Source organism: Saccopteryx leptura, chromosome 8, assembly GCF_036850995.1.
Source record: "Saccopteryx leptura isolate mSacLep1 chromosome 8, mSacLep1_pri_phased_curated, whole genome shotgun sequence".
In the NCBI taxonomy this organism is placed as follows: Eukaryota; Metazoa; Chordata; class Mammalia; order Chiroptera; family Emballonuridae; genus Saccopteryx; species Saccopteryx leptura.
Genome location: NC_089510.1, coordinates 58,722,467 through 58,984,276, shown reverse-complemented (window position 1 = coordinate 58,984,276; position 261,810 = coordinate 58,722,467). Strand labels below are relative to the sequence as shown.

General features: G+C 41.9%; 3 protein-coding genes, 1 long non-coding RNA gene and 2 other non-coding genes across 12 annotated transcripts; 1 reads left to right on the top strand and 5 right to left on the bottom strand.

The window, feature by feature from the left end:
- The first annotated feature begins 23,582 nt into the window (after window positions 1–23,582).
- TRNAV-AAC (transfer RNA valine (anticodon AAC)) lies at window positions 23,583–23,658 on the top strand. Its single transcript has one exon. It is a non-coding gene; the product is annotated as a tRNA-Val (tRNA).
- Window positions 23,659–27,659: 4,001 nt separating this feature from the next.
- GP5 (glycoprotein V platelet) lies at window positions 27,660–29,739 on the bottom strand. The gene has a single exon (XM_066347230.1). The coding sequence runs from the start codon at window positions 29,734–29,736 to the stop codon at window positions 28,060–28,062; it is 1,677 nt and encodes a 558-aa protein (XP_066203327.1). The 5' UTR covers window positions 29,737–29,739; the 3' UTR covers window positions 27,660–28,059.
- Window positions 29,740–34,897: 5,158 nt separating this feature from the next.
- Window positions 34,898–125,424, bottom strand: ATP13A3 (ATPase 13A3). Of its 6 annotated transcripts, none has more exons than XM_066347838.1 (34): window positions 125,342–125,424; window positions 124,527–124,570; window positions 96,555–96,653; window positions 95,089–95,262; window positions 93,784–93,933; window positions 93,405–93,475; window positions 91,463–91,543; window positions 90,216–90,285; window positions 88,441–88,575; window positions 87,964–88,036; window positions 86,803–86,934; window positions 84,917–85,096; window positions 84,486–84,643; window positions 83,184–83,372; window positions 81,426–81,487; window positions 76,781–76,931; window positions 73,781–73,897; window positions 73,196–73,213; window positions 72,950–73,103; window positions 72,736–72,856; window positions 69,328–69,452; window positions 67,386–67,564; window positions 66,798–66,920; window positions 66,641–66,720; window positions 65,504–65,546; window positions 65,306–65,415; window positions 64,852–64,948; window positions 63,894–63,966; window positions 61,235–61,412; window positions 59,527–59,714; window positions 53,045–53,133; window positions 46,804–46,884; window positions 45,180–45,269; window positions 34,898–38,231 (listed from the first exon to the last, which is right to left on the bottom strand). In XM_066347838.1, the coding sequence occupies exons 3-34, from the start codon at window positions 96,603–96,605 to the stop codon at window positions 38,034–38,036; spliced, it is 3,741 nt and encodes a 1,246-aa protein (XP_066203935.1). In that variant the 5' UTR covers window positions 96,606–96,653; window positions 124,527–124,570; window positions 125,342–125,424; the 3' UTR covers window positions 34,898–38,033. The 6 variants fall into 6 exon arrangements, with proteins under 6 accessions (XP_066203935.1, XP_066203936.1, XP_066203939.1 ...); XM_066347839.1 differs by lacking the exon at window positions 125,342–125,424 and adding an exon at window positions 125,109–125,171; XM_066347843.1 differs by lacking the exon at window positions 34,898–38,231 and adding an exon at window positions 41,939–42,016.
- A 25,895-nt stretch (window positions 125,425–151,319) lies between these two features.
- LOC136380109 (uncharacterized) lies at window positions 151,320–186,612 on the bottom strand. Its single transcript, XR_010746843.1, has 3 exons — window positions 186,510–186,612; window positions 185,626–185,723; window positions 151,320–151,496 (listed from the first exon to the last, which is right to left on the bottom strand). It is a non-coding gene; the product is annotated as an uncharacterized lncRNA (long non-coding RNA).
- A 30,819-nt stretch (window positions 186,613–217,431) lies between these two features.
- Window positions 217,432–217,507, bottom strand: TRNAG-GCC (transfer RNA glycine (anticodon GCC)). The gene has a single exon. It is a non-coding gene; the product is annotated as a tRNA-Gly (tRNA).
- Window positions 217,508–228,927: 11,420 nt separating this feature from the next.
- Window positions 228,928–256,784, bottom strand: TMEM44 (transmembrane protein 44). 2 transcript variants are annotated; one of them, XM_066347416.1, is made up of 10 exons: window positions 256,498–256,784; window positions 253,515–253,641; window positions 250,805–250,898; window positions 249,267–249,433; window positions 248,988–249,074; window positions 246,641–246,811; window positions 243,690–243,893; window positions 242,590–242,694; window positions 236,772–236,930; window positions 228,928–229,267 (listed from the first exon to the last, which is right to left on the bottom strand). In XM_066347416.1, the coding sequence occupies exons 1-10, from the start codon at window positions 256,632–256,634 to the stop codon at window positions 229,265–229,267; spliced, it is 1,254 nt and encodes a 417-aa protein (XP_066203513.1). In that variant the 5' UTR covers window positions 256,635–256,784; the 3' UTR covers window positions 228,928–229,264. The 2 variants fall into 2 exon arrangements, with proteins under 2 accessions (XP_066203513.1, XP_066203512.1); XM_066347415.1 differs by lacking the exon at window positions 228,928–229,267 and adding an exon at window positions 230,212–234,185.
- Between the last annotated feature and the right edge of the window lie 5,026 nt (window positions 256,785–261,810).

The following is a 261,810-nucleotide window of genomic DNA, read 5'->3' as shown; positions in this document are numbered from 1 at the left end:
CAGAGAAATGCAAACCAAAACCACCATGAGATTCCACTTTATACCCACTAGGATAGCTACTATCCAAAAAGTAGAAAATAGCAAGATTAGAAAGGATGTGAGAAAGTTGAAGCCCCTTGTGCCTTGATGGTGGGAGTGTCAAATGGCACAGCTGCTGTGAGAAACAGCCTCGTGGTCCTCAAATAAGTTAATCAATAAATAAGTAAATAAGCATAGATTTGATATATAATCCAGCAATTCTATTTCTGGGTATATACCCAAAAGAATTGGAAACAGGGCCTCAAAGAGAAATTTGTACACCCATGTTCACAACAGCATTATTCACAGTAGCCAAAAGCAACCCAAGTTTTTACTGACAGATGAATGGATAAACAAAATGTGGTATGTACATACAATGGAATATTATACAGCCTTTAAAAGGAAGGAAGTTCTACCAGATAGAAGGTGACGAAAGACAATATGACTTTGGGTGATGGGTATGCAACATAATCAAATGTCAAAATAATCTGGAGATGTTTTCTCTGAACATATGTACCCTGATTTATCAATGTCACCACATTAAAATTAATAAATTAAAAATTTTTAAAAAGGAAGGAAGTTCTGGCCCTGGCCGGTTGGCTCAGCGGTAGAGCGTCGGCCTGGAGTGCAGGGGACCCGGGTTCGATTCCCGGCCAGGGCACATAGGAGAAGCGCCCATTTGCTTCTCCACCCCCCCCCCCCTTCCTCTCTGTCTCTCTCTTCCCCTCCTTCATGGCTCTGGTCTCGACAGAGCGTTGCCCCCTGGTGGGCAGAACGTTGCCCCTGGTGGGCGTGCCGGGTGGATCCCGGTCGGGCGCATGCGGGAGTCTGTCTGACTGTCTCTCCCCGTTTCCAGCTTCAGAAAAATTAAAAAAAAAAAAGGAAGGAAGTTCTGACACATGCTATAACATAGATGAAACTTAAAGACAATATGATAAATTTAATAATTCAATCACAAAAAGGACAAATACTGTTTGACTCCACTTACGTGAGGTACCTAAATTATTCAAATTGATAGAGACAGAAAGTAGAATGGTGGTTGGTGGGGGGTGTAAGGAGGAGGAATGGAAGTTATGTTTAATGCTTGGGAGAAGGATCAGGACAGCTGCGCAACAATATAAATATACCTAGTGGCATCGAGCAGTACATTTAAAAAATTAAAATGGTAAATTTTATGTTATGTATATTTTACCACACATAAAAAAGTAATCCTTGCATCAAGTTATACTGGAGAATTGCAGACCATTAGTTAGCTGGTGAAATGTTTTTCTATGAAATTAGAAATTAGGCTTTTCTGAAAAAATTATCAAAAATACAGAACACAGAACCCCCATCTGAGTGAGCTGGTCCCTGGTCACCTGGATGTGGACAGGTCGCCGCGCCCACCCCTCTGCTCCGGGCTCAGCTCACCTGGATGTGGACAGGTCGCCGCGCCCACCCCTCTGCTCCGGGCTCAGCTCAGCCCGTTGGGTCAGCAGGCGTATCTGAGCTGGTAACGAGGGCTGGCCTGTCTGAGAGATGGAAGCACAAGCCATTTCTTCCTTCTCTATAATTTTGTCTTTTATACATTTCCACATTTTTTGTAATGGACTTGATGATTTTATAATAAATAAAACATTCTTTAAATTTTCTTAAAGACCTCATCTTCCTTTGGCTCCCGTGACCAAGAGCTCAGTGTTTTTCACGAAAGACCTCCCTGCCCAGGATTAGCCCCGCAGTGGAATCTCCTTTCTCAGGGAAGTCATGCTGGAAGGGTCAGATGGCTGGGCTAGGTCTTCAGTCTACATGAGCAAATGTCCCAGCAAACTCCGTGGCCCTCAGCCTGGCTCCAGCAGGCGTTCAGCTAGGGCCTGCAGAAACAAGCTGGGATGGTCTTCACCCCCCACCTTCAGGGATCAGGGGACTGAGATATTGTTTAATGAAGTTAAAAAACACCCCAAACTAAAACTAGACCTGACCTCATGCACGCAGTGCGTCCTAAAGGGACAGGCTTGTCCAGCCAGGAGAGATCACAGAAAGCATCGTGGGACAGAGGCAGGGCTCTGGAGGATGAATGGGATTCTGAAAGGTTTTAAAGGGGTGGGCAGGTGCTCCAGACCAGGGCTATGGGACGAACAAAGCTTAGTGGCAAAAAGATGCTGTGTTTGGAAGAGTGAGATTTTATAGGAAAATGGATTATGAAGCCCCATCTGCCAGGCTTAGGCACTTGGACTGTTTTCCATAAGGGACTGGGAACCAAGAACAGTGGTGGTTATTATTTTTTTCATTTATTTTACCAAGGGACATGTACACCAGGATCTAATGACCTCAGAGACTTCCTTCTCCTCCAACCAGGTTTGAGGACAGTCTGAGACTAATTCAAGTAAGCTTGCCAAATATCTATTTAAACATCATTTGTCAAAGAGCCCATCCACCTCTTGTCCTCAAAGAGACTAAATGAGTTTGAAAATAGACAGTTAATAACTGGGGGGTGGGAAAGGGGACAGGGCTAGTTTCAGGAAGGGGAAGGGAAAAGTTCTCTCTGGCCCAAAGCAATTTATTTGAGTTACATTTCATTGTACATTTTAATATGAGACTTCCAAATTTTATGCCACAATAAGACAGCAACCTTTGAAATGATTAAACTAGCAACTTCGTAGTCCTTACAGCCAGAGCGGCTTCCACGGCGTCACCACACTTAATTAAAGGTCAGAAATAGGTGCTATGAGAGTTGCTGCGTTTTTCTTAACTACTACATAAATGAACAGGTCTGCTTCGGATGCCCTATGACCGAAGGTCACAGACTTCTACACAGGGGCACACGGACTCAGCCCAGGAGGCCCCACTCTCCCCTTGCTCCCCACTCTGAGAAACCCGTCTTGCACATCACTCCTTCTACAAACTCCTCTCAGTGTACAACCCCAAAAGGAACAGTTAAATGCTGTTACCCAGATAAACAGGTTCAAGAACACATGGACGGCTAGGTGCCCAGAAAATGGACTTTAGCCAGTCACTTCCTCCTTAGGTTATCAGTTTTTTCATCCATAGAGTGGGAACATTACATGAGATAACCATTTATGACAGCCTATTGTTCTATGAAAAAAAAAATCATAACTTTTCACCTTATCTCATCTGATAAAGAAGAAAGGCAGGAATGGAGGAATGGAGGGAGGGGAGGAGGCAGGAAAAACTTGTTCACAACTCATATTTGCATCCACCTTGACTAATTTTAGATTCTCTTGACATCTTGCACTGCCTGTGATACACATCAGTGCCCAGACCACGTAGCTGTTTAATAAGTGCTAAGAGGGCCTCTTTCTGGCCCTCTCCCACTGCACAGGGCATAGAGTGAACCAAGATGGCGGCCGTGTGTATCAGGAATGGGAGAAGGCAAAAGAGATTCTTGAGCATGCAGAAGCTTCTCTTGGGAAGCTGAGGGGACTGTGGACAAGAATTTTGAATGAGACTGTAGTCCTGCGGAAGAACACACAACACAACGCAATTACAGATGACGGATTGTAGAATCATGCACCTGAAGCCTATATAATTTTATTTACCAATGTCTCCCCAATAATTTCAATAAAAATATTTTTTTAAAAAACAACTGAACTACAGAACAACCATCACTCAGAACTGCCTAAAATGTAGCTTAATGGAAGTCTACAACTAGGGATTTAAAGAAGAAGCCACATTGAGACTGGTAGGCGGGCTGGAGACGTGGAATGGGCTGGTCCCACACCCACGTGTGGTGGATAAAACTCAGGGGGGATATCTTGGCTGCAGAGGTTCCCCTGAGGAGTGAGGGAGTCCAGCTACACACCAGGCCTTCCAACCCAAAGTTCCTGAACCAGAAAGAGAAGTCCCCATAACTTCTGGCTGTAAAAACCAGCAGGGATTGTGGCTGAGGGAGACAGAGGGCCACAGGAGTCCCAGGCAGCTACTCTTTCAGAGTCCACACATAGACATCCTGTCACACTCCCTCTGAGCTCTAGTGCTAGGGCGGTGGCTTGAAAGGAACCAGGAACACATGGGGAGGAACTGGACTGTCCGGCATCAGGACAAGAGCGTCCTGATGGAAGGAGAGCGTCTTTCTGCCAGATAACAGTGCTACTGAGGTCATTGTTCCTTTGCTGAGCAGCCCCTCTCCACAACAGAGCTGGCAGGCAGGTGCCACATCTGAGTCTCCGTCAACCTGGCTCACACTGTTTGCCCCACCCAGGTGATTCCCTGAGACCCTGCCCCACCCAACTTGCCAGCCCATCCAAGCTGTTTCCAGTGGTTTTTCCATACAAATGACCTCTTTTGCCTCATGCTTTGGACTTGCCTAAAAAGCTCTCAAACAAGCAGCAGTTGGCCTCTCTGCATACCCCATACCTCTGGCTAAGTGGTCCCAGGCCTGGCACTAGCAGCAGCTGACCTTGGTTTACAGCTTATCCTTTCCTGGACACCTTGAAGCCAGCACCAGCAGCAGCCACCTGCACAGTGCTCTGTAGCTCATGCGAGATAGCCCCAGGCAGGGCAGAGGTGGTGGCTGCCTTTGCACCTCCCAGGAGGTCCCAGAGCCAGTACACACAGTGGACAGCTTCTGACCACACTGGATTACAACCCTACCACCTCCACAAGTGACACACTCCAGGGGTGGATTCGGGGAGCACCAAAGCCCCGCTGCAGCAAGTCCTGCTCCGCTGGGTTGACTCCTGCACAGCAGCTCCTCCACTGTAGTCACAGCCAGTCCTCACAGTCAGTCAGCCTGGGGAGGTCAGTCCCTCCCAGTGTCCCCGACAGCAATCCAAGCTCAGCTATAATGGGACAGTGCACACAGTCCACACATGGGCGCACCTGGAGCACCCAGCTCGGGTGGCTGGGGAGGCTGTGCCACTGGGCTGCTAGGACACCTACTACACAAGGCCACTCTACCAAGTCTCCGAGACGGAGCAACTCTACCTAATACATAGAAATAAACACAGGGAAGCAGCCAAAATGCAGAGACAAAGAAACATGTCCCAAATGAAAAAATAGGACAAATCTCCAGAAAAAGAACTAAACAAAATGGAGGCGGGCAAACTACTAGATACAAACAATGGTTCTAAGAATGCTCAGGAAACTTAGTAAGAACTTCAACAGCATGAAAAGGGACATAGAAACCATAAAAAAGAACCAGTCATGAATGAAGAATATGGTAACTGAAATGAAGACTAATTTAGGGAATCAACAGTAGAGTTGATGAAGCCAAGAATCAAATCAGCAATTTGGAACATAAAGAAGGAAAAAAACACCCAATCAGAACAGCAAAAAGAAAAAAGAATTAAGGAAAAAAATGTAGATAGTGTAGGAAGCCTGTGGACAACTTCAAGCATCGAAACATCTACATCATGAGGGTGCTGACGGAGAAGAAAGCAAGAAATTGAACATCTATTTAGTGGGGGGGGGGGGGTGGAAGGAGACTTGATTTGAGCTGGTAAACACACAACTCAATATACAGAGGATGTATTGCAAAACTGTACACTTGAAACCTATATAACTTTATTAACCAATGTCACCCCAATAAATTCAATAAAATTTTGTTTAAAATGAAAGCCAATTTGAAAAAATGATGACAGAAAACTTCTCTAACTTGGTGAAGGAAATAAACATACAAGTTCAGGAAGCACAAAAAGTCCCCAAAAATATGAACCCAAAGAGGCCCACACCAAGCCACATCATATAAATAATTAACATGCAAAGGGACAAAGAGAGAATCTTAAAAGTAGCAAGGGAAAAGTAGTCAGTTACCTACAAGGGAGGTCTCAAGACTGTCAGTTGATTTCTCAACAGAAACTTTACAGGCCAGAAAGGAGAGGCAAGAAATATTCAAAATGATGAAAAGCAAGGACCTACAATCAAAGTTACTCTAACCAGCAAGGCTATCATATGGAATTGAAAGACAGATAAAGAGTGTCCCAGACAAGAAAAAGCTGAAGGAGTTCATCCCCAACAAACCAGTATTACATGAAATATTAAAGGGTCCTTCTTTAAGAAGAAGAAAAAAAAAGATAAAAAATATGAACAATAAAATGGCAATAAATACATATCTATCAACAATTGAATCTATAAAACAAAATAAATGGACAAGCAGAACAGAAACTCATTGATACAGAGAATGTTTTGATGGCTGCCAGGTGGGAGGGGCTGGGGGCTGGGGGCTGGGTGGAAAAGGTGAAGGGAGGAAGAAGTACAAATTGGGACCTGACCTGTGGTGGCACAGTGGATAAAGCGTCGACCTGGAAATGCTGAGGTCGCCGGTTCAAAACCCTGGGCTTGCCTGGTCAAGGCACATATGGGAGTTGATGCTTCCAGCTCCTCCCCACCTTCTCTCTCTGTCTCTCTCTCCTCTCTCTCTCCCTCTCTGTCTCTCTCTCTTCCTTTCTCTCTCCTCTCTAAAATGAATAAATAAAATAAAATAAAAAAATAAAAAATAAATAAAAAAATAAAAAAAAAGAAGTACAAATTGGTTGTTACAGAATAGTCATGGGATGTCAAGTACAGCACAGGGAATATAATCAATAATAATCTAATAACTACGTATGGTGTCAGATGGGTACAAAACTCATCAGTATGATCATTTAGTAAATTGTGTAATGTTTAGGGAATCAACAGTAGAGAGATGAAGCTGAGAATCACATCAGTGATTTGGAACATAAAGAAGGAAAAAAAAACACCCAATCAGAACAGCAAAATGAAAAAAGAATTAAGAAAAACAAATGAGGATAGTCCCTGGGTTATACATCTGAAACTAATATGATATTGCATGTCAGCTGTAATTGAAAAATAAAAAATAATTTAAAAAAAGAAATTGGTTTTCAACTGAGTATTTAAGTGACATTCTATAACTCAATCTATAAACCAAGCCCAAAGGGCTGGGCACTGTTTAAGAGGCTAGCACCGCAGGCCTGTCAGGAGGATGGCATGCGTGGGAAACTGTCACCCAGGATGGGGATGGGTCCCTGTGAGTCAGCCCCACCTCTACCAGAGGCACCTTCTCAGTGAGGGAGGCCCCGGGGAGAGGCAGCCCGAGCAAGGACTCACTGCCCTCCTGGCTCCCTCGTCCGAACACTGCCTCAGCCGTGGTGACTCAGGGCTGTGTGGTCCAGGAGTGCCGGGAAGGTGGAAAAGATCCTGAGCTCACAGGGTGTCTGTGGCACTGAAAGGAACCTTCTGACTCGACAGCTGAGGGCACTGCGTGCAAAGAGAACTTGCCCAAAGTGGTGAAGTGAGGGGCACAGCCAAGTCGGGAGTCTACATTCACTCCTTCTCTCGCTCCCTCCTTCCCTCCTTCTGTCTCTATTTCTTCTCTTCCCCTCTCCCTTCACTCTACCTCTCTCATCAAGAAGCACCTGAACTCAACACCTCTGACCCCAGGTACAGTAGCCCCTGCTGACTTGACATCCCAGGCTCTCCCAGGAGAGGCCGAGTCCCAGGAGGACCTGAGTCGAGGACCATGGGTGCCCAGGGGACCTGCTGGATATGTCCGTTCCTCACGCAAAGCTCTGCCAGGCCCAGAGCACGTTTTCACCCGTGTCTCACCATGGCTGTCTTATCTGCAGCCACCCACAGAGGTTGCAGAGTGCCACAACAGCCCAGGGGTCTCTTGGTGTTGCACTAGGGAAAGTGAGATTCTATGCTTGGGGCCAGAGGATGAGCCTTTTTCTCTGTGGGCAGGGATTCGGCAGTGGGTCGCTGCTGAGGAACATGCAGCAAGTGTTCCTAGTTAGCCAGGAGCCTTGGACCCAGACAGAGAATGGACTTGGAGAGGATCTCACCAGGGTTCCCTCCAACAGGAGTCATGAGAACAACCAGCCAAAATGTCTTTCTGCACAGCATGGCGCCGGCGGGAGGAGCACAGAGGGGGACTAGAACAGCAGGGAGGCACACTGATTCTCCACCCAATCGGGGAAGGGCTCTTCTACAGCCACGTAAGTGTTGGGAGGGAGATAATCAGGGTCACCCACTCAAGTACAGCGTGGGGTTAGGGAGAGGGACAGGTGACAGGGATTTGTCTTTGAAGGGACATAGGTTAATGGACAAGGGAGGGAGAGTGATTCCACCTCGACTCCGGGTTTCTGTAGCATCAGAGCGGGAAATACTTCTGGTTCAGACCCCAACTTTACAGTTGGGAATACTAAGGTCCAGAGAGAGGACAGACTTCGCTCAGTTACCCGGCTGCTCGGTGGGGAGCCTGGGCATCTAGAGGAGAGGGCATAGGGGGGTGAGAGAAAACCAGGCCCACACTCTGGCGAGCGGGCAGCCTGGGAGGACTGGGTGTGGAACTCAGACTGGGAAGGAGGTGAGAGAGAACCAGGCCCACACTCTGGCGAGCGGGCAGCCTGGGAGGACTGGGTGTGGAACTCAGACTGGGAAGGAGGTGAGAGAGAACCAGGCCCACACTCTGGCGAGCGGGCAGCCTGGGAGGAATGGGTGTGGAACTCAGACTGAGCTTTTCCCGAGCAATCTGGGAGCATATGAAACCCCAGGGGGCTTCCGCAGCCAGTGAGAGCTCCCCTTCCTGGAAATGAGCCACAAAGAGCCTGTTGTTGGGGCGGCTGGGTGTGTGTGTGTGTGTGTGTGTGTGTGTGTGTGTGTGTGTGTGTGTGTGTGTGTTTGAACACACGGGCCGGGGGCAGGGAGCACCCACACCAACACCATGTCTGCACAAGGCAGCTCAGCAAAGCCATGGCCAGTGTCTGGAAGAGCCCAGCGCCCAGCAGCTGCTTCCGCCCATATCCATCCCATTGAACCCAGGGTAGGGTTTGAGGAATCACAGATGGTGTGAGAGAAAAGGAACCCTAAAGAGTATTTAAAAACCTCACACCTGTCGCCAGACACTGGGATGTCTTCCATCTTGGAGTTGCTGACCACAGCCTGGGCTCCTCCAGAGACAGCTCAACCCTGGGTGGCACTGACCAGGTTCTTCCTTGGACTCAGCCAAAATCTCCTCCCTGCTCACCCAGTGTTTCCTATCTATTGTCCTTCATCCTACCCCTTGAAAACCATGTGAAGCAAATCTCTTCCTCTCCCCCCAAACAACCCTGGCTAAACGCAGTGACCCACACACTCTCAGATCCTGTTTGCTCCTGGCTGAGCGCCTCTGACTCTCAGCCAGTTTCCAGACTGGGGTCCACTTCTTCACCCAGCTCCCTCCCACTTCTTCACCCAGCTCCCTCCCAACTACTTTCTGCTACACTCTCTGCACTCGACTAATTGTGGCTCCCAGGATTGAATGTAACATTCAGGGTGGAAGCCAGCCTCTCAGATCCCCTGCCTTCTAGAGACCTAGAGACCTAAGAACACATTTTCTACACGTGGCCCTTCCCCACCCTGTTATCTAGTGTTTGGACTCCCGGACACGCCCTTCAGAGGCGAAGGCCACATTTGCTCAGAAAGAGCAAAGTTATGGGCTCCTGGGCCTGTAACATAATATGTGTGGCAAATCCTGATTTCCTAAAGCTTTAATAAGAAAGAGTGTCTAAGGAAAATGGGCTCAAAGGTGAAACTACCCAATAGTAGGTACATTGAAGCTAACCTCGCTCAGGCTCATCTGAAGACCTGCTTTTGTAGTATATATTCACTCAACTGAGCACTAACTCGAAGTTTCTACCTGCAACACCGTGGTAGAAAGACTACTTTATATATAGCTTTTACTCCAAGCAGCCCAGGTAAGGAGACCAGTACTTACAGAATTACAGTACGACGTGCTAGATGCTATAGCTGAGGCATGAGAATGGGAACGGTTAGTTAGTTCCCTGTAGCTACTATAATAAATTAACACAAACCCAAAATGGGTCTCACTGTGCTAAAATCTGTGTCAGCAGGGCTGGATTCCTTCTTAAGGCTCTCAGAGGGGAGGCGCTTCCCTTGCCTCTTCTAGCTGCTAGAGGCCACCGCGTCCTTGGTCATCATCAATGTTGCTGCATCTTCAGATCTCTCTCAACCCCTGCCTCCTCCTCTCACTAAGGGGACACTTGTGATTACGTTGCGTTTGCCTGGATAGTCGAGGATCAGCTTCCCATCTCAAGGTTCTTAGCCTGATCACTTCTGCAAAGTCCCTTTGGCCGGGAAGACACCTAGTAAGATGCATATTCAGAGGTTCTGAGGATTAGGACCTGAACATTTCTGGCATCCATTATGCAGCCTACCACAGGGAACAGCTAACTCTGCCTGAGGGACAAGACATTTCATTTGAGTTTTATGCAGGAGGACCTGGCAAGGAAAGGAAAAGACGTTTACCGGAAGAATTTATCAATACAAGGCATGGAGGCAAAAAAGCACAGCTAGTTTTTGTTCTTTATTCTTTGCTTGCTTTTCCTTCTTTTCCAGAAAAAGCCAGTCTCTGCCTGCTTGCTTTAGGGTTGTGAGGCTCACTACCTTTCAAGGCAACTTGTTTCTTCCTGTTGACAGATATGAACAGAGAATAATCTTCCTTAAGTTGAACCTTAAGTTTTCATCATCACTGGAAATGTTACAGATCTCACAGTACCTTGTGGTTGGACCAGAAAGGGGTCCTGAGCCACAAGAGTAATCGTGGCCCATCTGGGTGTGATACGTCCAGGAGGTTCTCTGGCTCTGGCCCTCAGATAGATGTGTCCCACCTGCATGTCCCTGGGCAGGTCTCCAGGCCAATCATTCATGAGGGCAATATCACTCCAAAGACTGGACGTGCTGCAGAATTTCATCGATGCCATTTCCTCTACTCCAGTCCTAAAAATCCATTGAAAAGAACTTGAACCATTATTGAATTTGAACTTGAGCTTCAAGGGGCAAAAACTCAGCAATACTGACATTTTCTGTTTCTTGTTTTAGGTCACTGTGAATATAAATTGTTAAGGATCAGGAGCTGGGCACAGGCCCAACTCCCTGCCTCCTGCCAGAGGCGAGCTGGAGTTCCGGCAGGGCTCACGTGAGGGCCACCGCGAGGCCGTCAGGAGGAGGGGTGGGGCCCTGGGCCGTGGGGCCGGTGCAGGGAGGACAGTGACAAGGACAGGCGTGCCGAGAAGACACAGCTGCATCTCTGTTATCCCCCTGCATCCTCTGCTGGTGTCCTTGGGTCCTGGGCCTCCTCTGTGCGAGGTGGCACTGTTCTTGGTTACTCTCCGGGGTGTGGAGGCAATGGCACCGACACTCCTCTGCCCTCGTGATGTGCCGGCAACAAGGGCCCCTTCACTGCTGACCAGAGCTTCAGTGTACAGCACACTTTGGCATGCATTCTCTACTCGGACTTTACAAGACCCAGAGAAGGTGGAGAAACTGAGATATGGCAGAGCTGAGACCCACCCCTGAAAGCAACTCTGCTGTTTCCAGCACTGGGGACACTGCCTGTAGGCTCTGGGTCGTCCTGCTGGGTCAGGCCAGGCCTGAACTTTTCTACCTCATTTCTCTTTTGTCCTGCCCCTGTCAAGGACCTCTCTCCCCTCCCTTTTCTCTTCTGTATGTCACTCTCTTAGTCCCCTCTGGCCTCCTTCTCACCAGCCAAGGCCACACAGCTAGAGCTCTGCTCTCGGGGAGTCTCCGCTGGGCTTACGGGACTGGAAACCCTGGGTTAGATGTTCACACCCACGCATGTGCACGTGTCCTCCTGGGGCTTGCATCCCCATTTTCAGCAGCCCAGGGTTGGGCACAGACCAACCCATCCACCTCAGAAGCAGCAGTGGGGGAGAGGGCTTGAACAGCGCAGGCAGAAGCCAGGAGACCTGAGCTCACATGACAGGTCTGCCAATCACACAATAGGTACATTACTGCTCCAGTTTTCTCACTGGTAAAGTGCAGTAATAATACCGAACTGCCAGAGCAGTTGTGGGGATTAGGAAAATCGAATTCTGGGTGCTAGCCACAGCCAGATGTTGAATAAGGGTGAGTTGAATACAGTAGCAGCTGGAACACAGAACCCTCCCGAGGGTTGGATGTGGAAATAGCAATATCTGTGCCGGGGGAGTAAAGAGCAAGGAAGCACTGGAAGCGCAGACAGAGAGGTGGAAGGGAATGGAGGAGGGTGTCACTGGGAAGAGGAGGGGTGTCACTGGGAAGAGGCTGTTTACTGGATTTTCCCCCGGGCACCTCAGGCTCCGATACTCTGGACGCAGCCACTGGACTCAGTTAAGGCTTGTCTCTTCATGATGTTGATAAAATCATCTGTGCAGCATTCCAGATGCGTAATGAGGGTGTGTACAGCAGCTAGGCACTGAGTCTCGGCATCTCCCTGCCTTCGGCACGCCCTGGTAGTAATGGTGATCTTTAACAGCGGGGAAGCCCAGAGTGACTTCTCCCCAAAGCACCCTTGGTCATCCCCAGTGTCAACAGAGATTCAGAGCCCAACACTACAGAAAAATAAGACAATTACAACCTGAAGTGGAGTGGGTGAGAGGCCCAAAGGGCAGGAAGAACCCAGGACCCAGTACAAAAATTTTGCCCAGAGGAAGTCAAAGAAACTTCCAGAACTGGGAAGTTGAAGAATAGAAATAAATAGGCTTTCAGTTAAATATGTAAATTGTTTGTACTCCATCGTTACCTCTCCCTCCCTGAACCCCACTAGCTGGTGGCAAAGGAATTGGAATGGTATAACATCACAGAGAGTGGACAAGGATTATCAATAGACTGGAGATTTCAGCACGTTTATGGAACAGAACAATGGAAGGCTGGTGGGGATCAGGAAGCCACAAATAGCATGAACAGAGATCTTGTTTTCTTAACAAAGCCCCAAAGAGGCTTGAAAATTAATTACTAGGTACAATTCAGGACAGGTCTGAGATCTAGGAGTAAAAAAATCCAGCAAGTTATTTGAAAGCTAGTATATGAAACAGTTGGCTCTGCTTTGTTTCCCTTGGAAAATACACAAACAAAAAAAGTTATTTAAAGAAATTTCAAGCCTGACCAGGCGGTGGCACAGTGGATGGAGCGTCGGACTGGAACATGGAAGACCCAGGTTCAAAACCCTGAGGTCGCCAGCTTGAGCGTGGGCTCATCTGGGTTGAGCAAGGCTCACCAGCTTGAGTCAAGGTTGCTGGCTTGAGCAAGGGGTCACTCGGTCTGCTGTAGCCCTCCAGTCAAGGCACATATGAGACCGCCATCAATGAACAACTAAGGTGCTACAACAAAGAATTGATGCTTCTCATCTCTCTCCCTTCTGTCTTTCCCTGTCTGTTCCTCTCTCTGTCTCTGTCTCTGTTACAAAAAAAAAAGACTGAGAAAAAAGAAATTTCAAGGTCCTGGAAAAAAACAACCCTCCACCAATATTCTGCCCTTTAGAAGTTCCCAGTAAATACTCAGCTTGCTACCCCAGAACCTTAAAATGAAGCTTGCCAGTCAACAATACTTGCCCATGTGCATCCATCTCTCAAAGTTGGTTATTTTTATTACTTCACTTTAAAAATATGAACAAACGACCAAGGATTTAAGAGAAGCAAGCAAGCAACAATAATAAGAAAAATCCCAAAGAAAACAGATACATAGCTCAAAAAGTAAAAGGAAACTTTAAAAAGTATAATTTTTTAGTTTTTTTTAAATTTAGAAATTAAATTTAATGTGGTGACATTGATTAAAAACTATAAAATATTAAACTCTACTATTTTAAGAAAAACCCAAAGGGACTGCATCTATAAAACAAGAAGAAGAGTCTATTTAAAAAAAAAAACAAAAAAAAAACAAAAAACCAGGGGTCATAGAATTTTAAAATACAATTACAGAATTAAAAATTTAATTAAATTGTTGGAAGAGCGTAGAAGTCTCCAGAAAGGAGAAAAGAGAGATCCATAAAAAATAAGAAAAAAGAGAAGATAAAAAGGTTTTAAAAAGAGGTGAAAATTTATCAAAAGAATAGTATAAAAGAGTTTTACACAACTTAAGGACACAGGTCTCCAGAGGACTCTGATTCTCCAGCAGCATGAATGAAATAAAGAGCAATATACATGGCATTTCATGCTGAAACCAGAACACAAAAGACAACAGAAAAGACCTAAAAGGCTTCAAAAAGAAAAAAAAGAGTCAACTATAAATAATAACAACAAATTCTCACCAGTAATCTTGGTCTGAGAAAATAATATGAATTTAGAATTTATTCCCAGCTAAACTAGCAATCAAGTGTAAGAAGAGAATAAAGAACTTTTCAGGCAAAAGACTCAGGAAAGAGGATATCCTCTGTATTCCTTCTCCCAAGAAGTTATAAAATGAAGGCATAAACTAGGAATTTAAAAAACAGTAGAAGCGGCCCTGGCCGGTTGGCTCAGCAGTAGAGCGTCGGCCTGGCGTGAGGGGGACCCGGGTTCGATTCCTGGCCAGGGCGCGTGGGAGGGGCGCCCATTTGCTTCTCCACCCCCACCCCCTCCTTCCTCTCTGTCTCTCTCTTCCCCTCCCGCAGCCGAGGCTCCAATGGCCCAGGCGCTGGGGATGGCTCCTTGGCTACTGCCCCAGGCGCTAGAGTGGCTCTGGTCGCGGCAGGGCGATGCCCTGGAGGAGCAGAGCGTCGCCCCCTGGTGGGCAGAGCGTCGCCCCTGGTGGGTGTGCCGGGTGGATCCCGGTCGGGCGCATGCGGGAGTCTGTCTGACTGTCTCTCCCCGTTTCCAGCTTCAGAAAAAGTACGGAAAAAAAAAACAAACAAAAAAAAAACAGTAGAAGCAACCACTTGACACTACAGTAAATAATATTTACAAAGGCACAATGATATCAATTTCTTTTTTATTATTTTAAAGATTTTTCAACAATCACCAAAATTTTAATTTGAAAAAAGAATATAAAAGTCATCCATCTCGACAGAAATTGGGAGGTGGAAGGGAAAAGGAGAACTTAGGACAAATAGAAACACTGATGTCAACTCCCAGAGCAAGGTGTTAACAGAGACCATTTATAGTTAATAGAGCAAGACATAAAGGTGAGATTTAAAGTTACAAATGTAATCATTAGAAGAACTCTATATGGTGCTAGAACTTTAAGTTTGAATCACATAAAACTGTTGTTTTTTGGGTCAAAAATGGTTGAATATTAGAAATTTCACATGATTCAACCTAATATAAATGAGCAGAAATGCATAATACATCAATAAATTAAATTTAATTACAAAAAAAATTTTTTAAAAATGTAAACCAAATTTTAATAGATCAAACCAAAAGTTAGATAACAAGATACTGAGGATGGTTATGTTCACTGGGCAGTTAACACAGTAAAATCCATGCTATGTTTATAAATAGAAAAGAGGCCCTGGCCGGTTGGCTCAGCGGTAGAGTGTCGGCTTGGCATGCAGGGGACCCGGGTTCGATTCCCGGCCAGGGCACATAGGAGAAGTGCCCATTTGCTTCTTCACCCCCCCCTTCCTCTCTGTCTCTCTCTTCCCCTCCCGCAGCCAAGGCTCCATTGGAGCAAAGATGGCCCGGGCGCTGGGGATGGCTCCTTGGCCTCTGCCCCAGGCGCTAGAGTGGCGACGCCCCGGAGGGGCAGAGCATCGCCCCCTGGTGGGCAGAGCGTTGCCCCTGGTGGGCGTGCTGGGTGGATCCCGGTCAGGCGCATGCGGGAGTCTGTCTGACTGTCTCTCCCTGTTTCCAGCTTCAGACATATACAAAAAAAAAAAAAATACAAAAAAAAATAAATAGAAAAGAAGGATTGAATACTTTAAAAAATGCTAGAAAAAAATAGAATTAAATATGCATGTTTTAAAAAGCTAACCACTGGAAACTAACAACAACAGCAACAAACCCAGAACATACGAGAGTTACATGAATTTGCCAATCCACCAGAGGGCTGAAGGAATGGAGGGGGGGGAGGCAAAGAGAGGAAATGGAAAATAGAAAACAAAAATAACTTTTTAGTGTGAATGCAATAATAAGTGGAGCAACAAATCGGTTTCACTTTCTCTCTAAAACTCAATAAATAATTTTTTTTAAAAAAACTTCGTAGTGGCATTACATCAGCCTGGTGGCGTTACAACCAGCTACAATAAATATAAGCAGATCAGTTTCCATTATACACAGAAAGATGTTATCTAAATAAAATTTAGGAAAATCCCACTCTATGTTGCCTACAAAAGATTGTAAAAATGAGGAAGTGTGACTTCTGAGGCTACACTGTAAAAGGCATTGTTACTTCTGCCCCGCTGTCTCTCTCTGACTCCTTGTGCTCAGGGATGCCAGCTGCCACGTATGAGGACATTCAAGCACCCCAGTGAGGAGGTCCATGTGGTAAGGATCTGAGGCCTCCTGCCATCATCCAGCAAAGAACTGCCAAGGCCAGTGAGAGTGAGATATGTTGGAAGCAGGTCCTCCAGCCCCTGTCAAGATGACTACAGTCACAACCACAATTTTGATCATAACCCTGTGAAAGACCCTAAGCCAGGATCACCCAATCAAGCTGCTCTTAAATTTCTGACCCTCAGAAACTGTGAGATAATAAATGTTACTGTTCTAAGCCACTGAGATTTGGAGAATTGTTATGCAGCAATAAATAATTAATACTCATACACAATAAAACCAGACCAAGATGGTTTTAGAAAGGAGTTCTGTAATAAAATCAAGGACAAGATAACCCCATTTTAATAAACTATTCCAGAGAGATTGTCCCCACTCACTTTATGAGGCTGTATAATTTGGATGATACAGTCAAAATCAGAAATAGATATTATTTTTAAAAGATGTACAAGAGAATTTCACCAATGAACAGGTAATAAAAGATCTAAATAAAACAGTAGTAAAGTGAATCTAACAATGTATTTTTAAAATGCATGACCAGGCTCAGTTTACTTCAGGAATGCAATAATGAATTTATTTTTCAAAATCTACAAGTTTTATTTACCATTTTAACACATCAAAAAGGAAAAACTACATGAGCATCTCAGTAAATGAAAAAATCTTGATAAAATTTAACATCTCTTCATAATTTTAAAAATACTTTGCAACCTAGAGCTAGAAATGTCACATTTACTGATGAAACATTAGAGCCATTTTATTTGCAATCAGATGCTTTTAAGAACACTCATTATCACCATTTCTATTCAACATTATATTGGATGTTTTAGCCAGTGCAGATAAGATTTTTTATAATAGAAAGATAAATAAATAAAAGGTATAAGCTTTTAATAGGAAGAAACAAATAATTAGAATTATTGTCAGATATAATTATGTAAAAGTAAATTTCATTTCTATATACTTGTAATAAGCATTAGAAAATGTTATGTAAAAAATGATGACATCTAACAATAGCAACAAGAACTCAAAATAGGAGAAAGATATCTAAGAATATATCTAATTAAATTTGCACAAGGTATTATTTGAAAATTCTGAAACCTCATTGAAAGAGTAGGAAAGACCTAAATAAATGGAAAGATGAACCATGTTTACAGACATGGGCACTAGGTACTGTGAAGAATGTAAATTCCCCCACCCACCCCAAACTAGTTTACATCTTCACCGCAATTCTATTAGAATCCAGCAGAATTTTTTCAGTGAAACTTGACATGCTGATCTTCAAGTGTGCATAGAATTACAAAAGGCTCAGACTAGAGGAGGCTTCCCTGAAGAAAAACAAGGTGGAGCGGCACGCCATACCAAGAAGCATTAAAGCTATGATAATGACGACAGTGAGTGTAGTATAAGAATAGCAAAATGGGCCAGTGGTTTAGGCTACAGAACTCAGAAACCAACCCATGCATATCTGGAAACTTCGAACATGACAGAGCTAGCTTTGCAAATCTGTGGGGAAGGATGACGACCAGATAAATGGTCCGGGACAATAGGAGATCATGTGCATTTGGGAAAATGCAGCTGGTTACCTACATCACACCATATACAAAAACAAGTTCCATAGGGATTAAAGATCTAAATTTGACAAACAAAACTTGACAACTTTCAGAAGAAAACATAGGAGACTAATTTTATGACTTGAGACAGAGGCGGATTTAACGGCAGGTGAACCGGGCGCACACCCTGGGCCCCGGCTTCTGAAGGGCCCCGCAAAACCCCAACTTTACACTTTTTCTAATAACACCAAGTTCGGTTGCATATGTGAAATTTTAACATTAATAGTACATAATATTTTTTATTTATTTAAAAATATAGTTAACATGTATTTTTATTTTTCCTGTCTCTCTTTTTTAAGGGGCCCAATATTTTCTTCTGTGCCCTGGGCCTCAGCAGACCTTAAGCTGCCTCTGACTTGAGAGCAGTGGTGGGATTCAGCTGGTTCGAATCAGTTTGGCAGAACCGATAACTGATTTTTTGTTGAGTTCAGTGAACCAGTTGTTAAAATGAAATTTATAATCCAGGGTTCTCTCTAAAGTGGGTTCCTGGGAAGCCACCCAATGTGGAAATCACAAACTTACATTTCTTACACTTTTTTAATGTTCATCTGTGCAACAGTGTATTCTAAGCACTCGTAGTAATGTTCATTCCATTCATAGGCAAAAAAAAAAATGACAGAACTAGGCTTGTAATATTTATTTATTCATTTCATAAAACTCATCATACCTTTGATGAAATACTACATTTTCATTCTTGTGCATTTGTTACTTCTATAAACAAACATAAAGTGCCAAACAACCAGGGGTGACAAGCTGTCACTTGTTTCAGCTTTGTGTTACACCCAAAATCCCCTCGAGATAATTATGAATGCACTGATGTTTCCCCAAAAGGTGAAACCAGTAGGAAGCTAGGACACATGAACCAGGAGAAATGTAGATTTCAAAGGTTACCTTAGCGCCCACTTCGGAAGCCGTGGAAGAATGCGCACAGCTCTCCCGTGACAAGCAGGGAAAGTTTTTAATCTGCATAGCCTATGCCATTTATCAATTCCACCTAGAAATTTTTATTTAGTATTGATAAAATGAAGAAAATGTATGTTCTGACTGATGTTTATCAGTAGTATAAGCACAGTGCTTTGTTTATAGACGTTTATGATGTGACCACATGTGGACAAAAAGTTCTACTGAGAGTTTGAAGACAGATGTTTAAGAGCAAACATTGTAACAATTTTTAATTTTCGGGAATCACCACATCAAACGAAGAATACTGAACAAGTAAAGTCTTTGCTCTCTAAGATCAATTCTATTGATCTGAGATTACAGATCACAGACTGGGTAAACCAGCTGCAAACAAAACACATCCTGTCCAGGTAGGTCAAGCTGAAATGCCCTAAAGATGCACTGCACATTCAGGGCATTGTTAACAAAACCAGTAAAATGTTCGAGTTTGTTTATCGCTTCATGAAGGGTCTTTGTAACATTAATGTACTAAGAATCCTGCACTGTACCCTGGTTTGATTTACCTTGGAATTTTTTCTTTTTCTTTTGATTCTAACTATTGTCTACTCTTATTCTATAATTTCCTCTGATGATTGTAGTAATATGTTATAAAACTTTGCATTCATTATTACATGTCCTTGCTTGGTTATTGATGCATATACTTTTCAGTTTTTGTACAATATCTTGTAATCTTCAATAAAGGGTATTAATGTCTGTTAATAATATTATTATTATTATATATTAAAATAAAACATTTAAAAATTTTTTTTGCAGTAGCAAAAAAAGGCAAAAGAGTTTGACAGATTTTTTTCAATAAGAAACCAAAATCAGAATCTGTTATATCAGAATTGGCCTTGGGTGGCACAAAACAGTCACAAGTGCAAGCAGTCCAACTTGAAGAAAGCAGCACGTCAATTATTGAAATAAAAAATTATAACAACTCCAAAATTGAATATAGTATTCCTGAATACTGGACAGTGCAACAATATAACAATTTTAAAGACAGATATGATGTAATTTCTAACAAAAAGTTAGGTTGCGAGTATTTGCAAAATATGACTTGATAAAAGTGTTCATGTATAAAAGAATGGAGGCCCTGGCCGGTTGGCTCTGTGGTAGAGCGTTGGCCTGGCGTGCAGGAGTCCCGGGTTCGATTCCCGGCCAGGGCACACAGGAGAGACACCCATCTGCTTCTCCACCCCTCCCCTTCTCCTTCCTCTCTGTCTCTCTCTTCCCCTCCCGCAGCTGAGGCTCCATTGGAGCAAAGTTGGCCTGGGTGCTGAGGATGGTTCTGTGGCCTCTGGCCTCTGCCTCAGGCACTAGAATGGCTCTGGTTGCAGCAGAGCAAGGCCCCAGATGGGCAGAGCATGGCCCCCTGGTTGGCGTACCGGGTGGATCCTGGTCAGTCTGTCTGACTGCCTCCCCGTTTCCAACTTCAGAAAAATACAAAAAAAAAAAAAAGAATGGAAATGTTTTCAGATTGAGGCATCAAGGAAAAATAAAGAGGTACAATAAGCTTCTCCAAGGAAAAAAAATGAAAGAATATTTTTCATCAAAAGCTCATAACGTTTACAACAAAATGGTGGGATCTTGATAACATTATACGGAATGAAATAAGTAAATCAGAAAAAAACAAGAACTGCAGGATTCCATACATTGGTGGGACATACAAACGAGACTAAGAGACACTGACAAGAGTGTGGTGGTTATGGGGGGAAGGGAAGGAGGGAGAGGGGGAGGGGGTGGGGGAGGGGCACAAAGAAAACTAGATAGAAGGTGATGGAGGACAATCTGACTTTGGGTGATGGGTATGCAACAGAATTGAATGACAAGATAACCTGGACATGTTTTCTTTGAATATATGTATACCCTGATTTATTGATGTCACCCCATTAAAATAAAAATTTATTTATTAAAAAAAAGCTCATAACGTTTATAAAAAGAACTTTAAAAAATGTGAGCAGGATTCAATAACAAAAGTAATAGATACGATGAATGAAAAACATTTAAGTACTACTTGAATAGTATTTAATACAGTTTACAACCTGGCAAAAAGATGTAAACCACTTTTAGACATAGAAGCTGAGACAGAAGTGCAAATTAAAAATGGATTAGGCCTGACCAGGCGGTGGCACAGTGGATAGAGCGTCGGACTGGGATGCCGAGGACCCAGGTTCGAGACCCCAAGGTTGCCAGCTTGAACACGGGCTCATCTGGTTTGAGCAAAACTCACCAGCTTGGACCCAAAGGTCGCTGGCTCGAGCAAGGGGTTACTCCATCTGCTGAAGGCCCACAGTCAAGGCACATATGAGAAAGCTATCAATGAACAACTAAGGTGTCGCAATGTGCAATGAAAAACTAATGATTGATGTTTCTCATCTCTCCGTTCCTGTCTGTCTATCTGTCCCTGTCTGTCCCTCTCTCTGACTCTCTCTGTCTCTGTAAAAAAAAAAAAAATGGATTAGATTCGGGAATAGGATTACATTCATGTGAAACTGTTGTGAAAGTAGTTGATTCCATTGCAAAGAAAATTTAAAAAGAAGTATTTACTAAAATTATTGAAAATAATCTGAAAATACATTTGATTATTGATGAAACTTCAATAACTTGCAAACCAGTTATTATACTTTCCTTAAAAGTTGAGGGTTCAGTTACATCACCAACAGTTTTCGTTGAGCTAGTTGAATTGGAAAAACAAGATGCAGAAACAATGTGTTCTTCAGTTATGGAAAGTTTAAACAATGTTGGGCTTACTAATGACTACCTAGAAAAGAACTTAATAGTACTGTATTTTGCTTCAATGGTGCCAGCATCATGCTTGGCAGAAGAGCTGGAGTGAGCACTAGGACAGCAAAAGAGTTTCCAAGAATAATGATATGGCACTGTTAGCCCATCACCTCCATCTTGTTTTAGATTATTCAATAAAGAAAAGAAGGCAAGTAATCTTAAAAATATTTATTGATAAGATATATACTATTTTTCATCAATCCAATAAAAACCAAATTGAACTTACCAAAATATCCGAGCAACTTGGAACTGAAATCTTAAAGATTGGTAGAGTTTTGGGACCACGGCAGGGTGACTGTAGTTTAAGGTCAACCCCAGCTGCACGACACACTTATCCCGGGCCGCATCACTGTTTTTATTCAAATAAAAAGTACTTAGGTATGGCTGCCTGTCTTGAAAATATGTTTTTTATAACTGATTTGACATTGATGATTGATATTTTAAACAAAATTTCTTTTCTTTCAAATGCACTGCAAAGTAAGAAATGTAGACATAATAAAGGCTGGAAAACTCGTGATAAGATCTATTAAAGCATTTCAAATGCTTGGAAAGGAAAAGGGTTCATATGAAAAAAAGGTTGATGAATTAATTACTTCAGAAACCTACCAAAATATAAAATTTGTAGAAAATCATCGATTTGTTGGGCTTCCTTGGGAAAGACCTTCAGAAAACATCGTAACAAATTTGAAAAAGAGACTAATGGATCATAAATACTTAAAAGCAAATTGTAGCCAATTTCAAGATAGTAATAAATGATCATTTCTCAATTTTTTGAAGCCAGATTACTGGAATATAGAAGTACTATACTGCTCATAAAAATTAAGGGATATTTTATCATTTCATATTCATTTTGAAATATCCCCTAATTTTCGTGAGCAGTGTAGTTCCATGGGAAGCAACTGACGAACAATTGCTAGTATTTAATGACATTTTAAATTACCAAATTGATATTAACGATTACCGAGATTTCGTGAAAAACAGTTTTAAAAATTTCCAGAACTATGCAATTCCTGAAAGTGTTTAAAGAGCTAAAATTATTGTCAGAAGAATTGCTGTAAGTTCAGCAAAAGTAGAAAGGGGTTTTTCAAAGATGAACATATGTTCAGAGAAGTCATCTGTTTCTAATATATAAAATCAATGACTATTAGTTTAATTGGCCTACCTCAAAAGGAATGGGATCCTACTCCTATAGTGAAAAGATGGTTAAGAATAAATCACACAGCTGATAATGTTAAGAAAAAGGCAATGAAAATTGCAAATGAGGATGCCAATCAAGAAGCAATATAGAGCCTGACCAGGTGCTGGTGCAGTGGATAGAGCATTCGCCTGGGATGCAGAGGACCCACGTTCAAAACCCTGAGGTTGCCGGCTTGCGCATGGCTCACCAGCTTGAGCACGGGGTCGCTGAGCATGAGATCAGAGACATGACACTATGGTTGCTGGCTTGAGCAAGGGATCACTTGCTCTGCTGTAGCCCTCCGGTCAAGGCACATATGAGAAAACAATCAAAGAACAGTTAATGTGCTGCAAAGAAGAATTGATGCTTCTCATCTCTCTGTCTCTCTCTCAAAAAAAAAAAAAAAAAAAGAAGCAACATAGAAATACCTTTAATAACAATTTTATTATTTCTTGTCAGGTATTATTTAATATTTTTAATTAATATTTTTAAACTATTATAATCTAGTTTTGTATACCTCTTTTATTGTTTTTATTTAACTATTAAATGCATGAAATAATAAACTACTGCTCAGTATATCTTTTTTTATACTTAAAATGGTCATTAGAGCAGAGAACTGGTTGTTAAACTATTTGAATCCCACCACTGCTTTAGAGTAGGAAGACTTTTTTAAACAAGATTTTTTTAAAAAAAACCAAACCATAAAGTTATATTGCTAAATTTGACTAGATTAAAATTAAAGCTTCTGTTTCATAAAAGACAGTATAATGTAAAATAAGAAGCCACAAACTGAAAAAAGGTAGTTGCAAAACACATAATTTACAGAAAATTAGTGTCCAGGATATGTAGAGAATTTCTACAAATCAAAAGAAAAAAGCCCTGGCCGGTTGGCTCAGCGGTAGAGCGTCGGCCTAACGTACGGAGGACCCGGGTTCGATTTCCGGCCAGGGCACACAGGAGAAGCGCCCATTTGCTTCTCCACTCCTCCGCCGCGCTTTCCTCTCAGTCTCTCTCTTCCCCTCCCGCAGCCAAGGCTCCATTGGAGCAAAGATGGCCCAGGCGCTGTGGATGGCTCTGTGGCCTCTGCCTCAGGCGCTAGAGTGGCTCTGGTCGCAACATGGCGACGCCCAGGATGGGCAGAGCATCGCCCCCTGGTGGGCAGAGCGTCGCCCCTGGTGGGCGTGCCGAGTGGATCCCGGTCGGGCGCATGCGGGAGTCTATCTGACTGTCTCTCCCTGTTTCCAGCTTCAGAAAAATGAAAAAGAAAAAAGACATAATGCCCCATTATGCACAAATAATTCCTAAAAGAAGAAATCTGAATGTTTAACAAGCATTTAAAAATAAATTTAACTTCACTAGTTATCAGGGAATAAAAGATAAAACAACAATTAGTTACCATTTCATACCTATCAGATTCTGACTTTAAGAGTTGGGGAGGATGGAGAGTAATGGGGAAGAAAAAGGAAAAAACAACACTGGGAATAAATGTCCATCAACAAGGGAATAGAAAAATCATGCTATATCCATTCAATAGACTAGCATGCAGCTATTAAAGTGAATGAACTAGAGTCAAATGCTTCATATGGAAAAATCTCAAAAATATATTAGCCCAGCCTGACCAGGTGGTGGCGCAGTGGATAGAGCGTCGGACTGGGATGCAGAGGACCCAGGTTCGAGACCCCGAGGTCACCAGCTTGAGCGTGGGCTCATCTGGTTTGAGCAAGAGCCCACCAGCTTGAACCCAAGGTCACTGGCTCTAGCAAGGGGTTACTCAGTCTGCTGAAGGCCCACGGTCAAGGCACATATGAGAGAGCAATCAATGAACAACTAACGCAGGGGTCCCCAAACTTTTTACACAGGGGGCCAGTTCACTGTCCCTCAGACCATTGGAGGGCTGGACTATAAAAAAAAACTATGAACAAATCCCTATGCACACTGCACATATCTTATTTTAAAGTAAAAAAACAAAACGGGAACAAATATAACATTTAAAATAAAGAACAAGTAAATTTAAATCAACAAACTGACCAGTATTTCAATGGGAACTATGCTCCTCTCACTGACCACCAATGAAAGAGGTGCCCCTTCTGGAAGTGCGGTGGGGGCCGGATAAATGGCCTCAGGGGGCCGCATGTGGCCCGCGGGCTGTAGTTTGGGGACCCCTGAACTAAGGTGTTGCAAGGCGCAATGAAAGACTGATGATTGACGCTTCTCATCTCTCTCCGTTCCTGTCTGTCTGTCCCTGTCTATCCCTCTCTCTGACTCATTCTGACTCTGGAAAAAATAAAAATAAATAATTAAAAAAATATATATATATATATGTTAGCCCAGAAAAAAAATAGTGATGAATGCTATGTGCAGAGTAGAATCATTTAAATAAAATTTGAAAACAGGCAAAGCATTATTTTAGCTTGTTCAGAGTTGTAGACACACTTAGTATAAAAACACACCTGGGAAGTAAAGCATCAAATTTATTACCTAGGTTACCTCTAAGGAGAGAAGGGGAGCAATGAGAACAGGAAAGAGAAATGTACAAGAGCCATCAACTTTATCTGTCGTATTTCCTTCTGTTGTGTGTGTGTGTGTGTGTGTGTGTGTGTGTGTGTGTGTGTGTGTGTGTGAAGGGCCCTAGCTAGGTAGCTCAGTTGGTTAAAGCATCATTCCAACATGCTGAGGTCGTGGGTTTGATCCCCAGTCAGGACACATACAAGAATCAACCAGTGACAGCATGATTAAGTAGAACAACAAGTCAATGTATCTCTCTGTGTGTGTCTGTCTCTCTCACTCTTCCTTTCTCGTTAAAAAATCAGTAAATACAACAATTTTAGCCTGACCAGTTGTGGTACAGCAGATAGAGTGTCAACCTGAAACGCCAAAGTCCCTAGTTTGAAACCCTGTGCTTGCCCGGTCAAGGCACATACAGGAGTTGAGGCTGCCTGCTCCTGCCCCCACCCTTTCTCCCTCTATCTTCTCTATATATACATAAAGTGAATTAAAAAAATTTTAATTTTAAATATATCTAAAGCAAATAGAGCAAAGTATAAAAATTGTATAAAGCAGGATGAGGTGTCCACAATTGTCCTTACTTTTCTGTTTAAAGATAACGATTAGGAGTTTGGAGAAGGTGTTTTCATTGGAAAAGGACATCAAAATGTAAACCCAATGGAAGTGTGTACAGTACTTTGTTTTAACCTCTGCTCTACCCCTCCACTCAGAAGAGGGGACAGTACAGAGGAGATACTCAACAAATATTTGCTGAATGAATGAACACCAGCAAGGGCAATGAGACGTGTTAAAACATAGCGTATTCAAAAGAGCTAATCATAATAATAGCCAACTTCCATTGATCCCCATAAGCCCCAGCCATTGACTTAATATTTGGCCTGGATTATTTTATTCCATCCTTGCAACTATGGTAAGGACCCTTGTTATCCTCACTCTACAGGTAAGGAGATGGAGGCTTAAAGAGTTAGGTAGCTTGCCTGGGAGGATAGTGGTTAGGACTATAGTCCACAGTCCATCAAAACAGCCTGGGTTTTATGCTGTACATAGTTGCCAGATTTGGAGCAGTGGAAATAAATGAGACAAGGAGGCACATGAACGTATACACACACTATAGAGTGAAGGGTGACCAGTAACAGGGGTAGGAAGCGTGCCTCATGCCCGACAGCCTTCAAGGGACGCATACAGCAGGAAACACTGTAGTCTTACTGGGCAATCAGAAAAGGCTTTACCAGGAGGAGACATTTGAACTTGACCTTGAAGGAGGAGTGTACCTACAAATGCCAGAAACCCAGCAATTCCTGCTCCACGTCCATTTGGTGTTGTTCAGAGGATCTATTGCTCTACACTGAGCACAGAGCATAACTACACCGGTCCCACTTCACCTACATGTAAAGACAAACTAGTTTGAACGTAACCTTAAGTTTGAGAAAGTTTGTTCTCACCTTTAATATACACAGAGAATAAAGAGCAACTCAGAACTCTTCTTTAGAAGTCAAGACAACAGTATAACAGGTAATTGCTTGCCCTTTAATAAGAGCTAGCATTTGAGCATTTACTGCTCGCAGGGCACTGGGCTGTCATCACATGCTTTATTGCCTCCAACTCTCACAACTCCACGAAGCAGGTCTTCTTTATCCCTTTTCAGGACTGAGGAAACCCAGGTTTAGAGAATTTACATGCCAAAGGCCTATGTAGTTAGTAAGTGGTGGAGCTGGGATTTGAACCCACCATAGTCAACTCTCCAGCCCATGTTTTAACTGCTGCTGTTCACAAGCACAGACATCCATTGAAAGCAACAAGGGTTTTACTGCTTTCAATTGGAACAATAAATGAGAACGTGATTCAAGTATAATAAAATAGAAACCAAGCCTGCCATTACATTCATGAACACCTGTCACAAGTTGGGCGCTTCATAAATGCTTGTGAAATAAGGTGGAATTTAGTTCCAGAAAAGGTAAACCAACCGAGAGTCCATGACATACTTCTCTCTCTTAGTAGTTTCAGAAGTCTTTGCAGGCTTGTGAGTCACACAGGGACTCTGAATCAATGTTCCATCCTCAACATGTGAGCGCGCGCGCGCACACACACGCACACTTAGACTTCCTGGCAAGCTCCCACTTCTCTCTCAAATCTCTGCTCCACCACTCTCCACATGGCCCCTCTTCCTGCTCCTTGGCACTCCGCCCTGACCACCCTGTCCTGGCATCTGTCACTGGGTGCTGAGCTCCAGGACAGAGGCCCTGTGTTCTTTGATCTCTCAGCCTACCTCAGAGTAGGCCTACTCTGAAAATCAGTGCTGAATGAACCAGGTCCAGCGTTCTCCCAAATAGCCCACAGAGATACAAAAAGTGAGAGAAAAAATAGGACAAGGGAAAGAACTAGAAGAGAAAAATCCATCCTTTCCCCAAGGAAATGTCACCATTACTTGGATTGTGTATATTCATTTTATTCATTTATTGCACATTTGCCACATACCTACTGTATGCAGAAGCCAGGCCCTGGCCTGGAGTTGGCTGGCTCATCTGCACCCGTCCTCAGCAAACTTGGAAGGACCCCTCTCTCCACCGGCACAAGGGGGCACAAGGATGAGGTCAACACAATCCACTCCCCAGGACCATACAGTGAAAGGGAGGACAAAGCAAAGCTAGCAGTCACAGTTTACAGATGGAAAGGTTATTCTGAGAAAGGGGAGGAGGGAGGAGGAGACAGAGAGGTGGGGTAGAAGGAGAGGGGAGGGAGTCAAAGAGAAGAGAAAGGAAGACTGCAGCAGCCTTTGTGGATTCTCCCAGAGCCACATCTAACAATACTCTGGTCACGTTTTAATTAATTGCAAGGTGTTTCCATGTACTCAAACAAGAACTCTCTCTCTGATTAATTTTCGAAAGAGCCGGCCGAGTTTAATCATAGCACACACAATGACCCCGGTTATTACGGCCTGAACGACTAAAAGCAGTAGATAAAGCCCCCAGAACAAGCTGTGGTCTGGACGCTCGCCCTCGGCCACCGGCTGGGCCCACGCCCAAGGTTCTGAGCTGTTAGGCACCAAGGCCGGGGAACCGCGGCCTGCTAGCAGGGTCGGCGGGGTGGGGGCAGCAGAGTGGGGAGGCGGGCACCCCAGATCACGTTCCTGCAGGGTCTGGAGCGGCAGGCCGGCGTGCTGCTCTGGGCCGCGGCACTGCGGGGGCTCGGCTCGGCCCACGAGGCCCGGGTGCTGTCGCAGCCACGCCAAGAACGGCCGCAGGTCACAGTCGCAGCGCCAGGGATTGTGCCCCAGCAGGACCTGCGCCAGCCGGGGCAGAGCCCCGAACACGTCACCAGACAGGGTTTCCAGCTGGTTGTGGTCGAGCTGGACGGCCTCCAGGCTGCGGAGGTCGCTGAAGAGCGCGCGGGGCAGGGCCCGCAGCCGGTTGCGGCTCAGCGACACGTGGCGCAGCTGGCGGAGGCCGCGCAGCAGGCCGCCGGGGAGCGAGGCCAGGCTGTTGGCGTGCAGCGCGAGCACCCGGAGCTCGCCGAGGCCCCGCAAGGCGCCTTCCGGCAGCGCGCTCAGACGCGGGCTCAGGGTCACCCCTAGCGCCCGCAAGCGGCTCAGGTTGCGGAACACGGCCGTGGGCAGGGTGCGCAGCCGGGTGCCGTTCAGCCACAGCTCCTGCAGGCCCCCCATTTCCCCGAAAAGCACCTCCGGCAGCTCTTCCAGCGGGTTCTCGAACAGCGTCAAGGAGGTCAAATTGTGCGAATGAAGAAAGAGTGCAGAGGGCAGGAACTCGAGCTGGTTTCTGAAGAGAGTCAAAGTGCTCAGGTTGCCGAGCCTGTCGAAGGCCCCGGGAGCAATGGAACGGATGCGGTTTCTGTGGAGCTGCAGCCCCACCAGGCTGCGCAGGCTGCTCAGCAGCCCCGCATCCAGAGAGACGAGCTGGTTCGAGTGGAGCAGGAGACTCTCGAGCTTAGCTTGTGCCCCAAGCAATCCCTTGGGCAGGTGAGTCAAATTGTTTCCCGACAAATCCAACCTCCTCAGGTTCCCCAGATGTGTAAAGAGGCTAGCAGGAAGGAAAACCAGTTGATTGTCGTTCAGAATGAGATCTTGGAGGTTAACCAGTTTCTGAAACATGTTTTGGTCAATGCGCTTTAGTTCATTGTGGTCCAGAAACAACTGTTCCAGAAGAACCATCTTATCCAAGAGCGCTCCTGGAAGATGAGTGATCCTGTTGCGAGACAACCTCAGGGTTTTTAGTCTTATCAGGTCATTGAAGGTGCCGGGGGCGATGGCGGAAATGTAGCTGTCTGACAGCCTCAGGCGCTGCAGGACGGTCATACCACTGAAACTGTGATTCTGCAAGGTGCCCTGGCCCATTCGGAAAAGCATGATGTGCGTGAGATTGGTGGGCAGGCCGAGCGCGGCGATGCGCGCCACGTCGCCCCCGGAGCACTGCGCTGCGTCTCGGAAGGCACACTTGCAGGCGGGTGGGCAGGGGAAAGCCTGCGCGCGCAGGAGCGCGAACAGCGCACACAGTAGGGTACTCTTCAGCATGTCTGAAACCTGTGGACAATACACAAGGGCAAATGTTCAAAATCGATCTTGTAACTCTGGGAATTTAATTTTGCGGGGTCATGATTCTTTCGCCAGAATTATCACTGACTTTCCATGTAATCCAGATACAACCAAGTCTCCCGCTTCTCTTAGGCGTACAGATTTTCCTGGGTCATGAAAAGACATTCATTCTACAACACAATGAAGTCTCATTCTTTTGCTTTATTGATTTTCTGCTCTCGGTATAAAACATTGAAATCAAAGCGTTTCGAGCTATAGAAAAGCCAATATATACTTTAAAATCTTTACATAGAGAGAACTCATTAGATAGTCATTCTCATATTCAAGCTCCAGCTATCATAGAGCAGTTCTCATTATGAAAATAGCTCTGCCCTCGACTTTATACTTTACCCAGGGGTGGCTGTAACCAAGTCATGAAGGAAAGAGCAGAGTCTGTTAAAACAACGGTGACAACCACCACCTGATTCCTTTTATCACAGCCTTGCCATATCTGCAACACCAACTACTCTACTGAAACGATGAACAGCCCCATAATAGTAACCGCCCTGTTAGCCACACCACACTGAAAAAAGCAGGTACTAATACTAACCACTTTATACATTGTTCCCAGCCCTTTATTTGAATCAATTAATTTAATCCTTACCTAGCCCTATGAGGTAGACACTATTATTATCCCCAAAGAATGAAGAAACTAAGGCATGGAAAGTTTAAGTAACTTAACCAGAGTCACAGAGCCACAATTTGAGTGTAGTATATCTGAATTGAGCCATAAAATAAGAAGCTATCATTTCTAAGATACTCAGTTAAAAATACTCATGGCATTGAATTCTCTGTGAAATATATACAGAGTAATAATAATCTACCAAAACAATGTTTCTCAAGTGTAATTTTAACACAACTCGTTGCTTGTAACTAAATTTTATTTCTTATGCACACACAGACTAAACCAGCCCTCCAGTTGCCCATCTTAATTTTTTAAATAGTTGGCCTTACCTGAAATGGTGCTGCACCCCAAAGCAACTGAAAGGCTTGGAGCCTTGCCTGTGATTCTGCACTTTCCAAAGGAAAGGGGTGGAATCCTTGCATCCTCAGGATAAAGACTTTAATAGAATAAACGTCATGGAGAGGGCCCTATCTCAGAGGGCACATTCTGTCTTTTAATGACAAGCATTTTCAAACTGAAAGAGACCATATATGACCTAAAGCCAACTGTCCGGGCTGAATGATAAGAGCAGGAGGGAGTTTTCTCCGTAGATGGCACAATATAACTCTGAGTTGCTAGAGAAGTTGGCACGGTTAGATCAGCGCAGCAGCCTCACCCCCAGGTGGCCCATGCTTTCCTTTGGGTCTTACTTTTTATTTATTTATTTATTTATTTATTTATTTATTTATTTATTCATTTTAGAGAGGAGAGGGAGAGACAGAGAAAGAGAAGGTGGGGAGGAACTGGAAGCATCAACTCCCATATGTGCCTTGACCAGGCAAGCCCAGGGTTTCGAACCAGTGACCTCAGCATTTCCAGGTCGACGCTTTATCCACTGCGCCACCACAGGTCAGGCCTGGGTCTTACTTTTCATGCCACATTGCTCCAGTTCTCTCATCTAGTTTCTCCCTCCTCCTTGGATGAATGGTAAGGCTAAGACTATTCTCAAATGCTCCACTCAGTTTCTTTTTAGGAACAATAGGGCTAAGAACATTCTCAAATATGTTCAATTATGCATTACTGGGTTGGTTGAAGGGTGTTCACCTGTACAATTTGACTTAGGAATGTCGAACTGATTTCCAAAGCAGTTGTACCAATATGTGATGCCATCTACACTGTATAACAATCCCTGTACCTCATACTTCTGCCTAAATTGGGATTTTCTAAATTTAATTTTTGAAATTAATATGAATTGTCAGTGTGGTTTTTCACTTCCTTAATGAACTTGAACATCTCGTATTTTAAGAAGCACTTCTTTAACTTCTGAGTGTGAGTTTTCTTCTGTCCATTTGTCTATATGCAAAATATGTACGCTCATGTCTTTTTAAAAAACTGAATTATAGGCATTCTTTATATAGTCTAGGTACTAATCCTTTGCTGATTATACGTGTTACAAATATTTAGTTTGTGGTTTGCCTTTTCACCTTCTTTTTGAGGTCTTTTGATATCTCTTAATGTAGGCAAAGTTACCAATCTTTTATAATTTGTGATTTTTGTGTCTATTAAAATAAATTCCCCTTTCCTCCTGAATCAGAAAAACATTTTCCTATAATGCCTTATTAAGCTGTGTAGTTTTGTCTTTTGCTTTTAGGTCTTTCATCTGTCTAGAATTGATTTTTGTCTATGATATGAGTAGAGTCCAATTTTATTTTACTTTTCCATTAGGATAACCAGCTTAGTCCTATTTATATAAATCCCTTATTCCCCCAGAGCTACAATGTCAGCACTCTCATAGACCAACATCTCACAATTCTGTGGTCTTTTACTGGGCTACTTGATAATCCCTGCACCAGTACCACACTGAAATAACCTTTTAATTTTTTAAGCCTAAAAATATAGTGTTTTGTAAAGTGTGAAGAAATAGACATTTTCATACATTGGTGGGATAAATCGAGACAAAATTTTAAAGGAAAATTTAGTAGTATTGGCCAAATTTAAAATATACATTATCCTCTCCACTGATCAAAAAATACACCTCATGGATATGCTCATTGAACTATGTGCACAAAACACTTATTTTAGGATTGTAACAGAAAAATAAACACCTAAATGACCATCAACAAGGAACAAGCTTAAATTATAGAGCATCCGTGCAATGGGTTGCCTCGCAGACTTTAAAGTGAATGAAGTTGAGCTCTAAGCGCTGACATCCTTTCTAAGATACAAAGAATGACAGAAACCAAGGGCAGTGTCACATCTACAATGGGATTCTACATGTGTAGCATTTAAAAAAAAAGTCTTTACATAAGAATATATACATATTTTTTTGCAATGATATACCAAAGAAACTTTAGTGTTTACTTTTTGAGGTAGAAACCAGGGAATAGGTGGACTTCCTTATATACCTTTCTATGAGGTTTAAATTTTTATTAAATACTTATATTATTTTAAAATTTTTAATGCAAAAAAATAGTGATTTGGAAGGGAAATAGCATCACTGAAGAAAAAACATGGTCTTGGCCGGTTGGTTCAGTGGTAGAGCATTGGCCCAGCGTGTGAATGTCCCAGGTTCAATATCTCATTCAAGGCACACAGAAGTGATCATTTGCTTTACCCCTCCCTCTCCCCTTCTTTCTCTCACTCTTCTCCTCCTGCAGCCATGGCTTCATTGGTTGGAGTGCATCAGCTCCAGGCACTGAGGATGGCTCTCTGGAGCCTCTGCCTTAGGTGCTAAAAAAAGCTCAGTTGTGAGCATCGGCCCCAGACAGGGGTTGCCAACTGGATCCTGTCGGGGCACATGCAAGAGTCTCTCTATATCCCCTTCTCTCACTTGGAAAAGAAGAAGAAAAAAGAAAAAGAAAGAAACATAAGTATAAAGGTACTAAAATATTCTGGAGAAAAGTCAATGCTTGATTTGAGGAAGAATTGACCTCTGGAATCACTGAGTGCAGTGGTAAAAAAGTGGTTCTTAAATTATTTTATCCTGGTTGAGAATTCCCCAGTCCATGACATCTGCAGGTATAGAAAAAGTACTGAAACCCAAACAGCCTTTGATGTAGCCAAATGTCTAGTAGTTAAAGCCCAATAAGGCTGAACTGACTGAACTCACCTTGTAAGTCACGAAGTCCTAAACTACTGCCTCTGCCAGCTTCTGTGGGACATTCAACTTTCAGCTTTAATCAAGGAAAGGAACTCCAGAGCCCAGAACAGACACCTTGGTGACACAGTGAGTCTTGCACAGGCACACCAAGTGGAAGCCCCTTTGCCCATGAAACTGCCAGGTAGCAAATGTGGTAAGAGACTGGGAAGAAGTACTGTGGAATAATGAGTAAGACTTGGGAGTCAAATTCTGGTGAAGCTCCTTCAGCCTATTTCCCCAAGGAGACCTCCAATCTGAAAGTTTTGTTCTTTGAAGAGAGCAGGACAGTCTAATTGCCCAAGGAGGGAAAACTGGGTACAGAAGTTGCAGACAATGAAGGAACACTTGGAGTCCATCCACTGAGCAAACGAACAAGACACTGTGAATTGTTTTGAGCAATGAGGTGGACCGGTCTAGTGTTGAAGTCCTTTGGAGCTGGGATCTATCAAACAGGTGAGAAATCTGCTGTCCTAAATGGCTTCTGTGGAAGTCACAGGACCCTGGCCTAAGGGCTTTGGCGATTGAAAAGCAGGTCTCTACCTGGATGATATGCTTTTCTTCCTTCATCAGGGAGACTCAGAGGCCAGGACACAGCAAGGATCTCTGTAGCTGCAGAGTAACCCCAACCCCAACTATGAACAGGGAGTCTCATTCAAACTCCTAGAACTCCTGTCCTCCCCTGAAATATACTCAGAATAAAGCAACTGGCAGTAAAGTAGGGGTAAGAGGAAGGAGAGACAGGAAGGACTGTGCCCCCACCAGTAGGCTGTGGGGACATGATCATTTGCTATATAAACCACAGTGCATGGAAGTTGGGCTTAAAGTAAGCCTTCGTGCCACCCAAATCCATCACATCGCAGCCAGTCACACGGCCCCCAGCAGAGAACATATGCCTCCCACAGAATCTGCTGTACCAGGAAACACCTACCCAAGCACAAAAGCTAACACAAATTTGCCTTCTCTGGGCCTTCCATGACCAGAAACTAGTTCCACAGCTCCTCTCCTTGGAGGGCTCCTTTGCACTCACGGATGCCACTTCACTTCAAATTTACGTCTTAATGGTATTAGTTTTGGGGTTTGATCTTCCTACTAGCAATAGACTTTACTCCCCAGTCTTACAATTCACCATTTCCCTCACATTGGCTTAACTTTTGGCTCCACATTGTAACTGACTGATAGGTTTCCACGGATGGTCACAGACATAATGTTATATGGAATGCTACATTTATTTCCTTCAAAAATCCAAAGTGGGGGGGGGGGGATTTAGGCAAGTATTAAGCAGGAAAATAAATCGAAAGAGGGCAGTATTCATACAACCAAAAAGCCAACAAATGTATAAAGACACACAGAAAAAGAAATGCTACTTTATTTACTTTTTTATTTTGAATAGCTTCAATCAAAAAGTATTTTCCTAAGGCTATTTACAGTGTCGAATGTCTAGTTATGAATGTATGCCTCTTTGACAGCAGGGTACCGTTCTTGAGCAGCAATACAATTTTAAAAATATAAAGATGTAGTATCATTTCTGACATATAAAGTTTCTTAAAAAAATTCCAAAGTCTTAGGGAATTAACAAATCATAACAGGAAGTTAACTATTTTATTAATTTAATGTGCACATGATTACCAAATTTTAATACATTAAAAATATGTGTAAATACCCACAGACTGTACAAAAATTAACATCCCATATCTTGTTAAAAGTTCCCCACCACCTCCCACCATAAATATACAAAAACCTATTTCAGATTATGCAAAATTACATGCAAGAAATCTTAGAATGTTTTTTAAAGTTTGAATTTTGCTCTTCTCTGAATATTGTATGTTTAGCCGTTTTAGAAACAGAATACATAAACACTGGTTTTTTATCATGCCTTTGAAACTGTGCAGTATTTTCATAAACAGGAGAAACAAAATAAATACAGTAAAAACTCCAACAGTTTTGTCTAAATGCAAGTGCAATTTGGAAAGCTTTCGAATGCAAGGATTATAAAACTAATATAAAAAGTATTTATTTTGTTGTTGGCTTAGCCACTTTCATTCAAGCATTATTTGCAGCATTGCTTTACAGCAGTTGGTGCTAGAAGATACAAAACATAGTTACCACTATTTATATTTGAGGGAGGAAAAAAAAGAACTTTAAACAACCCTGAGGGAGACATACATTAAAAATCTTGTTATTTATTTAAAAAGTTAAAAAGTTACATATCATTATTTAACAATTACTTTCCCAGACATTTCTGTCCTTAAGTATGTGCATAAATAAAATTTAAATCGGCAATATTTATTAATCTTAATACACCAAAATAATATATGTACAAATTTTAAATTTTAGGTTTGTATACACTCAAATAATTTAATGTGAAAATCAGAATCAAAATTACTATGTAATGGTGACCTACAGAGAGAGGAGTCTTATCTATGGCACTGAGTAGGACCACACCTGTGTTCACAGACATTCTTCAAATTGACGGAGACCATCAATTACAACTTGAACAATCCACTTAGTCTATGTTCAAATCTAATTTCCTACAAATGCTTTTCCACCTACCTAAAAGCCTTACCTTATTCCTTTGAAAGCAATATTGACAGATGAGATATCAAACCCTTATAAAATCTAAATATTAAAAAAAGGGAGGGTGTAAAAAATATAGCTCTTTATGATCATGCTCTTAAAGATGTTAAAACACACTTCTCATAATTGAGTTTTTAAGCTGCTACTTAGCAATTACTTTAGTTATATGCTTCAGTATTTAAATCAAAGAATAAGATTTACAATTCTGGGGTATCATTGAATAATAACACTTGTACATGTTGAAAATGAAGGTGGAAATTATAAAACAAGAGAATAATTAACTATAGAAAACAGTGCTAATTCACAGCTCAAGAGGTCTAAGATGCATAGCTTCATAGAATCATTTATGGAACACTTGTTCTTATCATCTAATGTGTATTAATATATTATATTTTTTGATGGAAAACTTTGATTATATTTTTGTAAAAATCATCAGTGGCAACAGCAATAACAGTGATCCTGAGTGTAACTTACATTTTTCTAGTTACCAAACATCATTCATATCTCTGCACCATAAAAACGAGAACCATTTGATTCTACTACAGTTCTGGGTAACACTGGATAAGTTGGTAAGTATATGATTAGCTAGAGGTGAAAAGTACACGCATGCTACTGGTCAAGGAAGAACAAAGGATAATGTCACCTAGTTCAGTGTCCATTTTACAGCAGTATGTTTCCTTGTTTATCATAACTGGGCTTTGTCAAACTGCTGGATCTTACCTATAAAGGCATTTTTTAAGTCACTTTAATTTTGTTTAGAATTTTAACATTAACTAGGCAAAACAGAAAAGTGAAAACTATTATCCACATTTCTTTTGGTTCAGTGAATGTCTACTCTTTAATTCTATTTCCATTTATCTTTCCTCCCAGAGAGTTTGACAACCAAAATATGTTCATTTGTCATCCTATCCAAAATGGGCAAGCTCTGACCTCTGGTGCCACCTAATGGCAAACAACAAACTCTCACCAAGTTCACACTGCTTTGAAAAATAGCAGTTGTTCAAAACCACTCATTTTTTAACCCTTATTGATTGGATAGCTATACATCAAATCTTTAAAATTTTACAAGGCAAAAGTCTAACTCAAAAAACTAAAAACAAATAAACTCATTATTATCCAATCTCTTTAGGTAATTAAAAAAGTAGAAAATAAAAAGACATTTTAAAAAATATAAAACATGAGAAAACAGGTATGAAGAGATATTAGAAAGATAGCTCCACAACTATTGCCAAAAGAATTGAACTATTTTCCTATTGAAAAAGGTTTTCACAACATTTAACTGAAGCAAATTATACTACTGACACCAGACAAAGCACAAGATACACTTAATAGTTTTGAGGGTCATCTCAAGAAAGCAGTGAAGCACCTTGCCGATTAGAAGGATAAAACCCAGGCAATTTGTACAGAAAATATAAAACCATAAATGGAAATTACCTGAGTTGTTCTATAAGCAACACCATAAAATTCACTCCTAACTCTAAGCTATCAAAGGAATCTGGTGTATGTATATATAATACAATTCTTTGGAAGAAATGTTGGAATCAAATGAAAATGGGAACTTCTTGTAAGAGGGGTTGTGAAAATAAATTTTAAGGTGTAAACTAAGTCTAAAACCTACCAGTGACCAACTTTCTTCTGTACCCTATATAAAGAGTGTTACTGAGGGTAATAATTAAGAAAATTGTGAAAATATATATAACATTCAGAGTTACTAAACGACTTTACATATTAATTATTAATTTAACTGGCAGGCCAATCTATTTTGTTTGTTTGTTTTATTTTTTTTTAAAAAACCTCTCAACTCAGCTACTATATTCGTAAGGGACATAAACTGAAGTGACGCCATTCTGACCCCCAGGACCAAAAGCCCTCCGGTTACACTCTGCAGCCCTGCTCCAGCACACTGCGACTGAAGCCCTGCTACGTGATGGTGATGATCTGACACGACCCATTCTCCCTAACTAAAGCTTTAGCTTCTGTTGTTGTTTGAGGCTTTGGTGGCCATTCCGGATCAACCAAGAGCTCCTGAGCCAGGTACATGTACTTTGCTTTTGGTATCTTCTTTCTACAGCCCAGGGCCCAGGACAAGCAGCACTTCCCCCAACGATCCACTGACTCCTAAGGAAATAAGGAAGAACACCCTAGTAGATTAAAGCCTGCTTGTTCTTAACAAGTTTTTAAAGCACAGTACATAAACATGAAAAAATAAGAGCAACTGACTTCTGAACACAAACAAATGGAAAAAAAATTCATATAAAAAAAGTCAGCTTTCAATTGCTATTTAGGAACTTTTTTAAAATTAGATTTTTAAGTTATGAATATAATTTACTTTATATACTTTATTCTCTTGTGTATGGATATATTTTTAAAATAACTTGCATATCTGGATAACACAAAGTATCTAATGCATTAAGAATAACTAGACTATTCAGAAAGAGAAAATATTTTTAATATTTAATATGAAAACCCTCATTTTCTATCCCAAACTATCCTTTAGTACCATGATTCTTAACAACTTAGCTACCTGATCATATTTGGAAGAAAGCAGTGTAAAAATATCATTACTACCATAAATATTAGCTTTCAAAACATAAAACATTATGAAAATATTGTTAGGTCACAATTAGAACATCGTGTTTAATGTCAATCACTTCTTTTAAAATCACATTTTCATTAATATAAAAACAATTTTATTTTATAACGATGGTTTTCCTTGCTGCCCCACCTTTGAAAAGAGATACATATAAAGCTATAAAGCAATTACTACTTAATATTATTTCATTATAAAAAGCTCTGCTATCACTGAAATTCTTCTGATCAATCCTGATGTTTTTAATGACTGTGATCTTAATTCTTAAAGATCAATAAAGCAGTCCCTTGTTATTGTACAGAAATATACATTCAACAGAGGCCTTCAGAATTTATCTTTTTTTCCCCTTAAGTGAGAAGCAAAGAGGCAGAGTGACAGACTCCCACATGCACCCCAACCATGATCCACCCAGCAAGCCCCCTACTGGGCGATGCTCTGCCCATCTGGGGCTGTAGCTCCATTGCTCTGCAACTGAGCTATTTAAGCACCTCAGGTGAGGCCATGGAGCCATCCTTGGCGCCCAGGGCCAACTTGCTCCACCCGAGCCATGGCTGTGGGAGAGGAAGAGAGAGAGAGAGAGAGAGAAGCCAAAGGGGGAGGAGTGGTTGCTTTTCCTGTGTGCCCTGAACAGAAATTGATCCTGGGACATCCACAGCCAGGCTGACACTCTACCATTGAGCCAACCAGCCAGGGCCCCGAATTTATCGTAACTGAAACTTGAGACAAGAAATGAAATAAGCCCTGGCCCTATATGCCACGGTTGTGGGTTAAATGCCCAGTGAGGGCACATATAATAATCATCTAATGAATGCATAAATAAGTAGAACAACAAATTGATGTTTCTCTATTAAGAAAAAAGAAAACTAAATGACCATACCTAGACCTATGGCTATATTCACCTCTAAAAAAGTCAATTTTTAATTATTTTGGCTGCCACTTCTCCAAAGCAAAATTTAAATCCCAGGTTGTTCTATTTTGCATTTAACACATAACCCAGGCTACAAAGAGGTCTAATCTCAATTGAAGTAATCTCACAAAATGGAAGCATAACATAACTGAGATGAACGTTCTAATGTTAACATTCAAAGTATCTTCATGATCAAGAAAGGCAGATTTGCTATAACATATGTTATAAAACATGTTTCCAAAATTGCCAATAGAGAATAGCATAATACTTTAAAATGAAATCTCTTTTAAACTTTTCTGTATTTAGAGCTGGTAGGTCTTCCCATTTCATTGAGACAACTACCAGGAACTTACTAATCTTTCCTTCTCCAAAACTATGGTGTGTGCATGTGGCAGCTTGAGACCATGATAAATAATAACTAAGTGCTTTTAAAGGCCCATTTACTTTGTCAACAAAACACTGCCACCAAAAATTTATTGGCAAAAACTGTGGCCACAAGTAACGTATACTTTAAAATTCAGAAGGGAGGTATAGATTTGAAGATTACTCATCTAGCTAAAAAGAGAGTTACTACCATCACCTTAAAAGCCCACAAGAAAATTTTGCATTAAGATACAGAAGAATTCTTCAGGTGATCCAAATATCCAATAATTCCTTTCACTGTAGACACATACACAAGAAACCTTATTTAATCTGAGGTGATGGCTCACTATTTGGATCTATCTTTTTCCTACAGGTATTTAAAGTCTTTAATTTAATTACAGAAAAGAACATTGTTCCCTAATCAATCTGAAAGCTGTCACTTTTTATTTTATGGCATGTAGCACTGTTAAAGGATCACAAGAAAAGGTTAATGGTGAATGCTGACTTTGGGGGGAAAAACGTAGCAACACATAGGATTGTCTGAACAAATGAGTCAACAGGGTTGAAAGGCAGCACAGAGCAGGCTGAGTTATGGAAAGTCACAGCCAAGTGTATTCAAATGGAAGACATACACACATGTCTAAATCCACTGTTCCCTACCTGTGGAAAGTGAGGCAAGCAATACAATTAAAATTAATTTCATTGCAAACAGAATCACAACTGAATAGTATTTTTCTTAGATTAAGGTACATGTTTAAGAAAAAAAGCAAAACCCTCATGTCCCTATTAAAGCAAGGTATACCTATTATAATTCAGAAAAAATAAAGTCACAAGAAACACTAGGGATACCCTGCTCCACTGTAATTACACATATATTTTGTTCCTGTGCCCTCACCTCCCCAAGTATCACACAAAAGAGAAGTATAGGTTTGTTAGTTTACAAGCACAAACATACCACACACATCCTCAAACAATATAATTCACAGTACAGAAAATAAAAGGTGCTACAGGCATGCTGGAATGAGAAATAAATCATGGGAGAGAGAAAGTGGCAAGAGGAGAAAGGTAAGCACCATGCACCAAGAGTGAAGAAGGGAGCATCTCAGGCTTAGGATGAGCACCAGGGCTCCCCAAACATCCAGGTGTAAGTGTCTAAAGCAGGAGAACACAACACAGGAGCCACAACAACTGGAGCTTCTGGTTTGCTCCTAAAAGGACACAAATAACCAAGTGCATCCCTTAGAGAAGGGAAAGAGGCTATCACGGAGCAGCAGAGACCACCAAGAACTTTCAAAAGATCAATAGCTAAAATTCTCCTGCTTCTTAGACCATTACAAGCTGTTCACTCTAGAACCTGAATGCCAGTTTCATCTTCTCGGTGCCTTTTAGGAAATGTTTTCATGCAGAGCATGTAAAATATAAAGCCATGCTTGTAGGCAATGATATAATAGTACTATGGTTTTCATAAAAGTCTTCTTCCTTACCAATCCTGAATATAAAACAAATAAGGACAATCAGAATTAGCATTCTATCAAAATAAACTCAATATTCTAAATGGCATAAAGACCACAGCTAACACTTTGCCCAAAAAAAGGAAAACAGACAAATCCTCAGGCAGGAATAATTAAAGTTCCTATCTACCACCAAGCAGCCTTGGTGTACCAGACAGAGGCGGACACCAATGCTTCTTATGCAGCACAGATCTTCTCAAACAGGGGTAAGGCTATAAAGAGATGATGGGACCCTCCACCAAAAATTTTTCATTCAGTAGGCCAAGGGTGAAGTTCAATGCATTTTTTGAAGAGTACTCCTTAAAAATCACTAATATATCAAAAAAAAAATTGTGGTCAGAAAAAATATTAACATCTGGGTAAAAATATATATTTTGTTACATAAAAGATTTAATTTTAGCCCTGGCCAGACAGCTCACTTGGTTAGATCATCCTCCCAAAGCACAGAAGTTGCCAGTTCAATCCCCGGTCAGGGCACATACAGGAACAGATCAATGTTCCTGTCTTTCCTTCTCAATCTCCCTTCTTCTCTCTAAAATCAATGAAATGAGTATTTTTTAAAAAGTACTTTAAAAAGTTTTAACTTTAATTATTTGCATGTGGTTTACTTAACCTGTTTTCAATTTGATTCAGGCCACTAAGTATCAATAAGAAAAACAATCATTATGGGAAATAAATTAGTATTATGTAAAAATCCTTCTTATAGCTAAATTATGTTAGCTTCAAGAATAGGCCAGGTAATAACACAATGTCTGAAATGTCTACAATTAAATAAAAATAATACTTAAAAGTTTATTTTGTTTTTTAAAGGGTAGAAGCTCTTTGGTATAGAAATATCATAGATCTGGGTCCAGATAAACCTGAATTTGAATTCTAGTTCTAACACTGTTTCTTTCTTTCTTCTTCCTTTTTTTTTTTACAGAGACAGAGAGAGAGTCAGAGAGGGATAGGGACAGACAGGAACAGAGAGAGAGATGAGAAGCATCAATCATCAGTTTTTCGTTGCGACACTTTAGTTGTTCATTGATTGCTTTCTCATATGTGCCTTGACCGTGGGCCTTCAGTAGACCGAGTAAACCCCTTGCTCGAGCCAGCGACCTTGGGTCCAAGCTGGTGAGCTTTGCTTAAACCAGATGAGCCCGCACTCAAGCTGGCGACTTCGGGGTCTCGAACGTGGGTCCTCCGCTTCCCAGTCCGACGCTCTATCCAGTGCACCACCGTCTAGTCAGGCAACACTGTTTCTTTATCTGTGAAAACGGGGAGAAACTAAAGACATCCCTACGTCTTGAGTTTGTTGGAACTATTAGAATTTACACAAAATGCCTCATACTGTGTCTACTATAAAAAGTAGGTATTAAAAACTGTAGTACTGTTTGTCTCTATTTTGTCATTTGGTTGTTATGTTAATTTACATCTGTGTGATCTGTATGGTCCCAAGTAAGTGAGGCAAAGTGGCAGAGCAGGAAAAACAATACTCTTGAAATCCGAAACCCTGGCTTCAACTCCCAACTCTGCTGCCCTTCATTAGATGCAAAACCTTGGTAAATGGACTAAACGCTATTTCTTTATGTTGAAAATGAAGTCAGAAATGCTTTAAAGGGGTTGTCTTGTGTACTGCAGTAGGATGTTTATTTAGCAGCATCCCTGCGTCTACCCAACTCCATGTAGTAGCAACACCCCTCAACCCCAACCTGTGACCAACCAAATATGTCTCCAGGTATTACCAAAGGTCCCCCGGGAGGGTGGGGGGAAGAAGAGTGCCCCTGACTGACAACCCCAGCCTTACAGTAATATGACTAACTGGCTCTTGAAAGGTGACTACATTGCACACATGAATGTCTGAAGATGAAAGTATCAATCTGTGCTAAGAGTTATAAAAACTTTTTTTAAACCAGTAATTTAAAAAATGCTTTCTTAATCATGATCATAGAACAGAGATTGAAGACTAAAATTCTTGTCTATTCAATGACTCTCAGAACTGGCAAGCACACAGGACATGCTGGAGCCACCTGCTCTAGACCACTCTCTTCACTCTCCCCTAAACACTTGAGAGGCAGGACTTCACATGACAGATACAACTTTTAAAAACGAGGACAGATACTTATTAACAAATTTTTAAAAAATAGAGATTAACAAATTTTAAAAAATAGCAAACAACAGAATTTTCTGCCATATAATTTTGGTTGAAAAGTTAAGAGGAATTTCCAATTCAAATGTTTTAAAGGAGGTTTATGACACCCAATTTTGACTAAACCAGTATATAACTCTTCAGAACGTACAGGTACTTCCTGTTTAAATCAATAGTTGGAGATCTCACTGGAGAAGCTGGGAACTCAATGTTAATGTTTTCTTTGCCCTGAGCCTTACCAATACGAGTATCTCTTATGAGGACTGATGATATAACCCAAATTTAACACCCTGAAGTGATGCAGTGAGGTTAGCAAAAGAAAAGAATTATAGAAACAAAGTCGATTTAGCTAAAGAACTTGAGTTCCTAATACAAGTGGTCATACCCAGTACTAGGGACAGCTGGGCATTCCACTGCTTTGAGAAAGAGAAATAGAACCATTCCAAACTCATCCCATCATTACAAAACTATCACTATTCATCACAAAGCATCAGAACAAAAAATGCCATTCTCCAGACTTCTAATAAAAGGATTTTGCAATATTACACCGAGCATCAAGCCTGCTGAATTACCAAAATAAAGCTCAAGAAGTTGCTACTTAGGTAAAAAAAGGAAAAGCAAAAAGAAAAAACATGTGGGCAGGAGGGGGTAAAAATAAGTGAATGACCCAACTCAGCAATGCTAAGGAGCTTCTTGAACTCTACAGGCTTCCTTGTGGCTCATGATGTCTAAAAGCTCATGATGCTTTAGAATACATCACCAATCCACAAACAAACAGGTAAAATAATGAGGGGGTGAGACTGCATTGTTAAGTTCTCTATACTCAAAAAGTTGTAGAGCTGTATGTAACTCAATTACATCAGTTTAAAAAATAAGACTAACTTATATTTTCTATTTAAAACTATGTATCAATACCCTAACACCAGGAAATGCGCTTTATTCATCTGATTCTCATCTATTTTTATCACAGAGCTTGCACATCTTCCAAATAAAAGGCTACATAATGGATCCAAAGAGTCAAAAAATCCTAAGCCATGATTTGTATATAAATCCACACTGTCTGTCTGAAAATTTTCCTGAATGATTAGAGACATATGTTGTTTCGAAAGCTAAAAAACCACTCAAAATTAGGACACAGTAACAAATCAGAAATAATTGCTGAAAATTTTTACCTTTGGACTCTGATCCATTTAATTCTCATTTCATAACTTCGTTTATATAGAGCTCATTTAGCTTCTAATGGGACTCATGAAAACCAAAAGCATAAAATTTAAGCCAGACAGAAATGGAAAAATTAACTCTCATCACTGACTGAGGACAAGACCTTTACACACACACAAGATAAGGATTGTAATGGAAAGGAGAATTATGAAATTTCTGAAGTCCTGAAAAGTCTATAGCAAAGGTCCGCATGAATTTTCTAGGACTTCTTGTAAGAAATGAAATGTCAGGCATAAAGAAAAAGATTGAGGCAACACACAACAGAACACCACTTTACAGAATGCAGAGTACACAACAGAAAGTCTAGAGAGACATGAAGAATTGAGAGCAAGAGCTGATTTCCAACCTGTGGCGGCTGTGTGGTGGCGAAGCGATATTCTCCTTGTTTGTCTCGATTGAACACAACTTTCCAAAGGACCATGTCAAGGCAGAAGTTCTGAGAGATATTCCAGCGAGTTAAGAATTAAAAATGACTAACTCTTGATTAATGTGCACATTTAAAAAGGATCACACAATGCTGAATCATTAGTGAAAAAATGATTTTTATAGAGAATTTTAGTTAATATTGCAAAAGAACAGAGAATAACACAACTTGTACAACAAATATAAATCATCATAAAATCCTTAATAAAAAGGGATCTCTAATTTTTCCATAACAACGACTTTTATATGAACAATCAAGTCTTTCCCATATTAAAATGCTTATTATCCAAAGTTTTTTTCTTAACAAGTTATTTCCACTGAATATATACAATTCTATATCTATATGTACCTATCTATATGAGTATAATTTCATCAGAGCCCAACACAAATAATTATTTTGATAGTGAGCAAAACTAACAAATTACCAGGGATTATAAAAAGATTCTCTAAAATCTTTTAAAAAATATTTTATCTTAAACATTTGAGGATAAAGATGACCTAATCCTATAGAAAAAGGCTATTAAAATACAGTCTTAGATGTGCTTTCTATCGTCCATACAATAGCAAAAATATATTCCACTGGGCAACTTAAAAAGATCAGCAGCAGTACCATAATATCCATGCTGCCTACTATCGCCCCAATTTAAAGACCAAGTCATCTTTTAGAAAGATAAATTAGGCATAATTTCTAATTCTAGAACTATTATCACTAAAGTATACATTTCACAATTACCTAATTTTAATTCAAAAGCATGCCCTATGAAACCCTTAACTAAAAATCATAACTGTTATCTCCTTCCATTTCATATAATGCTACTGTGGGAGTGAATAATAATAGTTCTGAGAACAGACAAAATTATAATAAGAAGTAAGAACTCAGTAGCTCCTTCTATAGAAGTGGACCTAAAGGCAAACCTAATAGGAGAGAAATTATACAATGCAGAATGGATCAGTACTTAAGACCTCTAGTGGGAACTTAAAAGTAAATATCAATGAGGAAGAAGTTCCAGTAAATCAATGCTGAGATTGGGTAAATTCGGTATGGTCATTATTTTATACTCTCAATAAACTTTCTTATTATTAATATTTACCACATTTAATGGAGAAATCCCCTGCCTTTTTCTTCCTAAAATGAGATATTTTACCGTACACCAACAAGACTCAGTAGTACCCACACACTCTGATTTTTGAGGTACCAGTTTATGGGCCACCAGAGCGCCAATCCCTGCCCCACTACAGTCCAGCTTGGTGGGTTTCCTCCTTATTGATGTGCCTCCTACCTTTCCCCCACTATGCTGAGCACCATTCGTCTATCCTTTCTATCAATCACTAACTTTTGCTATCTCATTCTAATTTTCTCCTATCTGTAGGAGTACAGCTAAGTAATATCCCTTAAAATGACTACTATCAGTTAACTGAGAATATCAGAAGATGAAATGAATCAAACTAAAGTAAAACTGAAACTGTGGGCTGTTCTCTTCCCCCATTACCATTAAAATCACCAAGAATCCCAAAGCAGCAGCCACTTGATGATCTGAAGTGCTTACCTCCACCATGATAGATACAAGGGCATTGACAAGAATGATGATGAGCATAGTTACACGCCACTGATACGGTACACATACTAGCTGTAAGACAAAATTTTTAAGTTAAAATTGAAGCATGCAGTTGATATTTGCATTATATCTTGACTTTAAAATTAATTAAATTCCTATTATATGCCAAGTACCTTCTCACAGAATAGCTACTCAATCCTCAACAGCAAGGTAAATATTATGTCCACTTTTTAGATGATAAAATTCAAAGTGTAAATTAAAGATTAAACTTAAGATTAAAAAAGTATTGAAGTGGCTAAGCTTCGAGTCAAATCCTAATCACTAAGATTCAATATCCCATGCTCTGTTAGATCATAAATTTCAAACAGGTCCTTATTTTAAAATAAAATCCTATCTTTAAACAACGAGGCAGACACTGATAGAATAATGAAGTATTACTCAAAACTATACTGTTATAAAGACAAGTTTATAGAACTATACAAATCAATTTAAGAAATACAATCTAAGTCTTTTTACTTTAAAATCTGTGATTAATTTCTAAGATCAAAAAAAAAAAATCTCACTCATGTATTTATCCTTTTAAGAGCAAATACTCAGTGAGTACCTAGGATACTGTGCTAGGTGCCAAGCAGTGACACGATTCAATGTTTTAGAAAAACATCTATGACTCCAGCAAGGATTTGAGGGGTGAAGACTCATACAGTGATCCAGGCAAAAGAAAATGGTAGCTTGAATGAGAGTGATGGGCATTATAATAAAAAATGTATTTGGTCTGTGTCCCTGGTTCATGACATGACACTTAGCTCTTAAAACTCTTATAATTTCCTGAGTGACAAAGGTGACAGGAGTATCTTACAGAGCTTCTAAATGCCCTGGAATTCCCAGGGATCAAGAATGTTTTTTGTTCTTTAATTTATTGGAGTGACATTGGTTTCAAGTATACATTCCTATGATACATAATTTGCATACTGCACTGTGTTTCCCATTATCCAACTCAAATGGTTTTTTGTTCTAATGAAGCTACATTTGTTGGGCTCCTGGACTGCTTCAGGATGGGAGCTGGTCACCAGAAAGACTAAGCCATGCTTAGAAACTTAGAACTTGGAGTTCTACTTCCTCATCCTCCAGGGAGGAAAGAGGAGTTGGAGACTGATTTAATCATTATTCATGCTTATGATGAAGCCTCCATTAAAAATAACCCTAAACTAGAGGTTTTGGAGAGAGCTTCTGGGTTGCTGAACACATCTTTGTGCTCGGAGGATGGTGCCTCCCAACTCTGTGGGGACAGAAGCTCCTGTGCTCAGGACCCTTCCAGAAGACCTCAGCCTACGTAACTCTTCATATGGTTGTTCATCTGTATCTTTATTATATTCTTTACAATAAACCAGTAAACATAAGCATTTTCCTAAGTTCTATGAGCTGTTAAAGCAAATGATCAAATCTGAAAAGGAGGTTGTGAGAACCAGTGACAGCCTTGGACTTGCAACTGTGTGTCTAGAGTTGTGGGCTAGTCTTGTGGAAGTGAGCCCTTCATCTGTAGGGTCTGCACTAACTTCAGGAAGTCAGTGACAGAACTGAATTGCAAGATACCCAGATAGTGTCCAGAGAGGTGGAGAATTGGTTGGTGTGGGAACACCACCCACTCATTTGGTGTCAGAAATGTTGTGAGTAAAGGAAACAAATAGTTTTCTTTTAGGTGACAAATTGAATTGGAGTAAAAAGAGAAAAACAATTCAGAATAAGAAAACAATCTATTAACAGACTGACTATAAAAAGAGAAGGAACAGACAAGGACACACATGCATACTTCTGACTTGGGTAAATGGTACCAAGAAACAGAGACAAAGAAGAGTTGAGGAAGAAAATGATGAGCTTAGTTCAAAACTTATTGAGTGAGGGAACTGATAGGTGAACCATGCAGATAATACTCAGTATGTTAGTAGAATAGACAGACATACATGTCTAATGCTCAGTGTGAGGGCTAGGTGAAGGGTATAAAATCTGGAGTCTTCATTACACATATGGCAACTACTGGTGAAGCCATGACTACAGATGAGATCACCTGAATGTAGAGTAAGATGAGGAATAATAACAGAAATGTGAGGAACACAAAACATTTAAGGGATAGGCAGAGGGTTTGGAATCACAATGGGAAATGAGAATGAGGAGATATAGAAGTAAGAAGAAAAAAAAATCATAAGAAAGCAAAGCATCACAAAATTCTAGAGGAACTATCTCAAGAATGATGGCATGGCTAACTTGTCAAATACTGCTGAGGAATCAAGTAATAATGGGAAAAAATTAATGAAACAATTAATTGGACTTAACAAGAAGGCTGTTAACTACCTTGTCAAGGGCAGTTTCAGCAGACTGGCAGGTGCAGAATTCAGACTAGTGGGTGAATATGTGGGAGGTGAACTCAATTTCATAGTACTCTTTCAAGAAATAATTTGGCTGTGAAGCAAAAGACACATGTGGCAGGAAAGAAATGTGTTTTGTTTTCTTCTTTTGTTTAAAGTGCTTATCTAACCCTCAATGAAACGTGGGGAAACAGACACACTCATACACTGCTGGTAAGGTTATAAACTGTCAACTTCTTCAAAGTTCAACAACACCACACTTGTAAAAACTATAATTCTAGATGCCCTTTGACCGAGCAATTCCACTTCTGCACATTTAGCCTCTAAGTATACACTTGTCCTTAATGAAGTGTGCAAGGAATTGCAATACATCATTTCTTATTATAATAGCAAAACACTTAAACAACCTAAGTACCCAATAAAAGGGGATTAAACTATGACAAAGTCCATGAAATGGAATACTCAATCCAAAAGCTCATATAACTCTGACAGGCAAACCTCTCAATAACACACAACAAAAAAAAAATTAAGTCTGATCTCACTCATGCTACCAGATACAAAATTCGTAAACAAAATCATAGCAAACCAAATCTGGAGATTATAAAAAAGAATGCGTCATGACCAAATTGGGTTTCTTGAATACAATATTAGTTCCTCCTCATTTGAATACCAGTCAATTAACTATCATTCACCACATTCTCTAGGGAGAAAAACTGTATGATCATTCAGTAGCTGTAGAAAAAGCATTAGATAAAATTAATCATCTATTTATGGCAACAACACTATACAAGGAAGCTTTCTCAACCTCACAGTCAGTACATACCAGAAACCAACAGCCCACAATATATCCAATGGTGAATGTTAGAGGAGTATTCCTTTTTGAGTCAGGGACAAGACAAGCATATCACTACTATTACAGCCAACATTAATAAGGTCAATAAACATGAGAAATACAAGATATAAGTATTGAAATGTCAGAAACAAAACATCTGTTATTAGTTATAGATGATGACTACCTAGAAACAGAAAATCCAAGAGAATCTAAAAATTTTTAGAATAAATTTTGACAACGCTGCTGGATATGAAATGATATATAAGACAACTGTACTGTTTACACCAGCATAAAAGGATTAGAAAATGTAACAGATATTTATCAGAGGGACAAAAACAGTGATACTCCAGAAATAAATCTAACAAAAACTTGTATTAACATCTTCAGGAATAAAGCTATCAGATTTTATTGAAAAATATATATGAAGAGCTAAAAAAAAAATGGAAGGAAATATTGTTCATGGAAAGGGAGACCAAAGCAATTCTCACTCATATTTATTTATAAACCCAGTGTAATTCTAATAAAAATTTCAAGAGGGCTTGTACTTGACAAGCTAAACTTAAATTTTATATGAAGGAGGAAAAGTTCAAGAGCAGCCAAAAAAATCAAGGTGAACAATAACATAAGGTGAGGACAGGAGTCCTGCCCACCATATATCAAGATTTCTTATAACATCACAGTAATCTAGATACTGTGGTACTGACAAGAGAGAAAGATAAAGAGAACTAAAGAAGAAACTATAGAGTCCCTATCAGGTCAATGGTCATATCTATGGAAAATTGAGAGGGCAGAGATATGACTAAAGGATCAACTGGAAAAGATGAGACTATTCAATAAATAATGCTGAAACAAATGGGTATTCAGGAGGAAAACAGAAATTTGATGCCTATCTCTAAGGTTATATACAAAATTAATTCCAAATGGATTAAAGACTATGAAAGAGAAATGTCTTTATCAACTTGAGAGACAAATCTTCCAAACTAAGATACAAAAAGCACAGAACATAAAGAAAAAAACTGTAATTAACTACTGTAAAATTATGAAATTGTTTTAGAGAAGGATTATAAACAAAAGGGCAAACCACAAACTGGAAGAAGTTATTTATCACAGATTGCCAAATACATTAGGAACTCCTAAAAATAAAAAGACAAAATCCTAATAGAAAAAATGGGTAAAAAGCATGAATAGGCACTTCACAAAAGAAATAAAAATGACGAGTCAACATGTGAAAAAGTATCAACCCCATTAGCAATTTAAAATAATTTGTAAAACCATCATTATATAACATTTTATAGACACTAGACAAGTGTTGGCAATGATGAGTAAGCAGTGGCTCTCATCCACTGATGAAAGTATAAACTGGTATGATCATTTTAGAAAGCAACTTGGCACATTTGGGAAAGCTGAATAGTGCAGTGCATGCTCAAATTTACACTGAAATAAACCAGAGGAACCCTTTGTCCCTAGTGGTATAGCAATGCCGAGTGGGTGGTAGCACAAGTATTTTATCACTGATATTGTTTAGAATTCCCAGGACATGGGGACATTTTAAAAGATGGACTTTTAGTGGACTTAACTGCTGTATTTAAATTCTCTACAGCAATGCACTACCCTCTTGTTATTTGTAAATGGGCTGTACCAACCCCATCCCCACTCTTTGGTTTGCCATTTCTCATTCCCATACACGGAGACACGAACAGAAAACGTTCATAAAAGCCTTGTTGATATAAGAAAAGGGAATAAACAACCCAATTATTTATTGACAAGGAATAGAGAAATGAATTATAGTATAATCCTACAGTGAAATACTATATAGCACTGAAAATGAAACGCATGCATAAGCATGGATGAACCTAAGAAACAGTGCTGATGGGAAAAAAGCAAGTCACAGAAAAATACAGATTGTAAGATACCATTCTCATAAAGTTCAAAGGCAAGCAAAACTATCTTTTATGACTTCATATCTAGATGGTGTTTAATGAAACACTTAGAACAGTGGTTTCCTCTGGGTGTTTGGCCAAAGGTACATAATAAGATCTTACTGGTGTTGGTAATGATACCTTTTTTAACTTTGGTAATGGATTCATGGGTGTTATTCTGTTACTATTACAATTAACAACTTAAATACATACCCATATTCTTTTGTATGAAATAAGTATTTCATCATTCATAAAATTTTTAATGAAAAAAGTATGGAGAACTCAATGGACACTGAAGAGGCAGTGTGTGCAGGCTACTCAAAAAGTAGGTTGGAAAGGCTCAAATCAAAGAACAGGATCAAATTTTATTATTTCTAAAAACCAAGAAACATTTGTTTGTAGACAAAGGGAAATTCAACCAAAAACAAACTGAAAAAACAGGGGAAAAAATTAAACAGCAAGTAGAGTCAATAAAAGCTGCTGTTTGAATTATATTTTTTATTCTTCATAGGGTATCTCTGGGTTAAAAACTGTTATCTTAGAAAAATCAGATAGAAAAGATTCTAGAAAAAAGTATAGACAGTTTGGTCTCTTTCCCCAGTAACATAAGAGTCAAGGGGTAGATTTTAAGCCATAGCAAACATCCAGAAGTCTCATTTGGCTGTGTACTACCACAGGGGGTCCTCAGGTTACGACAGTCTCAACATACCATGTTTCAGAGTTTACAACATTCACTCCCACAAAAACTTAAAAAAAAAAAAATAAGACGTGAGCGTTCCGGCTTACACTGTTAGCATCACCCGTAGGGACTGCATGGGTAAACTGGTTTGGTTGTGGCGGAGGAAGAACACGCAGTAATGCAGTGTATGAGTGAGCGAGATCGTGTCCCCCAGTATGCTCACCTACGCCATTTTGGACTCCTCAAAGTGCAAGGGTTCCATTTGTGTTGGGCTAGGGTGTTTCACCTTACACCAAAATTTGGGTTATGTCATTGTCGTAGGGACGAAACTGTGTCATAACCTGAGGACCCTCTGTAATGTGTCAAATCTGTTACTGTCCAGGGTACCACCTCCAGGCCTCAGACAACCAGAAATAACTGATGTGCTTAAATTAAGCCTTACCTGAAGAACCTGGTCAATAGAGGAAACTGGATGCAACATGATGAATAATATGAAAACATACAAAATAATCACAGACACAACAAAAAGGTCTGAAAAAGAAAGTAAAACAATTAAATTAGGAAGTTCCTTTATATAAAGACATATAATAAATAACTGGTACACTGTTAATACTGTCAATCTTAAATTTGATTCTGAATACCGAACGCTTCTATTTAGGTTGATGAAGTATATAAAGTAAACTCTGTTATTTCCTAGAGTTTACTCGGGCCCAAAGGATTAAAAAGTAAGACAAAGACTTTTATGGACATTTATCTGTATTTCTCCTAGATGAATAGCTAGTTTGTAAATTAATCAAGCCAATACATAACTCACAAATAGGAGACCAGGCTATATATGGCAAAATGAGACTATCATTTAAACATGTATACAGTGACAATTACTATTGATTATAAAAAATGCTGAATATTTATTTCCATTATTAGGTATATTATACTCCTAAACAGAGGCATTCTATGTTGAATGGAAGTATTTTTCTGTTAAGTGAATCCCGCTTTTTCATTGACTTCTGTGAAAATATTTCCACAGGAAATATTACCTAAAACCTAAAAACTGAGCTGATTCATTATTTTAAATGTGCGCTACTCCCATGCCCTGCTGTGATAGCTAAGAATAGTAAATCCCTTGCAACAGTACTCTGTATCACTTTCCAAACTCCAAAATTAAACTTTCCACTCACGGCCCCCCCCCCCTTTTTTTTCCTGAAGCTGGAAACAGGGAGGCAGTCAGACAGACTCCCGCATGCGCCCGACCGACCAGGATCCACCCGGCACGCCCACCAGGGGGCGATGCTCTGCCCATCAGGGGCATCGCTCTGTTGCGACCAGAGCCACTCTAGAGTCTGAGGTAGAGGCCATGTTTGCTCCAATGGAGCCTCGGCTGCGGGAGGGGGAGAGAGAGACAGAGAGGAAGGAGAGGGGGAGGGGTGGAGAAGCAGATGGGCCCTTCTCCTGTGTGCCCTGGCCAGGAATCGAACCCAGGACTTCCACACGCCAGGCCGACGCTCTACCACTGAGCCAACCGGCCAGGGCCTCACGGCCCTTTTTTTAACGTGTGCATACATGCATGCATGTGTACAAGAATACCCTTATATAATGAGCAATTAGAGAGGCTCAGAAATTTCCCAATTATATTGACAGCCTTCAACTATGTTTGCCTCTTTTCTTTGGTTTGGATATTTATTCACAAGTTCCTACCTGAGGTCAGCTCCAAACTCAAACTTTACTAAGTCCACATATAACCAAAATTTTATCATGAAACCTTTACTATGAATAAAAGAGTCAATATCCTATTTAATGGACTATAAATGAGCAGGGCCTCAACACTATTATTAAATGTGGGAGTCATTTGTAAATATAAACTTTTTGTCAGTTAATAATTATAGGCCAAGGCCCTGGCCGGTTGGCTCAGCGGTAGAGCGTCGGCCTGGCGTGCAGGGGACCTGGGTTCAATTCCCGGCCAGGGCACATAGAAGAAGCGCCCATTTGTTTCTCCCCCCTCCCCCCTCCTTCCTCTCTGTCTCTCTCTTCCCCTCCCGCAGCCAAGACTCCATTGGAGCAAAGATGGCCTGGGCACTGGGGATGGCTCCTCGGCCTCTGCCCCAGGCACTAGAGTGGCTCTGGTTGCGGCAGAGCGAGGCCCCGGAGGGTCAGAGCATCACCCCCTGGTGGGCAGAGCGTCGCCCCTGGTGGGCGTGCCGGGTGGATCCCGGTTGGGCGCATGCGGGAGTCTGTCTGACTGTCTCTCCCCATTTCCAGCTTCAGAAAAATACACACACACACACACACACACACACACACAATAATAATAATAATAATTATTATAGGCCAATACTAATTGTTCTATAAAAACATGTTTACATATATAGTTTTGTAATACATAAGTTATATAGTCATTCAAATAGTTATGGTCAGTTTTTATAGAAAAAGTATTTAGAAAATGCCAGTTGGAAGTACACAAATATACAAACTTTTTAAAGGGTTTACAAAAAGCAATGGGTGAAAACAGAAATGCCAAAGAAAGATGTAGAGAAAGATGTGGAGAAAGAAGTTTTTTTTCAACAAAGTAACAACCCATATTGAATGTTTTTCAAATCCTATTGCATATTCACAACTATAGTAAAAATAGATTTGCAATCTAGTTCCTGGCATGTTGCTAGAAGAAAAAGTTTACTCAGACTCAGAAACTTCTTATGTCTACCTCAACACTGTTTCTCAAATTTTCATGTCTCTCTCCTAAAGCAACCCCCTTTGATCACACCTCTGCAACTTTGCTAAAATCTCCATGCAAAGGAGAAAATAAGTACGTAATTGAATCTTTCCTCTGTTTAGGAAGGGGAGAAAAAGCACTATTCAAAGGAATTTGACAGGGGAGGTGGATGGCTAACAGATTTATATAACAGCTCAAATGAAAAGACTAGTAAGGATTTCAACCAAGCATGGAAAAACAGGTATTCACTTTACAGGTATGAGTTTCTAGTGGACTGTGCTCTCAGCCCCTGGCTTCTCCTGGCCTTGTCAGTAACTTCTTAGTAATCCTATCGAAGTGCAAGTAATATTCTTCCTCAGAAGACCACTATCAAAACAAATTCTGTGTTGGTAGTAGATTAAGGGCCAGGGGAGAATGTTCCTCAAGTTAAAGATTTAGATTGCTTTAAATCCTGCCACAGCCTGACCGGGAGGTGGCACAGTGAATAAAGCATTGGACTGGGATGCGGAAGACCCAGGTTGGAGACCCCGAGGTCGCCAGCTTGAGCGCGGGCTCATCTGGTTTGAGCAAAGCTCACCAGCTTGGACCCAAGGACACTGGCTCGAGCAAGGTTAGTTACTCAGTCAGCTGTAGCCCCACAATCAAGGCACATATGAGAAAGCAATCAATGAACAACTAAGGTATTGCAACGAAAAACTGATGATTGATGCTGCTCATCTCTCTCTGTTCCTGTCTGTCTGTCCCCATCTATCCCTCTCTCTGTCTCTGTAAATAAATAAATAAATAAATAAATAAATAAATAAATAAATAAATCCTGCCACAAAGCTATGTGCACATGAGCAAGTCATTCAAAGTCAAATTATTTCAACTAGAAAATAGGGATATAATGAGGATCCCAGAAGAAAGAGTAGATTTAAATACTTAAAATGCAACGTAATATGTAAAAACTCAAGTTATTATAAAATATGTCCCATCTTATGGCATCACAGATTTGTTAATGATACCAGATTCTTTTGATGGAATATGACACTAAAGTAAGGCACCATATAGGATTTCCTTCATACCCCCTTTAGTAAGTGATTCAAAATAGCATAAAAAAGCCCACAATACTTGTCTCTAGTTGATATATACCTCTTTTGTTCCACAAATTTCATCATTTTAATTTTTTTTAATTTTTATTTTTTATTTATTCATTTTAGAGAGGAGAGGGAAAGACAGAGAGAGAGAGAGAGAGAGAGAGAGAGAGAGAGAGAGGAGAGACAGAGAGAGAGAAGGAGGAGCTGGAAGCATCAACTCCCATATGTGCCTTGACCAGGCAAGCCCAGGGTTTCGAACCAGCGACCTCAGCATTTCCAGGTCGACGCTTTATGCACTGTGCCACCACAGGTCAGGCCACAAATTTCATCTTTTTATCCCTATCCCCCCCCCTTCCTTACTCAATTACTTGTCTTTAGAAGACTACCTTATCACGTAGGAACTCTATAGTTATCTGCTCTAATCAACCCAAGCATGGCATAAAAATGATACATAGGCCAAGAACAGGAGACTGGCAGTTAAGTAATAATGCCTCAGAGACTGAGAAAAGACATGTACATATTTCACAAGCAATCAATTTTAGGGATAAAGTAAGAAACTATGGCAAAAAACTGAGGCCAAAACCCCAAGAAACTATACCTAATTAAATAAGAGTGCAAAAATTTAGTCCATATCATCATGGTCCTTGAAATAATAGTAGAGTCAAACAAGAAAATATAGCTGGGCTAAGCTAGAGTTGAAAATAGGCAACCACAGACCGAAATTAGGTTTTATTTAGAATCAGCGAAACTAGTAGAGGAAAGGCAAAAACTACAGAGAATGACTTAACTGCCTAAGATTGATGTTTTGAAAATAATCTCAAGATAGATTTACTATACTACACTGCTGTCTAAGTAGATGTTGTACATACTGATGTAAAGAACAGCAACTCGCAGGTCCCAACAAAGAACTATGAACCATCTATTCTGTAGGGAAAAAGCTGTCAGCTCTAGTAACACCTTGCTTTCTCCCCATTCGTTTCCCTCTGTATTTACTTTACATTATACATTACTTTATATAATTTGTCATTTCTTTTCTTCCCTACTTTTCTTTCTTTACTCAACAGTATTCCATCAGGGGACTCTAATGACAGACAAAAAGACAAGATGTAAAAATTAGCCAAAAGGTATCTGTTTCTCATTGTTTTTTGGGAGGCATGTTTTATGACAGCATGCACTTCTGCTTATCCACTAACAGATGTACACAAGCTGCTGAAAGTAAAGACAAAGGCTTTATGGCTGTATTTCTATGAAAACACAATTATTAATATGTTTTAAAAATAGTCCACTGGCCAATAATTAAGTTTATAAGTCCATCTGAAATTAAATGGGAATGCTATCCTTGGGCATGCTCAATATTTTCTTAAAATTTAAAAACATGAAACTAAAATAAAAACATTTCATTAACATTAATTATTAAGTTCACTTTATAATAAGTTTAATCACTAAAAAACGTCCTCTTAGAAGCCTTCTGTGGAAGGCTTTTATCCCACAACATGGTTCTAACATGATTCTCAGTAACACAGTTTCTATTTATTAGACAGGAAATATCAGTTCTTTAAAACAAACAAAAAAAAAAGTTCACTATTATTGATAATTATATCTGAACGGTCTTACCTGTCTAAAATATAAATAAAGCCTGCCCTACAAACTGTACTGGGTATAAGTACAGAATGTAAGTTAATATGTGAAAATACTTTTTTAACTCTAACATGAGACAGAGACCCTAGTAGTTGTTACTTCTATGACATATCAGGATCTGTGACCTGACATTTTGCCAACCAGAGCACTGGTATTTCTTTACAACTGCAGCAAAAGAATAACTACTATTCACTCCCAGATACTGTCATAGTCTGAAGTTCTACGGGGGGGGGGGAAAATTAAATTGTTTCATATATTAATTAGTATATTCATAATTAAAAAAATACACTGGCAATTTATATATGGTAACTGACTTTTTCCCATAAACCCTAATACTGATCAATCAAAATGCTATGGGAGCCTCACCTGTGGTGGCGCAGTGGATTAAGCCTCGACCTGGAATGCTGAGGTCGCCAGTTCAAAACCCTGGGCTTGCCTGTTGTCAAGGCACATATGGGAGTTGATGCTTCCTGCCCCCCCCCTTCTCTCTCTGTCTCCATCTCTCTGTCTCTATTCACTAAAATGAATAAAAGTAACTTTTTAAAAAAATGCTATGGCAGCATGGATAGACCTGGAGAGTATTATGCCAAGTGAAATAAGCCTGAGACAGAGGAAGACAAATACCCTATGATTTCACTTATATGTGGAATCTAATGAACAAAATTTTAACAAACAAAATAGTAGCAGACTCATAGATGCAGAGAACAGACTGACAGCTGTCAGAGGGGACAGAAACTAGGGGGCTGGGGGGGAAATGGTGAAGGGATTAAGCAAAACAAAACAAAAACAAACACTTCTAGACACAGACAACTGTGTGGTGAATGCCAGAAGGAAAGGGGGTGGGGGAGGTGGGAGATGGTAAAGGGGAATGAATGGCAGAGACCTGACTGTGGGTGGCAAGGGCACGTGCCGTATACAGATGTGTTATAGAGGTGAACACTTGAAACCAGTATGGTTTTATTAGCACCAATGTCACCCCAATAAATTCAATTAAAAAAAGGAAAAATATAATTGATTTTTTTTTTTTAATAATGCTATGACAGATAAGTCTACAAGGCACAAGTCTCCATTCTATTGGTCCCTCTGCAGGATACATAGGTGACAGAACTGAAGACTTCCAGGTGAATACCGGCTGTGCTAGTGTCAAAAATGAACAGACAGCTGCGCTGTACAGCCCACCCAGAAGGAAATTATCATCCCCTCTCTTCCAAATGAGGAAACCTCTGTTCCTGCCTCTAATTCTAACTCTCTGCAACAAGCTATAAAAATCAAAGTTTGAGCCAGAATCACCAGGATGTAAAAACTAGGACTGTTTAGAACTGGTGGCTTTGAACTCTGGATGGCAGCTACCATAAGAATAAAACAAGACAGTAAACATTTAAATCACTAGATTTATTCTATCTGTAAATATCTATTTTATTTTGAAAATACAGTTCCAACTCTTCTTACATTATTTATAAGGAAGGTAAGTAGAATGGAAATCACAATAAATGCCAAACTTACAATTCTTGTAGCAAGGCTGCCTGAAGGGTTTTCCTTTTGAAAAGGCAATTGCCACTATGAGGTACTGAAAACTGGAGATAAAAAACACTGTGGTATTTTCATAATTTTGTATATTATGTGGATCCTCTTCAGTTTCATTGTACAAATGTGAGAAATTCCCATACAGGCTTCCTGTTGTATTACAAGCACTAAAACACACAAAAAAATTTTTACATTACTAAACACATTACCAATTTCCCCAAAAAACCCAATTCTACTTTAATTGCCTTGAATCACTATCATAAAATAAATAGAAGATATATATCAAAAGATCCAACAATATTAAGGTAAGACATATAGAACAGATAGAACATTAGGGGTTGTTTTGTTTTTTTTTGCTTTAGTCACATTCCAATCAGTTAAAAAAACTAGAAGAAACTTCATTAATTAATAAGCCCCTCTCACCTAACCAGGCGGTGGCGCAGTGGACAGAGTGTCAGACTGGGATGCAGAGGACCCAGGCTCGAGACCCCGAGGTCGCCAGCTTGAGCGCGGGCTCATCTGGTTTGAGCAAAAAGCTCACCAGCTTGGACCCAAGGTTGCTGGCTCGAGCAAGGGGTTACTCGGTCTGCTGAAGGCCCGCAGTCAAGGCACATATGAGAAAGCAATCGCAATGAAAAACTGATGATTGATGTTCTCATCTGCGTTCCTGTCTATCTGTCCCTATCTATCCCTCTCTCTGTCCCTGTAAAAAAAATAGTAATAAAAAAAATAAGCCCCTCTCACTTTTTAAATTTGGGGAGTAAATTTAGCATAGTAAACAGACATTGGGTTTGACCCTAACTCAACCACTTTTTAGCTATAACTGAGGAAATATTATTTAATTTCTGAGCCCATGTCCTGACCTGTCAGTGTGGATAATACCGTAGCTCACTCACAAGAGCACTGTGGGGAATGAGGAAGATAACGTGTATAAATGCCCAGAAAAACACTTGCACAGATTCTCAACATTCTCGAGCTACAGGCTCTCTCATCTCTATTCCCAGGTGAGCAGGAGTGTCAAATAGTATCCATTACTAAAACATCAGCTATAATGAGCGCAGTCAAGTGGAAATGTTAATCTGCTACAAATCTGGAAAGATTCTTGAAAACAATCCCATCTACTTATTCCTTTTCATAGGCAATGTTTACATGTACCTATAAGCAACCTCTTAAAAAACTCTAAAGATAAGTAACCTTCCTCACAAGCAAACTAAATGTTTACACCTAAAAACTTTAATCTACAAAATTACTGTAGTGAACAGTTTATGTGTTTAATTAAAATGTTATGATTTGTGAACTGTAGAACACTCTACCCATAAACAAATACTATTTTAAAAAAGAATTTAGGTTTTAAAATGTCATTTCCTAAACTGGGATTAGAAAAGTTAGAAATATCAACATTTTGGGGTTTAGAAGAAGCCCAAGAGATTAATTTCAACTTATTAAGAAAAGCAAAGCTCAGTAGCAAATTAAGAAACTAGTCCAACGTCCCATCTTGGTAATAAGATCTCACCAGACCATCTTCCTACAGATAGAAGTTATCATGATATAAAGTCAAATACATACTAACTTACTTAAGTGTTTAATCAAACTGCATGCAAGACTTTCATATAAATTTAGACTTATTTTTATGTTATATATGTTACAAGCACTTTACACAGATTTCTAAATGGATTGACCAACTTACTCTGAATGTGGATGCCACACTTCATACCAATGTTGCTGCTTGACCCAAAAAAAACCCAAAGATTGAAATCCAATGCAGATGATGATCTGAGACAAAACAGAGAAGAGAAGGGCCCCCGAGATCAGACCTGAAGGTGGTCTCTGTGCCACGAGTTCCTTCCAGGCAGGATTTAAACTCACTATATGAGAAGAAAAAGATGAAGGTTTGGAACTAAATTAGTCACTATAAAATATATAATCAGATTCATTTAGGAATTTAAAAACTTGTTTTTGTCTAAGAAATCTTTAATATAAAAAATGTCTGAAAAACTAGTCAGATAATCATAAATAATAAATAAGAGTAAACAATTTAGGCATTTCCAAAAATGATGCAGGAGTTACTTCTCAATTAACCTATTGAAATTCTGAAGAAATATTAGTACAAGTCAAAAGAAAATTAAACAGCCTGACCAGTGGCGGCGCAATGGATAGAGCATCGACCTGGGATGCTGAGGTCTCAGGTTCGAAACCCCCGACCTGAATGCAGGCTCACCAGCTTGAGCACAGGGTCGCTGGCTTGAGCGTGGGATCAGAGACATTACCCCATGGTCACTGACTTGAGCCCAAAGGTCACTGGCTTGAGCAAGGGGTCACTGGCTCAGCTGTAGCCCCCTGGGTCAAGGCACATATGAGAAGCAATCAATAACTAAGGCAACGCAATTACAAGTTGATGCTTCTCATTTCTCTCCCTTGCCCCTTCTCTCTCAAAAAAATTAAATATAAGCATATAAACTAAGATAAATCACTGCCCTATATAAGAACTTATTTCTAAATTTTTAATTGAAAACCTCCAGTTAAAATATGTATTTTTTCCTCTTAAAGACAATAATGAAAGTTTAAAGCAATACAAACATAACAGTAACATTTAAAAAAAGGCTTATTGCTTATTAAGCTGGTAACCACGAAGTTTCTCCACTAAAGTCTTTATTTTTTCTTTGTACATAAATAATTCGTATACTAAGACTATGTAAAAATTCCATACTTGATCAACTTTCATTCACTAGTTTTAGCATCCATTAAAGATTGTCTAAATAAGTCATTCTCAACATGATTTTGTCCCCCAGGGAACATCTGACAATGTCTGGAGATACTTAAGGTTATCAGAACTGGGAGAGTGTTACTGGCATCTAGTTGGTAGAGGCCAGAGATGCTGATAAGGCTTCAGAGGATCTTTCCATAGTTTAAGTCCATCGTTCCTTCTATATTTATTAGTTAGCATTTTAGTTAAGGAAGAGCTTTCCTTTCACTCCCATGTATTCACTCACTTATTCATTCATTCACTGCCTGCCTGTCTGCCAGTACAAACTTGTAAATTTTTATTTGATTAAATGGGTCAGATCCCATTACCACAACTATTTATTTTGATGTGAACATCACAATACTGGGACAAACCAACATCTTGTGTCTCCTTATCTGATATGCCAAGAAGGACACAGCATCATGTCTGTGATACTCCTGCCAAGAATCAATAGCCTGCCTGACCAGGTGGTGGCGCAGTGGATAGAGCATCGGACCAGGATGTGGAGGACCCAGGTTCAAGACTCCGAGGTCGCCAGCTTGAGCGCAGGCTCATCTGGTTTGAGCAAAGCTCACCAGCTTGGACCCAAGGTTGCTGGCTCGAGCAAGGGGTTAATCGGTCTGCTATAGCCCCATGGTCAAGGCACATATGAGAAAGCAATCAGTGAACAACTAAGGTGTCGCAACGAAAAACTGATGACTGATGCTTCTCATCTCTCTCCATTCCTGTTTGTCTGTCCCTATCTATCCCTCTCTCTGACTATCTCTGTAAAAAATAAATTAAAAAAAAAAAAAAAGAATCAATAGCCTGAGTCTAATGAGAATACATCAGACAAAGCCATATAACAGGTATATTTTCTTTTGTAAATCAAGAGTCAACATCAAGAGGCCCAAAGAAAAGGCTGATGCAATATTCCGGATTATAGAAAACAGACAGGATATGAAGCTTGTTAGCCTCGATAAGATTCTGAGCTAGGAGAGTAGGGAAGAAGGTATAAAAGACATTACTGGGACATATGACAAAACTTGAATATCAACTGTGGATTAGATAACACTGTATCAATGTTAAATTTCCTGGTCTTTATAACTATATTTAATTATCTAAGAGAATGGCTTTGTTTTTTCGGCAATATATACTAAAATATTCAGAGGGCAAGGGGTATGACAACATAAGCTTATTCTCAAATGTTTTAAAAAAAAGTGGAGAGAGAATAAAACAAATGGGGCAAATATAAGCAATTGGCAATAAAGGGGAATATATACAGGAAATCTGGAGAGGCATGCACAGTGTTATAACTGTTGATGTAAATTTGCCAAAGTTTAATAAGTCATATTAGAATTTCATATGCTTTGAAATCAGTAACAAAACTGGCCCTGGCTAGGTAGCTCAATTGGTTAGAGCATCATCCTGATATATCAAGATGGCAGGTTTGATCCCTGGTCAGGACACATACAAGAAGCAACCAATGAATGTACAAATAAGTAGAACAACAAACTGATGCCTCTCTGTCCCTCAACCCTCCCCTCTCTCTCCCTCTCTAAAAATAAATCAATCCATTAAAAAAATAAAAAAACTGAAATCAGTAACAAAACAAAATACTCACTTGTAAATACCACAACCAAAATGATTGCCAGATCAATGAAGAGAAACTGGAAGTCTCCTAGATTACTCAACACCTACAGAAGGGAATTTTAAAAAAACATAATTAGTTTTCAGGAACTATTTTTATACCACTTTCCCCTGGTCTTAGTTTTCTTCCCCCCCAAAAGTTTCTACTAAATGACACTTGGACCTACTTAAAGAGTGAAATAAAATACATCTGCCTTCCAAATCAGTGAAATATAACATATTTGCAAACATTCAATTTAATATATTAGTATAAAAGGCATCACTCAACAATTCACTCAATAAAAATCTTTCAAAAGCTTTTTGGCAAAAGGAAAACACAAACATTTACTCACAATATTCAATATTCTTGAAAATTAGTATCTTGAAGCTTCCTTAATATCTAACATCCCTCCTGATACTTTCTACAAATGATAAAAAAGTATAGTTTCACAAAGACTCCTTGGAATGTCACTAATGTTCATTTAGAGATATATCTAAAGTGAGATCAGTACAAATCTGACGAAATAAATATGGACACTGCTGTTTAAGCTTTTTCTCCAAATTCATAATGTCCTACAACTACTGCTGAAACATCTTTTGTCATTTAGGCCTTTTCTTGCAATTGTATAGTAAAGTTAACTACAATTCTGATGTCACAGCTTGACATTTGGAAGAATTCTAAGAAAGATGTCCAATCTGCGCTAAAGGCAAAAAAGAATACAATCATCTTTTATTCACAAGGTTCAACCACAGTTGTCAGCCTTCAAGAAAATGCTATTCCAGATTAATGAGATTTTTCAATCTGCCAAACAAAACATAGTAACTAAAGAAAAATGTACAGCTGTTACTTTTAATTTCAATAATTAATGTATTCAAAATCAAACATAAATGCTAAAATCCTAATTCAAATCTTAGGGCTAAGTGCCACCTCTATAAGCAGCATCAGTACTCACGGAATACAGGAGAGTAACACTGAAGTACTGTATAATGCTGTACAGAGCCATAAATTTAAACACACAGAAGGAAGTCATTAAAGCAGCACGGCCCTCCCTGTGAAAACAAATGTTGGAATGTGAATAAAGGGATTTTAAACTCCTCTTCCAAACTATAATTATATCTTAACAGATGAACATCATAAGGCATTTTAAACTCCTCCTCCAAACCACACTTATATCTTAATGGATGAACATCAACATTCAACAGCTACAATAAAGCACATTTTTACCCAAAGAACTAAGCCAAAGCAGAACTGGAAGAGACAAGGCGTTATAATCAATCTGCTGCTAATAAGTAACAGATCAAATATAGCCCCCAAAAACATGAAAAAAATTTCGTATTGCTTTCTATAATTCCTTTCCTGTATTATTAAAGCAAGCTACAAAGAGATAAATTCTCCATCTGTACTACCTGATAAGGTTTGGCACGCAGGAAATACTGGGAGTTTTAGAGGTAAAGGGAGATGCGACTGAAGCCTCGAGCTCTGATAAGGAAATGCCTCCATGCGCCCTCTTCAGAGCCTAAAAGTTTGAAAAAGGAAGCTGGTTAAATTTTATGAATACGTGTTAGGGTAGAGAAAACACTATAAATCATAAAAATTATACTTACACCACAATCATTTGCACCATCACCACACATCCCAACAAAGTAACTAGGAAATAAAAATTGTTAAGAATTTGATTAATGTCTTAAAATATACACTATTTAACTTACAGAGCTAAGAAACCAAGATTCCCCAGTGAAACAAATGAATCCTCTCACTACAATGATCACAGGCATTGCTTTGCTAATACCACCAGCCTGCATGTCAAATGACCTACGACCTGGGTATTGTCCTATTTCTGTCACAAGATGGACAAATCAATTTACCATTTTGACATTGCAATTTCCTAATCTTTAAAACAAAGTACTTGGGCCCTGGCCAGATAGCTCAGTTTGTTAGAGCATCGTCCCGAAGTACAAAGGTTGCCAGTTCGATTCCCAGTCAGGGCACATACAGGAACAGGTTGGTGTTTCTTCTTGCCCCCACCCCCTACTCTCTGTCCCCTCCTCTATCTAAAATCAATAAAATAAACATTAAAAATAAATCAATAAAATAAAACAAAGTACTTGGGTTTGTAAAATCTTTAATACACTTACTTTTAAGGCTATCAGTAAAGAGTTCCCCTTAAAAACTTGAAACATAATTATTTACTAAAACTATAAAGTCACTTCTATCAAACTGAAATGAATGAATTCTATAAATATTACCTGGAAAAGAAATTATGGATATTATACTTTAGCTGCAAGCATCTACATGAGCACATAAGCCTCTTTCAAATAGACACCTAAAGTTGTCACCTATCTATCTTATAGGGCAGTGGTCCCCAACCCTCGGGCCACGAACTGGTATCGGTCCGTGGGCCATTTGGTACCGGTCCGCAGAGAAAGAATAAATAACTTACATTATTTTCGTTTTATTTATACTTAAGTCTGAATGATGTTTTATTTTTAAAAAGTGACCAGATTCCCTCTGTTACATCCATCTAAGACTCACTCTTGATTCTTGTCTCGGTCACGTGATACATTTATCGATCCCACCCTAAAGGCCGGTCCATGAAAATATTTTCTGACATTAAACCGGTCTGTGGCCCAAAAAAGGTTGGAGACCACTGCTACAGGGGACAATATTATATACATGAAACATTACTTTTTTGGGTTTGAAAATGAAACTGCAACTCAAGAAGAAAACACAGAAATACTTACTCTACATTTTGCAATGCTTCTACTAATTGTGTCTTCTGATCGGGTGCCATACGAGCAAACACAGTGCCATGCAGCATCAACTGAAAAATATGTGTTTTGTTAAAATACTGTTTACAATGTATTCATGTGAACACATACATAAACCCAAATCACTAACCTTAGGAACCAGGTCTTGAAAATGTTCCAGTATCACAGAAAATGACTTTCCATTCATTGCAAAATGGTAGCGAGTCACCTGAAGATCCTCTAAGCTGTCGTGAACCAGTTTAACTGGAATAGCCTGTGCACAGAATATTCAGAACACTATTTAGGCACCAAACCAAAAAATACTAACCTATTTTAAATATAATTGATATTTTACACAAGACACTGGAAGTTTAACATTTATTGAAAATAAAGGAAAACTCAATTTAAGTGGATCTATGTTTATTTAAAAAAAAAAACCTTGAGACTAAATATCAGCTTCAAATTGAAATGACCCATGAACTGAATATGAACCTGCATCATTTATCACTACTTTTAAAATAGGATAAATCTTTGAGATTCTTATACTTTAAAACTGTGCTTCCCAACTTTGGCTAACCATCAAAATTTAAACTCTGAGATTCCTGGATCTAATGTGACTCAGAAACCCAGGCTTCTGTTTTTGTTTACTTTTTGTTTTGTTATATTTTAAGGCTTTGCATTTTTTGTGACTAAATTAAAATAAGCAAGTTTCAAAAGGTAAAATTCATCTTGACATTACCTCTGAGTCAATTGCTGATGAACTACTGCTGCACTGTGTTAGGGTGTCTGCATAATGCCAATTTATCTTGGCAACTTTGCCGTCCTTCGGAGGTAACGCTTCAGCAATAATGACTTTATCCTGAGGTAGGATCATTCCACAGTCTCTGGCAACGGAGACAGCAGTCAACATGTTGTCACCTAATTTTCAAAATATTGAAAACACATTAAAATTAAATAGAAATATAAAAGTATTAACCAACCAAGTACTTACAGAGAATCGACTATTAGTCCTCATGTCTGGGCTAGGTAAAATGAAGGTAATGTATGGTCTTTACTTTTGGAATTTAAAAATATTAAAATCAGGATGTATGTATAAAGGAAGCCTCAAATAATTCAAGTGCATAAATACTAAAAAGTCAGAACATTCTCACCCACAATTTTTAAAGCCAAATACTCTCAGTCTTTTTGAATTAGCAGTACCTACTTAACACCTGGCTACATACAGAGCAGGTACTCAACAAGTATTTGTTGAAATAACCTAGGAGTGACTGGTGAGCTGGTTAGAACATTATCACAGACAAAAGAAAAAAAAAGAAGAAATTACAAAAGCAAGATTCCACAAAACAGAAACAAAAACTGGCCCTGGCCAGTTGGCTCAAAGGGTAGAGCGCCAGCCCAGCGTCCAGACGTCCCAGGTTTAATCCACCATCAGGGCACACATGAAAAGACACCCACTGCTTCTTTCCCCTTCTCTCCCTCGGCCCCTCTCGCAGCCAGTAGCTCAGCTATTCGAGCATTGGCCCTAGTCAAGGGTTGCCAGGTGGATCCCAGTTGGAGCACATGCAGGAGTCTATCTACTCTCCTCTCACTCAAAATAAAAAAGGCAAGGTAATAAGAATATAATCTTTCCAAGATACAAAGAGAAGCAAGACAGACAACTTCTTAGACAGGAGAAAGAAAAATGAGCAGCACTGCAAGGGCAGGATCAACTTATAGGAGAAGTCAGCAAAGGTCCTGGGAGGCACCTGCTATCACACCTGAAGGGCAATGTTATTTTGTCTCCCAACTCCCACACACTATTTCCAACGGTGTCTTCCTGTGACCAGACCTCTTGGGACAACAAAGTCATAGTCAGCCATGGCAGAGAGAGAAGACATAGAGATGGAAAGTGCTTTGAAGGCATCATTAAAAACAATATAATGCTAGTAAATTTTAGTTACTTGAGCTATATACTAATAAGTATGCTACTAGATGAATCTCAGAGTCTAAAATATAAAAATATGCTCAAGCCTTTATCATATAAGTCCTGCTGAACATATAAATGCCATAACGTGGGTATCTTAATTCTGATTACTTACTGAGAAAAGAATACTAGAGCTGCTAAAATTTCACACAGCTAAGGAATGGCAATCATCTAGTATTATCAACAGAAAAGCTGTTTCTACTTTTATGCTGATTTAAGCAATTATAATAAATGTTCTATTTTATACATAAAAATATAATTATAAAAAACATCTATTTATCCTTTTCCATGCATGTGGCATAGTTCTGAAAATAGTAGAAAACCCCCAAGTAAGTAAAAGATACTCTTCACCCTCATAAATCTCATATTCTAGTAGAGAGAAAAAAATCTACAAATAACTAACACAAGGCAAGGTGCAGTTAAGTGCTATAAGAAACGTATGATTAGAGGGAGATAAAAAGGAACAGAGTTAAAATTTTTATAGTGTGCCCTTTACTATATCTCATTATACTTTCTTTAAATAAAATTTCTTAGACTTCAAAAGAGTACTGCAAATTTATCTTATACCTTGAAAAATATTCAGAGCTGAAATAGGGCAATGGAAGATGGAGCCAGTATATACTATGCTTTTATAACCAACTGATCATTTCTCAGTATTATATATCTTTAATTCTAAGAGTCACACTCAATTTTTTCTGTGTCCTTTTATAAAGTCTACCTGTGACCATGACAGTGCGAATGTTGGCTTTATGCAAATCTTCAAGTACAGCAGGGGTTTCTTGTTTTAATTTGTTCTGCATTATAATCAATCCCATAAAGTCCATGTTGTTTTCAATGGTATCTCTGCAGAAAAAGAAATTTTAATACATACTGGTCTAGTTATGAAACAGGTTGTTTTCTCTTTACATTGATAAAGCAATTTAAAATATCCACAAATTATATATAAAGTAAGACATTTAAATGCAGAATAAACCACGTGTGTGTTTATGAGTTTAGTATCTCAAAAAAATTTTTAAAGCTGGAAAAACAATTCCCAAAAAATACATTTTGAAATTAAATTTTACACTTTGAAATGCAAGAATATAAGGATTATTTGGAAATGTATAATTAGCTCTCCATACCCCCAGGGGGTCCTGGAACCAATTCCCACATAGATATCAAGAGACAACTTTATACCTTTGTAAGACACTAAATACTTACAACAGTACTAAGAAATGTTCACCTCACCAAATGAGCAAGTATAAATAAATCTATTTTTACTGCTCTCCTTACAACATACCTTAACATTTAAGTTAAAAGGAATAAATTGTCCCACAAGCACATCTGATACAATTATACTAGATTCACTATCAACTTCTAGACAAATTTTTTAAAGTTTTTTATTTATTGGTTGTTTAGAGAAATTGGTGAGGGAGAGAAGAGGAGAGGGGCCGAAGGTGAAAGGGGGAGAGGCTGGGACAGGAGAGGAGAAAAGGGAGGGGGAGGGAAAGGGGGGAGAAGGTGGGAGGCAGTGATGAGAGGGGGAGATGGGTGGGGAGGGAGGGAGGGAGAGAGAGAGAAACATCAATTTATTTCTGTATGTGGCCTGACCAGGGATTGAACTGGCAAGCTTTGTGTATGGGGATGATGCCAGGGAAATTTTTGATGAATTTTATAAAATTTTTGACCAAATTCTTGATCCTTGAAGTGTAATCTAGGAAGCATTAGCAATTCAAAAATGAGATCTACTTGGAACCCAGAGATAAGTCTTTTAGGATATTTATTCATATTCAACAGTTATCAAGAAGCTACTCTTTGAAACTGTTGAGAATATACCATGTACCAAGTACTAGGTTAGTTGTTGGAATGTCAAAGATGAAGAGGTATGATCTCTACTTTCAATACGCTTTTGTGGAAAAATGGACATATAAGCAGAGATGTAAAAATAGTATGTGCTTCAGCACTATAATGGAGATGAAGTCTGTTCAGTGATAGTTGTGTTAAGAAATCTCAAACTACCAAAATTAAATCACAGAAATATTTTTTTTGCAATAGAGAAAGGGGGATTGAGGTGAGTTTTTCTACACAAATTTCAACAATAAAGGTCCTTTACATAGCTATAAGCTTAAATATCTTTGAAGTATTATCTACAACAATGGGTGTTAAATGTATTAAAGAATAGTTAAAAAACAATACAAACGATACTGCTGATGATAGTAATAGGAGAAACAAGGCTTGGACTGTGAAAATGCATTTCAAAGCACAAAGCTCTACAAATTGGAAACTACTGGTCAAAAGCACTGCAGCCATTTTCTTATGAGGTACTAGGTACTAACAGTTTTTGGCTGCAGCTGTTTTCCTAACTTTCTGTGACACAAGTCATGAAAATTCTGCCCTCTAATGAATAGTACAGTATTTAACTGAAGATATAAAGGTTAAAGCTATAACAGAAACGCCAAAACCTATTCCTGGAAGGTAGAATAAAAACACAGAGGTCTCAGTTGAAGGATGAGGATGAAGGGAGCAGAGGAAATTGACAGGGAGGCACAGGGTGTCCTGGGCTGAAGGAACAGCCTATCTAAGGGCATGGAAGGGTGTCGTCTGACTCTAACAGGCTCAGCAACTACAGGCAATTCAACAGCTAGTCTTTAGGACGGAAATGGCAAAAGGTGAAGCTAAAGGTAGAGAAAAAAAAAGAGCCTAACACGCTCTTCACAGAAATCAGGATATAAAGTTTTTTATTTTAGCTCTCAATCATGTATATACATCACATTTGGTTATTACTTTTGGGGGGGTGAGGGGAAGAACATTTATCCTTAGAACACATCCCCCAAATACTCTTATAGTTAAAATTCCTAATGTAGTTTTTCCTTTAATTTGGCTATCCATTCTACTCCTTTAGTTCTCACTCAGAAAAATATGATTGTGCCTGGAATAATTAAAAGAAGTTCTAATAATCCATAATTTATTGCCCTATTGGTGAGGACCATGTCATTTGCACTATTTAGACATGAACTTACACACATATAGAAATATTTCTTCAGGCTGGATTCCCACAACTGCACTTGTTAGGTCAAATAATATAAGCATATTTAAATATCCTTTAAAATTTACAATAGGGTAGTAGCAATATGTTATTACAATTTTCTCAAACCTTTGCTAACACTTGCTATTACCGATCTTTCCAACTTTGTCAACCTTAAATAAAAGTGACATCACAACGAGGTTTTATTTTGTAGTTTCCCAAGAACTGAAGTATCCTGTCATTTCCATGTGTTCACAGGCCATTTGTATATCTTTTTCTGATATTTATGTTTGCTTCATTTGCCCATTTAAAAAATTAACGTGCTTTTGTTTTCTTTCCTGATACATATTCCTGATTGTGAACTCCTCCAATAGGGGATGGGAGCTATTTATAAGAATTCCAGGTAGACTGATATTAGATCTGAACATTAAAAAGCTCTCTCTGGAGACAGTGTGGAACATAGTAATAAAAACCCATAAAAAAGAGCTGAGTCCCTGCATTAGAGACAATGGCAGTGGGGACGGAAGAAAAGAAGACTATTTCACAGGCAGAATTAGCAGGAGAATCAGTGAATATTACTTTTTGTTTACAAATGCTAGGGTTACCATGAAAGATTCCTAAACAAAAATGTTATCTTCAAAGGGTAGTTCTGTATCAGTTACAGTAAAAATGACAATTCTTGCCTGACCAGGCGGTGGCGCAGTGGATATAGCGTTGGACTGGGATGCGGAAGGGCCCAGGTTCAAGACCCTGAGGTCGCCAGCTTGAGCGTGGGCCCATCTGGTTTGAGCAAAAGCTCACCAGCTTGAACCCATGGTTGCTGGCTCAAGCAAGGGGTTACTCGGTCTGCTGAAGGCCCACGGTCAAGGCACATATGAGAAAGCAATCAATGAACAACTAAGGAGGCACAATGAATTGATGTTTCTCATCTTCCTTCCTGTCTGTCCCTATCTGTCCCTCTCTCTGACTCTGTCTCTGCCACAAAAAAAAAAACCCCAAAAATAAAAACAAACACAAGAAAAAACAAGCCCCCCCTCAAAAAAACAAATGATCCTATCTGGCATATAAAAATAAATGACACATATTTGGAAGAAGTGTAGAGAAAGCATTCATCAACCTTACCTGCTAATATTCTGTACTTTATGCCATGTCAGTTTTGACTCCAATTTTCTGTGTGCAAGAGCAATTACCCGGAAGCCCTGTTTAGTGTAATCCTCTAAAACTTTTTCAAAATCAACAGGAACTTTAAAAGGAAAAAATAAATAGTATTGTTAGAACTGCTAATACAAGCTTATAAAAAATAAGAATTTTACTCAAAGCCGAGCTGGCTCCTTACCTGTTTCTGGTTTACAAAGACCAGCAATGACCTCCGGTGCCCCTTTCATGTAGGCGTCCATTTTCTTATCCCCCAGCACCCTGGCAACCACGCTCATGCGTTGCAGAGCAGAAGAAAACGGGAACTGGCGAACAATGCCTATCTCATAAATGGCCTGTATCATTTCAAAAGATTCACAAGGCATTTATTATTCTTTAAGAATTAAAGCAAATATACTCAGGTAACAAGTAAACATTCTTCACTTACTGGAAGTTCAAACAGCTCCTGAAAACAAAACAAAAAAGAAAGAAATAGTACAAATTAAGGCCATTAACATACTCCAGATTAAAAAAAAAACATGCATCCACAAAACATTATTTAGAAAACAGCAAGGAACTTCAATTATTTCAAAGTCATGTTTAAAGACTGCTTCTCCTCTGCCTCCCACTTTTAAAAAGTATAATCTTGAATATTTTCAAATATTCTGCTATCCTAAAAATATTAACATATTAAGTACTAAAATAAACTAAGGGGAACATATTTAAAAACTGACCTAAAAATAAAGCCTCTCACATATGCAACTTAAAAGGATTAATCACCGTATCACCATGTATCTAAATCACAAGGCATTAAGCTGCTTAGTAAATAGGAAAGTAAAGGTACTGAGAAATCAATCTCACTATTTTACAAAGAACACCTGCAATATCCCAGGGGCAGATTCTAATAAATGCAATTAAAATATTAATATCTGCATGAAAGTTAAAGGACATGTGATTTCATCTTTTAGTTATATTTCAAACTGAAGATTAAACGTGAGCATCAACAGTATAATCGCTTAGCGTGACTTCGCACCATTTCCTGGTTTCCCACAGGTGTAGACTCGGGAAGCAGTTGTTTTGGAGGACGAACCACAGTTGGCATAATTCGATTATGAAGTGCTGTTTCCTCCTCAGTTGCTTCTTCCAGAATCTGAAAGGAAAATATTCAACAAATTGCTTTATAAAGTTTAATTTACGGATCGATTTTTAAATAAAACACTATGGCTATTTTGAAAGAAGTCAGAAAAATTAAGTGTCCAAGGAATAAATGAACACTACTAAATTATTAACATAAATAAAAGAAAATATAAACAAAACTAGTTAACCCTTTGAGTAGTACAATTGTTCGTGTATGTCCTCATGCCTCCTGACTATCCAGAGTACGATCGATTTATTTCAAAAACGTGTAAGGCAACATTAAAAAAGGCAAATGTATGTTCTTCTTGTTTCCATAAATTGGTTATCAAACATGATTTTAAGTTAATAAAACTATAACTAGAACTAATTTCATTTTTTGAAAAAAAACCCTCACTCCCAGGGGTCAGTGAGCATGAAAAAACTCACTACTCAAAGGGTTCAAGTCCTAGCAAATCACGGGAGAGAAGAGGAAGAGGTTAGAAGTGGAACAGAGAAAGAGAAAAGTTTCTCTGATTTTGCTCCTACAACCTCTGTTGGGCTTAGAGACTAGGGGACTAGTTCTACAAAAATAAACTGACAGACAGATAAATGGTTCTTATAGTTCCAAAATTTTCAGTCTATAGATGGATGCTTCCTCTCTGCTAACAGAGAAGTATTCAAAAGTGTATGGAGCTCAGATATGGTTAGTGGAACCAATGGTCAAGAACACACTGAGGTCTAAAGGCACGAGTTTATTGTTTCAGTTTGAACTCTTCTAGTTAAGACACCACTACCATAATCCCTTAATTTACTTTAAAAAACACATAATTTACTTTAAAAAACACTTTTTGGGGGTAAAATACTTCAAATAAGAACTTGTACTGAAAATACACATACACAAGAAGCCAACTAATTTGACTCTACAACTGCAAGAATCAATCAAAAGGAAAATGATGGGGAAGAAAACCGCCTAATTAGCCAGTTTTATACAATTCTTTTTTTTTTTAATTTTTTATTTATTCATTTTAGAGAGGAGAGGGAAAGACAGAGAGAGAAAGACAGAGACAGAGACAGAGAGAGAGAGGAGAGACAGAGAGAGAGAAGGGGGGAGGAGCTGGAAGCATCAACTCCCATATGTGCCTTGACCAGGCAAGCCCAGGGTTTCAAATCAGCGACCTCAGCATTCCAGGTCGACGCTTTATCCACTGCGCCACCACAGGTCAGGCAGTTTTATACAATTCTAAAACACACTTTAATGTCTCCAAGATGGTTTACATCTTATAGGGCATCAATCATACCAAATAGCAAGTGTCCAGTTATATGAAAACATTCCATTGATCCTTCCCTTAAGGATCTAAGTCAACAAACTATGCTATTATACTAACTTATTTAAATCCATCTTTTAAAATTTTACAAACAAAACACTAAAACCTACTGAAAAATCTATTCAGTTAGAGAAAAGCTTTAGAGAACATCCAAAATGAATCAGTCCTACTTTGCTCTATTCTGTACAAATAAAGTGGGCCTCCTTTAGGAAATTAAATTTGATGGTATTTACTGTGATATTTCACAATATGGCAGAGCACTATTCACTCATTCATCACCCTCCCTTACAAAAAATCAATGAAACACACACAAACAAAATAAACCTGAAAAGTAAACAAAAAGGAAACCTGGAAGAGGAGATTTCCAATATGGAGACAAAGGCGAAACTGCAACATATCAATGAATATAGCAATGAATGACAAGAGCCCAGAATAAATACAAGAGGGCTTAAAGGAGAGGTGGGAACATTTTTTACCAGCTTGAATAGCTGAGCTCAGCCCAAAACCAAAAACCAAAATCAGGGAGTCATTCCCTAGAGATATGGACTCCTGCTGGAGGAGAGGAAGGGCTCTGATATGAGGGTTAACACCCAAAAGTAAGCCCTGCTTTCGCAAGCACTGTTGGGAGTGTGTGAGGAATTCAACCTGAGGACTTTCTGCTCCTCTGAAACTGACAAACGCCTGCTATGAGAACCCACCTGGGACACACAAGTTCACCCTAGTCAGCCTTCCCTTTCAGGGGAGATGCTGAGAACTCAAGAAAACAGTTTTAGCCCTGACCAGGTAGCTCAGTTGGTTAGAGCATTGTCCCAATACACTAGGTGTGGGTTTGATCCCCAGTCAGGGCAATACAAGAAAACTTTTATGTACAGATGGGCAAGGAAAAAACCTTACAGCAGCTACCCAGAGTTATCAAATCAAACTTTCATTCTTAAATATGAAAGTATTATCAAGATGTATAATAAAAGCCAAAATGCATCAAGGATAAAGGGCAGGGAAGAAAAAATATACTGACCCAGAGAAAATAAATCATTCAGATGCCAGAAGAGAACTTTTAAAAAAACAAAACTATCGCATCCATAAACAAACTGAATGCTGTGAAATGGTTAACAACCAAAGAACATAAGCACAAAGAAATTAAAATTATCAAAGGCAAAACATACAGAAGGAACAAACACAAACCTATGTCTGCGTGTGTGTCTGCGCACGTGTGTGTGTGTGTGTAAGGACAGAGGAAGTAGAAAATGGGGACAAAGAACACAAATCATGATACTGAAGATCATTTTACTGACTCAAGCTTACTACCCCAAGTTACTGATAGCTGATATCTATTATACACATACAGCAGGGGCCTGAACAGTTAGGTCATCCTCCATTCAAGGTATTAAATGGAGTAAATTTAACAAAAATAGACATTTTTTTACACAATTATAACCATCTCTCCAGTGATGCACCTTTAGAAATTACATAGTTCCTCCTCTCATGGTACAAGACAGTCTATTGTTAAAGCAACCAACAGAAACAATCCTTCTGCAAGGTAATTTTTATTCCAATTTCCCCAATTTACTTGTATTTTAAAATATTAAACTTACCCATCCAATGGCTTCAAACATTTTCAGATCAAGTGGATCACCAGAGAGCACTCCTTCAATTTTTGTGAGGGAATGGCAAGTGGCCATACAAGCAACAAACTGAGACTTTACCAACACTTCATTGCAAACGTTTTCTTCTGGCAAAAGAAAACTAAATAGAAAATGTACTGATTTAGATTCATGAATTCCAGGACTTAGGACAATATTACAACAATATTCAGGTTTTGTAATTTTAAAAAATGAAAATAAAATGTTTGCATTTCTGCATATTTTTAACTGTAGCTTTAGGCATTCAAAAACATTTTCTTCCATGAAATTATGCATGACCATAATACAGTCTGAATAAGTAGGCCAGATAGAACACTGTAGAAAATACTAGATATGAAATAATAATTAAAACTCTGGTCTATGGACATATTACAGATTAGAATACATAAAAACTCTCTTACAAAAACATAAAATAAATGTGTAACATAACCTTTTTTAAATGCAAAACTGAGCTCATGAGAAACAAAGGGAAATTTTCAAGTGCTAGAAATGGAAAGAAAAATCGGAGAGATGTGAACTTGAGCAGATGCTGTGACTACGTGTGGGACAAAGAGGAAGGGGAGCCTAACAGCTTGGGTTTTAATACCCACACAGAACAGGAGACAAAATCTGAACCACATACAAAACTGAGACAGTCAGTGCTCTTTAAGAGTTACATCTTGGAAAAGCAGTATAGTAGGAAAAATCTACCCACAGACTCAAAGGCACAACAAAGAATAAGTCTCTCTCTCTTCCCATCCCCTGACCAACCCCCAAAGTTCAAGAAAATAGTTAATATCTATATAATATTTACTGTGCACTAGGCACTGTTCTAAAAACTTTTAATATACTGCTCACAAAAGTTAGGGGATATTTCAAAAATAAATATGAAGCGATAAAATCTCCCCTAATTTTTCTGAGCAGTGTATGGTTTGATTTGTCTCTTCCTCACACCACAGAAAGGTGTTCTATTCCTCATTTTAACGATGAGAAAACTGAAGCAGAGCAGTTAAGGAACTTGCCGAAACACAGTACATAGGTGACAGAACAAGGATTCAATCACTGGTCTGGTTTCAAGGCCTAAACTCTGAACCATTACACTACTTAGGATGGGACTTGGTTTGAATATATGCTACCACCAGGTCCAAAACATCCCCAACTTAGGAAAATAACATTGAAGCTTGTCTGGCCCCACTGATACAACTCTTGGCCAAGCAAGTCAAAGCTCTCTAGAAAGGAGCTCCCACAACACAGAAAGGAGGACCTCTCACAGGAAAATCCTGCTAAAGATGAGCTCATAATTTAAAAATGCACAAGGACACAACTCTCACTAGTCAACAGACAACAGAGACAGAATTAGAATTTCATAAATTTCAGATACTAAAATGATAATCTAAAATAATGCAAGAAAGTATTTTAAATTAAAGACTTAGAAACAGAATAAGACACCATGGTGGGAGATGGGGAGAGGCAGATTTGGAAAGAACCAAATAAAATTTCTTGTTCAGCACATAGTTAGAATTTCCAGGTGAACAGAAAACAAGAATAAGGGAAAGGTCATATGAAACAGAAAGAAGCTGAAAATTTTCCAGAATTTCTGAAAAGCATAAATCCTTGGAATCAAACAAGCAAAATGAGTACTGCATAAGTAAAAAGATGCTGGTGAAACTACAGATATCAAAGACAAAGCAATACTTTTTAAACAACAAAGGAGAAAAAAAGATTATTAAAGAGACTAAAAGTAAGACTTCTCAACAGCAATAACAAAAGCAGCCAGGAGAAATGAAATAATACCTTCAAAGAGAACAAAACTGTCAACACAGAAATCTATAGTTAAAACATCATTCAAGAGTGAGAGTGAGCCTGACCAGGCGGTGGCGCAGTGGATAGAGCGTCGGACTGGGATGTGGAGAACCCGGGTTCGAGACCCTGAGGTCGCCAGCTTGAGCGTGGGCTTATCTGATTTGAGCAAAAAGCTCACCAGCTTAAACCCAAGGTCGCTGGCTCAAGCAAGGGGTTACTTGGTCTGCTGAGAGCCCGCAGTCAAGGCACATATGAGAAAGCAATCAATGAACAACTAAGGTGTCGCAACGAAAAATTGATGATTGATGCTTCTCATCTCTCTCCGTTACTGTCTCTGTCCCTACCTATCTCTCTCTCTCTCTCTCTCTCTCTCTCTCTCTGTCCCTGTAAAAAAAAAAAAAAAAAAGAATGAGAGTGAGCCACCAGGTGGTGGCACAGTGCATAGGGCATCAGCCTGGTACATTGAGAACCCAGGTTCAAAACTGTGAGGTCACCAGCTTGGGCACAGGCTCACTATCTTGAGAACAGGATCACAGACATGACCCCATGGTTGCTGGCATGAGCCCAAGGTCACTATATTGGACAAGGGTTATTGGCTTGGCTGGAGCCCTCCGGTCAAGGCACATATGAGAAAGCAATCAATGAACAACAAAAGTGCCACAATTATGAGCTGATGCTTCTCATCTTTCTCCCTTCCTATCTGTCTGTCCTTGTCTGTTCCTCTCTCTCTATCTCACTTAAAAAGAAAAAAAGTGAGAATGAAACAATTACTAATGAATGTAGTTACAGAAGATGGCAATTTAATCCAAAGGCATGGGATACAAGAAGCAATGGTTAGCAAAGATACCTGTAAAACCTATGTAAATCTTAGTATTCACATTGTAGAAAACCAAAATCATAATCATCAAATATTATGCAACAAATATATATAAGAAGGGAGGGGAATAATCAAAGTAAAAATATTCTATAGTCCATGGGTTGTTTAGGGGTGTTTAAAAACTATTAAGATACCCATGAACTTTAAATTCCTAATATAAATTATTAATAATTTAAGGATAAGTAGTTAAAAATAGGATGTATAAATTCTGAGAAAATGTAAGAAATATGTGAAAATGTATGTATGAAAATATATGAAAGCATAATAAATGTAAACACAAAGGCACAGAAAGATTGAGAAGATACACAAAGCAAAATCAGTCAAAAAAAAGTTTGTGTGTAACTATATAAAAACATTAGATAAAATACAACTCAAGGCAAGATGCATTATTAGGAATAAATAAGGACATAATGTGACAACCTATTTACCAGAAGATATAACAACTGTGAAATTGCGTGAATGAAACAACAGACAACAAAAGTCCCACAGACTTTTAAGAGCAAAAAAAAATTACATAAACACAGCGTTAGCAGTAAAACTTCCAAGCATTGAAAGACAACAAAAACAAAGTAAAAAGAAGAGATAGACTGGTAGAATATTTTTGCAATATATAGTACTGAAAAAGATTACCATCCAGAAAATACAAAGGACTTCTACCAAATGAATAAAATAAAAACACAATAGCCCTGAATGGTTGGCTCAGTGGTAGTGTCAGCCCAGCATGTGGATGTCCAGGGTTCAATTCCCAATCAGGGCACACAGGAGAAGCGCCCATCTGCTTTTCCACCCCTCCCCCTCTCCTTCCTCTCTCTTCTCTCTTACTCTCTTCTCCCCCACTTCTTCAGCCATGGCTCGATTAGAGTGAAATGGCCCAAGGCACTGAGGATGGCTCCATGGCCTCTGCCTCAGGTGCTTAAAAAAAAAGGGGCTCCCGTTGCATTGGAGCAAGCACCCCAAATGAGCAGAGCATCGACCCCTAGTGGGCTTGCCGGGTGGATCAGGGCGCATGTGGAAGTCTGTCTCTGCCTCCCCTCCTCTCACTAAAAAAAAAAAACAACTAACAACACAATGGAAAAATTAGGCTATATATTGACAATACACAAAAGAATAATAGATGTTCCAAAAAATGTAAAATATGCCTAGCTTTATAAGTAAAGAAGAAACTACAAATAAAGCCACAACAAAATATTTCATGTTTATCCATTTGGCAAAAATTAAAAGTCTGACAATATAAGTTTGGCAAGATGTGGAGCAACAGATCTCTCATCTACTGAGAGAGAGCGAGTTAGCACCATCACTTAGACAGCAATTAAGTAATACCTAAGATGGTAGCCACACTTGTACTATAAACCCAGCACTGACATTTTTAGGAAACAAGTTTACTGAAACTCAACCACAAGCTCACAGAGGTTGTATATAAGAATGTTAACTGCAACACTATATGCAAAAGTAGAAGGGAAAAGGGAGGAAAAAAATGAAACACTTCTAGTAGAAAAGCATTATGGTTTAATTATATAATGGAATACTGAACAATAGCTAAGATTAATAAATTAGATCTATACATATCAATATTGATAAATCTTCAAAACATTGTCAAGCAGCAAAAAAGCAGAAACATGTACAGGATATCAACTGTGTGTAGTTTTTTATAGATCTTGTTTATAGATAGATATGTATGATGTATGTAGTGAAAATATAAAAACATGCCAAGGTAATAACAGAACACAACTTCAGAATGCTGGTGGGGTAAGGCAAGTAGTAGATTAAAACAATATCTGTTATATTTTAAACTTTTAAAAGCCCTGAGGCAAATACAACAAAATGTCAACTTTTAATCTTTGAGTGTATATACAGCTGTCTATTATTTTACTTTCTATATGTTTGAATGTTTCATATTAAAATACTTATTAAAAATATTCAAGTCTAGCTAATATTTACCATGTATTTTCCACTCGTTGAATTCCCCAAAGATCTAAACCATCTTCAGTAAGAGTTCCAGTCTAAAGAAAAGTACATATACAAAATGTTAATAAAGCCTCCAATAACAAAAATCATGAAAAGCTATGCTACATATACACAACAGAGTATTATACAGCTGGGGAAAAAAAGCAAAATAAAATTAAAAAACCAAAACAAACAAAAAAAGGAACCAGATCTCATATACTGATAGAGAATAACTTCCAGGACAAATACTGAACATGGGGAAAGAGCAGAGCACTCCTTATGGGATGGATCCTCTACGTATGAGGGCGTAAGTGCACATCTGTATATTTATGTGCCTACACTACAAAAGAAGCAATCAGCCAAACCCAGAATGTGAATGACCTGATTTCTTCAATAAAATGACTGGGAAGAAAAACAACTATTACAGACTAACTGTACCCAATGCAACCATCATCTGGATTCTGACTGAAAAATAAACTAAAATTTTATGACATTTTTGAGAAAGGCAAGGACATCTGGAAATGAACTGGATATTAGATAATACTATTGAATTGTTGATTTTGTTAAAAGTGTCCTAATGTTTTTTAAAAACATCTTCTGAGATACATACTGAGGTATATGGGTAAAAGAATGTCTGATGCTGCCACTTTCAAAATGAGAGACTAGACAAAGATTGACAAAATGCTGATAACTATTAAAGCTGGATAATGGGTATGTGAGAATTTATTATACTTGATATTTTCTGCACTTTTGTATCTGCTTAAAATTTTTATTAACATTTCAAAAAAACATAAGTGAAATTTTCTGAACAGATAAATATAAAATTTAGTCTTGGGATGTGAGCTCTTTTATTTAACAAAATATTTGTTAATATACAGATGATGTATTATAGAATTGTACACTTGAAACACATACTCTTATTAACCAATGTCACACTAATAAATTTAATAAAAAATTTAAAAAACAAAATGCAAAAAACAAAATTAAATTCATATATCAGTTACCTAGATTTAATTCTCAAAATAAAACTTTTAGAAACACTAATTTTAGTAGAAAAAAGGAGAACCCTTTTTAAGAGGCAGGGTATATTTCATATAGGTACAAAAGGTTACTTTCACATAAAACAGAAAAATCAGAGACGTCCATTATTTTGAAACATATTCAATAAACTCATAGAGCCAACACTAAGCATATATATTTAATAGCAATAAAAAGTTCAATAACAGTATCTGTATAGAGCCTATTCTGTTAAAAACACAAAAGATTAGAAAACCTTTACTAGGCCCTGGCTAGCTGGCTCAGTGGATAAAGCATCGTCACTGGCTTGATCCCTGGTCAGGGCACATATGAGAAGCAAGCAAAGAGTGCACAACTAAGTGAAACAAATTGATGCTTATTTCTCTCTCTCTCTCTCCACCACCCCTTCCCTCTCTTTGTCAAATGAATGAAAATATTTTTTTAAAAAAAACAAAAGCTTTTACCATGGCTACAGGACATATTTCTGGATATGAATGATTAAACAACTGCAGAGTTAGGCAAATAAGCAATATCCAAAGTATTAAAAATTGAAAAAATGAGAACATACAAAAATGATACATATACCACATACACCAAGTAAACTGAAAAAGAGGAAAATCAGAGGAACACTAAAGCATGTATGCAAACTGGTTAATAAAAAATGTAGAAAATATTAATCTAATTGTTTAAAAGCTACAAAGTAACCTTTGAAACTGGTTATGAAACTGAAACAACCTTGTCAAAGCAAACAAGATTCAGCTGTCCACAGATATTTATCCTTTGGGGGCTGATGCAGAAAATACCAATTTTCTTCAGTCTTCTTTGGGCATACACAATGCCAGCAGTCATTGCAGCAGGAAGTGCAGGTGGCACAGTAATTGTAATGATATCAAGAGACTCAATAATTATTACTCCAACCTCTACCTGTAATTCACACAAAAATAAGTGTCAGACCTCTAATATTTAATCTAGTACAGGTTATTTCTTCAGTGAAAAATCTATAAGCTATTTTCAATTTTACATAGAATAACTGTGTGCGTATACCTACATCTATTATTAGCCCTTTATAATCTTTTCTCTTTAGAGATTCTGCAAAATAGAAAGCTCGATAAACTGTTAATGGACTGTGGAATGACAGCTTTTTTTTTAAAGGAAATTCTCATTTTAACAGCTCTACATACTTCACACACTACACACTTCAAAGTTTAACAAACATTTGTCAGCTATTGACTCTTACTACAAGCACTGTACTGTGCCAGTACTTACAGGGGATAGAAAAGAGAAATTTTACAAGATTTCCTTAGAAGTACCTTTAATTAAGTAATTGCAAATAATTTTAATGCCATATATCCCAGAAGTTAAAAAAAGAGAAAATAAAGCTTTTAGTAAGCAAGTGGTTTCCCCTTCCTTTTTTAAGTCACAAGAGAGCAAGTGAAAGACCATCTAAAGCAAAGCCATTCAGAAGAACTTCCTGCTATGATGAAAATGTTCATGTATCTGTACTTTCAAATATATTATCTACTCGTTTCAAGTGGCTTTTTAAAGTTAAATTAATTTAAATTGTTAAAATTTTAGTTCTTTAGTCTCAATAGCCACTTTTCAAATCCTCGATAGTTACATGTGATAATTAAGAATCAGACCTTGCCTGACCAGGCGGTGGCACAGTGGATATAGTGTCGGATTGGGACACGGAGGGCCCAGGTTCAAGGTCCTGAGGTTGCTGGCTCACCAGCTTAAGCGTGGGGTCGCTGGCTTGAGCATGGGATAATAGACACGACCCCATGGTCACTGGCTTGAGCCCAAGGTCACTGACTTGAGCAAAGGGTCACTCGCTCTGCAGTAGCCCCCCGTCAAGACACATATGAGAAAGCAATCAATGAACAACTAAGGAGAATGAGGAGCCACAACGAAGAACTGATACTTCTCATCTCTCTCCCTTCCTGCCTGTCTGTCCCTATCTGTCCCTCTCTTTGTCTCTCTCTATGTCTCTGTTACAAAAAAAAAGAATCGGACCTTACTAAGGTCCTGTGTACATACCTCATTTAAAATGCTATTGATAATAGTGTAGATAAACCCAACAGCAGCCACTGCCACAAGACACAGAAGAAATAAGTAGGCATCTCTGTAGAGTTTAAAATCAGTTGGTTTGGGATACAGTATAGAACGAACAAGCTGTCCTTTGGAAGTACTAAATCCTTTAAAAAAATTAAAAAATAAAATGACATTTTTATAAGAAAATAAAAATTATCTCTCAAAACAGAATCTTATTTATATTTTTATTATGCATTGGTTTGGGGTGTGTAGCTTAGTGGTTAGACAATGATATAATTTACATAGTGTTCCCCTCGATATTCCTGTACCCGCCTGGCACCATACAGTTATCACAATACAAAAGAGAATCCCTTTTTAAACATTCAGTAGACATCAAATATGCTAAACCATGCAAAAAGAGATTAAATGTTCTTTACCTGTTCTAACCACTATGGCTTTGACAAGTTCGCCAGTGTAGAAACGAGTTTGAATAACAGTAGTCCCACAAAACAAAGTGTGTCGTTTATGTATTTCTGGACTATATAATTCATCGCCCATTCCTTTTATGTCCACTGAAGGATTTGGCAAATTAGTCTTTGTCACTGGAACACTTTCTCCTTAAAAAAAAAAAATCATAACTTAAAGCATAGAAATTAGCATCAAACACACATCACTTGAAGTGTTAAAAACCCTAAATATTATATGCTGTTTAAAATAGCTATTAAAATAGAGTTCTCATAATATTTTCATAACTTATTCAATTAGCTTCTGTCTACCAATTTCCTTGCCAAATATCAATCTTGTCTCCCACAATAATTCCTGAAAGTGATTTGTGGTTCACAGATAATCATTTTGAAATGATTGTATCAAGTCCCAATAAGACTGGGTAAGCTGCCCCAGCTCCAGCACCTGCTCTCTTATCCATAAGAACTGAACTGTAAAGCACTCTACCACCTCAAGCACACAGAGATGTAAAGACCTACTCCTAACTCCCAGGAAGCACACACACACGCACATGCACACATACACACAAACACATACGTGTGTATGCATGCACGTGAGCATGCTCGCGAGAAAAAGAAAAATTATCTGGAGAAGGAAGAGAAGAACAAGTAATATGGTAGTTCTCCCAAACAGTAATGAACAGCCAAATTCTTTTTAACTTTGAAATTTAATTCTATATAGCATCCACACTTCTTGCTTCAAAGCCAACAAGTGCGTGGTGATATTTATAATATGTATGTGAATGTGTTTAAGACAAGATTCTTAAGTTTGAAAACATAAATAGGAATCACTTTCTTGCCAAACTGACTATGAAAATAAAAAAAAATTCATGTGATAAAAAAGATATAAAGCTCTATCTTCAGGTTGTGAATTTCCAAAAGAAAATTATTTTGAAGTCTACTCCTCCCCACTTTAAGAAAAATAATCCTTTAAAATTATTTTTTATTTATCAATTTTAGAGAGAGAGAAAAATATCAATCTGTTCCATTTATTTATGGTTGATTCCTTTTTTTAAGGCAGAGAGACAGGATGGGGGGGTGGAGAAATGAGAAATATAAACTCATAGTTGCTTCACTTTAGTTGTTTATTGATTGTTTCTCAGATGCATCTTAATGTGGGAGAGGGGCTCAATCAGAGCCAGTTGCCCCTTGCTCAAGCCAGCAACCTTAGGATTCAAGTCAGTGACCTCTGGGCTCAAGCCAGCGACCTTGGGATCATGTCAATGATCCCGCGCTCAACCTGACGAGACCACACCCTAGCTAGCAACCTCAGAATTTTGAACCAGGGCTCTCAGTATCCTGGGCTGATGTTCAATTCATTGTGCCACCACCAGTCAGGCTATAGGTTGATTATTTTATGTGCTCTGACGGGGGAATCAAACCTACAACCTTGGTGTATCAGGATGACACTAACCAACTGACCTACCCAGCCAGGGCAAGAAAAATACAGCCTTTACTCCCACTTCCTACACATCAAATAGGAAAGTAAATATGCTGCCATTTTCTGTAGGCTAGGGACTTCCTTCCTCTTCCTTTACTAGAAACGATTTCCTCATGTCAAAGAATGGCCAAGAACATGCCAAGAAATATGTGATGACCAGCATAGTGATTTAGTATCACAGTTGAGAATAATACACAATTTGGTCACCTCAGAATAAAAATAAAAACAAAAAAATATTTCAACATCCATGACATTCATAACATTCATAAATAAAAGATACAAATGGCACAGCTAATTCTGAAACAGATTAATCAGTAACCAGTTAATCCAGTGTCATTATAAACAACTCATATGATTTTTATCATTTCATTTAGTTTACCTGTTAACATGCTTTCATTTACAATGCAAGTACCGTTAATAAGCACTGCATCACAAGGCATGACTGTCCCATTTAATGGAATGACCATTATATCTCCCGGAACAAGGTCTGTAGAAAAGATCTCTTCTTTTTCTGGTTTTAAAGAAAAAATGGGGGGATCTGAAAAGAATATTCTCTAACTTAGAATAAGCATAAGCAAACAAAAGATTCCTCAACATGCCTTAGAAGGATGTCCATCATCTACTATCCACATCTGCCACACTGAATTTCTTTCAGTTAGTACCGTGGTAGTCAACCTGGTCCCTACCGCCCACTAGTGAGCGTTCCAGCTTTCATGGTGGGCGGTAGCAGAGCAACCAAAGTATAAATAAAAAGATAGATTTAACTACAGTAAGTTGTTTTATAAAGATTTATTCTGCCAAACTTAGCGAAAATCCGACATAAAGTACTTGGTAATTATTATTATATGCTTTAACTTGTTGTAATTCTGCTTTATAAATTTTATAAAGTAAAGTTACTTCCTTACTTTATAAATCACCATTACTGTGGAACCGGGGGGCAGTTAGAAAATTTTACTACTAACAGAGATACAAAAGTGGGCGGTAGGTATAAAAAGGTTCACTACCCTGAGTTAGTATGATGACCAACTCCAGGCCTTTCGGCACTTAGAGCCCTCTTCCTCTCCCTCTCTCTCTCTCTCTCTCTTATCCCCACCATACCAGCTTCTCACCTATCTCTTATCTAATTCAACCACTTAAAATATACTTAAAGAAGCCATCTCTGACACCGACAGTAAGTGAGCTAATATCTAATCAGTTCCCTGACCTCTCCCTATCATAGCATTTGACATACTTCATATTCAGTTCATAATCTGTCTTTCCAACTAGTCCAAACTTCAGTAATGGCAAAAACTATGTCCACCTTGGTAATAATCACTACATTCACACACAGAGCCTAGTATAGTAGAAATAGAAAAATACAATTTCATATAAATGAATGAATTTGATACAAACTCAGAGATCAGTACAAATCCAAACACATTTTTTATTTAAGAAATGAATGAATATATATAAAACACATGGACTTGCTTCATATGTTAGTGCTTACTTAATAGAAGTCGTTTTTTATTTATTTTTGTCAAAAGTCACCTGAAGTACTTACCTTCATTTACTCTGCAAACTGAGACTCTCACAGTACTGTGAGCTGCCACCATGTCATGCAACATAATATATTGCTGAAAAAAATTCAAAACTAGCTATTATAAACCCACTCTTCAAGATATTAAAAGGCAAGGTGCTATAAAATAAGATAAGTTAATGTACTATAACTTTATAATTGTAAATGTCAAGACTAAAAGATTTAAAAGTATTCAATTCTTTAAGCTTAAGAGAAAATAAGAAGTACTTTATTCCTGAAAACAGTAGAACCAGTATTCTAGTCTGTGATAACTTTAGAGCCCTACGGCCTATAAACAGTTAAGTGGTAATCTGACTCTAAAAACATGCCTTCCCCCACCTCAAAAAAAGCGGACATATTCATATACCTAAAGATAAACTGTATTGAGTATCATTTTGCACCAATACTATTCTATACAACTTGCAAAATACAGTTGTGAAACCCATAATAAATTGGGCTTACCTTTTTAATGGAATATAGGGAGCTTAGAATTGATACTACCGACATAATCACAATAGCTAGAGCATAGTAATAATATTCATCAGTGCACCACAGTATAACACTGAACAGCTGGAAAATGTAAAATGGGTTGAGAACCTGAAAAAATAAGATTTTTAAATCAAATTGAATGAAATATTAATAGCCATACAGATTTTCCACCTTTTCAATTAAGAAGTAACCAACAAGATACAGGATAAGCTCCCGACCTGCACTACTCAAAGAGGAGGGCAAGACATTAGCATAGCATTTTCTTTTTTAACCATTAAATTACTAGAATTTGGCTGAATAAGCTTAAATTATTTACATACAACTCATTCATTCCAAACCTAGAAACAACTAAAACGTGAATTTAGCTGTTCATTCTTTAGTTCATGTACTTTTAGCAATAAAAGTACATTTACTTACAATATCACACTACTAAAAGATATAAAACTTTTAATCAACTGGAACAAATGTTTACATTTTATGAACTCTGATTATAAGTTACTTATAAGTCAAAGATTCACTGCAGCCCAAAGAAAAAATAAACATGAGATAATAAGTTATAATGATTTGCTTTCTCTAATGAAACAATTACAGATTAAAACCTGAGTGGAAAAAAAAAAGAGATAAGGGAGCCCGGCAATGGATTTCATCTACCCAGATATAGTAGTCTATCAATTTCATTAATAACATCTCAGTATCTTAAAAGTGATGCTTCCATGCTTTTCTAAACACTTCACATATATAGTTCCATTTTATTTCCAAATTAAATGAGATAATCAGAAAGAACTCACTCCTCTTTCACAGATAAAGGAGCAGCAAAAAGAAAGCTTTTCTGATGATGAAAGCTAGTTACTGATGGAACCATATTACAAACCAGGTTTTCTCTAATTCCTAATCATTACACTTTGCTATGTTCTAAAGCAGGGGTCTCAAACTTGTGGCCCACCGAACAATTTTGTACTGATTTTTTTTTGTTTTCAACTGCAGTGAGAAAAGTGTTGCGTAACAGTTGCCTTTTGTAGACCTAGTGCGGCCCGCCGAACGGCTGTGATCTTGCTCTGCGGCCCACATGCTGAGTTGAGTTTGAGACCCCTGTTCTAAAGCAACATTATATGGCCACTCTGGGAACTTACAGGAAACAATCTGTTATTTCTACTATTCACCCAATACAATACAGCTAACCTGATCTTTAGCAAAAAAATTAAAAGACAGACTAGAAGGTCTAACTATGGTAGGCAATATCACTTACTCCCTTCCTTTACACACAAACCTTTATTCAGACCTCTTCTAGAGCACTTAAAACTGAATAGTCACTACAATAATTAATGATGTGCAAGTTCCTCAATATGATCATCAGGTTATGTTTTGTATTCCAAACTTCTGGTACAATGTCTAGTTTACAGTAATGTACCACAAAATCCCACGTGAAGAATAAAACATGATAAATTGTTTAAAAATCGAAAAACAAAAAGCAGGAATATATACCTGTAAAACAGGGCAAGGTTTAGATATTACTTCCTGAGTTAAAAAAAAAAAAGAGAGCGAGAGAGAGATTCTATAAACCAAAAAATAGACAAATAAAAAGGAAAGTTATATACCAAATTATTTCTCTACCGAGTTACTACCTTTACCTTCCAAGTGGGAAAAAAAAATGCAAGTTAGAAAACTAAGAATGTCTTATTACTTAAATCATGACTCCTTTTCAAATTGACAAATCTATTGATCACAAATGTGTGAAATAGGTACCTTACCTCCTTAATTAGAAGCTTAAAAACAGAAGGCACTTTCACAGAAATTTCATTTACTCCATAAAGCAATTTTCTATGACAAGAAAATATAATAATAGTATTACATTATAATACATAATAATAGTATATTGGGAACGCACTTTATTACATAAGGCTCAAACCACAGACTTCTACTAAATCTACAACTTAAACATTCATGTTTCAAAATATGTATCTTCTATAATTCAAGTTCTCTACCTATAGTGTTTAAATCAAAGTAGTCAATACTGAATAAACTATATTGTTATCATTTTGTTTTATTATATCTCATTATTTTTTGTGAGACAAGTATCTTTTCCACTAGTCTATAATAATTATGTTATTTAGCAAAGACTTTCTTTTCCATTCTTGAACACAATAGGGCTCAACAATTTTGAATTGCAATTAATTTTTGCAGAAGACAAAATAAATAAATTCAAGGAGCCCTGTACAATTTTTCTAATAAGAATATTGTACTAAGAATGTTTATTTCAAAACACTGTACATTTGACTTTTTAAAAAACACCTAAGAAGTTGCTTAAATCCTTCCACTAAAATTCCCTTAATAGTACTTTATATATGAGAGCAATTCTTGTCTTTTAAGAAGTATAAGTCTAAACAAATGATTTCTTTTATATTTTAACACTTTGAAAAAAACATGCTACAGGAGTATAAGAAAATTTCTAATTTAATTTGAAAATGGCATTTATCTTTAAAATATTTAAAACACTGATATAGTTTTATACTTTAGCAGATAATAACATGGTAAAAAAGATTATCTCTCTCCCAATTTACAAATTTTCACTGTAGTAAATTAGAGGTCATGCTTATAATTCCCAATATATATCAGTAAAATCTAAAATGCTATAAATTATAAGACATATCCATTATTTTATGTATCATCAAGAAAGATAAGAATGACACTCTACCCACTATATGACACATCCATCCCCCTTTCAGAGCTGTTAAAATGTGGGGAAATGTGCACATTAGAACTGATAAAATGTCATATTTCTGTCAGGGATATCAACTTCAAAACATCAGCTTCAACATTTTTACAATTCTTAAACTGAGAGACAGCCTTACCCAAATAAAATACCAATAAGTTGCCAACTAGTATGTCTATATTTAAATATCTGTTAATATGTACAACTACATGGTGACAGGGTAGACTATATATACTACTGTATTTAAGAATGTTGATGATCTGACTGTAGTTGGATAAAAATTACCTGTAGGCATGCATCCCCTTTGTCAGTCCTGCACTATGCTTTTCATAAATTGACGTACAAGAAACACCTTCATCCAGTCCCCTAAATAAATCCAAAGTTTTTACTTTAAACAAAGTTTAAAATATCCAAATGTCTTAATGACTTAATGCCTCATTTTTCAATATTCCTGATTTTAAAGTGTAACCTCCTTACAAAGAGAAATCCTTAACAAAAATTGAGGTAATGGATAAGAATTTTTAAATCTCAAATTCCTAAGATAAACAACAATAAAGGTCTGAGTCTCAAATGTGACAACTTCTAAATTATACAATTAAGATGGCTCTAAACACTTGAGTTTATGTAATATTGTTATCCCTTTAAGGCTGTGTGCCCAAGTTGTAAGAGCTAATAATTATACTAATAAAATTAAAGGGAAAATATGGCTAGCTTAGAATTCCAAACTAAAAACAAAAAATATATCTTTTTACTTTTTATTTATATAGTTTCCCTCTATTCAATTTTTTAAGCTTCACATTAAGAAATCCTATTCATTTATTTTCTCTCTACAAAAGCATCTACCTAAATCCTTCCCTGATCTAACACAGAGAGTACAGAACTTATATGAGCCATAGGCAATGTCTAAAATCTGTAACAATTCTAACTGAAATTTAACTAAGCTACTTTCTTCCAAAAATGTCTTAATTACGCTGATTTGAACTTAGCTACTAGTCCTATAATGCTAAAGAGAGAATCTTACACATCATTTAACTCCAATCCTTTTCTACTTTTTTCAGATAAGAAAACTAAGCTCTATAATGGACTATTATCATTGGGAAAAGCTTAAATTCTAAAATGTCTACTATATATGGTTGGCAAAGGCTGCAAAACAACATTTGACATTTTTTCCCACTGAAGTTGATGACTTCTCCAAAGGCAGCAGGATCAGCTCCAAGTCATTTTTAAAAAAATCAAAATGGCAACTCATGGACAGTATTATATAAGGCAATCATTCTTAACTTGAAATGGTCTTCAGAACTAGACTTGTGGAAATGCCTTGGTCCATTATAGATTATTCTAATTTTTTAGTGCCAGGGGACAAACTCCAAGAATGAATATTATAAATGTTCATAAGGTGATTCTCTTTGTATTGCTAATATTAAGAATTCCTTGACTGACCTGTGGTGGCGCAGTGGATAAAGCGTCGACCTGCAATGCTGAGGTCGCCAGTTCAAAACCCTGGGCTTGCCTGTCCAAGGCACATATGGGAGTTGATGCTTCCTGCTCCTCCCCCTGTTCTCTCTCTATCTATCCCCCCCCTCTCTCTAATAAAAATGAATAAATAAAATCTAAAAAAGTAAATAAATAAAAAAATTAAAAAAAAAAAAGAATTCCTTTAGCACTCTTAAGCAGTGACACTTGAGTGTTTATAATGATCACTTTAAAAGCAATAAAAATAGAACCCTAACTTAGTACTTATATAACTTAAACCTCCACAAAAATAAATTTTACGAGTTTACTCCAATTTTCCCTGCCCAAGGTTTAATGCATTTGACAATATCCCATCTTTATCCACATAGTAAAATTAAATTTCTTTGTCTATCTCTTCATTCCTCAAGTACACATGCATGGAACTGTGAGCAAACTGGGAGGTGTAGTTCAGACAGGTATACCTCAAGTTCACTTTGAGATGAACCCTCAAAAAGAAGAGAGCTCAGACTTGTGGATTTTAGGATCATACTGCTTCTAACTTTTATGTAAACATTGCCAAGATATAAGTTGCAAGTGAGATTTATTCTAATATAATCAGTATTCAAATAACTCCAGAAGCTGTTAATGAGTGAGTGAATAAAAGTTATTCAATGAAAACCTCTTCAATTTTATATAATACTAGAATAAATTCTTTTCTATTTAGAACTTTTTCAATATACTCATAATATAATCCAAACAAAAGAAAATTACTTACTTTAAGAAATCAAAATTGTGAAGGGTATCATTCCAAAAATATTTTACACTATGGTGAGTGAAATAACGAATCTGTAAAACACACATAAATGTTACATCAAAAAGCATTATCATTGCTTGTTATCCATTAAGTTTACTAATACAAATCTATCACATAATAACATTAAAATTAAAGTGATCATGTTTCTTCTATTAATACCTATGCTGTTATAATGATAAATAGGCATTTTAGATGCATAGAAACTTATCTCAGATAACTGCAAACACAAAATTATAGACTATCCATGACAGCATAAAATATAACAATTCTGATTTTTAAAGAAACTTTGAGACTAAGATCACAATACCTGTTCTAGTTGCGTCTGTGAATATTTACTTACCTCATGCCTATTCTCTTCAGCCAAATTTTCAGTTAAAAGAACAGCATGGCCATTTGAAACCTTGTTAATCATAGATTTTGGACTTGAAAATGGATGAGTTTCCAGAGAAAGCAAGCGAATTTTTGCACAAAACCACATTTTGAATTCATCCTTACAAGTGAGAAAGGTAGAGTCATTATGTATATTATATAACTGCCTATATTTTTTATTTCCATTTTTTACATAACATCTACTCATCTCTAATTGAGAAAGTATCACTTCCTACTCACTAAATGCTAGACCATTTCATAAAGATGCATAAATTCAAACCTGACATGCTTCCCACTGCTTACCATTTAAATGCATGCTTCAATAACAAAAGTACACACAAGACATGATTTTACTCCTCAAATAATCAGCTACAATTAAATCCATAAACTTACAGTAGTCCTCACAGCACCACTTCTCATAAAAGTTCATAGGTAATTTCTCCATCTACCACCAATATACTACTAACACTAGGTATTAAAACATCTTATAAAATGCTTCCAATTAGGATAACACACACATACACCTGGGATGCAGCAGCACCACACAGTAATGCCAGCTGGTCTAGTGAAAGAGTGATCTCAGATATAGTCCTAACTGTCCAGTGACCTTGACAAGCATCTAACTGCTTAGAGCATCAAGAGCTTAAAAGAAAAGGGTGAATTTGATCATTGTTAACAATCCTGCCCTGGCCGGTTGGCTCAGCGGTAGAGCGTCGGCCTGGCGTGCGGGGGGACCCGGGTTCAATTCCCGGCCAGGGCACATAGGAGAAGCGCCCATTTGCTTCTCCACCCCCCCCCCCTTCCTCTCTGTCTCTCTCTTCCTCTCCCGCAGCCAAGGCTCCATCGGAGCAAAGATGGCCCGGGCGCTGGGGATGGCTCCTTGGCCTCTGCCCCAGGCACTAGAGTGGCTCTGGTCGCGGCAGAGCGAGGCCCTGGAGGGGCAGAGCATCACCCCCTGGTGGGCAGAGCGTCGCCCCTGGTGGGCGTGCCGGGTGGATCCTGGTCGGGCGCATGCGGGAGTCTGTCTGACTGTCTCTCCCCGTTTCCAGCTTCAGAAAAATACAAAAAAAACAAAAACAAACAAACAAACAAAAATCTTATATTCTCATTGCTCTGGTAATATTCACTTCAAACACTGATGCTTTAGAAATTCTAGGATAGTATTCCTCATTATATCTCAGCAGCGATGTTCTCTTCATCTCTATTTTTGAACTAAGTACACATAAAGACATTACTTTACTGAAGTCATCAGCTACAAGTAAATCGATGGACTTACAGTAGTCCTCAGCAGCACCACTTCACAGTCTTTAACTGCAGCTCTAATACAGGTTGCCTTCACCCGCCACTCGGGCATCCAATAGAGGAGAAGGAGGAGAAAGCCACCAGTGCAAACCACTCCTAGACAAACTATGGCAAGCTTCCAGCGACACAAATTATAGCCATAAATCTCCTGCATGGGAACAGTAATCATGATTAATCATCAAATGATGTGAGAGATAAATTCCAAAGTTGTTTTCCAGATAATTCTTATTGTCTTTTCAGATAAACTGCAAATAATTTCCCAACCCATAATTTGTCTTTAAATTTTGTTTCTGACAAGCTCATTGTCAAAGGTATATTTTTAAGCAGCTAAATCTGTTGATATTTACATGTTATGGTTTTATATTTGATGTCATCCTTAGTGACATAACACTTTCCCACTGACATAGTATATTCATATTTAGTATACTTTCCTAGAACTTTTATAATCCCATTTTTACATTTACCTTGTTAATTCCTCCAGAACTAGTTGTTATAAGGTAAAATTTTTTAAAGTTTTGATTTTGAACTAATTTTCAATTTGCAGAAAAGTTATACAAATACTGAGTTCCTGTATAGCCTTTGTTCAGTTTCCCCTAATGTTAACATCTTGATACATCTGTCAAAATCAAAGAGATTAACACTGTACATTATAATAAGTAAACCTAGTCTTTTTTAGGATTTCACCAATTTTTTCACTGTCTTATTTCCGTTGCAGGATATAATTGAGAATATCACATTACATTTAAATGAGCTAGGTTTTAACTTTTTTCCAAATCATTAATTAATTGTCCAAATATCACTATGACTGGTCAATCTGATTTCCTGACCCAAATTGTTTCAATTGTTTGTTACCTTCCCCCACCACCTCACACCCTAACAAGTGTTGCCAAATTTAGCAAATGAAAATGCAGAGGGCCTAGTTAAATTTAAATTTCAGATAATAAATTTTTTGTTGCCCTTTGCAATATCTGGGTCATGCTTATACTAAAAATGTCTTCCTTCATTATCTAAAATTAACATTTAATATTTAACAGGATGTCTTACACTATTTTACCTGATGACCCTATCTTCCCTACCATACACACACACACACACACATATATGTTGAGAAATTGTTTTCATTAGCTGATTTTAAAAAAAATTTTATAAATCAAAATTAGATATCTTGTATTTGGGATTCTATTTTAGCATTAGCTAACATAACTTCTTAAATTACCAAATGAAAAAACATACTTCTTTCTTCTAAGTTTTAACAGTTCACAAGTGAAACAGGAATTATTCTAAAATAACAGCAGAAAAGTTACATAAGCCCAATTCAAAAACACAGGATGAGAAAAGAACATTGGTTTAGCTGGGGTTTCTTCTAAATGTACTTTTCTACTTCCCTAATTGCAGAGATAAATTCTTCGTACTTTTTAAGTAATTATAAATTCTGGTTACCATTTCATCTTCTTGACCCTGGTTGATAGTCTTCCTTTCTTCTTTGTCCATATCTACAGTGATATGAAAGGTCTTGTACTTCAGAACAGTTGAAGTTAACTGAGAGATGAGAGGAACAAAGGTTAAGGAATTACTATTTATCTTAGCAGACAATATAAATTCATATTATCACATTTCTTGTTGTGAAACATGTATCAAAGTTTAATTGACATTTAAGTAATCAACAAAGTGCTAGCTGGTTCTAATGACATTTTCAACGGTGTAACAGTTCTTGAACCTGTATTACTTACCATCAAAAGCTTGACATATTCCATTAATTTATACTAGCAATAGCCTTGCTACAAAGCAGTTTAAATTCCAGGAGAAACATATAGAATCTTCCTTTTTCAGTCCCTACACACAGAGAAGTAACCTAGTTGAGCCATAAAAGTGCTTCACATAACTCAGTTGTTTGAAGTATAGTGAAGAGATAAAGGACCAGCAGTGAAACCACCCTAAAATCTCTCAGGGATTAAATTATCATCCAACAAATATTTACTGAGCATCTGTTACACACAGGACACTCCCTGGTCATGAGTCAATTCCTATGGCAGGTGTACTGTTATTGGAGGTTGCTTAAATGACTCCCCCATTCGGATTCCAAGTCTACTAAGCAATTTTACGATTGTTTCTGACTACCCAAGATCCTTGCAAGGAGAAAATTCATTGAGCTCTCATCAACAAAGTTTATTTTCCAGTATTAAAAAAATGAGATTAGCCTGACTGGTAGAGGCACAGTGGATAGAGCATTGACCTGGGATGTTGAAGTCCCAGGTTCAAACCCCAAGATCGCTGGCATGAGTATGGGATCATCGACATGATCCTATTGTTGCTGGTTTGAAGCCCAAGGTTGCTGGCTTGAGCAAAGGGTCACTGGCTCACTCAGCTGGAGCCCCCCAGTCAAGGCACATATGAGAAGCAATCAATGAACAACTAAAGTTACACAACTGTGAGCTGATGCTTCTCATCTCTCTCCCCTCCTCTATGGCTCTCTCAAAAAAAGATTAATTTTAAATATTAGACATTTGGCCAACATTACAGAGATTTGCAAATTGTAAAATAATGTCTATTTTCTCATGAATTTTTTTGGTTTTGGCAAATAGATATTTTTCAGAAAAATGTAACACTATGTAATAAATTTATTACAATTTTATCTTAGTAAACTAATATTCTCAAAGATATTAGCAGTTTAATTAACATGGTATCAATGGATATAATGCATATAAACAAAAGCTCTTTAGCATTCACAACAAACTTTCAAGGTTACTGGTCTGAGCCCAAAGAGTTTGAGAGCCAATGCTTTACACTAGGGCCGATCTCTGCAGAACAGGGGTAGGTAATAATACCTCCCTTGTTCCAGAAGCCATACCTCTAACTCACCTTATCAGTGTGTAGCACAGACTTGACACATGGTAGGCATTCAATAAATACTTGTTGAGTGAATGGTCTAATGAAGAATTTGTGCGAAGATAGCAACAACTGTTTAATATTTACGTGATATGAATAGCCAAGTAAAACCAATTGTAGGATCTTAAACAAATTCCATATATGATTATTGAAATCTCCTGATTTTGTCATCCAGAAAATGACCAGTAAAAGTATTGATGATGCCTACACCGACACCTAGTACTTATCTACCTTCTGGTAGCCCTGGAGATTGGGTCAGGGCTAAGCAGAGCCAGGGCTTTCTATAGAAATAAAATGCAGGAATTTTAATGCATATATATATATATATATATATATATATATATATATATATATATATATATATATATATATATAAAATTTAGTGCCATCTTGGAAAAGAGACTTTAGAGGTATCTGGCCCATCTTCTCCAAAACAAGCCACATCATCATACAAAACCCTTTGGGCAACTTAGTAACAATTTCTTTTCCATGTAGAACAGTGTTACAGCCCTGAAGCATGCTACTACTATGTTACAAATGACCCACCAAATCAATACGACTTGAGGAGGTAGTTATTCTCGAGGGCCATAAACTGCTGCTAAAGACTACGGAAAAATAAAAAAGGTCAACCTCTTCCCTGTAGAAAAGATCAGCAGTTGTTACCGAACATGTAAGAGATAACCCAATCCTGCAAGATTTAAATGTGCACATACCTACTTCCAAAGGGTAACAAAGGCACTCTGCCCTGATGTTGCTCCCATAAAGCAATACCAGGCTGCGGTTCTTAACCATTAGTCTATAGTTCTTCCACAAGTTCTGGACTGAATCTTAGGTTCATCATTCAGGATTCATCAAACTTATTTTTGTTAATGAATTACTTATAATTTGATCACCATTTCTGATGACTACCACCTAAAATGTGTCTTGAGGGGAGAAACTACTTCAAATTCCTGTATGTCAAGACTTCTGCTTCAACCAAGATGGAGAAACAGGGTCCAGGCTCACCCCCTATAAAACGATAGCAACAAAATGGACAAATTATATAAAACAATAGTTTTCAAGAAACCGGACATCAGGCAATGAAGGAAACTCATATCCAAATAGGTGATAAAGCTACTTAGGTGAGCTTTACAATTATCCCAGTTTACAAACTGAAGCGTCTACAGGCTACAAAAAAAGAGAGGCAGGGAACAAGGGGGAGCAGAGCAGTCTCCCTGAGTTAGGGAGATAAAGCTGGGAGCCTGGGGGATGGGGGCACCAAAGGAACCAGGATTGCAGGGCAGATTACCAGAGGAGAGCTCCACACAGAGAAGGAACAATGAACACTTGCAAGATGATCCCACTCAAGTCTTCTGCTGAGTTCTAATCAGCACTTGCCTGTGAGGAAAGTACCAACGGCTAGGGAAAGAACCACCAAAAAGGACTAAGGGGAAAAGCCACCAGGGCTCACACACGGTTGGGAAGAGTGCCTGTACCCACCAAACACAGTGAAAAAACTTCAGTAGTCATAGGAATCAGGGAGAATATTTAGAAGGGTTTTGCTTCAGCAATGGGATCAAATTAGCCCTAAACTAAAAGCTACTTTGGTGGTCCTTTCTCACAAAGATTTTAAGACATTAAAAGGCCCTAACTGGTGGTGGTATAGTACATAAAACATCAACCCAGGTTAGAGAGGTTTTGAAAAATACAGGAGCGTTGCTTGTCAGTCCTAATGGTTTAGTCAGTACTCAGATGCTTGATCAGGGATTTTTGCCCACTAAGGGACTAGGGAAAGAATAGCGAGGAATTCTCACCCCCATAGAAATGGCACCCAATACCAGAAGGTGTGGATTAGGGTATCAAAATTTAGCATAGGGGCCTTGGTAGCTCCTGCTACCCCAATAATGCATTGTGCAGACCCAATTACTTGTAAATCAGATAATCCTGTATGGGTAGACCAATGGCCCCTTTCTCAGGAGAAACTTAGGGCAGCTGTTCAATTGGTACAAGAGCAGCTACAGCTTGGGCACACTGAACCATCTAACAGCCCATGGAATACACTCCCATATTTTGATCTTGTCGCCTCCTTGATTATCAAGGGGCACAGGCGACCCTTACAGCTTATAGGTTTTGAGCCTCAAAATTATTGTTGTTCCTTTTTGCAAAGGATCAACAACAATGGCTCTGGGAAACTTCCACTAAATGGCAAATCACTTTTGCAAATCAATGGACAACTTTATACTGAAACAGTCAACTTAAAATCAGCTCAAAGACTAGAATTATATGCCATTATCATGGCTTTTCAGCATTTGCCATATTCCTCCTTTCATCTATATACAGACAGCAAATATTTACTTATGGTTGTTTCCACTATAAAGATTGCTGTCTTAGGGACAAATGCTGATGTACTATTTCAGCAGTTCCTCCTTCTTCAAAGATTTATATGTCAACATAGAGTTCCATGTTTTATAGGACACACTCGAGCTCACTCCATGCTCCCTGGAGCTTTAGCACAAGGGAATGCCCTTGTTGATCAAGCTACGCAAAAGAAAATTATTTGGAGCAACCATGACAGATCGAGCAATTCAGTCTCATACTATTCATCACCAGAACGCTGCAGCCCTGTGTAAACAGCTTCAACTTTCTCGGGAAGCAGCACGGCAGATTGGTAAATCCTGTCCAAGGGGTCCTATACTATAATCTGTCCCTTCATTTGGAGTTAACCCTCAAGGAGTCCTACCTGGACAACTTTGGCAAATGGAGGTTACTCATATACCTTCATTTGGCAAACAGCCCTATGTCCACGTTACAGTGGATACTTATTCTGGATTTATATACATAGTAACCTCTACCAGAACAGGAGAGGCTGCTAAGCAGGTTACAGCTCATTGCTTGTATGCATTTTTCTATTATTGGATTTCCTAAAATGGTTAAAACTGACAATGCTCCTGCATATGTAGCAAATTTACTGTATTTTGTCAAACCTTTCGAATTATGGGTATTTCTTACAATCTTTAAAGTCAAGGTATTATTAAAGCATACCCAGCAAATATTTTAAGGTCAATTTAAAAAATTTAAAAGGGGGGAGTCATATCCTGGAACTCCTATGGGTCTACCATATCATGCTTTTTACTTAAAAATTTTAAATTTCTTTTGAATGCTGATGAACAGAAGACGCCAAATCTTCTTCTCCTGCAAACTTCTACCTTCTTTTATTTGATCCAGCTAATAACACTGTTTTGTCTTTTTCCAAATAGCTCCAGAAATACGGAAAAGGTTTATATAGGCGGATGGGGATCCTCAAACCCCTCAGCAAGATCTTCTGAGCATGGCTTTTAAGGTACCAAGAGGCAGAAAAAGCCCAATAGAGATAAGGTGAACTACCAGCTTTTAGGATATGCCCTTAAAGGCTCCAACGCCCCAAAGGGGTCTCATAGGAATCCATCTGGGTCCTGCTTCAATAGTGAAAAGGAAGGTCACTGAGCTAAAGCCTGCCAGGCTTACATGCCTTTGCTATGAGGAAAAAGGGACACTGGAAGGTAGGCTTCCCCCTCGCTCCTCTAAGGGAGGGTTCAGTCTCTTCCAGCCCTGCTCCAGCCACCTATGACCTAACCTTGCCCAGAATGCTGGAGTTTGCCACTGAAGGCTGAAGGGGCCCAGGGCCATCAGCCCCATCTATGACACTGGACAAGCCTAGGGTATTTCTTCCAAGAAGCAGGTAAACTGATCTCATTTGCACAAGGGCCACTTAACTATGTCTTGCCTGAATACTCACAGGTTTTTTCTTCTTCCCTCAAAGATCTCTGTTGTGGGTGCTGATAGTCCTATTTTCTGCTGCTTTGTTTAATATATAGTGTTTCCTTTATTCCTTCTACCTCAATGCCCCCCTCATATTTCAGGCTGGGACCTACTCCTAATTTAGAGCTCTCTCCCCCCTTTTGCCAACTTCTATTGTGAATTTACCTTTGCCACCCAGCTTAGTGTATCCCAAGGTTCTCTTTACCAAGCCACAGTCGCAGAGCTCCAGGGAAAAGCACCCTGGTCTCATCTCTCCAGGCAGAGGAGAACAGAGGCTCCATCTCCACACATGCTGCAGATGGCTTTTCCAGTCTACCTGAATCATTACCAGCTAGAAGCAGCTGTCATTGGGACTTGGACGTGAGCTGCAAAGTATAGAATTGTGACAACAATTCCAGTGCCATGCAGACTTTTCCTGGATGTGGACTTTTTCTGGACTCTTGCTCTTTGTGATAGCTCCTAACGGACTGAACTGGGGTTGGTTTGCATTTGCAGGGATTTGGAATGGTGTTGGTGCCAACTTGGACTTGGTGAACATGTTAAGGACACTACTTTTTTATGGATTCTTGTTGTATTGGCCAAGAGTTTACTTAAAGGCTTTAATCACTGTAAATATATATATATATATAGAAGGCTGGATAAAGAAGATGTGGCACATATACACTATGGCAGGGGTCCCCAAACTACGGCCCGCGGGCCACATGCGGCCCCCTGAGGCCATTTATCTGGCCCCGCTGCACTTCTGGAAGGGTACCTCTTTCATTGGTGGTCAGTGAGAGGAGCATAGTTCCCATTGAAATATTGGTCAGTTTGTTGATTTAAATTTACTTGTTCTTTATTTTAAATATTGTATTTGTTCCCGTTTTGTTTTTTTACTTTAAAATAAGATATATGCAGTGTGCATAGGAATTTGTTCATAGTTTTTTTTATAGTCCGGCCCTCCAACGGTCTGAGGGACAGTGAACTGGCCCCCTGTGTAAAAAGTTTGGGGACCCCTGCACTATGGTATACTACTCAGCCATAAGAAATGATGACATCGGATCATTTACAACAAAATGGTGGAATCTTGATAACATTATATGGAGTGAAATAAGCAAATCAGGAAAAAAGCAAGAACTGCATGATTCCATACATTGGTGGGACATAAAAACGAGACTAAAAGGCATAGACAAGCAGGCATCCCCAAACTACGGCCCACGGGCCGCATAAGGCCCCCTGAGGCCATTTATCCACCCCGCCCCTGCACTTCCGGAAAGGGCATCTCTTTCATTGGTGGTCAGTGAGAGGAGCACTGTATATGGCGGCCCTCCAACAGTCTGAGGGACAGTGAACTGGCCCTCTGTGTAAAAAGTTTGGGGACCCCTGGACAAGAATGTGGTGGTTATGGGGAGGGGAAGAGGGGAAGGGGAAGGGGGAGGGGGAGGGGCACAAGGAAAACTAGATAGAAGGTGACGGAGGACAATCTGACTTTGGGTGATGGGTATGCAACATAATTGAATGACAAGATAACCTGGACATGTTTTCTTTGAATATATGTACCCTGATTTATTGATGTCACCCATTAAAATTAATAAAAATTTATTTATAAAATAAAAGAAAACATCAACCTAGAGTATTGAGATTGTCAACTCAAAACCCTGAGGTCACTGGCTCTGAGCGCAGGTTCATCTGTGTGGGGTTGCTGACTTGAGCAGGGGATCATTTGTCCACATGATCCCAAAGCTTGCCAGCTTGATCAAGGGAACACTGGCACAGCCCCGGTCAAAGCACATATAAGAAGTTCAATGTACAACTAAAGGAAAAGCAAGTAAAAGTTGATGCTTCCCATCCTCTCTCTTATTCTCTCTCAAAAAAAAAAAGAAAGAAAAAGAAGAAAATTGTTTCTAAGTAACTGACCTGCTTCACAGAATAAAGTTCAAGGAGATCTTTAGGAATACAAAATATTTAGTCCCAAAAAGTCACAATGTTTGACATTCAAATAAACTTAACAGGCATGCAAAGAAGAAAGAAAATACAACCCATAATAAGAAAAATCAGTCAATAAAAAAGAAACCAGAAGTGACAGATAATAGAATCAGTAGACGAGGACATTAAAACAGCTGCTGTAACTATAGTCTATATGTTTAAAATCCAAGAAAAACAGAGCATGTTAAGCAGACAGATTAAAAAAACCCAAAACTGTATAAAAAATACAATGTGTCACATAAAAAGTATACTAGGTGAAATTAATAAGAGGTCTGAAACTGCAGAAGAAAAATCAATGAACTTGAAAGCACAGTAATAGAATATTCAAAATAAAAAATGAAAAGGAAAAACACTAGGAAACAAACACAAACCACCACTACCACCACCACCATCAATAAGCTGTGAGACAACTTCAGGCAATCTAATATACATACAGCATGGGAGAGACCAAAAGAAAAAAATTTATTATATAATGGAAAAACGTATGTAAGCCCACAGATCCAATAAGTCCAACTAACACTAAGCAAAGAAACATTAAGAACTTATACCAAAGCGTGCCATCATCAAACTGTATAAAACAAATGATAAAAAAAATCCTGAAAGGAGGCAGCAAAAATGGCATGTTACATATAAGTATATCAGATTTCTTGTTAAAAAATAATGCAGATGAGAAGACAGAATAGTATCTTTGAAGTGCTGAGGAGAAAAAAAAAAACTATGCAGAGAATTCAATACCAATCAAAAATACCTTCCACATTCAAAGGCAAAATAAAGCTGAAAATATTCACCATCAGCAAACCTACACCATTTAAAAAATGTTTTAAAAAGTCCTTAGGTAGCCTGACCAGGTGATGGCACAGTGGACAGAGTGTCAACCTGGGATGCTGAGGACCCAGGTTCAAAACCCCTAGACTGCCAGCTCAAGAGCTGGTTTACCAGCTTGAGCTCAGGGTCACTGGATTAAGCATGAGCTCATAGACATGACCCCATGGTTGCTGGCTTCAGTCCAAAAGTCGCTGGCTTGAAGTCCAAGGTTGCTGACTTGAGCAAGAGGTCACCTGCTCAGTTGGAGCCCCCTGGTCAAAGCACATATGGGAAAGAAATTAGTGAATAACTAAAGTGCCACAACTATTAGTTAATGCTTCTCATCTCTCTCCCTTCTTGTCTGTCTGTCCCTCCCTTCCTTCCTCTCTCCCTTTCTCTCACTTAAAAGTAAAAATCTTATCTCTCTCCCTTCCTGTCTGTCCCTTTCTCCCTTCTTCCCTCCTTCTCTCTCTCTCAATTATAAAAAAAATCCTTAGGCAGTAAAAAATAAATAAATAACTGATGGAAATATACATCTACACAAAGGAATGAAGAACACTGGAAATGGTAACTATATGGATAAATATGCATAACAAACACAAAGAACAAGGAGAAATGGAAGTATACTTAGTAAGATTCTTATACTATACATGAAGTAGTATAATATCACTTAAAGGTAAACTGTAATAAGTTAGAGAAATATATTGTAAATTCTATAAATAATCACTAAAATAAAAGTCATAGCTAAAAAATCAACAAAGGGGCTCTGGCTGGTTGGCTCAGTGGTAGAGCATCGGCCTGGCATGCAGGAGTCCCGGGTTCTATTCCCGGCCAGGGCACACAGGAGAAGCACCCATCTGCTTCTCCACCCCTCCCCCTCTCTTTCCTCTCTGTCTCTCTCTTCCCCTCCCACAGCCAAGGCTCCATTGGAGCAAAGTTGGCCCGGGCGCTGAGGATGGCTCCATGGCCTCTGCCTCAGGCGCTAGAATGGCTCTGGTTGCAACAGAGCAACACCCCAGATGGGTATGCTGGGTGGATCCTGGTCGGGCGCATGCGGGAGTCTGTCTGACTGCCTCCCCGTTTCCAGCTTCAGAAAAATACAAAAAAAAAGAAAAAAAATAAACAAAGGGTTTAAACTTGAACCATAAAAAATACTCCTGTGATGTGAAAAGCAAAATAAAATAAATAAGAGATAAATGAAAACCAAATAGCAAGATGACTGATTAAAGCCTAACCATATCAATAATCACATTAAATAAAAATGGTCTAAACATCAATTAAAAGGCAGAGATTGTGGCTGTATTTTTGAAAAGACTATAGGAAACTACATGCAATTTAAATATTAAAGGCACAAGTGGGTTAAAGTAAAAGGAAAGAAGATAGACCATGCAAAAGTTATTTAAAATAAAACTTGAGTAAATGTATTAATATCAAACAAAGCAGATTTCAAAGCAAAGAACATTACCAAGGATAAAGCCATTTCAAAATGACAAAGGGGTCATTTCATGAAAATAATATAATAACTCTAAATACATATGTATTTAACACACCTTCAAAATACACAAAGCAGAAACTGATACAACAGAAGGAGATAGAGAAATTCACAATTACTGTTGGAGAGTTCATTTCAACACCACTCCTGAGATAGAACAAGTAGATTAAAAAATACTAATCAGCACATAGAAGAGCCTGACTAGGCGGTGGCGCGGTGGATAGAGTGTTGGACTGGGACGCGGAGGACCCAGGTTCGAGACCCTGAGGTCGCCAGCTTGAGCATGGGCTCATCTGGTTTGAGCAAAAAGCTCACCAGCTTGGACTCAAGGTCGCTGGCTTGAGCAAGGGGTTAATCGGTCTGCTGTAGCCCCACGGTCAAGGCACATGTGAGAAAGCAATCAATGAACAACTAAGGTGTTGCAACAAAAAACTGATGATTGCTGCTTCTCATCTCTCTCCATTCCTGTCTGTCTGTCCCTATCTATCCCTCTCTCTGACTCTCTGTCTCTGTAAAAAAATAAATAAATAAAATAAAATTTTAAAAAAAGAGAACATAGAAGAGCTGAACAACATAATCAATCAAGTGGTCCCAATTGGTACTTTATAGAACAACTACAGAAAACATACATTCTTGGCCTGACCTGTGGTGGCACAGTGAATAAAGCATCGACCTGGAAATGCTGAGGTCCCCGGTTCGAAACCCTGGGCTTGCCTGGTCAAGGCACAAATGGGAGTTGATGCTTCCAGCTCCTCCCCCTTCTCTCTCTCTGTTTCTCTCTCTCCCTCTCTCTCTCCTCTCTAAAAATGAATAAATAAAATTAATTTTTTAAAAAAAATTAAAAAAAAAAACACATACATTCTTTTAATGTGTACACAGAACATTTACCAAGAAAGACCACATTCTGGGACATGAAATGTTTCAAGTTATACAAAGAATGTTCTGAATACAATGAAATTAAATTAGAAACCAGTAACAGAAACGTTAGTAGAAAAGGCTTACTATTTGGAAACAAAATAATATACTTCTAAAAATACATAACTCAAAGAAGTCAATGGGGAAAATACAAAGTATTCTAAGCTGAATAAAAATGATGAAGATGTATCATATTATAATTCGTGGGGAAGCCTCCTCCCTCTCAGAAGCATGGCCTTTCCCCACCCAGGCACATTACATTTACCCTTTTCTCTCTTAAGCTCCAAGGGCCCCTTCTTTTGCCTCTGTAACTTGTTTTCTGAGCCTATTTCTTTACTGCTCACTTCTACCTCTGTAACTTTCTAAATAAATGTTCTCTTATAAAAAATATAAAATAGAATTTAAAAAACAAATGAAATCTGTGGGGTGTCACTTAAAATAGTATCATATTTAGACAAATTACAGCACTACATTCCAGTACCTGCAAGGAAAGGTCCCAACTCATGACCTCAGCTTCTATCTTAAGAAGGTAGAAAACACTAAGAGGAAATGATAAAATTCAGAATAGAAATCAATGCAATAAGAAACAAAATAAACCAATGAAACCAAAGCTGATTCTTTGAAGTCAATAAAATTGATTATTTCTAACTTCTAGTTTGACTCAAAGAGAAGAGGGTAGGGGAGAGACACAAATTACCAATTAGAATAAGACAGGAGACATTACTACAGATTCTGCAGATATCAGAAGGATAATTAAGGAATGTAACGAACAACTATACATCAATATACCAACTTTTCTGCAGGTTTAAACTTACTTCCAAATTAAAAAAATTAACTTAAAAACTTATCATTGTTGGTCAGGGGATGGCCATAAGTTAATACTGCTAAAGCCAAGTTAAAAGCTGAGAAATAGGTACATGAGAGTTCATTATACTAATCTACTTTTCAGAATGTAAAAATTAGCCATAATGTAAATTACTTTAAAACAATAAAAGTACCCAACTGAAGCTTTTAAAATGAAGAAATTTTTCATTCCTAGTACCAAAGGCCATAAAACTTAAGAGCTCTGCCTCTGTAAGTCCAAAATCAACTAACTCAACCTATTATCAATAAACTCATACTGCTAGGTTTTGAACCTAACTGTTCTTTATTCATTTTTTATCCATTGCCTAGAAATACAGATGTGTTTCCCCACTTTTGTAAATCCCAATTTTTCACTGTAGAATGCATTAGTAGAGAAATAAGCATGCTTTTCATAATTTTAGAAAAAAAATTACCATTAAAATTTAATGATTTCACTTAGTCCATGTATTTGCAACTATTTAAAACCTCAGATATCTCTTGACAAGAGTTCACCTTAACCTATATTCTCATCATCTAGAGTTAAAAAATTGGCCAAAACAAACAAAAAAACCCAATTAAATGTTTTTAAATGACCAATTATACATGGTGCACTGCCTATAACAATCTATTTTCATAGTTTAAAATACACAATTCTTTACCAAATTATCTCCTTACTCTTTTTACAAGTGTTACTTCTTCAAAACTTAGCTTCCCTTTTTTTAAACAAAATTCTTAACTCTTAATAAATTTTACCAAAGTTGAAATATTAAAGATAACTTAAATAAAAAGTTTCTCTAAAAACCACTAATTATTATTCTCTTTAAACATATTATACCTCATAGGAAATTACCAAGAATCTACTTTTCACATAAACTTTCAGTAAAATCCAATGAAACAACAATTTCAAGTTTACATTTAAAACATACTTATTGTAAATGCATATTTAAATTTTAAAAAACATACCTAAATAGAAATCCTTTAATATATCTATGACTTCAAAAGAAATAAAAATCTATATAAACACATTTTAAAACATATTGCTTATAAATATGAAAATACATTTAAAACTACTAGACATTTGAAGCATTAATATCAAATTTCTAAAATCCATTTAACTTACAAAAGTATAACTTTGGTGGTTTGCTGAAACACATATTTTTAATCAAATTAATTTCTAGATCATAAAAAGCATGAAATTTTTCTTACCAATAGTACTATATCATTCCTTCCAATTGCTGATACCAGCAGAGCTTTCCACAGCTGGCTCTTAATAATGAAAACAAAGTAAAACTAAGCATGAAAATCCATTCAAATAAAAATTTTCTGCCAAATATTTGTTTTGGTTATTTTTGAACTGCTTCCAAAATAAGATGTTAAAATTCAGATTTTTTTTTTAAATTCACTAATTTTAAATGGATTTTCAGAAGATATACCCGTCTGCCATCTGACTACCACTGGTTAGAGCTCCTATTAGTTGAATAAATCATACTGAGCTAACCACACTAAAGTCCCAATTCCACAGTGCATGCCTGAGCCTTGATGTTATCTAAATAGCAAGGAGCTTATAGGCTATTGTGCTTAACCAAACCCTTCCTTGAATTTACAATGAACTTGAATTTTTGTGAGTGAACACAGCAACACAGAAAAAAGTGAACCTATCAAAAATAAATCTAAATCTAATACTAATTTTTTAAAGACTACTTATTTTTCACTTTATATAATTACTAGGAACCATTTAAAGTACATCTTTAATCTAGGACAACAGTCACATCTCATTTCCTAAAACAAGGTAAATTGACCTCAACAGGCATCAAAATCCCCAAACTGATAAGCCATCTTTGCTTCAGAACATGAATTTCTCATTAGCTGTACAAATGGTATAATAGCATGTGCATGGAGGGTTTTCTTCAAGGATATTCGACATGTGTGCCAAGAATTCCAAAATAAGTAATTGCACAAGGTGATTTACAGAATGATGTAAAACTTCAAGCAAAACAATTCTGAATAATAATACATTTTAATTTACTTCAGTCAGTATTTGCCAACTTCTGCAAGACTGATATTAAAAAAAACTTTATTGATTCAAAATTCAAAAACTATAGTAAATAAGTTAGTACACAAGGAATTCTCAAGTGACATTTTTTATAGTTTGTAACACATACCTCCAGAGTTTTAAAAATAAAAACTGAACTAAGATGTTTGTGCTACCATTTATAGGTGAAAAAGAATGAATCCTCCACTTTGTTTGGTGATTCTATAGTATTTTCCTGAGAATTAAGCAAACCTACCCATTTAAAATAAAAATTTGATAAACCCATCTTGTGAGGACCACTCAGCAAAAGGTGTTTTTTAAAGATCCTGAAGTAATAAATGGCACAGCCAGCATCTTCAGTATTATTTTACTGTCAAACTTGAAGCATACCCAGCAACTAAGATGACCCCCTGCAATTCAAAAGCTGTTCCACATTTACAGTTGAAATAAAGGTGACTTAATACATTTAAAATCCTTCCCCTGCTCATTGAACTACTCCAATTTTAATATCTATACACATATTTGTATTAAAAGAGTAGGAAAAAGCCTCAAGTCTCCCAACTACAGTAACCAAATTGTGACAACTCTTTATGAGGGCAAAACCTACTACTTCAAGTCTGGTCCTAACAATAAGAATGACATAATATAATTTAATGAATACATGGAAATTTTACAAGGATCCCAGCTAAATTTTAACAAAGCTCCACTCAATACCCATTTTATCACTTCCCATCTCGAACTTTCTCTTATAATGCATGCTTTTGTTTCTGTGTTTAGGCTTAAGGAAGACCATTGTATCCAACATACACCAAAGCAAGACTGTATTTACATTGGTGAAGTGCAGTCTTTGTACAATTATACTTTTTTGTATGTTACAAAACAATGTGATAGTTATAACAAAATAGGTTATAATTAGGAAAGATAATGCAATTATCTGTCATAGAATCAATATTAAGAACATCAAGCATTGTAACAGCTACCTGTGGTGAAAGTGTTTGGATAGATGTAAGGAAGAAACTTTCGTGCTTTTTGAATGCTTTTACTGTCTACGTGTAATAATATTTTTAAAAGAGTTGCAAAAAGAAAGAAGGAAAGAAAAGAGGAAAAGCTGAGCATACGTATAAACTGCTAATTCTACAATGCACGGCCAACCCTGGGTCCGAACCTGTAGGAAACTCATGGTGCTCTAGTCAGACTATTCTCCAGATTCTCTGACTCTCACTCTTAAAATTAAGTTACCTTAGTCCAAACAAGCAGTCATTTTTAAAATAGTTTAAGAATTTTTAAATTACAGCTGATACACAATATTAGATTAGTTTCAGGTGTACAACATAGTGATTAGACATTTATATTAACTTACAAACTGATCACCCTGGCAAGGAGTCATTTTGAAGGCTCCTTTAACAAGTACATTTCTAGTAAGCTACAGCTAGCTGTTTATATTTTTTTAGATCCCCTTCACATTTTGGCTCTACTGAGGAGATATATGAGCCAGCAATACAAGTATAATAGCAGCAAATTTGAAATTATTTTATCAAACTAATATATAAACACTAAATAAACACATATGCCATATTCATAACATTATTAGGAACAGTAGGAGATATACAACTTTACCCCAAAATACATAATACAAAGCAAAAGCAAATGTAAAAAGCAAAGAACTCAAGAGTCAGCTTTAATTTGTCCTTAAATGACTATTCAACATGAACTATTTGCAAATTCCTTCAATTGTCTTGGTTTCAACTCCTTCACTAAAATAATAATTCTTATGATGCAGCCCAACCCTGAGTTTTTGACCTAGGAAGTATTGCCTTTGTTTTTTTTTTTGTTTTTTGTTTTTTTAATTTATTCATTCTAGAGAGGAGAGGGAGAGATAGAGAGAGAGAAGAGAGACAGAGAGAAGGGGGGAGGAGCTGGAAGCATCAACTCCCATATGTGCCTTGACCAGGCAAGAAGTATTGCCTTTGTATATAGTCTGCTGTTGCACTCTTCCACCACTAGGTGACAGTCCAACATTGGTAAGGAAGGAGGCTGACAGTTCTTACAACTTGTCAGAGGAACGGCTCAACAGTAATTATGAATAAAAAGTTACAAATTTTTTTTTTTAGTATCATTGGAGGTAGTAATATGGAAAAGCAGTAGCTTCCTATGTAATAGAGCCTTAGTTTCATGTGTCTCAATAGGAATATGAGACATGCAATAAATACAAAACAAATGATAATAGGGAGAGGGTAGTAGAAGGCAGGTACATTATTATTCCCTTTATACTATAGATTACTCCCAAATTCACAATTGTCTGAAACTAGAATTTAGAGATCTGAAATACTGTGGAGGAGGGAAGGACAGTAATAACTAAAAAGCACATGAACCTATAAGAAAACAAGATGAGGTAAAGTACAAAATTGCACAGTAAAACATTACTTGCCCATGGCTCACAAAGAAGAAAAGAGGCGAGGAGGGGGAGGGAAGGGGAGGGGAGGAGGAGGGGAGGAAGAGGGGAGGGGAGGGAAGGGGAGGAGAGGGGAGGGAAGGGGAGGGGAGGGGTGGGGAGGGAGGGGAGAGGAGGGGGAGAGGAGGGGGAGGGAGGGGAGGGGGTGGGGAGGGGAGGGAAGGGGGAGAGGAGGGGGAGAGAAAGGGGTGGGGAGGGGAGGGGAGAGGAGGGGGAGAGGAGGGGGAGAGAAAGGGGAGGGAGGGGTGGGGAGGGGAGGGGAGAGGAGGGGGAGAGAAAGGGGAAGGGAGGGGAGGGGAGGGGGGAGAGAAAGAGAGAGAGAGAAAGGGAGAAAGAAAGAAAGAAAAGGAGCACCCTTATATGTTGTAGTTAAGAGGGTACTACTGTTTTTGCCCTTAGTGGTAGCTCAGCTGGTTACAGCATCATCCCAATATGCCAAGGTTACAGGTTCAATCCTGGATCAAGACACATATAAAAATCAACCAATGAATGCATAAGTGGAACACAAATCAGTGTTTCTTTCTTTCTCTCTCTCTCTCTTCCCTACTCTACCTCTCTCTAAAATCAATAAAACTACCTTTTGAGAAAACCAACTAATAGTAAACTAAAATTTAAGACCCACACATACTTTGATCCAATAATCCCAATTAGAAATTCCTATCATTTGTACCTATACATGTGTGTTACCATTAACCATTTCTTCAAATTCCTCTGTATTGTTAGACTTATGAAGTAAGTAAAAGTATTGTGCTTTTTTTCTTTGAGGGCAACAGTGGGTTCTTACAAGGAAAATAATCTAGTTGAAACAAGAGTATTTTCAAACAAGCACAAAAGAAACTGTGTGTAATGGGAATCTAATACAATAGGAATGGGCAAATTAAGAGTTCTAATAACAGCTTGTATAAGAAACCAAATTGCTAAGTGAGCCTAACTCTTCAAACTAAAAGTTACACTTTTAAGTTCAGAGGTAAGATGAAGTTTTAAAAAATAATAATAAATAAATAAATATTTGTCCCATTCTAATGCAAATTAGTGATGGTTTTTTCTAAACCAGGGGTCCCCAAACTTTTTACACAGGGGGCCAGTTTACTGTCCCTCAGACCGTTGGAGGGCCGGACTATAAAAAAAAACTATGAACAAATCCCTATGCACACTGCACATATCTTATTTTAAAGTAAAAAACAAAACGGGAACAAATACAATATTTAAAATAAAAAACAAGTAAATTTAAATCAAGAAATTGACCAGTATTTCAATGGGAACTATGGGCCTGCTTTTGGCTAATGAGATGGTCAATGTGCTCCTTTCATTGACCACCAATGAAAGAGGTGCCCCTTCCGGAAGTGCGGTGGGGGCGGGATAAATGGCCTCAGGGGGCCGCATGTGGCCCCCGGGGCCGTAGTTTGGGGACCCTTGTTCTAAACTGTAATGTTATTAATCCAAATCCCTAGCAGCTTGGCATTTCAAAGAGCAATTTAAAAGATGGTCTTTGAAACTTAAATATTCACTAATTCTAAGATTCATACTTTCACATTTTAGCACAGCTAAAAGCAGGATGAACCTTAGATGAAGCTATTGTTGCTATTGGCAGGTGACCATCCTGATGCTGTGGTCACTGCGTGCTTGATGCACAAGCTCAAAGTTGGTCGCAACTGTTCATAATATTGTCTATTTCAGCTGAGTAAAATGCACTATTGGTAGTATGCATGGAGTTTAAATTGCTGATTAAGGCCTGACCTGTGGTGGCGCAGTGGATAACGCATCAGCCTGGAACGCTGAGGTGGCCCGTTGGAAACCCTGGGCTTGCCCGGTCAAGGCACATATGGGAGTTGATGCTTCCTGCTCCTCCTCCCTTCTCTTTCTCTCTCTCTCTCTCTCTCTCTCTCTCTCTTCCCTTTCTAAAAATCTTTAAAAAAGAAAAAAAAAGGGGAAAAAAAGCATATTACTATAAAAAAGTTGCTGATTAAACTATTCAAAAAGATTACACTAACAGTTGCATATTGAAACAAAAAGTAATAGTGTAAATAAATAAGTAACAAAGAGAGCAGCAGGGTAGAAAAGGGCCAGGATGAGTAGACGGTGGGGTGAGAAATGGGGGACAGGAAAGAGTAGAAAAGAATAAAAGAGAAAGGAACAAAAGAAAACTTTCAGGAGAATTATACTTCTATCTCTTCAGTCTGTTAAGGAGTTACACAAAGATCCCAGAGATGCTCATTTTTCTTATTAATAGCAAACCAAAAATTTAATTTTTTTTAATACCCATCACAGTTCACTTCAGGATTATTATGTTTGCAAGAAAGAAAAATTAGTTTTACTTATGATATATTCTACAGAGTGTTTCACATTTCATTCTCAGACATCATAAAGACCCAAACACAAGGCACAAAATCACTAGGAAACTATTCTGTACAAAAATTACAATTCTACAAATTTACACTTAAAACTGATAGGCACTTAGATCAACTTTTTAAAATTATGTGAATTAGTCTTTTGTTCCACTTTATTTCTTTTTCCCAATTTGAAACCCACTCATGTTGATTCAGCATAGGAAGGAAGTACAAAGCCCTTAACATCTGCATTTAACAAATATTTAAAAAATACAGCACTTTAGCAGACCAGGGGGTGGGCACAGTGGATAGAGTGTCAGCCTGGGACTCTTGAGGACCCAGGTTCAAAACCCAAAGGTCACCACCTCGAGCACAGGCTCATTCGGCTTGAGCGTGGGATCATAGACATGACCCCCATAGTCAGCGGCTTGAAGCCCAAGGTCACGGGCTTGAACAAGGGGTCATTGGCTCCTATGAGAAAGCAATCAGGGAACTGAAGTGCTGCAACTAAGAGCTGATGCTTCTCATCTCTCTCCCTTCCTGTCTGTCTCTCTCTGCCTGTCTCTCTTAAAAACAAAAACAGCATTTTAAATTGCTGGCCTTTCTCATGGTATAACCATTATAGAAATCTGAACTTTCTCACTTTCTGTAGTCATTCTGTAATCTACTGTTAAAAGATTTTTTTTAATCAGTGAATTTGGGTGCTGTGCTAACCATAGTAATAGTAACTGAACTCATTCAACACATACCCAGAATCTAGTCCTGTGTTTAGCGCATACAGAAATAGTATTGAACAGTTAAATGTGCCAATACAATCCTAAATGAATAATCAAGAAGCACTAACCAAGCCTCCTTTCCTACTACCTATAAGATCACAAACAACCCTTATGCACTAAAATAATTGGTAGTTGCCACAACTTTTAATGAAACATGAGGTGAGGGTCAGTCTCAATGGGCTGCACCAGAGACAAGAAAGGATTCAGGGAAAACAACACATTAAGGGGTTTTTGAACCTAACTAAATGAAGCAATTTATTCTATTCTTATCAAAAACTGAATAGAAAACAACCAATGAAGGGCTGGGCTCAAAATTATTCATCAACTGACTCTAACACAGTGGTGATAACTATTTAAAAAGTATATTTTCGTATCAAAAGGATCCATGAAATAAAAATTTATTTCAACTAAGAATTTGCTAGGTTATTCTAGTCTTTCAAATAATTAAGTGCTCCAGACAATAGTAAGCAACTTACCTGTAGTACTTCATACTTTATTTAGTAAACTAAATTATATTATTACAGTTGGCATGTAAATAAGAATTCTATCTCATGGGCTTGGGAAAATATAAGAAAAAATAATTTTTTGCCTGACCTGTGGTGGTGCAGTGGATAAAGTGTCGACCTGGAAATGCTGAGGTTGCCGGTTTGAAACCCTGGGCTTGCCTGGTCAAGGCACATATGGGAGTCTGTTTCTCTCTCTCCCTCTCTCTCTCTCTCCTCTCTAAAAATGAATAAATAAAATTTTTAAAAAAAATATTTTTTTTTTTTGTATTTTTCTTAAGTTGGAAACGGGGAGGCAGTCAGACAGACTCCCGCATGCGTCCAACCGGGATCCACCCGGCATGCTCACCAGGGGGCGATGCTCTGCCCATCTGGGGCGTTGCTCTGTTGCAACCAGAGCCATTCTAGCACCTGAGGCAGAGGCTATGGAGCCATCCTCAGCGCCCGGGCCAACTTTGCTCCAATGGAGCCTTGGCTGCGGGAGGGGAAGAGAGAGACAGAGAGGAAAGAGAGGGGGAGGGGTGGAGAAGCAGATGGGTGCTTCTCCTGTGTGCCCTGGCCAGGAATTGAACCCGGGACTCCTGCACGCCAGGCCGACGCTCTACCACTGAGCCAACCGGCCAGGGCCAGAAAAAATCATTTTTAAAGAGAAATATTAGGGCCCTGGCCAGTTGGTTCAGTGGTAGAGCATCTGCCTGGTGTATAGATGTTCCAGGTTTGATTCCCAGTCAGGTCACACAGGAGAAGCGCCCATCTGCCTCTCCAACCTTCCTCCTCTCCTTTCTCTCTACCTTTCTCTTCCCCTCCCACAGCCAAGGCTCCACAGGAGCAAAGTTGGCCTGGGTGCTGAGGACAGCTCCATCGCCTCCACCTCAGGAGCTAGAGGCAACCAAACAATGCCCCAGATGGACAGATCATCTCCCCCTAGTGGGCATGCTGGGTGGATCCGGGTTGTGCGTGAGCCTATCTCTGCCTCCCCATTTCTCACTTCAGAAAAATACAAGAAAAAAAGAGAGAGAGAGAGAGAGAGAGAAACATTAGGAAATCATAAACAAAAATTAATTATAAATAAGCTTTTAAAAATTGATGGTTTAAGAAGCTAAAGCAAAATCTAGGGATGAATGAAAAATCTTTGGTCTATGAAAAACCTGTAACCCACATTTAAAGAAAATCTAAAAGCCACAGAAGTAAAATAAAATTTCAAGTCTTCTTTTTAAAGGAAAGATATAGACACATTTCATTAATCATTATTTTTAAATAAAAATAAGGCACATAAAATCCTATTGAATTACACATTTAAAAAAAAAAAGGCAATCCTCAATCACATCCCCTCACACTCTCTCTCATACACACAATTTGTTTTGAATAATATGTTAAACATTATCAACAAATAGTTAATTACCATTTACTGAACCTCTTATCCTCACAATACTTAAGTAGGTTTTATTATCTCTATTCAGCAAGTAAAAAACCTAAAAAAAATATTGAGTTGATCCAAACTGCAGAGCTAGTAAGTGATGAGGGTGGAATCAAAATAACCTGTCAATGGCTCTTAAACCTACATTTTAATCCACCAAGTCCTCTCCTACAGCATCTTTAGCCACCATAATGTCTTTTTTAAGAAGATTGGTATTTCCTACCTGATCAATCTGTGGCGCGGTGGATCGGACCATTGGCCTGGGACGCAAAGGACCCAGATTTGAAACCCCAAGGTTGCCGGTTTGAGCACAGGCTCACCAGCTTGAGCTCGGGGTCACTGGCTTGAGAATGGGATGATAGACATGACCCCCATGGTCGCTGGCTTGAGCCCAAAGATTGCTAGCTTTCTGAAGCTAAAGGTCGCTGGCTTGAGCCCAAGGTCTCTGGCTTGAGCAAGGGGTCACTCGCTCTGCTATAGCCCCGGTCAAGGCACATATGAGAAAGCAATCAATAAACAATAAATGTGCCACAACAAAAAAAATTGATACTTTTTAACTCTCTTCCTTCCTGTCTGTTTGTCCCTCTCTCTGTCTCTGCCTCTCCTGCTAAAAAAAATGACTTGTATTTTCTTACTATGTTATCTCAAAAATGATGTTTAAATTCAGATACTTTAAATTTCATGAAAAACATTAACAACTTACATGATTTTTTAAGATTTTTTTTTTAATTTTATTTATTCATTTTTAGAGAGGAGAGAGAGGGGGAGAGAGAGAAACAGAGAGAGAGAAGGGGGGAGGAGCTGGAAGCATCAACTCCCATATGTGCCTTGACCAGGCAAGCCCAGGGTTTTGAACCAGCAACCTCAGCATTTCCAGGTCGACGCTTTATCCACTGTGCCACCACAGTTCAGGCGATTTTTTAAAAATAATGAAGACTTTGCTAGCAGTAAGGAAGACAGCTCTTAAAAAGACTGAAAGTGGCCCTGGCCGGTTGGCTCAGCGGTAGAGCGTTGGCCTGGCGTGCAGGGGACCCAGGTTCGATTCCCGGCCAGGACACATGGGAGAGGCGCCCACTTGCTTCTCCACCCCCACCCCCTCCTTCCTCTCTGTCTCTCTCTTCCCCTCCTGCAGTCAAGGCTCCATTGGAGCAAGGATGGCCCGGGCGCTGGGGATGGCTCCTTGGCCTCTGCCCCAGGCGCTAGAGTGGCTCTGGTCCTGGCAGAGCGACACCCCGGATGGGGCAGAGCATCACCCCCTGGTGGGCAGAGCTTCGCCCCTGGTGGGTGTGCCGGGTGGATCCCGGTCGGGCACATGCGGGAGTCTGTCTGACTGTCTCTCCCCGTTTCCAGCTTCAGAAAAATACAAAAAGACTGAAAGTAGCTGAACATCAACCTGGAATTAGAGAAAGTACCAACAGTTCCCCAATATTCCCAATTTTATTCCTTAGCTTTTTAATTATGCTAGGTTCTTTGTTCGGTATAACCCTAGAGAGATAGATTTCCATAAATACCTAATTTCATTATCCATTTTTCACAATGTGGAATCACATCACATACATATTTAATTACACCCATTCACTATCTGTGCTACAGGGAAAAAAGAGAGGAAAAAAACTTTAAATACTGGAGACAGGATGCCTCCTTACATCGTTGAACCACAGTAAACATGCAGTGGAGACTATAAATGTGCTGTTCCTCAGCCAACCTAAAAACCTGGTCCCTGTCAAATTGTAGCCTACCCAGCTGATTACAATACAGCTCACCAAAAAAAAGTAACCTGTTCTAAAAGCCAGAGGAAAAACTGCCTATTGGAATTGAAAAACAATATTATCAGTTAACTATTTTTCAAACTGGTGCCTTCCTAAAGGGCTGTTTCCAGAGTAATTTTGACAAGATTCTTACGTTAAGTGAGAAGTTAGACCCAAAGCCCCTACTCAGCTCTTTAGATCAGAAAGAATTAGGAACCCAATCACTTGTCATAATATCAAAGTAAGTTAAAAACTAAAGTATTTTTCAATCTATTCCACCAAAATAGAAAAAAAATAGAAAATCGACACTTACGCAGAAGCTATTCCATGACTTATTTATTTTGACAGACAAGAGAGAGGGACAGATAGAGACAGACAGACAGGAAGGGAGAAAGATAAGAAGCATCAAATCAATTCTTTGTTATAGCACCTTAGTTACCATTGATTGCTTTTCTCTCATTTGTGTCTTGTTGGGGGGGGGGGGGCAGCTATAGCAGATCAAGTGACCCCTTGCTCAAGCCAGCAACTTTGGGTTCTAGCTGGTGAGCCTTTGTCAAACCAGATGAGCCCGCGCTCAAGCTGGCAACCTGGGGGGGGGGGGGGTTGTTTGTTTGTTTGTTTTGTATTTTTCTGAAGTTGGAAACGGGGAGGCAATCAGACAGACTCCCACATGCGCCTGACCGGGATCCACCCGGCATGCCCACCAGGGGGCGATGCTCTGCCCATCTGGGGCATTGCTCTGTTGCAACCAGAGGCATTCTAGAGCCTGAGGCAGAGGCCACAGAGCCATCCTCAGCGCCCAGGCCAACCTTGCTCCAATGGAGCCTTGGATGTGTGAGGGAAAGAGAGAGGCAGAGAGGAAGGAGAGGGGGAGGGGTGGAGAAGCAGATGGGCACTTCTCCTGTGTGCCCTGGCCAGGAATCGAACCTGGGACTCCTGCACGCCAGGCCGACGCTCTACCACTGACCCATCCGGCCAGGGCCAACCTCGAGGTTTTGAACCTAGGTCCTCAGCATCCCAGACCGATGCTCTATCCATTACGCCACCACCTGGTCAGGCCCATGACTTATTTTAAAATACACTAAATATGTAATAGAAGTCTGTTAAGTAATCAAAAGCAACCCTTAAAAGTTGGTTCTCGGGGCCCTGGTGGGCAGAGCTTCACCCCTGGTGGGCGTGCCGGGTGGATCCCGGTCGGGCGCATGTGGGAATCTGTCTGACTGTCTCTCCCCGTTTCCAGCTTCAGAAAGATTAAAAAAAAAAAGAAGGTGGTTCTCGGTAGGCAAAAATAAAACACATATACATTGAGTTTTGAGACATGCCATTAATAGAGTACAAAATAAAGGCAAGAGAAAAAATAATACCCAACTAAGAGAAAGCTTCTAATCCCAGATATTTTAGTAGCACCAATTATCTCTCCAGATATGTTACCTTTTCTGTAAAAAGAAGGAACTAGTCTGCCTGACCAGTAGAGGCGCAGTAAACAAAGTGTTGACCTGGGTCGCTGAGGTCCCAAGTTTGAAACCCTAAGGTCACTGGCTTAAATGCAGGATGCAGGCTCATGACGCTTTGAGCTCAGGCGTCTCCAACCTGAGTGTGAGATCGTTGACATGATCCCATGGCTGCTGGCATGAGCCCAAAGGTCGCTGGCTTGAAGCCTAAGGTCATTGGTCATTGGCTTGAGCAAAGGGTCATTGGCCTGGCTGGAGCCCCCCAGTCTAGGCACATATGAGAAGGAATCATTGAAACACTAAAGCAGCACAACTACAAATTGATGCTTCTCATCTCTCTCCCTTCCTGCCTATCTCTCTCTCTCTCTCTCTCTCACACATGCACATTAAAAAGGGGGGATGCCTAGTCTATGACCTACCTATGACCATTCAGCAATCTCATACCTCTTTAATGTCCAAATCACTAATTCTTTTGTCAAAAAATAAAACTGAAAAAAAAAGGAGTCAATTAATCTAACTTATCATTGAGGTTAGAACTGTCTTTCATATAATGCAATAGTTATAATTATTTTTATTTAAAATTTCTGAGAAAGATTCCACAGACATTAGCAAGTCCCACATCATGTAATCAGAAAATGCTACTTTACACAGTTAACGCAGTTAACTCACTTTTCCTGGAAATTTAATTTATCTAACTAGTATTCGAATGCCAATAGATGATTTAAAAGTGACGTATATAGAGAAGTGAAAGAGTCAACAAAAGAAAGAATTTTGATTAAAAGATTAGTTGCAACTCAATTCACCTCATCTCACATACATAAATAGACTTCCAACATAGGGTAGTCTTGCACTCAGTTTATACTAGTATCGTGGCCTTTGGTTGACAGAAAGCGGTAAAAAGATGCATTTTCACTTGTACCTTAAAAGAAACGGGTCTCGAAGGAACTCTGTTTCCATAGGTCTAATATGGCTTCTCTACTTCCTTAGGAAGATGTAACACATAAATCCTTTTTTTTAATCTGGCAGTCTTAAAGTTTGCTATTTGAGTTAATGTTTTACCATCTCAGACCTAGCGAAGGCCCCACTATGAGCCTTTGGGTCAAAGATGTTACTAGATCTGGTGTTGGGCAATTCTCCCCGGAGAAATGCTCTATGGGACTTTCACCAATCCCCATCCTCAATTTTCCTCTCTCTCAGACATTTGATGATCTGAACAGCTCTCCCTTTCCTTCATTCCATTTTCCCCCTTCTTACTGATTACCATGAAATCATTCTTAACTATTATAACAGGGGTCATTTTTTCCAATTACCATTTTCCATTACATCTATTTTTAATCACTAATACAAATGTTTTTTAACTCATAACTTTTATAATTATTAATTACCATTAACTTTAGGGCATTCTTTTTAAAAATAGCATCCTTTTTTCTTTCAATAGGCCCAGAACCTTCTACTTTTTTACCTAAATCTCAAAATATGTGCCCTAATTCTGATTCTCTTTTATTTCTATTTTTTATTATTAAAAAAATTTTTATTGATTGATTTTAGTGAGAGAGGAAGGGATATCAATCTATTCCCACATGCGCCCTGACCTGGGATCTACCAGTAATCTCCACGCTTCCGCACACACTCTAACCAACAGAACCACCCTGCCAGGGCTTTTATTTCTTTACTCTCAAAACATGATCAACAAAATTCAAGTAAGAACCTAATAACTCTTTCCTTTCTTCCTGCATGTTTCCTGGACTAGCCAGGTGAGTTCATGAAAACATGGTTTTGATGACTACAGACATCTCTCTATAGGATACTTAGTTTCATTTCAAACTACCTACATTCTAAAAACAAAGACTAAATCCCGTCAGCTATCTCTTGGACCCAGATTTAACCAAAGAAGCTTTATGGCACATTCAGAAAACATTCCATTGCTGAAATAAACATTCTGATGATGTGTCAGGTAGATGTCAGATACTACATATCTTCTTTTAGCTTACCACTCTAAATTGTCTTAAGAGGTTGTCTTTAATAAGTGATCAGCTGCTAACTCCTGTTCACCTTATGATCCATTCACAAGGTCTCCCATTTAATACTTATAGACAGTAGTTAGTTTAGATTACCAAGTATACCTGTGAACAGAATCCAGCTTAAGATAAACCAAGTAACCAAGATCGTTTTGAAATTCAACTTGTCTTCCAAGATTTTAGAAATTACAACCACCTTGTTGTCATTTCCACCATCAAGTTCTTATTTCCATCATCACCCAGACCATCAGAGAAAAAATACAGAATAAAGAAAAAGTTTCATAGGATAGCCTCATATCACTGACCATAGCCCATCTCCTAGGACTGCTATTAACCTCAGGTATAAAGTACATTCACATTTTAAAACCTTACATTCACACTGGGTGCAAAACCACCATGCTCTACAGATACACCTTGACTCAGTAAATGGAAGGGAAAAGCAAAAGGAATTATTTATTACATGACAGGAACAGTGCTACTTTCTTACATATGTTCTCAGCTAATCCTCAAAACTCTGAGGTAAGTATTAGTATTCTTTGTAAATTAAAAAAAAAAAGGAAGAAGAAAAACAGAAGTTAAGCAACTTATAGTATAAGGGACTTTGAAGACAGCCAGAATCCTAGCTCTCTAATATAGTATGTGACCAGAGGTATCTATTTCTAGGTTTACTAGGTTAACTGTATGTGACTGGGCAACTTAACATCCCTGAACCTCAGTTTTCTCATCTGTAAAATGAGGTTTAAGTTAAACACTTCATGTCAAGTATATATTAACTTCAAAGCCAAGTATACAGTAAGCTAACTTAGTAACTATTAATTAGCATTGGTCAAAGTCAAACTATTAAAAAGTCAAAAAGCAAATTCAGGTCTGATTCCCAAGTGCAGGCTTTTTTTACTACAATATGCCATAGCTGCCAGTAACACACTTATTATCCACGTAAGAATTTATTCTTGAAACATGACATAGATGGAAAACTAATATTACCTAAATAAGATAAGTATTAAAGACTAACTAAACCAGCAGAAGTCAATTAGTTCTAATATCTAATAAGCAGAACCAAGTATAAAACTCAACAAAAGATACTGTTTAGACATTCAGGTTTACAGAGCTTTGCTCTGACTACTGTAAAATTATTTTCCTATGTAGAAATTTATGCTATTTATCTTAAAAACATTTGTAAATTAAACTTTTAATTACCAGAGGTACCCCAAATAAAGCTTCCTGGTTGGCGTGGACAAAATTAGCCCTCCTAATTATGTAGTGTACATAATTTGAACACTACATCAAATTGAAGACTCTCAACTTTATTTTCAAAATAAACTGCTACCTAATATTGTTATTTATTTATAAATTTAGACAACTAGTGTCATCACTTTTCCTACCCAATCCCCTGACCCAAAACAAGCTTTGTTGTTCTAAGGATGACATAAAAAAATTTCAAGGATCTATTGCAAAACGAAGGACAGTAGCAAAAGTAAGTTTCCTTAACAATTATTAATAGGCATACTATTTCAAACAACTTCCAGGAACTGATTTGCCTTTAAAAAGGGTTGCTAAACCAGAATGGGGTGCCCACATACATTTATTTTGGCAACTGTAGCCTATTCAGCCAGGCAACCAGCCTCCTGAGAAAAGAATGCCACTTACATTCTTAGTGAAACAAAATGAATACAGGTGCCTTGGTAGAGAGGCTTAATTATAACCAAAGGTAAAACATTTTAACTATGTAATCACCCTTCAAAAGACAATCAAATTAGAACACCTTCACTTTTGCAACAAAGCTTTTACAAGACAGTGTTCATCGTTCTGCATTTTAAAATTCTAACTTCTGACTCACAGACCTAAAATAGTCATTACATACACAAATGTTCTCCTTTGGTTCAGAACCATGTGTAGGAAACACTGGTTTCTGTTTCTAGGTTCACCATTCATTTTGCACTAATATAACCACTAAATATAGCTCTAAGACACTGATGATTAAAATTAATTAATTATGTGATTCATACCTCCTATGTCCAGACACCAAGATCCAAAGATGTTCCTGTTAGACCTACGGGAAGAGGAATGATAAACACCTGTCACAAAACCTTTAAAAACTGGGAAGCCACTGTCAATTACCAATCCAATTCATAAATCATCCCGTTCCCCCAAAAAGGAGATCCAGAAGCTAACTTTGTGAAGGGAATAGAGAGAAAGAAAGGTCCTAAAGAGAGCAGCCACTAAGTATTGGAGGAAAGGGGCCTGGTTTTTCTAGTCCTCACCATGAGAGTCAAAGTGAGAGGCCTCAGGCAAATCAAAAGTCATTTTTCCTCTCTGGGCCTCATTTCGTTTATCTGTAAAATGCGGAGATTGGCAAGTAGCTACTCCGTGACTAAAGGCGAACTCCAGATTCCTCCAGGCAGTACCCGCAGACACCCGTCAAGCACCCTGCCAATACCTCTACCTTCAACCACACCATCTCCCGAACTTTCGAAAAGGGCTGGAGCCCCATCCCACTTCCAAGCCCCGAGACATGCTCGCCCTCCCCCCAGCAGCGTGTCCAAACCAGGCCTCACACCTACAACGCGGATCCCTCCCTGTCACCTCACCTGTCCCAGGCGGGCATTCTGCGGTCTTCGAGATCGCCTCCCGACTCTACACACACCTTCCCCAAGAAGTGATGCCCAATTCTGGCCCGAGGAAACCGACCGTCAATTCACCTGGAACCCGCAACCCTGACAATGCCCTTCGCCTCCTCCAACCTCCCTCATCACCACCACCCACCGCTCCACGCTCCGCTCGCCCTGCCCTACGGCTCCCAGAGAAAGCCCGCAGCACTCACCGGCCGCCGCTGCGCCGTCTCCTCGGCGGCCTCCCGGCCCGAGCAGCCAGTGGCCACCGGGGGCCGGGGCCCGCCGCTGTCGCCGCCGCCGCCGCCGCCTCGCCTCAACCCAGCCCCATCGCCCTCGGCGGGCGCCGGCGGCAGCGGGTCGCTCGGGCTCGAGGCGCCGCCGCCGCCGCCGCCGCCGCCGCGCGCTGCGGCTCGGGGTGAGGGGAGGGAGGCGCCGCGGCGGGACCCGGGCCGAGCCGGGCTCAGGGGCGTCCGAGCTCTCCTCTGCGGCGCCCGCGACGGCGGCGTGCAGCCTGGCAGAGCGAGAACAAGGGAGGGCAGCAGGGGGAGGCGGCGGGGGAGGGGGTGGTCTGCACTTGGAAACGGCCTCCCCCCGCCAGCGACGTAGCGATCCCCCCTCCCCTCCGCGGCGGCGCTCGGATCACGCCGTGGGGACAGCCGGCGAGCGGACAGGGAGCGCGCGCCGAGAGCTCGGGACTCCCGCGCCGGATGTGAAATCACGTGATTGCCTCAACGCAGCGCCGAGGGCGGAGGGGCGCGGAGGGGACTATGGGAGGGGCGGGACCAGCGGAGGTGGGAGGGGCGATGGGGAGCCCCGCCCACCCTCTCGCCTTTTTAGCGCCCCCCAAAGCCCGAGAGGAAAAGAAAGCATAGGGGAGGAGCTCCAAAAGAGCCGGGCGTTGAAGGTTACTAACAGAGGATGGCTTTTTGCGGGGCGGGAGGAGGTGAAACTTGCCACCTGGCTGTGCAAAGACAAGATCATAGTCCAAATCCTCGTTCTTTGAACACGTAAACTCTGAACCAGTGAGGGGCCTAGACCTGACTTGCCTCGAGTCAAGGTCAGGAAGGAATCTTGTGCTAAAATGACGGAGGGGAAGCCAGATCCTAGCTCCCAATCCAGGTCTCTTTCATTCTTAACAGCACCCCCTACCCTCCAGAAACAAACAAAATACTACTATAATTCGCATGTGACAACCGGTTCGGCACGCCCTGCCTGCCTTCGGGCGGCGGGCTGGGAGGCGTACCAAGTGAAAACTCCCACGCGCCAACTAAACCGTCTCCGGCGGGAAGGAGTTTCTTCCGACAGTGCTGAATGTGTATTAAATACTTCCCTCCGTAGAAGATTTATCTCCGGGCAGGGCCCCGGCCGGATATACAAATCGTGAGATTGGTTTTCGCCGCGTCCTTTATGCGACGCGAGTGCCTGCTCAGCCAGCAGTACCTGCTGCCTCAGGCTCTAGCCATCTTTCTGCTCTGAATCTACGTCGCCCGAGACATCGGTGTTATTGTTATTATACCTTGCTGCTAACAGAATTCTTAGCTGCTTGAGCATAAGAGAGAGAAGGAATAGCACTGGGACTGTTCCTTGGAGGCAGGAGCATTCAGGCTCTGGTTCATAATACATGGCCAGACTCTTGAGGTCTGCCGTGCCTGATCCACGAGGTATGGTGACACCTTATCTGGGCAGCACCCCCCCCCTCCATAGTCCAACACAGCACTGATGTCACTTCACCAGGCGCCAGGAAAATGCTGTTCCTTCCCCCAAGATTTGAGCTGGACAGTGCTCCTGCACATGGCATGGTGGCCTGGACAGCGCACTAGGCTGGAATGGATCCACACTTTTTTCCTCATTGATTTTGAGAGAAAAAGAAACAGAGAAAATCATTAACTCATTATTCTACTTAGTTGTTTCATTTACATAGTTGAGCACTCATTGGTTGCTTCTCATATATGTGCCCTGACTGGGATCCAGCCAGTGACCTCAGTGAGCAGGGAGGATGCTCTATCCACTTAGCCACCCTGCCAGTGCTGGAGGGCTGGAGGGCTGGATTCACACCTTTCTTCCCAACACCTGGACTCAGTATCACCATTAGTTTGTCTGTTTGTTTGTTTGTTTGTTTCAGTTCGCACAAGTGTCTGGGTGATTAAATGAGAGAAGGGATATGGAAGTGTGTAAACTGAAGGAAGTTGTCTCAGGGGGGGTTGAGCCCTTAAAGCAGTGGTTCACAAAGTATACGCCAGGGTGCACTGGTGCGCTCTAGAACAGGGGTCCCCAAACTTTTTACACAGGGGGCCAGTTCACTGTCCCTCAGACTGTTGGAGGGCCGGACTATTAAAAAAACTATGAACAAATCCCTATGTACACCTGCACATATCTTATTTTAAAGTAAAAAAACAAAATGGGAACAAATAGAATATTTAAAATAAAAAACAAGTAAATTTAAATCAACAAACTGACCAGTATTTCAATGGGAACTATGGGCCTGCTTTTGGCTAATGAGATGGGCAATGTCTGGTTCCATATTTGTCACTGCTAGCTGTAACAAGTGATATGACGTGCTTCCGGAGCCATGAGGCGAGCATCCCGCATCACCGGAAGTAGTACTGTACATGAGCAACGCTGTGCTTTGCGGTGCTGCCACATACAGTACTCCAGGAGCACAAGATGCATCCTGTGCATCTGCATCCTGTGCTCCTCTCACTGACCACCAAAGAAAGAGGTGCCCCTTCCGGAAGTGCGGCGGGGTCGGATAAATGGCCTCAGGGGGCCGCATGTGGCCCGCAGGCTGTGATTTGGGGACTCCTGCCCTAGAAGATTTCCAGGTGTGCCCTATGGTATTCCAGAGAAATATGTGCCTATTGGGGACCAAAAAACCAACAGGGTTTTTGGAGTTTAGATTTTTGGGGGACAGAGGTGTGGGGAATTGGCTGTAAGCTGACAGTCTGCCCAACCCCCTACCTCACTTGCCTGATTAGGTTGCAAAAGGCTGTTAAGCTGTGGTGCTGGATTGTTTACCCCCCATGTTCCCCGGAAAGACTAAAGGCAAGTTTCTTCTATCCTTTGTTTGGTGTAAAGTTAAGATGATATGTATGGTGGGGGTTTTCTGCACTCAACACAATTAAAAATAAAAAGAGAGGAATTCTTCAATGTATTGATGAGGAAATGAGAGTTTGCCTTTCAAATACATGCCCAAACATTGAAGAAATCACAAGGACACATCAGGCTCATCTTTCTCATAAATACAAGAATAAAAAAGCTTAACACATTCGCACTGGGACTTGCTGAATTTACTAAGTCTTACTAAGAATGTGTCTATATATATAAAAAGATAACTTTTTTGTCATTTTTTAATTTTTTAACTGCTCTTTTTTACTAAAAATTCTAAAAAGCATAACTCAAAAAATGTAACATAAAAATGTTTTTTAATGTCAGAATAAATTTAATGTTGTCATATTATTTCATTTAATTACCATTAAATCACGCTTGGACTTTTTTTTTCTTTAATACAGTGTGTCTATAAAGTCATGGTGCACTTTTGACCAGTCACAGGAAAGCAAAAAAGACAATAGAAATGTGAAATCTGCACCAAATAAAAGGAAAACCCTCCCAGTTTCTGTAGGATGATGTGGCAGCACGTGTGCACGTGTAGATGATGATGTAACACCGTGTATACAGCAGAGCAGCCCACGGCCATGCCAATCGAGATGTGGACGGTACAGAGGAAAGTTCAGTGTGTTCTGTGGCTCGCTAAATTCGAATCTGTGACCAAAGTGCAACGTGAATATTGGCGCGTTTATAACGAAGCACCACCACATAGGAATAACATTACTCGGTGGGATAAGCAGTTGAAGGAAACCTGCAGTTTGGTGGAGAAACCCCGTTCTGGTAGGCCATCAGTCAGTGACAAGTCTGTAGAGGCTATACGGGATAGCTACCTAAGGAGCCCTAAAAAATCTGTGCGTGAGCCCACATCGAACTGCACTGAATAGGTATGAAACTGGGAGAGTTGTCCTTTTATTTGCTGCAGATGTCACATTTCTATTGTCTTTTTTTTGTTTGTTTTTTTGTATTTTTTTTTTTTTTGTATTTTTCTGAAGCTGGAAACGGGGAGAGACAGTCAGACAGACTCCCGCATGTGCCCGACCGGGATCCACCCGGCACACCCACCAGGGGGCGACGCTCTGCCCACCAGGGGGCGATGCTCTGCCCCTCCAGGGCGTCGCTCTGTTGTGACCAGAGCCACTCCAGCGCCTGGGGCAGAGGCCAAGGAGCCATCCCCAGCGCCCGGGCCATCTTTGCTCCAATGGAGCCTCGGCTGCGGGAGGGGAAGAGAGAGACAGAGAGGAAGGAGAGGGGGAGGGGTGGAGAAGCAGATGGGCGCTTCTCCTGTGTGCCCTGGCTGGGAATCGAACCCGGGACTTCTGCACGCCAGGCCAATGCTCTACCACTGAGCCAACTGGCCAGGGCTCTATTGTCTTTTGTTGCTTTCCTGTGACCGGTCAAAAGTGCATCATGCCTTTATGGACACACTGTATTTGACTTAATTATCATAACATATTCCTCAGAGATTTATATATAGTGTGCCTACAATTATTTATAGGATTTTAAATGCGCCCTGACTTCAAAAAGTTTGAGAACCACTGCTAAAGCTCCTGCTCCACTTCTCCCAGCTCCTTGGCTCCTGGCTGTTTCCCATTAGCCTTTAAAGAAGCTCAAATCTCTCAAGTCCCAAAAACAAAACTATCAAACCAACCCTCCACTGGAAGTGCCCCCTCCAGTTAGCTTCCAAGTGTTTCTCTCCCTCTCATCCAGACCTCTTAACCAGTGGTCTACTCTGGCTGTCTCCACTTCCTGGTTTCTTAACACTTGGCAGACTGGCCTCCCAATTCTCAATCTCAGTAAATAAGGCCCCATCCTCCTCTGGTGGCATCCTTAAGTCAGTGGCATAGCGGGGGGGGGGGGGGGGTTTATCATGCCCTGGGCGCCACTCACAGAGGGGCGCCAAATGGTCTCCAGGACAAACAAGAAAAGCGTAGTAGACCCGTAGTTAGGGGGAAGGGGGGCGCCAATAAAGTGTCGTGCCCTGGGGGCCAGTTATGTTCGCTACGCCACTGCCTTAAGTGGCACCAGTTGTGAATCTACACCTTAGATACAAGACCCACTTTACGTCCACAGCTCTTCTCACTCCAGTCTCAGGGGATCTCCTCCACCCTCGTGGTTTCAACTACCAAATCAGTGATCTCCAGCCCAGAACTCTTCCACAGAAGTTAGCCAGCATGACCTGAGGTGGTACAGTGGGTGGAGCATCAACATGGAATACTGAGGTCTCCAGTTCGAAACCTCAGGCTTGCCAGGCCAAGGCAAATAAAGAAGCAACTTCTAGGAGTTGCTCCTCTCTCTAAAATCAAAAAATAAAATATATATATATATTAAAGTTAGACCAAAATATTCAGCTGCTTGCCAGAAGTTCTATCTAGATTTCTAGTTATCACAGGGGAACCCCAAATTCAACATGTCCAAAATTAAACTCATCTTCTACCTTCATAACAGCCCCTCCCTCCGCTGTTTTCATCACCATCTACAGTCATCAGAATTAGAAAGCTGCGAATGAGTGAGTCATTCTTTTTTTTTTTTTTTTTAGATTTTATTTATTCATTATAGAGAGGGGAGGGGGGGGAGGAGCAGGAAGCATCAACTCCCATATGTGCCTTGACCAGGCAAGCCCAGGGTTTTGAACTGGCAACCTCAGCGTTTCCAGGTTGACGCTTTATCCACTGCGCCACCACAGGTCAGGCGAGTGAGTCATTCTTGATTCAGCCCTTTGCCTTATCTGATTACCCAGTCTTATCTATTCCACCTCCTTAATAAGCTTCAAATCCCTACCTCCATTCCCACTGGCATGCATTCCACCCGTGCTTTCCATCTTGAACTGTCACAGCAGTCTCCTAACAGTCTCCTTCAGACAAACTCACTCTCCACTTAGCCTCCAGAATGAACTGTCTAAAATGCACTCCTATTTAAAATCCAGCAGAGGTTCCCCTGGCTTCTGGTGCATGTGTACCTCCAAGGCATCCAGCATCAACCTGTCAATGCACTCAGGATTCTCAAGGACCATAGAGAGCCCCAGACTTCAAGAGGAGGCCAAAACCCCCAGAGTAAGGCAACACACACCCAGGCAAGAGAAAACTATAGGAAGAAATGAGCAATTGAATATATTTTTTTTAATTCCCTGCTACAGATGTTTTGAGAACAGAACGAGGAAAACTTGGACACAGATGGGAAGAGATGCTGAGTCACTGGGAAAGGCTTGAGCATGTTTATAGGCTGCTGGAAAAGGATGAGCCAGAAAAGGAGAGATAGAGAGTGGAGCAAGTCCTGAGAAGTTCTGGGAGATTTATTGATTCTGTGCACATGATGATTCTGGACCAGGCTGCTGTTCATGCAGGATCCAGCCCTTCCCTCCTTTGATTCTACTAACTTTTTAGGACTCAACTCATGATCACAACCGTCCCAGTTATTAGATTAAAATAGGCAATAGGTAGTCAGCCTTCCTAGTAAGCTCTAACTCTACTTTCCACAAAGACTATTTGGAACCTTCTCCATTCTCCAAACTCCATCCTGGCATGACTTCCCCTCTCAGTTCTCACCTTATCATTGAAAAGGCCTACTATCCTGAGGGAACACCCACAAATGTCCATATTCACCTACACCTGCATCCAGTGTTTCTCTCTCCAGTTTTTGCAGAAGAGCAATGCCATCCCTAAGAGAACACTAACCCTTCACAAGTACCTCCCAGGTCACTGCTGTTGCCAAGGCCAGGGGACACTTTTCAGACCTTATCTCTCTAATCCTCCCAGAGGCATTTAGCTCCCATTCTTTAAACACCTTTCTGTTAGTCTGATAACTCTCTTTTGGAACTCTTCCTCCTCCTCCACCTACTGTGGGTACTTCCCTGTCCTCCAAATGGTGCTATTTTCCAGGGCTCAATCCATAACCCACTTTCCTCTCTACACCAGTTTTATTGTTTTGTTTTTTTAAGTATATTTGTCATCTATAAATCTTACAAGAGTTGTGGATGAGCTTTAGGGGGTATACAAATTCCATCAATTTGAATGCAAAGAATTTCAAAAGAAGAAATGTAGCTTTCATCAGCTTCGCAGAGGTGTCTGGGACCCCCAGAAAGGATAAGAGCACCGATTCACATGTGCGCCCCCTGAACTGACCTCATCCACCATGGCTGTAGCTACCATCTGTGTGGGAATAACTCTCCACTGTATACCCACTGCCCAACCCAGGTCTTTCTCCACAGTCCCTGGGCCATACCTCCCTAGCCCCCCTCACTGCCACTTCATAAATTCACTCACCCAAAACTCAACTCCAACCTCACTTCTCCAAACCAGCTCCTTTCACAGGCTCCTTAATATCTGCAAAACACAGTCACTTTATGTTTACAGATAAAACTAAGGAAAACTTAAAATTCCATACTATGAATAAGAAATGACGTTAAATAACGCATTCAAGGTCACAGAGCTAGTAAACAACAGCACAGCCAGGATTCAACAGTAGACAACTTGGCTCTTGGGCCAAACTCTTCACTGATACGATCAAACCAAGCCATAAGGACCCATCTTCTGGGATCCAAACTCTGAATTATCTGGTTAAGTACCCAGAGGCTGACCTCTTCATGAGCAAGGACCTAACTTACATTTCTGGATCTTCAGCCCCTAGTAGAAGACACAGCACAGTGTTTTTCAACTGCAGTACTCAATAATAAATATGTCAATATATTGTTGATTTTCACAACTACTATGTGAGATTAGCAATGGAATGGTTATCATTCCTATCTTATAGAAACAAAAAATGAGGCTCACAACTTCACAAGAAATAGTGACTCGTCTAACCGTCCTTTTGACTGACTCTAGCCCACTTGTATTTCCTCTGCTGCTTCCATAAAAGGTTAGAGGATGTGTGTTTAGTGGCCATTAAAAGTATTTTCTGGCCCTGGTTGGTTGGCTCAGTGGTAGAGCGTCAGCCTGGCATGCAGGAGTCCTGGGTTCAATTCCCAGCCAGGGCACACAGGAGAAGCACCCATCTGCTTCTCCACCCCTGCTTCTCTATCTCTTTCTTCCCCTCCTGCAGCCAAGGCTCCATTGGAGCAAAGATGGCCCGGGCGCTGAGGATGGCTCTGTGGCCTCTGCCTCAGGCACTAGAATGGCTCTGGTTGCAATAGAGCAATGCCCCAGATGGGCAGAGCATCGCCCCCTGGTGGACATGCCGGGTGGATCCTGGTCGGGCGCATGAGGGAGTCTGTATAACTGCCTCCCCGTTTCCAACTTCAGAAAAATACAAAAAAAACTTTTTTAAAATAATAAATAAATAAATAAAAGTATTTTATTGCCCTGGCTGATTAGCTCAGTTGGTTAGAGTGTCATCCTGATACGCCAAGGTTGCAGGTTCAATCCCCAGTCAAGGCACATACAAAATTGACCAATGATCGCATATATAAGTGGAATAACAAATCAGTGTTTTCTCTCTTTCTCCTCTCTCTCTCTCTCTCTCTCTCTCTCTCTCTTTCTCTTTCTGTGTGTGTGTGTGTGTGTGTGTGTGTGTGTGTGTGTGTGTGTTGGAAGAGGAACAGGGAGCAGAGCTGTGAGTCAGATGTCTGGAAATCAGAGTCCAGGGGCACCACTGAGTAGTTTCTGTTGCTAAGCAATGTAATCTTTTTTTTTTTCCCTGTCTCTTCAACAAAGCAATAGCCAGGGGCCCAGCATGCTTCTCAGGCTGTGGTCCCCTAGGACACGATGTGCCACTGAATCTTGTTTACCAATTCGCTATTTAGGACGTAAGGCTTCTTCTGGAGAAGCACTCACGTTGTCATAGAGCCGGCCATGTGCTAGTAAACCAGTCCTTCCAGAGGAAAAAGGCCTTGACTTGTAGCACATGCCAATTTCATGGTGTAAATACTCCCACCGCAGCCAATTTCAAGATACCTACAGTTTAAGTTGCTCACAAAATTCCTGAAAATTTAGCAATCTATTCTAATGAGCTGACACAATCTGGCTCCAGCACACTGCTGCTTGTATAACTCCCATTGTGGATAGGAACAGGAGAATACAAGTGGTCCCTTAACTGATAGTTTTAGGAGCAATGCTTGACTCATAGGCAGTTACAGGGAATTTCTGTTTAGATACAATGATTTCACCTCTGATGAATAAAGAGCAATTGTACTGGAGATGGGAAAATGAGGTTCAAGTGTTAGCCTTCTTAGAAGTAATGTATTTATTTCTTTGAACCTCAGTTTTAATGGGAATTGTATTACCCACCTCACAAAATGGTTGATTATCCAACAAACACTTATATAGCATTTATTATCTGCTAGGAACTGTTTAGTGCTTTAGAAATTTACTGATGTAACCTTACAACAACACTGTGGGGTAAGTACTAATACCAATTTAAAGATGAAAAGACTCAAGTACAGAGAGGTTAACTAAGTTCTTTAAGGTCACACAGCTAGCAAGTAATAGAGCCAAGGTTTCACTTGGCTCCAGAGCCCATGCTTTTACCATCTAGGCCCTAGACTCTAGGGCCCCACGTCAAAGCCAGTCACCTATTTTTATAGAGTTTTTTTGGAGCACAGCCATGCCCATTCATTTACATATCGCCATGGATGCTTTTATGTTACAACAGCTGAGTTGAGTAGTTGATATAGAGACCATATGACCTACAAAGCCCCAAATATTTACTATCTGATCCCTGCTCTGTGGTGTCCTGCCTGTTTGTGTGGGGTGAGACAATAGTTATTATTAGGAGCCTCATAGTCCCCACATTCAAGCTGGCTCTGAAGTTGCATTTTAGGCCAATAACACAAGTGAAAAATAATGTCAAGATTATAACTGTACCTTAACATTTGTGCTATAACAATAGTGTCAGTGAAATAGCATTAGGTATTACCTTTAGTTACAAATGATCATAAAAATGTATTAATAAAAACATATATCTGACTTTATGGGATCTCAACATCTCAGGGCTGGAATTAATTAGATTGTTCACCCCAACCCCGATTCCCCACTTGGAGACATGGTATTGGGTTTCTGAACTTAATGCTGTAAATCCCAATGATCAGCCCTTCAGTCCTGCAAGATGATTTTCCTACATAGATATGGGGGTTTTTTGCACAGCAGAGCAAAAGTACCTCTTTTTTGTGGCTCAGGAAGCAGGTTGAGGACTTTAACCTGTCATTCTGTCTCCCAGGCAGCTCCACCATGTGGCTAGTTCAGATAACAAGCAGAGAAGCTCCTCAAAACCTGCCATTCACTGGCCTCCTCTGTAGTCGTTAAAAACCTTCCCTGACCTTTGCAGCTACTTCCTGTGAGCCTCTCAAGGACTGCTAGTCACTTGTGACCTATTTTCAGATCTGGCAGTTCTGGCTTTGAGAGCAAATGAAGAACAAGTCCAACTGCGGGTGGTTGAATATTTCCTTTGCGCTCCTGGCAACAAAAAAGAATTGCTCAGGACGATGACTATACATCTGACAAGGTTCTGATTGCCTCACTCAGGCCAGTAGATGTTCATTGCACTATAAACCACAGGGCAATATCTCGTGATCACCAGAAGACAGTTTGTTTTTTTCTGTTTGCTAATAAAGAAAGAGAACCCACTTGTCCTTTTTTTTCCCTCAAAGCAAAGATGCCTCATCAGCATTGGTCAATTAAGGCAATATTGATCGAGCAAGCTCCCATATAGAAATTTCATTGCCAAATAACTCCTCTAATAAATATTTCAAAAGTGAGTCGATCCTAAACATACCTCCAGTCTGGGAAAGAGAGTCCAAAAAGCTTGAGATTCTGCAAATTTCACAACAGCTGCAAGCAGACAGTGAACGAGAACACAATTTCAAGGTGGAGACCACCAGAAACATCTTGCTGTTCCTATGTGGTTCTTTGTCACTGAATTCCTTAAATACACTTAAATAGCTCGTATTACCAGCAAAGACCACCAAAGTGAAACATCTTGGGGTTTTACTCAAAGTTCCCTTTATATTCTTTTAAGCTTTGGTGATTTTTTAGGGTATCTTTAAATAAATTTATAGACTTATTTATTTTTAAAATATACATAAATTTAAAGGAGACTCAGGATGCTAAAGACTCCAAATATTCCTTCAAGTGTTCCCAACAGCTTTTTTGGGTTCTTTTTTTTTTAAATACTTTATTGATTTTACAGAGACAGGAGAGAAATGGGAGCATGGAATGGGAAGTAACAACTCCTAGTTGCTTCATGTTAGCTGTTCATTGCTTGCTTGCTGTATGTATGTGCCTTGACCAGGGAAGCCCAGGGTTTCAAACCGGCAACCTTGGCATTCCAGGCCAAAGGTTTATCCACTGTGCCACCACAAGCCAGGCTTTTTTGGGTTCTTGAAGTACTTGGTTTTATCTTTTCATTAGAAATTATGTGTTCTTACAAATAATCCTTCTCAACTCCACCCTCCTTTATACCAATTCAAATATCCACAGAAATAATTACAAGCTCCAAGGTAGAAGATAAAATCATAGTCAACATTTTTATCCCCCTACCACATGTGGCCACAGTAGCAGGTGGTCAATAATTGTTATTGTTCATACATGACCTCCATGAAGTTAAAAACTTTCTTGCCTGACCAGGTGGTGGCTCAGTGTATAGAGCGTCGGACTGGGATGCAGAAGACCCAGGTTCGAGACCCCGAGGTCACCAGCTTGAGCGCGGGCTCATCTGGCTTGAGCAAAAGCCCACCAGCGTGAACCCAAGGTCGCTGGCTCCAGCAAGGGGTTACTCAGTCTGCTGAAGGCCGGCGGTCAAGGCACATATGAGAAAGCAATCAATGAACAACTAAGGTGTTGCAATGCGCAATGAAAAACTAATGATTGATGCTTCTCATCTCTCTCCATTCCTGTCTGTCTGTCCCTGTTTATCCCTCTCTCTGACTCATTCTCTGTCTCTGTAAAAAATAAATAAAATAAAATAAAAAAACTTTCTTGATGCTATTCTTTCCTATAAACCTAGTGACTAGAACAATAAACACCAGGTAGTAGTCACTCAATAAATATTAAATAAGCCTATAACTTTAATAAATTTAGGAGAAGGAGATTTAAAATTGTTCTTTTCTTTCCAGTAAATTTGGCTTTCCTTGCAAGAGTCAGGGGTCAATTGGAGAAGTAGAATCAGTAGAACATATATATCTAGTAAGGAATTGGCCTACATCAGTGATTTTCAACCAGTATTCTGCAAGAATTTTTTAAACATGCAATACCTGACTGTTTGGTCAGGGATACTGACCTCTTTTCCCTTGGATTGTCAAATAAAGAAATGAGAACAGCCAATACAACAATAACAGTCTTGTCTAAATGCCCTGTCTTGAACCATAAATATATAGGTCATATAATAGAGTTGCATCTTATTGATCATATCACATAACATAATAAGGTTGCATCTGATAGTTTCTTGGTACCAGAAATCCTTATATGCAATTATAAGCACCTAATTTTTTTTAAAAGTCACTTTCAAGCAAAGAGCAAAAAGGGTAGGTAATTACTATTATTATTATTGTTATTATTTTTACTCTTTTGTAAGTCAATCAAAATTATACTTTATTTTTTTGGTGACAGTATGGATAGACCTGTAGAGTATTATGTTAAGTGAAATAAACCAGTTAGAGAAAGACAAGTTCCATATTATTTTATTCATATGTGGAATCTAATGAACAAAAGAAAATAACAACAAAAAGTAAAAACAGACTCAGCCCTGGCTGGATAGTTCTGTTGGTTAGAGCATTGTCCCAAAGCACAGAGGTCGCTGGTTCGATCCCTGGTCAGGGCACATATAAGAACAGATTTATGTTCCTCTCTTTCTTTCTCTTTCTCTCTCCCCTCCTTTCTCACTAAAATCAGTAAGTACAAAAAAAGAAAAGAGAAAAAGTTTTGCCTGACCTGTGGTGGCACAGTGGCTAAAGCATTGACCTGGAATGCTGAGGTCACTGGTTTGAAACCTTGGTTTTGCCTGGTCAAGGCCCATACAGGAAGCAACTACTGTGAGTTGATGCCTCCTGCTTTTCTACCTTCTTTCTCTCTCCTGCTCTGTAAAAATAATAATAATAAAAAAAAAAACACAAAGAGAACACAAAAAAAACAAACTTGCCCTAGCCCTGGTTGGTTAGTTTAGTCTGTTCGAGTGTGGTCCCAAAACAAGGTCGCAGGTTCGATCCCTGGTCAGGGCACATACGGAAAGCAGACAATGAATGCACAACTATAATGGAACAACACGTGAATGCTCCCCCCACACCTCCTTTCCTATCTCTGTCTCTCTGAAATCAATCAATTATAAGAAAATTTAAAAACCTTACAAGATAGAAACAGACTCATGGACTCAGAGAACACACTGACAGATGTCAGAGGGGCTGGTGGTTGGGGGTCTGGGAGAGAAAAGTGAAGGGATTAAGAAAAAAAACCTCATAGACACAGACAATAGTGTGGGGATTACAAGAGGGAAAAGGGGGTCTGGCCTGTGGTGGCGCAGTGGATAGAGTGTTGACCAGGAACACTCAGGTCACCAGTTTAAAACCCTGGGCTTGCCCGGCTCAAAGCACATACGACAAGCAATCAATAAACAACTAAAGTGAAGCAGTTATGAGTTGATACTGTTTGCTTCCCATCCCTCTCTCTCCTATCTCTGAAAATCAATTTAAAAATCTTTAAAAATATTTAAAATAAAAATAAAAGAGGGAGAGAAGGGTGGGGGATGTAGAAGGTAAAGAGGAGGCCCTGGCCGGTTGGCTCAGTGGTAGAGCGTCGGCCTGGTGTGCAGAAGTCCCGGGTTCGATTCCCGGCCAGGGCACACAGGAGAAGCGCCCATCTGCTTCTCCACCCTTCCCCCTCTCCTTCCTCTCTGTCTCTCTCTTCCCCTCCCGCAGCCAAGGCTCCATTGGAGCAAAGATGGCCCGGGCACTGGGGATGGCTCCTTGGCCTCTGCCCCAGGCACTAGAGTGGCTCTGGTCGCGACAGAGCAATGCCCCAGAGGGGCAGAGCATCGCCCCCTGGTGGGCGTGCCGGGTGGATCCCCGTCGGGCGCATGCAGGAGTCTGTCTGACTGTCTCTCCCCGTTTCCAGCTTCAGAAAAATACAAAAAAAAAAAAAAAAAAAGAAGGTAAAGGGGAAATAAATGGTGATGGAAGGAGACTTGGCTTGGTGAGCACACAGTCCAGTGTACAGATGCTGTGTTACATCCTGCTCACAAAAATTAGGGGATATTTCCAAATGAATATGAAGCAATAAAATATCCCTTAATTTTTGTGAACAGTATAGAACTGTACATCTGAAACTTCATAATTTTATTAACCAATGTCACCTCAATAAATTCAATAAAAGCTTTTTAAAAAGAAACATCTTCTTAAAAGTTTTTTTTAATTTATTTGTGTATTTATGTATTTATCTATTTTTCTTGTTCAATTTTTTTTAAAGGGTCTCATAGTTCCAGAAAGCCTGAAGCCTTGAGGCTTCTCTGGAGATTTTAGGTCTTGTATCTGCAGATACATGAGAATTTTGGACTTCTAGATATTTCCCTGCTGTTCAACTCACCTGTTGGAAATGGTTGCTTCAAGTCATATAGGATCTTAGAACTGAAAGGAGCCTAAGAATGATCTCATTCAACCCTGAAGACAAAAACTCTGAAACAGGCCTGTCCAAGGTCAGCCAGTTAACTTAGTGGTTGAGGCAGAGGCAAAGTCCAGGTCTGATTCTCAGGTTTCCATTTTGCTTACTCAAAGAACCAGCCTTGTCTGTCAGTCACTTGACCTCTTCCAGTTTCTGTGCAGATTCGAAAAGCCAACAAACATTCTTATATATGCTCCACGATGGACCTGACCTGCTTCTCCTCCCCTTTCCTTTTCTGCAATCCCCTCTACTGGCTTACTCCTCACCTGCTAAATGATCTCCTTGAGGTTCTTCTGACACAAACAGCACGTACACTTAAGGCCTTTGCTGGGCTGGTCCTTCTTGCCAGGCTCTTCCTCCAAGTACTTGCTTGGCTAACTGTCTCACCTTCCTCATGTCTGCTCAGGTCTTTCCATGGGACTGACCACCTGTTTAATACCATAGCTCCCTCCACCACCCCCTCTAACAATACTTGGTCTTACTATTTATTTCTTCCATATCACCTGTCACCTTCCAACATCCTATACAATTTTCTTGTTTATTCTACTTTTGTTTATTGTTGATTTTCCCTGTTAGAGTATAAGCTTCACAAGGGCAGAGGTCTTTCTTTTATTTACTGACATATCTCAAGTGCCCAGAGCAGTGCATAGCATAGAGAAAGTACTCCATCCTGGAAATATTTGCTCTGTGCAATTCAGTACTTAAGTCTTAATCAAGAAGACCACAAAGAGGCAAAAAAAAAAAAAAAAGTACATAAGAATGGTGGGGTGGGAGATTATACTGGTTGTTTTCATTATTTAAAAGGTTAGATTTAAACATTTGGTTTGATGAAATATATGAACGGGCATAAGAACAGTAGTAGCTCAGCCCTGTTTTGCACAATGTCAGATGGCTCTGCTCTGTATAGGAAACAGATTACCAGCGTTTCTTCCAGCCTGAGGGCTTACATGTTGCAATTCTCTTGTAATAAGTTTCTAAATATTTAATATGTGAATGACTTCCTAATAAGGTGTTGATTTACTACATCACAGGCATAATTAAAAGGCATCAATTCAGGTCTGCCAGGATTAAGTTTAAAGCCCAAAAGCTTAGCTTCCAGAGCCAAGCAAATCAGAAACCAGCGTGTGCGTGAGGCAGAGGAACGTTTACACACAAGCTAAGACTTGCAGCTGTGTTTTTCTAAGATCCTTACCTTTGTGTTGGGCCCACTGGGTTTCATCTTGTTCTGAATATGTGATTGAAGCTAAGATGAACCCACAGTGCTGAGCCCACTATGTGGCTCTGTGGTGGGGTCCATAAACAGTCACTCTGCAGTTTTAAGATTTGGAAGGAGTCCGTGACCTCGTATGTATGGAAACTGGTCCACTGTCATCTCTAAGTGTGGATGTGGGTATTCATTGCTAAATTCCATCAGAAACTGAGGCTAAACTTCAAAGAGAAAAAAATGTGTCAGCTTGTAGCAGCTAAACAATTCATGTATTTTGCTAGCAACTTTTCATTGCAAACATAAGTGTATTATCTTACTATGACCTCAAGTTGTAGATTAAAAAACGGACTGAATGGTAAGGGATTTTGAAAAATTTGAATAAAATATAGCTAGATTTTCTTTTTCTACCCTCACCATGTTGCACACCTGGGTCTTTCAGAAAGTATTCTCAAATCACAAAGTTCCTCTTTTCCCTGTAGGCCAATCTCATGCTTCTTTTAGGTGCAAGGTTACCTGAACTATTACTGATCTCCACTCATAGTGACAAACTCTTGCCATAGCTCACATATTTCTGGAATGTCAGACATAGGGCAAAAACACTGCTCCCATTCCAAGGGTTTATAGTCTAGTCTAGCAACACAGAGAAATAAGAACACGGAAACTGAAATACAGAAAGAGAGGTGCAGCAAAGGAGTTAAATACATATTGTTATGGAGACTTCCTGAGCATGTAAGGAAGACTTTTACTGAAAAAGACCACGGGTACAAATTTCCAAAATAGAAAGCAAGAACGAAGACAAACATTCATAATATCACTACCCACATGAGGCACTGGGAATTTTTTGCATATTTTTTAGTCACTTTTGATTTATTTTAATATAGTTCTGTTCATCCTGAAAGTAGAAGCTACTATTCCACTTTTTCTTCACTTAGTATAAGAACATATGCATTTTCCACACATTGTTAAAAATTGGTTGTAAGCATTATTTTAGTTATATAAATATGCTATAATTTGCTTGCCCAGCCCCTCATTGTTCATAATTTACATTGCATACTGTTTTTGTTTATACTAATTAATTAATTCTGTACTTACTGAGATCTTGCCATTCAAGAGTCAGTCTGTGTTTGAGGAACAAACATGAGTCAGTCTAGACCTAGAGGAACTCAAAAGGTAGAAGGAAAGTGACCGGGAAGCGGACATCTACAGTTAATATAAGGAGAGTGACCGGGAAGCGGACATCTACAGTTAATGTAAGGAGAGTGACCGGGAAGCGGACATCTACAGTTAATGTAAGGAGAGTGACCGGGAAGCAGACATCTACAGTTAATGTAAGGAGAGGGACCGGGAAGCGGACATCTACAGTTAATGTAAGGAGAGTGACCGGGAAGCGGACATCTACAGTTAATGTAAGGAGAGTGACCGGGAAGCGGACATCTACAGTTAATGTAAGGAGAGTGACCGGGAAGCGGACATCTACAGTTAATGTAAGGAGAGGGACCGGGAAGCGGACATCTACAGTTAATGTAAGGAGAGGGACCGGGAAGCGGACATCTACAGTTAATATAAGGAGAGTGACCGGGAAGCGGACACCTACAGTTAATATAAGGAGAGTGACCGGGAAGCGGACATCTACAGTTAATGTAAGGAGAGTGACCGGGAAGCGGACATCTACAGTTAATGTAAGGAGAGTGACCGGGAAGCGGACATCTACAGTTAATGTAAGGAGAGTGACCGGGAAGCGGACATCTACAGTTAATGTAAGGAGAGGGACCGGGAAGCGGACATCTACAGTTAATGTAAGGAGAGGGACCGGGAAGCGGACATCTACAGTTAATGTAAGGAGAGGGACCGGGAAGCGGACATCTACAGTTAATGTAAGGAGAGTGACCGGGAAGCGGACATCTACAGTTAATGTAAGGAGAGTGACCGGGAAGCGGACATCTACAGTTAATGTAAGGAGAGGGACCGGGAAGCGGACATCTACAGTTAATGTAAGGAGAGTGACCGGGAAGCGGACACCTACAGTTAATATAAGGAGAGTGACTGGGAAGCGGACACCTACAGTTAATGTAAGGAAAGTGACCGGGAAGCGGACATCTACAGTTAATGTAAGGAGAGTGACCGGGAAGCGGACATCTACAGTTAATATAAGGAAAGTGACTGGACTGGGAAGCGGACACCTACAGTTAATATAAGGAGAGTGACCGGGAAGCGGACACCTACAGTTAATGTAAGGAGAGTGACCGGGAAGCGGACGTCTACAGTTAATATAAGGAGAGTGACCGGGAAGCGGACACCTACAGTTAATATAAGGAGAGTGACCGGGAAGCGGACATCTACAGTTAATATAAGGAGAGTGACCGGGAAGCGGACACCTACAGTTAATATAAGGAGAGTGACCGGGAAGCGGACATCTACAGTTAATATAAGGAGAGTGACCGGGAAGCGGACATCTACAGTTAATATAAGGAAAGTGACCGGAAAGCGGACATCAGCAGTTAATATAAGGAAAGTGACTGGACTGGGAAGCGGACATCTACAGTTAATATAAGGAGAGTGACCGGGAAGCGGACGTCTACAGTTAATATAAGGAGAGTGACCGGGAAGCGGACATCTACAGTTAGTATAAGGAGAGTGACCGGGAAGCGGACATCTACAGTTAATGTAAGGAGAGTGACCGGGAAGCGGACATCTACAGTTAATATAAGGAGAGTGACCGGGAAGCGGACATCTACAGTTAATATAAGGAGAGTGACCGGGAAGCGGACATCTACAGTTAATGTAAGGAGAGTGACCGGGAAGTGGACATCTGCAGTTAATGTAAGGAGAGTGACCGGGAAGCGGACATCTGCAGTTAATGTAAGGAGAGTGACCGGGAAGCGGACATCTACAGTTAATGTAAGGAGAGTTCCCGGGAAGCGGACATCTACAGTTAATGTAAGGAGAGTGACCGGGAAGCGGACATCTACAGTTAATGTAAGGAGAGTGACCGGGAAGCGGACGTCTACAGTTAATGTAAGGAGAGTGACCGGGAAGCGGACGTCTACAGTTAATGTAAGGAGAGTGACCGGGAAGCGGACATCTACAGTTAATGTAAGGAGAGTGACCGGGAAGCGGACATCTACAGTTAATGTAAGGAGAGTGACCGGGAAGTGGACATCTACAGTTAATGTAAGGAGAGTGACCGGGAAGCGGACGTCTACAGTTAATGTAAGGAGAGTGACCGGGAAGCGGACATCTACAGTTAATGTAAGGAGAGTGACCGGGAAGCGGACACCTACAGTTAATGTAAGGAGAGTGACCGGGAAGCGGACACCTACAGTTAATATAAGGAGAGTGACCGGGAAGCGGACACCTACAGTTAATGTAAGGAGAGTGACCGGGAAGCGGACATCTACAGTTAATGTAAGGAGAGTGACCGGGAAGCGGACACCTACAGTTAATATAAGGAGAGTGACCGGGAAGCGGACATCTACAGTTAATATAAGGAGAGTGACCGGGAAGCGGACATCTACAGTTAATGTAAGGAGAGTGACCGGGAAGCGGACTTCTACAGTTAATGTAAGGAGAGTGACCGGGAAGCGGACATCTACAGTTAATGTAAGGAGAGTGACCGGGAAGCGGACTTCTACAGTTAATGTAAGGAGAGTGACCGGGAAGCGGACATCTACAGTTAATGTAAGGAGAGTGACCGGGAAGCGGACGTCTACAGTTAATATAAGGTGACAAAAGGAGGCAGAAGAGGTTCCAGTAGCCCAAAGAGGGAAGGACTTATGAAGTGCCACAGACTGGGTAGCTCAAACAACAAAAAATGTCTTTTCCCATAGTTCTGGAGGCTAGAAGTCCAAGAGGAGGTGTTGGCAGGTTTGTTTTCTTCCGAGGTCTCCCGGATTGGCAGATGGTCGGCTTCTCACTGTGTGCTAATCCTGTCTTTCTTCTGTGTGCTTGCATACTTGGTGCCTGTGTGTCCACATCTCTTCTTACAAGGACACCACTCTCAGATTGGATCAAGGCCCATCCCCAGGGCCTCATCTTAACTTAATCATTGTTTTAAAGGCCTTCTCGTCAAACACAGTCACTCCTATTTTAAGGCATTGGGGTCTAGGTTAGAACACACAAACTCAGCCCGAAACATGAAGTGACAGAAAATGCTTCTGGAAGGAGGTGACGTTGAGCTGATTTTAAAAGGATGATAAAGAATGAAAAGTGAAAGGAAATGCAAAGCTGCAGCATATGTATAAACTAAAGGCTTATACTGCATAAAGGCAGATATATACAATACAAAGGCCAAGAGGGAGGATGCGGCAGGTTTAGGGGAGCTATAAGCATTTCATATGGCTAGTGCAAGGGAGGGGTGAAGAGAAAAATGGGGAAGTAATTATAAATAACTCCGGAGCATATAAACCTTGTCCATATTTCTGATTATTTCACTGCGATTGACATCTGTGGAATGACATAAGCAAAGGATGTATTCTCCCCACACCGCCCCTCAGTCTTTCCTCATGTTTTCTGTTTTGATACTTAGCGGATCATTGAGGTCACCTGTGGGTGCTGGGTATAAACAGATTCCCAGGCTTCTGCCCTAGAGGTTCAGTACTTGGTTTAGGTCTCAGGCAGTATCAGGCTGCAGCAATCCACTATCTCTGCAGGGAGCCGTGAATATACTTTGATGTGTGGTCATTTCTGTGCACCCTCCTCATCTAGATTCCTCTACTGTTTCTCCAACCTTGCTTGGAAGATTTGGGCTTCTGGGTCACCGGTTCACCCTCAGAGGTGTCAGGGAATGCTATTCAAATAAAGTACAAACATGTCACTGTGGGTTTAATTTCCAAGTGTCCTCTCTCTTGAATTAGATTATCAATTACTTTCATGTCCCATCTCCTTGAATCAGCCAAGCCTGACACTATTATTTAAAATAGAGAAAGATGGCCTTGGTCAGACAGCTCAGTTGGTTAGAGGTTCATCTGATATGCCAAGGTTGCAGGTTCAATCCCCAGTCAGGGAACATGCAAGAATCAACCCATGAATGCATGAATAAGTGGAACAACAAATCAATGGTTTTTTTCTCTCTCTCTCTCTTAAATCAATAATAAAATAGAATAGGGAAAGATGATTGGTAAGTCTTTTTGGTTCTCAGGGCCTCAGTTTCCTCATCTGAAAAACATGAGGCATGACATTTTTTGGAGTCTATGAATCCACCAAACACAATAACATCTTTGAAGAGTACTTTAAAGTGTATAAAATACTTTTGACAACCAAGATCTTATTTAACATAAAAATAACCACTCTGGCCGGGTGGCTAAATTAATTGGAATATCATCCCAATACACCAATCCCCGGTCAGGACACATACAAGAATCAACCAATAAATGCATAAATAAAGGGAACACGATGTTTCTCTCTCTCTCAAATTGATATATAAAAAATAATAATAATTTTAATAATCAGTACTAGAGCTTAAGAGTATCATGCTACATGAAATAAGTCAGAAGGGAAAGGACAAGAATGGTAGTTACCAGAGGGGAAGGGAGGGAGGTAGCAGGAGAGTAGACTGGGTAGTGACAGAATGGAGTATACAGATGTTGTATTTTAAAGTTGTATGCCAAGAATTTATATAATGCGATTAGCCAAAGTTACCCCAATACATTTATTCAAAATAAAAAAATGTAAATGCTCAATAAATATTTGCTGGTGTGGATGACACCAATAATTTCATGTGAACTGAAAGAAGCTTACTTAACATCCAAATTTCTTCTATTCATTAAGTCCAAGAACCAATTAAACTTTTTTTAAATGACTATCAATCACAATGTGGTTGAATTAATTTTTAATTCCTAAGTTTGATTCTAAATATTGTCACAACTTGAGTAAAGTGATTTAGACACTGACAGCAGCTTTAAAAAAAAGAAAAAGAAAAAAGCAGGAGGGAGTAATCTCTCTGTGATACCATCCACTATGTTGTGTAAGTGGTATTGCATTTGAAACAAATGTCTTCCCAGGTATCTATGTCTATCTAGGTTGATTGAATGCATTCAACATGTTCATTATTCGCCCTTGGTTTTGTCATCCTATTTTGTTTTATGTGATACTCTATTTCAAAATGTACCTCTTTTCCGAAGAGGGCCTGCCAATTCTACAGCCGTGCTGAATGGAAGGCACTAGGCATGCACCTGTGCAAGGCCAGGTCCAGGCACACTGCTGGCAGGTGGTGCTCTGCCCTCTCAGGTGCACCCTCTGGGTAAACACAAGCTCTTCTGGGCTGCCGCCACCACCACAGGTCCAGTTTCATTGTCTCTGTCTCTTATGCCAGTGCTAAGGACAGTGAACTTTAAAAACAGCCTTCCCTTTCTTCTCTCATCTGGTAGGAAAACAAAGCCCAGTCCGGAACCAACTGAGTGAAAGAGAATGTGGCTAAATCAAATAAATATTGAACTTAACTTTCTCTGTCACAGGGCCCCCAATCTCTTGATAGGTGCCACGGTGTATGGGACAGGCTGTTTGGGTGAGCCTGACTGAGGGAGCTACTGCAGGGATTGAGGTACAACGTTTCAGCAGGCATGAAGAAAAACAAGGGGATGAGGTCCTCCACTTATATCATGGTCTTCTTCCTGTCACCTGCCCCTGAACCTCAAAAAACCTAAGAGCCAGACCTTCAGAATCATTCTCCCGTAGGGCACTCACTCGCAGGTAAAATTGAAAAACACCTAACTTGGGAACTTCGAGATCTCAAATGTAAAAACATCATTTCACTCATGGGAAAACAGGCCCAGAGAAATGAGGCTGTTGCCAAGGTGATATGTAGAACTGGTAATAGAAACCAGGGTCCTCTTAACACCCCCCCACCCCTCCGCCTTCCCAAAATGTAACCTTGCCTCCCAAAACTAGGTCTTTTCCTAGTTTTCCTGTTGCTATTAGGAGCCTTTTCTTCCCATTTAGTGAGACTGGGGATCTGAGAGTCATTAATTATCACTCTTTGTCCCACACTTCCAGTGAATGGATCCTATTGATCTTACTTTAAAATATCTCATTCTCTATTCTAAGCGCCATCACCCTCAACAGTACTGCTTCAGTCAGGGCACCATATGGCCTCTCTGCCTCTGACCTTTCCTCAGTCCATCTAATAGATAACTAACATACTGATCAGAGCTAACACTTACTATCTCACTTGCTCCTCAGAAAGCTGGATGCTTTTGCCTAACCAGTGGTGGCACTGTGGATAGAGCATCAACCTGGGATGCTGAGGTCCCAAGTTTGAAACCCCAAGGTTACCAGCTTAAGCGCAGGCTCATCTGGCTTGAACGCAGGCTCATCAGCTTGAGTGCAGGGTCACTGGCTTGGCCACAAGATCAACCACATGATCCCATGGTCTCTGGCTTGACTCCAAGGTCACTGGCTTGAGCAAGGGTTCACTGGCTCAGCTGGAACCCCCTGGTCAAGGCATGTACATGTGAGAAACCATCAATAAACAACTAAAGTCCAGCAACTTACAAATTGCTGCTTCTCATCTCTCTCCCTTCCTCTTTTTCTTGCTCTTTCTCTTATACACACACACAAAGAGAAAGCTGGATGCTTTTACTACCCCTATTTCATAGACGAGAAAACTGAGGCACAGAGCAGTTAAATATTCTGCTCACAAAAATTAGGGGATTGTTTCATACTCATTTTGAAATATCCCCTCATTTTTGTGAGCAGTATAATACGTCTAAAATTGTACAGCTAGCAAGTGGCGGAACTGGAACTTTTAAACAACACGCAGTTTGGTGCCGAAGTCCAAAGTTCAAATTACAATACTACATTGCTTTTTCCTGAAGCACTAATATCACCACGTCACTCCCCTGCCCAGAAACCTTCAGTGGCTCCTCCGCCTGCAGGAGTTCAAAGTCCTAGTCTGACATGCACTGAAAGGTTGGGCTCTCACTAGCCACAGGTAAGTTAATAAACCTCTCTGTGTCTCAATTTCCTGATCTGTTAGTTGAGAATGATCATAACAGTAACCACCCCATGGGGCTGCCATGAGGATGAAATAAGGTCGCCAGGTACAGCACTCAGTTCAGTGCCCAGCACAAAGTGACTCTTGATCAATGTTAGGTACCTTTGGACCTTATTTTTCACAACTTCCTTATCAGACTCCTCTGATTAGAATGTTGTTGCTAGTAGTACTTGTTGTTGAACTGCCAGTTCAGTTTCCCCTTCCTAGAAATTTCCTCCACTCCCATTCCCATATGCCAGCATAGCCAAATCCTCTCATCCTCCGGTCTCCCTTCCTCAGTGGCTTGAATCTAAACACCTAAAACACTTATTTCCACAATGCATTTTTTTCCACTTTACCATTTGTTGACTCATTTGTTAATCGCTTAATCAAGTGCCTACTCTGATAATAAGTTATTGTATTTGACGTCATACTTCACAGAAGGCCTCATGTCACAGCTATGCCTCTGTAAATCTTTACAAAAGCCTCAGACATTCCCATTTTAGAGTGGCTTTCCTTGCCCCAGCTGTTCAGTCCCAGGGACCACTGGTGCAGGGTAGTGATGCAGAGGAGACCTCCGTCTTCAGGAAGCTTGCAGCTTAGTATGCAAAGCGAGGTCTTTCCACACAGGGTGACGATTTAGGGCAGACAGTGGCTAGGTCTGATGGAGCGGATGAGAGATGGTGCCTTCACTTTGCAGGCACAAGCCTGGCCCTGGCTCAGCAGAACTACGCCTCACCAAACAGTGCCTGCAGCAGATGTGAGCACACCCTTGCTAAAGCGAGGCTTTCAAAACAAAAGCGGCTTGCTCTCCAGAAAGCTCTTGACGTCATCAGAAGCTGAAAGAGCAGCTCTGAGAGGAACTGCCATCTTTCCAGGTGGCCAGCTATGCCCTGGGCTGACCTCTTCGAACGTAGAGCCACAGACCACATGGCACCATCTCCTGATCTCAATTTCGTTTCTTGAGGGAGAGAACTGACTGAACCTTGATAGTAACAAAGTTATCTGGAACATTTTGCTTTATGGGCTGATTGTGTGTTAACATGTCCACTGACTTTCTTTCAGAGAGCCAGTGAGGCAGCTTTGGCAGTAGAAGCAGCAGGCCCAGGAAGGTAAAGTGGCACCCTGTCTCAGAGAAAGATTTGGGAGGGGCCCCTGTACATGGAGGCATGGGGAGCGCCCTAATAATTTCAGCAGCACTGAACGAACCACCTGTCTGGTTAGGCTCTTTTGTCAACGAGGCTGATGCCAGCCCTTCAGGGACGTCTCGATTTCTTCCCCTATGTCCTAATCCCTTCATTGTATTTTTACAACTCTAATTCAATATATAATAGATATTAGTTTCCTGGGTAATGCGGCACTATTTAGCAATTTTGCATAGACATTGATACCCTTTGACTCAGAACTTTCACTTCTAAAAATCCATATGAAAGACACATGGTCAATATATGCAAAAATTAAGTAATGTACACAAGGCTATTTATTGCAGCACTATTGGTAATTGCAGAAGACTGGATGGGAATCAGCAATGGCTAGAATAGGGGACTGGCGAACAAACGAGGGTGCCAATACACTGGGAAGGGAAATGAAGGATATTTCTATACTGTATGAGGTGATCACCAGGATTTATCATTATGTGTAAAATGCTAGATAAAGAAAATTATTATAATGTGTTATCATTGGAGAGGGAGATATGAATATATTATATATGCTTATTTAGTTATAAAAAATAGATCATAAAAAATTTTAAAGGTCATATATAGGAGAAGAAGGGAAACAATGAGATGACTGGGATAAAAGCTAGACTTTTTATTGAAACATCTTATTTGGAAAATTTATTTTAGAAATTTGCAGATACATTAGATATTATTTAAAATTTTTAGATGTGACAAAACAAAATAAATAAACTTGTTAACCAAGTTGTTGGCATAACTACACAGTGAGGAATTATTTCAGTGACCTTAAGACTCAGGAATTTGACTGTGCTGCCCTGATGGGATAGCACCTCACAAACAAACCAAACCAAACAATAACCTTAAGTTGCTTTCAGTAATGGAAAGTGAAATATGGGAGTGTTGGTATCATTATACTGAGACTGTTTTGTATGTATGGCAGAATAAAGCAATTAATAATTACATTGGTTGTTTTGAAAACTGGGATTCAAGATTAGAGAGGAAGGAGGTATAAATGTAAGATAAATAAAGTTAAATAGAGTCATTAGTCCCGAATTTGAAATAGAAATATCAGTATGAGCTCATGACATATTTTCTTATTTATTTATTTATTTATTTATTTATTTATTTATTATTCAGTGGGAGGAGGGGAGGCAGAGACAGACTCCCACATGTATCCAGAGCAGGATCCACCCAACAAGCCCACTAGGGGGCAATGCTCTGCCCATCTGGGCTGTTGCTCCATTGCTCAGCAACTGAGCTCTTCTTAGCGCCCGGGGCAAAAGCCATGGCTCTATCCTCAGCACTCGGGGTCAACTTGCTCCAATCAAGCCATGGCTACAGGAGAAGAGAGAAAGAGAGAGAGAAGTGAGAGGTAAGAGGGGTGGAGAAGCAGATGAGTGCTTCTCCTGTGTGCCCTAACCAGGAATCAAATGTAGGACATTCATAAGCCAGACCAACACTCTACCACTGAGCCAACCAGCCAGGGCCCACAGTTTATTGGAAAAAAAATTTTTTTCTAGATATCACCAGCCATTCAGGAGCAAGCATATCTTGTACCCAGAATGTGGTCCCTCAATGCCATTCACTAAAAGGAATAAGAACTCCTTGGAAAAGTGGCTGATTTCAGATCTGGAGTCCTAAGAAGGAAATACTCAAGATGAGCCTGGAACATCACAAACTAGATGGTAAAAACCTATCAAGGACAGTGGAGTGAGATAAAAAAGGAGGTGTCTAGCTTTGCCCTGGGTTGTCTTCAAACATATAGCCCAGGACACACCAGGAGTCAACTAGAAACACCTCCCACTAACCAAACATGGGACAATATAATTCAACAAGAATTATAACTGCAGGCCCTGGCCATTTAGCTCAGCTTGTTAGAGCAGTGGTTTTCAACCTTTTTACACTTAGGAATCAGCAGCATAGCTGGCTGGAAATGGAAACAAGAAACGAACAGAGTTTTATCTTACCTCACATAATATATAGTACAACACAGTACAAACTGGTGCTTGATTTCCAACCTCTACATGAACTACGCACTGAGTACTAAGTTTCTCTGAATGCTTTTTGTCTGTTGCACAAGATTCGTAAATGCTCTGCATGGTGTAAAAGGTTGTTTGAATGAACCTACAGTTTTCACAGATGTTGAAGATAACCTCAATAGTATTTTCATCCATGATACAGGCTGATAAGTGGTAATCACCCTGAGTATAAGCAAACTTGACTTAGATCATTCGGTTTATAATCTTCATACAACATCAGGGTGGTTAACTCTTTTACAGACTGGCACGAAATTTCTGGCAGACTGGCACTGGTCTGCAGACTGGGTTGAAAAACACGGAGTTAGAGCATCTGTTTGAAACACAAAGGTTGTTGGTTGGATTCCTGGTCAAGGTACATATGAGAAGTGGCCAATGAATGCACGACTAAATGGAACAACAAATAAACATTTCCCTCTCTCTCCCTGCCTCTCTCCGTTTCTCTAAAATAAATCAATAAATTAAAAAAAAACAATAAAATATATTTATAATGGATTGACACTCATCAAATAGGTTTTAACCATAAGTTAATGATAATGTTTTATAAAAATTAAATCTTATTGGTCCCCTTTAGTAGGTGCTAGAGATCCATTCACTAAAGTATTTTGAAAATTAGTAAATAAAAACTAATTTTTATACCCTTCTAATGGTAAATACTCAATAGATCTTAGGTTAACCACGTAGGTAATCAGGGCAAGCTTCTCTTTTTGATGTATTCCAGCTATTAAATTAAAAATAAATAGAAGGATGAATTTAGTACCACTTTGCAATCCCTGATGAAGTGATGGATTTGGACTTTGACCATTAATGACCATCAAAAGACAAATAGTCAGATATCACCTGATGAAATACCAGTCATGAAGTAGTCTTGTCAAAATGGCCAACCTATATCTGATCAACCACCAAATTGCCACCATCACTACTCTTGCACTTTGGGCCATTACTAAACAAAAAAGGGTCATTTGAACACAAGCGCTTCAATACTTCAACAGTTGATCTGATAACCGAGGTGGCCGCTAGGTGGACAAAGGGATGATTCATGTCCTGGGTGGCAAGAAGCCAGACTGCCAGGGATTTCCTCATGTTACTCAGAACAGTGAGCAATTTAAAACTCGTGATTGTTTATTTCTGGAATTTTCCATTTAACATTTTTATTTTCAGACCATGTGGTGAGCATGAGTAACTGAAACCATGGGAATTAAAACCAGAGATAAGGGGAAATTACCGTATTGAAATCTTTATGGATGACAATGATATGATCTGCCTCAGAATTATCCAGAGAGGGATTAGTGATGAAACAAGATTCGTCATGAGTTATTAATAGTTATAGCTGAGTGATATCATGGAAGTTCATTGTACCCCATTATCTCTCCTTTTGTTTATGATAAAACTTTCTATCATAAAATAAACAAAAGAAAGAAAGAAAAAGTAAAGAAAGACAGTGAAGCCCCCTATAAACAAAACAAAAATAAAAATAAAGACGTTTTCTGGTGACAAGACCCCCGTGTGTATTACTCCTGCCGAAGTGCAGCAGGAGGCACAGGGTCTGCTCCTCAGGCAGCACTTGATGGGTCCCCTGGAGCTGGAGTGCAAGCTTCAGCAGAGAGGATGCCATTTCTCTGGGTTTGGGGATCGTTGCTCTGCACCCTGGGGCCTGACTGCTGATACAGCAATAGTAAGGAAGAGAAATCATTCTGCAGCATGTGGGGACAGGCTCCCTCGTTGCTGCTCCTACTTAGAAATTTAGTCTTTCATTCTTATCTTTACATTTATTCACTAACCAAGTATTAAAGGCCTGCTAGATGTGTGTATCTTTGAGCGCACCACATGACATCATAAGGTCTTAATATGAGCCCAAAACAGCCATGTGGTGTAAAGGAAAGACAGTGGATTTTGAAGATAAACAGAGTCCGCTTCAGTCCTGACTCAGCCACTTACTAGCAGTGTGGCTGTGACAAGTTCCAGCTCTAAACTCAGTTCCTCAGTAAATTGGGGAGAACAGTCACCATCATTTTATTGTTGTCAGAATCAGAGATAACAGTTGGAAAACACTTGGCAGAGTTCCTGGCACGTGGTAGCCACTTCTATTTACTTCTGGAGAGAAGAAGGTTGTTCATACTTTGGCCTTCTCTCTTTTTGGAATGGCTGGCACAGAGCCTGGTGATAAGACTACTGAGGCAAGAAGAGGGACCCAGGATTTCTCTCTTTCTAGAAGGGGAAGAAAGAAAATTTCTCCTGAACATTCTTCTCATCCTTCAGAGTTCCTTTCAAGTTCAACCTTTAGGTAAAATTAGTATCACCTCTTTTCTCCACAGTTTTTCCACACATCTATTTTAATATATCATTGATTCTTTTTATTAGCGTGATACATATATATTGTACATTTGTTTCTCTTCCATCTTCCTTTCCCTCCAGGTTATTAACTTCCCTCCAGGGGAAGAGTCCTCATGATCTTTCTTCTCTCTCTCTGGTGCCCAGCCCAGTGTCTGGCACATTGGAGGCCCTTGAACAATGCTTAATGTCTCAAAAACGTGTCCAGCAAGGGCCAACTTGGTGTGGAGAATGAGGAGGGTCCATGTTCCTCCTCCACTTTTAGCCCTATACCGTAATACATATACAAATGGAGACTGAATCCTTTACATTTATACAGAATTTTATGGTGTAAATATATAGAGCTTTTTTGTGATTATAAATCTTACCATATAAACCTTTCCAAAATCTATTTTAAAAATTTCTCATTGAAATTTATTTCATACCTTCTCTTCCTGCCCCTTAGTAAGGTAGAGGTGATCGAATTTTGTCACAATCTCTGTAGACAACACCTGTTTGCTGGACACACAGGAAACGGTTTCTTTTTCTTTTCTTTTTTTTTTTGTATTTTTCCGAACCTGGAAACAGGGAGGCAGTCAGACAGACTTCCTCATGCGCCCGACCAGGATCCACCTGGCATGCCCACCGGGGGTGATGCTCTGCCCATCTGGGGCATTGCTCTGTTGCAACCAGAGCCATTCTAGTGCCTGAGGCAGAGGCCACAGAGCCATCCTCAGCGCCTGGGCAAACTTTGCTCCAGTGGAACCCTGGCTGCGGGAGGGGAAGAGAGAGACAGAGAGGAAGAAGAGGGGGAGGGGTAGAGAAGCAGATGGGTGCTTCTCCTGTGTGCCCTGGCCGGGAATTGAACCCGGGACTCCTGCATGCCAGGCCGATGCTCTACCACTGAGCCAACCGGCCAGGGCCGGAAACGGTTTCTTAATTGGAGACTTCAAGTTTCAGCTGTCTGTGAGCCCCTAGGATTGAAACGCAAAATTGTACACATGTGTGTATATATATATATATATATATATATATATGTGCATTTTTGGATGGGGTGATTATGGTTTATAAGGTTCTCATATGAGTCCCTGACCTAACAATGGAGTGGGAAATGATGACAAATGCTAACTGTTCACAGGGGACTCTCTACTTTTAAAAGATGGCAAGGTAGCACTCACTCCTTACTTTCAGCAAATAAGGGGAATGTATGATATTGTGATACAATAGGAAATGCTTATATTTGTTTTTCATACCTGACACAAGTGCTTCTAAAACTGTTGGAATTTTCTAACCTGACCTGTAGTGGTGCAGTGAATGGAGCGTTGGCCTGGAATGCTGAAGTTGTGAGTTCGAAATCCTGGCTTGCCCTGTTAAGGCACAGATGAGAAGTAACTATGAGTTGATGCTTCCTGCTCCTTTCCCACTCCACCTTCTATCTCTCTCTTCTCTCTAAAATCAGTAAATGAAATCTTTAAGGAAAAATAATAAAACTCTTAGAATTTTCTGAGTGAATGGTGTGTTTTTTATTCTTTATAAGCCCCTTTCAACCATACCTGGGTTTATGCTAATGAGGTCACTAGTGGGCTCCTAAAAAAAAAAAAAAAGAAAAGAAAAAAGGACCTCCCCCCCACTGGTTGCCATAGAAACCAACCCTGTGATTAGAGGGTTGGAACTTTCAGGATCATCCTTCCACCTCTGGGGAAGGAAAAGGAGCTGGAAATTGAGTTTAGCAGCAACGGCCAAATGATTTAACAAATTATGCTTATGTAATGAAGCCTCCATTGAAGTTTAGGACTCAGAGAACTTCTGGGTTGGCAAAGGTATCCAGGCGTTAGGAGGGTGACACACCTCAGCTCCATGGGGACAGAAGCTCCTGTGCTGAGGACCCTTCTGGACTTCATCCTGTGTAATTCTTCATCTGGTTGTTCATTATCATTTTTTATCCTAACCCGGTGATAATAAGTGAAGTGTTTCATAAATTCTGTGAGCCATTCTAGTGGATTATCAAACCTGAAGTGGGGAGGGTACGAGAACACCAACTTTGTAACCAAGTTGGACAGAAGTATGAGCACCCTGGGGACCCAATGCGTTCTGAAGTGAGGCAGTCTTGTGGGCTTGAGTTCTTAAAATTGTGGAATCTAACGCTAACTCCGGATAGTAAGTGTCAGAAGAGAATTGAATTGTAGAACATCTGGTTGGTAGTCGTCGAGTTGGAGACCCAACTCTTGGTGTGGGAAAACTCACACATTTGCTGTCAAAAGTGTTGTCAATAAATATACCCCAAGAAAAGGAAACACCTTTTAAACAACTTAATGTATTTTAATATTGTGCCAAGAATGCTTTGGTAATGAACATTTTGTGGGAAGAGGAAATCCAGCGATGGGAGAAAGGGCATGAATATAGTGATAGACTCCAGTGAGGAAACTAGAGTGGATATTGTTAAAAGACACTTGAAAAGAATACATATTCTGCTGCTTTGGGGTGAAATGCTCTAAAAATATCAAACTAATCTGTTCTAATGTAGCCACTGTTTCCTTATTGATTTTCTGTCTGGAAGATCTATCCATTGATGTCAATAGGGTGTTAAGTTCCCTACTATTGTTACCAGACAGGGACTGGGCCGGCTGGCTGATAGTGTGTGGGTTCTTGATTAAAGATTTTACAACATGAATCCAGGTGGTTTTGAGAGTATGTTTCTGGTTGGGGCAGGGCAATGAAGGAAGGATTCAGGATAGAAGAAGCAACAGGAGAGAGCCTAGACGGGGATGCTTTGTCTCTCTGGAAAGTCAAAGCAAAAGGGGGCCTTGGAGACAGGTTCAGAGGGTAAATCCAGGAGGAACAGCCCCTGCCTGCTGCTCCCTGTTTGCAAGTCTCCTAGGGACCCTAGAGGAAGAGAGAAAGGTGTGGGCATAGAGACTGCATGCTGCTGGGTTCTTTTGTCTTGAGGCTTTTTATCTTTCTTTAGCTACCGGAATACTAAGGTATCTAAGGGTCTTAACAAATTCAATAGCTTTATAGCTTTCCAGGTGTGTCCTTTAATACGCTGATTTATTAAAATGTGCATAAAGATGTGTTGGGTTATATTCTGGTTATTTTTTTTTTTAAATGTTATCCAAAAGGGACCTGGATAGGGGCCAATCTGCCCTGAGATGGTCTGAAATGTGTAAACTATTTGCTACTAAATGTCCTTGATTAGGAAAGATAAAACTTGTGATTCACTAGCTGGCAGTAAATTGCTCAAATTATCTGGCTTTGTTTAATTATTTTGTCTCAGTTTCCCTTACTCCTCTTGTCAAAGAACTTTCCTAGCCCTTTACTATGTCTATCTCTCCTTTTATACTCATCAATATCTGTTTCATATAAATATTTAGGTTCCTATGTTGGGTACATAAAGGTTTAAAAGAATTATATCTTCTTGGTGAATTGATTCTTTTATTAATACGATATGTCCTTCTTTGTCTCTTATTATAGCCTTTGTTTTAAAGTCTATTTTGTCTGATATAAATATTGCTACCTCAGCTTTTTTTTTTTCGTTTCCATTTTCCATCCCTTTACTTTTAGTCTGTGTGTGTCTTTCAATCTCCAGTGGGTTTATTGTAGATAGTATATATATATATGGATCTTGTTTTCTTATCCATTCAGCTACCCTATGTCTTTTTATTGTGATATTTAATCCATTTTCACTTAAAGTGATTATTGATAGATATGTAGTTATTGCCATTTTATTATTCATATTTATGTTTCTTTTTCTTCTTCTTCTTCTTAAAGAATTCCCTTTAACATTTCTTATAATGCTGGATTGGTGGTGATGAACTCCTTTACTTCTTGTCTAGAAAGTTCTTTATCTTTTCTTCAATTTTAAATGATAACTTTGATGAGTAGAGTTGTCTTGGTTGTAGGTCCTTCATTTTTTTATCATTTTTTAATTAAATTTAATGCAGTGACATTGATAAATCAGGGTACATATGTTGAAAGAAAACATCTCCATATTATTTTGACATTTGATTGTGCTGCATACCCCTCCCCCAAAGTCAAATTGTCTTCCATCACCTTCTGTAGGTCCTTCGTTTTTATTACTTTAAATATTTTGTGCCAATTTCTGTGACCTAAAAAGTTCCTGTTAAAAAATCAGCTGACAGTTTTATTGGAGCTCTCATATAAGTAATTGTCTTGCTCTTGCTACTTTCAAGATTTTCTCTTTGTTTTTAAGCTTTGCCATTTTAATTACAACATCTCTTGGTGTAAACCTCTTTGGGTTTATAATGTTTAGGACCCTTGCACTTCCTGGACTTGTGTGTCTTTTTCCCTCACCAGATTATGGAAGTTTTTAGTCACTATTTTTTCATATAGGTTCTCAATTCCTTGCTCTCTCTTTTCTCCTTCTGGCACCCCCATGATGGAAATATTGTTATGCTTGATGTTGTCCTGGAGGTCCCTTAAATTATGCATTTTGGGGGATTTTTTTTTCTTTTTGCTGTTCTGATTGGGTGTTTTCTGCTACTTTATCTTTCAAATCTCTGATTTGAGCCTCTGCTTCACCTAATCTGCTCTTGATTCCTTCTAAAGTATTCTTCATTTATGCTTCTTTTTTATGGTTCCTGTGTTCTTTTTAAGCTTACTATCTGTAATGGCAGTAGCCACGGCCACCATCACAGCCGCCTGGCCCATGCAGGTTCACATTTGATTCGGGCAGACGGTAATGAAGCAACAAAGCCAATAACTGGTGGGCCATTACCTTTAATCCTAGCTCGCACCCAGCAAGCGAGAAAATACACACAGTGGGAAAACACTTCCCTTTCCATTCAGGGCTCCCAAAGCCACTGACTCATCCAAGTATTCCTAGAATCAAAGGTCCCACCAGCCTTATTCACCTCTGTTCCCTATCTCCTTTTCTCTGCACAAACTCTGCATAAACTGGCCTCTCCTCTGTAATGCTGATGACAGGATCTGAGCGAGAATGCCCCTGGTCTGCCTTATTATATAGTGTAGAAATTAAAGCCTTTAAGCCAATATACAAATAAGGAAGTCTCTGATACAAAGCCACTTATCTGAGGCATAAATGGGATTCCTCATAAAAGTACACCACCCCACATCATGCAACAGTCAAGGTTGTGGGAAAAAAGCTTAGTTTTGAGAAGATCTTAGTGTTAGAAGGATGTTGAAAAGATCTTAGTATTAAAGTGCTGGGAAAGTCTTAGTCTTAAAACTAAGCCTTAGGCTATAAAGACTTTGTCAGTTTATAGCCTGTCTCCCATACCCAATGCAAACTATAAGCGAGCAAACATATACAATTATACATCATCTTTACAAACTTATTTGACCAACACTATCTCTTTGTTGAAGTTCCCACTGAGTTCATCTTGTCTTCCCCTAAGTTCCAGAAACTCTATTTTGGATGCTCCCTCGGGGTTTCCAAGGTTTGGAGGAGGGTCCTCTTAATGAACAGCCACTTGTAAACTTCTTAAGGGCAAGGATCATGTTTTATCTGCCCCTAAAATCTCAGTTCCTATAACAACAGGGCTAAAAGACTTTCCCAGCCACCTGGACACTGATATGTTTTAGATAGAACATCTTGTTCTGGAGGATTAATTTCCTTCCTAGAACCTGGTGATCTGACCATGAAGGTTAACCTAGAGATCAGGGACCCCTCAGCTGAGGATAGAAATCACTCATCTTACAGCCAGCTCTCATGCTCTTATTCACCCTGGCCTAGCATGCCCAGCCCTGAGATGGTCCCTTACTCATAGAGATGGCTCAGGGTGCAGGAAATGCAAGCAGAACCAAGAAACACAAGACAAATAGACTTTTCCCCCCGAGTTTCCTGTATGGTCTTTGCCTTATCTTCATATTATAACCCTCTAGCCAAGTCTATTGGTAGGTTCAAACATGAAGTTTCTTAGACTTGTCTTTCAGAGTTAGTCCTGCTCAGCAGTTAGTGATGGGCAACGCTTAATGAGACTAAGCTAAATACACTTGTCAGTTTATTCTTCATTGGAGAGCTCCTGTCAAACTTTCAGACACCAACACTCAGAGCCTTTGCAAGTCACAGGGGAGCAATTGGACCAGGAAGCCCATACTTCTCATGTTTGCTGACACGTGCTGACTGTCCTGGGGATGAGCAACTATTTGCTGAGGGGACACCAAAGCTGTTTAAGGCTTGCTCCACAGCCAGAAATAGTTTAGATTCCACAAGTTCTTGCTGTGTCAGAGAAGCAAGAATGCTTCATTTTCTCTAACCACCAAGAAACTAGGAGCCAGAAAAAATGTAGTACAGAAAGATAGTGACAGAATGAAAACCTAAAACAAAGGTCTCCCAACAGTCACATGTTGATTGTTCTATTCATTACAATCTCTGCATAACTGATTCTGTCACTTGAGTAACCCATGGTCAAAGGCCTGCCACCCACTACAGCAATATCAGTATTCTACTGGCATTTGTACAAACTTACATCTATGTAACTGAAAAAAAAAAGAAAAGAAACATATTAGCACAGTTAGCCTGTTCAGTGGATAAATAGTAATTACTCATTCCCTGATTTTATCTTTTTAATGTGACAAGTTTGAAGGGTAGAAATTCTAATTTGCCATCTATTTGCATTAATTTACATAAATGAGTTTCCAAGCCCCTGAGGAAATACCATGACTTAATTAGTAGAATCTGCAATAGCTAAACCAGATATGTGGAGCATTAGCACACCCACAATAAACAGAAGGACTTTTTTTTAGCAACCAATACAACCTAGAAGCATTAAAACTATTCCAGAACCAGGTGGTGTGTGTATAAATAAATATATTATTCATGTCTTAGTGTAGAAAAGTAGCTATTGAGAATGAAGTCAGAGTAATGGCCATAGGAGAGATACTTCTGATCTCTACCCATGAAATTTCAACAAATTGAACAACAATAATTCAGTGAAGGAACCGTAGGTGCACCATTGGGCTCAGAGGTGCAGCTGAAAGATCCATGCCCTGAATGGACTAAAGGAAGGGTTGGAAAGGGGGGCAGAAAATAAAATGCATTCGTGGTGCACTCCAGAGAGAAGCCTGGAGTAACTGTGTTCTTGTTTTTTTTCTCTGCCGGACTACCAAGAGGAAGGAAGCTTGGGCTATCTGGTCTTTTTCTGCAGGGGATATGGAGAGGGAAGCTCAGAGTGACTTGGCCTCCTTCTGCTGGAAGGAGTGGAGAGATTGAGGGGAAGAGTGGGGAGATATTAAACCAAAGCAGTGGCAGGATGAAGGGTTTTGGCCAGTGTTTCTGTGGTCTACCTGCAGCCCACACTCTGTGAAGAGACAGAGAAAACCAAAGTGCGGCCCCTCAGCCTCCTAGATCCTGCCTCCCTCAACACACAGCAGAGACAGACCTCTCAGCTAACTCTTCAGAGCCACTCTCTCTCCTGAAGAATAGAGGTGTTCCATGTCTGGTCCCCTGGTCTATTGAGGTATGGAGGAATACCTGGAGGCCTCAGACCACCATTGCTAAAGCTGTAAAGCTATAAAGCCCTCACAACATGCCCCATCTGACTACATGATTGTAATAGCAACATCTCAGCAGAGGACAGCCCAAGACTTTCAGAAGCTAAAACTTGTACTATAACAACACCTATTGCAAGAAAACAGTAACCTCTCAAAACTGAAATTTTTTCCTTTTTTTCTTGTATTCTCTTTTGAATTTCATTTGCTTTAATTTTTATATATATATATATTTTGTTATTGTTGTTTTATTTTTCCAAAATGAGAAGCAGGAGGCAGCAGACAGATAGACTCCTGCATGTGCCAGACTGGGATCCACCTGGCATGCCCACAAGAGGGTGATACTGTGCCCGTCTGGGCCATTGCTCCGTTTCGACTGGAGCCATTCTAGCGCCTGAGGCAGTGGCCATGGAGCCATTCTCTGTACCTGGGCCAACTTTGTTCCCATGGAGCCTTGGCTGCAGGAGGAGAAGAGAGAGACAGAGAGGAAGGAGAGGGGGAAGGGTGGAGAAGCAGATGGGCACTTCTCCAGTGTGCCTTGGCCGGGAATCAAACCCGGGACTTTCATATGCTGAGCCAATGCTCTAGCACTGAGCCAACCAGCCAGGGCCTAATTTTTATATTTTTTATTCTTGTTTTTTGTTGGTGTCTTCTTTGTTTTTAATTATTTTAGTTTTTTTGTTGTTGTTTTCTGTGGTTTTTCTTTTTTACTTGTCATTATTTTTAAATTTTTTATATTTTTAATAGTATTTCTTCAATTTTTTAAATTGATTGATTTGAGAGGAAAGAAAGGGCAAGGAAATAGAAACATTAATCTGTTCCCACATGTGCCCTGAGAAGGTACTGAATTGGCAACCTCTGTACATCAGGATGATGCTCCAACCAACAGAGCCAGCCAGCCAGAGCTATTTTTTCTGTTTTTATGTTTCATTTTTTAGTTGTTTTTTGTAGAGTTCTTAACAATATCACTCTCAAATGACATCAAGCAAGAATAAATCAAATACCATGGCTAAACAAGACAGAGATGTAGTTCAGAAAGCAAATAAAAAATATCCAGAAAAATATCTCAATCACATAGAAACCTTGAAGTTAAATGATAGAGAATTCAAAATTGAAGTTGTTCTGAAAATACTCAATGAAGATTTGAGAAAACACCAATAGGCAACTAATGAGCTCAGAAAACATAATGAATACCTCACCAAGGAGATTGAAGCTTTAAAAACAGAGATGAAGAACTCAACACATGAATTGAAAACTGAGATAGCAAGTTTAGCTAATAGAACAGGCCAGATAGAGGAAAGAATCAGTGATATTGAATACAGGCAACTAGAGATGCTATAGAGAGAAGAAAGAGTCACGAATTTAAAAAAAAAAATGAGAGAGTTCTATAAGAATTGTCTGACTCCATCAGAAAGAATAGTATAAGAATAATGGATATATCAGAAGAAGAGGGGGAGAAGGGAATGGAGAGTCAATTCAAACAAATAATTGATAAGAACCTTCTAAGCTTAAAAAAAGAGTTAGAGCCTTGAGTTCAAGAAGCAAACAGAATTCTGAGTTACCTCAATCTAAACAGACCTACTTCAAGACGCATCATAATAAAATTGTCAAAAATCAATGACAAAGAAAGAATCTTCAAGGCAGCTAAGGAAAAGAACATAACGTATAAAAGAAATCCCATTAGGTTATCACCAGACTTCTCAGCAAAAACTCTACAAACCAGAGGAGAGTGGACCCAACCATTCAAAGTACTGAGGGAGAGGAATCACCAGCCAAGAATACTATATCCATTGAAGTTATCCTTCAAATATGAAGGAGAAATGAAAACCTTTGTAGACATACAGAAGCTGAAGGAAATTATCACCAGAACACCCCCACTGCAGGAATACTCAAAGGGATTATTTGACAAGATACAAAGAACAAAACAAATTAAAACTATAAGTAAAATTTCAACAAGGTCACAATAAAAACAAGGGTAATTTGTGACAACATAAGAGGGGAGAGGCTAAAGATCAGCAGTAGTAAAGGAGGATAGAGTGCAGAAGCACTCATAAGACAAAGGGCTCTTGTACATACGACAATTTTTCTCTTAATAAACCAAATGGTAACATCCATGAAAAAGCCACAACTGAAACAAACACCAGCTAAAAAAAAAAAGAAGAAGAAACGGGAAAAAAGTATGGAATACTACCTAACAAAAACAACTGACAGAAACACAAAAGAGAAGAACTAAATGAAACACAGAGCTACTGGAAAACAAAACATAAAATGGACATAGGAAATCCTCAAGTGTCAATAATTACCCTAAATGTAAATGGACTGAACCAAAACATACAATGGAGAAAAGAAACATACAATGGAGAAAAGCCTCTTCAATAAATGGTGCCGGGAAAATTGGAAAATCACATACAAAAGAATGAATCTTGACTACAGTTTGTCCCCCTACAGTCCTACACAATAGTTAATTCAAAATAGATCAAAGACCTAAATATAAAACCTGAAACAATAAATTACGCAGAAGAAAACATAGATACTAAACTCATGGATCTTGGCCATAGAGAATAATTTATGAATTTGACCCCAAAGGCAAGGGAAGTAAAAGCAACAATAAATGAATGGGACTATATTAAACTAAAAAGCTTGTGCACAGCAAAAGAAACTGACAACAAAACAAATAGGCAGCCAACTAAATGGGAGATGATATTTGCAAACAACAGCTCCGATAAGGGGTTAATATCCAAAATATACAAAGAACTCACAAAGCTCAGCAACAAACAAGCAAATAATCCAGTTAAAAAATGGGGAGAGGACCTGAACAGACTCTTTTCCCAAAAAAGACATAGTAATGGCCAACAGATATATAAAAAGATGTTCATCTTCACTAGCTATTCAAAAAATGCGAATCAGCCTGACCAAGCGGTGGCGCAGTAGATAGAGCGCCGGACTGGGATGCGGAGGACCCAGGTTCGAGACCCCAAGGTCGTCAGCTTGAGCCTGGGTTCATCTGGTTTAAGCAAGGTTCACCAGCTTGGACCCAAGGTCACTGGCAAGGGGTTACTCGGTCTGCTGTAGCCCCACGGTCAAGGCACATATGAGAAAGCAATCAATGAACAACTACGGTGTCGCAACAAAAGAACTGATGATCGATGCTTCTCATCTCTCTCCATTCCTGTCTGTCTGTCCCTATCTATTCCTCTCTCTGACTCTCTGTCTCTGTAAAAAAAAAAAAAGAAAGAAAGAAAGAAAAGAAATGCGAATCAAAACTACAATGGGATACCACCTCACACCTGTTAGATTGGCTATTATCAATAAGACAGGTAATAACAGTGTTGGAGAGGCTGTGCAGAAAAAGGAACCCTCATTCACTGCTGGTGGGAATGTAAACTAATCCAACCATTATGGAAGAAAGTATGGTAGTTTCTCAAAAAATTAAGAATAGAACTACCATATGACCCAGCAATCCCTCTACTGGGTATCTCCTCCTAAAATTGAAAAACACTGGTACGTAAAGACACATGCAGCCCCATGTTCATCACAGCATTATTCACAGTGACCAAGACATAGAAACAACCAAAGTGTCCCTCGATAGAGGATTGGATAAAGAAGATGTGGTACATATATACAATGGAATACTACTCAGCCATAAGAAATAATGACATAGTGACATTTACAACATGGATGGACCTTGAGAACGTTATACTGAATGAAATAAGTAAATCAGAAGAAGTAAGAACTATATGATTTCACACATAGGTGGGATATAAAACTGAGACTCATATACATAGATAAAAGTAAAGTGGTTACCAGGCGGAAAGGGATGTGGGGGAGGGGTGTAAAGAAGGACAGTTATAAGGTGACAGAAAATTATTTGACTTTGTATAATGGATATACAGTGGTACCTTGAAATACAAATTTAATTTGTTATGTAACCGAGCTCGTAAGTCAGTCAGCTCGTAAATCAAAATGCTGATACTGGACCCGTGCGCCAACGCGCCATCTAGCGGCAGCTTCCCAAATCATGACTCGTATCTCGGAATTTCTCTCAGATCTCGAATAAAAATACGGACCAAGCCGCAGCTCGTATCTTAAAAAATGTATGTTGGTCTGTTCGTATCTCAAGGTACTTCTGTACAAAATAATCAACAGTTCAAATGCTATAGAAATGTTTACCTGAAACCTTAATTTAACAAGATCAATGTCATCCTGTTAAATTTAATTTTCTAAATAAAATTTTTAAAAAAAGAAAAGAAAGGTAGCTATTGTAGGAATTGATATGTGCTACCTTAAATGACAAAAAGACTAGGCACCCGTCCTGCTCTACCCTTGGTTTATTCTGAAATATGGGTGAGGGGGCAAGTTATATAAAGGAAAGACTTCCTTTTAAAAAAGAATGATGGCCCTGGCCAGTTGGCTCAGTGGTAGAGCATTGATCTGGCTTGTGCAAGTCCCAGGTTCTATTCCTAGTCAAGGAACACTGGAGAAGAGACCATCTGCTTTTCCACCCCTCCCCTAATCTCTTTCTCTCTTTCTCTCTCTCTCTCTCCTCCTTCTTCTTCTCCTCCTCCTCCTCCTCCTCCTCCTCCTCTTCCTGCAGCCATGGCTCAAATGGTTTGGGCAAGCTGACTCAGGTGCTGAGGATGGTTCCATGGCTTTGCCACAGGTACTAAAGTAGCTTGGTTGCTGAGCAACAGAGCAACACCCCATGTGGGCAGAGCATTGCTCCACAGAGGACTTGCCCGGTGGATCATGATCAGGGCACATGCAGTAGTCTGTCTCTCTGCCTCCCCACCTCCTACTAAAAAAAAAAAAAAAAGAGTGAGACAGAAAGGCAGCCTGATCTCTAATCATTCATTCACTGAGAAAATATTACTTTAGCACCTGATATGTGCCAGGCTTTGTGTGAAGGGGTGACAGAATACCTAGTAATACCCAGGAGCCCACCTTTTGAAAAGAGCCTGACACAACTGCACAGGGTGAAGAGCGGACAGAGGAAGATGACTGCACTGTGTGATGAAAGTGCCTTTAACTGAGAGCGAAAACCCCTGACTCCAGTCAAAGCTTTGCCACTAACTTGCTGTGTGAATTTGGGCAAATTGCTTCCCCTCTCTGGGTCTCAGTATCCTTGGCTGTCGAATGAGTAGCAGGAAGAACTTGCAGAAGAAATGCAGCATGTATAGGACTCCATGATCCTTCAGCATGTTTTCGTCTATGGCTGTTCCGCTCTCCACAGAGACCAATTCAAACCTTCTCCACTTTGTTCCCATTCCCACATCTCTTTAAATTCTCTTCACTCTTAGCAAATGATCGTGCTCCCTACTGTACAAACAAAATAGAAATCTCTGATGGGGATGCCTCACCCTGCCACCTGCTCCCGGGCTCTTCCCTGCCCCTCATGGACACGGGGAAGCACCCTTCCTTATCAGTAAATTAAACATATTCCAGTCATTCTCATCATAAAAAGAAAACAAATAGAAGCTTCCCTCTGGTTAATAATGCATCTTTTTGCTCCCTTCCCAAGGTTCTTAAAAATTGGTGTACTCTGTCTTGTTTCCTGACCTTTTAGTTATTCTTCAGCTGCCACCATGTGGCTACCCACTCCCTCCCCTCCTATCCTGACCCTTCCCACTCTACAAGAGCTGCATCTATTAGGTAACCTCAGGTCTCTGTTGCCTGAAAAACACTCTCACACCTCCTCCTTCCCTTTAACCTCTCAGCAGAATACCAAGCACAGTTAGTTGGCCACTTTCTCCTTCTTGAAATACTCTATTTTCTTGGTCATCAGACATCAAACACTCCTGATTCCTATCTGGCCACTTCTTCAGTTTAGAGGGCTGTAAGACCCAGGCCTGGCCCTTTCTCCTCTCTATGCCTTCTCCCTCAGCAACCTCATTTATCCTCAAGCTTAAATCAGGGATCAAGTCCCTCGCTTACCCATTCACAAGTATGATATTTATTTAACATCTAGAATACACCAGGCTCTGCGAGTTATGAGTAGGTAGTCCCTGGACTTTTCCAGTCAGTCACAACAATTCAGTGAGGTAGAGACGTTTTTAAAAATAAGACTTTTTTTTTAGAGCAGTTTTAGGTTTATAGCAGAATTGAGCGGAAAGTACAGAAAGTTCCCATGTTAGCCCTGTCTCTGCACACTCACAACCTCCCTCACTATAGATATTCAGCACCAGAGCGGTCCATTTGCTACAATTGATAAACTTACATTGACACATCAAAGTTTACATTAGAGTTTACTCTTAATGTTGTACATTCTATGGCTATTGAAAAATATATAATGACCTGAATCCACCATCATAGTATCATACAGAATAGTTTTCATTGTTCTAAAGTTCCTCTGTCCCCCGCCTCCTTATCCCTCCCTCTCCCTAACCCCTGGGCAACCAGTCATCTTTTAATTGCCTCCATTGTTGTGCATTTCTGGAAAGTCACATAGTTGAAATTATATAATATGTTGCCTTTTCAAATTGACTTCTTCACTTGTAATAAGTATTTACATTTCTCCCAGATCTTTTCATGGATTAATAGCTAATTTCTTTTCTTTCCTTTTTTTTTTTTTTTTAAAGTGAGAGGAAGGGAGATAGAGAGACAGACTCCCACATGCGGTTTGACTGGATCCACCCAGCAACCCCCGTCTGGGGCCAACGCTTGAACCAACGGATTCACTGGCTGTGAGAGGGAAAGAGGTAGAGAAGCGGGAGAGAGAGGGGAAGAGAAGCAGATGGTCACTTCTCACATATGCCCTGCCTGGGGATTGAACCTGGGATGTCCACACACTAGGCTAGTGCTCTATCCACTGGGCAAACAAGCCAGGGCTATAACTCATCTATTTTCAGTGTTAAATAATATTCTATTGTCTGGATGTATAACAGTTTCTTTAGCCATTCATCTACTAAATAACACCTTGTCTTTGTAAACATTTGTGCAGGTTTTGTGTGGGCATAAGTTTTTATTCATTCAAGTAAATACCAAAGAGCACAATTGCTGGATGGTATAGTGTTTTGGACTGAATGTTTGTGTCCCTCCAAATTCACATGTTATAGCCTAAACCTTCACCATGACTGTATTAGGATATGAGGCCTGTAAAGAAATAATTAATGTCAAATGAGGTTATAAGTGGGGGGCCCTGATCAGATAGGATTTTTGTCTTGACCGAAAGAAACAATAGAGCATTCACTCTCTCTCTTTCTCTCTTTCTCTCATCATGTAAGGAGAAGTCATGTGAGGACATAGTGAGAAGGTGGCCCTCTGCAAGCCAGGAAGAAAGCCGAACAAGAAACCGAATCGTCTGGAATCTTTATCTTGGACCTTCCAGCTTCCAGGGCTGTGAGAAAATAAATTTCTATTGTTTAAGGCACCCAGTCAATGGTATTTTGTTATGGCAGCCTGAGCTATCTAAAACAAATGGTTAAAATACATTTAGTTTTATAAGATAAATCAAACTGTCTTCTAAAGTGGGCTTTTCCAATTTGTATTCCCAGCAGCAATGAATGAGAGCTTCTATTGCTCACATCCTCACCAGCATTTGGTATTGTTAGTATTTTGGATTTTAGCAATCTAATAGGTGTGTAATGGTATCTCGTTGTTGCTTTAATTTTCAATTCCTTAATGATATACGGTATTGAGCATCTTTTGATATGCTTATTTGTCATCTGTATATCTTATTCAGTGAGGTGTTTATTTCTTAATCAAGTTGTGTATCTTCTTATTGAGTTTTAGGAATTATTTGTATATTTATAACAGTCCTTTATCAGATGTGTCTTTTACAAATATTTCTCTTACTTTGTGGTTTATCTTCTTATTGTGTTGACAGTGTTTTTCACAGTGCAGAAAATTTTAATTTTAATAAAAGTTCTTTCTTTCATCATGGTACCTTTGGTGTTGTATCTAAAAAATCATGGCCATACCCAAAGTCATCTAATTTGCTCCTATGATATCTTCTAAGAATTTAATAGTTTTGTGTTTTACATTTAGGTCCACAATTTTTTTTCCCGAAGTTAGAAGTGGGGACTCAGTCAGACAGACCTCTGCATGCACCCGACCAGGATCCACCCTGCATGCCCACCAGGGGTGAATATTCTGCCCATCTGGGCTGTTGCTCCATTGTGGACGGAGCCATTCTAGTGCCTAAAGTGGAGGCCATGGAGCCATCCTCAGCAACCGGGCCAACTTTGCTCCAATTGAGCCTTGGCTACGGGAGGGGAAGAGAGAGATAGAGAGAAAGAAGAGGGGAAGGGTGGAGAAGCAGATGGGCACTTCTCCTGTGTGCCCTGGTCAAGAATCGAATCTGGGACTTCCACACGCTGGGCCGACGTTCTACCACGGAGCCAACCAGCCAGGGCCCACAGTCCATTTTGAGTTAACTTTTGTGAAGGATGTAAGGTCTATGCTTAGATTCAGGTTTTTGGATGTGATGTCCAGTTGCTCCAGGACCATGTGTTTAAAAGATTATGTTTTCTCCATTGAATTGCCTCAGACACTACTGTTCTACACATTTTACAGAAGAAGAAAAGTTAATCAACTTACTTCAGAATCATGCAGCAAGTTATTGACAGATGAAATGCAGTTCAAGTTGTGTGCCAATGAGCTTATGTCCTTATCCACAGCTCTCTGCTGCCTATTTCACACCTCTCTCACCTGACCTGCGGTGGCGCAGTGGATAAAGCATCGACCTGGAATGCTGAGGTCGCTGGTTCGAAACCCTGGGCTTGCCTGGTCAAGGCACGTACGGGAGTTGATGCTTCCTGCTCCTCCCCCTTCTCTCTCTCTCTCTCTCTCTCTCTCTCTCTCTCCTCTAAAAAATGAATAAATATATAAAAGACCTATGTACTCTATTTCACACCTCTCTCTATATTAATGAAGAAACACATGTTCACTGTAGAAATAAACAAGTAATCTAAAAGAATCAATAAATATTAGTCATAATCCTATTACCCAGAGATAACTACTATTAACATTTTGACATATACCCTCCCAGCCCTTATCCTCTGCATATACCCATGGTAGGTTTTTATTATAAAAATTGAATGTTTTGTAACCTGATTTTTTTTAACTTAACAATAAATTATAAACATTTTTCCATGTCAATAATGTGCCTTTAGAATATAACTTTTATTGAATGCAGAGTATATTCTCCTTACACAGATTTACCCTGATGTTTCAGTCTATATTTTTCTGGGGGGCATTTATTTTGTTTTTTCCCCTTGTGGTTAAATCTTTACCAGCATACTTAATTATTCCTCAGGATAAATTTCTAGCAGGAGAATGGCATGATCACTGAGCATGTGGGGTGCATCTTCACAAGTCTGTGTTCAGGCAGCTGCCTTGACCAAGTGTCTGGCCACCACCTTCTGAAACCATAGTCAGAGGACATTTGACATGAACAATGCTCAGATTATGTGCCAGGTTTTCTTTGTTTTTTAAGATAAAAGATTTTTCCTTTTTTGGGGAAAATTACAACATGAGCTGCTAGACTGGTACCATTTTTAATTAGCAAAATCTCAATCTGATTCTGTGAAGGTGCGCGCCCCTACCATGTGACTGTCACTAGAGCTAATTTGTCCTCAAAGAGCTCAGTTTCTTGTATGTCTGGGCATTTAGGGGAGGAGGGAGAGACAGAAGCCCACACAGCTAGCTTGAGTACTAGCTGTGGCAAGTCATATTATAAAGTGCTCTGATGGTCCAGAAAACAGGGTAATTTAGGTTTGGGAAATGGATTTGAGAGCCAAGGGACAAGGGAAAGACTTGGACAACTGCCCAGAGATGTGGGAAGACTTTGGGGGTAGAGTCCTTGTAGCCACAGAGAATAGAATGTCGAAATGTGTGTGTGCATGTACTTACACACACACACAGCAACACACACACACACACACACACACACACACACATGGATGTTGAAGAGGATATGGTTCACTATTGTGGAAAGTCTAAATGGTGTGAGACTTTGAATGAGAGGCCACCAAGGTTAATCCCTGTACTACAAGCAACAGGAAACTAGGGATGGGCTTTTAAAAATAATACACAGCCAGAGCAGGGTAGCCAGGAACAAAAACAGACTTTATATTAGGCTGTTGATTGGTTCCAGTGCCGGTCCTCTTCCCTTGTCCTCTTTCCACCCTGGTGATTAGGAGAGCAGAGCTGGGGAGACCAAAGAGCAGCCTGCCCATTCTCTAGTCCGACAAGTACATGATTCAGACAGTATTTCACCATCCTGTGCTTACTGGGTGGTAAGCTTCCAAATCTATCTGTCCCGCACACCAGTGGTAATGATGTTAGGAGTTGGGTGCTCTAAGAGCAAGGGGGTGTGAGAAAAGGATTGTGAAGGTCCAGGGACAGTTCCTGGAATGCATGGGGTCCTGGCTTGAGTGCCCAAAGAAGTCACAATAGAATTAGAGAATATGTTGTCAGGGGGAGGAAAGGGGCCCAATGAGCAGAGGACAATGGTGGTGGGAGCAGTTTAGGAAGTTTTCCTGGGGTGCAACAATTGCTAGTTCCCTTTGTGGCTGTTCTTAATATAGCAGCCTGCTGTTCTCCCCTCTAATCTCACTGTGGCCACCACAACCTTCCAACTGTTGTTGCTTCTAAATGGTTGATATAAACTGCCATCAAAATCCAGCACAAACAGAAAGACACACCCTGCAACACCATGCATTCTTCTGAATGGTGCAGTTTGGAATTCTTTTTTAAAAGGACAAGTTTTAACAAGCCAAGGCTTGCATTCCATTCCTTCAACTTGAAACTGTTCTGCTCCTGGTTGGAGAGCTAATCCTGAAGCCCGAGAAGCACTGGAAAGTCATGTACTGAGAGCTACACCTTTTCTCTTGCCTACAGAAAAAAAAAAGAAAGAAAGAAAACTCTCCCCTCACTGCCTCCCCACCAAGCTCAGGACTTGAGAGCACAGGGCTCGGGGAAGCCCTGGGGACCGATTTGCACCGGACTGAATTGGTTGCTGAAAACAAATAAGTTTTAACTTACCCAATATTTTTCACAACACCAAGAAACTGGGAGAAACCTTGAGTTAAAGAATACACATTTTGGTTCTGGCCGGTTGCTCAGTGGATAGAGCATCAGCCAGTGTATGGACATTCAGGGTTCAATTCCTGGTCAGGGCACACATGAGAAACAACCATCCGCTTCTCCCCTCCTCCCTCTCTTCTCTCCCTCTTCCTCGCCTGCAGCCAGTGGCTCAATTGGTTTGAGCGTGGCCCTAGGTACTGAGGATCCAGTGTGTCAGCCTCAGGTGCTAAAAATAGCTCAGTATTGGAGCACTGGCTTTTGATGGGGTTGCCAGGTGGATCTCAGTTGGGGAGGGAGTCTGCCTTACTGTTTCTTTTCCTCTCACTTAAAAAAATATACACATTTCCATTTAACCCATCAGCAATCTACTGAGCTTGAAACAGCAGTTTCTCTTACCTGCAGGAGATATATTCCAAGACCCCCAGTGGATACCTGAAACCTCAGATAGTACTGAACCCTATATATATATTATGTTTTTTCCTATACATACATATCTAAGATAAAGTTTAATTTATAAATCAGGCACAGTAAGAGATTAACAACAATAACTAACAATAAAATAAAACAAGTAAAACAATATACTGTAATAAAAGTTATATGAATGTGGTCTCTCTCAAAATATTTTATTATATTGTACTTACCCTCCTTCCTTTTCTGATATAAAATGGTAAAATGCATGATTTCATCATGCTATTCAGGATGGGATGCAATTTAAATTTTATGAATTGTTTATTTCTGAAATTGTTTTGTTTAATAGTTTTGGAACGTGCTTGGACGTGGGTAACTAAAAGCACAGAAAATAAAGCCATAGATAAGGGGGCACCCCTGTAATCAGGAATGACGATTTTAGAAATGATTCATAGGAAAATCATGTTAATTGTTTCAAAAAAACCCCACATTTTTCAGATTTTTCTGTTCTCATTCAGCAGCCTCTTCTGGAAAGAGCCTCAGAGTCAAACCATGTTGCTGGTTCTTCTGATTGTCCAGGCCTCTATCTGTTGGATGGGCCAGGGGATCAGTCCTGGGGCTTCTTTTCTCTGTGACTACTCACTCCCTGGGTTACCCGGTCCCGTCCTACGGCTTTCTGATCACTTCCCAGGCCTCTCCTCAGATTAAGATTTCTGAGTGCTATGACATCTTTAGCTAATGAGTGTTCCACAAGTATCCTCCACCTCATCTTCCCTTCCCCAAAGTCTTTTTCTCCCACCCTCTTCATTATTTCCATGAATTGAAATTCTCTATTTCCAGGGCCTCAGGTCTCACTTTCAATTCATCTTACGTTCCTCTTTCTCCCTCACTTTATAAATAAGCGTCAACAAATTCTACTCATCCTACCGTCTCACATTGCTAAGAATCCTCACCTACTCTTTCTTTACCACTCTAGAATATATCATTATTTTGCTTCTGAACTATTCCAGAAGTCTCCTACATAAACTCCTATAGTGGACAGGGCTCTTTTTATAACATGAGTCACATCAGGTCAAAACCCTTCCCTGGCCTCTTTTCCAGGGGCCTGTCACCTCCCTCGACCTGCTCTCCTGCCCCTACCCCAGGCCCCTCTGCTCCAGCCATGCTGGCCTCTTCCTTGGGTGAGGTCAGCACTTTGTAGCCTCAGCAGAGCCCACTCTTCCCCGAGATATGTGTGGCTTGATCCCTTAATGTTCTTTCTTAATGTCTCTACTAAAAATGTCTCCGCTGGCCATGCCATTTAAAGTGACATCCCCTCATGCCCTTCGGTACTCTGTCGTCTCCTTATCCTGCTTTGTTTTTCTTCATTGCACTTATGACCACTCAACATTTTATCTATTCATTTATTTATTGTCACCATCTCCCCACCAGAATATAAACTCAGTGAGGGCAAGGTCTTTGTTTGTTTGCTCCTAAATGCCCAGTCCTTGGCACCTAGTTGGTGCTTAATAAATTCATGTTAAATGGGAGAATTGAAAGGCTCTTAGGCTTCACTCAGTCCAATTGTTATCACTCTATACATGAAGATACCATGGCCGGAGAGGACAGCTGTCTAGAGGAGACCACTCAGAAGATTAATAGCTGTCTGGAACAAGAAAATACGTAAGGGGCCTGGCACTCAGCCAACTTCAGGACCTGAGGCCCGAGGTGAAGAGTGCATTCTACTCAACACCCAGCAGACGGTTGTCTGTGTGTGTTAGCCAATGTTTAGATTTATTATATGTAATATACTCTGATGTTTATATCCAATTGTTTCATTTTTTAAGTTTTTATTTTTCAATTACAGTTTGCTTTCAAATATTACTTTGTATTGATTTTAGGTGTACAGCACAGGGGTTAGACAATCATATACTTTACAAAGTGTTCCTCCCAATATTTCTAGGACCCATCTATTTCACTTTTTGAAAAATGTTGAGCCTACTCCATGAAATTAATTTCATGTCTTATTAATAGGTTGCAAGCCACGGATTCAAACCAGTACACTATACTACAGAGTAAAAAAGAAAAATTATTTCATATCTTTTTTCTTTTTTAATAGTACTGGAAAACATGGCCAACGCACAAACACATTTGTTTAAAGCCTTTTTAAAATTCCAGAGGATAATAATCTATTGACTGTAATTCTATAGTTAACTTGGCTATGCAGAGAAATAAAAGAAATGTCTAAGGTTTGGTTTCTTGGCCTTCATATTTTATGTATATTAATCTCAAAACGTCATTTTATTCTGATTCCATCCTTGTCTCCCTGTTTACAGCTCTGAATTTCATGTTATGCCATATCGTATTCATTTTCTTGGTTTTGAGTCTTGTTTTCTGCACCAACTCATGCTTATAAATTGCTGCTTTGTACTTGTAGTCAGAACAGTGCATTCCAAAAGGAGGCAGGAGGAATGGTGAGGGTTTTCACATAGCCAACTTTGTTTTGACAGTGATGGTATCTGATGGAGTGGGAACTGACTATAGCCCAACACCCAGTCTTATTGTACACACCAACTATTCATAGCTGCTGGGGCGGGGGACATACATATGAGCAGGGGGGCGAGAGACGGAGAAGCTGACCAAGCTGAGGACAGGGAATATGTGGTTATGCAAGGCATGGGGTCAAGGTCATGTTAAAAATCAAGTATCTAAAATGTTGGCTCCAGTACAATAACTCTGTGGTCTAAATTTATCCCACTCTTCCAACTCTCACAGGACTGACAGAGCAGCTAGTGTTACCACTCAGGAAAAAGGCGGAACAGAGTCCAAATCTGTACCTAAAAGAAATCGTGAATGTAAGATGCAGAGAATTCGCCCTGGCTCCTTCAGATGCCGTGGAAAACGCTCTAGGTAACTGGATATCAGTGCAGGAGAACATGGTTACAGAAACCAGATAATGTCACTATCTTCAGTACTATTGCTGTCCACCCACATGGTTGGAACTTCAAGGAGTATACCACCCAGTTCGGGCCGTTCAAACTCTTCTTACAGACATAGGGAGAAACAGTGGGGACCAGGTGAGACTCAATACTCTTGTCTTGATTACTCTTCATGCGCCTCACCACGTATCCCCGCCCTGCTCCGTGGGCTCTGTGTTCTCCGTAACTGCATCAACAGGCTCCCTGTTCCTTTGACTTCCTGTTGGGTTCAGCCAATGGGAGTCACTGGCAAAAGATTCCAAGCTGACGTATTTATTCCGCACTGCACCAGCCCTCCTCCAGGCCGCCTTGCTCCTGCTTTACTGCGGCGCTCTGGCAGCAGTCACACTCCTCTGTGGCTCCGGCCCCTGGGGGAGGCTCCTCTGCCACTACTCCAGCTCTCACAGACCCCAGCCACATTTCTGTCCCTAGCCCTGTAGGCCTGGTCCTAGTCCCTGGGTGCTTCACCATTCTGCGTTGGTTCCTTAACTATGGCCACACCTTTGTAGACAGTCTCTCCAACAAGCTCTTATTCTGCCCCCTCCCCCAGTTAAATACTTCTGAGTGCGCATCTGCTGCCTAATGGGACCCAGACTAATGATCTTGGTCTCATATCCACAGGTGCTCCAGCCTTGCTCACACCTGAGTCTCAAAAAGGCCCAGCCAGGCAGCACACTCTGCTGCCTTGAAATCGGACTTCCGGCCATTCGGACAGCCCTTGGGCCTCTCCCTCCACCCGTTTAGGGCCTGCTTGTCTTGGATAGCTGCCAGCTACTGAATGCCAGCCACTGGCCAGCTGAAAGAATCCCCGGCTTTGTTATGTAATTTTGAGCAGGACTAGGTAGGGCCAAAACTCACAGCAATAACACCAGGATTTTTAGATCTCAGTCCTTTCCAAGAGCTCAGGAGAAGTAGAAATGGGCTGGTTCAACCTAGTCCCTAAGGCGAGATAAACTCTGAGTCCTGGAAAGAACAGGAAAGGTGATCTTGACCAACCCCCTCCCTGTGTAGCTAGGGAACTAGGGCCCAGGAAGAAGGGACTGCCCTGAGATCAAGGTACTGGTAGAAACAGGGAGAGAATCCAAAGACCCTGAATATTCATCATCAAAGGAGCATTGAAGGTTGTACAACCTGGCCACAATAAATAGCGGAGTACAGGGCTCTGCCATTTACAGGGGCATTGATGAACTGCAGAGGTCCCGGGGACCAGACCCAGTCCTGACCAGGGACAGTGCGTACAGCTCAGCGAATGGGGTTTGGAGCAGAGGCTTCAAGGAAATTCCCATCTCTCTCATGATCTCCCAGTCTCTTTTTCTTTCTTTCTTTCTTTCTTTCTTTCTTTCTTTCTTTCTTTCTTTCTTTCTTTCTTTCTTTCTTCTTTCTTACTTCCTTCCTTCCTTCCTTCCTTCCTTCCTTCCTTCCTTCCTTCCTTTCTTTGGGGGGGGGAAGAGAGAGGGAGAGAGAGAAGCATAAACTCATTGCTCCACTTAGTTGTCCCCCCATTGATTATGTCTCAAAATGCCCTTACCAGGGCTCAAACCAATAGTCTCAAGGTCAAGCTAGTGACCCTGAAATCCAACCTGCAACCTTGGCACTCTGGTAGGATGTTTTATTTACTGCACCACCGGCCAGGGCCAGCTCCCCATTTTATTTTTCATTTTATTGATTTTAACGAGAGGGGGGAGGGAGAGAGAGTGAGAAACATCAATCTGTTCCTGTATGTGTCCTGACCAGGGATCGAACCAGCAACCTCTGCACTTTGGGCTGATACTCTAACCAACCAAGCTATCCGGCCAGGGCCAGCTCTCCACTCTTAGCAGACTCCTGCCAGTGGACCAGTCTCCTGAGCAGCCACACAAGTGTAGGCAGCGCAGCCTTCCCAGCCTCACATGAATCAAGCCTGTGGCAGCGTGCTGGCTGTGTTCCCTAGCCAGGCGCTAGGGTCCTCAGTGAGCTAGTTTTCCCAGTCCCTGGAGGCTGGATGGGGCCACATGACTAATCCTCACCAACAGAAACTAGCGAAAGTTATGTGTCACTCATAGTTCATGGTGGTGAAGGAAAAGCTTTACTTTCTTTTCTGGCTGGAAGCAAAGGATTCCAAGATGGTGAAGTTACCACAGGGGCCCAGCCAAAATGCCCATGTCTCTAGAAGACAGCTCTGTGGGAGCACTGCCCCACGAGACCTGCCCACATCTTACTATAATGGGTGGGAAATAAATAAGCTATTGTTTATGCTGAATACTGAGACAAGGGGTGGAAGAGGGTGAGCAGTAGCTAATATCCCTTATAAATGTAGAAACAGAATAACTTCCCAGGTTACCCACAAATTCCTCCACCCCCTCAAGCTCGATCTTTTAGAGACAACTCCGAGCCCTGCCTTCTGCCCTAGCGTGGGAGTCTAATGCCACAGTATCTCCCATCTACTTCATCTTTCCCCTTTCCTTCTCTCACCCTCTCTCCTGATATCTACCTCCTGAGCAGCTCAAATAGCCTCCTAGAGAGTGGGGTGTCTCTCCTTAGAAGCGCCCTTCTCACTCCGCCAGAACCATTTCTTTAAAGGGCCTCTTACCCTCTTCAGTCCTCAGACAACGCACATAACCCTGCCCCTGGAATTGCCCTGGTCCCCAAAGTCAGTGCTGAGCTGCTTGTCTTAAAGCAAAGCTGCTGGAGTATAACAATATTCCCTTTGGATTTGCAAATGCACTCAGTCTCCTTTATCTCCTTTATTGTTCAAAGGGACAATAATTTAAGAGCACTATTTACAAGTTTTTGATAACAACAACAATAATAGCAATGACAGAGATGATAACCCCACCTTTTTCTTCCATTGTAGAAACTTCCAGCCATTCACCCTATCAATCCCTTAAAATAGATCCTTCCTATCTTGACTCTTTCCTTTTGGGACATGACCTGGGTTTCAATGTCTAATCTCCAAGATCCTGGGTGGTACCCACATAGAGATTTAAAAGAAAATTTTTCTTCAGGCCATAGGGGATTTTCTGCTGAGAAGACAATGAAATTTCTGCTTTTCTCCACCCTTCTGGAGGAAGACAGATGTCAGGGGGTACCACACCTAGCCATCCTGGGCATTTCCAGCAAACATCAGCAGATGATGAAATGGGTCGGGGGAAATATTGCTGCTGAAGTCTATAGTTGCTCGTGGTAGGTTTTTTAAAAATCAGTATAGGTGGTCAGTGTAAGGACCAAGAAAAGATCAAAATGTTAGATTCAGGAAAGTGTGCTGGGATTGCCAGAGTGTAGGAGCAGAGACAGGGAGGTAATGATAGGGACCCTGTAAGGCTGAGAACAAAGGAAGACAAACGTTTGCATTCCATTGATTAGAGACCCTTATCAGAAGTTTATGTTTGAAATTCGCCAATGAGCTAGACCCAGCCCCTGTTGCTATGCTGTGTGCGCCCCCCTTAGCGAATAGGTAATTGCCACATCTGCTTCTGTATAATGCTTGCTTACTTAGGATATATAAGGACCTAGCTGTAAGCGCCAGGCGTGATTCCCATTTGTAGCTCCTTGTGGGTATGGTGTCTTCGGACACCTGGGAATTCACCCCTGCGCAGGTTAAACTGGCCAATAAAGAAACATCTATACTCCTGAAAGTCTCCAACATCTGTTCTTGTACCCTGTGCATGCTACAGTCAGTTAAGTTAGATTTCCCTAGTCTTTCATCAGTTTCTCTTGACTGGCTCTTGAGTTCCTAACCAGTAAAAATTGTTCGTGAGATAATTATATATGACTATGGGATGGTGCCTTAGTGAGTGAGTGAATTTTTGACTGATTGACTGAATAAATAGATATAATAATCTCAGCTCTGTGAGGCTGTGGAAAGTAGACTCACCAGAGTCAGGAGACCTGGGCCCTCGCTTTGGCCCTGTTATGAACTCAACCTTGTGATCATAAACAAGTCACTTCTGCAGACTGACTCTTGGTTTCATCATATGTAAAATGAGAGGATTAGACTAGACCAGTGCTTTTCACACTTCCATGTGGACATAGATCACTTGGGGATCTTGTTAAATGCAGATTCTGAATCAGGAGGTCTGGGTGGGGTCCAAGATTCTTCATGTCCAACAAGGTCCAGGTGATGCCAATTCTTCTGGTCCATGGGCCACACATTTTCGTTGATGTTGTTTTTCCACTTATTTAGTCATTCATTCTTTTATGTGCCCTGATCAAGGATTGAACCCACACACTTGGTGTCTTGGGATGATTGAGCTACACAGCCAGGGCTTCCATGGGTTACATCCTGAGTAGCATGAGTCTTGATGGTTCTCCATGCTCCCTTTCATAATCTTTAATGGCTCTATTTTTATTTTATTTTATTTTGTATTTTTCTGAAGTTGGAAACGGGGAGGCAGTCAGACAGACTCCCGCATGCGCCCAACCAGGATCCACCCGGCATGCCCACCAGGGGGCGATGCTCTGCCCATCTGGGGCGTCGCTCTGTTGCAACCAGAGCCACTCTAGCGCCTGAGGCAGAGGCCATAGAGCCATCCTCAGTGCCCAGGCCAACTTTGCTCCAATGGAGCCTTGGCTGCGGGAGGGGAAGAGAGAGACAGAGAGGAAGGAGAGGGGGAGGGGTGGAGAAGCAGATGGGCACCTCTCCTGTGTGCCCTGGCCGGGAATCGAACCTGGGACTCCTGCATGCCAGGCCGACGCTCTACCACTGAGCCAACCAGCCAGGGCCAATGGCTCTGTTTTTGACAAATTAGACTAACTAGTTTATCCACCACTCAGCAGCCAGACTCTTTTTATAAAAGGTAAGGCTGACTCTTTGATGGCTTCAAATATCTGGAATAAAATTCAATGTCTACAATGAGTCCTGCAAAGGCCTACATGATCTGGTTCCTACCACTCTTACTTCTCTGACCCTGTTTCCTATCACTTCTTTTCCCCCTGCTTATGTATTTCAGCCACATTGATCTCTGCTATTTTAGGTATGCACTAGCCTCAGAGCCTTTGCATACGCTGTTCCCTCCACCAGGAATACCTCCAGATATCTGGAGGTTTGTTCTTTGTTCAAATGTCCCCTTATCAGAAAGACCTTCCCAGAGCACCATATAAAGATCGTTCTTCACTTATACATTATTACTCTTTTTCCCTTTATCTCATTTAATTTTCATTCATAACAAATATTGCCATCTAATATTTCATATGTAAGTTTTTGTAGTAAGCAGTTGTCTTATATATTTAATGGTATATTTGTTTTGATTATTGTCGTTGTATTTAATTATAAGTGTATTATCTTTCTCCCTTACTAGAATGTGAGCCTTACGAGAACAGGGACTTTGTCTATTTTACTTACTGCTGTCTCCCCAGGACCTGAATGGTGTTTAATCATTATTTGTTGAATATGTAAATAAATAAACAAATGAATAGAAAAGTGAGATGAGGATAGATTACTAAAAAATTAGGTCCTTTGAACCATCTGCACCCTCTCTATCTTTAAGAAAATCTGTGAAAAAGATAAATACCGTATGATCTCACTTATATGTGGAATCTAATGAACACAATAAACTGAGGAACAAAACAGAAACAGAGGCAGGGTGACAGGAAACAGATAAACAGATGGACAGCTGTCAGAAGGGGGAAGAGATGAGATGAAAGAAGGTGACGGGATTAGCCAAATTATATATACATAACTCATAGATACACACAACAGGCTAGCTGCCCCCAGAGGGAGGGAGGGGATGGAGGTGGGGGGGGCAAAGGGGATAAAATGAGAATGGAGAGAAACTTTGCATGGGGCCTGGAGGGCACAATGTGGGGGAGAGGGTGTCATATTGAGTGGGACACCTGAAACCATGTTAACACAATAAATTAAAAATAAAATTTTTAAAAAAAGAAAAGCTGTGAGTCCCCAAGACCCTTGAGACTGCCAGATAAAATAAGGAAGTGTGTAAGGAGTTCACTTAGCCACAGAGCAGTTCCTGTACTTTCAACTCACCTAACCACTGTCACTTGAGAGATATATATTATGCTGTGGAGAGGTAACATACATCAGGCCACCATTCAAATCACCAAACTAACTCTCCTTACTCTATTCTAGGTCTACCATTACTCTTCTCATTGTGACTTGGCTTCCCACGGTGAGAAAGGATAGGCTGGTCAGGCTGACCCAAAGGCACTCATACATCTCATTATATATTAATCACTTGGCATTCTGCTTTCCCCCCTCCAGTCCTCTGAGCGAGTCAGCTTTCTCCTTCCCATTAAATTCAGGGCCCCGATGCGATCAAGTTTCTGAACCTTCAAGACCAGACCCTGGACAGCAGCGACATCTATAACAGTCGCTACCCTGGGAAGGTTCTCAGCAGTTGTCCAGCTGATCCTTCCCAGGCACCACCCGGCTTTACTGTGAGGTTTGTTTAGCATTTTCCCACAGGGCCAGCAATTCCACTCAGAGCAGTTGCTATTAAGGAGATAATGGGATAAATATGTAAAGACATATGTAGAAAGGTACTCATTCTTGTACTGTCATCTCCCCTCTTCCTCAGCTGGATGTGGCAGTGGTGGTACTTTTGTATCCTATGCTGTTCCCAGAGTGAGGGTCCCCAGCCGCACCTCATATAGCACCCATGAGAATTCATTGGTGGTGTTTTTCTCTTACTATAATTGTGAGGGGAAGTGGGAACAGAGTCTCAGCTGGTTAAATATTCTGTACCCAGAACCCAGAATTAAATGAACATTTGGTCTCATTTAGTGACCAAAGAATTAAGGCAGCCATGACTCTTGCTGGGACTAGGAGTGGAGTCCTGGTCAACTGGCCTGGGTGAGCTAGTCTGGTCCTCAATTCTTGCTATTGCTATGGGCACTGCCAGGCAAGTTTACAAGCAGACCTGAACATCAGCCAAAGTCCGCTGGGCTCCAGTCGTTCACCTCTCCTTGAGGCTTCCCCTGTGGTGTGGCAGCTTCTCCAGGAAGCCCGCGGTCCCTTTCATGTTCCCTTTCCCAAAGGAGAGTTGAGCACCTCCCACCCACCCACTCACTTTGCAAGGAGCCTTTGCCCTACATCACCCTGCTCACCACTTTGGAAGAAGCAAGTTACTTTTAGTTTTCAGGGATGATTCAACCTCCCAAAGGTGAACAAGATGACCTCTTTCCCTAATGCAGGAAATAACCTCCCATCTTAGCAAAAAAAAAAACTGGGAACAGTAATCCATCAACCAGGATTTGGCTCATTATATTAAGGTTTATTCATACAGCACATTAAGGTTGATCATGCAGCCATTAAAATGAAACTAGTGTAGATCTATACAAATAGTTAAGAGAAAGTAAAAATTGACAAAACTTCACTATCTACTTCAGGTCCAATTTTATAAAAATATGGATGTGCAAGTATACACACGTGTGCATGGAGAAGTGATTGAATGATATTCTTCAAAATGCTAACAGTGATTATATCTTGATGGTGAGATTTCTGGTAAGTCTTTTTTAAACTCCTCTGTATCATTCGAAATTTCACAATAGGCATGTTTATAATTAGGAAAAACTACTTTCAATTTGGAAGACAAAATATCATTCAGTTTGATATATTTTAACATAGAAAATGCTGGAGTAGTGGTTGGTACCATGGAAACACAGGGTTGAGAGGGACATTAACACTGCCCATCATTTGCAGAATCAGCGTGCCCTGGATCAGGTGACCTCTACGGTAGGTTTTTCTACTTCAAGAAATCTATGATACAGCCTGACCAGGCAGTGGAGCAGTGGATAGAGCATCGGACTGGGATGCCGAGGACCTAGGTTTGAGACCCCAAGGTCGCCAGCTTGAGTGCGGGCTTATCTGGTTTGAGCAAAAGCTCACCAGCTTGGACCCAAGGTCGCTGGCTCGAGCAAGGGGTCACTTGGTGTGCTGAAGGCCCACAGTCAAGGCACATATGAGAAAGCAATCAATGAACAACTAAGCTGTCACAATGCACAACGAAAAACTAATAATTGATGCTTCTCATCTCTCCATTCCTATCTGTCTGTCTCTCTCTATCCCTCTCTCTGATTCTCTCTCTGTCTCTGTAAAAAAAAAAGAAAAAGAAATCTATGATTCAAAGACGTCAAATAGTATCTCTAGATCAAAACTATTTATAAGAATCATTTCCTTCATAATGAGTTGGAACTTCCACTAACTGCTTGTGTGTTTAAATGACATCATCTCTGAGATTTATGTGAAATGACTCCTTTTCCTTGATGTTATCAAGGAGCTTCAGCAGTTGAGTTCCTTATATTTCTTTGTGTTTAAATGCTATCTGAAGAAGCTGTCATTTGTCAAGGTTTAATTGTTTCCATTTTTTTTTCTCTAGTAAGTTTTCAGATATTGCTGGGCAGGTTTGATATAAATGAGCCCAGCGAAGATGCTGAAGGATGGACCATGCCTACAGGTTCCAGGTTCTAGACCAGATCTTTTTCACTGTCTAGCTGTGTGAACAGGAGTTAATCACACCTCTCTGGGCCTTACTTTTTAAAATTTATATAAAATGGGGAGAGAAGGGAAGTAAGACAAGTTGATTTTAAAGATCCAGTCCCACTCTGACTCTCTAAATTGAGTTTTAATTCTGAGATTATAATAGAGTTTCTCATAGTCTTGCTCCCAAATATGCTTAACATTATCTTATTATCTAAGTCTTTCAATAATTATAAAACTACATTCTTGAATGGTGCCTCTGAGTTGACTGCTTGACTCCTCCCCATAGCACCTATTAGCACCTACAGGGACAAGAAGCTCATATCCTCGCAAAGCAGCCATTTCATTTCTAGTCAGAAAGAGTATTTAAATGGTGTTTCTCAGCAGAACTGAAGTCTGCCATGTAGCTCCGACCCAGTGCTCTATGCTCTGGGTCACCTTGCAAAGGACCTGCAAAATGCACTGTTCTTTTGTCCCCACTCACTGACCACCTGGCAGCCCTAATGAAGGAGGTGTTTCCTGATACTAATCTTGGATGGGGGTCTCCTCTTTTCTATTTTAGACCTCAGAACTCAAACACAGGTAAGCAGTTTTCTGCTCAAAGTTCCAGTGATGAATGTGAACCATATAAAGTCAGAGTGTAGAAAGTCAAGCTCTGAGTCCCTTTTCCCAGACTTTGCCCTTTTCCCCTGAGCAAATGTCTAAAGCCTCATGCCCTGACTTATAACCATGTGACTGTCCCTTGCTTTCTTAACATTAGCTCTTCTCTCTCTTTTCATATATCCTCTTTCTTTTTTCAACCCTCTGGAGTCCCTGCACCTCCCCACCCTATTTTTCTGACTTACCAACACTCTCATCGAAACTTTCCAGGTCCAAGACCCCTCTTGTGTCTGTAAACTGTGCAGTCTGCAGCACCTTTCTCTTCTCTCTCCACTTTCTGCCACTGGGTACAAAGAAAAGGTTGTTCTGAGACCCAACAATGGAAAGAGAGGATATCCAGGATTAAGGGGACTCCCATTAGAGAGTGCAGTGTGCTTTCCCCCAAATATGCTAGAAAGAAAAGTAGACACACCTTGCACCTCAAGGATCACACTCTTGCAACTAGCAGTTAAATATTGTACATCATGGAGATCTAGTGCACAGCATAGGGATTACAGTCAACAGTACTGCATTATATACTTCGAAGTTGCTAAGAGACTAGATCATGCTTCCCACACACACACACACAAAAAAAAAAAATAATAATAATAATAATTATGTGACTTGATGAGGTGTTAATACTGTGGTAGTAATTATATTGTGATATACAAATATATCAAATTAACACTTTATATATCTTAAATTTATACAATGTTAAATGTCAATTATATCTCAATTTAAAAAAAAACAAAGAAAAAAGGACTAGTTAACCTTTAATGGGTCTACATAAATACTTCATATTCCTTTTGTCAACATAATTTTAATCTTTCATTTGTAGAGGAACAGAGCCCCTCTGCCTTATCCACCCTAAGCTTTTATTACAATTTTCTCTTCCATTAACTTGAGAAAATTATGCCCATATGCTCCTACCTAATTCTTGGGTTTCTCTATGAGATGGGAAGGGGAAATTTGGAAGGTCTTTGTAGAGAGGGGTTTCTAATGTCTTTATCCGTCAGGATTCAACTAGAGAAGAGCAAATAGGAGACATATATTAATATATCAAGAGAGTCATTGCAGGGAATTGGCTTACGCAGTTGTAGGGGCTGGCTAAAGTCTGAAGTCCGTAGGGCAGACCATCGGGAAAAGTAGGCTGGAGATCTCAGGTGGGTTCCTTCTTCTCTAGGGAAGCCTCAGCTCTGCTCTTAGACCTTCAACTGATGGAAACAACCAATTATCTAGGATAATTTACTTAAAGACAACCAATTAAGGACTTTAATCATACCTATCGAATACTTTCACAGCAACATCTAGATTAATGTTTCATTGAAAAATTGGGGACTGTACTCTAACCAATTTGACACATAAAAAAGATCACAACTCCTTCCAATACCGATCTTGGAAATTTGGAAGTGACTCATTTCATATACAGTGTGTGTGTGTGTGTGTGTGTGTGTGTGTGTATGCTTATTTATTTTTTCTATTTCTTTTAAGAACTGATAGAAAGTGTGCTTTAATGTACCAAGTTTATTTAGAAATGTTCACATCTTTTTCCCAGGACAGTAGTCCCCTTCTTTTCTCCTGCTAAAGAGGCATGCAGAGCCCAAAGTGGTTGGGTGGCGGTCTCAATGTCCAGTTCAATAAAATCATTGTGTTCCTTGGTGGAAGCATTTCTCCCTTTGGAACTAAGAACTCTAGACCAGCAGAGCCTGGGGTCACAAGAAAAGAAAGCAGAAGTTTTGCTTTTGAATCCTTTTCCCTCATTAATTCCTGAAGTTATGACTCCTGGCTATGGGAGAAACAGCACCACATATTGGATACTGATTTAGAGAATATACAGCATTTTAGCAAACACTGCTTCAGCCCCATGAGATATTTCCATCTAGCTGGTCTTATAACTAAGTCTTCAAAAGGCCATCCCGCTATTCTATCAACCCAGCTGATTCAGGATGATGAGGAACATGGCAAGACTAGTGATTCCATGAGTCTGTGTTCATTGCTGTACTTCATTGGCAATAAAGTAAGTTTCTTGATCAGAGGCAATGCAGCGTGGGATACTGAGAGGGTGTATAAAGTCTTCTGTAAGTCCACATGTGGTAGTTTTGGCAGAATCATTGTGTGCAGAGAAGGCAGGTCCATATTTAGACTAAGTGGCTATTCCAGTAAGAACAAAGTTCTGGCCCTTTCGTGATGGAAATGGCCCAATGTAATCAATCTGCCACCAGGTAACCAGTAAATCACCCCAGGATCATCTAGGGAGCTCAGTGCTGGTCTCTCTGCTGTCAGGTTGGGCACTCAGCAGTGGTCACAGTGAGATCAGCACTGGTGAGCAGAAGTCCATGGTGCCGAGCCGTGCATACCCTCCACTCTTGCCACCATCCCCACTCCATCCTGTTTCCTGGGGAACCCTGACTGATACTGAGGGGAAGAGTGAGAGGGACATTAAGAAGAAAGATAAGTAAGCCCTGGCAATTAATAAAATATAGAGCTGGAGGACAGGGCAGAGAGACAAAAATGATTCTAGTATTTTCTTTGGAGATCCAAACAGAGGATAGTGTGCTTAACTGAGATAATGACATCAGAAGGATGAATAGGTTTGGAGAACAGAGGGCATCTGATTTAGCCAGTTTAGTTTGAAGGCATGGGATATATCCAGGGACAGATGTACAAGTTCCTGGAGGGAACCTGGGACTAGTTCTTGGAAAATAGATCTAGTCAGGAGAAAACAATGGGAGTCATCTCTACAGGGGGAGTTGAAATTTTAGATTGGGTAAGACTGTGTACATTATGTCAAAGATCCTGTCCAGCTTTGACTGATGAGTTTGAATTCTGAGATTATAATAGTCCTGGTTCCAAATATTCTTAAAATTACATATCTTGGTATCTAAGTCATTCAATAATTACAGATTTTTATTGTTGATCAGTTGCTGGAATCTTTCCCACACCAGCCCTGCTAGATACACTCTGTATCTACCAACACCTACAGGGGCATGACGCTCACTCCCGCCCAAGACAGCCCATTTCTCTTTAGTCAGAAAGATAGGAAGGCTGATTTTTGAGAGAGGTTCAGGATGAAAAGTGGTTAAGGGGAAAGATTTGCCAATAAAATAGAGAAAGCAGCCTGACCAGGTGGTGGCACAGTGGATAGAGCATCGGCTTGGGACACTGAGGACCCAGGTTCAAAACCCTGAGGTCACTGGCTTGAGCGTCAGCTCATCCAGCTTGAGCACCGGCTCACCAGCTTGAGTGCAGGGTCACCAGCTTTAGTGTGGGATCATAGACATGACCCCATTGTCGCTGGCTTGAGCCCAAAGGTCGCTGGCTTGAAGCCCAAAGGCTGCTGGCTTGAACCCAAAGATCGCTGGCTTGAAGCCCAAAGGTTGCTGGCTTGAACCCAAAGATCGCTGGCTTGAAGCCCAGAAGTCGCTGGCTTGAACCCAAGGTCACTGGCTTGAGCAAGGGGTCACTGGCTTGGCTGGAGCCCCCTCACACTCTCCAGTCAAGGTACATATATGAGAAAGCAATCAATGAACAACTAAGATGCCACAACTATGAGTTAATGCTTCTCATCTCTCTCCCTTCCCATTTGTCCCACACTCTCACATGCTTAAAAAATAATAATAATCAAGAAAGCAGTAGGCAGACCAAAGAGGAACAAAGGGCTGTTGGTATCAGAGAAGTCAAAGGAAGGGTAGATTAGGAAGGTACAGAAGGACTAGAATTTAGGCTTCTGGAGTTAGATGAGGAAGCCCCCAGATGATTGGGGAAGGGATGATGCCAAAGGAGTGGTAGAGACCAAAGCCATATTTCCAGAGGCTAAGAATGGTTTGGTGGGAGAAGTGGCGAGTGTTCATTGTTCAAGTGGCTCCTTCAGTAGACTTCGTATGACCTCCTCCATTAGCAAGGTGAAGTTGAGCCTCCCTTGGTACTTGCAGGTGGAAGACCCACACCTGCTATGAGTACTTAAGACTATGTGAGTGCAATTCAGAAGGTAGAGGTGGAATAATCCAGCTTGGAATGATGGTTTTATAAAATGGGGTCGGCTTTGCAGATACAATTTTGTGATGATTCATATGCAACTAGGCTGGAAACATTTATTGCTGTGTTACAAATCACCCCCACAACTTAGTGGCAGAAAACAACCATAATGACTTATTATTCCACTATTTTTTTAGGTCTACAATTCAGACAGGGCACAGCAAGGATAGCTTATCTCTGTTTCATGTCCCTGGGCCTCAGCTGAAGACTCAAACATTGAGGAGCTAGAATCATCTGAAGGCTTAACTGGGACCAGAGGATTTGCCTTTAGACATAGTTCATATGCCTGGCAAGTTCATGCTGGAAGTCAGTTCCTCCCGATATGGCCTCACCACAGTGTTGCTTGAATGTCCTCACAATGTGGCAGCTGGCTTCCCCAGGGGAGCTATTCAAGGGCCCAGGATAGAAGCTGCAATTTTTGTGAATGATCTCTCCTAGGAAGCTATACATCATCAGGTCTGAAATATCTTATTGGTCACATGGATCAGCCCTCTTCATTGTTTGAGAAAACTATACAAGGTGTAAAAACCAAGTGATGAGGATCATTAGGGGCCACCTTGGAGGCTGGCTGCTATATCTGGCACGACAGAGGTCAGTTAAAGCCAGATTAGAGCAGTAATGACAGAATGCTAAAGAGTAGGCAGCTGGAAGGCCCGGGTCTGACTGAGGTGGTTCACTGTCTTGACTATTCCAACCAAGAGGTCTATAGATGGTGTTCTTGGTTTGTCAGAGTTTTCATCAGTCCAAATAACCTTCCTGAGTGGAGAGTTTACAATTTCCTGAAAAGGAAGTATCAGCTGAGACCTTCAAAGCAAAGCCAGCCAAAGCCACTTTGCCGGGCTGGACAAGCTCTTTGCTTGCTACATGTCTATAGAATGCACAGCTTCCAAATGCACACCGTCTGTGGCTGCTAATGAATTTAGAGTGGGCAGCATGAGGGAAACAACAGCGAAGCTTCAGAAAGGATTCTCCACTGATCAAAGCTGAAGAGAAATTGACATAATAGGTTTGGGTGAAAACAGTCTTCTCACTCTTTGTAAACAGAAAGCTATAAATATGTATGTATGGTGATATACAACACCGAAGTTTCCGCTTTGGCACCTTATGGTAAAATGCACCTCTGCCCCTGTGCTACTGACCTCCAGGACAACTGCAAACCTAACATTTTTCCTTCTCATCACCTCCTCCACCTCCCGGTGGGAGCTCTCCTGCTATTTTTGCTTTTCCGGATGGAACGCTACAGCTGGGGGCAGCTGAGATAGCTCGGGCCCAACACAAGGGCTGGGAAAACCAGAGGGACAAGAGGTGAAAGGACTTGATAAACATGGAAGAGATATGAGGTGCCCAAAGCACAGGTGCAGAGCTTTCCCACTAGAGAAGTATTGCCTAGAATGGGCTCTCTCCTCTTCCCGGGGCCGTGAGAAGGCACGGAGACCCTCAGATAGGTAGGTGTGCCCCTATTCTCAGTGGTGTTCTCTACAGCTGAGACCTGTTGCTTCTAAGCAGCCAAGTCATGATGAAAAGGAAGAAATTTTCCCTCCAGGAAAACAAAGGCTTCTGTTTCCATGACACAGCCTCTACTGTTATTGTACTGTGTGACCAGGGCAAGTCACAACCTTCCCACCTGTACTTTCTTCATCTGTGGATAATTATAACCTGCTGCTCTGGGGCTTGAACACGTACTTATTAAGTGCAGGAGGAATGAATAGATATTTACTGAACTCCCGAACATCATTAGCTGAAAGCTTAAGAGGGAAATTTTGAGCAAAAGTGTTGTTTTGCTCTCCAGTAATTGCCCTGGCCTTTCCGGCACTGTGGGGCTTAAGGACAGGGACACTGGCCTGGGGGCTGGATGCTTGGACACCTGTTTACTCTGCCTTGCTGTGTGCCTGGAACACATCGCTCTCCAGTGGTCCTGTCTCTGAAAAAAAGGAGCCTTGCCTGACCAGGTGGTGGTGCAGTGGATAGAGCGTCGGACTGGGATGCGGAAGGACCCAGGTTCGAGACCCCGAGGTCGCCAGCTTGAGCGCGGGCTCATCTGGCTTGAGCAAAGAGCTCACCAGCTTGGACCCAAGGTCGCTGGCTCCAGCAGGGGGTTACTCGGTCTGCTGAAGGCCCGCGGTCAAGGCACATGTGAGAAAGCAATCAATGAACAACTAAGAAGTCACAACGTGCAACGAGAAACTGATGATTGATGCTTCTCATCTCTCTCCGTTCCTGTCTGTCTGTCCCTGTCTATCTCTGCCTCTGTAAAAAAAAAGAAAAAAAAAAAAAAGGAGCCTTGACAAATGGCTTCTCTATAGTGCTGTCCGCTCTGGTCTTGCATGGCACTGAATCTGAAGGCTTCAGTGGCCACACTGTGCGCTGTGGAATGGGAGGCAGGTGGACACTGGAGCTCCAGCACCGTCTTCTGGGAAGGTCACAGGTTACCCCGTCCTGATTCTTTACCAGGACTCCACAATACATCCACCAAGGGAGCGTCTACAAATTTCCATTTCCTGTCCTTACCCAGATCAATTGAAGAAGAACCTGAGGGTAAGGCTCCTACTTAGATATTTTTTAGAAGGCTCCTCAACTGATGAAATGTGCATTCAAGGCCGGAATCACTTCACCCTTCATGATTTACAGCTCTCAGCACATAGGCTCAGGTCCAGTCACTGGCCCAATCTCCCTGTTAGTTGGCATCAGAGCTGGGACTGGACTTCAAAGCTTGTGAACCCCAGCCCTTGAAAAGTATTTTCTAGAGGGGCACATCATTTTTGGATGGCATATCTCTTTGGGAAGCAGAGGAAAGCCAAGGACCCTAGCCCCAGAAACAATTTCAGAAGCAAATCAACATAAGCCTAAAACTTTAGGGGGCTTCAAAGAGCCCTGAAGAGGATGACTGCTGGGTCTGTAAAGAATCCCCTGAATCGGCCACAGTCACAGAGCTCCAGGGAAAAGCAACCTGGTCTCAACTCTCCAGGCAGAGGAGAACAGAAGCTCCATATCCACGCATGCTACAAATGGCTTTTTCCAGTCTACCTGAATCATTACCACGTAGAAGCAGCGGTCATTGGGACTTGGACATGAGCTGCAAAGTATAGAATGGTGACAACAATTCCAGTGCCATGCGGACTTTTCCTGTGGGGAACTTTCCTGGACTCCTGCTCCCTGTGACAGCTCCTAACAGACTGAACTGTGGTTGGGTTGCATTTTTCAGAGATTTGGCATGGTGATGGGGCCAACTTGGACTTGGGGAACATGTTAAGGACACTACTCTTTTATGGATTCTTGCTGTATTGGCCAAGAGTTTGCTTAAAGGCTTTTAATCACTGTAAAAAAAAAATAGAGTACTGGATGAAGAAGATGGGGCACATATACACCATGGTATATTATTCAGCTAGGAGAAATGGTGACATCGGATCACTTATAGTGGAATGGTGGAGTCTTGGTAGCATTGTGCGGGTTGAAATAAGCGAATCAGAAAAAAACAGGAACTGCAGGATTCCATACATTGGTGGGACATAAAAGCGAGACTAAGAGGCATGAACAGGAGTGTGGTGGCTATGGGGGTGGGGGGAGGGAAGGAGGGAGAGGGGGAGGGGGAGGGGTACAGAGAGAACTGGATGGAGGGTGGCGGAGGACGATCTCTCTTCGGGTGATGGGTATGCAACATAACTAAATGACAAGATAACCTGGAAATGTTTTCTTTGAATGTATGTACCCTGATTTATTGATGTCACCCCATTAAAATAAAAATTTATTTATTAAAAAAATAATAATAATAAATAAATAAATAAATAAATAATAAAAATAAAGGAAACACAATTCACCATTCAAAAAAAAAAAAAAAAAAAATGAATCCCCTGAATCGTGTGTGTGTGTGTGTGTGTGTGTGTGTGTGACAGAGACAGAGAGAGAGCCAGAGGGAGGGAGAGACAGGGACAGACAGGAAAGCAGAGAGATGAGAAGCATCAATTCTTCATTGCAGCATCTTAGTTGTTCATTGATTGTTTTCTCATATGTGCCTTGACTGAGGGGCTACAGGAGAGCAAGTAACTCCTTGCTCAAGCCAGCGACCATGGGGTCATGTCTATCCCATGCTCAAGCCGGCGACCCCACGTTCAACCTGGTGAGCCCACACTCAAGCTGATGACCTCGGGTTTTCGAACCTGGGTCCTCTGCATCCCATTCTGATGCTCTATCCACTGTGCCACCACCTGGTAAGGCAGGAACCCCCTGAATCTTAATTCATTACTTCTGGTTAAGATGGTGGCATAGCTAAATGCAGTACTTGTGTCCTCCCACAACCACATTAAAATTACAACTAAACGACAGAACAACCATCATTCTGAACCATCTGAAATCTGCCTGAATGGAAGGATATTAAGATCACTAAGGATATTAAGAAGCCATGTCGCCTGACCAGGTGGTGGCGCAGTGGATAGAGAGTCGGACTGGGATGCGGAAGGACCCAGGTTCGAGACCCCGAGGTTGCCAGCTTGAGCGTGGGCTCATCTGGCTTGAGCAAAAAGCTCACCAGCTTGAACCCAAGGTTGCTGGCTCCAGCGAAGGGTTACTCGGTCTGCTGAAGGCCCGTGGTCAAGGCACGTATGAGAAAGCAATCAATGAACAACTAAGAAGTCATGAACAACTAAGAAGTCATGCGCAACGAAAAACTAATGATTGATGCTTCTCATCTCTCTCCATTCCTGTCTGTCTGTCCCTGTCTATCTCTGCCTCTGTAAAAAAAAAAAAAAAAAAAAGAAGCCATGTCAAGACAGCTAGGAACAGACACACACACGCTATTCCAACACTCATGTGTGACAGTTAAAAATTGAAAAGGATATCTTGGCTGTGGAGGTCACCCCTGAGGAGTGAGGCCCCCCAGCCCAGGATTCTCTTCCAGTGTCAGGAAGAGAAGTCCCCATAACTCCTGGCTGGGAAAACCAGTGGGGACTATGCCCAGTGAGATGAAGGGCGGACTGCTGGAGTCCCAGGCATTTCTCTTAAAGGGCCTACACACAGACTCACTCAGAACCACTCATCCTGAACTCCAGAACTAGGACAATAACTCAAAAGGCCAGGGACATATAGGGGGTGTGAAGCCAGTAGCCACGGCTACCTTCACAGCCGCCTGGCCCATGCAGGTTCGCATTGGATTCGGACAGATGGTAATGAAACAACGGAGCCAAGAACTGGTGGGCCATTAGCTTTAATCCTAGCTTGTACCCGGCGGGCAAGAAATACACACAGTGGGAAAACACTTCCCTTTCCACTAGGGCTCCCAAAGCCACTGACTTATCCGAGTTTCCTAGAATCAAAGGTTTCTAACCTCACCAGTCTCATTCACCTCTGCTCCTCATCTTCTCTCTGCACAAACTGCACAAACTGGCTTCTCCTTCAACACTCTGCCATCTTGGCTGCCTCTCCTCTTCTCCATGTGGCCTTCTCTGCTCTCTCCTCTAATGCTAATCTCAAGAATGGAGAGAGAGAGAACAAACTCCCTGTCTGCTCCACTTTATAGTATAGAAATCAAAACCTTTAATCCAATATACAAACAAGGAAGTCTCTGATACAAAGTCACTTATCTGAGGCATAATGGGATTCCTCATAAGAGTGCACAGCCCTACAGCTAAAGGGTGGGAAAGGCTTACAAAACCAAGCCCCAGGCTACAAGGATCCTGCCTGCCCACAGCCCACCCCCAACACACATTAATACAATCACGCCCACCCCAAGCAATCACTTGGAGGACTGGCTTCCACGTGGCAGCACCATCTTTAACAAAGTAAGCCTGTTGGGCAGATAAAATATATTATGCTCACTTTGTTAAAGATGGCGCTGCCCACATAGAAGCCCATTGCCCAGGTGATATTAATGTGTGTTGGGGTGGGCTGTGGGCAAGCAGGAACCTTGTAGCCTGGGGCTTGGTTTTAGGACTAAGCCTTTCCCACCCTTATTTGATGTGGGGTGGTACAATCCCAACATGCCTCCAATAAGTGACTTTGTATTAGAGACTTCCCTATTTTGTATATTGGATTAAAGGTTTTGATTTCTGCACTATAAAGTGGGGCAGACCAGGAGCTTGTTCTCTTGGTTCCTGAGATTAGCATTAAAGGAGAGAGCAGAAAAGGAGAGCAGAGAGAGGCCACATGGAGGAGGCCAGAAGAAGCAGTCAAGATGGAGTGTTAAAAAAGAAGCCAGTTTGTGCAGTTTGTGCAGAGAGAAGGAGATGGGGAACAGAGGTGAATAAGGCTGGTGAGGTAGAAACCTTTGATTCTAGGAAACTCGGATAAGTCAGTAGCTTTGTGAGCACTGAATGAGTGGGAGCCCAGTGTGTGTTTTTACTTGCCCACCGGTGCAAGCTAGGATTAAAGCTAATGGCCAACCAGTTCTTGGCTCTATTGTTTCATTACCATCTGTCCAAATCTAATGCGAACCTGCATGGGCCAGGCATCTATGATGATGGCCGCGGCTCCTGACTTTACAGAACATAATATATTTTATCTGTCCAACAGGGAGGAACTAAATTGTCTGGCTTCAGCATAAGGGCTGAAGGGGCAGCTTTCTCTCAGACAGAAGTGCTGGCAGAAGCCATTGTATCTTTGCTGGGCCCTCTCCATCCAGAGGCAGATTAAGGTCAATTGAGGCGCTGGGTTCAGAAGAAATTATTGGGTCCTTTACATTAGAAAAAAAGTGTAGAGTTGGGGTTTTGCAGGGCCCAGGGCTCACACCCAGTGTACCCCGGCCTGTGGGAGACAGGCTGTAAACTGACAAAGTCCTTATAGCCTAGGGCTTAGTTTAAGACTAAGCTCTTCCCCACCGTTTTAAGACTAAGATCTTCTCAACACCTTTCTAATACTCAGATCTTCCCAAACACCCTTTTTAAGACTAAGCTTTTCCCCACACCCGAGACTGTTGCATGGTGGGGAGTGGTGGACTCTTATGAAAATTCTCCTTTGTAAAGCCAGTAGCCAGGGCCACCATCACAGCAGCCTGGCCCATGCAGGTTTGCATTGGATTTGGACAGATGGTAATGAAACAACAGAGCCAAGAACTGGTGGGCCATCATTTTTAATCCTAGCTTGCACCCGGTGGGCAAGTAAAAACACACACTGGACTCCAAAACCCACTCATTCAGTGCTCACAAAGCCACTGACTTATCCGAGTTTCCTAGAATCAAAGGTTTCTAGCTCACCAGACTTATTCACCTCTGTTCCCCATCTTCTTCCTTCTCTCTGCACAAACTCTGCACAAACTGGCTTCTCCTTCAACACTCCGCCATGTTGGCTGCCTCTCCTCTCCTCCACGTGGCCTTTCTCTGCTCTCTCCTCTAATACTAATCTCAGGAACCGAGAGAGTAAGCTCCCGGTCTGCCCCCATTTTATAGTGTAGAAATCAAAACCTTTAATCGAATATACAAATAAGGAAGTCTCTGATACAAAGTCAGTTATCTGAGGCATGATGGAATTGCACCACCCCACATCAAAAAAGCTGGGAAAGGCTTAGTCCTAAAACCAAGCCCCAGGCTACAAGGATCCTGCCTGCCCACAGCCCACCCTCAACATACATTAATATCACCTGGGCGACAGGCTTCCACGTGGACAATGCCATCTTTAACAAAGTGAGCATAATATATTTTTTTTCTTTTTCTTTTTTCTTTTTTTTAAAAATTAAGAAGCCGGAAATGGGAAGAAACAGTCAGACAGACTCCCGCATGCGCCGGACCGGGATCCACCCGGCACGCCCACCAGGGGCGAGCTCTGCCCACCAGGGGGCGACCCTCTGCCCCTCCGGGGCGTCGCTCTGCTGCGACCAGAGCTACTCCAGCGCCTGGGGCAGAGGCCAAGGAGCCATCCCCAGCGCCCGGGCCATCTCTGCTCCAATGGAGCCCTGGCTGCGGGAGGGGAAGAGAGAGACAGAGAGGAAGGAGGGGGGAGGGTGGAGAAGCAAATGGACGCCTCTCCTATGTGCCCTGGCCGGGAATCGAACCCGTGTCCCCCTCACGCCAGGCCGACGCCCCACTGCTGAGCCAACCGGCCAGGACCAGCATAATATATTTTATCTGCCTAACACCCTTTATGCCTCAGATGAGTGACTTTGTATCAGAGACTTCCTTATTTGCATATGACTTAAAGGCTTTAATTCTCTACACTGTATAATAAAACAGACCAAGGGCTTTGCTTTTGCTCTGGCTTGCCATCAGATCCCAATCCCATCCTTTTTTCTCTTTGAGTCTATTTTTTCATTCTGCATTGTTCTCACTCAGGACCTGGACAATTACTAGCTGTGCTGGTTTGTGGCTCCTGCCCTTAAATCTGCCTCTGTCCCCATCACAAAGCCGGGAGGCAAGTGCTATATCAGAGTCTCCATCAACTTGGCTCCCACTGTTTGCCCTACCCTGAAGATTCCTTGAGATCTTGCCCCACCCAAGCCATTTCCAATGGCTTTTCCATATAAATGACCTGTCTTGGCTCATGCTGTGAATTTTCCTAAAATCTCTCAAGGGTTCACAAATCACAAACAAGCAGCATCTGGCCTCAGCATGCCATACCTCTTGCTAAAGGACCCCAGGGTTGGCATAGTAGCAGCTGGCCTTGGTTCACAGCTCAGCCTCTCCTGAATACCTCCAAGCCAGCACAAGTAGCATCCATCAGATCACTATATAGCTCATGTGGGAAGCCCCAGGCCCGGCAAAGGTGGTGGCTGAACTTAGCCTACATCCTCGAGGAGGCCCCAGAGACAGCGCACCTAGTATACAGCTTCAGACTATGCCACAGCACCACTTCACTATCTCCACAAGCGGCATAGTCAATGGCAGGACTCAGCAGGAACCGGAGCCTAAGTAAAGTAAGTCCTACTTTGTGGGGTCAGCCCATGCACAGTAGATCCTTTGCAGCCAGTCTTTGCAGCTAATGTGCCTGGGGGATGGGGCGAATCCATCCATTGATGTGTCAACAGCCCTCAGGACTCAACAACAACAGGAAGGTGTGCACAGCCCACATGGGGGTGGAGGGGCACACCTGGAACACACAGATTGGGTGACCAAGGAGGCTACACCACTGAGGATCAGATTAGTGAGTTAGAAGATAAAAAAGTAGAAAACACCCAGTCAGAACAGCAGAAAAAAATCCAAAAAAATGAGGAGATTTTAAGGAGCCTCTGGGACAACTTCAAGCATACCAACATTCATATCATGGGGGTGTCAGAACAAGAAGGAAAACAGCAAAGAATTGAAAATTTATTTGAAAAAAAAAAAATGACTGAAAAATTCCCTAACCTGGTGAAGGAAATAGAAATACAAATCCAGGAAGTACAGAGAGTCCCTAACAAGATGAACCCAAAGAGGCCCACACCAAGATACATCATATTTAAAATGCCAGATTAAAGACAAAGAGAAAATCTTAAAAGCAGCAAAAGAAAAGCATTTAGTTACTATGAGCAAACAAGTGTGTTAGGCTTGCTTGCTTGTACTTTGCCTAATTGGTGCATGAGCACGGGGCAGCACCACATGTGTGTAGTCTACGTAAGGCTGCAGGTGCTTGCCCTCAGGGCAGCAGATTGTAGATTGCAGATTCCTGCCACCATTGGGAGAGGTCACTTTTTACTATTGTTTGCCAGAGAAGGGGTTTTTCTCCCAGTCTGTTTTGCTTGTCAGCCCTGAGAGAGGGAGGAGCGGGTTTCCCTGCCTGCTTGCTCATCCGCATTGCAGGACTCTGATAAATGGAATAGCTCCACAGTTCCTTTATTGTCTGCCCAAATCCAGTGTGAACCCGCATGGCCATGGCCACCAGCCTTACAGTTACCTACAGGGATATATGTGTATATATATGTATATATGTGTGTATATATGTATGTATGTATGTATGTACACACACACACACACACACACACACACACACACACACACCCCACACACAAGCTGGGGTACTTTTACCAGACCCAGAAGTTCCACTTCTGGGTGTTTATCCAAAGAAACTCAAAACACTAAATCAAAAAGACATATACATCCATATGTTCATTGCAGCATTATTTACAATAGCTAATATATGGAAGCAACCTGTGTCCCTCAGTGGATTAATGGATAAAGAAGTGATTAGCACATCGTCTAGAAGCTCAGAGGTTGCAGATTCAATTTCTGGTCAGGGCACATATGGGAACAGATCAGTGATCCTGTCTCTCTGTTTTCTCTCCCTTCCTCTCTTGCTAAAATCAATCAGTAAGGTAAAAAGAAGTGGTTCATATATACAATGGTATATGACAGCCATAAAAAAGAATAAAATCTTGTCATCTGCAACAAATGGGGGACCTAGAGGGTATTGTGTTAATTGAAATAAGTCAGACAGAGAAAGACAAATGTCACATATAAGTGACAAATGATATCACTTATATGTGAAATTTGGAAAACAAAATTAACAAAGAAGCAGAACCGAAACAGACTCATAGAGAACATTTTGAGGCTGCCAGATGGAAGGAAGCTTGGGACTGGGTGAAAAAGGCCAAGGGGTTAAGAGGTACAAATGGTAGTTACAGGATAGTCATGAGGATATAAAGTATGGAATAGGGAATACAGGCAGTAATATTCTAATAACTATGTATGGTGTTGTATAGCCAGAAGCCAAGGCCAGGGCCACCATCACAGCAGCCTTCTGGCCCATGCAGGTTCCCATTGGATTCAGACAGTCGGTAAAGAAACAACGGAGCCACAAACTGGTGGGCCATAGTCTTTAATTCTAGTTTGCACCCGGCGGGCAAGTAAAAACACACATTGGGCTTCAAAACCCACTCACATTCAGTGCTCACAAAGCCACTGACTTATCTGAGTTTCCTAGAATCAAAGGTTTCTAGCTCACCAGCCTTATTCACCTCTGTTCCCCATCTCCTTCCTTATCCCAAATACAAACTCTACACAAACTGGCATCTCACTCAGCACTCCACCATCTTGGCCGCTTCTCCTGGCCTCCTCCACGTGGCCTTTCTCTGCTCTCTTCTGCTCTCTCTTCTAATGATAATCTCAGGAACCAAGAGCCAAGTCCCGTTCTGCCCCCATTTTATAGTGTAGCTTCACAACCTTTAATCCAATATACAAAATAGAGAAGTCTCTAATACAAAGTCACTTCTCTGAGGCATGATTGGATTGTACCGCCCCACATCAAAAAGGGTAGGAAAGGCTTAATCCCGAAACCAAGCCCCAGGCTACAAGGATTCTGCCTGCCTTTAGCCCACCCCAACACACATTAATATCACCTGGGCGAAGGCCTCCTCGTGTTATCTTTAACAAACTGAGTATAATACATTTTATCTGCCCAACAGGTGTCAGATGGAGACTAGATCTGTAGAGGTGATCTCTTTGTAAGTTATATAATGTCTAATCACTGGACTGAACACCTGAAACTAATATAATATTGTATGTCAACTCTAATTTAAACATTTAAAAAATATTTTTTAAAAAAATAAATAATCATTTAGTTGAGGTCATAGTTTAAAAAAAAAAAAAGACTTCAAGTCTCAAGCCATGGGCTGTCTTTTAGAGAGTCTCTGAGCCTGGACAAGGTTCATGCCACTGCAGCCGGGGCCCAGACTGTTCCCATCACCCCCTCCCCCCGTGCATTGTTCTCCAAATCCCTGGTGATCTAAACAGATACCCTGGAGCAAAGAAACCAGGCCCACCCTGGCTTCCTCAAGTTGGACCAGGCCTGCCTGCTTTTCTTCAGTCCCAGAAACGCCAAAATTAGCCTCACTTTTGTTTCTTTTCTCAGGAGTCTCTCATTGTATCTCAGGAAAGGATTATTGTGCTCTGGGGACCCTATCTTATCATGGGGTGTGGGGGAGGTGATGAGTGAGAGGAAAATGGTCTTTGACAAATTGGTTCGATTGAACAATCACATGACTTTCCAGTAATTGCCCACCACTGCTTCAGTGGGGCTATTGTTTCAGCTCCCAAATATTCGGCCAAGTGGAAGGCGGGGAAGGTTGGGGAGCGGTCAGAGGTTTGAGAGCATGACAATGTGGGAAAAGAGCTCTTTGGTGATCTTTTGATATGTTGGGAATCATGATACCCAAGAAGTTCTGGCCCCACACTCTGGGTTCTTTGGGAGTAAGGAAACACGTTAGGGTCACTGATGGAATGCAGAAGTGGGAGACAGTCCTTCTGAGGTGTGGACTCCGGAGGAGAGCAGTTAAGCCTAGTTTGATTCAGCAATCAACCTTCTTTACAGCTGGACAGACTGATGAGCTAACTCCTCTGGGCAGAGATGGAAATATTCTTTTACCTCTCACAATGAATACTGCTCAGAGAAACCACATGTAGTGAGCCAGAGGGTTGGTGACTTGAGCTGTCAGAATTGAAGGGTTCTTTTCACACAAAGAACCCGATACATGATCAAGCATTTACCCTTATGCAACTTTCAAAAATCCCTGAGTCTCCATGGATAGAACTCCCGCGGACCTCAGGTTTGCTCAGCCTGACATCACCTGACTTTGGGGAGATGAAGCTGGTGGCGGCAGCAACACGTGAGAATTTGTGTTATCAATGAGGAACACTTTTCCCCTGTGCTCATGTGGTCATCTGTCTGATATGCCTGTGGGCGGAGGTGGGCAGAGGGGAAGGGAGTGTCCAGTCACCCGCGACAGAAAAGAGCCATGAGGTCATCGGAGACCAAGGCTTTCCTCGTGGACCATTGGCAAACATTGTCTTCCTGGCTTGTATTCCCAGGGGTTCACTCCGCTCCCACGGGGACCTCTGATATTGGGATTCCTGCTTTGGACATACATTTTCTTCCATCTGAAAATATGCACCAATAGCCAGACAGGGAATATATTATTTGGCAAGGGATTTGAGATTTAACTTTGAGAACTATATTTTGTTTCCAGCTTCTGGTGACAACACTCTCACATCTGACCTCATCTGAGGTGCCACCTTGCCTTTCATAACTCCCTCCTTGGGCCCAACAGTGGGGGAAGCCCCCTGCCCACTTTTCCCACACCCTCTCCTGTGTCCCTTTTCATGGCCGAACAGATTTTGTGATCCCTCTCTACTCATCCACCAGACCTCCTGAATCAGCAAGACTGAGAATGTGTCTGTAAAGCCAGTTGCCAGGGCTACCATCACAGCCGCCCGGCCCATGCAGGTTCGCATTGGATTCGGACAGTCGGTAAAGAAACAACGGAGCCAAAAACTGATGGGTCATCATCTTTAATCCTAGCTTGCACCCGGCGGGCAAGTAAAAACACACACTGGGCTCCAAAACCCACTCACATTCAGTGCTCACAAAGCTACTGACTTATCCGAGTTTCCTAGAATCAAAGGTTTCTAGCTCACCAGACTTTATTCACCTCTGTTCCCCATCTCCTTCCTTCTCCCTGCACAAACTGGCTTCTCACTCAACACTCTGCCATCTTGGCTGCTTCTCCTGGCCTCCTCCACATGGCCTTTCTCTGCTCTTCTCTCTGCTCTCTCCTGTCTAATGCTAATCTCAGGAACCAAGAGAGCAAGTTCCTGTTCTGCCCCCATTTTATAGTGTAGAAATCAAAACCTTTAATCCAATATACAAAATAGGGAAGTCTCTGAAACAAAGTCAGTTATCAGAGACATGATGGGATTGCACCACCCCACATCAAAAAGGGTGGGAAAGGCTTAGTCCTAAAACCAAGCCCCAGGCTACAAGGATCCTGCCTGCCCACAGCCCGCCTCCAACATACATTAATATCACCTGGGTGACGGCTTCTATGTGGGCAGCGCCATCTTTAACAAAGTGAGCATAATATATTTTATCGGCCCAACAGTGTCTGATAAACAGACCACCAGCATTCTGCAGCACACTGAATTTGGGAATCACTGAGTCAGCTGATCTCTAAAGATAAATTTATCTACAAATTGCTAGAATCATGATATTCTCAGGGGTGGCGGCCTCGAGAGAATACGTGCACGGCCCCCGACTAGCACAGGTGAGTTTAAATAACCAGTAGTTCTCAGTCTTCTTACTTCAGTAATCTCTACCTTGGCTGCATATGAGAACCATGCGCGGGGTTTTTAAAAGTTACACCTAATATAGTTTCCTAGCTGACAGTAGATATGTGGGTTTACCCCTTCTTCTATAAGAAGCAAAAAAGTACCTAAGAATCACCTGCAGTGGTTCTACCAAAAGGGTGTTGATACCTAATAACCTCTTGGGAAATAGATTTTTTTTAATTTTTATTAATTTTAATTTATTTTGTTTATATGGATTCAAGTGTCCTACTGAATATAACTCCCTCACCCCCCACCCCTGTGTCCCTTTTTATACCCCCTTCCCCCCTCCCTCTAGGATTTGCTGTCCTGTTATCTGTATCTCTGTGTTATATATGTATAATTTCACTAATCCCTTTACCTTCTCTGATCCCATCTTCTCACTCCCCTTCCCGCTGACAGCTGTCCCTTTGGTCCCTGTGACCCTGACTCTGCCTCCATTCCGTTCCTCAGTTCACTTTGTTCATTAGATTCCACATATAAGTGAGATCATATAATATTTTTCTTTCTCTGACTGGCTTATTTACTTAGCATAATAATCTCCAGGTCCATCCATGCTGTCACAAAAGGTAAGATTTCCTTCTTTTTCACAGCCATGTAATATTCCATTGTGTATATAAACCTCAGCTCTTTAATCCACTCATCCACTGAGGAACACTTGAGCTGTTTCAAGATCTTGGCTATTGTAAGCAATGCTGCAATAAACATGGGGGTGCATATCTTCTTTCAAATCAGTGATTTGGTATTCTTAGGCTATATTCCTAAAAGAGGGATGGCTGGGTCAAAAGGCAGTTCCATTTTTAATTTTTTGAGAAAACCCCATACAGTTTTCCACAGTGGGTGCACCAGTCTGCATTCCCACCAGCAGTGCAGGAGGGTTCCCTTTTCTCCACATCCTTGCCAGCACTTATTGTGTGTTGATTTGTTAATGAGTGCCATTCTGACTGGTGTGAGGTGGTATCTCATTGTGGTTTTAATTTGCATTTCTCTGATGATTAGTGACATTGAACATTTTTTCATATGCCTATTGGCCATTTATATGTCCTCTTTGGAGAAGTGTCTATTCAGTTCTTTTGCCCATTTTTTAATTGGATTGTTTACCTTCCTGGTGTTGAGTTTTAGAAGTTCTTTATAAATTTTGGTTATTAACCCCTTATCAGACGAATTGGTGAATATGTTCTCCCCTTGTGTGGGTTGTCTTTTTATTTTGTTCATGGTGTCTTTTGCTGTGTAAAAGCTTTTTAGTTTGATATAGTCCCATTTGTTTATCCTGTCCTTTATTTCACTTGCCCATGGAGATAAATCAGCAAAAATATTGCTACAAGAGATATCAGAGAGTTTACTGTCTATGTTTTCTTCTAAGATGTTTATGGTTTCACGACTTACATTTAAATCTTTTATCCCTTTTGAGTTTATTTTTGTGAATGGTGTAAGTTGGTGGTCTAGTTTCATTTTTTTGCATGTACTTGTCCAATTTTCCCAACACCATTTATTAAAGAGACTGTCTTTACTCCATTGTATGCTCTTACCTCCTTTGTCAAATATCAATTGACCACAAGTGCATGAGTTTATTTCTGGGTTCTCTGTTCTGTTCCGTTGATCTGTATTCCTGTTCTTATGCCAGTACCAGGCTGTTTTGAGTACAATGGCCTTATAGTATAACTTGATATCAGGAAGTGTGATACCTCCCACTTTATTCTTCATTTTCCAGATTGTTGAGGCTATTCGTGTTCTTTTTTGTTCTATATATATTTTTGGAATATTTGTTCTATAAATTTGAAGTATGCCATTGGTATGATAATAAGAATTGCATTGAATTTATAGATTGCTTTGGGTAATATAGACATTTTAATGATGTTTATGCTTCCTATCCATGCTTCCATTTATTTGTATCTTCCTTGATTTCTTTTATCAATGTTTTATAATTTTCTAAGTACAAGTCTTTTACCTCCTTGGTTAAATTTACTCCTAGGTACTTTATTTGTTTATTTTTTGTTGTTGAAATAGTTTATTGTTGGTGTATGAAAATGCCACTGATTTCTTAATATTAATTTTATATCCTGCCACTTTGCCAAATCTTGGGGAATATTCTTTTTTTTTTTTTTCAGAGACATAGAGTCAGAGAGAGGGACAGACAGACAGGAACGGAGAGATGAGAAGCATCAATCATTAGTTTTTTTTTCGTTGCGCATTGCGATGCCTTAGTTGTTCATTGATTGCTTTCTCATATGTGCCTTGACCGCGGGCCTTCAGCAGACTGAGTAACCCCTTGCTGGAGCCAGTGACCTTGGGTCCAAGCTGGTGAGCTTTTGCTCAAACCAGATGAGCCTGAGACCTCAGGGTATCGAACCTGGGTCCTCGGCATCCCAGTCTAACGCTCTCTCCACTGCGCCACTGCCTGGTCAGGCTTGGGACCACATTCTTAAGGAGGGTCATCGCTTGGGACCACAGAGGACTAGACAGACTTCTGAACAAAGTGAGGCATGGGAACTCCAGGGCTTGCCCTGGTAACTTCTTTTAGAAGAGTAGCCTCACTGGAGAAAAAGAGGTACTCAGACCCTTCAGGCTCCAAGATGGTCAAGCAAAGCTGCAGACCCCAGGGAGGATCTCTAAAACAGAAGGTGAGCGAGTGGAGATTCTGGCTCCGCCTCGTTGTGGAGCTGGAACTGGGGCTGACTCAGAATTGCAGGCCCAGCTGGTGTCCTGGAGGAGGCTGTGCCGGTGAACTGCTAAGGAAACTAAGTCGGGGTACACTTGGCCACAGTTAGCAAAGGGGTGTCAGTGGTCCCTTCTCTAAAGGCCATAGTTGAGCCTGGAAGGCTGCTGAAAACAGATGGTGGGCACCAGCTGAGGACAGGGTAAGACCAGCATCCAACAGAGTGGCACCATGAGGCAGCGAGAGGTCATAGCATAAGTAATGATAACTGCTAATATTTCTTCGATGTTATTTGCCTAACATTGATTGTTCTTATTGATTCATTCAATAGCATTTAATAACAGTTTGGTGAGGGAGTTATTATTACCTCTATCATACAGAGAAGGAAATGGAGGCTCGGAAGTTGTAGAACAGCTGCCGAGGTGTGATGGAGGCAGTCTGGCTCCAGAGCCCACACCCCTCACCACAAGGCAGGCCTTGCTGCCCCCAAGATGGTAGCCATCCCCTTCTGAGCACTTATTCTCTGCTGCTATGTTCTGTACTCTTTCAGTTGTCACCACTGTCTTATCAGGTGAGAACTGTTTTTATTCTCGTTCCACAGAGGAGGACAGTGAGGCACAGGGAAGATAAGTAGCAGACTGCTCATTGTCCATTCTTTCTCTGAGAATGGAGGCTGGACTAATCCCACCTAACTCCATCACAGCTTCTTCGCTTTGGGGGACTTCTAAGCCTTTAGGGTTTTCAGAAAACTGAAGTTAAGTGGGCATCTTTACTAGAGGACACTGAACTTCCTGTAATAAAACACGTGCAGTCTTTAGTGGCAAACTGAAATAACAAAGACAATGTGGCAGGACTTCTAGCTCCAAGTGTGCAGAGCAGATCACACCAATTTCAGGGACCGGGGCTCAGTCTCTCTGCATCAGAATACATGAAGGGTGAGACCAGGAAATGGGAATGAAAACAAACCAAAAACAAATCACAGGGGGTTCTGGCACCCAGCCAAGGCTGGAAATTGCTGCCTTTATTTCACAGCTCCCCATGAGCAGGCAGCAGTGTTTCCAGAAACTGATTCTAGTTTTCAAATTCTAGTGCATGTGGGAGCTGAATAGAGGGGCCCTGGGTGAGGACTGGGCAGCAAAGGGCCCAGGGCCCAGGGCTCACGTCCATGTGCTTGTTCACACCAGCCCCTCACCTCCTCTACCTGGAAAACCACGATCTGTTCTTCAGACGGCTCATTCTTCTGTCTGGCCTCCCCTCCTCCAGCTGCGCCCCAGCCAAAACACTGCCCCCTGTCAGCCCGCAGCACAAACCTCCCCGAGAGTTCTGCTCCTCATCCCTTTGTGGTCCCCTCCCAGCAGGCAAGGCACACTTGTGGGCCCGGGTGTTATTTAGGCCCCTTCTGGCCCAGCAAGGGGCTGGCTCATAGTAAGGCTCAGACAGTGCTGGCTGAATGAACATCAGGGAAAGGAAGAAGGGAGGAGTAAAAGGAAAGGGACCGGGAAAACAGAAAAGGCAAAATGGTACCCATGGATGGAGATGGCTCGAGAAATCTGATTTCAAAAAAATTTTTTCCCATTCATTTGAGAGAGGAAGGGAGAGAGAGAAAGAGAAGGGAAAGGGATGTGTTGGGGGTGGGGGGAGGCATCAACTCATCGTTCCACTTAGTTGTTTCCATTTTAGTTGTGCACTCATTGATTGCTTCTCTTATGTGCCCTGACTGGGGGGTCAAACATACAACCTCAGCAAGTCAGGATGGCACTTTATCCACCGAGCCACCCAGCCAGGGCCTTGTGGAACCTGGTTTAACACTAACTTCTGAGCACCTGACCTTTGTTCTGATGTATGGGCCGGCTAGTCTAGGCACTCACCTGGTCATCTGGAACCGTGGGCAGAGGACTGAGAGAGAGGTGAGAACATTTACTATTTCACCAAGAATCATTTCTTACCTATGCTGATGGTTAAAACAATCCTAAGAAATAAATAGAGTGGGTGTTAATAATCTCATTTTACAGCTGAGAAAACTAAGGCTCACACAGCTACTAAACATGTCCACGTCACATGACTAGTAAGTAAGTAGAGAATGAGTTCATCCAAATTCATAGCTCAGATTCTTAAGGTTGGAAGAAATGCTGGCATGTCATCTGATCCAATTTCCTGGTCAATGAGGCATCTTCCCCAAAACATCTTAGAGAAGGGGTGATAGAATAACTCTAGTATTAGAGAGCTCCCAGCAACCACTGCAGCTTGGACAGGGCAAAAGGAAAGCTCTCCCTTGCACTGAGTTAAGCTCTGTCTCTGGAGCACATACCCACTAGCTCAATCTCCTGAAGGCCAATCAGAGGTGTTGCTCCGTCTACTCTGTCAGCTCCGCGCTACCACCCCTGAGACGCCGCTGTCCTGGCCGGAGTGGAGGCTTGCTTCCCCTCCCTTGCTGCGCTCCAGCGTGGCCTGCCAGTGCTCACTTAGCTAGGGCACTGACTCACTCTGGGCAGTGGATGAGTCACCGCTTGCCTGTGTGGCTCTGTTCCCCAGTTAAGGTATATCAAAGGGGTAGCATCCTCTGTCACTCTCTGCTTACTCAGGGGGAAGTACAGCATCATCTCAAAGTCATCTCAATCCTGTCTCCTCAGAAGTTCCAAGGGTTTTACTCATACAATCTAATAAAAATGTACTCGGGGCCTAAAAGACATCCAGAGGAATTGACCTAAAACTGGGGAAGCTACAAAATGAACTGTTTCATGTCTAGGAAGTAAAGATCGTAACTGATTTCTCAATGGCCTTTAGGGAGTGGAAAGGCCCTTCCTTGGCTTGTTTTCAGTTCTGGCAGCCCATCATTAGAGCAAGTGGGAGAGGAGTACATTTTCTTTGTGTGAACAAGAACAACGGGACCAATCTCACAGCAGAGTGAGGTGGGATCAGGACTTGTCCCCAGGCCTTCAGGGTTTGAGGGCAATGACTCTGACCCATTTGGGCAGGCCAGAGCATACCTTCTAGAGCAGGGGTCCCCAAACTACGGCCCGCGGGCCGCATGCGGCCCCCTGAGGCCATTTATCCGGCCCCGCCGCACTTCCAGAAGGAGCACTTCTTTCATTGGTGGTCAGTGAGAGGAGCATAGTTCCCATTGAAATACTGGTCAGTTTGTTGATTTAAATTTACTTGTTTTTTATTTTAAATATTGTATTTGTTCCCATTTTGTTTTTTTACTTTAAAATAAGATATGTGCAGTGTGCATAGGGATTTGTTCATAGTTTTTTTTATAGTCCGGCCCTCCAACAGTCTGAGGGACAGTGAACTGGCCCCCTGTGTAAAAAGTTTGGGGACCCCTGCTTTAGAGACCACTGAGATGCTGACAGCGCCAGACATGCGAGTGCTCAGGCCTGAGCGCCGGCTGCTCCCACTGGGATTGGCGGCAGCACATCCGAACCTGGCGTTTTATTGTGTGCTATCTTATCTCAATAGGAAGAGCAATTCAGGGGAAGAATTTCCTTGTCACAGTGCTCAGGCTTTCCATTGTCCAGCTCTCTTAGCCCGGGTTCATCCCCTGGGCCTGACCGTTACTCATATTCATGGAGGTACCTTATCAGGGTTGTCTCTAAGATATAGGGCCTATTTTTTTCTCCGTACTAGACAAACTGGAATCTATCCACCCTTTGCGGTCACAATCAGCGGAATCTGGCTGCTCTGGGAAGCTGTTTAAAAGGCAGTCCCTAGTAACCAGCTGTTTCCTTTGCAAAGCCTGAGGATTTCAGGGTCCTCGCTAATAATTGTGACGGAGAGCCATCTCATGGGGGAGCTGACTGTGAAAGTCCTTATTGTTGTATGCCTCTTTGCCTCGTTCTTCTCTGAAAAACTTTAAACCAACAGAAAAGTTGAAAGAATAATATAATGGGACATGCTTATACTATTCACCTGGATTTACCACTTGTCCCCATTTTGTCACATTTATTTTATCTCTTTCTCTCCATACACATATATACCTGAAAAATATGTGGGGGTCCAGAACAAGTCACCCCAAGATGTAGCTCTGTGGTATACAGATTGTTTTGAGCTAAAGGCAATGTTAGTCACAGGCTCAAGAGAAACATCTACCGACCCCCCAAAATACCTAGAAGAATTTAAATTAGAGGCCTTGCCCACAATAAGATATTAAGAGATCTATTGATTTTAGAGAGAAAGAGAGAGAGAGAAATGTTGATTTGTTGTCCCACTTATTTATGTATTCATTGGTTGATTTTTTTTATGCGCCCTGACAGGGGATCGAACATGCAACCTCAGCATATTGGGAAAATGCTCTCAACAACTGGCCTTGCTCTCCAGCAGGGCCAGAGATAACTTCTTTTGACCTATCTGTAGGGCAGTACAAACCTCTATTTACTAAGTGTCTGTTCTTCTTATCCTGCAATGACCACTTTGAAGCCCCCAAGGCACTTTCCTGCATCTGTAACTCAGAATGTCTTATATTCCCATGTTCCCTTCCTATCTCGGAACCTCTCCTGCATGTGGGGTCTCTGGCTCTCTCATGTATGTAGGGTTCCCATACATATGGATGTAGTAAATTTGGTTATTTTCTCTTGCTAATCTGTCTCGTGTCTATTTGATTATTAGACCAGCCAGAAAGAACCTTGAAGGTAAGAGAAAGTTTGTTCCTCCCCTACAAATACATACCTTTTTCCACTGTTGAACATTTAAAACTAAGTTGCCAAATCATGATGCTTCTCTCTTCAATAGCTCGACTTTATTCCTAGGAACAGGTCATTCTCCTATCCAACCATAATACTATTATCACTCTCAAGAATTGAAACAATGGCCCTGGCCCAGTAGCTCAGTTAGTTAGAGCAGGGGTCAGGAACCTATGGCTTGCGAGCCAGATGTGGTTATTTTGATGACTGCATCTGGCTTGCAGACAAATCTTTAAAAAATAATAATAATAATGTTAAAAATATAAAACATTCTCATGTATTACAATCCATTCATTTCCAACCACTCATGTTCATGGTTGCGGGTGGCTGGAGCCAATCACAGCTGTCCTCTGGGACAACTCCAAATTTATGTACATGGGTCATTGTATGGCTCTCACAGAATTACATTTTAAAATATGTGGCGTTCATGGCTCTCTCAGCCAGAAAGGTTTCCGACCCCTGAGTTAGAGCATTGTCCCATATGCCAAGGCTGCAGGTTTGATTATTGGTCAGGTCAGGGCACATACAAGAATCAACCAATGAATGCAGAAATAACTGGAACAACAAATCAGTGTTTCTCTCTCTCTCTTCCCTTTTCTCTTTCTCTGAAATCAATTAAAGAAGAAGAAATGAAAAGGAAGAAAGAAAAGAAGGAAGGAAGGAAGGAGGGAGGGAGAGAGGGAGGGAGGGAGAAAGGAAAGGAGGGAGGAAGGGAGGAAGGAAAGAAGGAAGGAAGGAAGGAAGGAAGGAAGGAAGGAAGGAAGGAAGGAAGGAAGGAAGGAAGGAAGGAGGGAGGGAGGGAGGGAGGGAGGGAGGGAGAGAGAGGGAGGGAGGGAGGAAAAGAAGGAAGGAAGGAAGGAAGGAAAAAAGGAAGGAAGGAAGGAAGGAAGGAAGGAAGGAAGGAAGGAAGGAAGGAAGGAAGGAAGGAAGAAAGAGGGAGAGTAAGAAAGAAAAACAATGGCTCCCAACCTCCAGATCGGCCAATGCCTGCACCCAGTAAAGGTCTTGCTTAAACTTAAATCTGCTTTGTCCTACAAGCTTTAGACCACCTCAGAGTAGGGATCCCCTAACTGGATTATTTGGGCCCTAGAGCCCTGTGTCTTCCACCAGGAGCATTTTAGTTGATTAGAAATTCAAATTGAAATAGCTCAAATTATTGTTAGCTACTTTGACAAAATATTCAAGGTGAGGATGGAAGGAGACTGAATTACAAGTAATTTCTTAATTTAGCCAATGGAAGGTAGGCTTTGCATGTAGATGTAAACTTTTATTTAGGACCCTTGCCTCAATGGACATACTAGAATAACACATTATTTTTGCCATTGCTGGTAGACTGTTCATAGTTTATCTTTAGTTCCACAAAATTTAAAAGGGAAGAGATTTCAAAAAAATTAGTTGTTTGTTCAGAAAAGAAAATAGCATGGGTCATGTTGTTCACTGGTTGTCTTAGTGTTTTTGCTTTGTATGACATTAGTATTTGTTCTGAGTTCAAATGATTTTACTAGTTGTATTTTAAAAGTTGAGAGTGGTCTGACCTGTCAGGTGGCGCAGTGGATCAAGTGTCGACCTGGAACACTGAGGTCGCTGGTTCAAAACCCTGGGCTTGCCCGACCAAGGCACATGTGGGAGTTGGTGCTTCCTGCTCCTCTCCCCCTTTTCTCTCTCTCTCTCTCTCCTCTCTAAAATTAATAAATTTAAAAAAATAATTTAAAAAAAATTGAGAGTGAGAGCAATACATAAATTAGAAAATCAGCCAAAAACCCAGTTGTAAATTAAGTGCTCAAAGTAATATAGAGTTAGTGGAGCAATGATATAGTATTATTGCTAGGATTATAATTTTTACATAATATGTTGGGGTTCTTTTGTAGAAAATATATCTGCTCACTCAATTTGTTGCTTTTTTTTAAATTTGTTGCTTTCTAAAATTTTGTTACATGCTCATGTTTTTAAGATGATGAGAAAAAAACCTGAGCTTAGAAAATATATATTTTTTGAAAACTTTAATAGTTGCATGCAATAAATAATTGTTTGCTTATTGTCTTTTGTACCTTTTAAAAATTAGTTTTTATATTAGGAAATAAGTTTGGTTGTAGAAAATTAGGCAAATACATAGTTATTCACGTTCTTTGTTTTTTATCCTGTGCATACAAATGCACATATATGTTTTGCAAAATGTGATCATCTTGTTTGATGTTGATTGTTTTTTCACCTAAAAGATTGTGAACAAGTTTGTCTTTTATCACAGTCTCAGTAGTCTTTTGGGACATTTTTCATGGTTCCATAAAATTCTACTCTAGGAATGTACTGATGGATATTTAGGTGGCTTGAAATTTTCGTCTCTTTTTTAGTATTTGAGATGAACACGTTCATAGTTTTAAGATGATTATTTTCTCATAGGCTTTTTTTAGCTGGATTTTTCTGATTTTTAAATTTGTTGCTTTTTAGTGAAGTAATTATGTATGTGTGAGTGCTTAGGAAAAGCATAAAACAAAGAGCTCCTAAAGGAAAGTAAAAAAAGAATATTAGACAAAGCAATTTATTACTAAAGAATATTCAGCTTCTCAAGTAACATGTAATGCTCTCAGTCTAAAAACAAATTTTTGGCCTGACCAGGTGGTGGCGCAGTGGATAGAGCATCTGACTGGGATGCGGAAGGACCCAGGTTCGAGACCCCAGGGTTGCCAGCTTGAGCGCAGGCTCATCTGGCTTGAGCAAAAAGCTCACTAGCATGGACCCAAGGTCACTGGCTCGAGCGGGGGCTTACTCAGTCTGCTGAAGGCCCGCAGTCATGGCACATATGAGAAAGCAATCAATGAACAACTACGATATTGCAACAAAAAACTGATGATTGATGCTTCTCATCTCTCTCCGTTCCTGTTTGTCTATATCTATCCCTCTATCTGACTCTCTCTCTGTCCCTGTAAAAAAAATAAAATAAAAATAAAAACAAATTCTTGATTATTTGCCATTTAAGTGAGCTTTATTTCCCATTTTCCCCAACTATGTTTACAGTTGTCGGTTTAGGTAAGGAGACTGACATTTAGATAGTTGAAATACGTTATTTTTTATATAGATATGGTGGTTAAGAGTATGAGCTTGTATTATTAACAAGACAGGTAATAGCAAATGTTGGAGAGGCTGTGGAGAAAAAGGAACCCTCATACACTGTTGGTGGGAATGTAAAGTAGTACAACCATTATGGAAGAAAGTATGGTGGTTCCTCAAAAAACTGAAAATAGAACTGCCTTATGACCCAGCAATCCCTCTACTGGATATATACCCCAAAAACTCAAGAAACATTTATACATAAAGACACATGCAGCCCCATGTTCACTGAAGCATTGTTCACAGTGGCCAGGACATGGAAACAACCAAAAAGCCCATCAATAGATGACTGGATAAAGAAGATGTGGCACATATACACTATGGAATACTACTCAGCCATAAGAAATGATGACATCAGATCATTTACAGCAAAATGGTGGGATCTTGATAACATTATACGAAGTGAAATAAGTAAATCAGAAAAAACCAGGAACTGCATTATTCCATACGTAGGTGGGACATAAAAGTGAAACTAAGAGACATTGATAAGAGTGTGGTGGTTACGGGGGGAGGGGGGAGAGGGAGAGGGAAAGGGGGAGGGGGAGGGGCACAAAGAAAACTAGATAGAAGGTGACAGAGGACAATCTGACTTTGGGTGATGGGTATGCAACATAAGTGAACGACAAGATAACCTGGACTTGTTATCTTTGAATATATGTATCCTGATTTATTGATGTCGCCCCATCAAAAATAAAATTATTAAAAAAAAAAAGAGTATGAGCTTGGATTTGAATACTAGCTTCACCTCTTGATAGCTGTGTGACGTTCGGCTAAGTTTCTTGTCTTCTCTGTGCCTCATATTCCTCTTTGATAAAGTCAGAATAATAATGCTGATCTTAGAGTTTTGTTAGAGCTAAATGAGTTTTTTAAAATGTTGAACTTTGTGACATTAATAGTCAACAAATGTCACTGTTATGCGATTCATTGTATTATAAAACTAAATGTTCCTTAATAACATTTAGTTAACTACTGAGTTTTTTTGACTATTCAGATTTACATCAGGTAGTGGAAGATAATTGTTAGATCTTTTTTGTTAGCTAAAATTTAAGTTAGATTAAATTGAATGTATTAAAGTTATGTTTCAAAAAAATTTTACAACTCTAAACAAAAATAGAAAAAATGACCAGCTAAATGTTATATTTTTATGTCTGTTAAGAGTCTTCTGTATAAAAAAGCACAAAACAAGTGAAAAAAAGCAAAACAAAAACAAACTCAGATAAAGAGAGCAGATTGTGGTTATGAAAGGGGCTGGGGGAGGAGGAACGGTGAAAGGCATCAAACAAAAAGAAACAGAACAATGTTAACTAATATGTTGTACATACTCAAATTTCCTCAGTTCTTCCAATAATCCCATATAGCTTCCCATTCCTTCCTTTAGACTCCTTTAAACTAAAACAGTTTCCTCATTTTATTTTTCTTTCATGACATTGACATTTTAAGAATCAAAGGAGGTTGTTTTGTATAAGGTCCCACAATTTGGATTTGTCTGATAGCTTCTTCAAAAAATAGATCCCAACTAAAATATTTTGGCAAGACTATTTCATAGGCAATGTTGTTTGCTGCTCAGTATATATTTGGAGGTGCTCACTGTTGATTTATCCTATATTGGTGATGTAAATTTTATGATTCAGTTAAAGTGATATGTGCCAGATTTCATCATGGTAGAGAAACCAGTTTCCATATGTAATTAATAAAGAAATATGTAGGGTGATATTTTGAAACTGTATGAATATCCAATTCCCAATCATCTTTCACCCAACTTTTCTAGCAACTATTGAGGTCCTTGCCAGTTTATTATTATTATGGTGGATCACTTTTTCTGTTTGTTTCTATCTAATTTTAACAGAAATACATGCTCATTATAGAAAACTGAAAAATACAAAGGAAATATATTTTTACATAAACACAGAGAGCAAGATAAAAATATTGAATATATGTACCATTATACACTACAGTTACTTAAGAATTTCCTAAAGTTTATGTGGATTTTGAGGGAGCATATATATATATATATATATATATATTTATAAATTTATTTATTTGTTTTTTCTAATTATATAATAAATATATACTAATTGAAAAAGTTTATAAGTACCAAACTGCATTAAAAAGTATAAAATTCATAAACATATCCATGACAAAGTTACTTATATGTTTTCTTTTTCATATGCCTTTCTTATTCATACTAAAAACTCTAAAGAAAATCTGTCCTTTTAATTTTCCTCTCCTGCTTTTATTTTTATTTTTTCTGTCTTGTTTTTAAATAGTTACTTGGGGCCCTGGCCGGTTGGCTCAGCGGTGGAGCGTCGGCCTGGCGTGCGGGGGACCCGGGTTCAATTCCCGGCCAGGGCACATAGGGGAAGCGCCCATTTGCTTCTCCACCCCTCCCCTCCTTCCTCTCTGTCTCTCTCTTCCCCTCCCGCAGCCAAGGCTCCATTGGAGCAAGGATGGCCCGGGCGCTGGGGATGGCTCCTTGGCCTCTGCCCCAGGCGCTAGAGTGGCTCTGGTTGCGGCAGAGCGACGCCCCGGAGGGGCAGAGCATCGCCCCCTGGTGGGCAGAGCGTCGCCCCTGGTGGGCGTGCCGGGTGGATCCCAGTCGGGCGCATGCGGGAGTCTGTCTGTCTGTCTCTCCCCCGTTTCCAGCTTCAGAAAAAAAATACAAAAAAAAAATAAATAAATAAATAAAAAATAAATAGTTACTTGGCTTTCATATTCCCCTAGGGGCTCTCTCCTGCCTGTTTTCCCTGGTGTGGAAGTAGCTTCTATCTGGTCTCCCATTACCTGTCTCTGGTCTTGTGGGACATGATTGAAAATGAGCTGGAACTACTGCAGCTGCTGGAGCCAAGGGGTTTCTCTCGGAATAAAAGGTATTTAGGCTTCAAACTTTCTTTTTCTTTTTTCTTTTTGGTTTTATTTATTGATTTTAGAGAGAGGGGAGAGAGAAAGAGAGAGGGAGAGAACAAAGTGGGGTGGAGCAGCAGGAACCATCAACTCATAGTTGCTTCTCATATGTGCCTTGACCAGGCAAGCCTGGGGTTTCAACCTGGCAACCTCAGCATTCCAGGTCGACACTATCCACTGCACCACCACAGGTCAGGCTTTGCTTCAAACTTAGAAGGTAAGAGAATTTAAGGGGAGAAAATTTTAAATGGGAGGATATATTTACCTGCTTCCACTTTCAAAATACTACTACTACAAGAATCCATATCATTTCTTCTTTAATTTCTTTTTTTTTTTTTTGTATTTTTCTGAAGCTGGAAACGGGGAGAGACAGTCAGACAGACTCCCGCATGCGCCCGACTGGGATCCACCTGGCATGCCCACCAGGGGCGATGCTCTGCCCGCGAGGGGGCGATGCTCTGCCCCTCCGGGGCATTGCTCTGTCGCGACCAGAGCCACTCTAGCACCTGGGGCAGAGGCCAAGGAGCCATCCCCAGCGCCCGGGCCATCTTTGCTCCAATGGAGCCTCGCTGAGGGAGGGGAAGAGAGAGACAGAGAGGAAGGAGAGGGGGAGGGGTGGAGAAGCAGATGGGCGCTTCTCCTGTGTGCCCTGGCCGGGAATCGAACCCAGGACCCCTGCACGGCAGGCCGGCGCTCTACCACTGAGCCAACCGGCCAGGGCTAATTTCTTCTTAAAGAATCCATATCAATCTTCTTTAAAGTACAGAGAGGGTCCATGACTTCCATGATGGTTCAACTCATGGTGGTTTGACTTTACCATGCTGTGAAAGCTATGGGCATGATAAAGAACAGGAGATATTTGACAATTTATTATAAAATAGACTTTGTGTTAGATAATTTTTCCCAACTAACATAAGAGTTCTGAGCATATTTAAGGTAGGCTAAGCTAAGCTATATTGTTCAGTAGGTTAGGTGTATGAAATGCATTTTCAGCTTACGATATTTTGAACTTACAATGGGTTTATCAAGATGTAACTCCATCATAAATGGAAGAGCATCTGTATAATGTTTAATCTTTCCCAACAGTGAGGTTTTGGGGCTTTATCACTTTTTTTTTCTTGCTATTCTAATAGTTTTACATAAACACAGAGAGAGAACATCTATACAAATCGATGTTTAAAATCTAATTTCCTTAGGTTTCCCAAAGAGTGGTCTTGAATCGTCTATAATAGAATCAATTGGGCCCTGGCCGGTTGGCTCAGCGGTAGAGCGTCGGCCTAGCGTGAGGAGGACCCGGGTTCGATTCCCGGCCAGGGCACATAGGAGAAGCGCCCATTTGCTTCTCCACCCCCACCCCCTCCTTCCTCTCTGTCTCTCTCTTCCCCTCCTGCAGCCAAGGCTCCATTGGAGCAAAGATGGCCCGGGCGCTGGGGATGGCTCTGTGGCCTCTGCCTCAGGCGCTAGAGTGGCTCTGGTCGCAACATGGCGACGCCCAGGATGGGCAGAGCATCGCCCCCTGGTGGGCAGAGCATCGCCCCATGGTGGGCGTGCCGGGTGGATCCCGGTCGGGCGCATGCGGGAGTCTGTCTGACTGTCTCTCCCCATTTCCAGCTTCAGAAAAATGAAAAAAAAAAAAAAAAAAAAGAATCAATTGGGGAGCTTTTTAAAGGTTCCCAAGCCCTGCCCTGATCTAGGAAATTACCAGAGGTGGAGCCTAAGAGCATATATTTGAACAGGTATCACACATATCAGAGCTTTAGGATATACATATTCCACAAAGTGAAACTTCTAGTCAGAAGGAAGGGCCTATGGAATGGTTCTTCTCAATTCTCATATGAGGTTAGGCAGGCCCCTGGGCAAGACTGTGGCAAGAGACCTTGCTCCAGTTTTGGGTTTAGAAAAATCCCTCAGACTTGTACTGTAGATGCTCCAGGCGCTAAGACACCTGCAGTAGGAGAGATAACAGGATGAAGGGCAAAGTCCAGAGCAAAGAAGTAGAACTTGCCAAATTGCCCTGAAGGCCATGAACTGGAAAGACTCAGAAGCTGGGTTCTAGAGCAGGAATAACAGCTTGCCCAATGGAGCCCTGACACAAATGATTGATCCACAGCAGCCTGCAGGGTGTGAAATTCATTCTTTTTTTTTTTTTTTTGACAGAGACAGGAGTCAGCAAGAAGGAAGATAGGAAGAGAGAGAGATGAGAAGCATCAATTCTTGGTGGCGGCATCTTAGTTGTTCATTGATTGCTTTCTCATATGTACCTTGACCTGGGAGCCAAAGCAGAGCGAATGACCCCTTGCTCAAGCCAGCGACCTTGGGCTCAAGCCAGTGACCAAGCCAGTGACCACGGGGTCAGGTCTATGATCCCACACTCAAGCCAATGACCCTACACTCAAGCGGGCGAGCCCGTGCTCAAGCTGGTGACCTGAAGGTTAGGAACCTGGGTCCTCCACATCCTAGTCCGACACTGTCCGCTGTGCCACCGCCTGGTTGGCTGAAGTTCATTCTTAACACACAGATTTCAATACAGGTCCCAATACACCAGTGGCCCTGTCCTAGCTGTTGTGTCTCATCAGTCTCAGTCTGCACTTAAGGGGAGCTAGAGATAATCCGACTAGGATTTTTTTTTAAATGATTATTTTAGAACTATATAGCTGGAAAGCATGTTTGAATTCAAAGCTAAATGGGGTCTGGGGGAAAAGGTGACGGGATTAAGCAAACAAAACAACAAAAAAACCTCATAGATACAGACAGGCATTCTGATTACCAGAGGTAAAGGGGTGGGAGTAGAAGAGGATAAAGGGGGTTAAATGGTGATGGAAGGGGAGTTGACTTGGGGTGAACACACATTACAATATACAGATGATGTGTTATAGAATTGTATACCTAAAATCTATATAATTTATTTTTATTTTTTTATTTTTTTATTCATTTTAGAGGAGAGAGAGAGAGAGAGAGCTTGAGAGAGAGAGAGAGAGAGAGAGAGAGAAGGGGGGAGGAGCAGGAAGCTTCAACTCCCATATGTGCCTTGACCAGGCAAGCCCAGGGTTTTGAACCCGCAACCTCAGCATTCCAGGTCAACGCTTTATTCACTGCGCCACCACAAGTCAGGCTAAAATCTATATAATTTTAACTGTCACCCCCAAAAATTCAATTAAAAAAAAGAGAAAACTACTAGAACAAAATTGTTAAAACTGTCACCTCAAAAAAAGAATAAAAAAGTGGTTGCCTGAGAAGCAGGATTGTTGGGGGCAGAGGGGAGGAGCAAGGCACTGTTGTTTTTCTTCATAAATCTTTTGATTCTTTAAAAAAAAAATGTAGCCCTGGCTGGATTAGCTCAGTTGGTTAGAGCAGTGGTCCCCAACCCCTGGGCCGTGGACCGGTACCAGTCAGCAGAGAAAGAATAAACTTACATTATTTCTGTTTTATTTATATTTAAGTCTTAACAATGTTTTATTTTTTAAAAATGACCAGATTCCCTGTTACATCCGTCTAAGACTCACTCTTGACGCTTGTCTCGGTCACGTGATACATTTATCCGTCCCACTCTAAAGGCTGGTCCCTGAAAATATTTTCTGACATTAAACTGGTCCGTGGCCCAAAAAAGGTTGGGGACCACTGGGTTAGAGCATTGTCCTGAAGCATAGAGGTTCCCTGTTAGATCTCTGGTCAGGGCACATAGAGGAACAGATCAGTGTTCTTCCCCCCCCTCCCTCCCCCTCCCCCTCCCCCTCCTCCTTCTTCTCTCTCTCTCTCTTCCTCTCTCACTAAAATCAATAAATAAAAAAAGAAAAAACTGTAGTTGCACTATGTTTTTTAAAAGAGAAAAAAAAGGTGTAATGTAATTAAAAACAAAGAAAATGATTTACACCAGAAAGGATGTTGAGTGGTCTCAAATATATTAAGAACAGTGAAATAACCTTGAAATTCTCTCCTTAAAAAACCAGGAGTGAGCAATGTACACTACAAGCAGCTCTCGACAATTCTCCCGAGGCGTGCGTGGGCAGCGAGGCAGGAACCGGCGCTTAGGGCGCAGGAGGCGGCAGCCCTGGGGACTCCGGGATTCCCGGGACTGGTGCGCTGCCGCTGCAGCGGTGGCGGCGGAGGAGTGCGCACGCGCCGGGCTGCGTATTTTCTCCCTTCCAGGAAGTCCTCGGGGAGAAGTAAGACTAGATCGCCAGGTGCTGGGGTTTGGCAACTTCTCTGAGAAAGAGGTAGGCAGTGGGTACCAGGATTCAATTCTGAAGGTGCCAACGATGGGGGCCACTCGCCCCCTCGCAGCGTGAGAAGACCACTGACTGCCGCGCCCTACGGTCGAGGGTGAGCCCGCAGGAGCTGAAGAGGGGCCAGCGCCCCCGCTGCACCCACAGCAGCAGACCCTGAGGGCCTGGAAGAGAGAGCTGAGCCGCCCGCCGCCAAGGAGGCTGGTGGAAGATTTCCAGCGGAAATGGAAGGGTATGCCTGTTCTTCAAGTGACGATTCACTTGAAGTTTATTTGAGGTCAAGTTAACGCGCTGTGGAATGATGTGTCCGGGGCCCAAAACACGAGTCTTGGATGCGTGGTGCCTTGTTTGACTTTCAGAGTTAGTAAAGAAAAAACAAATCAGGTGTTCTCTAAATCATTTGATTTAGCACCATTTCTGGAACTTCTGTTCTATGAATGTCCCTCTCATCTGATGATGTCCCATGGAATACAACTGGATAGACATATAAACTTGAAGAGATCTTCGTCAACATTACACTAAACTTTGGGTTCCTTCAAGGCAGATCTCTCCTCTGCCAAAACCCAGACCTGAATGTGGGGAGGGGTGGGGCTGCAATTTAAAGTCGGGTAGAGCAATATCTGCATAGTTGGAAAATATGGAGGAGAATGATCAAGAGGGACTTAAGAAAATGAACTGGAGAGAATCTTGGAAGTGTGAAATTAGCCTTGAGACACTGCTAAAACATCTATTTTTTTCCCCTTAATAATTGATAGATTCTTTTTCTTGCACTGTGGAAAATACTTTTCATATGTCCTTCAATATAAGTGATGGTTTGACCCTTGCTGGATTGCTCAATTGATTGGAGCACTGTTTGATATGCCAAGATTGCAGGTTTGATTCCTGGTCAGGGCACATAGAAAAATCAACCAACGAATGCCTTAGTGGAATAACAAATGAATGTTTTATCTCTATCTCTCAAAATTAATACAATTTTTAATAAGAGAGATGTTTTAGCAAGAATGAAGCTTGGCTAAAACAAACTGCCAATAATACAGCCTTTCAATATTAAGAAAGTGAATGAAGTAACCGGAATCCCAAAGTTTAGAAACAAGGCATAGATTTTGGTTTCCAGTACTGGAAGGAACCTGCAAAATTTTTAATTGTCAGCCTGACCAGGCGGTGGCGCAGTGGATAGAGCGTCGGACTGGGATGCCGAGGACCCAGGTTCGAGACCCTGAGGTCGCCAGCTTGAGCGCGGGCTCATCTGGTTTGAGCAAGAGCCCACCAGCTTGAACCCAAGGTCACTGGCTCCAGCAAGGGGTTACTCGGTCTGCTGGAGGCCCACGGTCAAGGCACATATGAGAAAGCAATCAATGAACAACTAAGGTGTCGCAACGCGCAATGAAAAACTAATGATTGATGCTTCTCATCTCTCTCTGTTCCTGTCTGCCTGTCCCTGTCTATCCCTCTCTCTGACTCACTCTCTCTGTACAAAATAAATAATAAATAAATAAATAAATTTTAATTGTCAAATGCTGTGGTTCTTTCCTGTGATAGCAAAGATTTGGTTCTTGAGAGTTTATAAAGATGTCAATCTCTTGTGGGAAACAAAAATTCACTGGCATGTTCATAAAAAGATTGAAAGGAAAGAAATCTGGTGTACATTATATTTTACAGATGAGGAAAATGTGACCCAGAAAGGGAAATGACTTGTCAAGGATCACACTGAATCAGACCGGGGAGCTGAAGCCCAGACATACTCCTTGGCCCAGTGCCTCTCCTTACTCCGGGAGCACATACCCCATTGTAACAGACATGATGTGAGTGTGGCGTCAGATGACGTTCATAAATCTATTCATCATACTGAAGTACTGGCAGGAAATAAGAGGATTGGTTTTTTGGGGGACCTTAGGAGGATTTCAAGAAAATCTTAGTGATCTAAGCTCTCCCCTCATGATACAGATTTCTTTGGGAAATGAAATGGGTGAAATGTTTTTTCAGAATTTAAGGAGGGTATGGGTTATTTGGGTTATTGTCAAAGGGATTCGAAACACTGAAGTTCTTTCCAACCTGATTCTTCAGTTACTAACTGCCTTTCAAGGCACATGTGGCCAGCAAGCAGAGGGAGGAAGGAAACATCCTGCTTCAGTGTCTACTTTGAGTCAGGTATTGTGTTACGCATTTCATAGATGTTAATTCACTTCGTTTTCACTACAAGCTTTCTAGATAGGTATTATACTCAGTCTTCCTCAGGAGTTCACAAAGGTTAGGTAATGCGGTCTAAGCCATGCAGATAATAGATGGCACAACTAACACTGTATTACACTATCTCTCATCTCCAGATGAGTGGGCAGAAGAGGATTACACATCTGTTTCCCATCCTTTCCCCAATGTGTGTAACCCCTTGCACTGCTCAGTGAGTCTTCAGAACATAGGAATAAAGCTGCAGCATAGGCAGGGACTCCTACTAGGAGAAAAGCATTCTGGGTGGCACCTCTTCACCAAGTCTCCAGACTTACAGAACTTGGCTTAACGAGCAGATTCTCACTGAACAATGAGGCCAAACTGCTTACAGAATTCCCAGTTTGATAGTTCACCCTTGAATAAGAGACACAGGATCCAGCTCTGACACAAGCTTGGGCCATGACAGTAGGAACTGGTCTATGAAGGAAGAGGCTGGGACGAAGGGATCCAAGGAGTCGGACATCTGGAACTCAAGTAGTTTGTGCTACTGAAAGTCAGCAGGATCATTTTTTAAAGACTTTATTTTTTAAAAGCAATTTTAACTTCACAGCAAAATTGAAAGGAGGTTAAAGTGAGATGTTCCACACATAGTGAGATCATTTGATGTTCCTAGGTGAACGGCCATTTTCATTAAGAACCAATCAATTCCTGGTGCTTCAGGAAGCACGAGCCAGCCTCCACTTTAAGAGAGGGGGTAGGTTCTAAAGGCCAACTTCAGAGATGTCATCCTCTCCCCATGTCTCTGCCTTTCTAAAGATGAATCCACCCGTCCTGCTTTTACCACTCAGATTAGACATGTTCCGCATGTTCACACTGCGGAGCTTAGAGCGCTTAGATCCATGACTGTACATTTCTGCATCCTGAAAAGTTGTAGCCACGGGAATGGAAAACAGCCATCCACTGTGACCTGCCTGAGGCCTGCCAGTCACCTTCCAACTCTGGTGTCTTCCATAGCTCCCAGTTAGCCACAGAACTAAGTACCAGCCCTCTGGCTTTCAGTCTGGCTTCTTTCTGGCCTCGACCCATCCCCCACAGCCCATGCTGCATCGCCCATCCTGGCCGCATCAGATTCCTTCTTCCTTGACTAGATTCCACCCTTCTCTGCTTCCAGCCCTCTGTAAGGTTTCATCTTCTAGAATTCTCCCCCTGTGCCCCCCCACACACACACACTCTCACTCCACCAACTCAAATCTTCATCTTCCCTCCAAGTAGAGCTTCAATGGTTTAAGATCACAAATCAAAATTGACTTTAGCAAACATCACTACAAGACAACCAGGGACCAAAGCAGTTGGATAACGGGGATAAGTAGGGCGGCTTTAAATTCACTCCTAGCTCGGAGGTCACCCAGGGAATGAGGATCTCTGCAGAGATCTGCGGAACCAAACTGCTTTCCTGAGGTGCGGCCTCCGTGCTGCCAGGACCTGCACTAGCGCTTTCCTGAGGTGCGGCCTCCGTGCTGCCAGGACCTGCACTGGCGCGTAGGAGAAGCTGGGCAGCAGCAGCCGAGTCACACAGCTGCCAGGGGCCAGCTAGGAGTAGAGCTGGGTTTCTTGGCATTTCTGCCACATTCCCTGGTGGCAGACTTCTGTGGCTACGCTGGGATTTGGACCTATCTCTGCTCCACAGTGAGATACTTCAGTTCACTCGGGATTTGTTCATTCTAGTGTTACTCTCACCTTAGTCCCAATCCCTCCATTCTTCCCCTCACCATAATCACAGTATCAAAATGACCCCAATATGGGATTGCTGTGTTTGAATTTAAGGCCTCCTGCCATGCCCCTTACCTTCTGTGTGCTTTCAGTCGCCTCCTGAGGCAACAGTCCCCCTCACCGGCAAACCCTGCCCTTGCACACACCTTGTCAGGTTGGAGCAAGTCCTGGTGCCTAGAGCAATTTATTTTGCTAGCCCTCACAAACACTTGCTTCACCAAGCAGCCCTATCTCTAACCTCCAGCAGAAAACTCAAGTGGGTGACAGGAAGAACAGGAGCCAGGTCCCATCAGTACCTGTGATTGTGTCCCAGAGCGCCAGCATGCGGGCCCATCCCTCTCATCTAAGCTTAGCCAGGTCTTACAGAATGGGGCTCTGCTGAGACCCAAACACATTAGATATTTGTAAGATGAATTTATTCCCGGCACCTAGCACATAGAGTATGGCTAGGGAAAGAGAAAGGAAAAAGAGAGTCTAGTGTAAGTTTAGATGAAGAATTATATTTCACAAGAGGGCTCTGTGAACTTCAAATTTTCAGAACAAACTCTGGGCATGTCAGGTTTGTTCACAGGACCCAGTCTTAGCTCCATTCTGAGCCATGGCACAGACCAGCCAAGATCAGTGACAGCTCCTGGTTCCTCACTTTCTCGTGCAGCCTCAGCAGAAGCTTAAGTTCCTGCCATTGGTGTCACTGCTGGTTGATCCCTGCTCAGTTTCTGTCACTTGACTGTGGGCTCTGAGCTGTTGAAGTGGCTTGAAAAGGTATTACTCATCAGAGGTCAAGTCCACTGGCCTCATAGAACACCTGTGCATCTGGGATCTAAGCATCTCCATATTGTCTTTGGTCCCCTCAAGGTTTATATCTTCAGGGTCCCATTGTGGAGGAAAGACAAAAGGTACCGTGGTAGGACAGACCCTTCTTACCTCCGACAGTCATCTCAACAACAGTTCCAATCGTGTTCTTATGGCCCAGATACACACAAGGACAAGTAGGTTAGGACAGGTTAGCCAGCCCCGTGTTTACAGAACCTAACAGGGCAAGCATAACTTTAACGGAATTAATGAACAGCCGCTGTGAACAGACCAGCCCCACCCCCTCACCTCTCTCCTTTTCCCTGTCATCACAAAGTCCTTCTCTAGTGAAACCGAGTCATGTCCTCTTAATCCTAAGAATTCCAACCTCCATGCTTAAGTCATTCCTGGAAAAGACCGGGCAAACACAACCCATTCTTTATGGTCCAGATGAATACCTCCTCTTCCAGGAAGCTTACCCTGACTGCTTACACCCATTGAGCTCTCACCCCCTTTACTGTCTGTACTGCCTGTTTCACTCGTTTGCAGCTGAACATGGACAGTCCTGCCCTTCCTCTAGGCATGTCCCTTGTCCTCCCAGGTAGATGATGAGCTCCTTAAGAGCAGGGCACTGGTCTGTCCTTGCCCACCCTCTGTCCTTGCCTTTCTGAACTCAAGTGTTTTTTCTAAACTTGAGTTCAGAAGACTTGTCAAAAACGAACACTTGAAACCTAACTTAGAGTGTCAACAACCGGTGCATATCTCATGCTCTCAGACAAGTATGGGAAATTCACATTTTCAGGGGTAGGAAAGGTTAAAAAAGAGAGGTGGGCACACAGCACTGGTGAAGCTATTTGAAAAATCTTCCTGTTCCTCTAATATGATAGATGAGAGAGAGAACTTTGCACATGGACCAAGAGAAGGGAATCTTTAGATTCCAGCCACAGCGGCAAGTGGGGAGGTGGGCTCACGTCTTCCTTCTGCCACTAACTTGCTTTTGCTTCTCTGGGCTCAGTTTCTCCGTGTGTAAGTTGGGATTTGGATCAGTAACTAAGTAATACAAACTCTTTTCTTTCTGAGTTTTTATAACTGATGATTCTGATTCATAGGTCACATTTGGCAGCACCAAAAGACCCAGAAAATAACACGCAAAGGCTATGCAGGCTGTTATCAACCCAAGCCAGATGATCTATTTGGGCAAGAAAACAGAGTCAGGCATGGACATGCACTCCAAGAAAAAGGCTCCACCAAATGCTCAGATTTGAGCTGAATTAATTAGTCCCGTTCTTAAGGGTCCAGGATAAGGTCTTCAAGGTTCCCTGAGCCAGATAATGCCCACACCATGCCACTTATAAACCACAAGTTATGACTTTGTTTTGGACAGAAAAAAAGAGCCTGACTCGATGAGTGATTTACTGAACCAAGTTCTACTACTTGGTGATTAAAAACATCATATTAAAAAGACCACCTCGTCCCTACTAACCATGCGGGCCGGGCACCACGCTGATTTGGTTGGTGCAGCTCAGCCCCCTCCCCTGTTTGGGGCTGTGCCAGCCACACCCGCTGCTTACTTCCTTCTCATTTACTTGCGGCTTTAGTTTTGGGGGTGGAGGTTATCTCTCAGCAAATTCCTTTCTGACTTGATCAAAGATTTCACATAAAAGAGCTTCTCAGCGCCTCAGCCTCTGTGGTCCAGTTGCCTCAAGGTAGAAGTAGGAGCCTGTTCTTTGAGGATAAACAATGTGCTTTCTGATAAATGCTGTTTTCCATCAGAGGCCCACATTCTAGATCACAGTTCTGAGTGTGCTCTGGACCAACCTACCCAGAGGAGCCCACGGTGTTTATTAAAAAGGCTGATGCTGGTGACCCACCCTAGACCCTATCTGTGGGTTGGGTCTGGCCCTGATGTTTCAGCACCACTGCTCCGATTCCTGCCACACCTGACCAGTTCAGCTTCCGCAGACAGAAACTGCCTGCCACTTCGGTGAAGTGAATTCTGTAAAGTGGGTTAAACCTTCAAAAACATTTTAAATATCTTTCTTCTGATTCTCAAGAATAATGTGCTTTAAAACTTCATTTTAAGTCATAAGAAAATTGCTGGAATCCAGGTAAAAAAGAGAATTTGCGGAGCCCTGGCCAGGTAGCTCAGTTGGTTAAAGCGTTGTTCCAATACACTAAGGTTGTGGGTTCTATTCCCGGTCAGGACAGAGAAGAATCAACTAAGGCATGCATAAATAAGTAGAACAACAAATCAATGTTTCTCTGTCTCTTTCTCCCTTCCTTTCTCTCCAAAATAAAAATTTTTTTAAATATTTTAAAAAAGAGATTTAAAAAAAGAGAGAATTTGAGCAAAAGATGATCTACTGCCTTATCAGAAACAATCCTGGGAGACAACAGCACAGGCGGTTGTCAGAAAACAGGTGCTCATCTATCACTTGGAGGTGAGGGGGACGTAGAGACAGCAGCCAGCTGCCCAAGGTCTCAGAATGACAACGTGGGAGACTATCGCAACTACTACAGCCACTCCCAGCACCATTACCATTAGCAATCTACGGTTACTCTGCTTGTTCCTAGACCTCTTTCCCAAACCACATTTCTTCCTCTTCCTATCCGCTGAGTCCCTACTAGATGGTTTGAGCAAAGCAGAAAGAACTCTGAACTGAGAGAACCGGGAAAATCCCGATCCTAAGACTTGCCTCTCATTTTCACATTCTTTTTTTTTTTCCCTAAAGGAATTTGGCATGGTCCCAATCATCCAAGGGGGGTGGCTAACAAAAACAGGAACTTAAATCAAGCCACAGGAAGTCCCTCCTGGAATAAAGAGAGCACAAATGTTTATACCTGTTTCGAGTTTAGGGCTTCCTAATACTCGTGCTGAAGAATAGAAAGAGAGGAGAGTGTTGGATGGATTTTGCCACCGTTAAGCACAGAGCAGGACTCAGCACCTACCCCGGCCGCTCAGTGAGCCAGAAGCAGGTCCTCTGATGGTCTGAGGGCCAGAGATAGCTGCCTTCAGCAACAGAAAGGCAGCAGCTACAATTGAGTTGAATGATCAATAGGATAATTGTGATAATTATGAAGCGCTGCAGGTCCTTGGAAAAATTATAACCTGCACAGATTTTTGAAATGACTATTATTAGAAATTATTATTACCAGGTATAATAATAATAATAAATCTTCCATTTATTAACCACATGGCAGAGATAAGTCAATTGAAAACCATAAAACTAAGAAAGAGAGATGCAAATAAAATCCCCACCTTGAAAATATGGGGTATTTGCTACCAGCCAAGATTCATTTTTCATCAGCCTTTACTGCATGGTTGGTTCCGCCTCAAGCTTCAAAGACGTCTGAGTCAGGTTCTTGAAGGGCGGCTCCGCCGTCTGTGCTCGTCCTTTGGCACCACGTGCAGTGCCTGGGAAACGTGTTCCGACACAGCTATGACTCTACATATGTCAGTTCTATTGATCTGTGAATGTCCATTAGGTTGAACAGCTGTCAGTCTGAACAGTCCACAGGATCTGGCATTACTGTCACATTAAAAACAAGTCTCTATTGTTCAATTCTTTCTTTTACATTCCATGTTCAACAACTTTTTAATTATAGGATTTTCAATCACACACAAAAGAATAATCTCATAAACATTCATGGATACAACCCTTGTTTTATTTGTTCTAGCTCCTCAATTTTCATTGGCTGATGTATTTTAAAGTAAACAATTTCATCTGTAAATAATTCATTATGTATCTCATTGATAAGGACATTCTTTAAAAAATTCTAAGCACAATGCCATTATTATACCTAACAAAATTAGTAGTAATTCTTTGCCCTGGCCAGGTGGCTGAGTTGATCAGAGTGTCGTACTGAAACACCAAGATTGCAGGTTTGACCCTCGGTTAGGGTACGTACAAGAATGCATGACCAATGAATGCATAAATAAGTGGAACAAAATATGTTTTTTTTCTCTCTCTCTCTCTAAAAAACAATTAAAAATTAGTAATAATTATATAGCATCCATATTTTAATGACATCCTGATCAGTGGTGATATAAACTAAAAAAAAAAAAGATTAATTGGACGATGCAAGATTTCTAAAAATAATGGCTCCACATACACTGCAAAGGCAGAAATGTTGATGATAACATAGGGGTTCCAAACATTAAACTTTTGGCTCTGGCTGTTTAGCTCAGTTGGTTAGAACATCATCTCTAAAAATCAATCAGTTTAAGAAAAAATTAAGTAACTTTCACAAAAAAATGCAGTTGTTCATGTAAAATAGAAACGGTAATATGTGGTTACCACTATGAGTAGATGTTTTGTTTGTTAAAAAATCACTAAATGGCCTGACCAGGTGGTGGCGCAGTGGATAGAGCGTCGGACTGGGATGCAGAGGACTCAGGTTCGAGAGCTGAGGTCACCAGCTTGAGGGCGGGCTCATCTGGTTTGAGCAAAAAGCTCACCAGCTTGAACCCAAGGTCGCTGGCTCGAGCAAGGGGTTACTCGGTCTGCTGAAGGCCCGCAGTCAAGGCACATATGAGAAAGCAATCAATGAACAACTCAGGTCTCCCAACGAAAAACTGATAATTGATGCTCCTTATCTCTCTCCGTTCCTGTCTGTCTGTCCCTGTCTATCCCTCTCTCTGACTCTCTCTCTGTCCCTGAAAAAATTAAAAAAAAAAATCACTAAATGTAATGTGATATACTGAATTATACCCTGGAACAGAATAAGATTACTAATGGAAAACCAATGAAATCTTTAAAAAAAATCTGTGGTTAATAGTAATGCATTGACATCAATTTCTTAGTTTTGACAAATGTAGCATGATTTTGTAAGATGTTAACGTTTGAAGAAACTGGGCAAAAGCATACCAGAACTTTGCACTACCTTTGCAATTTTTCTGTAAACCTAAAATTATTCCAAAATAAAAAGGTTTATTTCAAGCTGGACAAACAAATGAAGAAGCTTAAGGGTCCCCCAAAATGGGTTGAAATAAAACCTTGAAACTTTCCAAATCTTCAGAATCACAGGCAATCTAAAATTTAAGAAGAGTGCCCTCTAGTGGACATAGTAGTCAGGGTTTCTTTTTTAAGTTTTTTAAGCCAATGATGATAATGTGCCTGAGTAGAATTAACCTAAATCTTTGTAACTGAGCTCTCTCCCCTCCCCCACAAAAGTAGAAATAAATAACATTTTCATCTTTCTTCTGTTTCAAGAGCAAAATGTATTCATTTTGTATAGAATTTTTTTCAAAACCAAACTAAAGATTGCCCATAGTTTCATCTCTAAAACAGCCTCTATAAAATAGTCCTCAGAAACACACACACACCGAATAGTGAAAATGGCTGTTCTCTCTTAAAATGTAATGCATATTTCCTCATCTTCTTAAAGAGGAGCACAAATCCATCATGTTTGTGAGTCACAGCATATAGCACTTTAAGTCACCTCATTTCTAAAAGCACACTTTGTCATGCTTCTGAAACCAAGAGGCATCCTGTAGCCCTTGTCAACAGGACATGTGGTAAATAAACTTTTCTTTTGTGCCTGAAGACTTTGAGGTGTGTCTCAGCTACTGAGGAAACAGTTACTTTCCAGGCTTGCACTTTAGACTGTGGGAGCTGGGTGTGCCTCCCAGACCATTTGTACAACTCCTGCGTCTTCCCTTCGGGGAGAAGTGGCTTCCTCAGCACTGGAGAGGTGAGATGTTGCTGCATTTAGGACCGACTAGAAAGGTTTCTTGTTTTTTTCTAATTATAAAGTTTTAAGACTGATCAGAGACACACCAGCTACATTTCTCTCTTAATTTTATTAAGCAGATTTCCTTTTGACCTGATACCTTACAAACTTTTAAACGTTCCACCATGTTTCAAAATCTCATCCTTTCTAGTTTTGTTTTGTTTTAGCAAGAGAGACAGACAGCAAGAGAGAGGTGAGAAACATCAACTCGTGGCACCTTAGTTGCTCATTGATTGCTTCTCATATGGGCCCTGATGGGGGGCTCCAGCCAAGCCAGCAACCCCGCACTCAAGCTGGCGAGCCAGGGCTCAAGCCAGCAACCTTGGGGTTTTGAACCTGGGTCTTCAGCGTCCCAGGTAGATGCTCTATCCACTGCACCACCAGCTGGTCAGGCTATTTCTTTTTTTATAACCAGCACAATATTTATAGCTCATTAGTTAAGGCATTCTTGGACACATACTCTGACTCAAGCACCGTGCTTCACCTCCCACTCTTGCCTCCTCTCTAACCGCCCAAACTTCCCAGGCTGCTGTGGGGAAAACCAGGTGTGAGATGAGAAACCACATACGTCACAGGCCGTGACGTGCTGTGTGAAAGACCTGTCATGAACTGAGTCAGCGAGAGGGAAGTTCTGACCCACAGTGGGGCGGTTTTCTTTAGAAAGATGACATGCAGTTTCACTTCAGGAACGTCTAAAGGTTGAAACACAACGGCCAAGACAGAGAAGCCATGTGTAGTAGAATGGTGGGCAGCAGAGGTTGGGAGCAGTACCTCCAACTCCAGTCACAAGGAGATACAAATACTGTTTTAGGCCAGCTCCCAGGACCACTAGTGGGACAGGCACTTTTATAGTGTGTGTGTGTGTGTGTGTGTGTGTGTGTGTGTGTGTATTCCTTAAAAGAATGATTTGGCTTTAAGAATGGCAACTGTCCAAAGTCACTTTTATAGTGTGTGTGTGTGTGTGTGTATTCCTTAAAAGAATGATTTGGCTTTAAGAATGGCAACTGTCCAAAGGAATCTGTCCTGGTCTGCTGGTGCTGGAAGCAGGGTTTGGAGAGGGAACAAGCAGTCCCGGTTGTCAAGAGCCTTGGGCACAGAATTAGCAAAACACACAGGCCTGGGACTTGACCCTCTTTCAGACAGAGCAATCTGGTGTTTGGCTTAGCTCCCACCCCACCCCCAGCACCGCACCAGCTCCAGTCACAGTCGTTCTCCAGCATGCAGACTTGGTTCCAACGAGAGCAGCAGCCCCCTTGCAGAATTCCTACAGAGCTTCCTATGCCAGGTCTATGGCACTGCTAGGAAGTGCAGAAGGGAAAAATAACTAAATGTGCTTTCATCACAAAGCAGGACTTAATTTTTTCTTGCATCCCAGAGACTAAAAAGTGAAATAAAATAAAGCCTTTAAGAGGCAGATGAACACTTTCAATGGCAGGGGAAAGTCAATCCTGCACTCATAAAACAGGTGCTGGCCGGCCCGGAATGTGAGACCGCCGCTCTGAAAGCCCCGCTCCCCCTGGGCCTCGGCTCCCACCTGTAGACCATAGGTGGGCACGTCACCTTTATTCAACATCTGCTCAGGACACTCTCCGATGGCTGTGCCGGAGCACGGCTGCCGTGTGTTGAAGGAGTGAGGGAGTGAGCAAATGAACAGTGATCCAGTCTCTGTGGAGTGAACCACCTCTTGGGGAGATGTCTGGAAACTTGCACAGCCCAAGCAAATGGCCTGAGGCCCCGACACTATTCATCTGGACCAGCCCGGCCAATGCACACTTGAGAAAAGGTGAAAATACTTAAGTTCTCCCTCCCGTGAGCTCCCACGGCCTGATCTGTCTGTTCCACCCTTTCTCCTGTTCTGCCATCATTGGAATTACTTGCAAATCCCAATGTTTTATCCTGTTAGATAAGGCAGTCCTGGAGAACCCAGGCAGTACACAGGTGAGTAGACAGAGTCCTAGGGAAAGTCAGTGTTCTCATCTGTGAAATGTGAATGATGGATAATAAACAATAAATCCGCATACCTCCTTACGTACAAGTTTCTGCGAAGGCAGTGGAGTATAGAGATTATAACAGGGGTTTCAGAGCCAGACAGAGCTGGGCTCAAATCCCAGACCTGCCAACTATTATTATTAATTTGGGGGGTAAGTTACTTAAACTCATGGAGTCCCAGTCTCCTCTTTTGGAAAACAAGGATAACAAAGGTACTTGCCTCAAGGCTCTTAAAAGGAGTACACCAAACAGTGTCTGTAAAGTATGAAACAGGAAGTGCCTGGCTCGTGACACACACACAGTCTGTTAGACACGCACAGTGAGTATGTTATTCTTATTAATGGATTTAAAAACACTTAGTGAGCTTGAGTGCACTGGACATGTGTATGGTTGAGGCACTACTGGTTTCTCCACCTCCCCCAGCACTGCGGGAAGTAGGTATTCAAAACAGTCAGTATGTGCCCCGAGGACACGGACAGAAAACCACCATCCAAGAGTTAAGTTACAAAATCATAGAGAACCACAAGAGAGATAAACAAATCATCTTAATGTCACAGCGGGCCCCAGGCTCGGAGGCCTCCACAGTGGAAGCTGGAAAACATGCACAGATGAACCCACAGGGTCAAACGGAAGCAGAAGCCAAGCTGGTTGGCAAGAGGCACAGCCAACGAGAGGCAGTCCAGGGTGCAGCCCACCTCAGCGGGTCACCTTCTCGCTCACGTTCAGCTGCAAAGGAACGGGAGCTTTAGGAACGTTTTCCCCGAAGCAGGGGAGGCTGTCCAGCCTGCACAATCCCTCCACCAGGGGCAGGTTGGCTTGTGAGTTCATTTTCCCCGAAGCAGGGGAGGCTGTCCAGCCTGCACAATCCCTCCACCAGGGGCAGTCGCTGCTGGTGGGCTTGTGAGTTCATTTTAATTTTCTTCTTTACATTTTCCAAGTTTTCTACAATAAGTATGTATTTCTTTTAAAAACAGGAAATATAGATTACCAGAGGCCAAGAGATCACATACCTGACAAAGGCTTCACTGTGTCTTGTTCACATAGGAAACTATTTGAATCGGGAGCTTTGCCACCAGTGGTGGGATTCAGCCGGTTCGCACGGTTCGGCAGAACCAATACCTAATTTTTTGTTGAGTTTAGCAAACTGGCTATTAAAATGGCATTTGTAATCACAGTTCTCTTTGAGAGAATGTGGAAATCACAAATTCACATTCCTTACTCTTTTTTAACATTCATCTGCACAATGGTGTATTCTATGCGCCCGTAGTAATTAATGTTCATTCCATCTGTAGGTGAAAAAAATTGTGGATGCCAATCAAGAAGCAATATGGAAATATCTTAAGTAAGTTTTATTGTTGTCAGGTATTATTTAATACTTTTTATTAATATTGTAAAGCTCTTTCTTTTGACAATCTAGTTTTGTGTACCTCTTTTATTGTTCTTATTTAAGTATTAAATTCATGAAATAAACAACTACCTTTTGGTATATTGTTTTTTAATACTTAAAACGGTCATTAGGGCAGAGAACCGGTTAAATTATTTGAATCCCACCACTGTTTACAACCCGTTTGACCTGTAAGTGTATGTGTCTAGTGACGCTCCAAGGTATTTCTTTAAGGACGAAGTAGCAGTGTCTGTATGTCTTAGGGAGTCAGAGGACTGTGCTGGGTACTGTGAGGGGGCAGCGGCCGGGCAACTGTGCTTCTAAAATATATTCCTTTTAACATGGGTGAAAGCGTTCCTTTCCACTTGCCTAATTTAAGAGTGTGATCTTGTCCCCTTGGAATTTATAGTTTTAAAAAAAGGGCACACTGAACGACATAGGTATACAGAGGCCCCAAATGGTCCTCAGCTTGGTGCAGAATTCTTCACTCAAAACCCAGCTCAATGACCAGCTGTGTTCCAGGATCGAGGGACAGAAAAAGATGAGGGTGGCCCAGGCCCAACCCCTAAAAGCTCACGCCCAGCTGGCAGAGACACAGGCCCCTACAGCTCACCAGCTACATGACAAATGGTGGAAATTGTGTGAAAGAGGTATATGTTCTGGGCACCAAGGGAAAGAGCCATTTATCCCTGATGTGTGGGGGCTGTGGGGGAATTGGTTTCACACAGCAGGTGACATGTGGATAGGATTCTGACACATGGAAATTGGGCCAGAAAAAAACCCCAGGTAGAAAGGCCCAGAGGCTGGGGACGAGGGAACAGTCCACGGCCACAGTGGACATGTAGGGGAGGGCAGGGGAGGGCACAGGCTGGGGCAGGTGTGCAAGGTCTGAAACCTCACACTAAGGAACCTGGACTTTATCCCACAGATCACTGGCTCTCAGTCTTTCAACTTTCAGGGTCCACCATGAGTTCAACAAATTTGGGGGACCTACTTAGGATGGCTAATGGATTATATTGCCAAATAAGGCCATTAAAAACAAAACAAACAAAACTCAACACCAGCTATCACATACTGTTATCATTTCATAAAAGGGCATTTAAAAATTGTTTTATTGATTTTAGAGAGAAAAGGAGAGAGAGACAGAAACAGTGACTGTTTCTGTATGTGCCCTGACTGGGATCAAACCGGCAACCTCTGCGTGTCGGGAGGATGTTCTATTCTAACCACTGAACTACCTTCCAGGGCTAACACCGAAACTGTAGGACATAAACCCAGAGTGAAGGACAGCCCTCCTGCCCCCCCCCCAAAAAAAAGCCAGCAGACACCCTTCTGCTGACAGTACATGTCCACTACAGCATCCTTGTTCTCATGTTCCAGACACAGGGAAACGTCCTCATAAACAGGGCTGGAAGCGACTGCCCTGGGACTGAGTGACGGGACAGCTCAGGGTCACAGCAGTTTGTGGTATGTGACATGTTTTGTTCACAGGTCTCAAAATCAAAATGAGGTTAAGTTTATAAAAGTGCCAGGCTTGAATGACCCCAGTGGACCACAGGGTGCAGCTGGTGCTCCTGGGGAGGGGTGGAGAAGAAACTGGTCCATGGTCATATGGGTTTGGGAAACACTGAGACCTTTTCAAAGTTTATTTATTCATGCATGTATTTTTGTAAATCAATGTGCAAGTGATTCTTCAAGCCGTTGCAACACTACGCAGTGTTTCCCTGACTGATCTGACCATAGAAACCCCTTCTCAGCACTGACAGTGTGGGAAACGCCTCAGGCAGGAGTCAGCAGTTGATTCATTAAGAAGCAGGCGTGAGGTTAGCACAGGCATATTGAGAACTGCAGCGCAAGCGCCCAGGAGGCAGCAGCAGGGGTCATGAAGGAGACTGCCCATGCACCCGCAGGCAGGCAACACCGTGTACCTCCAGGTCAGAGTTGATGGAGGGGACTTCGGAGGAGCTGCTGGAAGACACGCGGGCCCGGATGACCTGAACGGGCGGGTACGAGGGGGGCTCCTGCAGAGACGCGTTGGCTGTGCTCACCTGTCCATCGCCCGGCAGCCTGGTGGCGCTGCAGCCTGCCTGCAAGGTGTGTGGGAAGGGTGGGCACTTGTTTTACGTCTCTATTTCTGAATTATCAAAGCACGCAGGTACGCCGGCATTGACATGGTAGGAAACGCCCACCTCCACCCTCACCCCCAGCCATCGGGGACTCCCCAGAGGCAGCGGCGCTCAAGTTCTTGTGTTTCCTTCCAGATGGTCTAGCTGGCACATACGATCATATGCATACTTATATTTCTCCTTCCACAATGGTAGCACGCTCTACATTCTCTTATGCATCTTGCTTTTTTTCACTTACTATGACTCAGATAGTACTGTACCAGAATGTTCTTTTTTTTGGGGGGGGGGTACCATTGTTGAAGTGTTCACAATCTACTTAACCAAGTACCCTACTGATGGTCATTTAAGGTATTTCCAATCTCTTGATTTTACAATCAACACTGACAGCAGTAAGTTACACTGTATATCTAAAAATTCAGGGTACTTAAAGGATAAGTTCCTAGAAGTAGAATTGCTGGTTCAGAGGGTATATGCCTTTGTGATCTGGACAGCTGTTGCCAAAAATGCACTCGAGAGAGGCTTTACCTACCGATTCACACCCACCAGCTGCAGACAGGGAGTTGGAAAGCTGTAAGGGAGATTCTCTGTTCATCTATCTATCTACCCATCCATCTCTCATCTATCTTTCTATCACAGGGGGTCCTCAAGTTACGACAGTCTCGACATAAATTTCAAGTTTATGATGTTCACTCCCCAAAAAACTAAAAATTGAGACGTGTTTCAGTTTACGCTGCTAGCATCATACTTACGGACTACGTGGGTGGACTAGTTTCGTTGCGTGCAGCGGAAGAATACGCAGTCCAGTGTATCTACATCCATTTCCTTTTTCTGTGGCTTAGTTGTGTTTTTATGTCCTAGATTATGATTTTACAACTGTGTTACGATAGGTGACTTAGGCTCGGGTGTGTTTCGACTTACACCAAAATCTAGGTTACGTCACTGTCACAGGAAGGGAACTGTGTTGTAACCCAGGGACCCCCTGTATTCTATCTGTCAATTGTCTATCAATCTACCATCTATCTTTTTATCTGTATTCTGTCAATCATCTATCACCTATTTTTCTATCTATATTCTATCAATCATCTGCCTGTCTCTATCTGTCTATCTATCTATCTATCATCCATCCATCCATCCAGACGCGGATTTGCCAGCGGGCGGCCCTGACTGCTGAAGGGCCCCGCAAAACCCCAACTTTACACTTTTTTCTAATGTAAGGGGCCCAATGTTTTCTTCTGCAACTGGAGCCTCAACCGACCTTAATCTGCCTCTGTATCTATCTATCTATGTATCTATGTATCTATGATTTATCAGAAGGCAGCTTCTCCTCACAGGGCTCACGTGGGGATGCAGGGTAGTGGGTAGAGGAAGGACTTCCCCAGGTACTCAAAGCTCTGAGGGCTGGGGTTTCAGAGCCCGGCAGGCACTCCATTGACACAGCAGCGGGAACAACCTGGCTTCTGGTCCCTTATCTTTCACCAGTTAACCATGTGACCTTGGCAAGAAATTAATCCTCCCTGAGACTCAGTTTCCTAATCTGTAAAAGTTAGGTGGCAATCCCTGCCTTGCCGCCTTTGAAATGGTGTCACAGGGCTCCTAGGTAAATGTCCGGGACACATTAGAAGAACAGCTTTCCGTACTGGCCCCAAATCACGCAGGGCTCCAGCGTGTCTGGAGCGTGTCTGGAGCGTGACCCCAGCATAAGTGTAGTTTCTTGTGTGAGCTGACTGGACAGGCAAAGTCCACAAGGGGGACAGAGGTAGTGTCCCGGCGGCCCCTGGGCAGGGGGTGGGCAGCGGGGAAAACTGAAACCTCCCAGCAACAACAACTGACTGTAACAGCCTCCGGGCCTGACCACACCTGAGTCAACAGATAAAATGGAGTTTTCAAATGCTCCAATCCTTGGATCTCATGACCCACAGCCCTTGGCCCCTCAATTTAGCCTGAATCAGGCTGCACCTTTTAGAAAATCTCTGCTTCAGATTAGTGTTCGGGAGAGGACCCTGAGAAGATGACTAAGCTGCCTGTGGCTCTTGCTCCCCACTCCAGATGGCTGTTCAAACAGGACATGTATCAGTGCACATGATAGCAGGGCACCTATCTCGCCACAACATGGCCCACTGGGATAGTCTCAGGGAAAAAAGAAGAAGAAACCTGCTAACCGAGCTGGTGTGATCGGCGACGCTGAGAGTACATGTCCTCAGAAAAGCACAGGTCCGGTCAGACAGGCTTAGTCGAAAACCTGCATCTGTGATTTTCTAACTATGGGTTTTGGGCAAGGGGCTTACTCCTCTCTGTTCCTTAATTTAAATAATAATACGGTTATTAATTATTAATACATAATAACCATAGAAATAATAGTACCTATCTCATAGGTTATTATGAAAATTTTGTTAATGGCGTCAGCCATTATGCCAAAGGGCAGCATGTACAGTAGTCAAGGGCACAGACTCAGGCAGAGACAAATCTTAATCCTGGTTCTACCACTGACAAACTGACCTTGAGCAAGTTGCTTAATCTCTCTGTGCCCCATTTTCCTTATAAATAAGGAAAATAAAATAAGGCCAATACCTCAGGGCTTGGCTGTGAGGATTAAAAGGTAATCTACGTAAAGCACTTAGACCAGTACTCTAAGCACTGTGACCAGTACACAAAGTGTCATGTGCCTGTGATTATTTACTCAGAGCCTGGCAAGCAGTTAGCCCTCAATAAACAGACCGTCACTGACGGAGGCCCTAGAGCCCAGTGAGACCCCTTCCTGCCCAGAAGGATGGTGGAGCTCCAGGCTCCGGGCAGGGAGCTGTCTCAAAGACGCCTCTCGCCCTCTGGTGGACACAGAAGGAAGAGGTCTCAGTGGAAGAGAACCGAGAAGGAACACATACTTCTTTCACAGTCTGTTCTCCAGCAGGAATCTACTCAAGATTCAGGTACTGAAAGGTGTAAAATAAAGGCAGCATTTTTGCACTATTATTTTTCAGAAGTTCCATGATTTAAAAACGTCTTGTGCAAAGCTTTGGCCAGATGCTGCCAGGGTTCCCTGTGTTTTCCCCCAGCCTCTTATCACCCACCCAACTTCCCCATGGAGGAAAAATTTAACAGCCGAAGTAGTTTCTTCATTGTGAAAATATCCTCCAAATATCCCTGAACCTCACTTATAGCACACATGGGTTATTTGCACCCACTTTCCAAGCAACAACAAGAGTAAACCGCCTGATCAGGCGGTGGCACACTGGATAGAGCATCGGACTGGGACGTGGAGGACCCAGGTTCGAGACCCCGAAGTCACTAGCTTGAGCGCAGGCTCAGATGGTTTGAGATAAAAGCTCACCAGCTTGGACCCAAGGTCGCTGGCTCGAGCAAGGGGTTACTTGGTCTGCTGAAGGCCCGCAGTCAAAGCACATATGAGAAAGCAATCAATAAACAACTAAAGTGTTGCAATGAAAAACTAATTATTGATGCTTCTCTCTCCATTCCTGTCTGTCTGTCCCTATCTGACTCTCTCTCTGTCTCTGTTAAAAAACAAAAACAAAAACGAGTAAACCTAAGTCTCAGGCCCAGACTCTGTTGGTGTGTCCTGTGGGCAGCTCAGTTTGTGCAGCTACCACTGAACTCCGCGCTCCAAACACACCTTCACAGAGAGCTTGCAACGGACAGCCCAGGGTAGGCAAACAGGGTAAAAAGAGACAACGTTTATATCCAAGCAGGAAACAGACAACAAATAAAAGTAGAAGATCCTGGGAAGTGTTTTACAGAGCCTTTCAAATGGTAAGAAGATGAAGTAATATGACAGAGATGAAGGCTACCTTTGAATGGGTGTTTGGGGAACGTCTTTGGAGAAGGTGACATTTTATTTGAAGACAGAAAGACAAGAAAAGGCAGACATCTAAAAAAAAATCAGAAGGAAGAGCAGGCAGGCAGAGGAAAGAGAAATCCTGGCCTCCAGAGGAGGGTGAAGAGGGGGAGAGAAGAGGGGCAGTCACGGTAGGAGCGCTGGGCGGGCCAGGTCTCGGACGGCCCTGTGAGGGGCTTAGGTTTCCTTCTTCATGAAAGGGGAGTCAGAGAGTATGTTAAACAAAGAGGAACGTAATGTAATTTACAGTTATAAGAGACCCTTGCAGATGGAGAGGATGGGACAAAATAGCAGTGGAGAGGAAAATAGATTAGGAGATTGCTGGATCTACACTGCCCACAAAAATTAGGGGATGTTTTATCGCTTTATATTCATTTTGAAATATCCCCTAATTTTTGTGAGTGGTATACAGTGTATTTAAAAAGTATTTACAGATTCACAAATGGGTGTGTAGTGAGAGAAAGAGAGGAATTCTGGGTTTGACTAGCTGCATGGACAGTGGTGCCCTTTCCTGAGATCAGGAAGCTGGAGAGAGGCCAGGCATGGAAATCCAGAATTCTATATTGGACACGGTAAGTGTGAGGTGCTATGTGGCGTCTCTGAAGAGGCAGCCGGCAGCCAAAACTGGAATGGAGGGAGGAGGAAAGGATGGAGACACACGTGGACAATCAGCAAGAGCTGGTGTGCGAGCCCCGTGACTACAAGAGAACACAGAGAGAAGGGGGTCTGCCGCTTAAAGTCAGGCTCACTGGGGGAGCCAACAAAAGTGACAGCAAAGCCAGGAGTGAGAGCCCCAGAAATCATAAGGAGCTAGTGCCTGAGTTGAATCTCAGCTAGGACAGAAATGACCCTGGGATTTAGCAACTTGAAGGTCCCTGGTGACTTTGACAAGAACAGCCTTAGTGGGGTAGTGGGACATGAAGGGGACTTGTCACTTCTCTCCCTCTTTCCTCTCACCCTCTTTCTCCCGAGGACCCTGCGTGCAGACCAGAACCCTGGGAGACATCTGGAGCCCTCTTTCTCCCGAGGACCCCTGCGTGCAGACCAGAACCCTGGGAGACATCTGGAGCCCTCTTTCTCCCGAGGACCCTGCATGCAGACCAGAACCCTGGGAGACATCTGGAGCCCTCTTTCTCCCGAGGACCCCTGCGTGCAGACCAGAACCCTGGGAGACATCTGGAGCCCTCTTTCACCCGAGGACCCTGCGTGCAGACCAGAACCCTGGGAGACATCTGGAGCCCCCAGTCTCCCTCCCCCACCGCCCTACCTGCCAGTTCTCGCCTCTCCATCTCTGCTTCCTCCTCTGCTCCAGCCGTGGGTCAGGCCACACCACCCTTTCCCGGACTGACGACTGCCTCTCACTGACCACCTTCACTCTAGCTAGCGTCACTGACCACCTTCACTCTAGCTAGCCTCCTCGCCCTGCGTCTGCCCTCCAGCCACCTGAGTGATGGCTCTGAGATGCACGTCTCATCCTGAGTCTCTAGTCCTGAAGCCTCCTAGACTCCCATCGCCTCAGGACGAAGGTCAGCTTCTGCAGTGTGCTATCATCCTAGTCTCCTCCCTACCCTGTCATCTCCCAAGCTCCTCTTTAGGAGAGTTTCTTCATCTTTATCTTTTTTCCCCCTCTTTCTCTTGCTTCTCCCTTCCTCTTTTTCATGCTTCCCTGCCTCATCCTGCCCACCCTGCAGCTAAAGTATTACCTCCTCCAGGAAGCCTTCTATGACTACTTCCCAGCCTCTGGACACCTGGCTGTGGCCCATGGTCACTCACCTGCTGCACTGGCTCAATGGTCAGCTCCATGTAGCGACTAAAGGCTGCCGTCGACCTGAGGGACTTGCAGTGTGGTAGTGTAATGAGGGGCATCCAATCCGAATTCTTTCAAGCAGAGGTGAGGAGACAGAAAGGGGAATTCTTAAGTTAAGAGACATTTTCTAAAATCAAGATTCCATTTTCTTCAAACAATTAAAACCCTAAATGCCCCCCCCCCATTCCTTTATTGTGGCACATCTCACTTTCTGCTACCTATAAAATGTATCTTGTCTTTGAGGTCACAGTAGGTCAGTGGTTCTCAATCTTTGCTACACAGTGGAATTCCACCTAGGCATCTTAAAACACAAACAGCTGGAATTTAGCTCCCAGCCTTCCTCCCGGATACTGTACTCTGAATCAGCATGGATGTGACCTGGAGAGCTTAAAGCCCCGCATATGATTCTAAAGATTGGCCAAGTTTGGGTACCGCTGTAGTAGGTGCTAAATAAACGCTTCTGTAAAGCAGTGGCTGGCAAACTGCAGCAGGCCTCAGACATGCTCAATGGACTTATTAAAACACCCTTAGTTCAGGGTTTGGTAGAGCAGGGTGGAGCCCCAGAATTTGCATTTCTAACAAGTTCCCAAGCGCTGCTGGCCCAGGGTACTCTGAGAACCCGGCTATCAGGATGCTGAAGGGACTGAAAAGGCTCTACTTCTAATAACATTTTCTAGAAGGGAATGAAAATAATCTCCCATTAGAACCTTCATGGGAACTTGGAACTCTGTGCCCAGCACTTATATAAACCTCCTTTAGCTTGGCCACACCCACCACTACCTTCTAGTTCATTAATTCAGTCAGACTGCATGTTAATTTATGCAGCATGGCAACTTAAATATAAATGAGTAAATAAATTACTAAATAGCATAAGTGGACATTTGATTATTTCATCCACATTGCTAAAAATATATGGAAGTTTATTAAGTGTTCAAAAAACTAAAAAATATGTTGTAATTTAGCAAATGGGGCGCCTGTTTATTCAGGGGTCCTCAGCATTGGGCATAAACAGTTTTTTAAAATGACCAAGTGACTAAGCACAGAGGGACCCAGAACCCGGGCCCACCTCTGCCGCCTCCACGCGCACACCCGGGCGGGGCCGGTGGGTTTCCAGGCCCCGAGACCCCGCCTGGATCCTCGCCTCCTCGCGGTCCTCCTCTATCTCGGCACAGGTCAGGAGGGCTTGGGTGTCGGGGCTCTCTCTGGCTTCAGAAGGAAACCCCAAGGTCTGCCTCATCTTGCTTTTCATCACGCAGGAAAGGAGAATGATCTGGGAAGCGGAGTTAAGGTCCAAGGAAGCAGCCCGCTCCAGCCACCCAGCGCCGCCTGCACCTCTGCCGAGGGCCCCGCCCTGGACTCTCCCTCCCCGGGCCTCCGGGAGCTCACTGAAGGCAGGGCCAGGCTTGACTCTCTCTATTTTCCCCCTCAAGGTCCTGTCACCCAGTAAGACCCTGTCTCTACCAAGCACTTAGAAAATACTTGTTAAACAGAAGCAATTTAAAAAACATCTTCCTTGAAGGGCTTGGCTTACAGTAGAGACCATACCTTTAGGGGTTGAATAATGCCCCCCCCAAACGCATATCCACCTGGAACGCCAGAATGTAACTTTATTTAGAAATACAGTGTGTCCGTAAAGTCATGGTGCACTTCTGGCCAGTTACAGGAAAGCAACAAAAGACCATAGAAATGTGAAATCTGCACCAAATAAAAGGAAAACTCTCCCAGTTTCATACCTATTCAGTGCAGTTCGATGTGGGCTCACACACAGATTTTTTAGGGCTCCTTAGGTAGCTATCCCGTATAACCTCTACAGCAGGGGTCCCCAAACTTTTTACACAGGGGGCCAGTTCACTGTCCCTCAGACCATTGGAGGGCTCCCACATACAGTGCTCCTCTCACTGACCACCAATGAGAGAGTTGCCCCTTCTGGAAGTGCGGCTGGAGCTGGATAAATGGCCTTAGGGGGCCAAATTGTGGCCCGCAGGCCATAGTTTGGGGACGCCTGCTCTACAGACTCGTCACTGACTGATGGCCTACCAGAACGGGGTTTCTCCACCAAACTGCTGGTTTCCTTCAACTGCTTATCCCACCAAGTAATGTTATTCCTATGTGGTGGCGCTTCGTTATAAATGCGCTGATATTCACATTGCAACTTTGGTCACGGATTCAAATTTAGCGAGCCACAGAACACACTGAACTTTCCTCTGTACCGTCCACATCTCGACTGGCATGGCCATGGGCTGCTCCGCTGTATACACGGTGTTACGTCATCATCTGCGCATGTGCACATGCTGCCACATCATCCTACAGAAACTGGGAGGGTTTTCCTTTTATTTGGTGCAGAGTTCACATTTCTATCGTCTTTTGTTGCTTTCCTGTGACCGGTCAAAAGTGCACCATGACTTTACAGACACAGTGTAGGTTCTTTGCCGATATAATTAGTAAAGATGAGGTCATAGCAGATTAGGGTGGGCCCTAAATCCAGAGTCCTTATAAGAGGAGAGGACACACAGAGGCAGAAACTCAAGTCACAGTGCCACAAGCCAAGGAACAGCAGGAGCCGGCAGAAGCCTGAGGAGGAGGAAAGGAAGGCCTCTCTCCGGGGGCCTTTGGAGAGTGTGGCCTGGCCTGGGCTTCAGCCTTCTGGCCTCCAGAACTGAGAGAATCAATTTCTGTTGTTTAAACCATCAGGTGTGTAGCAATTCGTTATGGCAGTCCTAGGAAATTTTTTAAAATTGAATTTATTGGGCCTGACCAGGCGGTGGTGCAGTGGATAGAGCATCGGACTGGGATGCGGAAGACCCAGGTTCGAGACCCTGAGGTCACCAGCTTCAGCGCGGGCTCATCTGGTTTGAGCAAAAAAAAAGCCCACTAGTGTGAACCCAAGGTGGCTGGCTCCAGCAAGGGGTTACTCAGTCTGCTGAAGGCCCGCGGTCAAGGCACATATGAGAAAGCAATCAATGAACAACTAAGGTGTTGCAACACGCAATGAAAAAAAAACTAATGATTGATGCTTCTCATCTCTCTCCGTTCCTGTCTGTCTGTCCCTGTCTATCCCTCTCTCTAACTCACTCTCTGTCTCTGTAAAAAATAAAAATAAAAAAATTTTTTTAAAAAGATATAAAAAAAATTGAATTTATTGGGGTGACATTGTTTAATAAAATTATATAGTATTCAGGTGTACAATTCTATAATACATCATCTATGTATTGTATTGTGTGTTCACCACCCCAAGTCAAGTCTTCTTCCATCACCATTTATCCCCACTTTATCTACTTATACCTCTACCCATCTCCGAGCAAATTAACACAGTACATGAGAAAATCAGTCTCTAAACTATGCTAAATCCACAGGTTCTCTCTCTCTCTCTCTCTCTCTCTCTCACACACACACACACACACACACACACACACACACACACACACACACCATCTCCCCCACACCACTGGCTGCACTTAACTTGCCCTTGAGGTCCTCATGCCAAGGCCACTGGTGTGTCAGCACATCAGGCACCACCCCTGGGGAACCTGGAAGCTGCTCAGAAATCACTGACAAAGGGCAGCCCTTGTCAACCTCCGTCTCGGCTCCGGCAACCCAGGCTCCAGTACCTCAGAGGACACGGGACGGCTGGCCCTGCGCGGCAGGTCGGCTTGCAAAGCCCTCCCAGCCTGGGACAAAGGCGAAGAGGAGAAAAACAGGCTCCCGGAGAGCAGGACCGTCCGGGGTCGGGAGCAGAACTGAGACTGGAACCTGGCTCTTCTGGTCCCTGGGCCAGGAGCCATCACAGCCGCCTTTGCTGTTTCATACAGCTCCAGCCAAGAGAAAAGTATTCTTATTTAAAAAATAGGAAACAAAACACAAAATTGCACATTGCTATTGTGTCTGCCTTCCCAGGCTTCAAACCACTTCCCTGGCCACTGAGAGAGAGCTCCATCTAGCAAGGGGGAAGGAAGGCACGGCGAGGGCAGGGAGGAGATGGAGCAGGCAGTCCAGTGCCCCCGGGCCTGGCGTGGATACGGCGAGGTCCAGCGCAGCGCGGCCCAGGGAGGTCAGGAACCAGGGTGTGGCCCGCAGCAGGTAGTCAGGCCTCCGGTCATGGGCCACGATGGCTGAGGCGTAGAGGAGGCCAGCCAGGGCCGACAGGAACCGGGTCCACAGGTGGATGGAGGGAAACGTCTTACCCTGACACTGGGCAGAGAGAGGCGAGGGCTGGGCAGGTAGGAGCACTGCCACCACTATCAGCAGCCTGAGAGCTGAGACCCAGGGCCCTGGCGGCAGAGCAGGCTGGAGAACAAAACCCTCTGCCCAGGACCAGTTCCCCAGAGTACACCTGTCTTCCTGTCAAGGGGCCATCAGATCTGAATGCCTTTAGTGATGGGGAGCCCACTACCTCCCAAGGCAGGAAGGGCAGTATACTGAATGCTGTCCACCTGCAGGCCCTGTGTGTGTGAAGTGTCTGACCGTGAGTGGGAAGCGGCCCTCCCATAACCTCTTCCCCGTGCTGCTCTCCAAGCCTGCGGAGAACAAGGCTGCTATTTCTGCCCCACGATGGCCCTTCTGGCTCCTACATCCACGAGCTTCTTTTCTTCTAGGCCACATTAAGTCACTCATAAAGCAGCGTTTGCTGGCACCCACCGGCCCCAGGCGCCTGGAATGCCGTGGGGAGTACGGCAGACAAGCCTGCTGCACTCACGCTGCCGACATTCTTCTGTCTCGTTACCAAGATAACAACTGGGTAAGTGACTGGAGGAGCTCATTTCAGGATGTGACCAATGTTATGAAGAAAATGAAGCAGAGTGAGGGACACCGTGGTGGGGCTGGCCTGGCTATTTTAGGTGGGGTGTGTTATGGGTTGAATTGTGTCCCTCCCAAAAGATGTGAAAGTCCCAACCCCAGAGTCTGTGAATATGACCTTATTTACAGATAAGACAGGGTCTTCGCAGATGATCAAGTGAAGATGAGGTCATCAGGGTGGGCCTTAATCTAAAATGATTGTGTCCTTATAAAGAGGGGGAAGTTGGACACAGACACAGAGGGACAATCATATGAAAACACCGGAACAGGGAGAATGAACAATGAGGTCACACTGCCACCAGCTGCGGGACTATTAGAAGCTTGGAGACAGGCCTGGAACAGATCTTTCCCTAACACCTGCAGAGGGAGTGTGGCTCTACTAATGCCTTGATATTGGACTTTTGGCTTCCAGGACTTTGAGACAATACAATTCATCTTGTTCAAAGTTTGTGACCTTTGTTATAGCAGTGATAGGAACTAATACAGGTGGTCAGGGCATTGCACCGGCTTCTAAGATCTTCCTGTGACACAGTTTCCCAGCTCTCATGCCACCCTGGAGCCCTGTCCCAGGGGTCACTGGAGAGAGAGCAGTGCTTCTTACTCTCTCCTCCCTTGATCTGGAGATAGTACCTTTGTGATGAGACCCCATGTCCTGTGAGGTTTTTGGCCGTCACAGCAGTCTACGGCTTCCCACAAGTGATCACCTGAGCACCTGCCATTCCCAAATCCCGTTCTCTGGGAACTGCGACTAAACACTGCTCTTGGGCATGTGATTTTTTTTCCCCCAGACCCCATGATAAGCCTGTTAGGTTCTGGTCTTAGGCCCAGGTAACGTCCCTTCAGCAAAACCTGCCTGGGAGAGCAATTTGCACATATCTTGTTATTTTTTGTCTTGTTGGCTTTTCCCATGTACTCTCCTCTTTCCCTCGCCTCTGCCTCCTCAACCCCCACCTCCCTTTGGAGACAGCCTGCGGCCTCCCAGCACCCACCGGCCTGGCCCCCGAGCAGTTTTCAGTCTTGCTCATCTGAATAGTACAGGAACCTTCTCTCCCTCTTCTGAAACCCCAAACATTTGCTGCTGTTTTCTTAGGGCGTTAAATTATCCTGCTTTGCATTTCTGTGTCCTCCATGAGACTGTGAGCTTCCCGAGGGCAAGCACAGTGCCTCAGGCCACATCAGTACCCCCTGTGCCCTGGACTGCCAGCAAGGGCCTTTCCTCAGCCCAGATGCCTGGGAGATATCTGCCAATAAGATGTTCTCAACTACACAGAATCCCAGTAGTCCCATGATTCTACCCCCTAAAACCTTCTCACTTCTTAATGGGATACTTATTGACCTAACCCTGGTGGCTTTTCCCTGAGAGCCAGCTTTTCATTAGCTATAAGAAATGGAGAAAGCGCAGTGGGCTCTCCAGTGACGGGTCTCGGGACTTCTCCGGACCAGCCACTCCCAAACCCCCCGGCCCCGCCACACACCCTCTGCCCTGCGGGCCTGGAGCTTTGACAATGCTCCCAGATGCCCTAACACCTGCCATGGTGACCCACCATCCCAGCCCCAAACCCAGCCTCACGATTCTGGAGAGTGGGGGGATCCGGGAAGCCCAGGAGCCAAAGGCAGCGATGCCACCCAGCAGGTAGCCAAAAATTTCAGTGTTGTCCTGTGAGAACAGGTGACACACTCAGCACCCCGAGGAGACCACCGTGCATCCCAGACCCATCCTTTTCTGCTTTAAGTAGGTTCCTCCCAACAAAGGCTAACCCTGCCCACCGCCACCCCCAAAGCACTTGTTGGGGCCCCGAGGAGGGAAGGGACCTTCATTCTCCCATGTCCCCAGCCAGCACAGCCTCACCTGCAGCAGGCTTCCCAGCAGCCTCCGCTGTGGCCCTTGGACAAGGCCTGAAGTGTTCGGGACAGCAGCCCAGAGAGCCCAGCAGGGGCCCAGGCTCAGCGGCAGGGTCAGGGCAAACACGCCGGCCCTGAGCCGCTGCCTCCTCTTCCTCTCCTGGGAGCTGCGACCTGCAACAGACACCAAAATCCCATTGGGTTCCTGGGAAGCTGACAGGCTGAGAAGCCCCGAGGCCAGGACAGGTTCCTATGTTGTTCTCCTGGCCAGATCCTCCGGACCCTTCAGGGCCTTACGATTATGCCCCTTCTACGAAGAAGTCTTTTCTCCTCACCCATCACACACACACACACACACACACACACACACACACACACACACACACACACACACGACTGTACGCTCTCTTTCCTTGGCCCTCATGTCATAACTTTCACGTTCAAGGCAGGGTGCCATTTTCTGTTCATACATCTGTAGCTGAGTGCACAGGGTCGCCTCCCCTAGCCCGGAGCCCTCGAGGGCAGGCACTGTGCCCTGGCAGTTTCTAGTCTCCCCAGAGCCTGGCACAGAGCAGCACTGGCACCAGCCTGGTGAGGACATCAGTGAGTGAACACATTTTGCCAGAGACTGAGTGGGATGAGGAGCACTGTCTTTAAAATTCCTCTTGAAATATAAAACAGGCCTGACTGGTAGTGGCTCAGTGGATAGAGTGTCTACCCAGGATGCTGAGGGCCCCAGTTCAAAACCCCGAGGTCGCCAGCTAGAGTGCGGGCTCACTGGCTTGGCTTGAGCCCCCGCCCCCGGGTCAAGGCACATATGAGAAGCAATCAGACAACTAAAGTGAAGCTACTATGAGTTGATACTTCTCATCTCTCTCTTCTCATCCCTTTCCCTTTCTGTCTCTCTCTCAAAAAAAAAAATTAAAAAAAATATGTATGTATGACAGAGACTCTTCTGAACAATTCTGATAAGAACATTTCTCCTTTGGGAAGTACTGAGCAGCTGACATTAGTCCACTGAGGCAATCCTTTCTTTTTTGGACAAGGGTCCAAGCACAGGGCCGCCCCTTCTCAGGAATGCCCCAGTCCCACATGCTTCACTGCTCCTCCCATCCTGTTACTTACAGCCCCGCTCTGCCTGAGGTGGCAATGCCCATTTCTGGCATCCGTTTCTGAAAGCCTGGGGTCTCCCTGGTCACCCCGGACTTGCACACTGAGATATCACTGTTCATCCCCAAAGCCAGGTACCATCCCTCTTCTTGCCCTTTGCTCACACTGTGTTTTACACCTGGAATGCCCTTCCCTGCAGTTCCAATATCACCTCCATCCCTGACACGGCAATTCCTCCCCTCCGCCTAGTGCCCAGGGGGCGCACGCACCTCCTCACTAGCAGCACTAAGGACTGCCGAGGGTCCTGTCTCCCTCCTCTGGCTCGTTCATTGTCTGTGCCTGGCAGGGGTCCAGCTCAGGCGGGACAAGGCCTGGGCACTCACGTGCTGATGAATGAGAACGAATGAAGACAGGAACAGAGAGCCACACACTCACCCAAGTTAGACTTGAATTTGGAGCCGCAGACTGGGAAGAGAATGAACACAAATTCCACCAAGTCAACAGCGGCCAGGTAAGCACCAGTGAAAACCTGGGAGCAAATGGAAATAGTCCTGATGTTCAAACATTTTCCGGCAAGTACAGCACCTCTCACCCTTCATCTCCTCTGCCACCTGTGTTCCGCTCAGTAGTGCTTCCAGGGACTCCTCCCAACCCCAACGAAGGTCACTTCCACTTGACTTATAAGGTCAGGGTGAGTGCTTAAATGACTAATGGTGAGTAATAAAGCTGCCCATCAGCAGAGATGGGACAGGAATCCAGCCCCCCTTCCTATTCCACAGTCTCTCCACCGCACGGTATAACCTCTGCTGTGTAACGCCGGCCCAGTGTCTGACCTCTGGGTCTCAGTTTACTCATATGTAAAACAGAAATAATAACAGTACCTCCCTCACCATTTAAGCAGATTAGATGTCTCAATACATGGAAAGTGCTTAGGCCAGTGCCCGGAGGAAAGGAAAATGCACCCACCTACAAATGCACTAGCTACTAGAACAGTATAGTTAGTGTCAAAAGCATGCATTTTGGGGTTTGAATCCTGGCACTGCTATTTAGTAAAAGGTGACCATAGAGAAGTTACTTAACCTCTCTATGTTTCAGTGTCCACATGTATTAAACAAGAATGAGAGCATTCATGTCACAGGATGAATTGAGGATCAAATGAGTTAATACATGAAGAGCCCTTAGCGCTAAGTACAGAGATAAGTATTTAATAAATGTCAACAATCATTATGGGACTTGAGCCAGGCCTCATTATTTTCCATCACCTAATGAAGAATGAGCATCCAAAATGAAAGGTGATCTGTTTCTGAGACAATACTGCTCAAAGCAGGGTCTAGAACTCTCCCAATCTGTGTCCCAATTCTAGGCTGTCCTCCTTCATGTCCAGCTGGGTGGGCACAAGGTCAGGACCAATCCTATGAGGTGGCCCAGCAGGGGTGCCCACAGATTTTCTTTGGAATACATGTTTTGGGATAGGCCCCTCCTATACAGGTGTGAGGGCCTAGAGCAGGGGTCGGGAACCTTTTTGGCTGAGAGAGCCATGAAAGCCACATATTTTAAAATGTAATTCCGTGAGAGCCATACAATGACCCTTGTACGTTATGCATTATCCAATAAAAATTTGGCGTTGTCCTGGAGGACAGCTATGATTGGCTCCAGCCACCTGCAACCATGAACGTGAGCAGTAGGAAATGAATGGATTATAATACATGAGAATGTTTTATAAATATATATATATATTCTTTTATATATTTTATAAAAGAATATATATATATATTCTTTTTTTTTTTTTTACAGAGACAGAAAGAGAGTCAGAGAGAGGGACAGACAGGGACAGACAGACAGAAACGGAGAGATGAGAAGCATCAATCATTAGTTTTTTGTTGCGCATTGTGACACCTTAGTTGTTCATTGATTGCTTTCTCATATGTGCCTTGACTGTGGACCTTCAGCAGACTGAGTAACCCCTTGCTCGAGCCAGCGACCTTGGGTCCAAGCTGGTGAGCTTTTGCTCAAACCAGATGAGCCCGCGCTCAAGCTGGCGACCTCGGGGTCTCGAACCTGGGTCCTCGGCATCCCAGTCTGATGCTCTATCCACTGCGCCACCGCCTGGTCAGGCATGTTTTATATTTTTAATGTTATTATTTTTTTATTAAAGATTTGTCTGCAAGCCAGATGCAGCCATCAAAAGAGCCACATCTGGCTCGCGAGCCATAGGTTCCCAACTCCTGGCCTAGACTTTGGGAAAACTTAAAACTGCTTCTCACTAGTCCCAAAGCTTCACTACTACCTAGGAAAGGATCCAGACAGCCTGTATGAGCTAAGGCTGGTCCCCAGTCTCTGAAAACAATAGCACCAACAATCACTCTTCATTGAGCATCTACTATGTGCCAGCTGCTGTTTTAAGTAATGGGGATAGGGCAGTGGGTATAAATCCTTGCCCCTGTGGAGCTGACATTCTAGTAGGGGTTAAGTACAATAAGCATACTAAGTAAGTAAAGTAGATGGTGACTTGGAGGTAAGCTATGGAAAAAAATAGAGCAGGATGAGGGGGTCTATGGTAGAGCTAATCAGATGGTCTGGGGAGGCTGTAGTGAGAAGGTGGCTTCTGAGCTAAGATTTGAAAGAGGTGAGCCATGTGTCTGTCTGAACAAGAACATGGGATGGGTGAGCAGAAATACCAACAAGAACGCAGGCTCTGGGGCTAACTGTGCCTTGCACAGTGAGGAAACAAGACAGAAGCCATGACCCTGGCCGGTTGGCTCAGCGGTAGAGTGTCAGCCTGGTGTGTGGAAGTCCTGGGTTCGATTTCTGGCCAGAGCACACAGGAGAAGCACTCATCTGCTTCTCCACCCTTCCCCCTCTCCTTCCTCTTTGTCTCTCTCTTCCCCTCCTGCAGCCGAGGCTCCATGGGAGCAAAGTTGGCCTGGGTGCTGAGGATGGCACCATGCCCTCTGCTTCAGGCACTAGAATGGCTCCGATTGCAGCGGAGCAACGCCCCAAATGGGCCGAGCATCGCCCCCTGGTGGGCATGCCAGGTGGGTCCCAGTCGGGCACATGCGGGAGTCTGTCTGACTGCCTCCCCCTACTTCTCACTTCGGAAAAATACAAAAAGAAAAAGTCATGGTCACCTATGGGCTTGACGCACCTGGATTGTGAGCTGTCTGGCGAGAATTGCCCCAACCGTGTCACACAGGCTGGTCAGGAGGCAGCACGCAGCACACAGCGCTGACTGGTCCTGTCTGGATTTCTTTGCACATCTCAGATAGAGAAGCCTGCAGGAACAGACAAGGATGTGGACAGAACATGGGAGCCTTAAGTTCAGGCTCCCAAAGCAGGTGTCTGAAAAAGACAATTATGACTGTCCTTATGAAGTCCTTTCTCCCTCAGGTACTCAGCGGTTGTTTTTGAACTTAGTGTACAGATCGGAAAAGAAAGGATCAAAAGGCTCCTAGTGTGGGGTGGGAGCCGGACCCGCCTCTCTACTAAAGAGGAATTGCTTTCCTCCTATAAACCTGGCTAACTCAAGTTCATGACCACTTTTTAGTGCTGACACACCCGCTGTCAGGTTTTATTTTATGAAAGGAAATAGGAGGGTTATAAAAGTAACCCAATTACTGCAGTTTACTATAGAACAGAATTAAATGCCTAAATTTAAAAAGGCAACTTGTTTCTTTGAAAGTAAGGTGAAACCCTTCTGATCCATCTGTGTAATAGAGTAGCCAGGCTGATACCCAAGCTGATTTTGTTTTGTGTACAGGTACAAGTACAGGTTCTTTACACAGAAGGAAAGCAAAACTCCTTGAAGATGCCCTGGAATTTGGGCTAATCCCTCTCTAAAGCCCTCCACTACTTCCTGGGTTATCCTCCTTATTGCCCCACCTCTATACCCTACACAATCTCAGAAAGGCACAACATGCTGGAAGGGGCCAGAGGTCTCTGTCAGCATCACTGATTGGATCCCAGAAACACTTTGTTCTAGAGCAGGGGTAGTGAACCTTTTTATACCTACCGCCCACTTTTGTATCTCTGTTAGTAGTAAAATTTTCTAACCACCCACCGATTCCACAGTAATGGTGATTTATAAAGTAGGGAAGTAACTTTACTTTATAAAATTTATAAAGCAGAGTTACAGCAAGTTAAAGCATATAATAATAATTACTTACTAAGTACTTTATGTTGGATTTTTGTTAAGTTTGACAGAATAATCTTTATAAAACAACTTACTATAGTTAAATCTATCTTTTTATTTATACTTTGCTTGCTCCGCTACCGCCCACCATGAAAGCTGGAACGCCCACTAGTGGGCCGTAGGGACCAGGTTGACCAGCACTGATCTAGATGTTTCCCTGCTACATTTCTGTGGAGAAACCAAGGCACGATTGCAGCTCTGATTTCATTTCCTTATCCTTAGGATTCACAGTGTGGTACTTACACCACATCCTTAGGACCTTTCAGCGGTTCTGAGAGTCAGCCCTTGGGAATAATGGATGAGGATGGGAGACTATTAGGTTCCCAAACATCCCCTTACCCGCCAGGGGAAGCCAGAAGCTCAGAGTAGGAAGATCAACCTTTAATTTGGACCCTGGCCTCCTGAAACTGATTCAAAGTCTAGAAGTGAAGATTCTTAGAAACTCCCGGAGTTAGACCCAGATTAGGAAGAATTTATCTCAACCCTTCCCTTTGAAAGTGGAGAAAACTGAGGCTTATGGTGACAGGGGAGTTAACAGGGGCCTTCTAGCATCATGCTTTACTCTGTACTGGCCGCACTATTCAGCCACTTTCCAGCTCTCAGGGGATAGGGATGCCGGGCTGACCCTAACCCAGCTCACACACAGCTCAGAGGAGATACGATCCCTAAAGACAAATGAAAATTCAGGGATGGCAAAGTTCTAAAAACAAACGTTGTCTCCAGACCTAAGGCAGGATGAGAAAGCGGAGGCTCTGTTCTCAGACCAACTGACTGGTCATTCTTGAGAGTTATTTATTCCCTCCAAACCTTGGTTTCCACATCGGTAAAATATCGACTCATGCTGACCTCTGAGAGCAGCTGGGAGGAACTTCTGAGAGAACGCATGCAGAGGGTCTCCTTAGTTTAATCCTCACAAGCCTGCCCCTTTCTAATAGGATGCAGGGTTTCGGTTCTTCCCTTTCCCTTCAGCAAGTTAGTTAACCTCTCAGAACCTCGGCCTTCCTGATCTCAATGGGGGCAATTACAGTCCCCACCCCCTGGGGTTGTGGCAGGGATTAAATGAGTAAATGAATGCAACACCGGGCCCCCAATATATGTTCTAGGGTCTTTTTATTCCTATGCCAGTGCCTGGGTAGTGAGGCTGAGAATCTGTAACACTATCAAATGCCCAAGGGGGATATCTAGGAGTGCCTAAGGTGAGCAGGTGCCAGCCTCCTGGAGGTGCTAGTCCCTTCTCCTCTGCCAGGGAATATTTGGGTGGCACCGTCCATCCGAGCTTGGGGACAGGGTGGTTGACAACCTGGAGGCCATCTTTAGTCAGACTTCATTCACCCTTAGAGTCCAGGTTATGGTGACACCCTTCACAAATCACTCCAGGAGTTGGAGGGGGCAGGGCAAACTCTGGGGCCAGAGTCAGATAATTTCTTCCCCATTTCCCAACTAAGAGAGCCTTGGGAAACTGCGGCCAGAAACATCCAGAGATTTGTCCAAGGCCCTTGCCCTCTGCCAAGCGTTGGTGGCAGAGCTGGAGGCACAGTAGTGATGTTTTACCACCCCCATTTACGTGAGGAAAATCAGGCCCAGGGGTTTCCCAGCTGGCCCAGCTCACACCGCCTGCCAATCGGGAAAGGCTGACAAAAGAACCTGGGACTGGTGTTTTCCCGTCCAGGGCCCTGGCCGGGGCACCACCCAGCCTCCTCCTGCTGGCCCACAGCCCAGCCGCCCTGTGTGTGGAATCCGGGAAGAAGTATCCGACTTCAGTCTACAGCAAAATGTTAGTTTCGACCCTGGAATTGTGCTGCCTCCTGCATCCTCCTCTGCCCGCTTCCCTCGAGGTTTCTAAGACGGAGTGGGGGTGCGATGGGGGGTGGCAGCGTCCCATCCCCCCCGCAGCCGAACCTCCCCCACCCTGGCGCGGCGGGGTCCCGGTCCCCATTACAGTGCGTGGGCGGCGATCCAGCAGGAGAAGGCGCAGATCCACAGGCCGAAGGAGATGCAGACGCGGTGCCGGGCGAAGCAGTGGTCCAGGTAGCCCCAGTCCCAAAGCGCGGGCGCGGGGCTGGACACCACCCCCATGGCAGGCTCGGCTCCGCGGACCGGGTGCCGGAGACTCCCGCGTGGCCGGGGACCTGCGCGCAGCCTCCGCGGGCCTCCGGCAGCCCCGGGCGCTGCCGCCCCTCGCCCCCTTCTCTGGGTTCGGTTCCGCCGCAGCAGCCCCACCAAGGGCACCGACCGCGAGACGAGATGGGCGCGCCCAGCCCTCCGCTCCCGGGCGCTGGAGGCGGCGGTGGCGGCCAAGACTCGAGGTTCAAGTTTCCGGGACCGCGCGGCTCCCCACCCCTCGCGCTATTGTCGGGGGTCCGCGTGCCGGAGGCCGCCCCCCAGCGGCGGGAACCCGGAGCAGCCTCGGCACAAAGGAGGCGGCCGCCTCTCCCGCTGTCCCCTTCGCTGTCACCCCCAGACGGTGGCGTGAGCGGAATACAGTGACCCAGCAGGCACTTTGTCCATCAGTCCACTACATATTCTTGGCCGAATAATACGTACGTCGCGCTTGGCGAAGCTCTTGCGTGTCGGGGATCCCGAGGTGACTGGGACCTGGTTCTGATGGTTAAAAGGGTACAATAGGAAGTGGTGGGAGGTCGGGAGGGAGGAGACCAATGCGCTGGTGAACAAATCTCCCTCCATCTTTTCTCACTCTTTTCTGAAGCTGGAACTGCGCTCTCCGCCCCACTCAGTCGCCCAAGTCAGGCTCTGAGTGTCATCCTAGACGGCTCCGCCGGCAGCCAAGGAGCCCGGTGGTCTTTGCAATCTGTCCTTTCCCATCTGGCCACATAATTGAGTTACACAGGGCTGTTTTATTTTTATTTTTTATTTTATTTTTAGATTTTATTTATTCACTTTTAGAGAGAGAGAGAAGGGGGGAGGAACAGGAAGCATCAACTCCCATATATGCCTTGACCAGGCAAATGCAGGGTTTCGAACCAGCGACTTCAGCATTCTGGGTTGACCGACACTTTATCCACTGCGCCACCACAAGTCAGGCTGTTGTTGTTTTTTAAACAAACTATTATTATAATTTTTTAAAAATAGCTTTATTAAGAGCTTATTCATATACCTTAAAATTCACCATTTTGAAGGATACAGTGCAGTGGAGTTGTGCAGTCACTGCCATTATCTAATTTGGAACATTTTCCTCACCTGCCAAAACACTCCGACCCAAGAGGAGTTATTACTGTCTATTCCCCTCAACATTCCCAGCCCCCAGCGACCACAGATCTCCCTTCATCTCTAGATTTACCTATGCTGGACTTTCCTTATAAGTGGAATTATCCGATGGGTAACCTCTTTGTGACTGACTTGTTTCACTCAGCATCACTGTTACAGTTTCATCTATGTTGCGGCATGTATCAGCACTTCATTCCTTTTCATTGCTGAATAATAATCCATTGTATGGACATAGTGCATGTCTCCATTTATCATTTGATGGACATTCAGGTCTTTTTCACTGTTTGGCTATCATGAATAATGCTGCTATGAACATTTGTGTGAACAGAGGTTTTCAGTTCTCTTGGGCATATATCTAGGAGTGGAATTGTCGGGTTCCATGATAAGTCTGTCTAAGGTTTTGAGGGCTTGCCTGTTTTCTAAAGTGTCTACACTATTTTACTGGTTCACTCATTTTTATTTATTTTTTATTTTTCCTTTTTCTGAAGTTGGAAACGAGGAGGCAGACAGACTCCCGCATGCACCCGACCGGGATCCACCCGGCATGTCCACCAGGGGGCGATGCTCTGCCCATCTGGGGCGTTGCTCTGCTGCAACCAGAGCCATTCTAGCACCTGAGGCAGAGGCCACAGAGCCATCCTCAGCGCCCGGGCCAACTTTGCTCCAATGGAGCCTTGGCTGCGGGAGGGGAAGAGAGAGACAGAGAGGAAGGAGAGGGGGAGGGGTGGAGAAGCAGATGGGCGCTTCTCCTGTGTGCCCTGGCCGGGAATAGAACCTGGGACTCCCGTACACCAGGCCGAAGCTCTATCACTGAGCCAACCGGCCAGGGCTTGGTTCACTCATTTTTAAAAATTATGACCACTTACTGGAGAAATGAAACACTATATGTCAGGTATTGTGCTGTGAACCGGGGACACGTTGTTGAGAGAAACAGACCTTTGTGCAGTTTACAGTTCAGTATAGTAGAGAGACATTAAACAATTGACCATATAAAGGTAAAGTTATGGCCTGACCTGTGGTGGCGCAGTGGATAGAGCATCGACCTGGAATGCTGAGGTTGCCGGTTCAAAACCCTGGGCTTGCCTGGTCAAGGCACATATGGGAGTTGATGCTTCCTGCTCTGTCCTTCTCTCTCTCTCTCTCTCTCTCTCTCTCCCCTCTCTAAAATGAATAAAGTCTTTAAAAACTAAAAAAAAAGTAAAGGTAAAGTTAAAGTATGTTATTCAACAAAAGCAAAAATTAAAATAAGATGATTAAGTAATATAAAATGAATACCAATTAAGATAAGATTAAAGAGTTAAATCAAAAGGAAAAATATAGCCCTGGCCAGATAGCTCAGTTAGTTAGAGCATTGTCCCAATGCTTAGAGGTTGCTAGTTCGATTCCCAGTCAGGATACATATAGGAACAACTCAATGTTCCTGTTTCTCTCTCTCTCTCTCACTCTCTTATTGGAATCAATGAATTATATATATATATATCCCAAGTTGCTCATAGTCTGTGCACAATAAACACGACAGTCTGAAATCGCCATCATCTCGAATTCCCACTCTGCCTCCTGGCAGCGGTGACTTGGGCACAGTATGATCCTCTCTGCACATAGGTATTCTTACGTATCAAGTAAGGATGATGGTACCTACCATAGAGTTACTGTGATTATTAGAAACCCTGCAGATAGAGCACGTGTCAGCAGGGGAAATCATTCTTTTTATTGTCTTTCCTAAGAAGAGCCTTAGATCCACTAAAAAAATGATTTTAAAAAAAATGTAAAGAGGAAGGTCAGCTAATGGTGAGAGACGCAGAGCTCCGTTCTTAGTTCTGTTCTCTCCTCTACCACATGCTAGATGCATGTGGTCTCTGGCTTTAAATGCTCTCTCTACCCCTGTGCCTCCCAGATGAGTATCTCCAGGTCACCTCACACTCACGTGGGCAGCTGCCTCCTCGGCATTTCCTCTTGCATTGAACACATATAAAACCGAACTTGTAGTTTTTTCTTCCCAAAGCTGCTCCGCCAGCAGCTTCCCTCCACAGGCTGATTGGGTGTCCTGGTCCTGTGGGCCACTCCCTTACATGAGGACACCTCTCCAAGCATGATGAACGCTGTCTTTCGACCAGGCTGTGAGCATCTTGCAGCCAGAGTTGTTAAGTTCATACTTGCATCCCTAGCTTGTAGCTCAGTGCCTGGCACATAAAAAGATAATCTTTACTGAATGAAAAGTTGGTTTTGAAACAGTCCATACAATTCTGTTATGTACCATAGTAGGAGCATGTTTACAATACTTCAGTGACACCTGACATTGTGTGTGTGGGTGTGCTGGCAAAGGCTTTAGAGAAATGCACGAGGTGGGCTTTGGAGAAGAAGCTTGTTTTGGTGACGAGGCCATGGCACCAGTCCTGCTAAGGCCCTCCTGGAGGCGGGGAGAGGGGTAGGAGACGAGGTGAGAGAGGCAGTCTGCAGCCGGGGCATGAGGACACCAGGACTCCACCTGCAGGGAACACCTAGGTCCTAGGATTATATGTTCTAACCAACCCCTCCCTGACATTAGGATCTCTCTTAATTCCCGAACACCTTCGTCAGGGCTCTTCACAGAGTCAGTCCTCAGGAAGCGAATCCCATTCCTTTAGCAGGCCCCCTCCTCCCCCAGGCCTGGCAGCTGCCCCACCCAGAATCTGTGGGGTTTTTTGGTCAAGGTCCTGAATTTGCCGAAAAGAAAAACCAGTGGATCATAAAAAAAACAAAACCCAACAGTGGATCATAACAAATGTCCTTCCTCCAAATAGGCATTTCCTGTTGGCCGAGGCACTGCACCCACAGGCATTGTCCTGGAGAAGGACGGGCTGCAGCAACCTGGGCGGTCCGGCCTGCGTGGTCCAGCCAGGGCAGGCCGCCAGTCGTGGTCACGAGTCCCAGCCACTTGGGTGGACGGAGGCCAGCAGCTCAACAGCTTTCTCTTCTGAAGACATGGCCTCCTGCTAATGTTCTTGTAAAATGAATTATTTAGAGGAAGTTCTTGTGGCTACTCAAATCTCACATCAGTTTGATTTACCTGTCATACATGTAGAGAAATCAATTCTAAGAATTTTCATTTAAAAATAACAGCATTTCCAGATCTCAACCAATCCCACTGTGGACATGCCGGAATATCATGATTGAAGCAGGTGGTAGGGATCTGGGGGTCCTGAATTCTATTTAAAACTCTATCAACACACTGCGTGATCTTGTCAAGTGCTTCTTGCTTGTTTTACCTTTTCCCCTTATGTTCCTTATTAATAACATCTGATTGCTGAAAGTCACTTCACGATGCTCAGAAGGTAGGCATGTGATAACAGAACTAGCAGATGTTACATTAAAGAAAGCCCTACATTTTTATTTTTATTTTTTTTTTTGTATTTTTCTGAAGCTGGAAACGGGGAGAGACAGTCAGACAGACTCCCGCATGCGCCCGACCGGGATCCACCCAGCACACCCACCAGGGGCGACGCTCTGCCCACCAGGGGGCGATGCTCTGCCCCTCTGGGGCGTCGCTCTGCCGAGACCAGAGCCACTCTAGCGCCTGGGGCAGAGGCCAAGGAGCCATCCCCAGCGCCCGGGCCATCTTTGCTCCAATGGAGCCTTGGCTGCGGGAGGGGAAGAGAGAGACAGAGAGGAAGGAGGGGGGGAGGTGGAGAAGCAAATGGGCGCTTCTCCTATGTGCCCTGGCTGAGAATCGAACCCGGGTCCCCCGCACACCAGGCCAACGCTCTACCGCTGAGCCAACTGGCCAGGGCCAAAACCCTATATTTTTAAAGAGGTAAATCTCAATGAATTCTAATAGCAAGGCAACTCACCTTTTAAAGAACGAATTACACAGAATGCAGTTCTTGAAACAATTATTGAAAAGAAATGTAAGTTCTCGTTGCAACTTACAGTTCTGAAAGAACCAGCATCCTACCAAGTCCCTAATGTGCCAGTACGGGAGCCGGATAACCCCACTTCCCATAAATCAGCAAAGGCAGAGTCAGGATGAAGCTACGTTTCTATTAAGTGT

Coding starts and splice junctions, on each gene's coding strand:
- ATP13A3 (XM_066347838.1), bottom strand. CDS start 96,605: ATGGACAAAGAAGAAAGGAAGACTATCAACCAGGGTCAAGAAGATGAA. Junction 83,373..84,485: donor TCAATAGCATTTTAAATGAG/GTATGTACACAG, acceptor TGTGAATTACAG/GTAGAGGTTGGAGTAATAAT. Junction 65,547..66,640: donor GAAGCATTGCAAAATGTAGA/GTAAGTATTTCT, acceptor TTTATTTCCTAG/TTACTTTGTTGGGATGTGTG.
- GP5 (XM_066347230.1), bottom strand. CDS start 29,736: ATGCTGAAGAGTACCCTACTGTGTGCGCTGTTCGCGCTCCTGCGCGCG.
- TMEM44 (XM_066347415.1), bottom strand. CDS start 256,634: ATGGGGGTGGTGTCCAGCCCCGCGCCCGCGCTTTGGGACTGGGGCTAC. Junction 243,894..246,640: donor GCGCTGCGCTGGACCTCGCC/GTATCCACGCCA, acceptor TCCGCTTCCCAG/ATCATTCTCCTTTCCTGCGT. Junction 236,931..242,589: donor CCATTGAGCCAGTGCAGCAG/GTGAGTGACCAT, acceptor CACACCTTGCAG/GCAGGCTGCAGCGCCACCAG.